This window comes from Neltuma alba, unplaced genomic scaffold (genome assembly GCF_004799145.2).
Source record: "Neltuma alba isolate B1F8T4 unplaced genomic scaffold, ASM479914v2 tig00012518_pilon, whole genome shotgun sequence".
NCBI classification, from domain to species: Eukaryota; Viridiplantae; Streptophyta; class Magnoliopsida; order Fabales; family Fabaceae; genus Neltuma; species Neltuma alba.
In genome coordinates this window covers 1-274,128 of record NW_021636985.1, presented here as the reverse complement: position 1 = coordinate 274,128, position 274,128 = coordinate 1, and the positions used below count along the sequence as shown (strand labels likewise).

At 38.0% G+C, this 274,128-nt stretch overlaps 37 protein-coding genes, 2 long non-coding RNA genes, 1 other non-coding gene and 1 pseudogene across 56 annotated transcripts in view; 26 read left to right on the top strand and 15 right to left on the bottom strand.

Annotated features, from left to right (window-relative positions):
• The window catches only part of LOC114728015 (light-inducible protein CPRF2), a 3,844-nt gene extending 992 nt beyond the window's left edge, over positions 1-2,852 (top strand). The window contains exons 2-6 of one of the 2 annotated variants that reach the window (XM_028914825.1): positions 514-610; positions 983-1,211; positions 1,562-1,637; positions 1,740-1,865; positions 2,095-2,852. In XM_028914825.1, the coding sequence (XP_028770658.1) occupies positions 514-610; positions 983-1,211; positions 1,562-1,637; positions 1,740-1,865; positions 2,095-2,487 (921 nt within the window). In that variant the 3' untranslated portion in view covers positions 2,488-2,852. Of the gene's footprint in view, positions 1-507; positions 611-982; positions 1,212-1,561; positions 1,638-1,739; positions 1,866-2,094 lie in introns of both variants that reach the window. The other variant, XM_028914824.1, reaches the window with a different exon arrangement.
• A 917-nt stretch (positions 2,853-3,769) lies between these two features.
• LOC114728010 (mediator of RNA polymerase II transcription subunit 14) lies at positions 3,770-13,125 on the bottom strand. Its single transcript, XM_028914812.1, has 8 exons — positions 12,658-13,125; positions 10,788-11,861; positions 9,917-10,011; positions 9,502-9,676; positions 8,374-9,370; positions 7,274-8,292; positions 5,672-6,741; positions 3,770-5,028 (listed from the first exon to the last, which is right to left on the bottom strand). Exons 1-8 carry the CDS (start codon positions 12,868-12,870, stop codon positions 4,233-4,235), a joined length of 5,439 nt encoding a protein of 1,812 aa, XP_028770645.1. The 5' UTR covers positions 12,871-13,125; the 3' UTR covers positions 3,770-4,232.
• A 1,134-nt stretch (positions 13,126-14,259) lies between these two features.
• LOC114728039 (probable prefoldin subunit 4) lies at positions 14,260-15,576 on the top strand. The gene is made up of 3 exons (XM_028914853.1): positions 14,260-14,325; positions 14,419-14,529; positions 15,316-15,576. Exons 1-3 carry the CDS (start codon positions 14,260-14,262, stop codon positions 15,574-15,576), a joined length of 438 nt encoding a protein of 145 aa, XP_028770686.1.
• An 843-nt stretch (positions 15,577-16,419) lies between these two features.
• Positions 16,420-19,547, bottom strand: LOC114728020 (PRA1 family protein E-like; annotated as a pseudogene).
• Positions 16,627-16,751, top strand: LOC114728061 (U6atac minor spliceosomal RNA). Its single transcript, XR_003738631.1, has one exon. It is a non-coding gene; the product is annotated as a U6atac minor spliceosomal RNA (small nuclear RNA).
• A 1,532-nt stretch (positions 19,548-21,079) lies between the features above and the next one.
• Positions 21,080-21,742, bottom strand: LOC114728038 (uncharacterized). Its single transcript, XM_028914851.1, has 2 exons — positions 21,259-21,742; positions 21,080-21,159 (listed from the first exon to the last, which is right to left on the bottom strand). The coding sequence occupies exons 1-2, from the start codon at positions 21,740-21,742 to the stop codon at positions 21,080-21,082; spliced, it is 564 nt and encodes a 187-aa protein (XP_028770684.1).
• Positions 21,743-23,219: 1,477 nt separating this feature from the next.
• Positions 23,220-26,369, top strand: LOC114728037 (receptor-like protein kinase ANXUR1). Its single transcript, XM_028914850.1, has one exon. It carries the CDS (start codon positions 23,784-23,786, stop codon positions 26,367-26,369), a length of 2,586 nt encoding a protein of 861 aa, XP_028770683.1. The 5' UTR covers positions 23,220-23,783.
• A 1,062-nt stretch (positions 26,370-27,431) lies between these two features.
• Positions 27,432-31,211, bottom strand: LOC114728058 (protein WVD2-like 2). Its single transcript, XM_028914877.1, has 7 exons — positions 31,030-31,211; positions 29,537-30,029; positions 28,711-28,799; positions 28,414-28,504; positions 28,249-28,320; positions 27,989-28,099; positions 27,432-27,895 (listed from the first exon to the last, which is right to left on the bottom strand). Exons 2-7 carry the CDS (start codon positions 30,023-30,025, stop codon positions 27,620-27,622), a joined length of 1,128 nt encoding a protein of 375 aa, XP_028770710.1. The 5' UTR covers positions 30,026-30,029; positions 31,030-31,211; the 3' UTR covers positions 27,432-27,619.
• Positions 31,212-36,323: 5,112 nt separating this feature from the next.
• On the top strand, positions 36,324-38,037 carry LOC114728036 (uncharacterized protein At2g34160-like). Its single transcript, XM_028914849.1, has 5 exons — positions 36,324-36,425; positions 36,839-36,887; positions 37,607-37,669; positions 37,758-37,822; positions 37,920-38,037. The coding sequence occupies exons 1-5, from the start codon at positions 36,324-36,326 to the stop codon at positions 38,034-38,036; spliced, it is 396 nt and encodes a 131-aa protein (XP_028770682.1). The 3' UTR covers position 38,037.
• A 2,222-nt stretch (positions 38,038-40,259) lies between these two features.
• On the top strand, positions 40,260-46,088 carry LOC114728060 (phosphoribosylaminoimidazole carboxylase, chloroplastic). Of its 5 annotated transcripts, none has more exons than XM_028914881.1 (17): positions 40,260-40,404; positions 40,693-40,956; positions 41,106-41,321; positions 41,415-41,526; positions 41,747-41,809; positions 41,909-42,047; positions 42,259-42,314; positions 42,794-42,867; positions 42,995-43,142; positions 43,302-43,475; positions 43,634-43,721; positions 43,857-43,973; positions 44,602-44,699; positions 44,798-44,915; positions 44,992-45,086; positions 45,532-45,638; positions 45,745-46,088. In XM_028914881.1, exons 2-17 carry the CDS (start codon positions 40,763-40,765, stop codon positions 45,839-45,841), a joined length of 1,896 nt encoding a protein of 631 aa, XP_028770714.1. In that variant the 5' UTR covers positions 40,260-40,404; positions 40,693-40,762; the 3' UTR covers positions 45,842-46,088. The 5 variants fall into 5 exon arrangements, with proteins under 5 accessions (XP_028770714.1, XP_028770713.1, XP_028770715.1 ...); XM_028914880.1 differs by having other exon boundaries at positions 42,253-42,314; XM_028914882.1 differs by lacking the exon at positions 45,745-46,088 and adding an exon at positions 45,199-45,294 and having other exon boundaries at positions 42,253-42,314; positions 45,381-45,619.
• Positions 46,089-47,846: 1,758 nt separating this feature from the next.
• LOC114728050 (GRF1-interacting factor 1) lies at positions 47,847-50,803 on the top strand. The gene is made up of 4 exons (XM_028914867.1): positions 47,847-48,211; positions 49,279-49,355; positions 50,010-50,094; positions 50,194-50,803. Exons 1-4 carry the CDS (start codon positions 48,131-48,133, stop codon positions 50,521-50,523), a joined length of 573 nt encoding a protein of 190 aa, XP_028770700.1. The 5' UTR covers positions 47,847-48,130; the 3' UTR covers positions 50,524-50,803.
• A 4,323-nt stretch (positions 50,804-55,126) lies between these two features.
• Positions 55,127-65,746, top strand: LOC114728047 (myosin-11-like). The gene is made up of 36 exons (XM_028914863.1): positions 55,127-55,219; positions 55,311-55,456; positions 55,537-55,693; positions 55,811-55,869; positions 56,143-56,302; positions 56,381-56,530; positions 56,614-56,750; positions 56,844-56,990; positions 57,129-57,230; positions 57,380-57,437; positions 57,529-57,630; positions 57,840-57,877; positions 58,086-58,212; positions 58,293-58,463; positions 58,633-58,764; positions 58,876-58,985; positions 59,110-59,170; positions 59,455-59,632; positions 59,790-59,995; positions 60,086-60,205; positions 60,765-60,863; positions 61,208-61,429; positions 62,040-62,179; positions 62,502-62,613; positions 62,700-62,750; positions 62,842-63,096; positions 63,186-63,341; positions 63,427-63,627; positions 63,743-63,880; positions 64,199-64,269; positions 64,345-64,444; positions 64,539-64,595; positions 64,689-64,745; positions 64,815-64,895; positions 64,976-65,058; positions 65,224-65,746. Exons 1-36 carry the CDS (start codon positions 55,142-55,144, stop codon positions 65,345-65,347), a joined length of 4,386 nt encoding a protein of 1,461 aa, XP_028770696.1. The 5' UTR covers positions 55,127-55,141; the 3' UTR covers positions 65,348-65,746.
• A 2,713-nt stretch (positions 65,747-68,459) lies between these two features.
• LOC114728059 (inositol phosphorylceramide glucuronosyltransferase 1) lies at positions 68,460-72,342 on the bottom strand. The gene is made up of 10 exons (XM_028914878.1): positions 71,840-72,342; positions 71,227-71,347; positions 70,680-70,865; positions 70,381-70,544; positions 70,200-70,307; positions 69,959-70,096; positions 69,729-69,863; positions 69,366-69,645; positions 69,108-69,231; positions 68,460-68,832 (listed from the first exon to the last, which is right to left on the bottom strand). Exons 1-10 carry the CDS (start codon positions 72,068-72,070, stop codon positions 68,691-68,693), a joined length of 1,629 nt encoding a protein of 542 aa, XP_028770711.1. The 5' UTR covers positions 72,071-72,342; the 3' UTR covers positions 68,460-68,690.
• A 2,663-nt stretch (positions 72,343-75,005) lies between these two features.
• LOC114728051 (uncharacterized) lies at positions 75,006-78,412 on the bottom strand. The gene is made up of 2 exons (XM_028914868.1): positions 77,908-78,412; positions 75,006-76,936 (listed from the first exon to the last, which is right to left on the bottom strand). The coding sequence occupies exons 1-2, from the start codon at positions 78,098-78,100 to the stop codon at positions 75,339-75,341; spliced, it is 1,791 nt and encodes a 596-aa protein (XP_028770701.1). The 5' UTR covers positions 78,101-78,412; the 3' UTR covers positions 75,006-75,338.
• Positions 78,413-82,932: 4,520 nt separating this feature from the next.
• LOC114728034 (uncharacterized) lies at positions 82,933-84,039 on the bottom strand. Its single transcript, XM_028914848.1, has one exon. The coding sequence runs from the start codon at positions 84,037-84,039 to the stop codon at positions 82,933-82,935; it is 1,107 nt and encodes a 368-aa protein (XP_028770681.1).
• A 3,229-nt stretch (positions 84,040-87,268) lies between these two features.
• LOC114728033 (probable inactive histone-lysine N-methyltransferase SUVR1) lies at positions 87,269-90,945 on the top strand. The gene is made up of 8 exons (XM_028914847.1): positions 87,269-87,463; positions 87,736-88,204; positions 88,372-89,297; positions 89,411-89,676; positions 90,068-90,134; positions 90,291-90,341; positions 90,595-90,688; positions 90,830-90,945. Exons 1-8 carry the CDS (start codon positions 87,269-87,271, stop codon positions 90,856-90,858), a joined length of 2,097 nt encoding a protein of 698 aa, XP_028770680.1. The 3' UTR covers positions 90,859-90,945.
• Positions 90,946-92,335: 1,390 nt separating this feature from the next.
• LOC114728049 (peroxygenase) lies at positions 92,336-93,869 on the bottom strand. The gene is made up of 6 exons (XM_028914865.1): positions 93,672-93,869; positions 93,428-93,577; positions 93,152-93,237; positions 92,962-93,056; positions 92,758-92,883; positions 92,336-92,666 (listed from the first exon to the last, which is right to left on the bottom strand). Exons 1-6 carry the CDS (start codon positions 93,784-93,786, stop codon positions 92,513-92,515), a joined length of 726 nt encoding a protein of 241 aa, XP_028770698.1. The 5' UTR covers positions 93,787-93,869; the 3' UTR covers positions 92,336-92,512.
• A 1,030-nt stretch (positions 93,870-94,899) lies between these two features.
• On the top strand, positions 94,900-99,494 carry LOC114728048 (peroxisome biogenesis protein 12). Its single transcript, XM_028914864.1, is given in 11 exon segments — positions 94,900-95,248; positions 95,347-95,452; positions 95,639-95,787; positions 95,871-95,958; positions 95,961-96,116; positions 96,374-96,483; positions 97,318-97,392; positions 97,707-97,793; positions 98,138-98,224; positions 98,485-98,622; positions 99,051-99,494. Coding segments are annotated over 11 exon segments (1,176 nt in total). The 5' UTR covers positions 94,900-95,140; the 3' UTR covers positions 99,123-99,494.
• A 2,385-nt stretch (positions 99,495-101,879) lies between these two features.
• Positions 101,880-102,802, top strand: LOC114728009 (uncharacterized). Its single transcript, XR_003738626.1, has 3 exons — positions 101,880-102,181; positions 102,306-102,385; positions 102,742-102,802. It is a non-coding gene; the product is annotated as an uncharacterized LOC114728009 (long non-coding RNA).
• An 18-nt stretch (positions 102,803-102,820) lies between these two features.
• Positions 102,821-106,259, top strand: LOC114728007 (uncharacterized protein At5g08430). The gene is made up of 7 exons (XM_028914810.1): positions 102,821-102,929; positions 103,431-104,445; positions 104,589-104,674; positions 104,939-104,998; positions 105,269-105,319; positions 105,831-105,901; positions 105,994-106,259. The coding sequence occupies exons 2-7, from the start codon at positions 103,494-103,496 to the stop codon at positions 106,124-106,126; spliced, it is 1,353 nt and encodes a 450-aa protein (XP_028770643.1). The 5' UTR covers positions 102,821-102,929; positions 103,431-103,493; the 3' UTR covers positions 106,127-106,259.
• Positions 106,260-110,813: 4,554 nt separating this feature from the next.
• Positions 110,814-112,348, top strand: LOC114728008 (protein LIGHT-DEPENDENT SHORT HYPOCOTYLS 1-like). The gene has a single exon (XM_028914811.1). The coding sequence runs from the start codon at positions 111,354-111,356 to the stop codon at positions 111,882-111,884; it is 531 nt and encodes a 176-aa protein (XP_028770644.1). The 5' UTR covers positions 110,814-111,353; the 3' UTR covers positions 111,885-112,348.
• A 7,401-nt stretch (positions 112,349-119,749) lies between these two features.
• LOC114728044 (RNA-binding protein 42) lies at positions 119,750-124,379 on the top strand. 5 transcript variants are annotated; one of them, XR_003738629.1, is made up of 7 exons: positions 119,750-120,128; positions 120,407-120,584; positions 121,489-121,586; positions 121,669-121,703; positions 122,585-122,681; positions 123,552-123,637; positions 123,742-124,379. XR_003738629.1 is itself a non-coding variant. In XM_028914860.1 (7 exons), exons 1-6 carry the CDS (start codon positions 119,910-119,912, stop codon positions 123,793-123,795), a joined length of 732 nt encoding a protein of 243 aa, XP_028770693.1. In that variant the 5' UTR covers positions 119,750-119,909; the 3' UTR covers positions 123,796-123,810; positions 124,017-124,379. The 5 variants fall into 5 exon arrangements, 3 of the variants coding, with proteins under 3 accessions (XP_028770693.1, XP_028770691.1, XP_028770690.1); XM_028914860.1 differs by lacking the exon at positions 121,669-121,703 and having other exon boundaries at positions 123,742-123,810; positions 124,017-124,379; XM_028914858.1 differs by lacking the exon at positions 121,669-121,703 and having other exon boundaries at positions 123,742-123,810; positions 123,919-124,379.
• A 594-nt stretch (positions 124,380-124,973) lies between these two features.
• LOC114728041 (exportin-4) lies at positions 124,974-138,595 on the bottom strand. The gene is given in 33 exon segments (XM_028914854.1): positions 124,974-125,520; positions 125,810-125,879; positions 126,004-126,131; positions 126,133-126,201; positions 126,515-126,628; positions 126,709-126,786; positions 126,857-126,907; positions 127,008-127,115; positions 127,354-127,497; positions 127,743-127,874; positions 127,952-128,054; positions 128,136-128,197; positions 128,275-128,346; positions 129,259-129,330; positions 130,168-130,389; positions 130,819-130,894; positions 131,531-131,604; positions 131,739-131,843; positions 132,871-132,980; positions 133,180-133,242; positions 133,354-133,450; positions 133,742-133,880; positions 133,971-134,057; positions 134,202-134,310; positions 134,818-135,001; positions 135,169-135,405; positions 135,575-135,670; positions 135,815-135,886; positions 136,393-136,435; positions 136,509-136,607; positions 137,078-137,186; positions 137,496-137,583; positions 138,203-138,595. Coding segments are annotated over 33 exon segments (3,495 nt in total). The 5' UTR covers positions 138,296-138,595; the 3' UTR covers positions 124,974-125,331.
• A 3,193-nt stretch (positions 138,596-141,788) lies between these two features.
• On the top strand, positions 141,789-151,170 carry LOC114728042 (probable serine/threonine protein phosphatase 2A regulatory subunit B''delta). The gene is made up of 13 exons (XM_028914855.1): positions 141,789-142,424; positions 143,014-143,253; positions 143,426-143,531; positions 143,701-143,800; positions 146,631-146,736; positions 147,064-147,154; positions 148,691-148,832; positions 148,990-149,137; positions 149,249-149,358; positions 149,689-149,845; positions 150,050-150,175; positions 150,273-150,423; positions 150,731-151,170. The coding sequence occupies exons 1-12, from the start codon at positions 142,275-142,277 to the stop codon at positions 150,411-150,413; spliced, it is 1,617 nt and encodes a 538-aa protein (XP_028770688.1). The 5' UTR covers positions 141,789-142,274; the 3' UTR covers positions 150,414-150,423; positions 150,731-151,170.
• LOC114728045 (uncharacterized) lies at positions 143,549-155,011 on the bottom strand. The gene is made up of 3 exons (XR_003738630.1): positions 154,939-155,011; positions 150,987-150,998; positions 143,549-143,560 (listed from the first exon to the last, which is right to left on the bottom strand). It is a non-coding gene; the product is annotated as an uncharacterized LOC114728045 (long non-coding RNA).
• Positions 154,447-156,466, top strand: LOC114728043 (phosphoenolpyruvate carboxylase kinase 2). The gene is made up of 2 exons (XM_028914856.1): positions 154,447-155,396; positions 155,623-156,466. Exons 1-2 carry the CDS (start codon positions 154,562-154,564, stop codon positions 155,667-155,669), a joined length of 882 nt encoding a protein of 293 aa, XP_028770689.1. The 5' UTR covers positions 154,447-154,561; the 3' UTR covers positions 155,670-156,466.
• Positions 156,467-160,685: 4,219 nt separating this feature from the next.
• On the bottom strand, positions 160,686-165,193 carry LOC114728027 (serine/threonine-protein phosphatase PP1-like). Its single transcript, XM_028914839.1, has 4 exons — positions 164,899-165,193; positions 161,691-162,250; positions 161,206-161,424; positions 160,686-161,084 (listed from the first exon to the last, which is right to left on the bottom strand). Exons 1-4 carry the CDS (start codon positions 165,071-165,073, stop codon positions 161,064-161,066), a joined length of 975 nt encoding a protein of 324 aa, XP_028770672.1. The 5' UTR covers positions 165,074-165,193; the 3' UTR covers positions 160,686-161,063.
• Positions 165,194-168,268: 3,075 nt separating this feature from the next.
• Positions 168,269-172,053, top strand: LOC114728026 (uncharacterized). 4 transcript variants are annotated; one of them, XM_028914835.1, is made up of 8 exons: positions 168,269-168,615; positions 169,037-169,180; positions 169,872-169,939; positions 170,029-170,079; positions 170,186-170,245; positions 170,321-170,815; positions 170,907-171,020; positions 171,492-171,569. In XM_028914835.1, the coding sequence occupies exons 1-8, from the start codon at positions 168,492-168,494 to the stop codon at positions 171,528-171,530; spliced, it is 1,095 nt and encodes a 364-aa protein (XP_028770668.1). In that variant the 5' UTR covers positions 168,269-168,491; the 3' UTR covers positions 171,531-171,569. The 4 variants fall into 4 exon arrangements, with proteins under 4 accessions (XP_028770668.1, XP_028770669.1, XP_028770671.1 ...); XM_028914836.1 differs by lacking the exon at positions 171,492-171,569 and adding an exon at positions 171,778-172,053 and having other exon boundaries at positions 168,270-168,615; XM_028914838.1 differs by having other exon boundaries at positions 168,270-168,615; positions 171,564-172,053.
• An 83-nt stretch (positions 172,054-172,136) lies between these two features.
• Positions 172,137-177,411, bottom strand: LOC114728032 (methyltransferase-like protein 6). Its single transcript, XM_028914846.1, has 8 exons — positions 177,344-177,411; positions 175,365-175,617; positions 175,178-175,284; positions 173,890-174,101; positions 173,715-173,806; positions 173,171-173,273; positions 172,920-173,062; positions 172,137-172,557 (listed from the first exon to the last, which is right to left on the bottom strand). The coding sequence occupies exons 1-8, from the start codon at positions 177,409-177,411 to the stop codon at positions 172,453-172,455; spliced, it is 1,083 nt and encodes a 360-aa protein (XP_028770679.1). The 3' UTR covers positions 172,137-172,452.
• On the bottom strand, positions 177,270-182,301 carry LOC114728024 (protein EIN4). Its single transcript, XM_028914833.1, has 2 exons — positions 179,931-182,301; positions 177,270-178,096 (listed from the first exon to the last, which is right to left on the bottom strand). Exons 1-2 carry the CDS (start codon positions 181,677-181,679, stop codon positions 177,569-177,571), a joined length of 2,277 nt encoding a protein of 758 aa, XP_028770666.1. The 5' UTR covers positions 181,680-182,301; the 3' UTR covers positions 177,270-177,568.
• Positions 182,302-184,854: 2,553 nt separating this feature from the next.
• LOC114728028 (single-stranded DNA-binding protein WHY2, mitochondrial) lies at positions 184,855-189,515 on the top strand. Of its 2 annotated transcripts, none has more exons than XM_028914840.1 (8): positions 184,855-184,960; positions 185,834-185,958; positions 186,056-186,153; positions 186,244-186,336; positions 187,927-188,021; positions 188,248-188,321; positions 188,402-188,490; positions 189,088-189,515. In XM_028914840.1, exons 1-8 carry the CDS (start codon positions 184,929-184,931, stop codon positions 189,202-189,204), a joined length of 723 nt encoding a protein of 240 aa, XP_028770673.1. In that variant the 5' UTR covers positions 184,855-184,928; the 3' UTR covers positions 189,205-189,515. The 2 variants fall into 2 exon arrangements, with proteins under 2 accessions (XP_028770673.1, XP_028770675.1); XM_028914842.1 differs by lacking the exon at positions 184,855-184,960 and adding an exon at positions 185,583-185,706.
• Positions 189,516-191,396: 1,881 nt separating this feature from the next.
• Positions 191,397-194,009, top strand: LOC114728025 (ammonium transporter 1 member 2). Its single transcript, XM_028914834.1, has one exon. The coding sequence runs from the start codon at positions 192,366-192,368 to the stop codon at positions 193,869-193,871; it is 1,506 nt and encodes a 501-aa protein (XP_028770667.1). The 5' UTR covers positions 191,397-192,365; the 3' UTR covers positions 193,872-194,009.
• Positions 194,010-194,238: 229 nt separating this feature from the next.
• LOC114728052 (protein ILITYHIA) lies at positions 194,239-217,664 on the bottom strand. The gene is given in 61 exon segments (XM_028914869.1): positions 194,239-194,698; positions 195,302-195,380; positions 195,654-195,786; positions 195,879-196,058; positions 196,134-196,328; positions 196,575-196,757; positions 196,880-196,976; positions 197,155-197,313; positions 197,964-198,076; positions 198,591-198,662; positions 198,757-198,879; positions 198,954-199,091; positions 199,172-199,282; positions 199,417-199,531; positions 199,619-199,678; positions 199,786-199,892; positions 199,990-200,041; positions 200,125-200,231; positions 200,338-200,451; positions 200,576-200,698; positions 200,860-201,030; positions 201,103-201,205; positions 201,466-201,544; positions 201,644-201,713; positions 201,804-201,914; positions 202,742-202,915; positions 202,986-203,177; positions 203,254-203,364; positions 203,463-203,519; positions 203,613-203,735; positions 204,580-204,727; positions 204,821-204,898; positions 205,196-205,368; positions 205,835-205,951; positions 206,040-206,120; positions 206,278-206,400; positions 206,803-206,979; positions 207,067-207,231; positions 208,188-208,337; positions 208,473-208,574; positions 208,689-208,805; positions 208,885-209,187; positions 210,029-210,198; positions 210,300-210,399; positions 210,480-210,605; positions 211,299-211,358; positions 211,605-211,724; positions 211,810-211,887; positions 212,491-212,674; positions 213,330-213,496; positions 213,618-213,654; positions 213,781-213,857; positions 213,936-214,009; positions 214,147-214,273; positions 214,380-214,564; positions 214,786-214,932; positions 215,068-215,397; positions 215,400-215,448; positions 215,540-215,671; positions 215,800-216,176; positions 217,413-217,664. Coding segments are annotated over 61 exon segments (7,884 nt in total). The 5' UTR covers positions 217,528-217,664; the 3' UTR covers positions 194,239-194,655.
• Positions 217,665-222,727: 5,063 nt separating this feature from the next.
• On the top strand, positions 222,728-225,320 carry LOC114728055 (GDSL esterase/lipase At5g33370). The gene is made up of 5 exons (XM_028914875.1): positions 222,728-223,064; positions 223,175-223,302; positions 223,393-223,635; positions 224,092-224,344; positions 224,879-225,320. The coding sequence occupies exons 1-5, from the start codon at positions 222,809-222,811 to the stop codon at positions 225,124-225,126; spliced, it is 1,128 nt and encodes a 375-aa protein (XP_028770708.1). The 5' UTR covers positions 222,728-222,808; the 3' UTR covers positions 225,127-225,320.
• LOC114728053 (probable UDP-N-acetylglucosamine--peptide N-acetylglucosaminyltransferase SEC) lies at positions 224,565-251,731 on the top strand. Of its 3 annotated transcripts, XM_028914871.1 has the most exons (31): positions 224,565-224,575; positions 227,727-227,733; positions 228,223-228,228; positions 242,741-242,918; positions 243,492-243,637; positions 243,750-243,848; positions 243,953-244,003; positions 244,213-244,329; positions 244,503-244,559; positions 245,140-245,259; positions 245,551-245,613; positions 245,723-245,801; positions 246,084-246,193; positions 246,291-246,344; positions 246,443-246,510; positions 246,600-246,702; positions 246,905-247,107; positions 248,137-248,233; positions 248,524-248,595; positions 248,688-248,764; positions 248,845-248,961; positions 249,048-249,132; positions 249,210-249,377; positions 249,613-249,723; positions 249,821-249,907; positions 250,016-250,143; positions 250,334-250,416; positions 250,582-250,687; positions 250,842-250,988; positions 251,252-251,372; positions 251,461-251,662. In XM_028914871.1, the coding sequence occupies exons 4-31, from the start codon at positions 242,747-242,749 to the stop codon at positions 251,572-251,574; spliced, it is 2,955 nt and encodes a 984-aa protein (XP_028770704.1). In that variant the 5' UTR covers positions 224,565-224,575; positions 227,727-227,733; positions 228,223-228,228; positions 242,741-242,746; the 3' UTR covers positions 251,575-251,662. The 3 variants fall into 3 exon arrangements, with proteins under 3 accessions (XP_028770704.1, XP_028770705.1, XP_028770706.1); XM_028914872.1 differs by lacking the exons at positions 224,565-224,575; positions 227,727-227,733; positions 228,223-228,228 and having other exon boundaries at positions 242,747-242,918; positions 251,461-251,731; XM_028914873.1 differs by lacking the exons at positions 224,565-224,575; positions 227,727-227,733; positions 228,223-228,228; ... (3 more) ...; positions 243,953-244,003; positions 244,213-244,329 and having other exon boundaries at positions 244,518-244,559; positions 245,031-245,259.
• On the top strand, positions 228,235-230,128 carry LOC114728057 (GDSL esterase/lipase At5g33370-like). Its single transcript, XM_028914876.1, has 5 exons — positions 228,235-228,476; positions 228,598-228,725; positions 228,813-229,055; positions 229,159-229,411; positions 229,513-230,128. The coding sequence occupies exons 1-5, from the start codon at positions 228,245-228,247 to the stop codon at positions 229,737-229,739; spliced, it is 1,083 nt and encodes a 360-aa protein (XP_028770709.1). The 5' UTR covers positions 228,235-228,244; the 3' UTR covers positions 229,740-230,128.
• Positions 233,701-241,098, top strand: LOC114728054 (uncharacterized). The gene is given in 14 exon segments (XM_028914874.1): positions 233,701-234,124; positions 234,366-234,537; positions 234,638-234,855; positions 235,327-235,387; positions 235,620-235,692; positions 236,078-236,155; positions 236,445-236,602; positions 236,980-237,148; positions 237,787-238,252; positions 238,360-238,678; positions 238,681-238,757; positions 239,007-239,210; positions 240,061-240,194; positions 240,466-241,098. Coding segments are annotated over 14 exon segments (2,637 nt in total). The 5' UTR covers positions 233,701-233,800; the 3' UTR covers positions 240,650-241,098.
• A 4,979-nt stretch (positions 251,732-256,710) lies between the features above and the next one.
• Positions 256,711-257,466, top strand: LOC114728031 (uncharacterized). Its single transcript, XM_028914845.1, has one exon. The coding sequence runs from the start codon at positions 256,711-256,713 to the stop codon at positions 257,464-257,466; it is 756 nt and encodes a 251-aa protein (XP_028770678.1).
• On the top strand, positions 257,327-262,151 carry LOC114728046 (U11/U12 small nuclear ribonucleoprotein 48 kDa protein). Of its 2 annotated transcripts, none has more exons than XM_028914862.1 (5): positions 257,327-258,959; positions 259,453-259,567; positions 259,947-260,054; positions 260,196-260,879; positions 261,851-262,151. In XM_028914862.1, exons 1-4 carry the CDS (start codon positions 257,650-257,652, stop codon positions 260,811-260,813), a joined length of 2,151 nt encoding a protein of 716 aa, XP_028770695.1. In that variant the 5' UTR covers positions 257,327-257,649; the 3' UTR covers positions 260,814-260,879; positions 261,851-262,151. The 2 variants fall into 2 exon arrangements, with proteins under 2 accessions (XP_028770695.1, XP_028770694.1); XM_028914861.1 differs by having other exon boundaries at positions 260,993-262,151.
• Positions 262,152-265,342: 3,191 nt separating this feature from the next.
• LOC114728030 (bidirectional sugar transporter NEC1-like) lies at positions 265,343-266,620 on the top strand. The gene is made up of 6 exons (XM_028914844.1): positions 265,343-265,391; positions 265,531-265,567; positions 265,694-265,904; positions 265,973-266,134; positions 266,225-266,344; positions 266,486-266,620. The coding sequence occupies exons 1-6, from the start codon at positions 265,343-265,345 to the stop codon at positions 266,618-266,620; spliced, it is 714 nt and encodes a 237-aa protein (XP_028770677.1).
• Positions 266,621-268,326: 1,706 nt separating this feature from the next.
• Positions 268,327-269,728, bottom strand: LOC114728029 (probable serine/threonine-protein kinase PBL26). Its single transcript, XM_028914843.1, has 4 exons — positions 269,498-269,728; positions 269,233-269,425; positions 268,722-269,113; positions 268,327-268,615 (listed from the first exon to the last, which is right to left on the bottom strand). The coding sequence occupies exons 1-4, from the start codon at positions 269,726-269,728 to the stop codon at positions 268,382-268,384; spliced, it is 1,050 nt and encodes a 349-aa protein (XP_028770676.1). The 3' UTR covers positions 268,327-268,381.
• Between the last annotated feature and the right edge of the window lie 4,400 nt (positions 269,729-274,128).

Below are 274,128 nucleotides of genomic sequence, written 5' to 3'. Positions count from 1 at the left end.
GCGAAAGGTGACTGCAATTCCTTTACTAGGCAATAGATATTTGTCAACTTTACATCATCTTTTTGTTAACTTTCCCCCCTTCCACATGCTCTGGATATGAAGCGCATAATTCTTTTTGCACGAGTAAAGGAAATTCCTGTGTTCCTTTCATCTATATTGCAACCCATGCAAGATGTTTGGTTTTCTTTTGGTGCTAGTACTTTTGTTTGAGAATCACTTTTTGACTACTTTGTTTATTTTGATTTTAGACTTCTGCATTCCAGTCATAGAAATTGATGGTGATTTCGTGTGTTTTTCCTCTACATTTTACGTTTGCTACTGTGTGTCTTTCTGTGGTTGTCTCATCTCCAAGTTTGCATCTGTCTAGCAGTAAAAAAAAAAAAGTATCTTTATTGTGTCTAATTTATAAATTTTACTTAAAATTTCATTACTTCCTCTACTCTCCCCCTGTCTTGCTCTCTTCCTTTGATGATAGGGTCAGAATCTAATGTTTTCTTCTACTCACAGCAACAGGGATCTTTAATCAAAGCTCAAGATTCAGCTACTTTTGTTGACAGCGGATCACAGGCTTCTGATTCTTGTCAAGTTGGAGCTCGGGCTACTTTTAAAGGTTTGATTTGGTAAATGTATGTGGATGTGTTTACGGAAGTTTATAAACATATGAATGAATCATTGAAGATTTATAAATTAAATTATATTCATAAAAATAACATCGTGTTTATACTTGGCTGAGTAGAGAAGAGTCGGGAAATGCAGAATTTAAAAGAGATGGTTATATGAATGGTACATGGGTAGTGTAAACGCACTGCTCAGCTATAATTTTATGTTCGTCCTCCTTTCTTTTTTTTTTTTTTAAATTTATTTATTGATCTTCCTGGTTTTTGCGGGGTCAGCATTAAGAGGTTGAATATTGTCTCTCCAAAGTCCAAATGTGGGCAATACTGTTTGAATCATGTCTTTGCTGCCTATCTTTATATTTTAGGATCTGGCATATCTGGTTCGTCTGGAAGTGATCCATCTAAATTACTGGATAAAGATACCAAAGCACCAGTTGGAATTCCTTCCTTACCCGTGATTCAAAAGAAGCCAGCTGTTGCAAACAAGCCAACAACAAGCGGATCATCAAGGGACCTGTCAGATGACGATGACATTGACGGAGAAATGGAGATGACTGAAAATATGGACCCTGCTGATGTAAAACGAGTAAGGAGGTAATGGTTTTGGAATTTACTGAGAGTTAAAGTGTAGGAAATGTCAGTGCTTGTTGTGTGTATGTACACTCACGAGTTAAATGGCCTGACTTTTTTTTTTTTTTTTTTTGCGGTATAACGTTCATAGGGACATCAGCAGTTTGTGAAGAAAAAGTTATGCAAGTATCATCATTCTTAAAATGGTTAGGCCCCTAGGAAATTATCCCGTAATTGGACAAAAGTTAAGCCTCAAGGATCTGGAAATATCTTTAAAAACAGATTGTTTTCTGTCTCTGTTAATTGTAAGTCAGGTCCAACTCAGACAACTTCTGCTTTGTTTAATCAATTGCCTAGTGACATGTATCTTTCAGGATGCTTTCTAATAGGGAATCTGCTAGACGTTCAAGAAGGAGAAAGCAGGCTCATTTAACTGAGCTTGAGACACAGGTGCATATATTCTCCTTTCGAGTTGACCTTCTCTGCAACCCCTCTTCCTGTTAGTTCTCCCAAAGGTTTAGTATACTTACTAAACTAATACTTCATCTGTAGGTTTCTCAATTAAGAGTTGAAAATTCATCCTTGTTAAAGCGTCTCACTGATGTAAGCCATAAGTTCAATGAGTCTGGTGTTGACAACAGAGTGTTAAAAGCTGACATTGAAACATTAAGAGCAAAGGTAAAATCCTTGCTTGCTGTTTATGATTAATTCCAGTTATATAGTAAAGGCTACTAGTTCTTGTTAATTTAGTACCCATGTTATGGTTGGCCTGGCAAGCTGAAATTGGAGTTAATTAGGATGATTTCCTTCATAGTCGACAGAAACATGGCTAAATAGAGAGGGAAATTGGTTCATGTCTATTTCACATGGACATTTTTCATTTCCTTCCATGCCCTCCTTTTATCAGGTGAAGATGGCTGAAGAGACTGTCAAAAGAATTACTGGATTGAACCCAATGTTTCATGCCATGTCCGAGATATCATCAATGGGAATCTCTTCATTTGATGGAAGCCCTCCAGACACGTCAGCAGATGCTGCTGTTCCCATGCAAGATGATCCGATCCATCACTTTTATCAACCTACAGATAATCCTTTGTCCGGTCATGATCTGAGGGCAAACAATGGATTAGGGGATGTTTGTTCAAATGAAAATGTTCAGCAGAGCGGAGCAGCTGTGGTAACTGGGAACAAGATGGGACAAACAACTTCACTTCAGAGGGTGGCCAGCTTAGAACATCTGCAGAAGAGAATTTGTGGTGGTGCGGATTCATCTGGACATTCTTCCAGCGGAGATCATTAGCCAATTATTGTTTGAGAAATTATTCCGAAACACCTTATAATTTGGAGGCAGAGCCGTTCATCTTTGACCATATCAGTCTGTTGTTCTGGACGTAGTCCTGTGGGATCCAGACCATATATACAGCTGATAGATGATCTGATTTAGGGCTGGACGCAAGACTGATGTAGTTAAATTTGGAGTCAAAGAAGGAATAGTGATATATTGGTTGTTCATATCTTCGGGATTTGAGGTCGAATTATTGCAGTCACTAAGGCTGCAGGGAGTAGTATAAAATATCTCTGTCCTGTTCATATGTGGTATGGTGACGTTCAATCTTCGCACGGTAAGATCTAAATAGGAAAAAGTCGGATTAGCTATTTTTTTAATTTTGACACCACCCACCGCTTAGTCATACATGGGTTAACTTTATTTGATTAAATTAAATTTAACAAAACTCAAGCTTGGTTCATTGTTGTTATCATGATAATTATTACCCTTTGGGCTGAAGAGAAAGCTTTACCTTTGTTTTATGTCTCAGATTGAAATGTTTTTTTCCCCCTATTTAGTTTTGAAAGAAAACGATGAATTATAAATGCTAAAAGAAATGTGCAGCTAGAGGAATAGCGTGAGGCCCATGGTACCAAAAGTCAAAGCTGGGAAAGCTAACGTAATAACGTATGAAGGAGAGCCACTGAACTCTCCGGTCGACATCGACTAATACATCTCAACGCATGAAGAGAAACTATAGCCTTATAACGGGGGGGGGGGGGGGGATAACGAAACTAAGGTCACGTTTGGTTTGCCGGAATTTCAATTTTTCCCAAGAAAATGGAAGTGGAAATTGACTTTCTCCCTGTGTGATTGGCATCCATCTATTTTCTTGGCAAACCAATTTTCATCAATCAGACTCGGGGACATCCATATTTTCCCCAGAAATTGACGTTGTTAACCAAAATATCCTCCATTTCTCAAATTCCAGCAAGCCCACATGTTTCTTCGACTTTCTTCCTCGTCCTCCATCTTCCATCTTGCATTTCGAAGGTCACAGCAACCCAGCCAGGCTGTACTTTTCATCATCATCCCTCACGGCGCATTCAGAGTAGCGACTGTGACAAACCCAACCTGCGGCATCTGCAATGGAGTTCGACTCTTCTTAGTTGGGTTTAGAAACCTGAAAACATGAAAATAGCAACCTTGGCTTTTTGAGGGCCTTGGAATCTTGGAAAGCGAGGGAGTCAAGAATTCGAAACTAATAAAGTCCTATTTTTAACAGCTCTTCTCACCATCTCGCACGTGTTAAATATGGGGTATAGAATTCGTGCACAACAAATTTCCTTTACAAATCTTAACACTGTTATCTGTACAAGTACCAAAGCCATCACCCAAAAAGTCATGACAAGATATAAAACACTATTGACGAGACATTGAACCACCTAATTCTGAATTCTGGGTCTGACAAATGCCCATACTCATTTATTAGTCTTGGTTAGAACTCTAAGATGGACGAAACAAAATCTCAAGCTTGAGTCTATGCAAACTTCTCATCCACGCTACCTGCCTCAACAAAATCATTTCTTACCACCATCTCAATTCCTCCATAATTTGCAAGTGTTCATCGGAACAGCCTCCATGCGGAGGATAAGCTTTGCCAGGACAACGACATGCTTAGCATGGGACTCGTACGGATGATGGTGAGCAAAAATGCAACGGTGCGGACTCCCCCAACATATAAAAACTATATACCATCGTCACTCACACCAAAACAATCACGTTGCTCCAGAGCTCACGGTAGTGCCACCATCTCTTAACCCCTGAAGGCATAGATGCAAAGTTCTTTGCACACCATCTGCAACTAGTTTCAACCTACCTTGACTTACATCTGCTGTTGAGCCCCCATGCAGCTCCACTGTTCGTATCACTCTTTGCTTGCATTTCTCCCAATCATCACCATGCAACCAGCAAGCCCTACCTCCATGGCTTCCATCCATGCCAAGAAAAGTGACATTAGAACTCTCACCAAATGAATATCTCAACCTCACGGAAACACAGTACGGCAACCAAGCAGCACCACCAGCAGCATTGATGCGAGGGATGTGAGCAGGATCAAGCACAACAGTTAGGGCAAAATCAACAGAATTTTGAGGTCGATTATAATGGATGTTGCTTCTGAATGCGGATGAGTTTTCAGAGTTCTCCACATTCAACCCAGCATGGTTTTCAAGACATAATTCAATCCGTGGCTTTTGAGCTGGGGTTGCATCTCCAACTTGTGCTTGGGTTAATCCCTTTTTCCAAGCTATTAATTTCAAAAATTCTCTGAGAACTGATACAGGTAAAGTGAGAAGAGTTATGAATGAAGCAACACGAGAGGCATCATAAGGCTCTGATGCAACCCGACGGCTGAAGTAGTCACATATCTCGCTTATTTCAGATTGACTCAATTCCTCTTGTGCAGTGTTTGAGTTTTGCTGCTGCTGCTGCTGCTGATGATGGAAGCGCTTCACACTCAAGACCTGAAGGAGAAGCTGAACACGATGGACGCTAACAGCAAAGACATAGCCCCTGCCACAGCAAACACAATAAAGGGTTTGTTTTATATCCAAGTTACAGAGGCAAGATGGATAGAGGTGTGAATTGTTAGCGGCTAATAAGTCATGGCATATAAATACACGCTCACAGAAATGAGCTTAAATAAAAATAAATTAAAAAAAAAAGGTTAAGATGCATCTAGCACTCTGAAACATTTTCTTAGGTGCATCCAGTACCTTAAAGCAATTGGTAGTGTATCCAGTGCCATAAAGTACTTTTTAAGATGCATTGAGCACCATGAAATATTTTTTGACGCATCTAGCACCAAGGCTCAAAAAAAAAAGAAAAAACTTCAGAATGCTGGATGCACCTAGAAAATACTTCAGAATGCCGCATGCATTACAAAATACTTTAAGATGTTAATGCATTTAAAAAAATACTTTTAGATGTTGGATGCATCTTACCCCCCCCCCCCAAAAAAAAAAGGCATTATGAATTATTACTAGAAAGAACTATCAGATGGATAAAGAATAAGAATACAAAAAGACACTAATCTTTATGTTTCATCCCCCCCTTTCCCTTTTCTTCTTGTTCAAGCACGAAAGGGATACAGGTGACAAGAGTCTTTGCACTAAGCAAGAACGAAGTGCAGTCAAAATAAGAGTTGTGGACTTACCCAACAAAAAAGCGCAATGCAGGCTGCTCTGGATCCAAGTTCAAAAGTGCACCTTCGTTTTCCTTCAAAATGGATCCTAAAATCTCTTTCAGCAGATCTGGTAACTGAGCAAAAAGCCACAGCACCCCGAGATACTTGAGAATACCTCTCAGAACCTTCTTAAGAGCAACAAGAGGAACCCAACCACCACCATATCCTCCATCATCACCAAGGCCAATTATGGCTGTGTTTAGCTCACCTCTCACGTGTGAAGGGACAGCCGCTCCTGGTGACCTACGTAAAGAGACTGCCGATGTCATCATAGCTAAGTTTGAAGATCCTGCCAAAGCATTTCCCACACGATTTAAACCAGCCGCTTGATTTCCTGCTCTAGACATCGCAGCAGTAGGAAGGTTAATTCTACTTCCATTTCCAGCGGCAGATAATTGGGACCCAGAACTTGAGTTTGGATTATTAGAGCTTGCCAACCCACCTGCATGCGGTCCAGCAAAACTAGGATCTAAACCATTCAACTCTTGGGCAACATGTTCCATGATGAAAGGCCGAAACTGAGGACATGGCAATGATCCACCAGAAGGCCGTCCCTCTTTTGGTGGTGTTGCAGGCTGTAGCCAGACCTGATCTCCAGCAAAGCAACGCATATCAACCGCAAACTGTTTCCGATATATAATTCGTATCCAGTAAGGACCACGTAACACAACAGAGACATCAATGGGCAACAGTGAACTCGGAGCAATGCCTGGACCACCACGCCCTGCAGCAGCTAGCATAGCAAGGCTTTGACTATTGAGAGATCCACTAGCAGTAGGTGCGATAGTGTTTCCTCCAGCAGCAGAAGTGGACTGGCCAACATTTGTAGTTGAACTACCAAGCAGAATTCCCTGCGGTGGTAAATAACCAGTCTGTTTAGGAATGGAAGATAGGGCTGCCGCAATCCCAGGAACCCCTGGAACAGGACCAGCTCGTGCCGGCCTGGTTGCAGCTGTCAAGGCATGTAAGGGCCCCGCAGTCAGCCGAATGCAGTCTAAAAGTGATGAAACTTCAGCTCCGTTTATGAAATCTTCCAGAAACTGTGCATGACAATAACATCAGATATCTTGAATATATACTCCCAGAAATTGTTTCTGAGAGTAAGGGGAAGGCAAGAAGAAGCAAGCATTCTTGATGTATATGGGCCAAAAACACCTTGACAAAAATATCAGACAAGGGTATCGCCATAAAACATTACCGTTCAGCATTGGTAAACAATGATCATAATATCATATTGCAGCACTTAAGTTCTGAAAAAGTCTGACCCTTTGACCATCAACAATTTTTAACAGGCAGAAACTAACAATACACTCAATCCAAAGCACTTTCTAGCTTTCAATGCACAAAGAAATGCTAGAACAAAAGAAAATTCTTGCAGCAACTTAATTGGTATAAAATGAACCCACTTCAGTCAAGGACAACAAATGCTTCTGCTTAATCAAATGCATTAGTTCCCTGATTTATAGCAGATTTCAATTATTTCTCATCAACATCACATTCCATCACAGCACTAAAACATAGTACATATAGGAAAAAAACAAACAACAATCACTTCAAGAGAAATCAACAAACCTTGGTATGAGGCCAAAGTTGATCAGGGGATACATGCATTGTGCAACCCTCTTTACCGGATTCCCACTCAACAACAAAACGTGCAAGAACACCTGAACCAAAGCTAAACCATAAGCTCATTAGTCCCACTGCCTCAATTCTAAACGTCCTTTTCATCTGTTCCAATAGCTTATCTGCAGTATCAGAAGCAACTTTAGCGCCAGATGCCTTGGAATCAGAACTTGTAACACCTTCTTCTCCTTTCTCATCTGCTCTTACACCAAGCAGTTTCCTCATGCCAAGTGCAAATGTTCTTGCATTGGCAAGCCTTTGGATATCAGCCACTAATTTCTTTATACTATCTACCTCCACAGATTGATAACTCAAAACAACACCATCTGGATCATAGTGTATGTGTGAATCTATGTCAGATGTATTAGCTATACGAACACCTGATCCCCAAGGTGTGTTACTGCTCCCCTTTTGAAGCTCCCACAAATCCCTAAAGTGCTGGTCACTTATTTTAACATCCCAATGCATGCAACCTGGTCTGCCAAGTCGCAAGCATATATGTTGCCACGAATCACCTCTAGCGGATGGGAGTCGGAACCATATGTTAGATGAAGCGCTCCTTAAACCCACTTCTTCAACATATGGAATGTCTAATGCTTCCATCTGGCTGGTTAGTCTGGCATGCTTGATGCAAAGCGAACAGTGCCTGACCACATGAAGAAGGGCTGATACATAAATTCTTGATGGAGCACTCCCTTTATTTGCTTCCATGATCAGATTTCCATAACTGTATAATTCAGTCTTAGGTATCATTTCAGTGGACATAAGTGGTTGATGCAAAGACGACTGAGAACAAGGAGCGTCTGAAATCTTTCTTCTCTTGCAGATTACAGAGCTGTTTTCAAGACCTTGAAGAGATGGAATCAAACTCAGCATATCTGAAGCTGTTCGCTTTCGAGATCTTTTATCATTTTTTATGAAAATATCATGACTGATGCAATCATTCACAGTAGATTCCATTGCTTGAGCTGCAAGGATCCACTAACCAAATCAAATATGGCCAAAAGCAAACACATGATAAAAATGAACACACAAAGAAAGTGTCTTACATACGGGAGTTGCCGCACAGGAACCAGATCCAGCAACCCTGAGTGATCCAACTGGAGGTCCATCGGGCTTGGAATTAGATGTAGAGATTCGAGAACCAGCTGGCCGGGGAGGAGATAAAAGTTGTGATGATTGATTTCCACATAAAGTATCATGACTGTTATCACTCAGCACTCTTAGTTGATCTTCATCCATAGCAGTGCATGAACCATTATCAACTGAAGGTGGCGATCTAAGAGAAGCCAGATTCTGTTCAGACTTTGAAGCAGATAGCTTTCTCCCAGTTGTGCTCCATCCTGGACCAGTGGAAAGCATACCCATAGAGCTTGACTGAACCGGGCCCTTGGCACTACTAGATGAGTACATGGAACCATAATAATGGGAGGCAATACCAGAAGCATTTGCAACATTATTAATATGTGACATGTGCATACCACCCTCCCACTTCGGCGAAGAGGTTCCACCTTTTATGCCATGATTCATACCATAATGAGTGGCAAGAGATGTGTTCATGGATGAGGAAAAATTTTGAACAGCGTGTGGAAGCGCAGAAGACCCTTTCTCCTGTCCAAACACTTCATCAACAAGTGACGCAAAACCTGATAACTGGCATCCTGCATTCTGCATTGAACTCTCAAGACCAACATCCACAAGAAACTCAGGCTCAGAGGTTTGATTTGGGCCAGCTGCATTGGGCAAAAAGGAGCATAATTTTCCTCTTTCAACCAGGCTTAAATTCATTTCATCTTCCAGCATCTGCATCTGTCCTATGTCAATATTCTTAATCCGCAGCACGTGATTCAAGTCACCAGATGAAGGATCTTTCCCAGATGAGTCTGGCTGGGTCTCTAGCAACTTAAACAGGGGTTTAAAATCCTTATCAAGTTGCATAACCAGAAAGTAAGAGCTTCCAGAGTCGGGAAATCCCATCACTAGTATAGCTGAACCATTTATAATGCTCTTGGGTATTTTCAGTGTACTCAAACCATGCTCATACACCTGAAAGAATGTCAAATAAGACATGAACCACAGGAAAGCCATATTATGAACATTCAACTAAAAGACAGCCTACATTCATTATGTGTGTGTATCTTTTCTGTTATTTAAGGAGAGAGAAGTAGTGAGTTAACCTCTAGGCATAAAATTCTTCCAATAGAAGCGTACAAATGCAATAAACTTTTGCTTCTCAGGCTAATGAAGACCTCAGCTGCAGTCACAGTTCCCTGATTTAAAACCTCTTCACATTCTGACAGGGCCGAAGGAGCAACTATATTCCATGATGATTGAAGAAGGAAACGACCATTCCTAAATAACAAAACAAAGGAAACTGAGGTGCATACAGTATTTGTCTCCTTGGGAATCCAGACTAAAATCCCCAGCAAGCATTATCAAAAGCCTATAAACATAGTTATCCATTACTTCACTTATTCTTTGAACAGCCACCATCCCTCATATTTGAACAAGATGACTAAATAAGAAAATAAATATGAACTGACAACACAAAAGGTACCTGATATTAATTTGAACTGACAACACAAAAGGTACCTGATATTAATTCCAAGAGTAAAAAATGACGAGCCATATGCACGCACACGCAATGCCTCCTGCCCCACAGAGTCCTTACTGCTTTTATCATCTTTCTGCAGGCAGAAACAAATCTAACTCTTAAAAGCCCTCGTGAAATTGAGCAAGTAATAAGACAAGGTATCATATTAAACCACGAAGCCATTAAAAACAAAAAAAAGAAGCAAACATAAGTGAAATCATAAAAAATTCGCAATTGCATTTTGCATGGCATGTCAAAGAGCACAGGAATAGTCTACTAAATGCAGACATATCAACACAGTAACACACAAATATTTAGCAGACATCCCAGAAAGATAAACACATATGATTGGAACTAACATGATGTCCTTCATTACAACTTATGAGGAAACATCCCTCAGCGAAAATTGATATCATCATGAAAATGTTACGTGTAGCATATATGAAATTTCACATAAACATCGATGTCAAAGATCTTATCATCAAACATAAGATATTCCCTATATGAACTACTGCAAAGCATGGCAGATACAGTCAGAATCAGAATTTAAAACAAGTTACATATGCAGGATTAAGACCACAACGCTAACTAGAAGAACAATCACAACCCTGCACAACTTCAGCTTATATTTCCTCCCAAGAGTATTAATCTATAAAGGGCCAACACCAAAAAGTAGCATATAAAGTAAAACCTGAAGAAGGTTGTACATGATAAAAATTACCTACATGATAAAAACTACCTAAAACAACGTAGCAATATGACATGACAAACAAAATTATCCTCAACAGGGAACCGAACTTATGAAAGAAATAAAGGAAGGTTTATATATACATTTGGTGAGAAGAAACTGATAATTAAGCGTAAACTAACCAGTTTATATTCAGTATCGAGTTCACCCACAGAAGACTGAAGCACAACATCATCCGCTGTTCGGCAGACCTGAACATTTTTAGCAAGCTCTTTCTTAATTTCCAGAAGACGTGTATATCTGTTGCAGCATATGGCTCTTAACAACAACTTCTCAACATCAATACAACTCTGGTCCAATGAAAACTCTGCCTCCTTGCCCGTTGATGGATCTATGGCAAAGGTGCTGTGTGCGCATTTTATATGGAGATCTGATCCAGGTTCAATTTTTATAAAAGGGCACGCTCCTGAGTCTGGTGCAGCGTTTTTATCAAAATCTAACCAATAAATAATTTTTAACCCTGGGGTTCGCAGGCCAGATGAATCAGAATCCACATCAGGGTTCTGCATAGAACTTGTACTTGCTCCATGGCCCGCACCACCCTCAGATATGAGCTCAAACCGAATTGCATCTTTCCATCGTCCTTGTCGAAGGGCTTGCACTTGCCTTATGACAGTATCCATAACAAGTGCAACACATAGCTCGTGAAGAACTGAGTACAGTATCAAAAAAGGATTTTCAGTAGAGGCCATTCTTCGCTCTAAATCATCTCCAAGTGCATGACGCCGCAATTCTTCCAATTTCACAGGTCTGCCTTTTTCACCAACAAGCAGCTCCAAATGCAATATCCTCCACATTGATAGGTGCCCTCTGTAGCCAAGAGTTACTAAAACCTTAAACTCTCCGTCCACCCTAAGCAATACTGTACCATCAGAAACCTTAATCTCAGAAATTTCTTTTGGCAGTGAAACTTCAAGCAATTTTGAGCGTACAAGCATATCAAGCTTCTTCAAAGCAGGCTTTTGCTGATTTTCAGATAAGGAATTCTGAGTGCCCACATCTTCTATACATTTTGGTAATCGCTCATAATTTCCTGTCAGAAGAACTTCAATTGCTGATGGAACATCATAAACAGGAGCACGGGCTTGCTGAAGCCCCTCATGCATGAAAAACAATGAATCTGCCGCTTGAGTAAAACACGTATCATGATTTGATACAGTAGAGGTAAGTTGCTGACAATACTGTATCAAAGGAACCTGCAAGTCAGACACATACCGATTAACTACAAGCAGCAAGCCACAGGGTGATCAGATGAAACTCCCAAATTTGCCCAGTATTCAATGGATCGTATGTAATTATTTAAGATGCTAAAATGCAACGAGAGAAAGAGTTGGTTAATTTGGCAATAGTGAGCGTCTGTATGCTTCCTCATTGAATACAGGAAACAAGGACCATCCCAGACTCCAATTATGTTTTAAATTCGATAATCCATCCTAGAGTTAGCCAGCCCAATATTCATTCCTAGTCATTACAAGCATTTAAAACTCACCCGATATTCAAGCACTCAAACAAAATTGTAGCGACAAAAGCTCTCATTGCTCGCGTAAATGACTCATTTTCATCCGAAACTCCATGAACCAGAAAAAAAAAAGGAGCAGCTAAAGTGAATTCAGTCGAAGAAAACAAATCAACAATCGGTTCTCTAGAACAACCAAAACGCAGACTCGGTTCATGCAAAGTACACAATTTCTATCTATCTCGATTTAGCATTTGCAAGGTACAACTAGGTAAACACTCAATCGGGAAGTTTACACTAGCACGACATGAGGAGCGATTGGAATTCAACCAGGGCCAAACCTCACGCCACGGTAATAACTAGAATAAAAGAAATCCTAGACTTTCAATTTTCTTCGCCCTTCACCTAGCTATCCCAGAAACAACGAAAAATTACGATGCAGGCAGCACGAAAAGGGGAGAACATGGACAGCCATTCACGAGGGAGTGAAGAAGAAGATGGTAGAGAATTGAGAGGACTAAAAAGATATGAGAGACCTGTTGACACCATTTCGAGATGACATTAAGGCGGATCATGCGCTGCTGAGTCTTGTTGAGAAACTTGAGAATGCTAATCTTCTTTTCAGAATCAGAGAGTTCAGTGGACCCGCATTTGTCAATTAGTTCTTTAAGGGATGCGTATGAATCGTGAGCAGCTCGACTCACGAGGGTGGATAGCTCCACCGTCTGTTGCCCTAAATCGGCAGCCATTGAGATTTGTTGGCGGTTATGGATTGTTAGGGATCTATGGTGCTAAAAACATGGAAAATAGGGTTTCGGCACAGGGAAGCCTGGAGAATTTACAAATACATGAAATAGAGAGGGAAATAGAGGGGAGGGAGAGAGCAGCGAGAACAAAGGCAGAGTAATCAACGTTCTTCCAGCTTCGTTTCTCTCTCTCTCTCTCGTTGCTTCTTCAAAAACTTCATGCGGTCGCTCCCTGGATTCCAGAGACGCCAATGGCCCGAGGCGGAAATAAGGAGGACTTTTTGCGGCTTTGGAAGCGGGTATTATAACCATGCGATTAAGTCTCGCCTTCTCAAACCTTCTCTTGCTTTTTAACTCTGCTTTTATCTCTTTAGTCGCCAAGCACACCAAGCAAAACGAGAATTATACGTTTTTTTCCGGACACATGGAACCGTGTATTATGCCTATATAAGTAGATGATATTAAAAATATTAATTAAATTAATTATTTATAATAAATATCTATTAATTTTTTTAAATTACTTTTTATAATTATATGTATTAAAATTATCTTTAATAAGAATTATTTAACATGTATAATTAATAGTGATGTTTTCAAAAAAAAATAATGGTGTCTTATATTTAGAAGTAAATTTAATTCCTTATTTATGCATAAACACTTTATCTCATGAACTAACCGTTTTGCTTATTATATTAAAAATACCATTAGTTTAGTTTCACCACTTCTTTTTTTTTTTTAACAGAAGTTTGATTTCGCTTCAGACTTGTTAATTTATCATTTCACAGTGTTTCGGTTAGCCTACAAATTATTATTATTATTATTATAGCACGGGATATAGTTTTGAAGATAATAATTATCACTGTTATGCCTTTCGATGCAGGTATTTTTTGTCCCAAATAAAAGGGACAGAGAAAACATATTTTCTTTACATTTTTCTTGAAAATCTGTAATTTATTTTAAAGATAATTTCTAAATTTCACAATTTTAATCAATCAGATTATACTAGGGCAGAAGTGAGTGAATGAATATTTGTTTTGTTTTCTGGTCAAAAAATATTTGTTTTGTTTCACAGCTGTTTAAAATTTTAAATATATTGGGCATATTACCTTCTTTATTCTCTGCATTTTTTTTTTGTTGGTGACATTCATTCTCCCGGGGATTTTTTTATATATACTTTCTTATCTTATTTATAAGTTGTTTTCAATATGTTTCACATAAACTAAAAAAAATTTTAAACTTTATTAATTTTTATTTAAAATTTAATAAATTTTTAATTTTATTCCTATTTATTAATATACACTATATCTCATATAAAAAAATCAAAACAATAATAAAAAGTATAAAATTATATATTTATATAAGAAAATTTTCCCACCTATAAATACGAGATAAATGCCAAAATCTAAACGAAGCGAGCCGCTTGACCATCGGAAGGCTGAAGGCATAAAAATGCAGCAGGTAATTCGAAACCCTAATTGAAGGCTCTCTCACTTTTGCCCTGTCCTTTTGAATGTCTTCACCGATCTCTTTGATGAAATCCCTTCCGACCAGGGCGGAGGATCTGATACAGAAGTCACATGGGAGGACCAGCAGAATATCAACAAATTCGGAAGGCTGAATAATCGCTTTCACGAGCTCGAAGATGAGATCAAAATCGCTAAGGTCGTAATTCCTAATTTCATCTTCATACATTCTTGATCGTCTTTCTCGTTATTTTCTTCATCCTGGCATCCTGTATTTGTTTCGCTTTAACTTTCATCAGACGGAATGAGAAAAGGAACCTCCAGCTTTTGTTTATATTTTCTCTCTCCTTGTTTTGCTCCTGTGAGAAGGCCTGCTTCAAAAAGGATTTTACGATGCTAGTACTGGACAAGGAAGAAATCCCACGGGAACGCATGTTCCCGAAAGACCGTAATAGCTGTTGGCCATCCTCACTGTGAGGTTGACTGTTGGTTTTGTTCTCATGTTTTTGGTGCTTGCCGATCTCACTTCATGCAAATTCCTATACAGGCGATCCCATTAAATTCATAAACGTTGTCAAAATCTATCCTTGGCTGTATCTGTATACATTGCGTGGTGGCAAGACTTAGAGTCGATTGCTCTCTGATGCATGATCTGGCCGGGATCTACTAGATAGATTACGAACAAAGTACAGCGGGGAATGGGATGAGTGATAGCAGTATAGAAATAAGCATCTGATTTGAAAAGGCCTGAGCCTTTGCCTGCTGTTCAATCTCTCTAGCTACGCAATATGATCTAACACCCGCATTAGCTGTTTTACATTTCAATACTTGGTAAGAGAAAAAGTGGGAATCAGATCTCCTTAGAAGAGGGGAAAGAGAGGGCAAATAAAAGTCGGTCTAAGGAAGTACTTACTACAATTGTTTCCAATGCTGACTGCGTATGTGTGATTCTAGTTTGGCTTTGATATCAAATCTGTATTTTCAGGAAACTTGCGACAACTTGGAGGACGCCAGCAATGAGTTGATTCTCACGGACGAGGAAGTGGTACGATTTCAGATAGGAGAGGTGTTTGCCCATGTGCAAAAGGACGAAGTTGAGGGCAGGATTGAGGAAATGAAGGCGGTGACAAGTGAGAAATTGGAAAATCTGAAAGAGGAGAAGGAATCCGTGCTTGCAGAGATGGCTGAATTGAAGAAAATTTTGTACGGAAAGTTTAAGGACTCGATTAATCTTGAGGAGGATTAAGGGCTTTTTTTTTTCCCCTGGCAGATTTGTAGATTATGATAATGTGATTTCAATGCTTCTTGCGTTAAACCTTAGGGTTTTCAGTCCGATGGCATCATAATTTGGCTATGTCACAAATTGGCCACCCATTTAACCTTGGCTTGGTGCATCTTTGTTTATGTCTTGTCTGAACTCAAGAGTGTGAGTTGAATATGTTGAGCAATGATCAACGGCTATCTCTAGAAGTGGAGAAGAGACTGCAGATGAAAAATCACCCTACACAAGGTTATCAAATTGGGATACGAAATGTGAATCGGAAAGCTTATTTTTCAAATCTTGAATTGAAACTTATCATGAATCGTAAGACTCATATACAATTATTAAAGATGACATATAGGTAATTTTATAAAGAGAACCTCAAAAGTTTGTAGATATTAGGTTAATATACCTCACAAAAAATAAAAAAAACCAATGTATATCAAATTTCAAGAACAAATAGTCTCCAAAGTCAACTAGGGAATAAAAAATTAGGGTTTTGATTGTATTTGATAAGCTGAAAGTAATAAGTGCATTAGGGAGTATTTATATGATAGATTGTCTCCTATAAATAACAAAAAAAATCAGAAAAAATAAACATAAAAAGGTTTTTTAATGTGTTGAGTCAGATCCAGCATGACTCAACACTGCCTGAATTGCATGATTCTGGTGTGAATCGCACTATTTACGTTACAAAAAGATACAATAGGAGATTCGTATCTTTATTGTCTATTTTGTCTTGAATCACAAGATTCAAATCGCGAATCGTGGGATTCTAACTACAATGCCTTACAGTACTCTGTCGCTGTTGCACGTTGACCCCTTTCATTTTGTTGTATCTGAGAATGAAAACTCGGAAATCATAGGATACCATATAGGTAACAAATGAATAAATCAGCCCAACATTACTCCATAGCATCAAAAAATAGCACCTACAGCATAGATTTGAATTCTCTCTTTCCCCGGAAGCACGCAGTCAAGACGCTCGTTTAAAAGCTGCGTGGCGGAAGTCCCTGATTGCAAGACACCCAAGCCGTGTGCTCTGAACAGAGAGATGGTTGCCACCTCTTCTCACAAGGACTGGAACGGCCTTCAGATTTTCTTGTTACCAAACATCCAGTCGGGGCTACCCACTTGAGTTGGGTGGATCACGATACATCCAAGCCGATCAACGACTTTATGACTGCCGAGGGACTTTTATAACTGGGTGTAATTCGAGTGGAACTTGGAAAGAGTGCCCACTTTAGTTCCCCATACGGAATCCCCACAACACCCTCCTAATAAAACAAAAACAAACAAACAAAATCTCTTTTTCCCCCCCCCCCCGGGGTTTCAGCGCAGCTTAGATTCATCATGGGATTCAAATGCTCACTTAACATAAGCCATCTTAGTCGGGTGAACTCTGTAAGCGGCATAAAGACAATAATGATCTCATCAAATCGTGGGTTTCGCAACACTACCCAGGAAAAAGAACAGGGTTTGTTGTGTCTTGAGGGGGGTGGGTTCTCTTTGTGTTGGGGGGTGGTTTGCGGTGGACAAGTGATCAATCAGGCTCTAAGCACGAAGTAAAGTTGCCTTCACTCATAGGCGCTCCCCAAAAGCATGAAGTATGGTGACTGTAGCATCAGAATCTTACCTAAAAACTGAAACAGCTAAAAACAAAAGCAATATCATCATCGACACCGTAATTCAATAGTTACCAACCATAATATCAAGCAAAATGTTATATAAATAGCTAGTGACTATAATATCAAGTAAAATGTTATATAAATAGCTAGTGCCATGCGTAAAGCGCAGGTGGGAATCTATAATACAGCCAGAACTACTATTGCAAGTTCCCTGAGTTAATAAAAACGAATGATGTGATGCAATCAGCTTACAACAAGATAGACGGTCTAATAGAAAAGGCTAATCTCCCACAACGTGATGAACTAAGATTTGAATACTCGCTGAAGAAGTACTCAACATTGCCTCGAACAAGATTATGGACCTACCAAGGGGGAAAAACTTGCAACAAGATAGTCTCCCTTCTCCCCAAGAAAAATGCCTCAAATCATTTTTTTGGCCAAACAGAATGTCTCAATCATTTTAAATCATGATCTTCCCCTACTATCAGGCCAAATATAATACAGCATTCAGGCTCTCTAAAATAAAACATGAGGAAACAAGGAAAAAGTAAAGCCGAATTCCAATCCTAGGGGACTTGTACAAGTACGGATTATCACATTTCATCCGGCACCTGAAATCCTTGTGTCTCTTCCCCTCCTACCATTTTAATTCTTCTCTTCATCTACACTAATCACTAATCTGCTTACAATCATCCTCCCTGCATCTTTATTAGATACCTTTAGAAGAGCTTCGTTCACACATTCTAAAAATTTCTTCCTATGTTCCCCTCTGCAATCATTGTATTGTCGTCTCTTTCCAATCAGCATAATCAACAGTAAAAGAATTCACCTTCTTCAGCCAAGAAAAACCAAGGGAAATGCATAAAAGGCAAAATACTAGTGTAGAAGATAAGAAAATTGGAGAAGATATATGAGGCATATCAAATTATGTATGTAGTATATGAAGTAGGACCCTAAACCAAACTCCAGGAAACGAACAGTAATATGGGAAAAATTAGATAGAATTATCTTGATGACTTCAAGGTTAAACAAATACTGGAAAAATTTAGTACAGTGTGGTCCCAATTAAAAAAATTTACAACTGCAGTTGAAGTGTGGAACGATGAGATTGTACAGCAGCAGGCACAAGATTAATATGTTAAATTTAAACATCACACTAATAAAGAACACCAATATTGAACTAGCCAAACAGATTCGTCATCTATTTTCTTTCATTTGCACTTCCTCGAAGAGTAACGCAGGTAATTTCTTATAATTAATCAGTAACAGAACACACCTAATTCCAATTTAATTTTGGAAAATGATTTATCATCCATTGTCACAATTCCGAGCACAGAAGATAATCCAAGGTCGCAGCAGCCTGAATGTGAGATACAAGTCAGAGACTCAGATAGAGAATACCCAAAAACCAGCAACATTTATCATCGTTTCCAGCACTTCTTCTGAAAAATGCAATCAAATCTAATGTCTTGATTGAGTTTGGACTGGAATCTTCACTATATGAAACAAAACAGAAGAATTCACTTCATGGTATGAGGCAAACATGAGTTGCATGCTGCAAACGGCGGCCATACCCAGTAAATCTAAATCCGCGTATAAGTTGGTCTCAGAGGCTGACTTGCCACAACTGACAACAAGCCGCCTCCGGCAGCGGTTTCCTCATCAACAAACATGTCCTCGCTAAGTCGAAAAGAGGCATGTAAGCCAACAATGGACAGTCCTACTATGAGAGAGATCAATACATTCAGCCCCACATGAGTTAACACGAGTGCAGCCACCGTGACCAAACTGAGAACACATAGTACTATCCGATCATCGACAGTACGGTGGAAACAAACAAGGGGAGCATCACGGAAGAAGTAGAGGAAGAACCAGGCAACAAAAACGACAAGGAAAACGATGATGGAAACGGGATGCCACAAGAGGCTAAGGAAGAGAACAATGAGCACCACGAGGCGTAATTGAATCGGAAGTAAGAGAGGTTTCGTCTGAGACGCGCCATGGCGTCAGCATAGGAGTAAGGACGGGAGAAGGCAGAGAAGTCCAGCAGGTAGCGCCATGGACGGAGGGTGGCAACATTGGGGCGGGATCCGCATGATATATCCGACAAGGCGGTGGTGGAATTAGGTCGATCAGTGGCGGTGGCGGTGGCGGAGGAAGTGAGTGTGCCATATCCAGAGGTGGTTATGGCGGACATAGGAGTGGGTAGAATGAAAGCACTATGCAGGGAAGCACAGAAATCGGAAATTGGAGTGAAAGGTAATTAGGGTTTGATTACGGTGCCAAGATGAGATCGAAGGGAAAGGCGTTTGTCTTCTGGCTTCCATCACCTGCTTTCTCTGGATTTAGGGGGGGAATCACGCGCCAAACGACCATGAGTATTTATTTTTAGTCTCTGCACGAGGATCAACGATCTCAAGGTGGGGGCCAAAAAAAAAAAATCAACGATCTAATTTATTTTTTTTAAAAAACGAATTACAATTTATTAAAAAAAAATTACACACAGGTCTCACAAAAGACAATTAATTTTAAAAAAGTCCCTTGAAATCTCCAAATGCTTTCTAAGTCCCCAAGACTTCAGAGCAACAAATTGAAATTGTGAAATTACCTACTTGTCCTCACCGATAGAAAAAGTTGTGATTAGCTGCTGTGTAGGTTGTGACTGTATACTGTGCATATTGTTATTCGGTTGAGTGTGGGTTGTGATTGGTTTCTGTGCATGTTGTGAATGGCTCAAATGTAGGTTGTAATTGGCTACTATGTAGATTGTGACTATAGCTCTGCATGTTGTCATTCAATGAGAGCAAGTAGGTAATTTCACAATTTTAATTTTTTGCTCTGAGGTCCTTGGGAACTTAGGAAGTATTTGGGAATTTTCAGGGATTTTTTCAAAATTAATTGTCTTCTGTGAAACTGCGTGTAATTTTCCTTTTATTAAATTCTCAAATTTACCTGAATAATTCTCATGTCATAAAGCTCTCGCCTCGTGTAATTGGGCATATAATTTGCATAAATTATACTATTTAGTAGCGTAATGATCAAATTATACCTTATGTGTGAGTGTTTTTATATGCAAAGTAAAATTGTGAAAGAGATAAAAAAAAAAAAAAACTTCCGTTTGCTCTTTATCAATTTTTTTTTTTTGAGTCATTCAACCGTGTTGACACCCGAGCTCTCTAAATAAATTTAAAATGGCACGAAACAGCAGCGCATATGGTTTGGCTTTTCCCCTATTATTATGCTGTCAGCAGGTGTAAAACTGTTGAGTGATCATAATAGAATAACTAGGGGGAATAAAAAGAAGAGCAAGAGGAGCAAAATGCGGATATATATATATATATATATATATATATATATATAAATGCGCGATTGAGTTGTTGGTATTTGGCAGTGATGCCAATGCAAAACAGGAAGATGCGAAAATATGAGCAGAATGAGAGCTGCTAAATGGCTAGGCAGCCATGCATGGGCAAAAAAGAAAGAAAAAGGATGCTAAATAGCCTAGTAGATGAGATGATTGACTTTATATGCGATTGTTGTTTAGAGGAAATCATGAAGAGTTGATATAGTTTAAGCATGGACAGTACTATCCGCACGGGAGAAGCCACGTGCCCCCATGAAGTGGCATTTACATGATCTCCTCCTGTGGCTCGCAAAATGAGCAGTCCCTGCCACACTACTACGCCTTCACCTGGGTCGTTATCTTCTTCTGCGTCCATGACGACCCAAATTGGAGTCAACTGTTTCAGTTCCTTGCCTCCTCCACACGCGTTATAATCCCAGAGTTCATGCACCTTTGCATTTGCATTTGTGGGTAGGTATGTGAGTCTCTGCACGCACACCATCTGCTTGCCTTTCATTCAAAAAGATTGCATCACAGAACAGGCAACGGCTTGAGCCCAGTGCCTTAACTTCGTCTTTACTTGCTCGGGGTCCTCCCCTGCACCAATCCACGCGCACATACGCATCCGTCACCAGGCCAACAAATTAATTAATCACATCAATCCAGTTTCATGAGAACATGTAAATTAACCATCACCTGGGCTGCAAATCCTCCACGAATCAGAGTCGCTCTTTGAGCTCCCGAACGAGGAAGAACGATCGCCGAGGCTTTTAGGGGTGGATCCGGGGCTGGAAAGCGATAGCTGTCGGTTAACGGCGAAGTAAAGGTCGAGAGCCGGCAAGGTGTGGGTCAGTGATTGGCCGTCTTCCTCGGTGAATCCGAATCCCAGCTCTATGCTCCCCTTAAGCTCGTTTAAATCCTCGTCCGTCAGATGATGGTGATGATGGCCGTCATCATGACGCACCCCGTTCCTCCGGCGCTCTTGCTCCAGAATCTGCCGTCGCCTCTTCTCCCACGCAATGTTGCGGCGCGTCTCGCACATGGACAGCTGCTTGGACAGTCGCTTCCGGTTGTGCCAGGGCGGCGGCTCCAACGACATGTGGCGGAACTCATCCCCGGAGTCGTGCAGAGAAGAAGAAGAAGACGGGTGGCGAAAATGCCGTCGATCATGGTCGGCCATGGGGTTGTGGAGGCAGGGAAGGAAGAGCAAAAGTAATGTGATGGGACGTGGTTGTGGAGGCGGAGGCAGCAACAAGAGCCGCCTCGCCAAGCAGGGATGATGGGTGAGTGTACGCAGGACGAGTGGAAGAATGAGAAGAAACAAGAAAAAATGGAGGTGGGGGAGGCAATGATTTAAAGGAGAGGAGAGGTTAGGGTGCTTCATATCCCACCATCCATTCGGAACAGGAGGGAGGTTATTTTTAGGACGAAAGATGAGCAGTTGCAAGTTGTAATGCATATTTGTGTGTTATTGGCCTAAATATCCCGTGGTGGCCAGCGCCATTCCCCTAATTCAGTGTGTTGCCTCTAATTAATCTTTCGCATTAACTCCCACTCTGTCACCCCCTCTTTCTCTTTCATGCATTCATCTATTTCTGTCGCTCTGTTTTTTACCCGCCCATGGTGAAAATTTCGACTCGCCTTCAATCTTCGCTCTTCCCCCACCTCTAATTATCTACCCCTCGCGTTTGTATTGGGTTTTATCTGCAATATTAATTCCCCCCCCCCCCCCATAAAACAGCCCTAACTAATAATATTTTAACTAATTCACCAAATTTCTCCAACTAATAATTTCCGTGGAGAATAATTTTGAGATTTTATAACAGTTACTACTTTCTGTAAGTTTGGTATTTAATTTGGTTTTAAATATAAGATCTCAATTTATTTTATTTTTAATATTTATTCATTTTTCTAAGGTAGTCTCTGTAGTAGTTGTACATGTTAAAGATTTTATTAAATAGTATTAGTGGTTTTAACTAATACACATTATTAGTAAGGATATTTTAGGAAAGATAATACAAATTTATTATAAATAACTAAGTTTTTTAATCCATTTAAATTAGGAAAAGTATATATGTATGTCCTTGCCGCCTCTCAGGTAACTTTTACGTATCAAGTTATTTTGAACTGAATGTATACCCCGCATCCCCACCCCTTCTATTCCTAGTTAACTAACTGTTGATCCATTTCCTATGGTCTCAGAAATCAGACTATGATGATGCTAATACTTTCCACGTAATTAATCATCCATTACTAGAGATTATGAAGAGTTAACGTACACTTTCATGATTTATAGTTTATATTTTATAAGGCTGTTTCTCGTTGCCTCCCTGTCAAAATTACTGTTTCCCAATTATACCATTCTTGCACTGACAATATATTAGACCCTGCGTAAATGAAAAGTTTCGCTTTTCCCCTCTCTTCTTTCCTTTTTCAGTATATTAATCAAAGATGAAACATAGTCAATAGGCAAGTTTTTTTTTTTTTTCCACACGATCTTTCCTGTTTGGAGCGATGTTGTACAACAGTGAAAAAAATATCAATCAAAGTTGTAAACATCTCTTGTTCACCAGAGCAAGGCGGTTGAAATTCGAGCTGTATAAAAGCATTCTATAGCAGTAGATCAATTAATTAATTTCGTGTTATTAGTCATTCTGTTTAATTATAATAAAAATACCCGAGACTTGACCAGATAACTCTGGAATAGAACTTGTTGTGAGTGATGACCCTCCACTCCTCCCAAGGCAAGAATACAATGGCATAGATACTGTTTGAACCGTAAATGCAAGTAACAACAACAAAAAGGTGTGGGGAACGAAGGAATGCTAAATTTAGTGCAACTATGTTGGATTCGTTCAATAGCGATCTCGGCTCGTCAACATCGGTTTCCAACTACCTCCCATTGTGAAACAATAGAAGTAAAATGGAGTCCCAAAATTAGGATTCAAGATCAGAGCAAGCAGCAGCAAAAGAAGAGTCCTCGTCCTCGTCCTCATAACAAACAGAACAATAAAAAGCAGCGCCATGTTTCCTAGCCTGGTTTGGTCCGTCCAATCCAGGTAGGTCATTTAGATGGTTGAGTCTGCACAAACAATTACCCCCTTCCCCTCAGGCGACGCAAAACATAAACAAGGCCGTTTTGTGGCTGATTGGGCGTACGGGAAAAATCCTGCGTCCCTCCCCTTTTTTCCTGTACGCCTCCCAACATCTCTGGAATCATCATGGCCCACAACATACGTCTCCTCGTCTTGCTCTCTGTCCTGTGTCTCTCCCCCGTCTTCCATGCCGTTCTTGTGAGGAGCCAAAGCCCATCGCCGTTGATCCTGGGATGTGGGCTGGCCGATGGTGGAGCCAAAGACCCAGATGGAAGGCAGTGGAGCCCCGATAACAAGTACCTATCCGGAGGTGATTCCAGCACGTTCAGAGCCTCCTACCAAGATCCTTCGCTTTCGTCCGAGGTTCCCTACATGTCGGCTCGGGTTTTCACGTCCGAGGCCACCTACAAATTTCCCATTAGTCCCGACAAACGTTATTGGCTCAGGCTACACTTTTATCCCTCCGTCTATTCCAATTTCGATCCTGCCAATTCATATTTCTCGGTCACTGCAAATGGGATCACCCTCCTGAGCAATTTCAGCGCCTCTATTACATGCGAAGCCCTCTCGCAAGCTTACATTGACAGAGAATATTCCCTCGCCCCTCTGAACTCAGATTCCCTTACCCTCACCTTCAAGCCTTCTGACAAGTACCCGGGCTCCTTCGCTTTTGTGAATGGCATTCAACTCCTGGAAATGCCCAACTTGTTTGATTCGGCCACAGTGGTGGGTGTTGGCCAAATCATGGATGCCAAAAGCTTGCATTCGCAGACAATGTTTAGACTGAACGTTGGAGGACAATACATATCCCCAACCCAAGACTCGAATCTCAGCAGAACGTGGTACGACGACACGCCGTATCTTTACGGTGCATCCACGGGTTCGACCTCCGAAGCGGACAAGAGCGTCCAAATCAACTACCAAACCATGCCACACTACATTGCTCCTCCTACCGTCTACTCCACGTCGAGATATATGGGAAACGACAAGGACGTGACGTTGCAATTTAACCTCACGTGGATTTTCCAAGTGGATCCTAATTCCATGTATCTCGTGAGGTTACACTTCTGCGATTTCACATATGACAGAACCAACGAAATAACCTTCAATATATATGTGAATAATCAAACGGCGCAGTCCGAGGCGGACGTGATTGCATGGACAAATGGGAGAGGTGTGCCAACTTACAAGGACTACGTTGTATATGCACTGGATGGGCCCGGCGCCGACCAACTCTGGCTTGCTCTCCACCCTGCAACTGAGTCGAAGCCTGAATTCTATGATGCGATTCTAAACGGGGTTGAGATATTCAAACTCAACGACACAACCTTGGCCGGACCCAATCCTCAGCCCTCTGACATGCTATTGAAGGCACAGGGGCACCAGCAAAAATCTTTCCAAAACAAGGATGAACGTACTCATCCCGCTATAATTGGTGGAGCTGCCGGAGGGGCTGCTTTACTAGCCGCATTATGCATTGCAGTTTACCAGAGGCAAAAGAGGGTCCCAGGGTCAGAGTCACACACATCAAGCTGGCTTCCACTCTATGGGCATACCCAAAATGCCAGCAAATCCACGATTTCTGGGAAGAGCACTGGTGGTGTCACCTTATCGGCCACGGCTCAAGGTCTTTGCAGGTACTTCTCATTGCCAGAGATAAAGCATGCGACCAAGAATTTCGATGAGTCCAATGTTATTGGGGTTGGAGGATTCGGTAAGGTTTACAAAGGTGTGATTGATAATGGGTTTAAAGTGGCAATCAAGAGGTCCAACCCGCAGTCGGAACAAGGCGTCAATGAATTCCAGACTGAGATTGAGATGCTTTCCAAGCTTAGGCACAAGCATTTGGTCTCACTGATCGGGTTTTGTGAGGAAGACGATGAAATGTGCCTGGTCTATGACTACATGGCTCGTGGCACTTTAAGGGAACATATTTACAAGGGAAACAAACCTGTCAATGGTCTTTCATGGAAGCAAAGGTTGGAGATTTGCATTGGAGCTGCTAGAGGACTTCACTACCTTCACACCGGGGCTAGGTACACCATCATTCATAGGGATGTTAAAACAACTAACATTCTTCTAGATGAAAACTGGGTTGCCAAGGTTTCAGACTTTGGCCTCTCCAAAACTGGTCCAAACATGAATAACGGCCACGTCAGCACAGTGGTAAAGGGTAGCTTTGGATACTTGGATCCTGAATATTTCAGGAGACAACAATTGACTGAGAAATCTGATGTGTACTCATTTGGGGTTGTCCTGTTTGAGGTACTCTGTGCAAGGCCTGCTCTGAATCCTAGCCTTTCCAAGGAACAGGTGAGCCTGGCGGATTGGGCTCTGCTCAACAAAAGAAAAGGGACCCTAGAGGATATAATAGACCCGAATCTCAAAGGAAAGATCCGTCCAGAAAGCTTAAAAAAGTTTGCAGATACTGCTGAAAAGTGCTTGTCAGATCATGGAATTCATCGTCCCACAATGAATGATCTGTTGTGGAATCTTGAACTTGCCCTGCAGCTGCAGGAAAATCCCGATGCTTCAATGAAGTCGTCTTCGCGTACGGATGAAGGTGAGTTCGAAGAGATAAGCTTGAAAGGCAACGACGTAGCAACACATTATAAGAATCTGAGCCTTGGGGGCGAGCAGGAGACGAGCAAGGAGTCGAGTGAGAATTCTAATGCCATCTTCTCACAAATTGTCAATCCCAAGGGACGATGAAGAGAATGGTGCTGATGTAATCGCTGTGTTGTATGAAATAGCTTCATGGTTTGAGATGCCATGGAAAAATCAGCTCAGAGAATATATACAGCTTTGATTGTTTCTGTATTTTCATAATTTCTTTGGCCTCCTGGTTTTTTTTCCCGGTCGAACAACCTACAACGTCTGTAGCAAATTATTTGCATAAGGAGTCACCAAAATGAAGTTCATTCTCTCCTTATTTATCCATGACTATATGTATCCATATTTGCAGATGGAAAGGATTATGATTCTTTGTCTGTCTAACCAACCTTGGTAGTGAGTTACGCAATGGCACAACTTCAGTTTGTGCGCTCTAATTAATCAGTTCTTTTCTCCACAGCTGTCTCAGTACACAATTTTTTACCGTCTATTTGATTGATTGGCTATATAATCAAATAAACAAAAGAGGTGTGTATGAATATGGATGCAAGGAAACTGCTGAGAAGAACCGTTACTTGGCAATGTTCACAATCAAATATCGACGACAGTCTGACTGAGTGAGAAGAGAGTAAAAACAAGCGACCTTGGAGACTCAAGTTCTTCAACTCAGTTCGTTTATAATTGTCACTTTGTTTTCCCCTTTTATTTCACGCCCAAAAAAAAAAGAGGAGCGAAGTTCTTTACAATTGTGTTCCTGAATAATACGATTGAAGCGGCATTTCGCGCATGGAGTGATCCATGTATCTGTGAAAACCTCACACCTCGTCCTCATCCGATAACCTACAATTTCACACTAACTATAGAGACGTTTTTTGTTTTGATATTAGAATATTGTATGTGTTAGACATATCCCAGGTTCAATCGTTACCTAAAAAAGCAATAGTAAATGAAAAAACAAGGTCGCCCATCATATTAAAATATCCGAACCCATATACTCATGGAACAAGCCGGCAGGAAAAAAAAAATCCATTATCCCATGTTAGATATTCTACTTTCTGACAGGGAGAAAAACACACCGTAGACTAGTTTTTGCACTCAGATAACACTATAGAATCCGGAATATTCCCCATACTACTCTGTACTTACCAGATGCCGGGCCAGTATTCGGAATATCACATGCAGTGCATATTAGATCATAACTCTATCTTCGTATATAACAAGATGAGTCCCAATATAACTTACAAAACATATACAATTCAACACAATCCACTTAATAAGTCAGTCCGAATGAAAAGAAAATGAAGGATATTTTCCTCTCAACGGGAGGTCAGCCAAATCTTGAACGCTCATCAGTGGACTGATATGTCTGCATTTGTTTGCTGGGCGATTTTAGGAGGTGCTGATTTTGTTTCCTTACCCACTTTTGATTTTTCGCAACTGCCATTGCTCTTGCGTCCAAGAACATGCTCCTTAGTTTTTGGAGTGACAGGGCTGTTAGAAGCCTCTTTCCGACTACCAAGGCTGTGACGCTGCTGCCGCGAACAAACTTCCGAAGATGAGCTGATAGCATCACCGGAGCTCTTTCTCCTTGTTAGTTTTGGTGACTTGGGCCGAGTCAGTGGCAGCTGCCATTAAAAAGAGTACAACATTAGTGAACTCAAGAATCACTCCCATGATTTTCATATTACGTCCTGTCAGGGGAAAATAGGAAAGAGTACCTTCTTGAGTTCAACCTTGGGAGGAGGTCCTTCATAGTAGAAACTTGGTACTGGATTTGCTCTGATTACCAAGTTCTTCCTCAACTGTTTGATAGCTGCTTCTTCCTCTTCCTAAAAACAGTTGTTGGATCAATGTCAAGCGTAAAAACTAAAAAGCAATATAAGAAGAGACACAGAAAACAGTACCCCCGTGCACATGGGCTTATCAATAAGCCTCGGTTCAGGAAATTTACAGAAAAGGAAAGAGCCAAACACTGTACCTTCTGCCTTGCTTTGTATTGATTTCTTTCTTCTTCAAGAGCTCGATGTTTCTCCTCTAACTTCAGATAAAACTGGATGGAAAAACCAAAGCGAAGATAATAACACCGGCTCAAAAGCAGTCTGTCTCACAGAAATATATCAAATTTAGTTCTCTAAAAGAATACCTCCTTCCGTTTCTCTGCACGGTTCGAGCATCGAAATGTGGGGGCTGAACCCACAGTTACCCTAGATCTAGCTGTGCGGGCAGATGCAGCACTACAGTGTGGTTAAAGGAACAAATAGCAAGGCAATTGTCATGTTATTTAGATGTGAGTCCAGTCGATTGCAGCAATATCTAGAGTTACACAACAGTTATAATTAAAATCCATGAGATATCAGATAATTGTACGGCAGCTGCCTAGGTCCTTCTCACACATCTAAAGCTATATGACCATCGGGATGTTATTATGTTTGAAGGATACGAGGAAGCAAGAGACCAATTATCATCATCATCATGGTGCTTCTTATCATCATGGTGCAGGAATTTCCTTGATGAAAAAGGCGAGTTTGTCTGAAAATAAAGAAAAAGATTTTGGACATCACTAATCTCATTAAAACACAACACTGCACAATATAAACAAAATACCAGTTTTAACTATATGAGCAGGTAAACTCAATATTCTGAACAGTTCTTTCTAAGGATGGTTGCTTTTCCTGAGTGAGTGGCTATTTCAAGATTACTTTTCAAAGAATTCAATGTGCATTCGTTGCTACATAAAAACAAAGTCTTATCAATCATCTCCAGGGAGAATCCAAAAAAAAAAAAAACCTCTAAAATTTCAAAATCCTAAATCAGGAATGACTACAAAAATGTATCATCATTGCTTTTCAAATGTTGTCAATTGTTATCAAAGTGTAGTGAACAAGACTGATTTGAAATTTTATAATTCAAAGGCATTTTCTTGGGGATTTTTCCTTATCTCTATTTGCATTTTGACATGATTCTTGAAATAGAATTACTAGTTTAATGATGGCAAGAGGAAAAACAAATTCTCAGTTATAGTTAATCATGTAATGTCAGCAAACAAATGCATAAAAAAGAATATAATATCTTAGGTCCACTATGGAATAAGCCAATAACAACTCCACCTTCTAAATTTCTCAAGCACAGTCACGAAAATACTACATAGAAATGCAACTCCACATTTTAACTTAAGCAGAAATGAAGTTCTTGATGAAATTCCTTAAAAGAAAGAAAGAAAGAAACGATGGCACATCATCAAGTGAGCCATTGAGACTTCCAATTACCTGCAAATGCTTTGTTGAATTTGGTGAATATGTGTTGTTAGCATTTGGTGACATGTTCAAACCAGTCATAACAGCTTCAGTACTACCAACACTCAGCGGGTCAGAACCATTCTTTTCAGCAGCCATATCAGATGACAGTGGAACAGAGTCACTTATAGGTTCCAATTCCACAGCTGTGGATCTTGTAGCAGGTGAGCTTAGCTTTTTACTGCCACCCGTCGTCTGTGCTTCTGATTTCTCATTCTTCTCAGTCCAATCAGCAAACTGGTGTGTGCTCTCAGCACTCGAGACATCCTTTTTCTCATGGCATTTCTCAGTGAAAGAATTAACTTCAGTACATTCCATTACCTCATGATCCTTCGTGTCAAGCTTAACTCCAGCAATTCTGGGAGAAACATGTACTTTGTCATTGGAACTGCCATTTGAAGTCGCCACGATACGATTTGGCCTCGTGTCCACAACATGTATGCCAGTAACTTCCCTCCCCATGACACTGTACCATACAAGTTACAGGGTAAGCAGCATAATAGTTTGAAGATGTTGCTACTGATTGAAAATATCCATCACTTTGACTTGAGAAGAAAACTTCCACATATGTATTCTCGAACAACAAGAAGAGAAGATTAATAGAACATCATTCCACTCCGCTCAAAATTCACCACAGATAAACCTACAAGTCCGGAGTGCCAAAACTCCAACTCCAAACCGAGAGAGAGAGATGGCAGGGAGAAGAAGGTTAAAACATAAAAGTTAGAGGGCGGAGGCACGACACGATATAGATTCCCCTACACACAAAATTTAACATAAAAGATGAAAACTACTCAATTCAAAAAGAAAATGCTATTCTAGCTGAACCTTTGTTCATCAGAAAAGATATCTCGATATGATTGTGTGACTTCATAGCATCATAAAACAAGCGTTTCACGATCCTTAGGCCGAGTTTTAAAATGAAAGCACTTTTTTGGTAGCCAGAGGATTTAAAAAAAAAGACTCAGCTTGAACCCAAGAAACCAAGAAAACAACTAAGAAAACGAATATATGGACATCTGGAACGCATTAAAGATTAAATATCAAGAATATGTTGAAGCCCTGCAGAACAAAACCCCGGGTTTGGGCCCAATATGCGTTTTCAAAAGGAAGCTGGTGATATTTGGCGTTCCAGTCCATGAATTAAGCACCAATTAAAGAAGATGAGGTGCAGATAATCTTGAAATCCTTTTATCCAAGACTGGGAGCTAGCACTGCAATGGAGGAGTACCAAGAGATGAAAGATGAAAAGGAAAAAAAGAAGAAGAAAATAGATAGGCTCCTGTTCTGCTGAAGCGTTGCGAAAGACACCCACATCAACAGAAGGAAACAAGGGTAAGATAGAGAGAGAAAGATCCCCAAAGCAGCATACGAGGGAACTTAAATCTCATGGCAGCAGCATCAGAGATCGACACCCACATTGCAGAGATTGAAAAGATTAAAGAGGTGAAGAGCAAGAAGCGCACCACAATCAGCTGAGAATGTGAAAATTTCGGTCACGATCCGACAAGATCTCTCCGGAGGCCTTCCTCCTCCTCTCTTCTCCTCGCCGCTCTCCCTCTCCCTCTCTCTCCCCCCACTGTACGTGCAAAATAGAACAAATAAACTCGTAAATGATATTGCTTTTCTCTAGGGAGGTTCACAAAAACTCTTTTTTTTTTGCGGGGGCTAATTATATAATATACTTTTTTCCCCGTGAGTGGTATTGCTGGGGAGGGTAATAAATAATGGATATATATATATATGTATAGTGAGCAGGGTTTTTCACTTTGATGTTAGAAGCGGGGGTTGGGAAACATCTGTACTTTCGTTGTCAAACTCGAAGAATTGACGGTGATAACGGACAGTGAAATTTGAACAGACTTGACGTTCGATCCCTCCCTCGGAGTTTCTCTGACCCACTCCCCTCCAAATACGGACAAATTGATTGATAAGCCCCGGAAATCCTCTTCGCGCTGTGCCGCTGACCTGGATGCCACCCCCACCGTAAATTTTGTTTTTTTTTGCCTGACACCTCAACCGTAATTAACAGAATATCATGGCTTCCTAATTAGTATCTCCGGTCCAAAAGTTTATAAATAAAGTTTTATAATTAGTAGATGACGTAATATTATACTTCATCGTGGGCTTTATTTTTTATTTAGGTCTATCAAATTTTAAATAAATTGAAATATTCTACAGAATTAGACCTGTCATTTCCTGTGTGGAGCTTGTAATATATGATTATAAAAATACTACTCCTCCGGTTCTAATTATAAGACCCAATTGACTTATTTGAGGAGATTAAGGAAGTAAATTAAGTTGGTTATTTATAATAAATAAGTGTTGTCATTCCTAAAATATCCTTGCTAATTAAGTATATTGGCTAAAACTATCATTATTAGAAGGATTATCTTGGAAAAAAATGCATAAATATAATAGACAAAATGGATTGGGTCTTATAATTAGGACCAAATAAAAAGTCAAATGGGATCTTATAATAAGGATCGGAGGAGTATTAATTAACTCTATGAGCCATCACAGGGCAGAAAGCCTGGGAGGTTAGTATAATTTTCGCAGACGCAGGTACAAAGAAGAGACGAGGATGGAGTCGGATAGTTAGTTAAAGGGATGAAAACTGAAATTGAAGGAAGCGATCTGAGGACAGCAGCGTCATGCAATTAATGTATAAGCCACGCATATATGGAGTTCAGGAAAGAAGAGGGAAGTGTGGGAATGATGTGACACTGACTTAAGAATCAAGATACATGAGTAGGGCAAAGCTGGTATGCATAAGAACAAATACGTATGGACTGAGGGCGATAACAGTAACAAATTAAAAAAAGAAAAAAAACAGAGAGCGGAGGGATGATCCGGTGCGGGACACCTCTGGAGGCTAACGAAGGAGGAGGAGAAGGTGGGCGGAAAGTCTAATCCTGAACATATACATTTTTGTTAGCAAGGACAGGGGAACAAAAAGAGATGGAACGATTCGTTTGGATGTGGAAGGCAGGGCAGAGGCGGTGTTGTCAAAATATTGTAATGTGAGGCAGATGTGTGATATGATGCCCGGGAAAAGATAAGTTTATTTGGGTGATAGACATACATTTGTTGTGCCTTTATTCATTTTTGTGATGAGGACGCAGGAAGTACCCTTATTGATCCCACGGCGGACCCAGAGAGAGATGGGGTGGGAAGCAGCACTCGTCTTTGATGCCGCCACAGCTCTTTCAAGTCTCAGCATCACGTGACCTGCACTTCTATTATTTATTAATTGAACATTTATCACGTGACCTCTCCTGCATCATCATGCTGTGGTTGGTGCTGAATTTATGGAGATTGGAGAGGAGGGAGGGGCTCATGACCAATTTAATTCCCAGTTATATGAATTGAGATCATTTTGTTGAGGTCATTTACGTACCGGATCTGTCCTTAACAAAGAGCGCCGGACACTGTTGTGGCATTATGCGTACATGCGGCTCGATTGAAAAAGAAATTTCACTGCAAATTAGAAAGTGTGATTTTTTTTTTTGAATTTTAGCATGGATTTACATAGATATGAAAATAAATAAATAAATAAATAAAGATTTATGGCGTTGGAATAAAATAGAAACAATGTAGTTGACTTTCTTCCACGAAACAATTATACAAATTAGTGTTGATGGACGTGCGCGCGCCTGTTTAATTCCCTAGGCTGAAAAGGTTCGCCTAGTTTAAGGGGGTGAACATATTTTTCACGTCAGACAAGGTGCCTTTTGTTTTTGGCTGTTTAATCAAGAGAATATACTACTTCCGGTTCTATTTATAAGACTTTATTTATAAATTATAAACAAAGTTTTATAATTAAAACTGGAGATAGTAATTAAAAAGGACTGTGGAAATAAACGTACGAATAAGGAACTGGCACTATTAAAATAAACGAGGGGTGATAGAGCTGAGTGTTGGCTTTTGGGAGAGAATGGTGGAATTTGAAATTGGGGGGGCGGGGGAACACGTACAGTGGTGGTCGCTTTTAGCTTTTATGTCTGCTTTTGAATTGGAAGACTCCTTCGGGGCAGGTCTGTGCTTTTTCTTTTGATAATCGAATCACAGCCGTTCAGCATTATATTCACTCATCACTCCTCAAATTTATTGCCCCCTCCCCTCCTCATACAGATAGATATAGGGCCAATTGAATTTAGTCACCAGGCAATGCAAGTGCTTTGCATGCATGCACGGAATGATTACGCATTACGGTGCCCTTACTTCTGCTCCTCTCCCTCACTCCAAAACATAACCATTCCTCCCTCAGGTACGCTCACCCTTTCCCTCATGCATCTATTCCCACACAGTACACCCTCCACGCAACACGTTCATTATATATAACCATGCATGCACGTCATCCCAAAAAAAGAGCATTTTATGGCTTTCTATGGTATAGACATCAATTATTGTTCCACATGACTCTTTTTTTTTTGTATTTATGTAACGTCATCAAATGTAGTGCGAGGTTTAAAAAAGCTGCTTTAGTTTACTGAACCAAAACTCAAATGATGAGAAAATTGGGGGCCGGACGAAAAGGAAGATGGGTTGTTTCCCACGAAATTCATGCGTATATATAAAGGGAGCAGCTCTGTGTGTGTGTGTGTACTACGTACGTATATTCATTATTGCTGGAGAGGGTTCAGTTTCAACGTGTAGGACAGCATTCCTCATATCATCAGGAAAGCGCGGTTGGTTAGTTTGAAATCAATGACCCTGGTTGCAACCTCCTCATCTAATCCCGCACATACACTCACACACCCCCCCCCCAAATTAATTATTTAATTCTTTTTTTATTTACACTCACTGAACTCCCTAGAACCAACGCAATCAGTGGAATTCCCACCTCCATTTAAGCTTCCTTTTCTCTTCCTTCTTCTTCACACTTCATTCACTATCGCAAATCTCTCCAACCCCTGCCTCTTCCTCATCATAACTTCCCTCCCACCTCTCTCTCTCTGTTACTTGCCAGCTACAACTTAATCCCGCCCCACACCTTCACCATTAATTGACCCCATACACACACACATATGTATATAAATTGCATTCACAACTACGTACGCACCCTCATTTGATGCTGACTCTTCATTTATATTGCCACAGCCATTTCATCCCTCGTATATGCATACATTACATCAGTAGTAGGTGAGTGGATCACTCGCTAATTTAACCGACGTGCCATCCACAAATTGAACCTCCTCTCATGTTCTTTCTCCATTTTAAATTTATATATATTTATGTCTCGCTTCTATAACGTCTCTCCTGACCTTTCCTTTCGCTGTTGACTTGGCCCTCTCAACCCATACTCGCTTGTACATGTACTTAATTGATCATCCCCCGCAACTAAGCCCTCCCCTGCGTATCCTCCCCCCACATTCCTAGCTTCATTGCAAATATCGACGATACGCCTTTGGATTGTAAAAAATCAATCTATGATTGGCCAACTCATCTATTTTATGGATGGACCCCGGCGGTTGACTTGCATATTCCTAACTTTGTTTTTTTTTCATTTTATTTTATTTCTTTTTGTTTTGCTGCCCTGAAACTTCAATTCGGTGGTGGGATCATCGTAATCCTTGATGGCAATCTGATAGCGCTTAACTGAACTACTCGTATCACGGTTTTCTAACCAGACAGGCGTAAATGTGAGGCCACCTCCATTTGGGCACTTTCTCCGCAAGAACGATACTGAAGGAAAAGGAAAAAGACATAATTGGTGTACCTGTAATCATCTTTATAAGCCAAGTAATCCCAACTAATTAACATTACGCTACCAAATGATGATATTAGACACAATCAATTTTCATTGTATACCGGATTGATCTAAGAACCGTCCTAATTATATTGTTTCTCTTATAAAAGCCATGTGCATCCTTCCACGTAATTGTTAAATTATTTGCAAGTTAATCATAAATAACCAACTCACCTATTTATTTAGTTTTATTCCACGAATTAATTACTTGAGAGGACCTAATACTTCTGGTAAAAAAAAAAAAAAAAGAGGACTTAATATTTAAAATCAAAGACAGCAATACATAACAATCTTCTTCTTCTTCTTTTTTCACACGCACATATATAATGAATCAACCACCTTTGTAAATTCCAAATGGAAGGAGGAATAATATTTTGCCGCAGCAAAAGCTTAGTGAGCAAGTCTGGAGCGATGCTTTTCTTTTGGCGTAGGACTAAATGCTCACAAAGCAGCAGGCATCATTTAACGCACTCTCTATTGTCGCCTTTATTGTAATTGGATTTTTGCTTTTTGTTCGCCGGAAATAATTCGAGTTTTGATAAGTCCGAAGAAAATAACTGCTACTGAAGCAGATAGGGCTCATTCATAGTCATTTTATTCAAATTTATAGGTCACCAACCCAGACACGGGGTGGCGGGCGGGCCAGAGCAGTAATTATAAGAATGTGGAACAAGGACCCGCTGGCTCGTGCGTTGGAAACGGAATGAAGCTGTACACTAAAAATAGATGTCCGGCTTTGGGTCTAGAGTGGGCGACAAAGCCCAATAAGGGAGGCCCATGGGATTAGCGAGCAATAACTGCCAACAACTGACCAATTTCTCTGCTGTTTCGGGGAGGTAGTTAGCTGGCCACGACCCCGTCCGCATGCCTTTCCACAGCCGCCACGTGTGCTCCTATAATTGCTCAAAACCAAAGAGCACTCGTCTATATAAGCCTTCCTCTAACTGATTTCCCTACTTTTCCGATCCAGCTCATGGTTCTTTCCCGCTTCCCCAACACAGCTTAACCATGGCGTCTCCCACTCCCGCCACTACCCATTCCCAGAAAAAGAACAGAATCCAAGTTTCCAACACTAAGAAGCCTCTTTTCTTTTACGTTAATCTCGCCAAGGTATATATACACACGTCCTCTCCCTTTCTCTCTTCTCTCTTTCCTAGCATTTCTTTGCGACTTGTTTAATCTTTAGATGATTACGGGAAACCTTCCCGTCAAATCTTAAATTACTGCTCGACCTACTCGATGACACACTTGCAATTTTAAACCTCGTGTACTTTAGCTGCTTTTGGGCATTGTACCTATCTTCTTCCCACTGCATTTGTGCTTCGCCGTTCAAGCTGCATTTGGTTTTCATCTTCAGAAAAAGATTCTGCAATACATGCAGTCGCGGCGCTAATTTTAATAGAGCGTACATCAAACTCGTTTGGTGTTGATGGTTGATTTTAACGGAAATTCTGTTTAAAAGAATTGTCAGCACTCGCAGCTTGAATTTGATGTTTATATCTGATGTTATTTCTTTGATGCAGAGGTACATGCAGCAACATAATGAGGTGGAGCTTTCGGCTCTGGGAATGGGTACTTCTTTCTCTTGAGCCTGCCTGTTCATCAACCATTCATCTTTTAGATGCACTGCATTCAATTTCAACTATATGGTTCGGTGATGAGACCAAATATATGTTCATCTGCTTGGACAAATTATCCATTTCCTTTATGAGCTTAGTTTTGACATGTTACTTTATTCTCTGAGCGTTTTTAAGATTTTGGCTTTGATTCCTGGTACGTCTATACTTGTTTCTGACGAGCGGACCTGGAGAATCGTCTTACACACCCTCGAGTTTTATGGATAGAATGTAAACAGAGTTTTACTTATGACACGGACGCTTCATAGGAGTATAGATTTAGCTTGAGTGTTTTTCTTCGTGTGATATACTCTGGAAACTTGAATATCTCTCGTCATATGTACTACCTCCGTTCTTAATATAAGACTCTGTTTGACTTTTATTTTGATCTTAAATATAAGACTCCAATATATTTTTTTTCTCATATTTATACATTTTTTTTCCAAAGTAGCCTTTCTAATAATAATAGTTCTAGCAATATACTTGATTAGTAAGAATATTTTAGGAAAGATAATATTTATTTAGGACAAATAACTAACTCAACTTACTTTCTTAATTTCATCAAATTAGTCAACTGATTCTTATAATTAAGATCGGAGGTAGTACTAAATTGATGCGTTTTTGTTAAATCCAAGAGTTACTAAAAGTTGAGACGCGTTTATGTTGTGGGTACAGCTATTGCTACGGTGGTGACGGTTGCTGAGATATTGAAGAACAGTGGACTGGCCACTGAGAAGAGTATGTATGATTTGTTTCTTGTATGTGCGCGTGTCACCCAATTAACGGGGACTGTAACTGATCTAAACAATTATATGGCATGGAACAGAAGTTTTGACATCTACAGTTGGGATCAAGGACGAGAATCGAGGCCGCCTCGTGCAGAAGGCCAGGGTGGGTTCCATATGTGTTCACTGATTAGCATATGCCTTTTCTATTTAGCTAGTTAAGTGGCTGAGGGTGTGTGTTTAATTCGTTGACTTTGTTTTAGATTGAGATTGTACTGGGCAAATCAGACAAGTTTGACAATCTGCTGTCTCGTGCCGCCAAGACTGCTGAGTCAGAACAAGCCGCTTCCGATGATAGGAACAAACGAGAGATGGAGTAGAGAAGAGGGACCTTGCCAGTGACCACCTGTTGTAGAGATAGAGAGAGAGAGAGAGAGAGAGAGGCAGGGGAGTGGATGGGCAGTTGCTGCAGGATTAATGAATACTGGGGAGGTGAGGCTTGGGGATGGTGATGTTCCTACTTGCTAGCATACTAGGTGGTTCAACTTGTAGAGCTCATCCTTCCCTGACCACTTCAGACTTGTATTTTTTCACCCCCGCCTACACAGCCATTCATTCCAACAATTTCTTTTTCACTTTCCATGCACGCATGAGTTCTTGTGTCCCACATAATTGCCGGTTGAGTGCTTCTCTTTCCAGCTCTTCCCGCGTTATTAGTTTTAAAGCTTGTTCATTCATATACCAGCTCTTAAACTTGTCACAAATAAAATTAAATTTTCCCACAAAAGCGATTTTTCATGGGGAAAAAATAGCTTGAACACATGGGTGTTAATCATAGCTTAACGACCTTGTCTCTTTATTAAAATGTTTTAAATTAATTCACATTCACATAAAAAGGATGCAATACATTGATCGATTTTTTTTCCAGTACGGATTAGTGATAGATAACCGTTGAGATTGTACATTTCCATATCTTGGGCATTAGGAGATACTTTCTCTCCGGATCAAAATACAAGCTAAAATTTCTTAAAGATGTTGGTTTTTTTTTAATAAGATAACATTCACTTTTATCCAAGTATTTAATGAGTTTTCTCCAATCTTATCTCTGTATATTCTCTTTCATCTTTAATTCATTTACTATATCTTTTACTTATTCTCTTTATTAATAAGGGTATATTAGGAAAAACAAATATATACCTTACACATTTATTGTTCTAAATTGATTTTAATTAGTTTCTTGATAAATGTAATAAGATAACATTCACTTTATCCAAGTATTTAATGAGTTTTCTCCAATCTTATCTCTGTATATTCTCTTTCATCTTTAATTCATTTATTATATCTTTTACTTATTCTCTTTATTAATAAGGGTATATTAGGAAAAATAAATATATACCTTACACATTTATTGTTCTAAATTGATTTTAATTAGTTTCTTGATAAATGTAATAAATAACATTTAGCTTATATTTTGAATAGAGAAAGTACGTGCGTTGTTTTTTTTTTTAATGCTAAAAACTAGGCACTTGAAACTTAAGAACTAAACAAGACACAATTAGAAGATGAAAAGGACATAAAATTTGCCTATTGAATTAAATAGAAACATCAAATCATGGTTTTTTTTTAATTAAGATAAAACCGAGAGATATGTTATGCCAAATCTGAAGTATAAAAATATCAAGATAAATATAGCAACATATAAAAAGTATACATTAGAAATAATACGTATAATATAATGATTATATTATTTAAAATTTAAATTTAATCAAAAAAATTATTTTATAAAACATGGAGAATATAATTAGAGAGAACCTAAGGATTTAGTTGGGGTAATTTAGGGTCTATTTATTTTTGTTCTTTATATTCTTGTTCTGAAAAAAAAAGACTTATAAAATTATTTTTTAGAACAAGTTTCAGAAAAAAATATTTGTTTGGAAAATAATTTTAAAAAAATTATATTTTTAAAAAATTTAAAAATACATTTTGATATATGACAGTTGTTACTTGTAGTGATAGGTAGTGAGTAATAAGTGAGAAGAGAAGAATTTTTTTTCAATTGTTCAAAACATTAAAAAATATGCAAAACTTATTTTGGTTTTTTGGTTTTCAAAAACATGTTGTTATTTTTTTAAAAAAAATAATTAACCAAAAATAAATTACGAAACAGGTTTTTGTTTTTCTAAAATACAAAAAGTTGTTCTCAAAATAAGAAACTAAGTTGTTAATATGTTTGAATTTATATTTTGTATAAATATTTCAGGCAAAACATGTTTAAAAATATTATTTCCTCTATTTTAAAATATAAGATAAATTTGTTAAAAAGATTTGATTTTTTTATACAAGATAACATTTATTTTTGTCTAAATATTTAATAAGGTTTTTTTAAAATTTTACTCTTATAAATTTTTTTCCTGTTTAATTTATTTGTTATAACTTTTATTTATTTTCTTTATTAATAAGGATATATTTAAGAATAAAAATATTTACCTTATATATTTTTTATTTTAAATTAATTTTGATTAACTTTTTAATAAATACGATTAGAAAAAGTATATCTTTAATCTTAAGTCGGGCCAAATGTGTTCCGAGGCGAGGGTTGATAACTTGATATTCCCCTCTTCATCATTTGCCGCGAGAACTCGGCGTCGCGCCCCCCAGGGAACTCCACAGAGCCTGACTCCGTCAGTCGGCTCCTACGCCATCAGTGATTCTAACGCACTCTTTTCGTCTCTCAGCTCTTCTCTATACGTTAGCTTACTTCCCTTGAATGCGCTCACTGCTTTACTTCGATTCCTCTACACCCCTCAACTTGAGATTTTCATTGGCCTACTTTTATTTAAACCTTCCAATGCATAAACCCTTCTTTGTCTGCTTGTCTTTGTTTTTCGGTTTATTCGCTTCTCCAATTTGTCAGAGATACTATGTGGGAAAAAAAAAATTAATACTAGGAACTCGGCGGAATATTTCTTAAAACAATTTTTTTTGACAATAAATGGAGGAGGAGTGCGTATATTTTACTGTCGAATAAATTCGCAGGCTTATAAGCTAGGAGTCGGGAAAGAAGACGCATACATACCTGGGAGAGCGGCGAGAGTAAGGCTTGGGAATGCTTCACAGTACGCGCTCGGTGTTGTCACCTCACAACAGCTTCTTCGCTCCTTCTTTTTGCTCCCGCAAGACTTCTTCGTTCTCATTGGGGTGTCGTCGTCTTCCTTTCTGTTCTTTTAAGATAAAACAGCATCACCCGCCGCTCTTCATGAACCTTCCTCCACAGGCATCACCTGGTGATCTTTCTATCAGGTTTGCGAGTTATTTGCTATTTTGCTTTTGTTTTCTTAGCTCATTTTTTGGATTCGCTTTTACAAATGCCATTTTCTAGAGCGAACTTTCTGAAACCGAAACATCTACGGGGAAAAAGCTCACGAATTACTACCTTGTTGTATGTATAGGACCGATGAACTCCCTGTCCATGGACCCTCTGAAATTATTGTTGGGGTTCTGGGGGGTGGTCAGCTTGGTCGAATGCTGTGCCAAGCTGCTTCTAAGATGGCCATTAAAGTCATGGTTCTAGATCCCCAGGAGAACTGCCCTGCAAGTTCACTTTCTTTTGATCATATGGTTGGAAGCTTTGATGACAGTGCTACAGTTGAGGAATTTGCGAAGAGGTTAGATTCTGTATGCAATAGATGCATCTTTATTTATTTATTTTTCATTTCGTGGAAATAATTTGTGTATTCTGACGTGACATGGATATTCAGATGTGGGGTATTGACTTTTGAAATTGAACATGTCGATGTTGCTACATTGGAGAAGCTTGAACAGCATGGAGTTGACTGCCAACCCAAAGCCTCTACTGTACGAATCATCCAGGTATTATCTGGCGTGTTGTTGCAAATTTATCAATCACATATCTTCTAATTCTTATAAACCCCCCCCCATTTAAAGTTAAAAATAGGTTGAGTTTTTGTATTCTGTTTTTGTTCTTGGCCCCAGCAACATCTATGGACTTGTTGATTTGCATATCCTGTAACTTTAAGATGCTGGCGATTATGTCAGTGGTTCCTGTTATGACTTTTTCAGCATAGTACAGGATAAGTATCTGCAAAAGGTGCATTTTTCAAGGCATGACATTCCACTTCCCGAGTTTATACAGGTTGGTACTGTTTATAAGCTCCATGATATAATTGGTTGTAATTGAACATGATGAATATTTGAATAATGCTGGAGAACATGTGAATGATATATTAAACAGATAGAGGATCTTGAAGGTGCTAAGAGAGCAGGTGAGATCTTTGGCTATCCTCTTATGATTAAGAGTAGGAAATTAGCTTATGATGGGCGTGGAAATGCTGTTGCTAAAAGTGAAGCGGAGCTCCCTTCTGCTATAAATGGTAATTAACTTTTTAGCAGGTGTATTCTTTTCTTTTTATTTTATTGATATGTGAATTTTATTGTCCTTTTACTTTCTTTGAGGAGTAGGAGAGTAAAGGAAAAATTTTCTCTGGGTTCATGCTCTAGTCAACTATGGGAAAAAAAAATTCTACCTCATTTGTTTGGAGACACTACTTTTTTCTTGTCTAATTATTTTCTCCCTAGTTGCAGCTCTTGGTGGTTTTGGTCGTGGTCTGTATGTGGAGAAATGGGCACCTTTTGTTAAGGTGAATATCTAAACTATGCCATTGATATTTGATGGTGAATTTATTTCTAGATTTTTCCAAACAATAATCCACTAGTTGACCTGGACCTTTTGTCAAGACAAGAATGAGATTAATTCCACTGAGTCTGTTAGGTGTGGTTCAGTGACATATCAATAAAGTAGTAATTCTTTATCATCATCATCATTATTATTAATACTACACGATTCACTGGTAAACACTTCTCCTTTCTGCAAATCTCAGATACTTGGTTATGGAACCTATTCCAATATCATAATGCTAGCATCACCTGCAAAAATCTCTTATTGTTAAATTTATTGTATGAAAGAATTTTGATTAGACTTCCAAGTGAATTTATCAATTCAGTCTTGCAAATTATATGCTCTTTGTCCCTAACTGAAGGATTAAACAAAACTTAGTTTTGGCTGGTCATTTTCATTTTCTATGGATTTTCTTATGTTTTTGCTTTTATAAAATGGCAGGAGTTAGCTGTTATTGTGGCAAGAGGAAGAGACAATTCGATCTCATGCTACCCAGTTGTTGAAACCATTCACAGGTAACGTGGTATAAGCACAATTAAGGTCTTCGGAAGATTTTAATTGAAAATTCTGCCATGTAATGTGCTGTTGGATGCAGCAGTTACCACTCTTATTACTTGGTAAACGATTTGTGGTTTGTTGTAGGGACAACATATGTCACATAGTTAAGGCTCCTGCTAATGTGAAATGGCAGATTAGGGAACGTGCGACTGAAGTTGCTCGCAAGGCTGTTAACTCTCTGGAAGGCGCTGGTGTTTTTGCAGTTGAATTGTTCTTGACAAGTGATGGAGTGGTTGGGAATTTATTTCTTCAACTTTAGACACGTCTTATTTTTTACTTTTTAAATAACTTATGTCTTCCTCTTAATTAGTAAATTTTATAAAGTCACGTGTGCATCGCATTTGTTTTGTCCCATCGCTTGATATTAACTGCATCTGTGTTTTCTTGGCAGATTTTATTAAATGAAGTTGCGCCTAGACCTCACAATAGCGGGCACCACACAATTGAGTCTTGCTACACCTCACAATTTGAGCAGCATTTACGGGCTGTTGTTGGCCTTCCTCTTGGTGATACATCAATGAAAACTCCAGCTGCTGTCATGTATAATGTTCTAGGTGAAGAAGAGGTAGTTATCTTTTGCTTGTAGTGACTAGTAGGAGAGTTTTATGGCTAAAAAAACTATTTGCGGTTAAAGTGTGAGAGATATGGATCTGTCTTTTATTTTTTAGTTATCATCGTTTATGGAAATTTTGTGGATGAAATTTGCTTAATGACTGATCATAGGGCGAGCCTGGTTTCCATTTAGCTCATCAATTGATTGAAAGGGCGTTGACTATTCCTAGGGCTACTGTTCATTGGTATGATAAACCAGGTGAACTTCTGCTAATGTATTTGATGTTATGTTAGTGCCTTGGTCGCTTATTTCAATGTTGGACTTGGATCACTCGTACGTTTTGCATAAATATTTATACCATACAAATAACCGTTTTTGTGATGATATTGTTAGAAATGAGAAGGCAAAGAAAGATGGGACATATAACCATTGTGGGGCCTTCCCTCAGCAATATTGAAAGAAATCTTGCCATAATGGTTGAAGGAAAGAGATTAGATGGCAACACTGCAGGTTAGTGGCTCAAGTTTCTCTTCTTTTGTGCTTTGGCTACGTACTTTTTAACATTATGTGGCTATACTCCAGAATATCGTTTTGTCAATCATGTTTTTCCTTTATCATCTCATGCATTAGTTTAATAGCTAGAATAAGTACTTTCTCTTGCCATTTCAAGTACACGTTATCTGGCCCCTCCACTATCCAATCATGTTGTTCCTTGATAATTAACTTGTTACTTAACATTGCATCCCTCTTTATTCTTGTTCAAGGATAATCTAATTTTTCACCCAAGCTTTGGAATTATATTTTTCCTTATCAAAGTTTTTTTTTTTTTTTTTGAGAGTGAATTGAGAAAATTTTGCAATTGTGTTTCAGCATCGTAAATTTTCCTTGAGGAATTTCTTATTATTTGAATGTATGCAGCATTTCTTATGATTCTGATAAAACAGAACAACTTTCTATATTGGGAAAACTTTGGTGATTAATGAGAGTAAGAATAAAACAGAAAATGTAAACTTTCTATATTTGCTGATTCTTATATTGCCTTACTCATCCTCTATTTTGCATTCAACTATTTAGCAATGATCAGAAAGTGCGTTTCTTGCACTTATATCTACCTTTTTGCATTGCTTGTTGAATATAGTTGCTCCACGAGTGGGTATCGTAATGGGCTCCGATTCAGATCTGCCTGTCATGAAGAGTGCTGCTGAAATACTGGAAAGCTACGGTGTGCCTCATGAGGTCAGACCAAGTTTTTGGTTTAATCAATTTTTTTTTTTTTTTTTTTGGGGTTCCTTTACAGCATTGTTTCGTTCTTAGCTCTTCACATTGGTTCACAGGTAAGAATTGTTTCAGCACATCGAACCCCTGAAATGATGTTTTCGTATGCTTCCTCTGCATATGAGAGAGGCATACAGGTTATTATTGCTGGTGCCGGTGGTGCGGCTCACCTGCCAGGTAAAGTTAATATGTGCTATTTATATATCTCTTTAAGGACTAAACGTCTTACTGGCAATAATAATTTGTAACTCAGGAATGGTAGCTGCTCTTACTCCCCTGCCTGTTATTGGTGTTCCTGTTCGTGCTTCATCCCTTGATGGGCTTGATTCACTCTTGTCAATTGTTCAGGTATAAATTTTTTAATTTAGCGGTGTAATGGTTGAAGATATGCTGTTTTGTCATTATCTGATGAAGAAATTTGCATCCCAACATACTAATCAATGATTTTGATCATCTTTAGGCCAATTTGTGTTGCGGCTGCATCATGGCCTTTGCGACACTCACATCTGATTATCTTTCTTACGTCACTGATCCTACGATTGTCATAATGGCTCACGTATTTCATAGGGGACTAAATGAATACTTGTTATCTTAGTTATTTTTCTTGTTTGACGCTTGTTAAGAGTTATTTATGCGTTGCAGTTTCTGTTAAAGGGGAAAATGAGGAGAAAGAGGAAAAATGGATTTCATCCCTGAAAAGATCTAGCATGGGTGTATCATGATCTGTTGTTCTATGCTGACCTTGTGTTTGTAAGCATCCGACTAACCCATATGATACTTATTGGGTATGCAGATGCCGCGGGGGGTTCCCGTCGCCACAGTCGCAATAAATAACGCAACTAATGCTGGGTTGCTGGCCGTTAGGATGCTAGGTGTTGCTGATGATAGTCTTTTGTCGAGGTTGCTCTCTTCCCCCTTACCCCAGCGTGATATATTTAGTAGAAAATACGGAAGATATTATTTGAGGGGCGATTCCAGCTGATGTGACATTTACCGTACTGTGCAGGATGAGTCAATATCAAGAGGACCAGAAAGAAACTGTGCTGAGGAAAGCTGCGAAGTTAGAAAAAGATGGCTGGGAATCCTACTCAAGCAGCGGTTAGTTGCGACCCCCAGGGTGGCCGAAAGTTTTGTACAAGTAGGGAGGCTTACTTAACAAAAACAAGGAACTTTCCAGACCCGAAAAGATGGAGATAATGAATTTGTAGATAGGTGGTCGGAATGATTAAGAATTTATTTAGGCGTTGGAGCCTGGGGCGATGTGGCCCCATTGTTGTATTTGATTGAGATGATTCTTTTGATTATTGAAAAGTGATGAATTTGTTAATGGAGTAATGATTCGAGTTTTAATGATGATCTGGATGGAATGTGTAACTTGGTTGGGGAAGGAGGAGTAGGGCAGAGAGAGGGGGAGCGAAAAGACACCCTAACCACCCATCATGTCGCTGCACCTGGGAGCAGCACCTACCTTTTGCTTTGTCCTGGATTTGACTCCACTCTCTGCTCTGGACCCACGCCCAAACCCACAGGTTTGACCCTGGAGGCTCCTCTCCTTGTGCCACAGTTGTATCTGCAGTGTCTTGCATGTGACCCTTTGGGTCCCATCTCTCTTAATTCCAGCTGTCTTCCCTCCCCTCCCTAAGGTCTCATTATCATGCGCTTATTATTCTCTCTCACTTCCGAATTCATCATGGCTCCTCCCATCCCTCTGTCGGCGCTGCCCTTTCCCATGAGCCGATAGGATCCCTAGAGCCCTGATTGATTTGGTGGGTTTTCGTGGGTACCTCACTCTATATCTGAAGCTTCTGTTGATTAGTTTTGTAAAGATGGTGTCCCGTTAGCTGAATAGTAAAGCGCCTATGTGGGTGACGGTGTGCCATTTTTTTGACCCTCACCACACGAACACTTCGATTAGTCCAATCATCGAGCCGCCCCGCCCATTTGATTTTGGGACTGTTTGTTTTTAGACAAAAACATTTTTTATCTTTATTTTTTTATAAATTGAGACAAAGTTCTCCCAATATTTATTTTATATTTTGTAAAATTATTTTTAAAATTATAATTTTGTTTTATTCAAACACTTTTACAATATCATCCTATCCAAACCTCCATGAGATAACATATACGTGATTTATCTACCAAAATCCCATGCCTCAAAAAACGGAAAAATCTCCTGTATTAAGATTGGCAGGCGCCTGAGTGTATGTTACTGTAAAATTGTATAAAATATCAAGATGCGTGACAAATCTTATCTGCACGATCAAATAAATTTTATGCATGGTAGGCGCCTAAGTGTATGTTACTGGAATCGTCAGACATCTTCAGCTCATTATCGATTCTTCTCGATGCATATAAGCTGCCATTTGATAAAAGCACTCTCAATCTGATGAAATATCCATTTTTTCTCTTTGCGAATGATATTATGAGCGAGTCATTAGCGTAAGCCATTTTTTGTGAGCACACTTCTTTCATCTCTTATCTCAATATCTTATTTCAATCACCAAGATGATATAAGATTAGCTTTCGGGGATCTATTGACATTTTCTAAATTAATCTTAGTTTGCCATTACTGAAGAATAATGAAGGTTGAAGGTTGAAGGAACGGTGGGAGGGGATTGTGATGGTAAGGAGAGCAAGTTGTCGTTGTTTTTTTGGTTTTTTGGGGGGGGGGGGGGCTGGGACGGTGGGGGAGTAATAGGAGGAAATGAAAGAAAGAGGAGAGACAGACAACGATTCTGCACAAACATCGACGTTTGTTTTATGTGGGGGGTGGGGCGCAGATATCAACGTTAATGAGCGGGGATTACTAGGCCGTGCACTTGCCCTGCGGGGTGTGGGGAGCGTGAGCGCGTGGACTGCCCAAACGCGGAACCTCCTACCCCGGGCCGACGTCATCCCCATTTATTATTTGTGAGACCGATGCCCTTCAACCTCTCTCTCTCTCTCTCTCTCTCTCTCTGTGAGTCCAACCCATGTCCCACCCACCTTTCTTACTTCTACATCCTCATAAACACCCCCCCTTCCTAATTACTCCTGCGATATTATAATTCTCTCATTTCCCCCTCTTCCTCTCTCTCATCCATCACGTGACCTACTTTTTCTTTGACACGCAGTTCTAGACAACTCAGAGGAGAGTCTCTCACCCCAACACCGAGGGCCAACTCTCAAGGCAACCAATCAATATCAATCCTAGCGTTACATTACCCCCCAAACCCTCTCTCTTCCTCTGCGGACTAAGGAGTAGAAAGTCGGAACTCGGAACAGAGCGTAGAGCAGCAGCAGAGGGCTTCTGGTTCTCCTTGCGGTTGCACCCCCCCTCAATCTTTGTTCTCTGCTCGCCCCTCTGCTTAGGTTTGAGTTAGACTTGGATTGGATATACAAGAGAGAGAGAAATGCAGCAGCACCTGATGCAGATGCAGCCCATGATGGCAGCTTATTACCCCAGCAACGTCACCACTGATCACATTCAACAGGTTTGGTCTTGCCCTCCCCCCCCCTTCCTCCGCCATTATTTTGTCTACGCTCTTCCCTTCATTCCGCCTCTCTCCTGATTTCTTTGTGCCTCTCTTGTTGGAATACACTTGCTATTCATATGCACTTTCATGTCCTCTCCTTGGGCGCCTTTTGTCTCGCCCCTCATGTGTGGGTCTTGTATTCCCACTTCTAGTTCCCCTCCTTCCTCTGATTTATTGTTTCTGGCCATCCCTTGCCCCCCCCCCTCTTTTTTCTGCTTCTTTCTTGTCACTTTCTGCTACAGCTTTCGCTGTGCAGTTTTTCCTTGTTACTTCTGCTGAGTGTGGTGTCATGATTCTGAGTTCTGACCCGGTTTCTGCTTTTGCGTCCATCCAGTGGTGGCAAGTTCTTCGCTTTTTCATATAGCTGCCTGCTCTTTGCTTATATCATGTGCGCTATTTGCTGCTGCTGCTGCTGTTTCGATCCCTGCCTTGAACCGAATCCTCGCTGCTTTTGCCCTTTCCTATTCTTACGCGTATCTCACTTTTTCTTACTGTGCTTCTGTTTACATTTATGTCTCCCAGTCGCATACTACTTTGACTCTTGTATTTTATTTGCTTTATTCGAAGAGGGATACCGTGAAAATGAAGTTCTGTTTTACTGACTAGTCTTTTTTGGTATTTTGCTCCTCGTTTTGTAGTTTTTGAAAAAGAACCACACCAACCAGTACTTTTTTCGCCAACCGCATGAGCTGTAAATCTTATTCTCCTTTGTTTGGTATCCATGGCTTCCTTTTCTCCCCTTCTTATTGGATATCTGATTTCCTTTTGGATTTAGAAAGGTTTAGTTTATCCAGATACACGGCTTGTGTTTTGTGCTTTCCATACTTTTGCTGAACTTGGATGTCATAGATGAAAATTAAAATACTGAACGTGCGTATGTGGTTGCATTTGCTTGTCTTTGTCTGCCCGTATTTCTTGTTCTCGCGTCACACTTGGCGAGATATTCAGTTATGTGTGTTTATAAATGCATAGACATAAAGAGTTTTATATAACCTTGTTTCTAACCATTATTTTTCCTCGCGCAGTACTTGGACGAGAACAAGTCATTGATTTTGAAGATCGTCGAAAACCAAAATTCTGGCAAATTGAGCGAGTGTGCGGAGTAAGAACCACTCCAATTATGCGTCCTCTGATTTCCTCGTGTCTTCATTTTCTAACAGTTCCAAACAAGTGTGTCCATAAATGTTGAATAGATTTCCAAACCATGCAGCTTCATTAGGTCTAGATATCATCATTAGGTTGGAATATCTGCATGACATTGAAGTTTGCAACAACACATTATTAATGTCTGTTGTGAGTTTCTATTGTTGGCATTCAGGTCCTTGGTTGCGCTTGCACCGGGTTTTATGCGGTGACTTTTTGCATACCGATAGTTGCGTGATTAAGTAGCTTATGATATCAATATGAATAGTTTAGAGTATCGATGTTACTTTGGGAAGCTGACATCATTCCAAAATAGTAGTAATACGTGAAGTAAGCTTTGAACCTGCCGTCCATTAATTATTTTGATTATGCTACCTCCAAGAAGATGTCATATTTGAATAATATTTTGTGGGTTTAACTTGAGTACGCAGTAGCTTTATGTTCCGAGTTGTGCATTAGGCCGAAGTGATGGGTTAGATAGAGTTTGTCTTTGTGTGTTGGGGGGGGGGGGCTTTTGAGCCGGAAGGGTTTCTCGTGAATATCGAGAGGAAGTGTGATGAATGATGATAGATGTTGCCATGTTGGTGTGATTAATGAGCAATGAATGATTCAGGAACCAAGCAAGGCTGCAGAGAAACCTCATGTACCTAGCTGCCATCGCTGATTCTCAGCCTCAGCCACCTACCATGCCTGGTCAGGTAGGTACATGTAACATCCATATAGTTCCGTTGTCAAATGTTGTAGAAGTAACAGTAATAAGCAGTGAGAACGCAACATGACTAGTAATGGTTGTGCAGTACCCAAGTGGTGGGGGGATAATGCAGCAGGGAACCCAGTACATGCAGGGTCAGCAAATGACACAGCAGCAACTAATGGCGGCTCGGTCTTCTCTCTTGTATGCTCAACAGCCCTACTCGGCACTTCAGCAGCAGCAAGCCTTGCAGAGCCAACTGGGCATGAGTTCAGGTGCGGCTCTTCCAGGCCTTCACATGTTGCAATCTGACGCCGCATCTGCATTTCCTGAATTTGTTCGCACCACCAAGCCTGATATCGGCACTTCCGCCGCCGAGGGCCGAGGCGAAGGCGGTGAAACCCTCTACCTCAGACCCTCCGATGATGCCAACTAGCTACTCATTAGCATGTGTGGCTCTTTTGGCGCATATCAGTTATTAGGAGAATTAGGCAATCGCGTCTTCGGGGCAGGGGCAGAAATTCAATGGATGGCCTTGCTGCTTTTATATATATATATATATATATATAGATATATCTCTATGTGGACATGCTAATTTGTTGGTCGGATGTTAAAAGCCCAGCCAAACAAACTTTTGCTTCGTGTTTCCTGTACTAGTTAATGCATCTCTTCTGGTTCATGTCTATAACTTGCTCAAATGAACAGTCTTCTCTAAACATCCCACCAGATTCATATTCAGTGCGAAATAATGTTATTTTATTTTTAAATGGACTGTGGGAAGTAATATTCAGTGCGAAACCATGACTTGAACAGAAATTAGATCAAATGATTTTGCACCCGCAAACTTTAAACCCTCGATCAATTTCCTTTATGTTTTCCCGGCTTTCAAAAAATCAGAATGATTTCTATGCAAAAGCACCATTTGTCACCAAAAAGGCTAGATCTTGTTGAAAGAGTTAGTCTGTCAGAGTGAACAAAGGTTCCAATATCTATCCATATTTAATACCTGATATTGTCTCGAATAGGATTATTTCTAATAAGAGAATCTATATGCCTTTAAAAAAAAGAATTAAAAAAAGAAGAAGCAATATTTGTCAAGACAGAGATCTGCTATTTCGCAGGTCTTGTGTATGATCTCGTATTCTGGACTAGTTATGAACCTTATGGGCAAAAGGCAAAAGCTGCGACTTCACAGGCGGTTACAGTGGGGGGAAAATCGCAGGAACTTTATTTTGAATTTTTTAAATGATACATCTTGATGGAAGTGACGATGGAAACCTATAAAATATAACACAAAGTCTTATCTGCCCCACTACCGGTTACGCCATTCTTTCCTAGACATGTTCTGAAGGCTTGCTTTCTGTGTTTTGCCTTTTATAGCCATCCTCCAATGGCGCTGTCCAAACAACACTGGTTGCACAGAGCTTGACTGAACCAAACTTGCTTGGCCCACCCCTATTCCTACATACACTTTCTATGTGTACGTACGTGTGTGTCACCCAGTTATTCATCCCGTGGCGCGGCTGTTCCAATCGGGTGGCAACGCCTGGACCCTCGCTGTCAAATTGGACGCGTCCTTGTTCATTCTTTTCTTTCACTTCCTTCCCGCCCGGCATTCGTTTCCCGACCTTCCGATTGCTCCCTAACATGGGTGGGGATATGTTGGGCAAGACTGATGTGTGGTGGTGAGGAGGAGGTAGTATCAATTGGCGCATTCTTTCTACCCTAACTCAACTCATCATCATGGATGGGCATGCACGCACGCACGCATTAACTCTCTTGCCGGGTTTAATGCGGGATGGATGGATATGGCCGCATGTAGCTCATGTTGGTGGCATTTATTTCGTTCATTCCCTTTTTTCTGATTTTGGAATACGTACGAGCATGAAACTTGATACTACTTCCGGTATTTAATATAAAATCTAGTTAACTAATTTGAAGAGGTTAAGAAAATTAATTAAATTAATTATTTGTTATATCTAAATGTCATTTTTTCTAAAATGTCCTTACTAATCATGTGTATTAGCTGGAATTACTATTTGATGAGACTTTTGACATATACAACTACTATAAGAACTATTTTAAAAATAATGAATAGACATAAAAGACAAAATAGACTGAGGTCTTATATTTAGGACCTAAGTAAAAATCAAACAAGCTCTTATAATAAGAAACAGAGCTAGTATATAAATTTAGTTAGCAAAAGATGCCCACACGGCCACACCTTAACATCATATAACTAGCATTCATGTGCTGAACTGCTGGGCAAAGCTAACTGTGCGGTCTTTGATGGTAACTTCTCAAACTTCATCCCTCGTGCTTGTCGGAGGAGTCTGCGTAGTTACTATGAATTCTTTTGCATCAATGTTCCCACATAAAGTTTGGGTCCTTCCAATGAGGTTGCTGTTCACGGCATTTCTGTTCCCTCCTCAGTCCTCAATGAGTTTTCATTTATTGGGCCTTACTGGGCAAGACTCCACTGTCCCTTTTGCTTGCCTGTGATTTAATTTAATAAAGACTCGTTTCGTTTTTGACCAGAATAAAGAGATATAATTGATGTGGAAAAGAAAAAACAGCGGAACCTCAAGGCCCAAAGAAAACATACTCCCATTCGGTTCTTAATATAAAATCCATTTAACTAATTTAATTAGATTAAAGAGATTAGATAAATTAGTTAATTATAAAAAACGTGACACGTTTTTCTTAAAATACCATAATCATCTTTCTTAATATCTTTTTTACTCTTATACTTGATTATGGTTGAAAGAGTATCTATAGGAATAATTTAGAGAAAATTGATAAATATAAAAAATGAGTCTTATATTTATGATCAAAATCAACTCAATAATTAGATACTATATTAAGAACCGGTGGAATATTAATAAAAATAAAAGCGTAAGAGAACATACTGAATTCCGTTAAAATGGCAGAGTGAAAGAGAGACTCGATTAGGAGCCACGAGTTGGCGCGAAAGCAAAGGAAAGAGAAGCTCCCGAATTTGCAGGTCCTCCTGAACAATGTCACTCCCTCAACCCCCTCCTCCATTCACATTCACTTCCTTAAACAAAAACTTTCTCTCCCCTCCATTTTCCCCTTTCTTGCTTTCTTTCTTTTTCCGTTCCTTTCTCTTCCCACAATGGCCTTCCCATCTTTTTGATTCCCTGCGCCTTTTTGCATATTCTGGTCATTTGTGATCGAGCATTCCGAGACCTGTTCATGGAGACCCGAAAAGTTCATCGGATTCTCAATTACTTACCTTTATGAACATACTCCGAAAGCCTCCAATTTAGAGTTCAATAATGGTACGCCACTTCCTTTTTCATTCTTACTGGTTTTCCTGCATGGCATGCTGTTATTAGCAACTTTTTATAACGTGGCTATCACTGATGCTAATTTCATAATCACGTCAAACAGCTTTACGTTCAAATTTCGATCAGGTTAATTTACTATGGCATTCATGTGTTTCATATATAGTAATATAAACGGACACGGTTAAGAGAAGCATTCTTGATGCTGGTAATTAGGGGGGGAAAAAAGCCAAGAAGAAGCATCCTTAGAAATGCATTATGGTGACTTGAAAATAACAGTCACATTTTTGTACCGATCTTCGCGTCAAAGAATGATGAAAACTTTTAACTCTTTGCCCATAACCCCATTGCGAGGACATCAACAAGGAGAAAAAAAACGTAAAGCGTTCTGTAATGTACAATGGCGATAAACTTGTATGACTTGTGACGCCCTCTCGAGGCAAGGAAGATTTTTTTTCCCCTCCTTTCCTTTAAGGGATAAGTAGAAAAAATTCTTCCTCCCCCCCCCCCGGGGGCACGGCAAGCTCACTTTATACTGTTTAGAGTGAAATATATAGTGTCATGTGCGCTCTTACTTGGACATGAACTCCAACTGGCATGGTTGGAACAAACTCATGCTACAGTATGATACTAAGATTTCTGGAAACCAACTAAGGATAAAATGTGACACTTATCATGTGGGGCGTTGGTCACCCTTTGTGATTTTTATACTTTGTTGGGATGTTTATATCATGGATCCGAATACAGGGAGAAAATCAGAATCAATACGATATTTGATTTGTTTCGAATCTTATAATCTTTCTAGACGTGTATTCGTGGAAATATTTGTAAACTTTCTTTAGCTTATCGTGCACACACGATAGCCTGAGTATTTATTTAGAAACTTACATGGAATCAGTATATGCATGTACGTGTTCGTGTCTGAGTGTTTATTTTATGAAAAATGGCTATTGCCATCTGCAGGGGACACCTGTGAATATTATTGTAGGTTCTCATGTCTGGGCTGAAGACCCGGATATATCTTGGACTGATGGAGTGGTGTCAAAAATCACTGGAACAGATGTAGAAATTGAAACTACCGATGGAAAAAAGGTCTGCAGATTGCAACATAACTTTGTTTCTTCATATTTTTCGTTTACGCTTTTCCCCCTTTTTATATGTAATCTAAAGGCAAGGTTCATGGATTTTCTGTCAGTTTTACTTATCCAAAATGAAATCCATATTGAAGGACCCATTTAAGATTAAACTATTAGATGAAGATTTGAACTCTGATTGCTTGTGTGACACCAGTCATGCCCAAAAGTAATAATGACAATAATGCATTACCTCTCATTGTGATCATTATAATTAGTTGCAGAAATAAACTCCATCTTCAACATTGTCAATCAGTTGTGTATGAGCTTCATTTAGATCATGATGGAATAAAAACAAAAGTACAAAAGACAAAAAAACACTACACAATGTCAAGGGAAGAATGCGCCAGCATTTTTTTTCCCCTTTACGATTGATTTGTTGCTGGCGGACATTGTGCTGCATTAGGGAAAGGAATAAGTATTTTTCAACTATAATAATGCGGTGAAGCACTTGCTTTCTCTCATGGTTGTATCGCCAACTAACAGGATTGCAAAAGTTTGCAGTAGCAAAATTTTATAATCTGTACTCGTATTTCATTATTTTAAGGTTGTCGCAAAATTATCAAAAATATACCCCAAAGATACGGAAGCTCCTGCTGGCGGAGTGGATGACATGACTAAGCTGTCCTATTTACACGAGCCTGGGGTCCTGCAGAACTTAAAATCTAGATATGAATTGAATGAAATATACGTAAGGCTTTCATCCCCTTCATGTGATAAGATTCAGCGAAGTTCATTAACTAAAGAAGTTATCTTACTAATTGCATCTATTGCCATGGCAGACTTATACTGGAAATATTTTAATTGCGATAAATCCATTCCAAAGACTACCACATCTCTATGATGCTCACATGATGCAACAATATAAGGGAGCACCGTTTGGAGAACTAAGTCCTCATGTGTTTGCAGTTGCTGATGTTGCATTTAGGTACTTAATTTCGTGAAATGAGCTGAATTCCATTTCTATCACTGAACCAAATATCTGATGGGTGATATTATTGAACTCAGGGCAATGGTTAATGAAGGAAAAAGCAATTCAATTCTGGTCAGTGGGGAAAGTGGAGCTGGTAAAACTGAAACTACAAAAATGCTTATGAGATACCTTGCTTACCTAGGTGGTAGGGCTGCTACTGAAGGAAGAACAGTTGAACAACAAGTTCTTGAAGTATGGTTCGATAAACCACTTATTCTAGGACTTTCCCTTCTTGTATTTTTTTTTTTTTAAAATAATACTCTGATTTGAACTCTTATGGGACTTCTACATTGACCGATCTGAGTGCAGTCAAATCCAGTTCTTGAAGCATTTGGCAATGCAAAAACAGTTAGGAATAACAACTCCAGGTGAGTCTTTTTGTTATTATGGTGGCAATAAAGCATTCCATTTGTTTCCTTCTGATATTAGTATAAATTTGAGTTGAGCTCCGTCACATTGCATTTCTTGAATTCCCTGTTATGGTACCAAGTCTTTGCGATGTTGATGACAGTTAATAAATATAGATTGCAATTATTATATTCTCTTTATACCAAAACAATCTGTTTTTGGTATACACATGACCTTTGGCTCTTAAGATATTACCAAACCCTTGGTTTCAAATTCTTAAATTCATGATGCAGCCGTTTTGGAAAATTTGTTGAGATCCAATTCGATAAAAGTGGAAGAATCTCAGGAGCAGCAATTCGAACTTACCTTCTGGAGAGGTCTCGAGTTTGCCAAATTAATGATCCTGAACGCAACTACCACTGCTTCTATCTTCTTTGTGCTGCACCACAGGAGGTAGCTTGCTGCATCTGCTTATTTAGTTATTGTTGCTTAATTCATTAAGTATAAATTTATTGCAACTTATGTCAACAGGAAATAGAGAAATACAAATTGGGACCTCCTAAATCATTTCATTACCTTAACCAGTCAAATTGTTATGAACTGGTTGATTCAAGTGATGCTCGTGAGTATCTTGCCACTAGGAGAGCTATGGATATCGTTGGAATAAGCCAAAAAGATCAGGTATTTCATTTCATGAGTATGCATAAAGCATAGAAAGATTAACATCTTACCTTTCGGCTTTTCCTTTCTCTTTTTGTGCCCAGGAAGCAATTTTCAGAGTTGTCGCTGCTATCCTTCATCTTGGTAATATTGCTTTTTCTAAAGGAAAAGAAGTTGACTCATCAATTCCCAAAGATGACAAAGCCAAATTCCACCTGGCAACAACTGCCGAGCTTCTCATGTATGGTGCTATTGTATTACCGCTTGTATTGTCCTCATGGTGATCACTCACCTTAAAAGTCGATTGACATAATTAGATTTCACAATTTATTAGGTGTAATGCTGATGCCTTGGAAGATGCTTTATGTAAACGTGTGATGATCACCCCTGAAGAAGTTATAAAACGAAGCCTTGATCCCCAGAGTGCAGCAATAAGCAGAGATGGCTTGGCCAAAACAATTTATTCTCGGCTATTTGACTGGTAAGATGATGAAATTGGAAATGAATCAATATTTTGTGTTATTTTTAATGATTAATAAGTACTGTAAGCAAGGGAGATAAGGATATGGGATGTAGTTTTGATGCCAAATTCATTTATATAATAACTGTTTTCGAACAGGCTGGTGGACAAGATTAATAGTTCAATCGGACAGGATCCTAATTCCAAATCTTTGATTGGAGTCCTTGATATCTATGGTTTTGAAAGCTTTAAAACTAACAGGTAACTTCTAGTATAGCAGAATATACTTGCATATTCAATTACTCATACAGGCAAATCCATGAGGATGTATAACAGAAGATATTGTAAGCAACTAGCTCTACTTGTTTTCAATCTGTTGAAACTTAATTTCAACATATCACGCTCTGCAGTTTTGAGCAGTTTTGCATAAACTTCACCAATGAGAAGTTGCAGCAGCATTTCAATCAGGCAATGCCTCAGACCACATCAAACACCTCTAGTGTTCTCATAAATGTTGTTTGCTTGCTTTACTTACTATGGTTTTGATTATGAATTTCAGCACGTCTTTAAAATGGAACAAGAAGAATATACAAAGGAACAGATTAATTGGAGCTATATTGAATTTGTTGATAATCAAGATGTCCTGGACCTCATCGAAAAGGTTCTGTCCCCTATTCGCTTTCTTTCAGGGCTTTCTTCTTTTTTTTTTTTTTTTTGGCCTTCCTTGGAAATGAAATACAAGAGCCCCTCAAGTATAGTCAATAACTTGATGAGCTTATTTTACCATCTTTTTAAAACTCAAACCCTTGTTTTGACACTCCTTCTCACTTTATTTGTTTCTAGTCTCTTACTTGGACTATTCTTTTGCAGAAACCTGGAGGAATTATCGCTCTCCTTGATGAAGCTTGGTAAATTATAATTTTGCCCCCCCGAACTTCTTCCATTTAGAAAAATTGGTCCCCATTTGACATATGATTTTTAATTTTCTCTTTTTGAGCGTAAAGATCATATTGATTCAATTTTTTTCTGATCATTTTACAGCTAAAGTTCCTTGTACATATCACAGTGAATCTAGCCCTTCCTCCTCACTTTCACTTCTCTGCTGTTATCTTTCAGCATGTTTCCTAAGTCAACACATGAAACATTTGCTAACAAGCTTTATCAAACATTCAAGAATCACAAGCGCTTTATAAAGCCGAAATTGTCTCGATCAGATTTCACCATTGCTCACTATGCTGGGGAGGTACAATAAAATATTTTGGTACCACCTGCTGAGAAAAACAGATATATATTCCCATCTACTTTAACCCTATATATTTGCAGGTCTTATACCAGTCTAATCAATTTTTAGACAAAAACAAGGATTATGTGGTTCCTGAACATCAAGATTTGTTGGGTGCTTCCAAATGTTCCTTTGTAGCAGGACTTTTTCCTCCGCTTCCAGAAGAGACATCTAAATCTTCCAAATTTTCCTCAATTGCATCTCGCTTTAAGGTATAATTTGCTTTCTCGGTCCTCTTATCTAAACTTGTGCACATCATCTTCACTGGCCATTAATTTCTTGAACATGCACACGGTCATATCACTATACTTTCAAAAATTGAACTGCCTTCTAATATTAGGGAAGTTAACAAATCATGTTTTCACATGCTGAATGGTGCAGCAACAACTACAGTCACTAATGGAAACACTAAACTCTACAGAGCCTCATTACATCAGATGTGTGAAACCAAACAACCTTCTTAAGCCTGCGATATTTGAGAATGCCAACATTATGCAACAACTTCGCTGTGGTGTGAGTGTGCTTTTAAAATTTTCCCTTATCTTACTCATCGGGCAATGATTCGTAAAAAAGTGCTTCTTGTCTTGAACCCTTTTTGTCAGTCTTTAACACTTGCTCCTACAGGGTGTTTTAGAGGCAATCAGAATCAGTTGTGCAGGCTATCCTACACGTCGTGCTTTCTTTGAATTTATAAATCGATTTGGCCTCCTTGCCCCAGAGGCCATGGAAGGCAAGTAAGTACTGTCTTTTAGTATCTGTTGTGTCACAGAGGAAGAAAATTCTGACTCGGTGTGACCAAGTATTTTCCCCCAACTTGGACATAGTTCTAATCTATAAAGTTGTTATATTTATGGACAGCATCGAAGAAAAGGTTGCTTGCCAAAAGATTCTGGAAAAGATGGGGCTAAAAGGGTATCAGGTACTTGGAAATGTCCTACATGATCAATAAGGATCACCCTCTTGTTTCTGGTTCTTAAATAGAATACAAATATATCGATAGTGAAGCTCTTAAGTCATTAGCAACAACGTTAACTTAAATTCAGGGACATTATGCAGCATCAATTTATTACAAGTCTTTAGACTACGAGTAACTAAGGCAAACATGGCTTTCTTGGACATGCATGAATGTGAAATATGTATATGCTCTTCCGTATCATATCAGGGCCGAAAAAGATTCATTTCATTGGCTGTTAACTATTGTAGATTGGTAAAACAAAAGTATTCCTGAGAGCTGGCCAAATGGCTGAACTGGATGCACGGAGAGCTCAAGTACTCAGCAATGCAGCAAAAATTATCCAACGGCGCGTACGAACCCATCAAGCTCGTAATCATTATCTTTCTTTGCGAAAGATTACCGTATACATGCAGTCTGTATGTAGAGGTGAGATTTTTGTAGCGAAATAGCCTAAATCGTCTTTTATGATGAAAGCTATTCCCTTTCCAGAGTTTGGATTTCCTTCGGATAGAATGATGTAGCACCGCGGTGCTGAACATCCTGCTGCTTAATCAGTTTCGTTTATCTATTATATGATCTGTAGGAAGGCTAGCATGCAAACTCTTTGACAACATGAGAAAGGTGGCTGCTGCTAAGAAAATTCAGAAGAACGTACGCCGATATGAAGCTAGGAAGGCCTATAAAAGACTCCATGCTACAGTACTTACCTTGCAAACGGGTTTAAGGGCAATGGCTGCACGTAAGGAATTCAGATTTAGGAAGCAGTCTAAAGCTGCAATTGCCATCCAGGTCATAGTCAAGTACTATATGATTAGGATGACCCAATTGAGGGCGATTTGTATTCAATATTTGGAATAATATCTCTCTCAAAAATTGCAGGCTCGGTGGCGATGCCATAAAGCTTCCTCATATTATAAGAGGCTCAAGAAAGCTGCAATAATTACACAATGCAGATGGAGAGGCCGTGTTGCAAGGAGGGAACTTAGGAAGTTAAAAATGGCAAGTTTCTTTATCATGATTCTTCTATATTTTGTTTATGTAACTTAAGATGCACATGACAAGCAATTTTATCTGATAATCACCTCTTTTAAATACATATTTTGATGGGCTTATCATTGCTGTTTATACCAGGGATTGCTAAAATTTTCTCTTGTTGAAAAACAAGCTTTAATTCTTTGTTTTTTATTACAAGAGACACAAATTTTGTGCGCTTCTGTTTACCATTTTTATTGTAGAAGTTACCATATCCAGTGAAAAGAATTAAGAGAAGTCAATATACGATAAACCTTAGTGAACAGCATTAAAATACCCAATCAATCTGTAGCCTGAGCTGAAAGTCAAGCAATTCCTGTGATTCCTTTTGCCTGATATAGAAAGGATTAAATGTAAAAGCTGCGCCCAAGGCGTCTTGTTCTTTCCAATTAAATTGCTTCTGCAAGATTCATCATGTGATATGAGTGGGGCATGTATGATGTACCATAATTCTCTTTTGCTGGTTTTCTAGAACGCTTTTGCTGTTACTCTAATTTATATTAACATATGTTTGCTGTTCCTTTAGGCTGCGAGAGAAACTGGTGCACTTCAAGAAGCAAAGGATAAGCTTGAAAAACGAGTGGAGGAACTCACTTGGCGTCTCCAACTAGAAAAAAGTTTGAGGGTAACGTATATATTTTTCAGTTACCTCCTATTCTTGGAAAGTTTTGCGGTTTCGATCTCTTATGCTAGGGGTATTTGGAAAACTATAAAAGTGCCTTTAAAAAGCATTTTTTCCTCATATTGAGACAAATTCCTCCACATATTTACTTCATATATTGTAAAATCACTTTTAAAACTATTGTTTAGTTTCTATCCAAACACCCAGGCAATCATGAATTTTGAAAAAAAAAAAACGTTTTGCATTAATGGCAAAAAATAATGGAGAGTCAAAGACCCATCTTTGCAAGTTTGTAGTGAACCTCTCCTCTTGTAAGCCCTAAGGAAAACATCTGGAATCATGTGCAGACCAACCTAGAAGAAGCCAAAGCACAAGAGGTAGCAAAACTGCAGAATTCTTTAAAGGAGATGCAGACTAAAATTGATGAAACCCATGCTTTACTTGCCAAAGAACGAGAAAATGCAAAGAAAGCCGTTGAAGAAGCACCTCCTATTATTCAGGAAACCCAGGTTCTTGTTGAAGACACACAAAAAATTGAATCACTAACGGCAGAAGTTGAGAGCCTGAAGGTGAGAAAGCCTATAGAGTGGTTCATCACTCAATTGTCGGTTCTTAAGCCTTTTTTCGCTTTTGACTACTTAGGTGGAACAAAATTTCAATAACTTGGCACATCTGATTGAGAACCAGAAAAGAATTTTCAAGGCCAACGCACTTGTTATGTTCTGGTATACACCTTGCTTGTAAAATGAAACTGATCATGCTCCTTCCTTGAGATGCCTGTATACCTGTCAGGGAAACCTCCTGTGTGTGCTCATATGAAAAACTTTCTTTAGAAAGTTCCTTCATATAAAGGGATGTATTAAGGCATGTGTCCTACATTTTTTTCCTTGGAAGGAGTCAGTACTTTAAATTTAACTTATTGTACATTCTCGTCAAATAATTACGTGATTAAATCTAAGTATTCAATAGTTGGTGAAAATAACAGTTTTTTTATGGCCAATTGCAGTTCATCAAGATGAATTGATAATGCAACAATATTTCTTGGAAGTTACCTGTTTCTGAATATATATTCCTACTGATATATCAGAAGATGACAGATTTTCAGTTTGTTCTAGAGCTTTACGGGCATATAATGATCATCCAGTGTTATGAATATTCCTTTGCTTTATATTCCCGCAGACGTCACTCCAGTCAGAAAAAGAGAGGGCAGATGACTTTGAAAGAAAATACAACCAAGCACAAGTCTCTAGTGAAGAAAGGGGTAAAAAATTAGAAGACACCGAGAAGAAGGTTCGTCTGCTACAAGAATCATTGACCAGGTAATATAATTACTTAATGAATGATAATACCTGACAGTGATTTTTCCCACGCTAAGCAACAGTTTCCTGATTTCTCTAATACTGCAAACTTGTTACAATACTATGTTCCTAACTATGGAGTCTCAACCTCTTAGGAAGAGTGTGCTAATATGGTTGGATAATCATCAGAGCTGATTTCTTTTTCTTTTCTCCATTTTTATCTCCCTAAATTGGACAAAGTCTATAATTTGTACATTTTCCCCTAAGATTCCATAAAATTTATCACTGGCATAGCCGCTCTTTCCTTAGATGTTTGACTGAGATCTCATAATTCTTTAATTAGGCTAGAAGAGAAGATTACTAATTTAGGATCGGAGAATCAGGTTCTACGTCAACAAGCTGTGTCCATGGCACCTAATAAGTTCCTTTCAGGACGCTCGAGATCTATTATTCAGGTACTCTTTGGTGTGAAACTTACGTCCATGATTAATAATTTTGAAGACACAAGATAATGTTGAAGACTTCATTTCTCTCTTGACAGAGAGGTGCTGAAGGAGGGGTTCATGTCGGAGGGGAAGTAAAGGCACCTTTGGTAACTAAACATATTTTAAATAAGTGTACACCTGTGAAATATTTGTATATGCGAATTTGATGGTTTCTTGGCGTCCTGATGAACTGACCAGGATCTTCATAGCCCATCAATGATTCAGAGGGAACACTATGAAATGGAGGATAGGCCACAAAAGTCACTGAATGAGAAACAGCAGGAGAATCAAGAGTTACTCATCAGATGTATTGCACAACATCTAGGCTTTGCTGGGAACAGACCGATTGCAGCCTGTATCATATACAAATGCCTCTTGCACTGGCGATCCTTTGAAGTAGAGCGTACTAGCGTTTTCGATCGTATTATTCAAACAATTGGCCAAGCAATTGAGGTGAATAAAGTTCAACTTTTGAAAGCCAGTGGTCTAGTTTTCTTACTCTTGTTACGTTTCTAACTCAGATGTTTGCATGTGGAGTTTAGACCCAGGATAACAATGATATCTTGGCTTACTGGTTATCGAATGCCTCTACACTTCTCTTGCTACTCCAGCGCACACTCAAGGCAAGTGGTGCCGCCGGAATCACTCCGCAACGCCGTCGTTCTTCATCAGCAACACTATTTGGGAGGATGACACAAGTAAATATAATTTCCTTATTTGGAAATATGAACTAGTATGGAGAAAGATAAGCTTAACCTTTTGCACGCTTGATGTTTGTTTTAGAGTTTCCGCGGAGCTCCATCTGGAGTCAACCTTGCCCTAATCAACGGAAGCGGCGGAGTAGATACATTGCGACAAGTTGAAGCCAAGTACCCGGCTCTTCTTTTCAAACAGCAGCTTACAGCATATGTGGAAAAGATATATGGAATGATTCGCGATAACTTGAAGAAAGAAATATCTCCCTTGCTTGGGTTATGCATCCAGGTACCCACAATAAGTTCATTACTAACTATCCAGTACACATTTTACTAGCATGTGAAAATTTCCATGCAAGGCAATATATTTGAAATGTAAGTAACTGTTTGAATTGAGGAGACAGGCACCGAGAACATCCAGAGCAGGCTTGGTTAAAGGGCGCTCTGTTGCAAACACGGAAGCCCAGCGAGCATTGATTGCTCACTGGCAGGGGATAGTGAAGAGCCTCGGGAACTTTCTTAATACTTTAAAAGCGAATCATGTTAGTAGAACCTCTTTTAACATCGTCGCCCTTTTTGCCCTCGAAATTTCTGCTTTCTTACGTAAATCTAACTGAATTTTTCACACTAAATACATGACTCCGCTGAATCCACCGAGGAGTTCATGTTTCATGCATCTAATTCAGAGTTTAAACTTTTCCTTAAGGGAGATATGTCCACCTCTTATAAAAAGCAAGAAAAGAGAGGTTATGAAATTCTCACGACAAGCACGTTTATATTTTACTCTTGTATTTCTTATCTTCCCTTTTAGTCAACGTTGTTTGACTGATTTGCCTCACCCCGTGCTTTCGTTTTGATAGGTTCCTCCATTTTTAGTTCGGAAGGTGTTCACCCAAATTTTTTCTTTTATCAACGTCCAGCTATTCAACAGGTTAGTTTATTGACCTTCCACTGTTTGTTGAAACGTTCATGTGTTAGCGTCTCAAATTTGTATTCTTGGTTGCAGTCTTCTTTTAAGACGGGAGTGCTGCTCATTCAGCAATGGGGAATATGTGAAAGCTGGTTTGGCTGAACTGGAGCACTGGTGTTACAAAGCAACGGATGAGGTCCGTTTATTTCCCTTCTCCAGTACCATGCTCTTCTGTTGTGTGAGGCACAACTGCTGATTAATTAATAGTCTCGACCTCCTCCCCAATGCAGTATGCAGGTTTAGCCTGGGATGAGCTCAAACATATCAGGCAGGCCATTGGATTCCTGGTATCCTTCTCATTTCACACCCATCTGCTTCTGATGGTTGGACTGCAAAAATTAGGGACTTGTGATGATAACTTGTGTCCTTCATTTAATCAGGTCATACATCAGAAGCCAAAGAAAACGCTGGATGAAATAAGCCATGACCTATGCCCGGTGAGTGAAGGCAATCTCGTTTTACTTTTTAAGGATACTCATACCGATCCTTTAGTTCCCTATGTGCAGGTCCTCAGTGTACAGCAGCTGTATCGGATAAGTACCATGTACTGGGATGACAAATACGGCACGCACAGCGTATCCCCCGATGTAAGTCAAACCATGTTCATGAGTCTATCATCCATAACAGATCAAAGTCGCATGATGGCTGACAAGCTTTGTGGGATCAGGTAATATCCAATATGAGAGTGCTGATGACTGAAGACTCAAATAATGCAGTCAGCAATTCTTTCCTGTTGGATGATGATTCCAGGTGGGGTGGATGTCATTCGATCCCATCATAGTTCTTAAGCCTGCTAATGTTTGAGTTCGTAGGTTCCCATTTTATGATGATGTCTATATATATGCATATAAATGTATGCATGGATATGTTATTAACAATTGGATATGTGTGTGTGTGGGTGTGTGATGTTGGCAGTATCCCATTTTCGGTTGATGACATATCAAAGTCAATGGAGCAAATAGATATCGCGGATATTGAACCGCCACCGCTGATTCGAGAGAACTCTGGCTTTAGTTTCTTGTTGCCACGCATAGATTGACAGCTCTGTTAGAAGCAGAACAGCTACTGATTCAACTTACACTTAGATATATCATCCTGCCTTTCTCAATTATTTGACATCACATCCTTCTTTTTTGTGGCCCTTGTGCTCCGTCAAATCCGGTCCTTCTTTCTTAGTTTAGGCTCGCCGCCCTATTATTCCCTTTTGCAACTAACCTTCTGGATTCCAGCAACATACTTGCATGCGAGACCACTTCACCGTCTCCATTTTACCGCTTCTTTTCACACCACAATGTTCGACTCATTCAAGAATTTTTTCCCCCTCCTTTTGATTAGTTCACATTTTTGTACCTACAACTAGAAGCATAGGAAAGTGGAAGAAGACTGCCCCCGGCCTCACCGGAATCGTAGTATCAATTAGAGTGTTCTTCCTTGTGGGTGGGGATCTGTTCGATTTAATGTATTTATTTGTTTTTTTGTCATTCCTTTCATGTAGAGTTCATTTTTTGTTGTTGTCATCCATAAAGTAATATTTTTTTTAATGATAAATTATTTGGAGCGCAAAGCCATAACGTCGCTCTCGAGCTTTGATTTGTTCTGATTGTATGCGGGTTTTTGGTGTGTATTCAAGAGAAAGGATAGTAAGTAATATTTTAAATGAAAATATAACCTGATAAAACTAAATATATGTTTGGTTTTCCTTCCTTAAAAAAGAAAAATAAATAAAACCGCGTTTTGGTGGATTTACTTCCAACAAAACATGATTTTGGTTCTTTTTTTTTAATGGACAACCAACCATCCATACCTTTTTTTTTTTTTTTGGTCCAACAACCATCCATACTTTAAGATAATGGGTTAATGGAGTTGGTTTACTAACATTTGAACGTGTCTGTGGCGGTAATCTCTCACCCTCAATTCCCAATTTCCCATCAATATCAAATGAAGCTAGATTGTGTGCGCGTATAAAGAACCAACTCTAGTTGCTTATTCAAAATAAAACCCAACTAATAGCTTCACAGAAAGTAGTACTTTCATTTAAGTATGCATTAAGTATATTGCAATACAAAAGGGTGTTTGTTAAGCATGAAAAGTGTTTTTAAAAAGTATTTTTCTGTAAATCGATAAACTCCTTTATATATTTATTTTCAGAAAAATACTTTTAAAATTAAGATTTTGATTCCACCTAAACACTTTTTTATTAAACATGTATAACTCACAGCTGGGTTGCCTTCGACCTGTGAATGAAGCCGGGGATTCGCCTGCTTCATCTGGGAAAAGCAGTTGGATGACAAGTTCGCTGGTGTGTTTATATGCGTGCGAGAAAGAGAGAATATGAACAGGCGATTAATTTAGCTTCATTTGGCGTTCTGTTGTTCTCTTCTCAAGTTCCTCTCGTGTTCTTTTGGGCACAAATAGAAAGGGTTGAAGGTTGATTAGTGTGCATAGCGTGCGGCGCAGGTAGGTCGGCGGTGATCATCGTCCAGCGTGGGACAGGGATGATGGTTGTTTTCGAGCCATTGTCTTGTTCAGTTCATTCGATTATATTTATAATTAAATTACGAAATCAGAGCAAGTCATTGTGGGTCCCTCCCACCCAGCCGGTGCAAAGTAAAAGGATTTCCAACTTTTCAAGGGGCTGGTGAGAGGCATCAAGGGAAGATGCCCACGTAGCATGATCATGACCTTAGCCTCGTTACTTCCATTCAATCCAAAATCCAACGCCACCTGCTCCTAATGTTCCTATTTAGGCGCGTTATCATGCTTGTCCCATCACACTTGCCCTTCTCAATACTCAGTAACACCAGATATTATTTACATGCCCCTAAAAAATTAAGCAGCCCGTCCCTTCGAACCAAACGATAATAAATAATAATAATAAAGTTCACCCAAAAAAAAATAATAACAATAATGTCTCCTTGGAATTTAGGTACTTGTTACTTTAAATAGAATTATTCTTATGTTTATGGTGTGAATTCCACTACATTATCCAACTCCAAGTGCCTGTAACCTAATAAATTTATAGACAAGTTGCGAGTGGAAGGTGCCAGCAAAGAAACAGACCAGCCATTTTATTATGCAAATAAGCCGAAACGATCAACTTTATTATTGTCCAGACATATTTATCCATGTGGGTTACACTTGCGTCCCTTCTTTGATGGAAGATCTTTACTTGTACTGAAGGTAATTGCCTAAGCATTCTTTATACTGTTCACGCAAAATAAAAATGCAACAAATTATAGCCCCACAATTGGGGGATCACATTCCTGCTTGCTCACATAGGATGTGTTTGGATTAGAATTAGACAAAACTGACTTCTAGTCTAACTGACTTTTATAATTGAAATTAGAATAAAAATGAGTTAGTGTAATACGATTTATATTTGAATATGTGCTTATAAAAAGTCAGTTGAAAAAATTAAAAGTTATTTAGATAATTAATAAAATAAATAAATTTAGATATAAAATGACTAAAAAGGATATAAAATTTATTGAATAAATATAATAATTGTTAAAAAAGTAATTAAAATTATAATTGTAAAATAAAAATATCTGTTGGTGAGAAAATTTTGAACATACATAGAATATAATTAAATACATATAATTAATTTGAGAAGATTAGGAAATTTAAATAAACTATTCTGAAATATTTATATTTATTTTTCTTCACATTAATTTGCTTGACTTATAAACTAATATGTAGCCTAATAATATATATACATATTTTTGAGAAATCATGTAACATAAAATATAATTAAATTATCACCCAAAAAAATAAAATATAATTAAATAATTTATTTAGCTTTTTTTAATCTTTTAAATTAATCTATTAAATCTTATATAAAAGCATTCTCTCTCTCTCTGGGACAAAAAAGTAAAAACATTTTGTTATTCACCCATGTCAACCCCATCAGTTGCATTGCAAAAGAAGGCAAAAGCTTCTCTTTGGAGCGTTGGAAAAGAAATCTATTTATGGCACAAGTTCATTTACAATTATCAGCAATCCAAACATGTGTTTACTTTAAAAAGGCTTTAAACCGCCGTTTCACATGTTTCTAAACACTTTTCCTCCTCCAAACGGTGATCCAAACGTACCCTTACACAATCAAAGCCATACCGAGCATATGATGCCCCGTCCATTGCCATGGCTTCAAGTTCAAGCCAGCATGGTTTATTTGTCACATTAAATGAGGGCAATTTCATCGACGGGTACAACTTTTGAAAGAATAATATTACAACAGAGCCACTCAAACAAAATATTCAAGATTGACAAAACTTTCTAAATTACATTTGCCAGTAGAAAAGCACTAGGTTAGTTGAATGGAAGGAAGGGGAACTATAATATAATTATCTAGGATAGTTTACATTGCCAGTCAAAAATTCCAATCAGCAGGAGAAACATAGACTACTATCACGTGCCGTATCGCACTCTTCTACGCCTTTCAAAAATGATCTTATTGCAAGGTGTTCCGACGCATATGTCATGAAGGAAGCTAATATTATGCCCCCAACAACCATCAAACCTAACCTATTATCACAGAAATCAGAATCACAAGTATCATCACAAAGTAATCACAAGTGTCATCACAAGGTCTGAGGGGACCCAAAAACACTCAAAATTACAGGACAGAAACACAATAAAATCCGCTTCAAGTTAAACATCAAATGGTGGTTCGGTTTTTAACAAGATATATAGATTATGGCATGGTGTCCCAGTGTAAAGAGCAGGCCGTAAGAGCAAAACACCACCAAATACAGATATTTCGCTTTGTTTTAACAAGAGCTATAAATAGAGCAAATTACCTCAAAAACAAAGCAGTGATTCCAAAAATAAAAGGCAAAGATGGGGCTGCAATTGCCAAGAGAACCATCCCTAAGCCATAATACCATGTAACAACATCACAAGACGGAATCTGTCGTTGATGAACTGTAGAACAGATAACAGACAAAATTAATGATGACAACATCAAAATACCAATATTAAAAAGCCAAATGAATCCGGAGGTCACATTTAACTGTTAGATGGAACTACCAAATCTTCTTGAATCTAAAAGAACATACATTTTTCTGAATCATAATCAGAAGATTCAGGATGAGACAATGCTACTCGAGATGCTGTGAGTTTTCCCCATCGATAAATTAGATGTAAATAACCTCCGAAGAAAACAAAGAAGAGTGTGAAGGTCCATTCATACATCAAGAGTAAACCAGCCCATGGGGTCACTTGCCGAGGTACAATCAACAGTGCTATCCCCAGAGACACCATCGCGGCCATAAAACAGACACTGACAGAAACGCTACCCAAATAAGCTGGGACTTTGTACTGGGCACTACTTAAGAGCTGTTTAACATCACAGAAAAAGAATTTTCAGCATAATAAAAAGAAATGCAAGTGTGCACGAAAAGACTTTGCAGAAATTTTACCTGATAAGTGGAATTGATCGTAGTAGTAGAAATACTACCATACACAAGTGGTCCACTTGCTCTAATCCTATAATAAAGATGTCGGGCATGATCCCATAATGAACTTCTACAAAACGAACTAATGAACCCTGGACTCTGCAGCAAGTACAAATTACAATAAGTTGAGACAGACAAAAGTTCACTTCTGCTTTCTTAATCCTTTGAGGATAATAAAAAGCACAGTAGCTGACCTTTACAAATGACCGATAACAGCAGAAGAGTAAAGCACAAAGAGGTAGTAGAAAAAGAAACTTCATAAGAAAATCATCTTTGCGATTTCGGCCTCCTGCTGTTCCAGGAAGGGATTCCTCAAGATGTTCCCTCACATTCTGCAACACCACCTATCATGTTAGTTTTCTCTACAAAACTTTGGGAAGAACAAAATGTTGCAACATTAACAAGCCAATAGAGGAAATTAAGTTTTACAAATACCTGCCAGACATCCACAGGTTTCAAAAGCCATGCTGTCCACCAGTCCCAAGGCTTAAGAGGCCCAAGAGTATAGTGAATTACACGGAGCTCATTCTCATCTACCATCCACTGGATAAATCAGCATGAATTGTCAGATGATTAAATTGAGGGATGTGATATCTTGTTACACATACTCCAGTACCTTGTTAGCAAGCATGTAGAGCCCGACATCTGCATTATAGAGTGTTGAAAGTCTCTCCATTTCAGGAACTGGTCTAGAATTGAGTACTGCTGGGGTCAAATTGGGTTCAAAAACATGTGCATTGGGAAATCCAGAGTAATATGAATTAAGAAATCCTTGATCTCCTGCCAAAGGAGACAAAAAGACAAAATCAACTATTGAGATGCAGTGAAGTTTGAGGATCATATCTAGTAAATGATGCCTAGGAAATGTAAAAGAAACAAACCTACAACATGTGTAATAAGTATTTATTGTTTTACCTCCCGTATATGATGGTAGGGTCTTCACTTTGCTCATCATGTCATTAAAAACAGTAGTAGATGGTTCCACTACCATGACTCCCGAATTCAATCTCTCAGAATGCTTTAAATTAGCGCAGAATTTTCCACATTTGAAAAGATCTTCAATATTTTTAACCACAATAGTATCCGCATCGAGGTAAACAACTGCACATTTGCATTCAAGAATAAACCAATAAACTGATTCTATAATCTCTATCCCAACAAAAAAAAGGCTGAGATGTTTTTCTTTCTTTCTTTCTTTTCTTTAGGGGGTGGGGGATAGAACTCAGGAATTAGATACTTAACTCCCGTTGGAATTTATTTAAAAGCAACTAGAAAAACATTACAATTCAAGAATGAAAAGGAAACATTTGAAATAACTCAATCACTTTGAAAATACTCCTACTTAAGGGAAGAAAATATTCAAGGAGATCCGCCCCATTTGGGAGGACGGAGCCTACATGGTTGATATCCTCCAATACTTATACAACCAGATACATCCACAATAATAGCTAAAAATATTTACCTTTCTTATAATTAGTCATGTTGAAGATTTTCAGCTTCGTGTAGACACCCCAAAATCTCTTTGGACGTACTTGATTAGGATTTGCCAGTAAACTAATCTTCTCAACTATCCACCCATCAGCCTACGCAAAAATACCACCCATTTAAGAGAGAAGTGCGAAACTAGACAAAAGCTTTAATGCCAGACATTAATATTAACACGGCAAAAAAAATTGGGATTTCCTAACTTGGCATCTCTTTCATCTTGAGTTAGGTTGATTCCAATTTAAACAGAAAGGACAGTAAAATTAGACTCGGAGGTTTCCATATACTTGTGTTCCAAAAAGGCAACCAGAAAGAAAATCGAACTCCAGATACAGCTTAATAGTCTGTTCGATTAGACAATTTCAAATCAATCTCAGAATTCTAAGCGGCGTAACATTGGGCTAACTAAACAAACGTGTTTCACTTCTCGCGACTCTGTCTTGACCCGAAAAACCGAAAGAATATGGTTCTCCTTAACCACTTCGGAAGTCGTATGATCAATGAAAACAAGACTAGACATGATATTTGAGTTATTGTTACACGTGAACCTGATCTACTCCGGAAGCAAGCAGAGTTAAAGAGAAGATTACCCGGAGAAGCTGTTTGGCATAATCAGACACCCCATCCGAGACCAAGACGACCATATCCTTCTTCGATCCAGTGTCGCGTATCGATTTTCCAAGAACGCGAACTCCCAATAAGAATTCATCTCCATACAAAAGGGTGACATAAGCCTTATCGGTCTTTTGAGATCCCAAAGAAGCTTCAGATCGAAGAGAAACGAACAAAATTATCAAGCAGACCCAGATATTTGGTTTCATTGTAATTCGATTAGGGCGCTCAAAATTTTCTCGAGAAAGAGTCCTTCTCCCTCAGACGCAGGTTTTATCAGTGGGAAAGAGAAGAGTTGAGAGAGTTTGAACTTTGAATTGTTCAGGCCCAAAAAGAAATTTGAATTGTCATCCTTGTAATTGTCGTTTCTGACCTTTCGTCTGAGATTCTTCCCGGGAGAGGAGAATTATACCGAGTATCCAAACCCTGAAACACTAATTTTGCAATGATCTTCTGGAGACCTGACTGTAATAATATCTTTAACGGTAAATTTACATAAATTAAAAAGTTTAATTTAATTTAGTTTCCCCAGTAACGATCCCGTGCAGCTGGGCTCATCAACAGAGCATTGGTTTGATAACAATAAATTTTGAAAAACAAATAAATTAATGAAACCCTTTATTGGACCCTTTTTTCAGAATGAGAAAAAAAAAAAAAAGGTTTACAAAGCCTGGCTATTAATTTTTCAACTCTGGAAATCATATTTTTATTTTAAATCTTTACACGAGTTATTTATTTATTCATTCAAGTAGAAGGAATAAATTAATAAAAATTCATTTATCATGTACTACCGACTGAAAAAAATTCTCCAGCCCAGAAACTGAAACATGAAAAAAAAAAGTTTATTTGAAAACAATAAATAATTAGTGTCATGAAAAGCTAGTCGTAGCCTGAAAATCAATCCTCAAATCCATGGTATCAATCAGATATTGTTGATGCTACTTGTATGTAATTGAGAGCAACCCCACAGGACACCACTAGCCATCGGCAGAGGGAGGTCAGGAATCATAAAAGTCAAGAGAAACAGGAACAGGGTTCATTGTTTCGGGGTAAGATGGTAATATCCAAATATTCTAATCAACAACTAAAGACCCAACATATGCGTCGCCTGCAGTCGGAGAAGACTGCAAAGAAGGTTGATCAAAGATTTGAATAATAATAAGAATAATATGTAAAAAGTTGACTATTACAGAACATTCCCAAGCTTCATTTACGTGGCAAATCAAGTGGGCTCTTAGCCTCCTCCAGCCGCAGGGTGTGCATAGCTATTAGCTTCCCTGAGCCCTCCTGAATTAATTAATTCGTTGCTTGCTTAGGAGCTAGTTTTCTGATTTTATTTATAAATTACTTTTAATATGTTTCATAGAAACTAAAAAAAACCTTAAACTTTATTAATTCTCATTTAAAATTCAATAACTTTTTAATTTTATCCCTATTTAATATAACATTAGACCTTATATGAATAAAATCAACACGATAATAAAAATAGAGTAAAATTATACATCCATATAAAAAAAATTTTCTCAATATCCTATAAATAGAATAAAAAATAAGAACAATATGTAAAATCGAAACACATCAGAAAGTTGACTATTACAGAACATTCCCAAACCGTGGCAAATCAAGCGGGCTCTTAGCCTCCTCCAGGTCCAGGGTGTGCATGACTATTAGCTTCCCTGAGCGCTCTTGAATTAATTAATTCGCTGTTTGTTTAGGAGTTACTCTTTTCATCCTATTTATAATTTACTTTTAATATGTTTCACGTAGAGTAAGGAAAATTCTAAACTTCATTAACTCTTATTTAAAATCCAAAAACTTTCTAATTTTATCTCTATTTAATATAACATTAGATCTCATATAAATAAAATCAACACAATAATAAATAGAACCAAAGAATGTCTTCTCTCAATCCTATAAATAGGACCAAAAGAGTAGAAAAGAAGGAGATATCAGTAGTAGGCCTATAAATGTGCACTAATGTATCACTGGACCTCCATCGCCTTGCCATAAATGATATTGGAGATATGTGCAAGTTCTGTGAAAATGTGTGTGAAATATGTGTGGGTGGGTGATGCTCAATTCAGAGCAGAAGCAGAAGTGCTCTCCACTTTGATGTCTATCGCCTTTCATCGAATGCTTGGCTGCCATTTCCCCACTCTAAGGCTAATTGGGTGGCAAAGATGAACATTCAAATCCAGCTTCCCTTGCCACCTTGGCTTTCTTCTTCCTCCTCCTCTTTAAACGTCGTCCTGTTTTGGTGACAACTCAGAAAAGGAGTATATGCGCGCGACTTTATTTTGGAATATGATTCCAGATTCTCACCTGACTTCCAATAAACTGCCTACGTCTGAGTGAGCAATTACTTATTTGTTAATGACATGAGGCGTGCGTTGCTGTCTCTCTGAGATTATTGTTAGGGCCTGCGACAATCTTCAATTAAATATTGCATCTTAGCAGCTACACCTATTGGAGGCCATCAACTTCATGGAAACGTTCCTTATCCAAAACCTTTTATGCGTTTGTACGTATATTTGCTGTATAGCTGCCGTAGCCTTGCTTTGCTAGGGAAATAAGGAAAAAGAAAAGAATATACAGGCATCATTGCGTGCGTATTAATAACGGTCCTTGACCTCCTTAAAATAATACCTGACCTACGCCTAGATGCTTTCCATAACTGTCTTCCCCATATTATATATGCTTACAAAAACTCATGTTCAGTTAGGTTAACAAACCTAATTGATAACCAGTTTATTCACATGGTTATATCGTGCTTTTAAAAAAAAAAAATCCTTTGCGATTTGAGATTCGTTTTGTCCAGGTATAGGGGTCAATACTGAAAATGGAAATCCCTTTTCTGGGTGAGGGTCTTTTTATTCAGGATATTTTCAAACAGCACCCGCATAAATCAAAGTTTCAATGATTGTTGTAATAATTTCAAGCACCAGGATATAAATCAATTATAATGATCGACGAACATAAATTAGTTATTATTATTTTCTTGTCATTCTTCTTGGTTGTTGGTTCTTGCTGACGTACGCTTGACGTACGCTCCTTTTTAGTTTTTTTTTTTTTTTTCAATTCACATGTCAACTTGGGAAGGCATAATGCTTTGTTCACACAAAAAAACACAAGATCTCAATTTTCAAGCCATGACGTGAGGGATGGCGGGTAAATTAAGTACTACGAATGTAAAATAACCACTGCGAATCACAGATTCTTGCTCCTTGCTCAGTAAGAATTGATTTAGAAAAATCCACACTTGAGGATATGTTCCCCTGCATTACCAAGTGTTGTCTGATCCGGTTCACTCTGCCCGGAGGGAGAACACTGAACACAACCCCTAACACACTCACAACACCAATACAATACACAGACACAGGACCTTCTAAAGGCATTGCAACGCATACTCACGTGGGGGAAGAAAAACAACAACAGTTACACGGGAATGAAGATAGTCACGAGTGAGACAGCACAGCACTAGCATATCTCGTCTCCTTCCCAGTTCTTCTTCTCCTTCGGACCAGTTGGCCCCTCCTCCCCATAAAGCTCTGTAGGAAATAGTTCTAGTATGTTCTCCAAAGAAAATCTGACAAACAACGGGAGCATATTAATTAGCTTCTCTATTTCGGAATGGGAATCATACACTACTGTAGGCCCCCACTCTCTCATATACTGCAGCCAATTTGGCTCTGCAATGGCTCCATCACCAAGATACTCTGCAGCGACAATCTCGTATTCGACGCTTGAATCCACGAAATACTTGCTTCTGCTTGCATCATTGCGTATTCCTATTCCGAGTTTGGATGAGCCTTGAAGGTAAGTCCCAGGATGAGGGTAGCTAGCGTGCCCGTTTCTTGAGGAGTACACAATGGCTTTGTTCCCCTCAATATATTCCAGGTTGAATGAATTTACCCATTCGCCTCCACTATGTTGAGAGAAGAACACTGACCATAACTCTCCGGTGAAGTTGCTCACTCGGAGCGTGAAGTGTTCCCAATCACCCACGTGTTCTCCGATCTTGCTCATAGCAATGTTCATTGGTCCCACTTTAACTGTGGCGGGACCATTGAAGGGACAAAAAATCCACATCACAATATCAGTAAAAGTACCTCCTAATGCCGGTTTTACGTGAACATAGAGCTTTGCTGTCTCCATGTTTCCCTTCTTCAGATTCTGTCTGGCATCCTCGTCACTTGGCAAATCTATCCAAAAAGCTCCATCATTTGTTCCTCCGCAAGGTAAGTTTGATCCCTGATAATCTATGGCCTTGCCCTTCTCGCCACCTTCTGTATACAGGAGTGCTCCATTTTTGAAAAACCATTGCAATGACGATGGCATATATATCTCATCGGGGTGGAAGTAAACCGTGGGTCCGTAATGCTGGATCAGTGCATGAATCTGGTTTAGATTTGGCATTGCATGTAAAGTGGAATCAAGATTCCTCAAGCATGCGATATCTAACACTTGTTCAGAATCAAAGAAAGTACTGCAGAAGAATGTCCCGACAGAGACACCTCTACCCAGCATACCCCTTTTGCAGGGTCTTGTGTTCCAAACCTGAAATAATTTTTTTGACAATTTTGAGTATACTGTTAGGAACAAATCATGAGTCTCACAGGTTTCTGTAAGATCTGCTCGCACGCATCTAACTTCTCCAATTTGAGGTTCATCTGGTTTGCTAGTGACTACTACACCCATGGCTTTATAACCAACAGGAGGGTTTGGCAACCAAAAGTAACCACATCCATCATGTGGTGAATCAGCACCCCATATCAGCGAATAGTTAAGAGGCTTTTTAAGAGCTGGATTATCTAACGATGAAGAGTTGTAATTAACTTCAGTTTCAGGAGAAGAAGCTTCACGGGCTGCAAGAACATAACCTCTCAATGGCTGATCGTTGGATTGGCAGTAGTGACCGAGGCAGGAAAAGCCATCAGGAATCTCCACTGGTCTATAAAATGTGAAACCCTGGGGCGTTCCTCGCAGGTGAGCGCAGCTCCAAACTCTTTCGAACTTGGTTATTTTCAAGACTTCTATTTCCCCGAGGCATATTCTACCATTAGCAAAACCACCACCTGACCAGATCATTCAGAAAAGTTTAAATCAGTTACTTAGTCAATCATCTATAATAATTGATAAAATGGGCACACATGAAGCCAAACGGGAGCAAACACAACCAGAGATGTATGGATTGCAAGAAATAGGTTTCATGATAAGACCCAAGTCACGCATTATGCTTGTCTGAACCAAGAAGAGGTAGAAACTAACAAAGTTTGCGCGGTGATAAAGAATTAGGATGATCGCCAATTCTACCCAACACCTATTTCATTTGGTGCTGCAATAAAGAATTAATTTTTCAGAAAAGATTATACAGCATTCATCAGGGGCATCACGAAGCACAAGATATCTTTCAGTTCTAAGTTCTACCTAACAAGAGATAGACAGTAATCATTCGCAATCAAGATAAGCATTTTATTTTCTGCAACGAACACAAGCTCTTTTAGCTATCCTTTGAGGCAAAGCAATAGGTAACGGTGGCAGAAACAAGACAACAACGGAACTATTGAAAGCAGTAATCAATATAGAATTTCCATGGGATTCATTCCATCTAAGAAATTCGTATGAGAACTCAATAGTATCTACCGGATGAGACGGGAGAGCTCTGGGTTTCTATTTTGAAAATTGATATGCAGGAATCAAAATAGTGATCGCCAAATTAGTACAATGGAATAGTAATGATCTCGGTTCCGATCTAATTGTCCTTGCAGTTTGCTAAAAATTATGCAGCTTCAAGGAGGAAACCAGAAACACAGTGCTCAAAAACCAAGGGAACGTAGTTAACAACCGCAAGAGCGATCCCAAAAAATAAAATAAAAGATTTATATTAATCCTAAAACAAATCAGGTAATTATCCAATATCGGGAATTCATCCTTGTATTATATTTGTATACCAGTGTAGTCAAGCAATTCTAGCAAAATCAAGGGACACCCCTCAAGTCAAAAGTAGAAAGAATCCATAATCATCGTAGAATGCTTTAAAAAGTACCCGGTGGCCATTGAGGAAGAGGCGATGGCAGAGAGAACAGCTCTGGCTCGGACGAACAGAATTCAGGGAAGCTGCTCCAGCAAAAACACCCGCACCCAAACATCTCTATTAGCCACAGGACGGAACTAAAGCTCAGAGAAACAAATTTTGTACCGAATTGTATTCTTTCCAGAGGTAGCAGACAAATGATCATACGGAACTCAGCTCTTTCATTCTCCTACAAGAGAGGGGGGAGGGGAAGGGAATTGAGGAAGGAAAGCAAGCCTCTTCTCACTCAAAGACACATCAAATGGACCAGGACGTAGAGAGGAACGGCTTTCCTTCACAGAATTTGAGGAAGAAAGAGACGCAGAGCAGACCGCTTTCGAAAAGAAAGAGTCAACTTCTCTCTTCCCCCGCCCCTCTTAAAGCTTAGAGAGAGAGAGTGGAATAATCAAAGAGGAATGATGCTTTGAATTTGGTTACTCTTATAGTTCTCAAGGGAGATGGAGCTTTTTCCCTTCAAGGCTCGAGCTGATCAACTGCTTGTCTCCACCGGCTGGTTCAGCTTTTTGCTCTTTTTCTTTCCCCTTTTTTTTTTTGCCCATCTTCTTCCTTACTGTTTCCTTTATTTATTTAGGAGTATTTGGATGAAATCCAAACCTTAATTTCAGAAGTGATTTTACAGTCTAAAAGGTAAATATATAAAGGAGTTTATCTCAATTTGAAAAAAAATGTTTCTGAAAAATACTTTTCAAGGTATCCAAACACTCTCTAATTTAACAAATAAATGACAAAGGCTCTGTTTGGGTGTTCCAAAACCGTGGTTTCAGAAGCACTTTTCTGCAAAACGAAGTAACCTCCTCCACATATTTACTTCGTAATCCGTAAAAACACTTCTGAAACCATGGTTTTGTTTTTATCTAAACACTCCCAAAATCAACTTGTCCAAACTCTTCTAGTTAAATATAATATTTATGTCTTCCCACGTGTGGGAATAAAAATAAATAAATAAATTCATTTTTGGTGGATTAGACCCAAACCTAAAACCTTGGGTTCAGTTGTGGTTTACTAAAAAGATTAGGATAAATATTAGTAAAATATCCTATTTTATATTTATTTGAAAAATTATTAAGGAGGGAACAGTTTTTCTATGTGAAAAAAACTGGCAAAAACAGTTGAGAATATATCTGAAATGGATTGCTCTAACCAGCAGATCAAGAAAAACACAAACGCTCTCTCTTCTCTTTACATTTGTTGTATATAAAAAATCCGATTACATCTGTGTGACCAGGTTACACATGGATACCAGAAGTAATCATCAGTCCTCACCACAAAACACTGATATTGATTCTCCTAAAATAATAAAGAATTTTTCATTAAAGTATGGGTTTTAGGGAAAATTACTAATAATAATAATTATAGCCTGGGGGTAAATTTTTTGGGTGCAAGCGTGTATGTAATTTTACGGGTAAAAATTGAAAAAGAGGGCTACGGGCAGCCGGACACAACCCAACGCGGAAAGGTTTGATTGATCGTCCATACACGTGGAGAAATCATAACTTTCCTGCGTTAAATATTTCCTAAAAAATTATTAATACCATTATTCTTCTCAAGCTTCATGCACCCCACAAGCTCAAAAATGAAGCAATCAATGACAGCAACTTCTCACTAACATTTGAGTGATTTATTTCTGAAGCCTCTTGCGACGTACGCTTAATTATTACTACTCCAAACACATTTTTGGCCGATCCACCTTTTTTTTTTTCTTTTTTCGGTGGCCAACAAGACCCACGCTTATTCATTATGCTCGACGCCAGTATGTAAACAACAAGCATGTATCCCAGAGGGGGGGGGGAGCAGCGTATGAGGCCGTCCAACCCCGCCGGAGTCAGCCGCTCAAAACTGCTCAGGACTCATGTTTATGTTTATATTCTTTTTATCAAGGGGAAAAAAATCTATATCCAGCCGTACGGATATTTATCAAATTATAATTAAAATATTCATAAACTAAAAATGATGGGCTTGAATTTGATGGGACGGCTGTTTGTAATTAGATCTCATTCGTCTCCCAGAGGAGAGGTTGGCAAGGAGATGCAGCGCTTGCACGCGATGCATGCGCATTTGACTTCACCGTGCTGTACGGTCATGAGCAGTGCAAGACAAGCTCCTCCGTGGATCTTCCGATCCCCATCTTCCACCCGGCTAGGCTTGTGTCCGTTCTTCCCCGATATTGTACGTCTCCGCATGTTTCATCAAATTCTTTACCAGTTCAGATTTCGCCGCCTACATACATCACTGAAACAAGTCCATTCCTAAGTTCATGGCTCTCTCCTTAATCGCTCACGCTACTCAGTTAACTAATCTGGAGATATTAAAAAAAATTAATTAAATTAGTTATTTATTATAAAGAAGTATTCTTTCTCAAAATATCCTTGTTAATCATATATATTAGGATGAAATCCTTAACATGTGCAATTACTACAAGAACTATTTTGAAAAAATAAATAAATATGAAAGACAAAGTGGATTTGAGTTTTATATTTAGGACCAAATTGAAAGTTAAACAAGTTTTTATAATAAAAAATGGAGCTAGTATAAGAATTGGTTTGACTTTTATGATCATAAATATAAGACATCAATCCATTCTGTCTTTCATATTTATCTATTTTTTTAAAATAATTATTATAATAGATGCACATATTGAAGATTTTATTAAATAATACTACCTCCAGTCTTAATTATAAGAACCAGTTGACTAATTTGAGGAGATTAAGGAAATAGGTTGAGTTAGTTATTTGTCCTAAATAGGTGTTGTCTTTCCTAAAATATCCTTACTAATCAAGTGTATTTACTAGAACTATCATTATTAGAAGGGTTACTTTGGAAAAAAATGTATAAATATGAGAGACAAAATGGATTGGAGTTTTATATTTAGGACCAAAATAAAAATCAAACAGGATCTTATATTAAAGACCAGAGATAGTAGTTTTATATAACAAATAACTAACTTAACAAATTTTTTAACCCACTCAGATTAATTAACTTACTATCATATTAAATATGCGAGTCACTGTTAATTTTTTGGATAGACACCTTCCTCCTTTTTTTTTTTTTTGAGCAAAAGGATAGACACCTGCCTTTGGTTTTTAAGTTGGGAAAATTAATTCGTAGGTCCTTATAGTCCACTTCAATTTTGAATCAGGTCCTTATAGTTTATTTCTTTTGAATAGGGCCCTTATATTTTGATTCGTTAAACCCATCCATCCTCAAAGGTTAACACCATTATAACACCGTTAAGTTTTGATGATGTAGAGGCTGACTAAACTGACATGTGGATAAAGAAACATGAGTTGGCACCACATGGATTAATTTTGACGACAGGTGGATAATAAGGTGATTAAGAAGCCTTTAACTAAGACCATCGTGATCTGTCGATTCAGGAAACCATTGCATTCCCGCCCTCTCGCTAATTTTGCAGCCAGTTGCAGAATGTTCAGTTTTGATTTTCATTGGGTGCGGAGGATGGCGGTGACCAGTATTATCCAGGTAAAACTGCATTTTGGTACTGTGTCTCGATTTGTATTATCTGAGTAAGGCTGCGTGTCGGTGCTTTGCCTCAATGTGTTTTATTTTATTTCTTGCTCTCCATCTCTCAAACACAGTTTTTGAATTTCGAGCAGGTAACACATATTTCATATCCATTTGTAAAGGTCCCATCTTTGATCTTCTATAAATAAATAAAAAAAATATTACGCTTATAAACATGTGCAGATTTTCTCTATCCACAATAAGAAGAGAACAAAGATGTTGATTTGACATAATAAAGTTTGAATCTTTTTTGAAACCGAAACTATACATTGAATATTAATTCCAATCAAAATCAATAAAAACGATTTTAACTTTTTAAAGTTATAATTTTTTAAACGCTTTCTACATTCTATGTTTCTCTCATTAATTTTGTTCTTTTGTTCTATCAGTTTAGTATATATGGAACGAAGGAGGGGAGATGACATAGGCATAAAAAATGGGAATATAAATTTAGGGAGTGGGAATTCCGCGGCGGGAGTTGGAAATTGAAGACCTAGAAACAGTAACCCTTGATTTTTTTCTGTGTTTACTTGAAAATTTTAAAAGTAAAATAATTTTAATATTATATTTTTAACATGTCAGCTAGCCACGGAAGCATACTATTAGCCACATTATCAAAACTTAACGGTGTTATAACAGTGTTAACCCTTAAGGATGGATGGGCTTAACAGATCAAAGTGTAAGGGTTTGATTTAAACGAAATAAACTATAGGGATCTAATTCAAAATTAAAGTAAACTATAAGGACTCACGAATTAATTTTCCCTTTTAAGTTTACCAAGCAAACGATACAATCAACTAGCATTGAGGCCCCTCGTCAAAAACCAATAAAGCATTGAGGCCCTTTTTGTAATGTTTATTAATTAAAATCAAATTGTTGGGCGGAATTCCTTGGGTTTAAATTGGATTTCAGAGCTCATCCGTCACCCATGACCTCATGGCCCAACAACAACTTAACCGTAGTTCGCTTTTCACGTCAGAAAACACTCCGTATTAGAACTTATAAGCCGTTGACCCCGCTCGTCGGCCCACAACACAAAATAAACAATACATCTTCCTTTCTTTAATTGTTTCCCGTTCCAACAGAACTCATTGCTCCCAATAACGAATCACTTGCTGATCTTTCATGTGCACATTCATCTGGGGCGTATAAAAGATTAAGAATATATCATGCAAGAAATGAAGATGAAAGAATGAGATCCTCTGTAAACTAGGCATCTTGGGATATCAGTATGGTTTGATCATATACATTGTGTTAAAGATGAGGTTAAATTGAAGAAGAAAAGAATAAAATAAGAAGAGGAGAGAAAAGGTGGGGGTGAAAGCAGCGTCGAGATCTATACTGAAATGCTGTTTCTGTCCCTACAATGTGCGCCGGCAGCAACAGAGTCATTTCAAAATGATGAGTGTTCGAGCATCTACATGTCTTCCCTCGTCCGGTGAGCTCTCTCCATCATCACATATAGGAAGATTCATCGTATGTGAGATCAGACCGCGTGAGCTGGCTCTTGCCCGCCCCGTACTTCTTTTTACGGTTACCCCCTCCGCACGTAATCGAAAACTCACACCCCATTGCCTTCCCAAAGCACGAAAACAACCCATTTCTATTCCTCGCTCTCGCATGTCGCTTCGACGTTTGCTTCAGCTTCCGGTACTCCGTGTGATCGTACACCGGCGGAAGTTCCGTCTTCCATCTCTCCATCTTCGTCCTCATCCCTTCCGTATTGTTCTTTTCCGACCACTCATCCAGTCCCGAGCTTCTTGCAACCGTTAATGGCACCGGATACAATCCCTTGGCAATTGCCGCAGCCACAACCGATGGCGAAGGCCCTACGTCCGAGCACAGAGACCCATTTGCGTTCACGATCACTCCTTTGGGCTGCTGTACCCCAGTTTCGGATCCTTCGTTATACCCGGAACCTTGTTTCTTATGAGCAGGAGTCGGATGATAGACGTAATCATTGATGGTGGAGTCATTCTTTTCGCTCTGAGAACGCTGAAGCGTCAAGAGCTTTGGTTTGACGGGGTCGGGAAGGTCATGTTGGGGTGTTTTCTGGACGGGGTTGAAGTCATAATCCCCGACGGCGGATGCGCTGAGTTCCGAGTACAAGGGCATGCTGCGCTTGGTGCTATCGACGAGGTTCACCCCTATATTTAGGATCCCTCTGGGCCGACCCGAGGGTCGGCGAATCTGCAGAGCAACGAATTGCAACTTGGATTTGCGATTGCCGGAGAGCGCGGAGGGAGGGAGGAGGTTGCGGAGGAGAACACCTACGGTGCCGATGAGAATGTCGCGGAGCCAGGAGGAGGCGTAGATGTCGATGATGATGGTGGAGGTGTCGTCGTGGAGGAAATGTTCGTCGACGCGGAAGACGAACTTCTCGTTCCAGGTGGGGTTGGTGTCGCCGTCGTGGTCGATCTGGGTGGTGAGCTTGCGATGAGGGGGGAGGGAAACGACGGCATAGGCTTTGGTGGGTTTAGAAACAGAGGCGAGATCCTGGGCAGAAATGAGATTGATCTCCAGCAGCTGAAACGGGGCGGAGGCGGCGGAGAGCAACGACATGTTGGATACGGCGGCGGAAGAGACAGAAGGTGAGAGCCTCTAGGCCGCCGGACCCCCGACCTTCAGGTTTTCATGACAAGGAACAAGGAAGGCACGACTGATGAATTTGTAGAAGGAGGTGCAGGCATGGGGCAGCGGGCGGAACATAATGCAACGGAGGACACGTGTGTTTTGTTGTGAACGGCTTCGCGCTGTCAAACTCGATCGGTTTCCCTGTGCATTTTTAGCACCTTCTTCTCCCTTCCCCTCCAATTTTATCCCTCCCTTCCATTATTGTTTATATATGTCATTATATTCCCTTTTTATTTATTTCTTCCTTCTCTTCTCCCACACGTACGCCCAGCTTGGCCGAGTCAATTGTGCACGGGCGTGGTTCTTATATTTATACCTGTCAAAGTGCTAGCTAACAGATTGTTGATCCTCCTAATTTATTTGATTGGTCACTTTCTTCTCTGTTCTGTCGGGCGGGTTTATATTGTGCTGTATATATTGCTAATCAGTTTAGGTGGGATCATCAGGATTCAATTCGCTTTTAATTTCTTGCCTGTTTCCCGTGATGCTGGGCTGGCATCGCTGGAGATGGGAAGAGCATGGATATTTGAGTCTCGAGGATACAACATACTGTGTGCATGGAAGACAAAGTTGAGGTGCACGCACAACGTATCCATCCATATACTGTATTATATATGTTGCTTTGATGCGCCCGCACACACATACTCTTCTAGTCTTATTCATAAGACATTTTCAGTATGTTTCACATCGACCAAGGAAAGCCTTAAACTTTTTTAACTCTCATTTAAAATTTAATGACTTTCTAACTTTATCCTTATTAATATACATTATACCTCATATAAATAAAGCTAACACCATAATAAATTATGGGTAAAACTGTACATCCATATAAAAAATTTCTCTCAGTGTCCTATAAATAGGACTAAAAAATACATTTTCTCTCTGTCCTATAAATAGGACCAGAGGATTATATATATGTGTGCATATTAAATTATGTACATCCACTCAGAAAATCATAATCCATGACACTTTGCATGATACTTCTCCGATCCTTAATATAAGACTAATTTGACTAATTTGTTTAGATTAAGGAAGTTAGGTAAGTTAGTTAATTATAAGAAAAGTGACATATTTTTCCTAAAACACCATAATCATCTTTCTTAATACCTTCTTTCTCTCTTCTATTTGATTATGGTTGAGGGCGTATCTATAGGGATAATTTAGAGAAAATTGATAAATATGATAAATTGGTCCTATATTTAAGATTAAAACCAACTCAAAAATTAGGTCCTATATTAAAGATTAGAGGAGTAATTATTTTTCATTCTGTATATAAAAGTTTATGTGAATGTACTGATGCTGCTGTTGTAACCGTCGTCCTAGTGCATTTAGAAACATCAGATACGCATAGCTCACTGCTGACGACACCAAAATGAAATTAATACTTGCCCGTAGGACAGATTAGGGTCATTGAAGAAATTGCTCTCTCTGTCCCGTTCTCTGTATGAAGTCTAGATGAATGTACCGCATAACCATTCATATATTATTTTGATACATATTATTAAATTGGGTATATCCACTTAGAAAGTTATAATTTGTATCACTTATAACGCTAAATTCATCGAATAAATTACACTTTCCGTACTAATCATTCTTCGCTCCCTGTATGAAAATTGATATGCTGCTCTGACGGCCGATGACACTAAACTGAAATTAATGTTGATGGGCAAAACAGACTAGATTCACGAAACAAATTGCTCTTTCCACATTCATGTATTATTCGCTTGATACTGTCTGAAACCCGAGGTAAATTATATTATAATATTTCCAATTCCAATATTTACAAATTAATATAAGCTCATCTTGGATGCGTCGCCAACTCACCGTCACATCCTTTTATGGGCGTGCTACCAGCGTGGGATTTGCTGCTATATTTGGACTCGCTGCAGCTGGAGATGAAGGTTCGGTTGATGAGAAAATTCAAAATGGGCGTTAGCCGATGAGCAGTTTTTTTTTTTTTAAAGTATTTAAACACTTATTTGGATAGAGTTATTTTAAAGAGGAAGGTCTAGAAATTTTATAGAACGAGATAAATAAATTAAAAAAATCATGCAAATGAATTAATTAATATAATATAGACAACCTATTAACTCATCAGAGTTTAGTCTTAATCATAATAATTTAAAATCAAAGTTCTGTGTTTTTTTTGCCTGAAAAATCGAAGTTCTAACTGCTCGAGGAACGAGAATTCCTCCCACACGCATAAACTTAATACCTGGCTTCTCTTTTCTTGTTTGGTTAGGGGAAAAAAAATGGAAGAAAGGTATTTCTCTCTGTAATTCTCCTAAACTAAAATGTGAGCGAGTGAAATAAACTAACACATACTTTGGAATATTTTAAGACATGAGTCTTTTCAAGCAACAAATGAAATAAATGTCTTCATATTTTTTTTGCCAGAGAGAATAAATCTCTTTTTTTTTTTTTACCAGTAAATAAATCTCTTTATAGAATGATAGAATAATGGGAAATTTATGAGATGTATTTTAAATAAAATAAGAAGGTTTAAATCTGAACGCCCATCAGAATAAATCTCTTTTATTCGTGTTTTCCTTTCATGTTGGAATGGTTTATAACAACGAAGACGGGAAGTAGGTATCGACTGCAAAAGAGTCTTCCAAGGAAGATCGGAATCTGTATCACCAACGGCCATCGGGAAACGACAAAAATAGTAATAAACATTGACCAATAAATATTCAAAGTATCCATGGGTCCACAATATTTCGGTACGCCAGACGTAGCTGATAAATTTTCGGGCAGCAACAAACTAGCATGTTGGCGACGATCGGCTGCCTGACCTACAGATACACGCAGCCCTGCAACGCCGGTACCCCCAAAGTTCACACACTAAACTTTCTTTGCTGTTCCTTCTCCCATGAGATTTTCTTGTCAGCTAAACGTGCATGCTCGAGCTTCCCTGGCTGGCTCTAAAGTCGTAAATTCTTAATTTCTCACCGGAAAATTACCTGATTATTAATTTTCCCCGACGTTCAAGGATATTTTAAATTTCTAATCCTTCATACCTCATGTTATCAGTCCTTCCCTGCTCTTGTTCGAATCTCTTAGATAAATGCCACCTTCTTTGAAAGTTTCGCCTCGACAGAGAAGCAAGCGGTTCCCATGTTAGTGTCGAATCAGGGGACATTTACTTGAAACTCTCATGGCTCCCAATGCTACTCCCAACTCAAGAGCTACCAAGGCCTTCAGCGCTATGAAGGACTTGGGAATTTCTCGTGAAGAAGTAGAACCAGTGTTGAAAGAGCTGTTAAGATTGTATAATAAGAACTGGAAATATATTGAAGAAGATAACTATCGGACGCTTGTAGATGCATACTTTGAGTTTAAGGAAGATAAGGTAACTCTTATAAACATCTTTTGTCTATTGTACATTTAGTATCTACTTGTTTATTCTGTTCCTAAATATTCTATCTGCACATTCTCATCACTTGTTTTGTATATTATATCTGTTGAACAGATAAGGATTGACAAACTAAAAGTTATAATGTTTTGACTATCTCTTGATTGCATTTAAAAAAAAAAAAATCTGCATTGAGCAACTTCTTTCATTTGACTATACTTGTACGGTATACTTTTTAGTTTATACCTTATTCCCTAGTTTTAAAATAGGAAGCAAAAGGTAAGGGAAAAAGTCAAATCAGTTATCGTGGTGGAGAAAGACAAATTCAATCATTGGCAGATGAAGATGATGTGCTTTTGTACACCATGGACAACTCAAGACAAATATTATCTGCAGGAGAGAATGAAGCGCCTCTAAATACTTTTGGACGGGAAGTCATTGAATCATCTCAATCTTTGATGAGCAATATGAGACCTAAAATCAGTCCTCAATCATTGAAAATAAGAACTTCCGAGGCAGAAAGCATATCAAAATTGCCAGGCATGGCCGCCATAGATAGACATTCAAATTCCGAGAAAGAATCTTCTGCGAGGCACGGGGACGAACCTGTTGATGAGCCTAGAACTGCTCCTGTTCGAAGAGAAAATCTACCAAATGGACATTATAGGAAAGAGACAATGAAGCCAACAACTGAACATAATAATTTACATCCTGAATCCAGTTCAACAAGTTGCAGAGGTAACGACTGGTCTTCCTGATCAGAAATTTGTCCTACGTTCTTTTCTTATGCTTTCATATCCTAAACCATTGAATCTGCTCTTGAATCTATTTCAGTTAATCTAATTAATTTCTTCCTCTATAGTCCATATCACAGAATGATATAACTTTTTCCTGATATTTCCCAGGTCCGTCAGAGGTTTTGACTGGAAACTATCCGGTCAAGTTGGTGTCTTCTCTTTATCTGGACCTGAACCGTGTCATTAATGATTCTTCATATAATAACAATCCCACGAGCAGCAAGGCTAATATTGACATTGCCTCTTCACCATTTGGAGAAGTGAAAATTTCCTTAAACTGTGACCACGCACTTGGACAGCCAAACTTCAATATTCCAAACTTAAATGCTGTTATGAAGTTCATGGAGGAGAAGTACTTCAAGCCTAGCAATATCATTGGACCCCAATTTTCTATGGTGAATTTATTGAACAGTATGTGTGAGAGTTTCCTTAAATTGGGCATGACTATGAATCAAAAGTGCGCACATCCTGAGTTTAACAATGCAAACAGATTAACAAATGACCCCCAACAAGCTGTTGCTCGAGATGAGAGGAAGCTATTTCAGTTTCTTAGTGACATAACAAAAGGCTCAGAAAAGGTGGAGATATCTTTGATAGATGAGTATGGTAATGGGGAGTTGCCAAAGTTTAATTACATACCACATAATCTAATATATCAGAGTGCTAATGTAAATATTTCACTGGCTCGTATTGCGGATGAAGGTTGCTGCTCAAATTGTATTGGAGATTGTCTTTCTCAATCACTACCTTGTGCATGTGCTCAAGAAACTGGTGGAGAGTTTGCTTACACGATTCAGGGCTTGTTGAAAGACGAATTTCTCACATCTTGCATGTCAATGAAACAGGAACCTCAAGCTCATCAATTGGTGTACTGTGAAGAGTGCCCACTAGAGCGGTCTAAGAATGAATGCATGCCTGAGCAGTGCAAGGGGCATCTGATCAGGAAGTTTATCAAGGAATGTTGGAGGAAATGCGGATGTGACATGCAGTGTGGAAATCGTGTAGTGCAACGAGGTTTGAGATGCAAATTGCAGGCAAGCTGCTCGTTCATTTTCTTACGGTGCTTTTAGTGGTAGTTTGGTTTTCTTGGGCTGCTTCGGTTTGCTAGTTTATTATAATGGCTACGTTACTGTCTTTAAATTCTCAGGTGTTCTTTACCGGTGAAGGAAAAGGTTGGGGCCTTAGAACGCTGGAAGATTTGCCTAGGGGATCCTTTATATGTGAATATGTCGGTGAAATATTAACCAACATGGAGTTGCATGAAAGAATTGTGCACAAAAATGGCAATGACAGACATACGTATCCTGTAACCCTTGATGCAGATTGGGGCTCAGAAGGTGTGTTAAAGGATGAGGAGGCACTGTGTCTAGATGCAACATATAACGGAAATGTTGCCAGGTTTATCAATCATAGGTAATGCTTATATGTCTAAAGGCTTATATTTGGAAGACAATAATATTTTCTTAAATTTCTGGGTGGAACATAATAGCTTACTTGCCTCCGTTGGTGAATTTCATGGCGTAACAACCTGCATATTTTTTCTTCTTTCGAATAAACAAGCTCAACTTCAACAGTCAGTGTTGACAATTTCAAGCTCAGTTTATGGTGAAGATGGCAAGGATCGGAAAGTGTTTCCTAATTTCTTTAATGACCCCCAAAATCCTGTTATTTGGATGTGTGTTGTTGCTTTTGATCTGTTGTGGTCCATGAATTGGTGTACCTTTCTTCCTAGTGCCCCTCCGCCCGTTGCTCCTCTTCTTTTCATCTAAAATTTCTAAAAGCAATCTGTGCTCTTCCCTTTCAGATGCTCAGACGCAAATCTGGTTGACATTCCTGTTGAAGTGGAGACACCTGATCGCCATTATTATCATGTACATGTTTAATTGATTTTATATTTTCATTTTACCTTTCTTATTTGTGAGCCTATAAGGGGAGATTCTTAACAGTTCAATCCACAAATTTGGTGGGGGAAAAAGGAAATTAACTGATGGAGATATTGAGAGTTGATTTTCTGTTGTTATCTGCAGCTTGCCTTCTTTACTAACAGGAATGTGAGAGCTTACGAGGAGTTGACGTGGGTAGGTGGGCTAAGCCTTGATCAACATATGACATTATATTTGCGTCTTTTCCCTGCAAAAGCATTACTTCTACACAGTTTCTTCGATTTTTGACTATAAAGAGTTTATTATATGTTCCTTGGCTTAGTAATATGGTTTTCTCGTCTCGAGAATGAAGTTGAATTTCCTCATGCATGCATGTCACTTTATTACAATTTTCTCCGACGTCCTCCATTTTCTCTCATCAGCAAGAAGTGTGTGAATTTGTTTACAGGATTATGGTATTGACTTTGATGATCATGATCACCCGATCAAAGCATTCCAATGTTGTTGTGGAAGCTCATTCTGCCGCAATAAGAAGCGGAAAGGTCAGTTAGATAATCTTAGTCTGTGGGGTCTGCTTTCCTGCAATCTCAATTTGTGGCTTGCAAGTTAAGTGATAATGTTACGGCAACAAAATTTGATTTAAGAATAAGACGGTTTGCTCATAGCTATGGTGACATTTGTAGGGAAGCGAAAATTAGCGAAACATGCATGAGGCAAGAGGAAAATCTGAACCAATGAAGCTAGCTCCTTACTTCAACTATTGCAACTGCTGCACCCAACCAAAGTCCATGAGGTACTCACACGATCACACTGCTCGTCTATTTGGTACTCATCCTCACGTACTATTATAATATTGCCATTATTTCTTGCGGCAGGGAAAACATTGTGTGATATAGACTTCAGTGTGATTAATTTGCAAGGAAGTTTAGATGATCTCTCTCTTATCGTCGATAATTTGTCAGTATCTATCTGCCCAGATTTGGCAATTCTTAAGTTTTTTGAATCGTTCATTATTTTATTTGTTGCTGTAAAATTATATATCGAACCTACAGCACTCATCTTCATATGACATATATTAGAGACGCATGGTCAATTGATTCATGTTGTATGATCCCGTTTCTTAGAATAAAATTCATTTCCGCAAAGGACTGAGCTAGACGTTGAATGCCTTACACTCACACAGGCAATAAGTGGAAACTAAAGCTTTGTTTTGTTGAGAATAAAATGGAATAAAAAATAAATTTTCAGATAAAAATATTTTCATGCTTTTGAATAAAAAATATTCTATATATAGTAAATGTTAAATAATGATAACAAATACTCTATATAATGAAACTGCATATCTAATTTTGTGTAATTGTAATTTGCTTTCGTTTTAATCAAAATAACTAAATAGGTACTTGAGCTGCGCCTAGATTCTCTCCTCTACCCCACCTCTACCTTTTTCACCATTATTGGATTAAGAAGTTGTTTGGATAGAAACAAAATCATGGTTTTAAAAGTGTTTTTACGGTATATGAAGTAAATATGTAAAGGAGTTTGTTTCGATTAGCAAAAAGTGCTTCTAAAAAGTATTTTTAGGGTTACCCAAATACTCCCTAAATCCCAATAGTTCAGATTTAATATTTTAAATATTATTTTTTTAACAAGAATATTATAATTTTAATTTAAAAATATATAAATAAATTTGAATTGCTAAAATTTAAGCAGAACAGTTCACAGAAAAAAACTACTTTATAATGATAATGTATAGTGGTAAACTGTGGTGGTCAGATCTTAACAATTCAAATTTACTTATGTATTTTTTAATGTAAAATTATAGTATTTTTTGGATAAAAATAATAATAATTTTTTAAAATATTAAATCTGAACTAGTGAGATTTGACGGAGGAGGTAGAGGAGGGAAGCCGGTATCTACTGAGGCTAACAAAACATAATTTTAGGGGGTTTAGTTATCTAGTGTAATCTTGAAGTAACTCATTAGTCAATAGCATTCATACGATTTATTTCTTCGACATTTAAGTTCCTTCTGCGTGGGCATAACAATAAAAATCATAATTTCTTATGAAGTCATGAATCCCAGTTTCCTTTTAACAACATAACTAGTTGTCCAAGTAATGGAATAAAACTAGATGGTTTGGGGCTTTGGGCAAAATCATATTCATCGCAGCGAGGTAATCCTCGTTAAATAAAAATAAAACGCAACGGCGCAATGGGATTTTTGGTATAATAACTAAATTGCAGGTCTGAGTGCGATGCGCTATGTTTCATAATACTGATAATCCGTGAAAATTGGGATCTTGTGTACGAAAATAACACTCCGGCGGAAGGGTATGAACTATGAAGAAGGAAGGAGCCGGGAGGGGTCAAAGCGTCTTTCCGGTGGGTCCCTTGCGCATTTTAGCGCAGTACTCAAATAAGCTGCCATCGAAACAGCGCCTCACGGCTTCTTTTGACAAGAGCCCTTCTTCGTCTCTGGCTAACATATACAAAGCTCCCCACTCCAATTTACTCGCCGCCCTGCAACACACACACAAACACACACACCAACTGGTTTATTAGTAAGTTCCCCACACAATCACATTTAGTGAGACACAGGGATTGGACCAACCAGCCGAAGAAATCATACGCAACACTGTTGGCCTGAGTCATGTGCCAGATCTCCCTTAGCGTCAATTTATCAGGCACCTTCCGTGCATACTTGCTGAACATGATCTCCAAATTTGCTGGGATGAACCTGCACTATCTATGTGTTATTGAACTTGACAAAAAGTTCCTTGTTCCCGCCAAATCCCCGTGTCATCATCCTTCTTACCTTCCCTCTGTGTCATAACTCCCCGTGTCACCTCCGTGTTTTCCCCTGTGTATGTTTTGCACGTAAATTGGGAAGAAAGGCGAAGGCAGCCATGTCTGTGTCGAAACATGCTCAGCTTAGTTTGTATTATACGAATAATTGAGTTGAAAACATGCTCAGTTTTGGTGCGTGTGGAAACACATGTCCTTACGGGAAGCGTAGAATAACTCATAGCCGCGTGTATGAAAACAGTAAATACGAAGGAAGAAATCACATTAAACCCAACCGAGCGAAGGCCTGCATAAAGAGATGCAGACCTTAATCAAATTCAAGGGAAATCCAAACTTGTGATAAACAAGCGAATCAGAGACAGAAATCGAACACCCAATGATAATAAACCAACCAATTCGAGCAGGACAAAATGTTTGGACTGGATAAAGAGGAGGACAAGGGACGGAAATGAACCCCTTGATGCGAATACTGTTACCTCGGAATGTCTCCCAGGGGTAGATGATGCCATCATTGTCGAGGTCAAAGAAGGCGGCATGCTGCTGAAGCACAGACATGTTGTTATGGCTGTGGCCCCAGGTGCCATTTACGTTCTCTGAATCAGGAGCAATCAAGGCCCTGGGCAAATCTATAAGTACAGAGAGAGAACAGCAGTCAAAGGTTCAAAATCATCAAAATTTGCGAAGTCGGAAACCAAAGTGAAAGAGAAGAAGATTACAGACAGGGTTTTGGGAGTTGGGTGTCTAATAAGTCGAGACGGACATTCCTCTCAGCAGTGATCGGTGCTTTGTCGGCCACCGTTGCCAAGGATTCGCTGGATGATTCTCCTGCAGCCATCACTCTCTGTTCAATCAGGCAACCGGTTTCGCTTATACTGGTTGCATTGCAGATGCTTAATTATAGGGAACAACACCCATACAGTAACGGATTCCAAATGACTCGCCTTCTCGGTCGATGAGCCCATGCTCCTATGCCAAGACTTGGTTCGTTGTCCCCTTCCAGCCTGCCAGTTGGTTCCATCACAAAATTTGGGCCCACCAACTATAGATAGCTCAATTGTTAGGGTTCACGACGACACATTTCATCAATTATATATCTATGTATATTAAATTTATTTTTGTATGAAGAGTGCTTATACCAAATAAAATTTTAACGTATTCCCATTGTGTAAGTTGGCTATGTATTGTCAGGTCAAAAACAAAAGTGGCTATGTATATACTACTACTCCGATCTAATTATAAGAGCTAGTTGACTAATTTGAGGAGATTAAGGAAAAAGTTAAGTTAGTTATTTGTAGTAAATATATGTTATCTTTCCTAAAATATTCTTACTGATCAAGTGTATTGGTTAGAACTATCAATGTTAGAAGGATTACTTTGGAGAAAAATACATAAATATGAGAGACAAAGTGATTGGGTTTTATATTTTGGGATCAAAATAAAAGTTAAATAAGGTCTTATATTAAAAACCCCAAAGTAGTACAATTTTACTTTTTTGGGCCAGCATATATACAGCCGAATTTCTAGGTCCAAGCCAATTATTTTTTCACAAAAAGAGGTTTAAAATTATTGAATTTTACATCAGATTCGGTAAAAACATTTTAATAGATCTTGATAACATTTGAATTTATAAATAATAACACATTTTCATAGAAATTTCTCATTTAGAATATAATAATTTTAAACTTCTTATTAATGAGATTCTCTCTTATTTCTGAGGTAATAATATTTTTTATGTATATAAATTTATGAAATTATTTTCATTAATAAAATAAAATATTTAAGGATATTTCTTTTACGAGATATTTTCTCGATTGTCTCTTAAAAAGTTTGTTATCTTAAAAATTATACATTTATCTGAACGCTCTTATAGATTTAAGGCTTTAACAAGCTGCGCGCCCACGTAATAAAAGCTCTCTCTATTCGCGTCAGTTATAAGGGGTAATTCCCAGTTTTCGTATCGCCCCACATACGCAGCGAGATAGTCCGACTGCCGACAAAAAGTTCCGATGTGGTCATGATCATTCGGTTACCCCTTTAGCTTATAGACGGAGAAATCGGACGATGAACGAGGGCCGGTGAGTTTGCAGCGTGCAGGTTTAGCATGTACTGCGGATTGGGCACTTGTTTTTGGCTTTGTGATTGGGAATTTCGCTGGAAAGGAACGAACGAGGAAGTGAAAAGAGAAAGAAATGTTGTTTCAGGTGGGAGGTCAAGGGACTCGTCCCACCTTCTTCGAGATGGCGGCGGCTCAACAGCTTCCTGCCAGTCTCCGCGCTGCTCTTACATACTCAATTGGTGTATGCTTTTACTATCCTATTCACTTCTTTCTCTACCTTCACCCTTTACACTTCGGAAATTCATTTGGTTGTGACCATAAGGGTGAGCTATTGTGCAGGTATTGGCCTTAAGAAGACCATTCCTTCACAGAGTCTTGGACTATGAAGATGAATTTTTCGCCTTGCTAATGCTGGTTCTTGAAACTCACAGCTTACGAACCACAGGTTCCTCCTTCTCATATTTCTTCGGCTCTTGTCTCTATTTTCTGACTGGGCATCATGGAAGTTTATGGATGCAGCACCTTTGGGTTGTTAAATGAATGCATGTTCCCTCTTAAACGTATCTAATTTTGAACAATAAGTCTCCAAATTTCTGACTGTATTTCTGATGTTGTTGGCCATCTTCAATAGATGCTTCTTTTTCTGAATCTCTATATGGGCTTCGAAGACGAGCAGTTAACATCAGGGCAAAGAAGGATGATGCTGGCTCGAAATCACCTAATGCCACTAGTCCTTCTGGGTTAGAGAAGCGACAAAAAGTTCTTTCAGTTGTTTTCTTGGTACAGTGTTATGCTTTCTTTACTATGCGGCTCCATTATATGATTATTAGATAATGTATAACCAAGTTTGGTCGTGTTTTCAGGTTGTGCTTCCGTATTTAAAATCTAAATTGCATTCAATGTACAATAAAGAAAGGGAAGCTAGGCTTCAAGCTACTCTATGGGGAGATGAAATGATGGATTTGATGTCAGCCAGAGCTTTGTTGAAGAGGATTTTCAAGTGTCAAGAGGAACCTTGGATGCTGAAGTCTCCATTGGAGCACGCATGAGAAAGAGAGTTCAGAAAATTGTAGGATTTTGCTATCCTTGGTTACATGCCACTACTGAGGGTAAGTAACACTCTTCAATTGTGCATTTTTATTTGAAGGAGGAGTTAGACTTGAGAATCAGGATTATATAGGCACTTCGTTGACATAGAAGCTGCATTCATTCTGTGATTTTTCTCTCAAGTCTGGTTTAGATAAGTATAAATCGTAATTTTATGGACCACTTGGCATCTCGAAGGAAACTGGTTTTGCTGCCTTTTGCTTTTAGATGATTTAGGATATCGGCCATAAACTTCTTACTTAGAATATGTCAAATGCAGGCTTATCATTTGCTTATCAGCTGCTATACCTGTTGGATGCTACTGGATACTACTCGCTAGCACTGCATGTTCTTGGCATTCATGTCTGCCGTGCTACAGGACAAGAGTTGGTAGATATTTAACATATTACATTTAGTAATCTCTTTAATAGAACGCGTATCTTAGTTGTGAGACATAACAAACATGTATCATGAAATTCATGTGAGTTGAGGCATGCAGTAGGAACCAAAATATTTCTTCTTCAATTTCATTTCATGTTATCAGTAAGAAATATTGATATTTGCTCACATTATATTGTAGTTCTGTTTTAACTATATATGTGAAGAGCCCAATTCACCTTTAATAGAATCCTAGCAACACCTCTGGTATTACGTGGGCTCTTATTCGAAATAGATAGTTCTTTTCCGTCTTCTGTGTGAAGAAATCAACCGCTAGCTGGCCTAGCATTAAGATTACTCTCACTATCCCTGCCGGAGGCTGGTTGGGTGCTTTTCTATGAAGTGTGCATTAGAGAGCCAATCTATTTGTTTGCATGTTCCTTTGTAAATACTGTTTGCTCAAGTGGTCAAAGATTGTGTTAGAGAATAATCTACATTTTTTTGCTGAAGAGAATAATCTACATTAATTGTGAATGTTTTATGATTAGTGATGAGATTGGTTGTGGGCAATAGTCATTGTGAGAGCATCCTGATGTATATTATAGGTATTCATATGCGAATCAAAGATGAGCAATTTCTTTATTCCTCTCTACAGAGTGGATACCTAGATATACAAAGGGTGGAGGGTCATATTTTAGATGCTATAACTAATTGGAACAAGCTGAAAGCTTTTCAGTATGGTGATTGTTAAAAGCTGTTTTAGTTTAACTGCTCAGCAAATATCTCAGAATTGAGTTACTTTTTCTTGTTATGAGATTGACTCTGCACTCCTTATTGTCAAGATAGATGGATACTTCTTCCAGAATTTCAAAGATTCGTAGCCATGAACGTGAGAGACTTCGTGGCCCTCAATGGTTGAAGGTAAGCAGCGAGCTTTTAGTTATCATGATGATAATATCTTCTTTATCTAACTTTCATTTCCCATGGATTAAGGAACTCAAGGGGTTTGTTCATTATCTGCTTATAATTGTATAGCCCGTCACATAGTGCAATATTCGGGCATAGTTTTTAAGTGCACTGCAATAGACTTGTTTACTGTATAATTTTTTATTTTGATGTCAGGTTTTCTTGTAAACTTAGACTAATCTGTTACTACATGACAATGTTGTCTGTGTTAATAACTATACTTTTGCTCTATTTCTAACACTTGCTGATCTGTGATATATCTTATATAGACAGTACAAGGAGCGCTGCTTAGCTGTACATACACAATACTCGACTATGCACAGACCGGTTTGATTGCATCAGTGTTCTTTTTCAAAGTGAGTAAGATGTGACTTATTGAAGTTTTCATCCATTTTCAAGTGCTAACAATATGCCAAAAATCATGCAACATTTCCCTCAAACTTCACGTATTGTACGTAAATTGTTGGCTTAGTTTTCTTCAGGTTGGAAATAATATGTGGTATTGACGGTTGTTATTAGTACAGTCTCTGATGGCACAAAAAATCATTCTGTTTCCCATTTGCTTATGTTGATTACAAGTTACTTTCTGTTTCACTGAGAACATGTATTCCATACAGCGATGTCTTGTTAATACCATTTAGCTTGATATCCAAATTATGGGGTAGCATAATCATTAACGAGTTTTGTGAATGATATGTAGATGATGGAATGGTGGTACCAGTCTGCTGAGGAGAGAATGTCAGCACCGACTGTATATCCCCCTCCCCCTCCCCCTCCCCCCCCAAAGGTGAAAAAGCCATTTTGCAGGCTTTCCTCTCATCTCTCTTTTTCTGTTACTTCTTCACTTGGCTGGTTCATAACGTTATCCGATGCCTGAAAACAACCTGACCAAGTAAGTTTAAGATGGGGGAACAGAGAATTGATGAGGGGGATGCTTTGTGTTTGTTACAAGTATTGCTTCTCTATAGTTGTCATCCTGGCAGTAGTCAAAAGTTATATTGCTTCATTGCCTGAAGGATCCTGGAATTTATTTTGTAAAATAAACAGGTAGCGAAAGAGGGGATTCCACTGCCGCCAGACAGAACAATTTGTCCGTTGTGCTCACAGAAGCGTGCAAATCCATCTGTTATTACAGTTTCGGGGTTTGTTTTCTGCTATGCTTGCATCTTTAAGTATGTTACCCAGGTAAGATGACCAGCCTCCCAAACTATAATTTTCAGTCTCTTTTAAGAGAAATAACATGGTCTTAAAAAGTATGTTAATGACTATTCATGGTCACGCATATCTGTTTAAAATAAGCTGTTGGGATTAGATTCTCACATCTGTTTTATCAGTCACAGAGCGAACCCATTGGAATATCAAGGATCTATCGACAACTTTTATAAATAGTATTTCATGCATACACGTCTTTTTCATTTTTTGTTGGTGGATATAGCCTTGGCCATATAGGCCACGTAATTCTCCTAACATGTGCCGTGCTGTCAATCTGACCACCGTTGGTAGAAAATGGATTTTCATGTATGGGAGTGTTATAAGTCAACCAGTATCTTCCATGGCACTTGTGCTCTACTTGGCTAACATTTTCTCCCTTGTTCTGTGTTGCCTTGTTGCAGTATAAGCGTTGCCCGATCACGTTGATGCCTGCAACGGTTGAGCAGATAAGGAAACTCTTTCATGATGTATAGGGCTTACTGGCAATAAGAGGGGGCTTGGCTAGTGATGCGTTTCAGATCAGCAGAGATGCACCAGGCACTTGTCAATGTGCCCACTTTTCTTTTCTTTTCAATGGTGATGCATTAAGCGTGGAGCTTTGAGGTTAGTGATGGGGGCGATTTCGTGTCCACTGCTTTCTGTCTCTCTGTCTGTCTACTTCAGACCGTTTCAGATGTAACAATATATGGCCATTTTGAGCCCCCCCCCCCCCCAAAAAAAAAAAAAGAAGGGAAATTACTGTTCATGACAAATAGACAAGGGCTGGTCTTCATTCTAGTCCATATATCTTATATAAATGAAATCCGCTTTCCTAAGTTGGAAACTGGGTGTCAGCGGTTTTGTAATGATTTATATTTTTCATCTTGCTCTTTATTTAAACTTAGTTAGAAAAAAATAAAAAATTGAAATTTTAAACCTGTTTAAAATAGAAAAAATTGCAAATAAAGACTCCTTAATATGTAAAATTGTAATTTGGGATTCTAAATTTGAAATATAGCAAATAAAAACCTGGTTCCACTTTTGTAAATATGAAATGTAAATGAAATATCTGAAATGTCCCTTAGTCAAATTGTGATTTGGTATACTGAACTTATCATTTGCTAAAGTGAATTTATTATTTCTTATAATCAACTTATCATTTGGCATAATCTCAGTCAAGTTATGATTTGGTCTACTGAAGTTGTCATTCGTTAAATTGAATTTATTATTTGGTTAAAAGGTATTTTAAACATTTTATTCACGATTTCATATTTGTAAAAGTGGGATCGAGTTCTTATTTACTATTTTACAAATTGAGAGTTTCAAATTGTAATTTTATATATTAGGAAGTCTTTATTTGTATTCTTTAAAATATAGGTGCTTATTTTAGTTGGGGATGGGGATTGGGGTCAGCCCAAATCCTATGGATTCATCTGTATGGTCAGATTAGAAGGAAAAATGAGTTGGGTTGGACCAACCCGTTTGCATATGGGACCCTACCCGGCTTATGTGATTGCAATGTTGAACGAACTCACACGCCAAGGCCGTAAATTTAACTTGTATAACCCAGGTAATCAACTTTGAACGCAAATGGTACATAATTCATATCATTTAATATAAATAATATTATCGTTAATTCACCACATTTATCTTAAAAATCAAATGATGGTATCATCTACCATAGTTAAAGGATAACATAAATTCATGCGACGTGTGTATCATACACGACCCACCACAAAAATATATGTCTTAAACTTTAGGTTTCTTCAGGTTTTTCCTTCTTGGCGAAAAAAAGTAAGAAGAAGAACACTGAAAAAGGGTTAAATGGGCCAACTTGAAACCCAAATGGGTTCGCAGAGATTTAAAAAAAAAACAATCATTGTTATTGAGATGGCTTATTTCAACCCGACAGGCCAATATGCAACAAAAGAAAAGAATTATTTAAGCCAGCCCATTTGACCCGACCTATATTTCCGGCTGCAGCTCAGTTCTCTCTCTCTCTCTCTTTTTTTTTTTGGGTATACAGCTCAGTTTTGATAATGCATGAGGTTTACTGTCAAGTTTTGAGGGAAAAAAAACTTCATCCATATCCCAAGCATAGTGAAGTTAAAACTTCACAAACACAATTAACTTCAAGGAATAATTAAAGATATTATTGAATTCTATAAGATTTTATCATTTTATGAAGAATGAAATTAATATACTTAAAGTCAGTTTTAAAATATAACAAATTAAATATTTTAAAATCTGCGTAATTAGGTATATATCATTGATTTACGTTATTTTTACTTTCCTATATGGAATTATTATTCATCAAGTTTTGTTGGATTGAGGGATAGGAGCTTCCAGTTGGAAGGCAAGATCGCCATATCTGCTATCTGTTTCAGCTTCAAGCATAATAGTATTCGGACTTGGGACTTGGCAGCAGACGCCTCATTTGCTAGCTGCTACTTCCTACGTGACTGTCTATTATTCAGGTAAAAAAAAAAAATTGACTGTCTATTAAAAGGTGTTTGAATTACTTTTTTAAAAATAATTTTACATATATGAATTAAATTTTATTTTGACTTGCATGAAAAATATTTTTTTAAAAACACTTTGAGGGGTCCAAAACACTGCTAGCCTCAACAAGTACTGCTTTTGCCAGACCCTCTTTATTATTTCTCTCCTGTTGATCTACGCGTTGTCTGTATCATAGGAATCTATTTTTGTTGCTGTTACAAAAGAGAAATTAGTGCTATGTTACTGGAAGCAACCAAATGAGTTGGGAAAAAAAGATGAACTGTGAAATCCACGATGTATTAATTATAAAAAATAAAGCATACAATTAACATCAAAGTAAGGGTTTTTCAATTTTTCCGCCAAACTTTTCAATTTTTATTTTATTGAAAGTTTGATGACCAATTAATTTTAACTCAAATTATAAAAAACACCGTTGGCCAAAAAAATATTAAAAAAATCAAACGATAAAAATAAAGTGACAATCAGGATTATTGTGTTCTCCCACTCACTTTTTCGCTATTTTTTTTAATAAAAAACATAGCTAGATTACGGGCACCTTTTTCAAATTGCAATTTAGATTAAGATGGCCCGTGAATTCGTAAAGGTTACATATACATGTATACATGTGCGGAAAATTCTCTGGTCCGCCCTCTCCCCACTCCTCGAGAGACAACCGTTGATCCGATACGTCTTGGAGGGTATTAGTCGTATTAATGGGGAGAAAAAAGAGGGAACCAAAAAGGTTTCCCTTCTTAGCTTTCGCGGGTCGCGGCACGCCTGCCCCTATGGCCTATGCCGCTATGCTATTGTATTAAGTTCATGACGTTACACTGTCACCGTGACCGTTCAGCTTTTCCTTTCTGTTTCTTGTTTTTTTGTCTTGCGAGAGTGAGGTTCTCTTGGGGTTCAAGCAACTGAAACTTGTCCTAAAATCAAGCCATTTGCGCTACTCAGAGAACGCCAACTACATGGGAAAGAGGAGAATTTGCGAAGCGGATGATTGGTGTTTTGAATGCAAGGAGGGCGGAGAGCTTGTAGTCTGTGATCATAAGTGAGTTCTCTCTATTGTCTGTGTTTTAAAAAAAAAAAATTTCCCTTCATCTTCAGCACAATATTGCAAATTACTTGTCCCGCGTTAAACAGATTGCTTTTTTTTATATATGATTTTTAAACAGGAATTGTGGAAAGGTTTATCATTTCGACTGTGTAAAGGAGGAAGAATCCTCTTTTAAAGATGGAAAACCTTGGATTTGTGGTGAGCATTTTAATCGTGTGCTTACACTGGTGGTTATATATCGCTAATAATCACTCGCATCCACATGCCTGTTTCCCAGAACAAATTTGGCTTATCACTAACCATGCTACATAGTACGTGTGTTCATTTGTTTAACTTTTTTTTTTGTTTTTTGTTGCGTAACCTAGGGATGAGATCGCCGTGGAGGTTACCACATGTTTTGGAATGTGATGTAATCTGGTCTCATTTTTTCTGTAGTAGATTCTTTTTCTTTTAATCTTTCTGGGAAGCTCTGATGAAAATAACATAAATAAATCGCCAAGTTGCCGAACCAGAGGGGGAAGTTACAAAATATGATGCTATGTTTCAATTTTCAGGTCGGCATTATTGCTTCGACTGCCACAAATCCCCAAAGTTTTACTGCCTTGGCTGTCCGCATGCTGTATGCAACAAGTGCTATGCTGTTTCAGAATTTGCTATTGTTCGAGGCCCTAAAGGATTATGCTCCGAATGTTGGGAGCTAGTTTTCATTATAGAAAATAACTTGGATCATGACTCTAAGGGGGTAGGTGCAACCACAAATGGTAGAATGTAGCAATTTTCTTCTAGATGCTGTTCAGTATATACGGATTGAATGGATTGGAAAGTTGGGTGATGTTATGACAATTAAAACTTCTCTATTTTGAGGTAGCGGAAGAACGTCTCGGTTCCTAGTAGTAAAAATTGTGTTAAGTAACGTTGAAATTAAACTGTATTTACCGAAGCGTATACTGTCTGACTAAAACGGTTCAAAATGCTTTTCATCTATCTTGCCTCATTGACAACAAGATGATGGAGATAGAGCTTGCTCAGCAGATAATATTGTGCGACATATTATTATGTGCATATGAATGCCAAATTGTAAAATTTATTTTGGTTTATAGTTTCTCACAGTTAAATTGATGCGATCGGCTTGCTACTAGTGGTCACAGTAAATTTACAGGATCTATTTTAGTGTTTGTTCAATTCATATTTATGGGTAGCATAGTGCAATATTGACCTGTATATATTTCTTGCTTCTTTGCAGAATAAAATTAGCTTGAATGACAGAGAGACATACGAAGCTCTGTTCAAGGAATATTGGGAGATCATGAAGGCAAAGGAAGGTTTGACTAGGGATGTCGTCTGTGCTACTCTAACCAAGTATAAAATGGATCAGGATTCTGTTCTTCATAGAAGTTTTAGTGATACTGAAGAAGAAGACGACGAGGACGACGATGACAGGCAGGGGGATGAGGAGAGCTGGATATCATGTGATGCAGACAATCATAAGGTTGGGCCCAAAAGGAAAAGATCCAAATCAAAGGAGTTCATAGGACGGGAGTCAAAATCTGCTCAGACCAAGTATAAAAAGGATAAGAGTTCTCTTCATCAAAGAAGATTTGGTGAAAGTGAAGATGATTTGACATTATATAGTAGTGATATCGATGATACCTGGAATCCTAAGGCAGGGACCAATAGAAAGGGGTCTGAATCAGTGGAATTCATAGGATGGGGATCAAAATCTGTCATTGATTTTCTTACATCTATTGGGGAAGATGTAACTAAACCATTCACACGATGGGGTGTTAGTTTTCTCATCCATGAATATATTGACAAAAAACAACTTCGTCACCCTAAATTCAACAAGAAGTTCATTCCTGATGAAAAGTTGACTCCCATATTTGGAAAGAAAGCTGTATCAGAAAACAAAGTATATTCTTTGTTGAAGGCCCACATTGCTGAAGGCTTACAGCCAATAACAGGGGAGAAAGATGATGTTGAAAACAAAGACAATTTTGCCTACAAGGTTCCTAATGATCAGCCAAGCTTATTGAGCAGATCTTTGTTGAAGAAAGGGGATTATATAACCCGATTAAGTTGTTTTGCATCCGTTAATGCTGAAAATATTAAACTAATATACTTGAAACAAAGCCTGGTGCGAGAGCTATCAAAACAGCCTGGAAATTTTGAAGATAAGGTTATTGGAACCTTTGTCAGAATTCACGTGGATCGTACTGATCGTAGGCAAGGAAATCATTATCATCTTGTTAGAGTCTTGGGTAAGAAATTGCATATATCAGGTTCTCTGCCCCTTCTTCTTGAACCGTCCTTTGTTTGCTAGTTCTTTCATGTCATTGTATAGTTCTTAATGCTGCTGAAAGTGTCTTAAATTGACTTATCATTTCTCTTGTTTTTCTTTTAGGTGTGAATAATGAATTTTTCTTGCAAGTTTCCTTTATGCCAAAAGCTATTGCTATTTCTGATCTTTCTGATGATGACTTTACTGAGGTAACCGAGTAGTTTTGAAGTTTTCATATATTTGATAGAATGTGTGTTTTTAGAGAGGGATTGCCTTGCAATGAACCTGTTATTTCCCTGGAATCAACTATGAATGTCTAGTTAAAAAGACTTCATCCTTTTATTGATTTATTTATTTTTCGGTTGGATTGAATGCAGAAGAAATTATATGATTGTGAAGTTCAAATACATTATAATTAACTCCATTCTCCTATTACAAGAAGCCTTATTTGTTTTATTTTTTTTTATTTCCAGCAAGAATGTGAGACTTTGCAGCGAAAGGTGAAAGATAACTTGCTCCCAAAGATAACCGTTGTAAGTTAAAATTTTGTTTTTAATATGCGTAAGAACTTTTGTATTATCATTCGGAGGATGGCCATCATCAAGGACAGAACTTAAAGAAGCAGTGCTAAGTAACGTTAGGAAATTGCATCTTTTATTGTTCACCCATTTGACTACACTTCGAAGAAGCGTATGAAATGGGAATCAGTTTTGCTTATATGTGACTAGATATTCCTTACTTTCTTGGTTTTCCCATTCGCACTTTAATATGAGCATCATTTTGCTTGTACTGTTATTTGACAGAAGGAGCTTCAAGCAAAGGCCAGATGCCTGCATGAAGATATAACAGAGCATGTATGGATCCTTGACTCGATGCTAGTTAAAATTATGAGTTAATTTGATGTATGTTCTGGTTTCTATCAAACATCTCAATTTACCAATCCTTTAATTAAATAAATCATAATCATAATTGCTAAAACATGAATAAAGCGAAATAGAGAGAAACACGAACGCTTTTCGTGATTGGCAGATTAGTTATCAAAGTGAGTTCAGAAGCATCTTCGCCATTGGCCTCTAAGCTCTTTGAAAAAAACGAAAAGATGAGAAAAACATAAGAAGAATGATTACGAGATTGAATTCATTTGTCTTTCACTCTTGTTTTATTGTTTTCCTGCCATAATATCAATTATCAGATCAAACTCATGCAATGACCTTGTTTCAGTTCAACATTGCACGTGCTTATTGGAGTATTGCTTTGTCACTCCTTTTTTAAATATATATATATATATATATATATATATATCAGACAATTTGTTCGCATTTTAACTTTGCCTAACCTTTTTGTTGTATGAAAATGTTCTTATAGCGGATTGCAAAGCGCCTGGTGTATCTGGAAAAGCGAATAGAATATGCAAATGACAAGGGAAGACAGAGGGAATATCCTTTGCTTTATATTTTGCGAATCTCATAAATTACACAGACTTGTTAATGCTTGAAATGATACTTATCCTTGACCAACTGTGGCATACGAAAGAGGTGTTGATAGATGAGAAGTTAGAACTTGAACGCCCTGAGAAAAGAGATGAACTGTTACGAGAGTTGCCAACAGTTTCCGCAGAACTCATCCAGGAAAAATATGATCCCGACGAACAGGCTCTATGATTTCTGGCGATTAATCAAATGGGTACTATTATTTTTTTGTTCGTGTTGAAAGCAATTACAGGTCACATTGCTTCAGGTTAGGCATCATCCCGCGTCTTGTCTTGTTACTCCTGGCTACTCGTGAAGTGACTATTCCAGAACATGTATGGATCCATATATGAAGAATATCCTACGGTTTTTTTTTTTTTTTTGGGGCTTGCCTGGTAGTATTTCCTATCTTTAATATAAAAATTAGTTTGACATTCAATAATTTAATAAATTTTCTTAATCTATTTAAATTAATCAACTAATTTTTATATTAATGATAGAAAAATAGTTTCTTTCTATCCGTTAGACATAACAATATCCATTAAGCAATATTGATTGTTCTTGAACTCCCAACATTAAATCTATAACATAGGATTTTTATAATTTGTTCTTCCTTAATCATCAAAAAAGCTTGTGAAATCATCATTTTAAACCGATAACAAAAATAAGAAAAATAAGATATTAACAATTTAAATCCAATAATCTCATAATTATTTCAAAATTTTATTATTTTCTGAAACTGGTTAATGATTCAAATATTGTCTAAAAAATTTAAATTAGCCTAAAATTATCACAAAAATACTCTTCTGGTCCTAAATATCACATTAGTATAAGAGTCTTATATTTAAGATCGAATGAGCATATGTTTAAGGTGGGATAAAATACATCAAAATCATGATTTATACGAAACTAGTTTTAATGCTTATAATTTTGATGAATATTCTAAGCTTATTAGATTTAAAACATCTATATCTAATTTGAAAGGTCTAGATTTAGAATCTTTAATTAATTATTTTTAAATAAAAAATTATTTTTAAAAAATAATAGTTAAAAGATTATTTCTATTTTATATTTTATATATATTAAAATAATTATTTTAAATAAAAAAATTAAATTTGAACAATCGAAATGATATGTGAATAATGTGATCATCCCAAAGCTAGTTCCTGATTTATCCATGGCGCGCCAAATAATTTCTAGGAAGTCATACCCTTTGAATTGATCAGCAGCCCAGCTAATCTTTGCGGTCAAAGGTGACGTGAGAAGACGTTTGCCGATGGCTTGCATTGTTAATTGCTTCGCAGAAAAACCCTCCCCCCTCTCGTACGCACACAGAAACAACAGGCATCATGTTTGATTTTGCAAGCTAATAATTTATGGATGTTTGCTTTGTTTTGTGTTATAATTATTTAAAGCTCCTGATCCCGATCATTGCTTTGATAGTTCAGGCCCTCTCTGACATGACTCCAACTTTCCTCATTTTTCTCCTGCAAATGCAATTCATTGATGATAACTACACACATCTGTGCTATCATTTCAACTTCAACTTAAATGGCACAGCCGCATGATTTGTGTCCCTGTTATAATTGCGCCTTATTTTTTGTCTTTAGTGGAAGGAGAGTCTCGTTCTTCTCGCGGGATAATGGAATTTTCTGGGTAATCCGCACTTTAAAACAACTCTAATTTTTATAATTTTTTGTACTAAATACTTTGTTCTAATTTTCCCATAAAATAATAACACGCAACAATTCCTCATTTTAAAGTACAACTGTACATGGACTTGATATATATTTTGTTCCCTTTCATTCGTGCTCGAACGAAAAACAAATCAAGAGCAATTTGCAAGAGCTAGAATGAATCTGCGAATCAATCTGCTGCTTTTCTAATGGCATGCATCCTCGTTTTAGGAATTAGGTTGAAGTCATTTCCAAAGAAACCGTTGATGTAACAACTTGTAGGACTTCTGGGCTCACATGCTCCGCTTTATTGCTTAACTTTCTGATATTCTGTCGTTATTTTCCTAAAGTTAGCTATGATTCCCTCTTTTCTCTGTTCTCTGATGCTGCGCCTCGCTTATCTTAATACTTTTCTCTTTCTCTCTCTCTCTCTCTTTTTGTTAAAACTATCCCGGATATTTATGCCGCCGCCCGCGCCCAAAAGAGTATTAATCATTACGAATGTTGAATTAATCTAGAATTAATTGGATTATGTTAACATGGTGCGACCTCTTCGTATATGTATGCATACCGGATCACTTCAAACCGTGCGCCCAGAAGAGAAGGAAGCGCCGCCCCGCCCCAAAAAAGAGTATTAATCATTACGAATGTTGAATTAATCTAGAATTAATTGGATTATGTTAACATGGTGCGACCTCTTCGTATATGTATGCATAACCGGATCACTTCAAACCGTGCGCCCAGAAGAGAAGGAAGCTTTGGTTATCCATCTAATTAGCAGAGTTCTCCTTCCAGAATGAATACAGCATCACATCAAAGAATGACATAATATATCAAACGACTTGTAATTACGATGTTAAAGTTTGGAAGATGTACTGTAGATAACAGCGGAGATGAACAGAGATGCTCATAGAAGGATCATGGTGGCTCCGCTTCTCCATTTCCGATCCGTACGCCTCCCTCAAACTCCGCAAAATAAAAGGTACGCTCAACGCAGGATTGAAAACTAGGGGGAAACAAGAATTACCAAGCGAGAGGCAAAAAAACAGTGTGAAAGGAGAAAATGGGGATTTTACAGAGAAGAGCAGGGAGATCCCACTGACACAGAGGGGAAGCAGTAATGTAAGTAATTATTAAGGTGAGGACAACTAAAACAGCCTGCTTTGATCCAGGGGGCAATCCATCTAAATTAACTCGGCTTTCTTTGCCCTTCCTTTCTGATACAATGCCATCGCCAGCTGCCTCGGAGTCCTGTGTTGAGGAATGGATTTGAGAGAGAGGGTGCAGTCATTTTCACCGCTTTCTTGCCCTAATCGTGGGGTTCCTCTTCCTCCTCCGAAATTCGTAACCCTTCTTCTCATCCTCACCTGCTTCTCCTCTCTGCAACCCCACGCGCTACGCACGTACGTACCCCACAGGCATCACCGGCGTATTCGTTGACGTCAAATAAACCAGTCTCATAATTATACAACGTTGTATTACTATTATCCGCTCCAATTCTTCCCTCGCAGTTACCCTGAGAGGGGACAAAATGAGTCATTCAGTCATTTTTACGGTCCCTTTTTTTCCCCCCTTCGAAGCAAATGCATGCATTTTGAGGATGTATGGAACAGGGAGGGACCAGCGGAGTGATTACATATATATTGATTGATTATGGGACTTGTCTCTTTTTTCCATTTTTGGCACAGTCCCACTTTGCCTGCCCTGACTGGCTACTACACAACACTTGTTATTACCGGTTGATTCGTATAGTTTAATCATGGACACACATGTATGGGTAGTCCCAGAATACCATATTTGTGGTGGCAGGGGCCTACGGCTACATATGGGACATCGCCAAAATTCCCATGCAAGGCTGTCCCTGTTTGTGGGGTTTTTTGAGATTCCAAATGCCCCAATCCTGGTCCTTGCTTGCCCTTTCTGGAACGGAACGCTTGCCCATGTTTTACCCCTTTTACACACACTCCCTCCTCCCTTTTTTGTTTATTTTTCATCATCATCTTCATGTGCTCTTATTCTCGGATTTTGCTCTCCCTTTCCATCCCTCTTTTTTTAAAAAAAAAAAAAAATTCCCCTCGTAATTAATGCTTATATTGTATATAGGTTCCTGCGCTTTTTCCTTTGAAAGCGATATCATCATCACGCTGGCTAGAAACTTCAAAGGACTTCCCTCCCATCAAGATTATTTCAACACCACCAACCAATGCAACGTCCCAAATTAAAAGCGGAACCCTGGTATTATAATCGGGATGCTCCTTTTGTTCGCTTCCCCTACGTACGTACATTCTTCTTTCCCCGTACTCCTTATGCACTTCTTAATTTCAACTACTCTTTTGCTTATTGGTTTAGCATCTGTAGGTCCTGGCAAATACGCGTGCGTGGGTGTTTATATAATTTCTAAAATGCGATTGAGTTTATTGACCAGAGCATGATTAAGTCTCCTTTGGATAAATGCACATTCACATGTTATACCTTATAAAAAAACTTGATGCGTGTGCGTGTGTGTGTTAAACATTTCAGAGGGTTTATATATATATATATATTTGGCGCACTTAATCCCTTCAAATTGTCTTATGCATACTAAAATAGCTTTAACAAGTCTAGGTTTTAAAATTTGTTCTGTCTTTTTCACTTCTGTTTTTCATTAATACCCATCGTTCTTCTCAACTCTACATTTAGGTGGGCCAGGTCTTTTTTATTCTCCAATTAGATTCATTTAAAAATAATTAATTATTCCTAAATTTCTATAAATTATTTTACATATGAAAAAAATTGAAAATATTTGTTTGATATAATTAAAAACGGAGAGAGTGATTAATTTTGCATGACCACTCCAGACATGGCAATCAATTTTGAGACAGGGTTAAAGTTCATAAAAGCGCATTGTTTCTTTATCTGGTCAGGAAAAAGCGCATCGGTTAACTAAGGCTTAACTGATCAGAATATGCTTCGTGCTTGTGTAACTTGTAATTAAATAGCAATCCCCCGCCTTATTGATCATGTAATTAAGGATAGTGCGGGTATAGTACACGCACACACGCACATTCAAGATTTGATTTCAGTTCTAATTCCAATTATTTACATGCTCGTATTTGTTTCCTCTTGCTGCCGCGGACGGAAGAGGAGAGCCTGTAAAACACGCGCTCAAGGGCGCGAATGTGGATTGTCCTGTGGTCACTATCATCAATGCTGACTGCCAAACTTTGTCCTGATGTAGCATCACCCCTTCTCTTCATTCAACCTATTCTCCGCTCCCCAAACTGTAAACATAACATCTTCTCCTTCTCTAACCAAACAATGCACAGTCTCTCTTCCTCCTCTGTCTCTCTTCTCCCCCCTCCTAACTCCCTCTTCCCTCTTCTTTTCTGTAATTGCTTTTTCCCTCCGCTCATCGGTCACTCCTCTCAAAGTTAACATTAATTCGATCCCAACAATTCTTCTCCTCAGTCCATTCCCGCTCGCCTACTTCGGGTCTCTGACTCTCTCTGATGATGCCTGGAAATTGGTTATCACTAATGCTCTCTAGCTAGGGGAACCCATATATGCACCGTTTCAGCTTCCACCTCTCCTGCTCTCCACATATAGTGTCGCGCCTTCTCTTTTCCAGGAATCACATGTCCGCTCGGATCATTTTCAACTTTCCATTAGCTCCACACTCACAAGGAAAGCCCTAGCAACCCGAATCTCAGCCTCCACGTACGAGATCTAACCCAACAAAGCTCGAGATCTGCTTCCTTTCCTACATGGATTTGGTTTCGGGAACAACGGAGGCAGTGATCAGCAACCCCAACACCCCATCGTCGGCGCCAACGACTCCGAGCCGTTACGAGAACCAAAAGCGTCGTGACTGGAACACTTTCTGCCAGTACCTCAGGAACCACCGTCCCCCACTGTCTCTGTCTATGTGTAGCGGCGCTCACGTGCTTGAATTCCTTCGCTACCTAGATCAGTTTGGCAAGACCAAGATTCATAACCCGAGCTGCCCCTTCTTTGGCATGCCCAATCCTCCGGCTCCTTGCCCTTGCCCTCTACGGCAGGCCTGGGGAAGCCTTGACGCCCTCATCGGCCGCCTCCGTGCTGCTTATGAGGAGCACGGTGGCGCTCCGGAGTCCAACCCCTTCGGTGCTCGAGCCGTCAGACTTTACTTGCGCGAGGTTCGTGACTTCCAGGCCAAGGCTAGGGGAGTTAGCTACGAAAAGAAGAGGAAGAGACCCAAGCCCAAGATGCTTCCTTCGCCAAGTAACATTAATGCTAATACAGCTACTCCTTTTTAGTGGCGATCAATGGAGAAGCAGAAAATAAACATCCTTGTATCTTCCTTATATGGTCTCTCTATCTCTCCTCTCCCCCTCCCCCCCCCCTCCTTCTTCGTGATCGATCTGAGTTGCTGGAGTAACTAGCAAGAGCCCAAGTAGCTAGGTTTGCTTGCAATTTAAAGATGCCTTTATGTTTTTCGAGGACGTGTCTTTGATTTAGATCGTCGAGAATTGAGAGGCCCCTTGTACCTTGAAACTGTTATGAGTTGGTGAAACAGGAATAGAGGTCGAATTATCACATGGAACTCTCTTCCAAGTAATCAATCATTGTGCAGAAGAGGCGATAAGTGTTTTGAGATGAAATATCTAGATAAGTACATTTGTAGTGTATCTGTGAGCCATGTACTTAATATGTACTTTATCTAATATAAATTGCTGCTCTTACTGTGAATGATCTTTTATTTCGCAATGGATGAGATTTAGATATATGTCACTTCTCTCTATCGGTATATATGTATACATGTCTTCTGTACATGTATGTTGAATTCTAGTGGGTGAACTATATATGCTATATAGCTGCTGGTTGCTGGATGCGCTTTCGGCAGGTGGCTTCATCAAGTTCGAGTGGTGCAGCTCGGCCGTATTACATTGTCTTTAATCAATCAATTTTTATTTGAGTAGATGGACTCGGGGGTCTTTCACTTAATGATCGTTCACGCAGGTGCAGAGAGAGAGAGAGATCAGTTGGAAACATCTCTCGACAACATTATACTGAAGCAGTGTGTTTAAATTTTGGCTTGAAATATATAGAATAATAGTTAGCAATGGACGAGTAGATTAGTGGAGAAATCCAAGAATTCAAATGTGGGGTTCGTTGTGTATATATAGTAGTTGAAAGAAGATCTTGCGAGATCTGTGTGGGACAGGAAGACGAAACCTTGATATTACCTAGTCGTATAACTAGCCAGCTGAAAATGGTCATGTAATGGACTTTAATATGGAAGAACGAGTTTTGAAGGATCCACAATCAAAGGGGAGGAAGCTGTTTGCCTGACCCCATAACTGGACAGCGACCGCATAAACATGATGAAAAGTGATGCCGTGTTAGCTGACGATGGACTCTCTCCTCGTGGATTATCTGGGTTAGGTCATTTCCGTTAAAAGAGAGGCTCTCGATTCAATTTCTCAAAAGCTTTTGTAATATCTATTATCATAATTCAATCTCGCGAGCCGGCTTTCTTGGCTGGTCTTGAAAACTTGATTTTTTTTTTTTTTAAATCCAGCTTTACTGTGGAAAGGGAATGCCAATCATGATGGTTATTGGCACTTTACCCGATTCCAAGTGTGATGAGCTCAGGCGGTTGCAACATCATGGTCATGAACCTAAAAAAAGAGCAAATGATGATCTCTTAATTAAATGAGATGACAAGACCGTTCTACGGAAGAAGAAACGGGTGACGACCGATTTCCTTAGCCTCACCTTCTTCCCAGAGGTATGGATTGTCCGAGCGTGGCTGTGTGGGACGTATATGCATGATATCATCGTCCAGCAAGGTCATACTGTTTCTGAGAATCTATCCATAATATGTGAACATTAGATATGTTGTGCGCAGGCGCAAGGGATATGTGTTTTAATTTGTTGCGTGTGAGCGCTCGGGCACGTAAGAATCTTTTTTGATGAATTAGCAGATCTCCTTTAGAAGTGTATGGGAATATATGCAAATGTTATAGGAGGGTTAAATTGACATTCTGCACGCCATGGATCTCTGGTCCACTTTTTTAAGACTGACTTGGTACCCGAGGATCTCTCGGCTTGCTTCCTCATAACTAATTAAACAAACTAGGGTTTTCATAATGCCCAATTAAACGAAGAATTGAGGGAAGAAAAGAGCGCGTGGTGCATGGGAGGCAATTGTCATCTTACACAACGCCCAGGATATGCTACGAATACACAACGCTGCATTCATCTCAGCTAGCATGAATATTATAATCTGCAGCTATTTAATCAAATTAGACCATAGCCAGTCAATATGGGGTACGGAATTGTTAATTTTTAACTGAGATGGGCAACATCACGTCCCGGCCTAGTGAGATACCAACAGAAAATTTCGGTAGTAGCATGCGCAGCAGTTCCAGCAACTATTGTGTCTCTTGTAAATTCAGTCAATCTGGCGTATTAGGCGTCACATTTATTTGGCCCAGAGAGATTCTTCCCATCCCTTTTCTATCACTGTACTCAATAAAAATATACTATCTCATGTTCTTAATATAAAAACTAATTGATTAATTTTAATAGATTAAAAAAATTAGTTAAGTAAGCTATTTACAATAAAAAGGTACTCCTCCGATCCTTAATATAAGACCCATTTAACTGATTTGATTAGATAAGGAAGTTAGGTAAGTTAGTTAATTATAAAAATGTGACACGTTTTTCTTAAAATACCATAATCATCTTTTTTAATACCTCATTTTTCTCTTCTACTTGATTATGTTGAAAGAATATCCATAGGGGTAATTTAGAAAAAATTGATAATATATGAAAAAATGGGTCTTATATTTATGACCAAAACCAACTCACCAATTGGATCCTATATTAAGGACCGGAGGAGTATTGTCTTTCTTAAAATATCCTTGCTAATCAAGTATATTAGTTAGAATTATCATTATTACAATAACTACCTTAAAAAAAGATAAATATAAGAGGCAAAAGGAATTAGAAATATTATATTTAAGATCAAAATAAAAGGTCGATAAGTTTTTATATTGAGAGTTCGAAGTAAGTAGTATTACAAAATTTCATGATATGCTAACATCTTGGTGATGATGCCTATCAAGCTGCGAAAGTCTTGTTTTTCATCTGAAGCGAAACATGTTACGGAACTTGTGAGAGTACGTGTATAAATATAAATGCTCCTTGTGGTGTACAAATGCTACTCTTTAATTTATTGCCTTCCTATGCTACTCGTCTGAATGGAAACTTGAAAAGCACTGTGTTTATCACTCAGAGGATCATTGTCACCAATTTATTCACAATGCTAAGATGAATATGATGACGGTGATAAATTAGTCGGGACTCTGTACACCAGTAAAATAAAAAACAAAAATGAGAACGGGGAACTATCCTGTCCAGCGTGCAGGACAACGTCCACCAGTGTGGGTGGAAGAAGTTCTGTTCACACGAATTTCAAGTGTCATTCCTCTGATGCTCTTACGGACGGAACACCAACACAAAGCAGTCGCTAAATAAAATATAAATATGGAGAGCAGCAAGATATGAGATAGATAAAAGGGTGCGCCAGGACGAGGAGTCCCCTCTTTACCTGGGCAAATGCTTGCTGTTCACTTGCTGTTCAAAATTTATTATTACCCAACCACCTGCTCTCTCCCTCTTCTCCGCAACCGTCCTTCCTCCGCTGCCCACACTCATTTCAATTTAGCCGATTATTATTCATTGCTATAATTAGCGCTGGGCCAAATTATACTCACTGCCCCTTTCGCTTTTTTATTTTCTTAGTAATAGAAACAGAAATGATGATATCTTTCACCGGGAAGAACAACCCTTTACGTCCGCGTCAAAAACAAGTTATTAATTAGTTAGTGATAAAATGTGGTCCGGGCCGTAAAGAGTAAAGATTCGCGAATCGGCACGGCGTTTAGGGTAGCCAGGGCTCGGGACTATGTATGTGTTGATTGAGGAACAGGATTAGGATATCCTGTGATGGTACGGCGTGAATAATTTTCCGGGAAAACAGAGCGAGAGGGGAGTTGTCATAACAACAATAATAACCAAAAAAGGGCGTTGACCGTACAAAGATCCCGCAATCTACGGTCCACCTGGGCAGTTGATGCTCGATTGCAATTTCTGTGGTCCCCAGCAACCGCGTGCTCCCACGTGCGCATCTGTACGGCCTGTCGGCATTGCCATCAGCTGCCCCTCGATCCTCGAGCCTAGAGCCACGTGTCTAGATCTCCGCCGTCGAATCCCTCCCCAAATGCATTGGGCTGTGCTCTGATTTGACGTCCCTCGCCTTTTGGGGGCCACGGACGACATCCTCATGCTGCATTTCGTCTCTTCGTGGGCACCCCCCTCTCCTCCATTATTATTGAGTATTGACCTTGTGAAATGAAGAAGATTGCCATGCTGACAGCTCCCTGAGTCCCTGGTTCGTTATCGTTCCTGCTCCAGCCTACTAAACCCATCATTATTTTGGTTCCGCACTCCCTGGTTCAATTTTAATTTCCTCGCACGCTCTCATGTGACCAGTTTTCCAACATAGACAGATCATGGACATTGTTGGGGTATTAAACTAGGAAGAGAATTGTCTCCATTTCAGTTTATTTATTTTTTATGAGTTATAATGAAGAAAATTAGGAAGAGATATATGTTTGATGTCTTTCGCGGGTTTAATGCCAAAAAGCGTGAGGCGAATATTATGATGGTTGTGCGGAAAAAGCGAAAGCGGAAGGACGGTAACAAACGAAGAAGAAGGAAAATTTTGTACGTTTGCTGTAGTGGTGGAAAACTAACAAAGGCAGATTGAGGCTGGCGAAAAAACTAATTTTTATATTTAAAAATTCAAAACTAAATAAGGGAGAAAAAGTTGAAGTCCATCTAAGAAATGTACAGCCCAAACAAGAAAAGAGCCACGATGAGGCGTCTTCCTTTCCCATCTCCTCTGTCACTCCCCTTCCCATATAACACCGTTCGCACCACCGTCCGTTTTTGTCTCTGTCTCACACTGCATCCAAGGTTAGCGGTTTACCACTCATCGCGCATTAATCTTTTCCAATTCCTGGCCTGTCTTTTCACCATCGCCTCACATCGCCGCTCGTTTCCTTTGTCCCCCGCAATAAGCAAGGATGATTTAGGAAAAAGATTATATTTAGAAGATGCGTGAGGCGAATAATTATGATGGTGTGCGGAAAAAGCGAAAGCGGAAGGACGGTAACAAACGAAGAAGGAAGGAAAATTTTGTACGTTTGCTGTAGTGGTGGAAAACTAACAAAGGCAGATTGAGGCTGGCAAAAACTAATTTTTATATTAAAAATCAAAACTAAATAATGGAGAAAAAGTTGAAGTCCATCTAAGAAATGTACAGCCCAAACAAGAAAAGAGCCACGATGAGGCGTCTTCCTTTCCCATCTCCTCTGTCACTCCCTTCCCATATAAACACGTCGCACCACCGTCCGTTTTTGTCTCTGTCTCCACTGCATCCAAGGTTAGCGGTTTACCCAACTCATCGCGCATTAATCTTTTTCCAATTCCCTGGCCTGTCTTTTCACCATCGCCCTCATCGCTCGCTAATTAAGTATATTGGCTAAAACTATCATTATAGAAGGATTATCTTGGAAAAAAAAATGCATAAATATAAAGGACAAAATGGATTGGGTCTTATAATTAGGACCAAATAAAAGTCAAATTAGGTCTTATAATAAGGACCGGAAGAGTATTTAGAAGATGCGAATTGAGACGCCCAGCTTCTGTATTTAATACAGGAGCAAGTAACGGATGTATCACGCAAATAATAGATGGGCCAATGTCTTCAATCTGGGGTCGCGTGTTCGGACCAGGGGTGTGTGTGAGCGTCCGAACTTCAAAGTTCACTCCCAGGTTCGCTCTCAAGACAGTCGTCTTTGCCTTTCCTTTCCTCATAAGTGCCTTCTCTGACAACATCCAAACAGTTTTTAGATTCTTTTCACATGCCGTGGCAGTTAGAAGCGCAACCGATGGGTTCTCATAGGCACCGACAATAGTATAGAAGAATAACCCGTTGCCGTTTGGATGGTTTTCATGAATGGGGGATCACATGTGATATTGATGCAAAAGACAAATTTAGATGTTTGATTATACTCATATAATGTAAAAATGGTACGTCTTGTAATCCCCGTTCTTTTAAAAATGTTGCATCTGGATTACGTGACTAGACAATGGAGATTATAGCAGGAAAAAACACATTATTGTCTCGTTGAAATAAAGTCACGTGCCACCGATCCTCCTCCAACGTTCTACGGCCATCGTCCTGCTCATTATTGATGTGCGTGTCTTGGCTTCACTCCTCCGAACTTCTCCCATTTACGGCATTGGCCCCGTGATCTCATTTGATCTACCTCATCATCACTGACCTTCCAACTTGATCAGCGACTACGCCCTGCTTCCTTTGCCTCCACATTCAACTCTGCGGATTTGAATCCTAGGTCATTTTTGCACATCCCAATTCTTCGTTTGTCCTTTGCAAATCTGAATTGACCCAATGATTTTGTAATTCTATTTTTGTTTTGAATTTTACTTTGATTATGTTTTTGGTTTTTTTTTTTTAAGTTATGGTAATAGGTGAGAAAGGAGGTGATGGAAGGAAAAGAGTGAACAAAAAAAAAAAGATATTTCAATCCTTTTAATTTTCATGATTATTAAATTTAATGTAAAAATTGTTTTTTAAAAAAATATTATCAAAATCAACCAAAAACACTTACTGTAATAATCTTTTTATTACATTCCATCCCTCACCATTGCATTACACTCAATTTATCGGGGCGCTGGTGCGTTGGCCCAGCTGGATCACATGACATCGGCTTTTTTACATACTATAAAACAGTAACTTATTTTACTCAAATCTTATGACATGAAAAATATTTGCTGAGATACTACACTTCACAAGCGTTGAGGTAGAGATCGAGTTTAAGTTTATAAAAAACTCATTCTTACAAAGAATGAGTTCAATAGGTCTTATATTAAAAATTGTAGAACTCATTCTTACGAAGAACGAGCTTAGTGGATCCAACCTTAACAAGGTGAAGTTGTTCACACCCTGAAACACTTTGATTTTGTGTTTTAGTGCCATTGTCTTTTTTTCTTCAGCTCCTTCGTCCTTCCATTATTCTTCCTCCTTTTTAGGTTTCTCCATTCTTTTGTAGGAGAGCTGGTGGTGTGTATTGCCTTCTTGTATATGTTTTGTTTTAACTTAAGATTTTATTTTATTTTTAACTAATTAAGGTGCATTCTTTTGATTAACTTTTTTTAAATAATTTTTATATGTATATTCTTAATTAATGAGTAGAATTTTATATTTAGTCATTTTATATGTTGCCTTATAAACCTTGTATAGTAAAATTAATTTTAAGTTTTTCTATAGTAAAAAAAAATTCTTCAAATGCTACATAGTAGGAATTGAATTTGACAGTTGCATATATTGTATGCCTTGTAGACCTTGTATAAAATTCTATTCTAGTAGAATTTTATATTTAGTCATTTTATATGTTGAGTTTGTTTAAATTTTTATATTTAATCATTTTTTATATGCTTCCTTGTAGATCTTGTAGACATTGAATTTTAAGTCTGTCTATAGTAAAAGAAATTCTTCAAATGCTACATAGTGGGAATTGAGTTTGACTATAGTATTTAGAGAAATATCAAATTCAATGTATACAAGGTCTACAAGACAATGGCACTAAAAGATAAAATCAAAGTTGTTCAAGGTGTGAATAACTTCACTTTTTTAAGGTTGGATCCACTGAACTCGTTCTTGGCAAGAACGAGTTTTATAATTTTTAATATGGGACCTACTGAATTCGTTCTTGGTAAGAACAAGTTCCTTATAAACTTAAACTCAATCTTTACCTGAATGGTTTTGAAATGTAGTATCTTGGTAAATATTTTCATGCTATAGCATCTGAGTAAAATAAATTATTGTTTATAGTATGCATGTAAAAAGCCCCATGACATCTCTGTAAAACGACATCGTTTATTAGCTTAAACGAGACCCGTTTCCCCTTTTTTATATGGGAGAAACGCACGTGATCCGAATGCTTCGGAAAGCACACTCGGACTCGGTTATAGGATTCGGATTGTTGTTCGCACCAGAAGGCGCGAGAACTTCAGAGAGAAGGGGACGGTTGCGGGGAACAGAAAAGCATTTCTGGAGACGTCGAATGCCTTTTATCTGGGGACTCGACTCGCTGGGGCCGACCAACCCTTGGACCTCACTGCCGATCTCCTATTTTGATTAGCTGAATTACAGGCAAATTGCTCATTCCCATCTGCAATTCATGGCGACTCCATCAGGCTCTGTCGCTTCTTCTGTGTCTTCCCAGTTCACCAATTCCAACGGTTCATATTTCCCCGTGCCCTTTCACCTCCAGCAATCCCTAGCGGCGCAGTATGGGACATCATACGTGGCAGCATCGCCAGCAGTGCAAATTCCTCCTTCCCTTTATCCGTCTCCGGCACCGGTCGCTGGGTTGTATCCTCTGCCGCAGTATCAGCAGGTTGGTAGATGTTCTTTGCACTCAATACATGCCTGCGCGATGACTTCCATACTAGATTTTAATTTATCTACTTACTGCGTAAAATGAGATAATTGCCTTTAATTCTTTTCATTTTTCTGAGGCAAGAATAGTTGGGCATTGTTTTTGGCCTGCTGTGTGGCATATAACATTCTTCCCGTAGCGGTTTCGTTTGTGCATAAGAACCAAAAGATGGCATGTATCAATTGAATGTCCAACTGTGTATTTTTCATGATCATCATCATCATTTTTAACAACAGGCGCAGCAACTGTTTCAAAGGGATGCACAAACAATTACACCTGAGGCTCTTGAAAGTGTCAAGGCGGCCATTGCAAATAGCGAGATTGAGCATAAGGCGGAGACCAAAAAGAAAGCAGTTCCTCGCAAAGCTGCTGGCCAAACATGGGAGGATCCCACTCTTGCAGATTGGCCAGAAAGTATGGTTTTTTTTTTTTTTTTGTAATTACTCTTTTTCTAATTCATCATGTTATTATAATGATAATCAACTTGCATCTCGACGACAATCCTCATATTTCACAATTCAACTCTGTCAAAATCTTTTAGGATTTTTAACTGTGATCCTGTGTTCTCTCTCCCGTTTTTTTTAAAGGAAAAAAATTTCAAGACTTATTGTGTGGCTTGCATCTTTATGAACATGGCTCAAGGCAGTGACACACACAAACACGGCTCCAACACAGATGACCCCGTGAAAAGGGAAATATATTAAACAAGTTGGTATGGAAGACTAGATTCCCCATCTCACTGAGATAACTAGAGTTCTTGCCCTTTTTTAAAATGGTCACCTTGAATAATTCAGGCTGACAACTTTTGACCTAGTAGTTTTTTTTCAAAAATAATTTTTTAAACTTCTGAAAAATCGTGTCAGATATTTAGAATGTGGAATGGTGACAGTTGTATTTTCATCCAGTAGCTTAAAGAAAATATAATGTAACTAAAATGCAATTCATCTGGATTATGAGAGAAATACCTTGGTAATCATTTAAAATGCAATTCATGTGGATGTTATTCTGGCCCTGCTGGGGCTTCACGGATTGTTCCTTGGTCCGGTGTCTGGTTCATAAGCTGTACGTATTTTGATTCACCTCCCTCTCTTTAACGCTCAGATGTTTTGCCTATATTACTTATATACCTACATTTAGTATGGGCCCAGGCTACTCAATTGGTTTAAGAATGTAACATATTCCTACAACTTCAACCTGCCACATTTTGCCATATAATTTCACGCTCCCATTTTTACACCTGGTGCAAATGAATTGGTCATGCTGATACTCTCGCGAAAGTTAAAATCATAAATTGAAGTCTCTTATTTTACTTTGGCAGATGATTATCGGCTCTTTTGTGGTGATCTTGGTAATGAGGTGAATGATGATGTTCTTTCAAAAACATTTTCTCGATTTCCTTCCTTTAACATGGCACGAGTAAGTGGATCTCTCATCTGACCAAGTCTTTTACTTTTGTTAATTATCATGTCAGTGTGAACAATTTTTATTTCCTCTTCAGATTTTTATTTGAAGAAACAGAGTGTGAATCTTAAGGTAGGCCCTGTTTCATAACTTATATTTTGACAGACATTATTATGATTAAATTTGATACGTTATTTTGTCATCTATAGTGTTCCTTGGTGCTGCCTATTAACAAGTTAAAAGGGTATTGAGACGATGTCATTGAGACACTGTTGAGCATGCTTGGACTTTCAGAATTGAAATTAGTCCATTCTTTTTTCTTTTTTGTGGGGAGGGGGGGGGGGTCGGTGTCTTGTATGTGACTGGAGATCCTAAAAGTTTTGGTTATGGACAGTAAAAGCCAATATATGGTGACTAAGTCCTTTAGATAATATGTGATGCTTGGTCTGTTCTTTTTAGCAGATTCAACTGGTCCATCTGTTTTTCCCAGATCTTGATTCATTTCCTTGACGGGAGTGGCTTTCCAACTATCCTGAACTCCCATGCAAAGATATTTTGTGTGACTTGATTTAACTTCTTATGCCCGAAGTCTCCTACTTTGGTTCTAGCAAGCTCAGTCTTGTCTCATGGGATTATGTATCCACCTATATATATGTTTGGTGAAAGAAGGGGCAAGCTATTGTGACCCTTGAGAACTTTGTTTTTGAGTTTCAAACTGACAGTAAAAGGGTGGTAGTGGAGAAAGAAGTGAACAGTTATTCACAATTGGAAAGAATTGTTAAAGAGTATAATTAATTGCACATGGCCGGAGGATGTCGGATGTGGAAGATATATAGTAGTGAATGGGGCTTTTTTGTCTTTTTATTATTTTTTTAATCTTAAATTGCCAGGCTAAGACCCCTAGGCTCTTGATAGGCTGTAGTTTCTAGTTCTAATCAATCAATCCGTGTTTGCAGTGCAAATTGACTTGATAACTTGTTTCTATCACTATAATTCATTTGATTATTTTGTAGGTTGTCAGAGACAAGCGGACTGGAAAAACAAAGGGTTATGGATTTGTAAGCTTTGCCAATCCTGCTGACCTTGCTGCTGCTCTGAAAGAAATGAATGGTCAGTAATTAGCAAAACTACAGCTGTGTTTCACTTTTCTCCCCCTTTCGTCTATCTTTTGTTATGCTCTCTTTTCCCCCTCCCCAAAAAGGAAAAAAATTTGAGGAACATGCAAAGGCACTGCTATTCTAAGTGTGAGGGGCAAGGCTTATTGAAGTCAGTAACAGGGTTTCAGTGCGTACCTTTGTGACATTTTCTGCAAGAGCATGCACGGTTGCCTACTGGAGTACAAGCGAATGCTGTTCGGTCCTGACTTTTTTGTTGTTATGCATGAATTGATTTACAGAAATGAATTACTCATACAGCTGGATCATATGTAAAAAGGAAAATGGGGGAAATTATATATAGCATACTAAATGATCAAATAATTACAATTTTATCTACACAAGGCAAAAACATCCTGTGACAGTTGAAATCATCACTTAAAAACCTCGTGATTTGCTATGTGAACCTTACATCAATGTCCTTTCCCCAGGTGCTTTGCGTTTTCAGTCTCTGACGTGTTTCTGCTGGAATCTTTTTATATGCTAATTTTAACTAGAATTTGTAGCTGCAATGTTTTAATTTTCTTTAGTTTAGGGTGATGTTATCTAATTAAACTATTTCAAAAGGGTTGTGTGTTGTGTGAAATTTCTTTTTTTAAAAAATTTTTTTTTTTTACCTTGAACATGTTTTTAAACTGGTTAACATGTTGGATCATCCAATGTATTGCTGCTGCTGAGAGAAGTGTGTTTTTGTTGTCTATGTTGGCTATTGCCCAGTGAGTAGCTTTATTCTTTCTGATTTTGTAGTCCTGAAGATGTAAGCAGAGAATGACTTTTGAAATATATTGCTAATTCCATATGCTAACTTTTGTGTCATGATTTTTAGGTAAATATGTTGGAAATCGGCCAATTAAGCTTCGCAGGAGCAAGTGGCAGGAGCGGACAGATTATGAGGCCCTGGAAAAACAGAAGGTAGCTTTGCTGTTTTGAATTTAGAATAACATGGATCTTGCTTGCAATTATAAACTGTGCTTAGTATTTTTCTTTTTCCTTTTCGGTTAAATATTATTTGGCAGAACCAAGCTCAGAAGAAATCGAAATTGCCGAGGAAGAGTATTCTGCACAAGTAACTGAGGCCAGATTATGTAATTCAGGCTTCCCGACGAATTAAAAGCACGGTTCACAGTGACTGTGTTGTCTTTTCAATTTTTTTCCTAAATATTCTGATCTACTTTCCATGTTTATATTTCTAGAATTTGTGCTGGTCATGTTCAATCAGTGAAACGAGGAGGAAGAAATCATTTGTACTAAGTGACAGTACATATCGTTTTATATGTCTGACCTCTTGAAGTAGGACGATCCTGAAGCATACTGTTGGATTGCATGTGACGATTAGTAGTTATCGAGGGAGTTGGTATTGCTGCTGCATCGCTAATTCTAAGTATATTCACAGGTAGCACAAGTTATCTGGCCTTTTTTGTGCTCAACATTGACAAGGTGCTATCTAGAAGTGTTCGGCAGCGTCGATTTAATTTATGGTCAACGGTGCGACGTGTGTACCTCCCATAGGGTCTGAACACGTGTAATTTGTCAAAAAATGATTGAGACTGCGTAGGTTTGTTGGCTATAAATGAAGATACAACGAATTTTTATTATTTTTTTATGACCAGGGAGATGCAGCTAATTTAATGGGAAAAAATTGTGCTGTTACGTGCAGTCTGGGGTTTTTTTTTTTTTTTTTTTCAAATTTTATGAATTTGGAATTGATTTAATTTTTCAAGTGTAACTTCACTCCGAGTTTTTCTAGTGGCATAATTTTATGACTTATTTTTGGTGTAATTTTACTCTACTTTTTTCAGGATAAAATTGCACTATAAGTAAAATTGCACCATAGAAGTGCTCCTAGCTTTCTTATTTTGTATGGTTTGTAGCATATCTAATTTTTTTTATTCACCTATTAAAGGAATTTATGAATTTAGAACATCCCAAAGAAAGATCTACGTCATGATTGATGGTCTCTCAGGAGTAGGGGTAAAAGCAGGTCCTTGCGCAGCCTGATAACATTTTTCTTGATGGAGGGTGTCTCGTTTCTGAGTAGGAGACCATCATATCATTTTATATACGCGTTACGTTGTATCATGGATTAAGTTTTAAAAATAAAATTTGACCAAATATATCCGTTTCCGATATGTCCAGACTCGGGCAGGAACCCAATTCCTTTTCCGGTTTTAATGTCATGCCATTTGCGTTCGAGCATTTATTTACGGTTAGAACAAGGTGAGATTCAGCAACTATGGTGATGTAGGAATTTTGCAAATGCTTGAATCACGAATGGATCAATCGAATATACTTTACGAAAACAAAATTTCAGAATACATACAACAATGAAGATAAACCAAAATAGATTTGACCCAGCGAAGAAAATTCTGCCCTGAAATGTCTTGGCATCGATATGCTTTCCCGATAACGTCTCGTAACGTATCTCGTCAATTTCACCATTGGAAACAGGAATGCGATGAGACGATAGGATAGGATGTTTCCGTAACTTGAAAAACTCTTACCAGCCCGCCACTTATCTCCAAAAAATTTCCTCCTCCAGCTGCTGTTTCAACTAGCATGGTCCTATATATCTTCTATACAACACCAGGCAAAAATATTTGATCATCTCACATTGTTCGCAGAAAGCCACGAACTTCAATTAAGAAGCTATTTAGATTTTTCCTAAATCGTTGGTAATTCATTCGATCAAGGGAGGAAGAAAGCTGATTAGCACTTGTTAGTGTGTGCAATGCATTTGCCAATCTTGATCTGAGTCTTGGACTAGACTGCCGTTCGATCAATTCATTCCCCAATCTCTGTAAACAAATACAATCCAGAAAGGCCTCTATAAAATCGTAGGGAGGAAGAGAGATTTTACAGCAATAAATAGACTTCGATATGCCTTATATAAAGAGCAATTGAAGGTTTGTTGGTTCTACAGGGAACATTGATGATCATGAGAAAACAGCTAGTCTAGAAAACAAAGTCCATATATGCAAATTGAGTCGCATTGAAGCGGAATAAATCATTTGAGAAGATTTATGCAAACATGCCTATAGTTTATAACCCAATGTATAATTTCCAGAGTAACTTTCAGAGACATACCTGATAGAGGCCTTGCTCACAAAGGATTAGTGGAAGGAGAGCATCAGCTGCAGCGCTGATCAAATCAGAACTGTAACAAGAAAACCAGTACCATTGGAAAGCAGTTCAATTCGCTAAAATGTAAAATACATGGTTCATAGCAATGTTCCTCATTTGAATATTCACATACAAACCAACTCGGCATATTTATTCACCTGTAATCTTCGAAAAGAAGTAACTGAAGCAATGAACGAAGGAACAAGCTCAGTAGGCCTTCCTGCAAGTTTCCATTTAAATCCTTTAAACCTGTGGCATGCGCACCTAAACCTATTCTACCCGCAACAGTTCTCCTTGTAGTGGTATGACGCAAGACCTTGGAGAGCTCTAAGACACTTGCTCACCACATCTCCATCCTGAAAAATTCATGGACACGATATAAATCACATATAAAAAGGACAAGTAGAACTCGCAGTGCTGGAATATATTACTTTGAATGAAAAACCAGTGCAACACTGGTGAAATTTTTACTTTTTTCCTTTTAAATTTAAGAAATTTATTAGGTAAAGAGATTCTTAAATAAATTCTCTGAGCTTAGATTATTACTATTTTTTTTTTGGGGGGTTTGATCTAAGCTTAAAGTTGCTCAATTTCAATCCCACAGCTTTATAGTTTTTGCTCCATTAAATGTCATTGGCAATTTGAGAAAAGCCACGAGACAAATGTTACCTGATGATGGAGACCAAAATCAAGGGTTCTGAGTACATGAGCAAAGGCTTCGCTATTTAGTTGTGCAAATGTCTCAGGATAAACCTCTAACAGATGTGACAGAAGAGAGAAATACTGAAAGTAAAGCATACTATAGATTAGGATCTTGACAATTATTCTAGTACTTTTTTTTACAAGATGAACAAATATCTTACACTGTGACAAAGTTTAGGGTATTTCAGGAGGTCCATAGAAACCAAAGGTGTGACTATGTGGAGACCAAAGTAAACCACCTGGGAGGCCCAACATCAGTGATCCATTATCCGAATTTATATGAGACATGTAGATGTGATGTAATGATACCTGAGATATGTTTGTGCCTTGGGTCTCAATTGAATCTGATGAAAAATCAATCTGTTGTATTTAATAATTCACAACATGGGTCAATTGCACGAGAAAAAAGTAGAACAATTTACAATTGCAAAAATAAACTACTTCAATAAGAAAATTTCACCATGTCTTTAGAACAAAGACTGGTAAGGAGTTGAAGAAGGGCACGCAAATCTTTATACTTCTCTGTTTTAGCCTCACTGAGTAAGCAGCCTGAACGACTTATCAATATCTGAAAAATATGCAAAGATAGACTTGAGGGAGAACAAAAGTAGAAAATAACAAGAAAAGTAAATTACTAAATACTCTGGAAAATCTATAGCAACAGTAATTGCTCATTGACTTTGCATGGTGCAATAGGGAGATAATATTAGATTGGCGGAATAAAAAATTAAGGCTGGGCAAAACGGCCCAAATATGAAGAAAATGTGGTTGTATCCCACACTCCCATATTTCCATCAAAAACTCACCTTGCCAATATTTTGAGATGAGTAGAGCTGAAGCAAGCGCATGCAGAAATCAACAACAGCAACAGTTTCTTGGGCCTCCAAGTAAATAATTTGTCCACCAACCCAATCAACTACAAATTTAAGCAGCAGGTAGACAACTGCAGACTAAGCAAGAATTGGACATCAGTATAGAACAACAAACGCGAGGAAGTCTGAAGTTTAGAGTTATTTGAGTAAGAATGGAGCTGCAAAAACAAAGTGTGCTTTAATGCATCAAGAAAAAATATCTTTTACATGATTAAATAAAAATGCTCATACGTCTACCAAGAAACAATGGAAATAACAATCATGAGACGATCACCAGGAAATAAAAATCTGTAACTCAAGATACCAGAGAATGTTAATGCTACCTCATGTTTATAGACCTCCAGAAGAACCAGTACAGAATTCATTAAAGAGAATCCTAGCTCATATAGTGCCTTCTGTGATCGAGGTTCAGAAGCACTTGCAGCTCCACGTAGCCGTTCTAATGAGCAGCTGACCTACATGACATCTAAAATGTTATTGATGAACTATTTTTACACAAATATGGGATTAAGCTAGGTTCTTGTGCCCTCACCGACAAGATGATATCTGGTTGTTGAGCGATACTTTTGAAATCACTTTTGCTGGACAGTTCCACTAAATATGTTGCAATGTGACCCATAAGATTTCTTACATATCTGTGCATGAAAAATAGAGACATTACTACACAGAATCAGAAAACTATAGAAATCACAAGAAATTTTGGAGCAAACACCCACTGGTTTGATGCTTCTGAACTCATGCCTGAAGCTGAACGGACAAGCGTTTGAGCAAGTGATCGCTGAGACAAGAAGTGATCACACTTAGACAAGTCACAGCAACAAAGTTCCTCAGGGTTTAAGTCAATGAAGTCCTTACCTGATGAGCAGTGTCCAATAAGAATAAGGTCTTTTCAATGGAAAATGCAGTTGCCAGTTCATGCCATGAATTCTGCAGAAGATATCATTTTTATTGGGAAAATAGAGATTGAAAAGAAAAGAGAATAACTACTATATGTCTAGATATATAGTGAAGAAATCCTCCCAGTTAAAGGCAAATCATCCAGGGAAAAAAAAAGAATGCTAAAAAAGCAGCAAAGCAATCCAATCGTTGTGTGTCAGAGGCAAAGATTACCTTGAAAGATGAGACAATCATGTCTGAAAAACAAAGTAAAATCATAAAAAAAAGGATGGTAAACAGGCCTGACCATCCCAATTTTACAAGGCACACCAGCCATTACTAATCATTGGTCACATAGGCCTAGCAATGGGGAGCACCGCACCCAAAAAGTTCCCACTCAAAGATAGAGCACGGTGGGCAATGCCCTTTGCTGCATATCCCTTAAAGGAGAATTTAAGTACTGGTCAAGCATTTAAGAGTGGGTGGGGCCATTGGCGATGCCCGATAACAAACATCAATACAAGAAGATCAAGTTGACTAACCAAATAGAAGGATACTAGAGCTAATCAATTTGGGACATAAGGATTGACCTACTATTTTTAACCCATCCTGTAGCTTCTTGATATAAAAGGATAAGCGGATTGAAACATGCTGAAGGAAGACAGGATGTAAAGAAACATGCTTCATTCATTTTGAATTATTTGAACAATTTACAGTTATTATTGGAATATTTCACAGCTGTTCAATGCTGCCCATCAGTCAGAGCTAGGCTCCTTTGTTCCTCTGGACTATGGACTATATTAGTATATGCAACTATTGGTCGAATCATACTGGGAAGAAAAAGAGAGGGATGAATTAGATTTTGAAAACATATATATTCTTAACTTTGAATCATGAAATAATGCCAGAATTTGGCGTGCTTCAGTCAATATAAAGCACATTTGATTTTAAGTATTGACTCACCAGAGTAACAAGATGGACGCATACATGCTTTTGCTGAACCAATGAATGAAATAACTGGTAACAAGTGAGGCCCTGGGAAAAATTACACCAATCACATGTCAAGGTAGTTCAAAGCCCCAGTGTCGTTTTTAGATATCCTCTTTCAGGTTTTAAAACATTTTAAGATCCAAAGACTAATTAAAAGGGAACGGTTAATATCTGATCATTAAACAAAAGTTTTCAAGTGCCAGAACCATCCAATTTAATAATCAATAGTCATAGTTATGTTATCAGCAGATGCATGATAATAAATGTACATATGTTTCCTTTTACCAAGAACAGGCAGCAAATATTGAATTTTTCCTTAAAATGAATACATTAACCAACCATCAATTTCATATGTTTCAATAATCTTTATTTGTATAACTCAGGTTCAAGATAAATAAATATTTAACCCGATACATGCTTACATTTCAGGACTAGGTCCTGAAAAATGCTCATGAATGTCAGTCAATATTTTCACAACCGAACAGTGCTTGACAGAGTAAGAGTATTAAAGGCTTAAATCTAATTTCTTGAAAATAAAACTGAATGCTATGCTTACTTTTATAGTCAGAAAGGAAAACAATATCTCATTTAAGTTCTTGACATATAAGTTAACCAAAAGACAGATGTCAAATTAAAATAGAGGTCACCGGAGTTCCAACTTTAAGGTCCTAGGTAACCATCACATGAAAACACAGGTTCCACATTAATAACTTTCTCAGTTATTCATGAATGATTTAGGTCATTGCCGTATTTTCAACTAATAAATACCATTTAACAGCTTGTACATAATGGAATTCTGAGGCATAGCCTCATTGAAGGCTATATATGTTTATAGACACGGAGGTGCAATTACTGAGCAATCATGGGGTTTTAAGCCCAAACCTGCAGAAACTTTTCCCCTGGATATGATGTAAGCGTTATCAAGGATATGCGAACAATAATATCGAGGACAATTTTTCCTTGGTTATGCTCTCCAAAGAAATTAATCAAAGCCTCTTTGGAACTATGTTGATGAAGAGGACCGGAATTCAAGATGTTGTCTCCAGCCCCATCTGAAGACATTAGGTAAGTGCGAGACCACCTTGCAAGGAACCATATAATTGACTGCACAGAACACAAAGGGATAAGAAGATAATTAGTTCTCAATGAGAAATTAACTAACGCAACTCCAAAATGCAGCATCACACTTCAATAATGACTGCAATTTCAATACAAATGCACCAATTTTGCATGGCAATTCCAAGGTATCACTGCAATTTATAACACTTCACTTTGCCATTACAAAATGGCTTGCATAAATGAAGATAACTCAATTATCGCAAGAAAACATGCCACCTTAGTTAAAGTAAAATTACAGCTGCCTAAACTGAAGGTTAATAGTATGGGATAGTATGGGAGCAAAATAATTCAACAAACATACGCAACAAATTTTCAGAAAGCCAAAACTTTCACAATATCAGTCCCAGGACATTCTGTCATTTGCTACTAAAATAAATCCAGAATTTAAGAATCAATAAATTAATAGTATGCTACCTCCATAAGTCGAGGACTGAAAATTGATGCTCTCATTTCAGGATTTAGGCACTGCTCAGCAAATCTTATAATTGAGCTGCATTAATTAGGTAGGAAAATGATCTCATGGTTACAATCAGATCACACATCATAGCAAATGCAAACCTTGACATATAAAATAATACCAAACATTATCTTGACTGCACCTTCAAGCAAGGAAGAATTATCTTGTGCTTAGTGCAGGGAAGTTGAAATGAATTGAGCATAGGTCAATACAGAAGACTTAAGAAACCTTCCATGAAGGATGACATGGTAATCTGAGCAAGGGCTTTCAACAGAATTTTGATTTTCTAGTTCTACCCATGTTCATGACAAGGAGTCCTTTGATTCCTTTGAGTTCGTGACTAGCAGTCTTTTATTTTGAGTTGACATTCTACCTCATTTTCGCTCAGATCCTTCCACTCATAAAGTTTTAATCATCAAGGCCCGCAAGAGAAAGATGAAAAAATTTGTACAGTCAGCCTGCACCTAAGTTCAAAGCAGATGCAGTTCCCATTTATACGAATGTTGTGCTAATTACTTCCAGAGTTTTTTGATAATAAAAAGTGAATAATTTGTTTGGTTAAGCTTTTTGTAGCTTACACCAGCGGTGTCTAAGCATCTCGAATATGTTTCCAAAAAAGTAGCTGAGCAGAGTAGGGGACCCAAAATCAGAAAAGAGACAGCAGGTTACCTGGAAAGCAATATCACAGGATGCTTATCTGCTTCAACAACATCAGCAAATTGTGTTTGTATGGCATTGGGAACCTAAAAATCACACAACACATCCTACCATGATTATTCGCATCACACAACTGTTCCCAGGCACCGATAAAAAGTAATATATATATATTAAAAAAACTCAAAGAAAAGCAAATAATGAGAAAATGCAATCCGCATACCAAAGGTATTTCTCCCTCTCCTTCATCTGCAATTACATGCCCAATAATCAACAACAATGAATAAAGTTCTTCCAATGTTTCAGTCATGTCAATAATGCCCCTGCCCTACAAGCAAAGTAAATAACTTCAGCCATGGAAAACCACTAGCAAGTTATAAAAACACAAGACTATCTTTCAGATACTCAAAAACCCCGCAAGGCCCAAAATGGGATGACAACAGTGACCGTTGATCATCGATGAATAATCCAGCGAGATACTAATCTCATCTGGGTTTCTTTTATTTATACTAATCAAACAATACTTGAGACATCATTCATATCCCAACAGACATGGCAGGCTACTAGCAAACAGAACACATAACAGGTGCTCGGTTGATGATTTTGTTTACCTAAAACTGGACTTTATTCAAAGAAATCTGATCAATAACTTCTCCATTCATAAACTAGCAGCAAGTTATTTTGGGCCACAAAGATAGTTAAAGTGGGAAAGGCGGCCTGTCAGTAGGAACTGCACCCATCTTAACATCCTGACTCAGGAAGCACGTTGATTAACTAAATTTGATTAGTTCTAGCAGCCTGCTGTAGATGAGCAGGGACAGTTAACATTTGAACTAGCATCTTTGAGAGGAAAGTGACAGAAGAGGGAATTTGCCAAAGCCCTGTGCCCAAGTATGACGATGAAATACCAGCATCAAAGACGCAATCTGGGTAGACTTACCGGCTACAACAACAGTTTGCAGAATTTTTAACTGATTGCACCCAGGACTAACGAATCCTTGAGGTCAATGATCCTTTCAGGGGGTGCCAATGAGATATGGAATAGGATGTAATAAGAGTCGGTTAGTTGAATAGTTCGTTAGAATCAATTAGATGAACTAATTCCATTATGTTCCTATGATATGTAGATAGAAAATATATTGCAATAAGAAGTGAGAATGAATTGCAATAGTTACTCTTCCAGTTACTCAGATATCTGATATCACTGCCTAATTTTTTAGCAACATATTTCTTATATTTTGGGTCTAAATTACTATTCTTTCCCTGGGTAAGGGCAGCAAACCAAAATGGCAGACTGGAAGCCGAAATTCTTCATCCAAAAGAAGCTATAATTCATGATTAAATAAAGAATCTACCTGATTAAGGCATGCAACCCGCTCAGAAAATAGTCTTGTGAGCAAAGGAATTGTAGCATCAACTGCAGTTCTTGCAATAAGAGCATAAGAACTTAGCCTTTCATCCATGGCTGCAAACACAAAAAACAAATCAAAATTTATTGAAGCCCTAGGAAATGAAGTTAGTTTAACCTCATCATTTTGCAAAGCAATCAGGCTCCACTGCCAGAGTTCCATAAGTTTGCTTTCTCTAGTTGAAACAAAAAGTAAAGTCCAGCAACGACAAAGACTATAAAAATTGGCATGTGCAGCTCATTAAATATTCCATACCAGATATGGAAGCATGAAGATAGTTTGTCTCCGCTTCATCATTAAATGCTGATGCAGCAGCCACTAAATAAAACAAGAACTATTGCCATTATAAAATAGTATATGGGGCATAAAGAATGGAAATAAAACAAAATAAATGACAAACAATAACGGGAAGCGGCTTATAGGTATTACTTTTTAGCTCGCATTCTACAATAAAGCCAAAGAGATTGGCTGCTGCTTTTATCCCTTCTGATGGAAGCAGAGCATCCCCAGTGACAGCATTCATTGGCTGAATTCAAATTGTATAGTTTAGTTCGATGACCACAACTAAACAAGCTTATAAACTTTTACTTTATCAACTTCCATTTTAACTGAAGGTGACAAAATTATAGCGTCTTTTAGGCTTTCTAAATGTCAACCTTTCATGCATTAATCATAAGAAATAATAACAGTCTGAGGCTTTACTAAATTACTAAGCATTACATTTCACCATCACCCCAAAGAAGGCATAACATAAAAGCATGTCTAAATAAAATTAATTAATGCAAATCAAATTTAATGATTTCATCTGAATGGATACCATGAGAAGGGCAGTCCAAGTATCCAATAAGACATCACGCGCTTCCCAGCTCCAAGTCTCCTCTTCTGTGTTGTTAGTCATGAGGACTTTAATTACTTCGGACATCAGCATTGACAGAAAGGTAAGAGTGCCGAAGGGCCTAAGATATCAAAGACAGAAAGCTTACTCATGTTAATCAAACTTTCAATGAGATTCCGTGTAAGAAAACTGCAATTATGAGGATGCTGACCTTATGGATTTTAGAAGATTGTCAAAAATGTATGGAGTTGTTATACTTGCAATGGCCAATAATGCACGACAACCATCAAGCATTTCGCTGAATGAAATCAAAACAATGAGAAAGCCAGATTTTAATGGTAAATAATGATAAAATAAAATCACATCATGGTGGGGTGCGAGCGCAGGTACAGGAGGCATTTTAAGGATATAGGGATCTGAATTATGACAAAAAAGGCAAGACCTTTCACTTTTCCCATCTTCAATAGCCTTTGAAACAACACCAGGAGGATCTACCCAGTCTATTATCCCACATAAGAGTTGCAGAAGATGCTGCTCATGCATTTTCATATCTAGATCATGGAAAAAAGACACCCAAATTTAGATTTAGAATTTCAACAGATTGCAATTTAATTGAGAAAGGGAGTAATACAGATATCCAAGTCACAGTGACTAATCAAGGTATCTAATTAGCAATCCATGTAATTAAGCAGAATCCGGAGTTATGGTAGCAGTTGAATCATTCAACTTCAAAGCTATATATATAAAAGTCATTTTTAAGCCGACATTATTGTCCTGAACAATATTCAATTCTTGAAGCATATAATCTAGAAATAAAACCTTAACCTCTGGCTATATTTATATTTGTCAGATGATAATTCTTAGACAACAGAGTTCGTGAAAACACAATTTAGTTTAAGCTCGACACAAATAAGGATTATTAGACTATCAATCCACTTAAAAAGTTGATACTGTAAAAAGTCAGTGGTCGCACCAAAGAGACTCTTAAAAATACTCATCAATAAAAATGTACAATAAACAAACAATTAATAAAAATGTAGAAAAGGAAACAATTATACCATAGTCAAATAAAGTTCCTGTCAAGGAGCAAAATTGTACAATTAGTTTTCTTGCAGAGGCAGCGATAGGGCTGTCAGGCCAGTGGCCTTCACATGAAAATTTCTGCCTCAATGCTGCATACAATTTCAAAAGCCATCCAACGTGACCACTTAACACTAAAACATCACGCCAAGCTGGACCGGGCTGCAAATGGAATCAGAAAAGGGTCAAGCATCATCAGTAGGGGATCTATGGATAAAATTTCCAGTACTGAAAGCAGGACTTTTCATGCTTAATGATCAGCAGTAATCAGTCTGCTGTCATTTGATACTTTATCAACTGCAATTTGATAAATGAAACAGATCTATTACCTGCACTAAGCTACATTCAGACCTTCTTGGAGAATCCCCATCTTGCCTAACTCCAGCAGAGAAGACATTCAGACTGCCTTTTGCCTCACCAGTATTGTGACGAAAATCCCAGTTCAGGATTTGAAACATGAGACGCAACGAAGCAGTGCAAACCTTAGCCTCAGGTACAGCAGCGTTAGATTCAACAATCCTATTTGTGACCTTGGAAGCAGCTTCTTGTGCCCAACAGTAGAACGTCTATTATTAAAGAAACGTAAAATAAATGTGGACAAAAGGAGCGGTCACATTAATGCAAAACCAAAGAAAGACGTTCAAGGATAAAGACCATTCTGAAAGGAAAATTCCAATCAACTGGAATAAAATCTAACAGCATAACATGAGGGAAGAAAACAGAAACTGGAAGGACCTTCAGGTAGTCTAGCTCAAGAGAGCTCCTACACTGCTCATGAAATTCCCTTGGAAGACCCATGACACTTGAGGTAGATGGGGAAAATTCTGATACCTATACACAAAATAAAGAAGCAAGGTAACAGGTATAATGAATATCAATGAATACAAAATAAACAGTTGGCTATCTAATAAACAAATAATCCTTTTCACTCATATCAGGAGAATTTCAAATATGCTACAACGGAGTTTTATGTACCAATGATTCCAGGAAGTTGATTCCAGCAAACTGCATATCTAACCCATGAATACCCATGATAGCCTGGTTCACCTGCGGTTTTTGAAATTCTTAAGCATACGTCGAATGGGAAGTTGGAGTAATAGAAATTTTGACAGAAAATGTTAACAAAAAAATTGTGGGATAGAGAAGAAAAAAATCCAAACTGGATATAATGAAGAAGAAAACAGAGCAGCCATAATGAAGACAAGAAAACCATGCAAGGTTTTGGAATAAAATTCGGTTGGTAAATGGTAATAAATTGGGATCTAATGAGGCAGCAGATAAGATACTCAATCTTGTGTGGCTTCTTAAATAATATAAATTCTTTAAAAACAAAAACAAATCTAGGCATCAAACTATTCATAGTGGCTCAGTGCAAATATAAGATCAGTACTACCAAGAGTTGAAATGCCCTTGCACGTGTTCAGTGTCAAAGAAAAACACGACATTTTGAGATTAGAAATACAAGAATAAAGGGGAAAAAACCTAACATGTCAAGAAAGTCATTTTGACAGCAAAGCTGAAGGGAGATAAAGAAAGAGTCAAAGATCTGGCACCTGATAAAAGAATGTCTCTTTCTCTGCAGTCGTAAAATCAAGCCTGCACAAAGAAATCCGAAATTACTTGCCAAGATTACTATGAGTAACAAGGAAAGGGAAAATGTGTCACCTACCAACCCCTTTTCATCAGTTGAGCGGCAACAGAAGAAACCTTTGACTGGACAAAGCCATCAGGAGAGCTGGCATGCTGCATGACATAGCATATACAAAAACTGCAAGCAAGAGTTATTCAAACAAGAATAAGCAATAGCAGGACAAAACGAAGCATAAGCGAGTCCCAAGAGAAATGTTCTAATAAAAATCAAAGTGATACAATATAAACTCCCAGGCCTTAAGAGAAAGGCATAAGAACAACCATGCAACTTGCCACTAACATAGTGCACTTGTGAACACATATACGGGTATGAGGATCACAAGTGCGTAGATTAACCAGCACAACTTGAGGAAATATGACTCAACCTCCCCGGGTTTACAATGTAGGGCAAAGTTAAAGCATCGAATAAGTCCAATGAATAGTCAAGCTAATGCAAAAGTCCCTCCCGACCACAATCACTTCTTTTCCAAGACAAAAGGAAAGGGAAAGAAACCAAACAATATAGAAGCAGCCATTAGATGGAGTGGAAAGACCCCCATAAATTTTGCACAAGATAACAATGTTTATGTATTAAAGGTTTAAGAAAACCTAATCAGGCCTCTCTTGTCATCAGAAGTAAGAAAACCCCATTCTCTAATAGCTGCTTCATGGATTGCTGCAGCTGCTTGGAACCTCGCATTTGCTACCTGGGAATTTTCTGCAAAAACAAAATGAGCACAGTATCAGCATGAACTAAACCTAAACACAAAGCACCATACATACTAAACATATTTTCTTTACAATCGAAATTAAATACTAAACTTGAAGCGGCCTAATACGCAGCGGACAGTGTTGGTGGGATAAATTGTTATTGTCCAAAAAGAAATATAAAAGCTGCTCCCATCCTTTAAGTGTTGAGTAAAGAGAAGGAGTTCGGGTGAGACACTCATACAATAGAATACTGGCCAGTAAAGACACATGGAAACCAAGAATACAGAAGCATTCAGTTTGTTCACTGTACACTAACCAAGAATGAATTGGCAAGTTTTATATGGCTGAGGTGACTGTCGTAGTGACAATATAGTTGCCTCAGCTGTTGCTGGATTGATATGCATCTGCAAAGAGATGTGTAACGAGAATGATTTGATGGATTAGATAGAAATCCTTGCAAATAGCCAGAAAATCTCAGTTCATTCACAATGATATCGTGTATTCAATGCATGAAGTATTAATGCCACCTGAGTTTGACCCTAACCATTTACTTTTAAATTCTGATCAGCAAGAGACAAATAGGAGAGAGAGGGAAAATGCAAGTTAAAATATACTGTTATCAAATTGACATAAATTTATCGTTGAATTTTATCCTGTTGTTTTGGTGATAAAATAGCAACTAGGAACTGAGTACAATACTGAATTTCCAACTCTGCAGCATTTCAATCTGAGACGCCGAGCTTGACAGGAAGAAAGAAGGTCCGGTGGACAAAGAATTTATGGACATCTCAACACTGGTAAAATATGCTAGCTAGAGTTGGCTCCACAGAAACTAAATAAATCTATGTTATTGCGAATTCCATTCCTTTAACGAATTCACATCCACGCAAGAGTTTCTTTTTATTTGCCTTAGGTATGTATTGCTCATGTTCCTTTCTCACTTAAAATTGAAGAGAAGCTGTCAGAATCCCTGGGGAACAAGCAACCAAGCAAGCACGTTTGGCAGGAAAAATTCATCAGAACCTGAATGGAAGAGCAAGCTAGTTCGATAGCTTGCATGGTAGACTGAAGTTGGGCCAAATCTATCGGTCCACCTGCTGCCGCAAACCCTTGCATCTTCGCACCAAAAGTAAAAGACTTTGAAAGGAATGATTCAAATTATCAGTTCGGATTTAGTTAGTTCTAGCGTCTTTGTAATAACATTGGTCACACAGATCACCATGGGAAAACCCTATGGTGTAATCGTAGACTTGGGATTTGAACGGTGAATACAGGTATTGGCCCAGGGAGAGTGAGGTGATCTAATCCAGCAGAGCAATGAAGCTGCACTCCGGAGTACGAAGCAAAAGCTGAAGAAAAGGGTCCTTTGTTCCTGCACGGGTCCGGCCGTAGTAGCCTGCACAGCCCAGAGAGACTTGTTACTGGGTCACTAGCCACGATACAGTGGGCGTACGGATACTCTGCACGCGAGGTAAATTATAAGGGAAATAACACTGAGCTGCCATAAAATACTCATCCACTTATTAATATAATACACATTTAATTAATTTGATTAGATTAAAAAAATTAGATAAATTAGTTAATTATAAAAAATTTAACATATTTTTTTTAAAATATCATAATCATCTTTCTTAATATCTTTCTTTCATCTTCTATTTAATCATGGTTGAGGGATATCCATAAGGATAATTTAAGAAAAATTAATAAATATGAAAAATAGGTTTTATATTTATAATCAAATCAACTCAATAATTAGATCCTATATTAAGAACTGGATGAGTCCAAACTATTACAAAAGTCCCATTAAGTGCTTTTCCCCCTTCTAGTCATTTTTTTTTATTTTCTTATTAATGCAGCCACATCTCATTAATTAGTACTGGTTCTATTTATAAGACAGAAAGAGAAGATATTTTTATCATATTTACATAGGGTATAATGTATATTAAATAGAAATAAAATTGGAAAGTTATTAAATTTTAAATGAGAATTAATGAAATTTAAGATTTTCCTTGGTCTATGTAAAACATGCTGAAAGTGCCTAATAAATAAGACCAGATGAGTGAGTTTAAAAAGAGGGTTTTTTTTTTGCATATTTTGGAGTTTATGAGAATTTAATGTTATTTTGGCTAAATTGTTTGAGAAAATTATTATCTTTTTGCCAACATTTAAGAAAATCATTGTCTTCTTTTCAAAAAAACAATTATTGTCATTACATTTTTTCCAGTGAAATTATTGTCATTGCTATTATTACCACTACCGCCTCCGATCCTAATTATAAGACATCATTTTTAGTCTATAAATAAGATTTTATAATTAAGACTGGAGGTAATATTTCATAAACATCAATATTAAGATATTGATAATTTAATATAGATGCTGGCAAAAAATGTTTTAATGTAGGTTTTTAAATATCATATAATCTAAATACAATATTGTAATAGTAGTAATTTTTTATTTTCTGAACTTTTTACCAAATAATTTATTTAAAATTATTCTGATGCCACCGTGAATTTTAATGTAATTTTTGTCTTTAATTTATTTTTGCGAAGATAACTACAGGAAACATGATATGTCTCCCTTAATGAATATTATAGTTATTGTAATAATTGTTTATTTTTTAATTCTCCCATTTTTTTTTGTAAAATTGGGAAAATTCCCATCAAATTTATTCAGCTATGACTTCTCTGGGATTTTACATTCCTCGAGAATCATTACAAAATAACTCCTATGACTTAGAAGGAATGTTATCTTATGCATAATCCATTTTATCGTGATAACTGTTCGTTTTTTATTCTCTCATTTTAATGTACACTAATCCCATCCCTTCTACTCTCGTTTGGATGAGGTAATGTTGTTTGAATAAAAAAAAGTATTATTTTTCCTACTTATTTAAATACAATGAGCAATAATATTTATTGGGAGAATCCCAATTAAATCTATTTGCAATATTAAAATCTAAATTCAGATTTATACTTTTAACAAATTTTTAATCAAGTGAAGTGACTTAATTAAAATTTCCGAATGTTATTAAAATATCAGAATGTCCCTTTATAGTTTAAAAAAATTTATGGCAAGTATAAGCTTGATTTTGATTTTGATTATAGATTCTAGACTTAATTAGAATTATAATCACAACACATACTTTTGTTTTTTGTTTTTTAAATAACCGTATAGATAAATGTTTATTATATATGTGTGTGTGTATAACTCTCATTAAGAATGAATGTGAATTTTTTTCCCAATGAACTTCAGTTTTACGTACCATCTCAAAACTCGTTCCAATAAAAAGTAATTATGAAATGCTATAAAAAATTATGAAATTTAACAATTATTATTTTATTTTTGTTCACTTTAATTCTCTAATACATGGTAGATATTTTAAGAGTAAAATACACTGATTGCCCTCATTTTTATCTTAATTACAGAAACCTCTTTTTTATTTTAAAAACGTATATAAACCTTCTTTACAATTAAAATATATGCTACACAAACCTCTCATTTGCATTTAAGATCTTATTTTTATCCATCCAAACTGTTAGTTGATTGTTAAGTTTGACTTTAAATTATTTTTTTACCAAAATACCTCTTTTTAAATTAATAATTATTTAAACATTTATATTTTCCAAAAAATATTTTTATAAAATCTAAAAATAGTTATATTTAAAATTTATTAATTTTGATCTAAATTATAAGATTTTATAATTTTTCATATTTTACTTTAAATCATAAAATTCCATAGAATTAGTTAAATTTTTAATCAAATTTTTTATGTTTGAATTAACTGAATGAAATTGATATAACTATAAAAATATAATAGAGGAATTTATTAGAATGGGAAATAAAATAGTAAATAAATTTTATTTTAATATAAATTTCAGTTAAAATAATATTTTTAGAATATTCCTAACGGTGTTAATTAATTAGACTAAACTGTATGTTTTAAAAATAAAAAGAAGATCTGTATAATTGATGTAAACTAGAAGGGTAGTAAGAGTATTTTACTCATATTTTAATCATCTTACAATATTTTACCAAAAATAAAAGTTATGTTTTCATAAAAAATTGATATCCAATTTAAAACTTTTCAACAATGTGTTTTTTAAAGTTTGTTTAGTGTTTTTTATTTTGATAGTTTAGTTTTTAAAGAATAATCTTATATTATGCATTAAATATATATAGATAAATAATTTATTTTTATAAAAAATACAAACAAACTAAAAATAAAGGAAATAGTTTAACTAAATAGAGCTGAAATAATTAAAATCAAAATCGACCTACATCTATTTTTAATTTTTTTGGCTATAGAAGGACATTCTGATCTTTTAATAATATTAAAAAAAAATAGTTAAATCTCTTGGCCTGATTAAAAATTTATTAACCAACGCTGCTGCTGGTCAAAAAAAAAACCAACGCTGCCACGTCACTTACAACAGGGGAATGGCGAGCCATGCCTCCAAAATTTTAGGGATTGGGTTTAAAGATTCTAAACTTCAGGGACGAACATCAACAGTACTAAAAGTACAAGAACCAAATGTTTTATTTTCGCCTTATTTTATATGCGGGCCGGATCGCCGTTTGCCCCAAATCGTCCATCCATTCTCCTTTGCAGCACGAGTAAACGTGTTAACTCTTCAGTTGCGCGACTTTTTTCTTGTCATCGTTTTCCTTTCTTCTCCCTGGTTCCATTTATTATTTAAAATCAATTGTTCATGTGTACAAAACGATTTCTCCTTTCTCCCTCCAAATTTGCGTGGATCTCTAGACAATTTTCCTCCTCCTCCTGGTCATTTCACTCTCATTCGCTTGTAATTCTTTTCTCCCGGATCACCCGCACCGTTCTCGTTCTTCGTCATAACCTGTTAATAAATTCGATCCCTGAAAGATCTAGGGTTCCCGATTAACTTACACCTCCCAATCTGTCAATCTCAAGCGCATTTTTCCCTTTTCATTTTAGAATCTAATTGATATTTGGCTTCTCGATTCAAAGGCATTGAAAGTTAACTTGCCCAACTCTTGGAAATTAATCAAGGATTCGATTCGATCTATATGTTGCTCATTGGTTTTGGATGTGAATGAGAGATAGGGATTGGTTTGGATGAACATGGAAGTTGTTAGTGACGTGGCGGCGTTGGACGTCGATTTATTGCAGCTCCCGGAGTTGTCTGCGTTAGCCCTCAAGTCTAACCTAAACTTTGTCGAGAAGCTCTTCGAGCAGTGGCTATCGCTTCCCGAGAGTAATCGAGTGGTAGGATTCATTCGATAATTTCGGAATCGGCATGTGGATAGATTGTGTATTTCAAAAGCCTCGTTAGGTTGTCTTTGGTCTGTGTTAGAATTTGACATGTACTCTTGTATGGGCACGAATCTTGTCGGCTATATCCATGAGTAAAGAACGAGGTATCGTGCAACCAATTACGATATCAAAAGGGGAATAGCAGGACTTCTGGTTTTCAGATTTCGGTAGTTTTGGAAAAATTAGTAGAATCCCGTTATTAGAGACATGATACATATTTCTACCATGAAGTTTGAATACCGAATACATTGCCAAAGGACAGTAGTGCGCCCAATTTAATTTCAATATATTTCTATTGTATTCTATGTAGCTGCCTCTAGAGGAATATGACTTATCTCTGGTTCTTTCTGCTCATTCAAAAGGGGGAATTAATTCCAAAATGGGAATGTCCATAGTAATGAAAGTGCGGAATGCTGTTAACAAGGAGATACCTTTCTGGTTTTTTGTTTCATGTGCTGAAGTTCTTTTTACCCTCTGAATAATTTACAAAAAATGAGCATTTGTGATTTTTATCTCGTGTCTCTTTTCTTAATGTCTGTAGGTATCATCTCTGCTTAGTGAAGCCAAGTCTGGCGTCCCCTTGAATGTCCCAGGTGCGTGCTCCAGTCCCAATGCAGCAAGCAATTCTCTGCCTTCAATGTTTCCTGCTGGGACTGCACCTCCTCTTTCGCCAAGAAGTACGTCTGGCTCCCCTCGTATAGTGAAACAAAGGGTTGGCCTTTCTAATTTAAGTTCTCCTTTGAAAGTTGTCAGCGAGCCAGTCAAAGAATTGATACCTCAGGTTAGTCAAGTCTGACGTGTTTTCTTAGTCTTTTCTGTTTGACACGCATCTTTAGTGCCTAGCCTTGCAGCTGAAAGTGTGTTGGGATTTTTTTTCCTTCCCCCTTTTTTTCTATTTTTAATCTCAGGTTTCGTGTCATTCTTTTTTGATAAATACTCTTACATTCTTGCAGTTTTACTTTCAACATGGGCGCCCACCTCGAAGTGAACTGAAAGAACAATGCTTGTTTAGAGTTGATCAGTTATTTTATGGTCACTTAGATGGACTGCAGATGCATGGTGAGATATCACAAATATATCTATGTTGCCTGAAGGGCCAGTTTGATGCAGCTTGGGAAAACAAGTGATTTTTAATTAAGTTGCATATTTAAGCTTCGTAAATAATCACTCCTTAATCCCAACAACCATCTCTAAGAATTATGTCCTACTTGTTTCTTTGGTGTGCCAGAATTCAAATCAGTTACCAAGGAAGTCTGCAGGCTGCCATCTTTCTTTTCAACATCTATTTTCAGAAAGATTGACACCAAAGGAACTGGTTTTGTGACAAGGTGTGGATTTCAATTTTTCTTGACGAAACTTTTGTTGCACCCTCCTTTTTTAATCCGGATCAGATTGTCATCCTGACGCTGGATCAAATTAAAACTATATCTGCTGAAACTTGTTTGGTTGCCATGCCCCCCCCCCCCCCCAAAAAAAAAAAAATCCCTCTTTTTAACCTGATAACCAGATTTGTTTTTGAAGGAGTTACCAACCATCAATGCTCGTTCTGTTAGATTGCTTAGGCCCTATAAAGTTTAGACCAGATGGAGTTAAACTAATACAATCTCTGTTTATATGCCCTTTAATGTAAAGGATTGTCTGGCCAGTTAATTTTATATAGTTGTAACCATGTAACTTGACCCACCCACGCCAATGGAGAAGAAGAATATGCAATGATAAGAAATCTTGTGTAATGTTTTTCGATGAAAATAACTATATCTATCTTCATTTGCTAATAAATAGTCATATCATCATCGTTACAAGCATTGTTGCCCTTGTCTTCATTTACTAAAATAACTATATTGTTGCTAATATGTTGTGGCCATCTTCGCCGCCACCATTATGTGTAATCAGTATTGATGTTGCCATCTCTATTACTTTCATCATCGCTAACATTTATGCTCTGTTTGGATAGAAAGAAAGAAAGAAAATAGAGAGAAGAAAAAACTAGAGGGAAAATATTATCATCCCTCTTGCTTGGATAGATGAGAGAAAATAGAGAGGCAAGAAAATTAATAAATATCCAAATGACTAAAATGTCCTTATCAAAATATATCATATTTAAAATTAAATTAAATTAAATATTGCAATAGAAAAATTATACTAACATTGGTATCATCAAATAATTAAAATCAAGTTATTTAGTTGATATATATTTTCAGATTATTATATTTTAAAGCCAAATTATTTAATAAAAATATTGTTTTAAGATAAAAAATAAAAAATGAATAAATTTTTAAATATAATAAAAGAAAAAAAATATGGAGAGTAAGAGATAGTAGGGGTAGTCATGGAAATTTTGTTTTCCTTCCCAAATCTCTCCATATATGGAGAGAAAATTTGGAGAGAAAATGAGGCATGGGGCCCACTTTATTTTCTCCCCTACTTTTCTTTCCTCTCACATTTTCTCTCTTATCCAAGCAAGAGAAAAGTTGTTTCCCCTCATGTTTTCTTCTCTTGTTTTCTCTCCTCCTTAATTTTCTCTCAATCCAAGCAAGGGGTTAATGCTACTTTCACCCTTACTACCTCCATCTTACCACTGCATGATTGTTGCCATCATTGTTCCTACCACTGCTAATTCATCTTATTGCCGCAAGCATTTTGCCCACCACAACATCCCATTATTTCCGTCGGAGAATTACAGTAAAGTCCTAAGCAAAGAAAATAATTACTTGTAAGTCCTAATGACAAGTGAGCAGTTATCATTTACTATCTTGGAACTTGTCATTTCAGGTTACTCTATTATCACTAGGACTTTTTAGTATCATATTTCTTACTTGGGACATCATAGCAATTCTCCTTACTTCTCCTTGCCACCATTTCCCCCATCATTGGTTGCTTGTCATCTTGCGTTACAACCACAACTACCATTGCCAACACGCCAGCTCCAGAATGACTTCCTTTGCCTTGCTGTTGCTACTAATGCTGTTATCATTATGCTGCCACGCTATATTAATGTTCCTTTCCCCACCATCACTACTATCACTACTATCACTACTATCATGTTAAAACAAGAGTATATAATATTATTTACATCTTGTGATAATATTTTCGTACTAGCAACAAACATGTTATGTATGCTGGTGCAACTAACACGTGATATTATTAAAGGCTTTTAACAGTGGATATTTTATACATTACTATCCACTGCTACTGATACTATCCGTCTTTACCCTTTAGGGTGTGCTAAACAGTGCCTTAGGAATTAAAGGCTGTAGCAATTAAGGCTAAGAAGGGAGAAACTAGGCTTGCAAAGAAGGGGTATATATATTATTTGGCTGAGTTTGTGTCTCTTGTGCTTGTGGCTAAACAAGAACTCATCCTAGCAAATTGCCATTTTAACGTGACAGTATTCTTCTAGGCATCCTGTTATAATCAATAGCCAGATTGCTCCTGTATCTGAAAACTTGGTGATGCGTAGGACTGGAATTCATATAAATGAGATGTTTAAGAACTTACAGGTGTACATTATGGCTCTGAAATTTTACTTTATGAAATGTTTCACCTATGAATCCGACTGCCTAAGTATAATCACATGCATACCAGCAGTGTCTTGTTTTCTGGTTGTTGCGAGATGGAAAGAGGTGCCTCCTACAACTGTGAACCGCCATTATATTTTACCCCTCCCATTCTCCTGTATGCTACACCTCTCAATTTTGATGCACTACTCTTTTATGGCCTTTTCAATCTGTGCAATGATTCCAAACCATCTATGATATGACCCAAACATCCCTTTAATTTCCTGTCAGTCACTTTGTGCACGGTAACTCTTCTAGACTTCTTTAAAGTGAGAGCTATTGCCGTTCTCATTATTAAATCGATCATTGATTGAACCTTCATCAAGTTCCTATTATGGCTGAGTCAGAGTTGTGTCCATCACTATTTAATGATGTTTCTTGTGATTACTTTTCCTTGTCTAGACATTGCTTACATGTTTTTACACTGGATATTATGCCGATTCATCTATTGTGTGGAAGACATTATGGGTTGTTGTTTAAAGTAAACTTGGTTTACGCAGTGTTCTCCTCTCCAGAGTGTAGGGATAATAGTTAAATGGTGTTGCTTCCTGTAATAAATTGTTTATAAACGGTCATGGTTAAATCCGTGCTTTTACTGTAGGAATGCATTCATTGATTATTGGATTAATGGCAACATGTTGACTATGGATATGGCGACTCAAATATACACTATTTTAAAGCAACCAGATCTCAAGTACCTTACGCAGGTTTTTTTGTTCTATTTCTTTTTCCTACTTTTCAGCTTGTTTAACTTTCTTCTCTTCCATCAAAATAATGGCTGTTAGTTTTGTGATATGAAATAGAATGAGAAGAGAATATAATGATTAAAGTGATTTTATAGATGAAAAATATCTTTCTTGCGCCTTAACAAAAAAGGAATAATGTAAAGAAACAAATATTGTTGAGTTACTATAACTGCCTGACTTGCACCATTCAAACAAGGTGTAGGAGAGTTCTTTTAGGGAAGTATTTATTTTCTTGGCTAATCATATTTGTATTCACATAATTGATAATGATATTTCACATCATTTCAGGATGACTTTAAACCTGTACTAAGGGAGCTTTTGGCAACCCACCCAGGGCTGGAATTCCTTCAGAGTACACCTGAGTTTCAAGAGAGATATGGTTTGTCCTCAGGCTTGGCTTTAAAGTTGTAAATACATGATCATTTAACCATATATATTGGCAAAATGATATTATGCCACTTAAAAGTTAGAAATCTGCGTGATGATTTCTGACTGCAGAAGTTGCTAGGAGATCTGTCAGGCTCCAACAATGCTGAGTTGAAATTAGTCTTACAATAAAATTAATCTTTGGTTTCTTATCTTCGATTTGTGTGGTAACACAATTCTATATAGCTGCAACTAGGCAATTTTGCAACAAAGATGCATCGGGCCTCATTTTCATTTTCTTTCAATTGTTCTTAGGGTTGTCAATGAATTACTAGCGAACAAAAAATTATTTAACAAGTACCCATATATGGCTTTCATTTTGTCTATGCTTTTTTTCATCCTTGCACTGCTAAAATATATATTCCTTTGCTTTGGGGGTGTTTGGATGGAGACTAAATCATGATTTTAAAAGTGTTTTTACAGTATACAAAATAAATATATAAAGAAGTTTGCCTCGGTTTACAAAAAAGTATTTTTTAAAAACACTGAAGAGGTGGTTGGATAGAATCAAACCATGGTTTGGAAAATAGCTTCTGGAAATAGATTTTAGAAATTGATTTTGGAAGAATGAATTTTGAGAATAGATTTTGAAAAAAGTGATTTTGATAAAGTGAAAATGTTTGGATGGTTGTTATTAGAATCTCTCTCTCTTTTTTTTTTTATGTGCGAATTACTCAAAATAACAAAAGTTAATATGATAATTAGATTAAAATATATTTTAATTTATATTTTTTTTTGAAATAATAAATTATATGTGAAAAAATATAATTAATTAATATTACCTCCAGTCCTTAGTATAAGAGCTAATTGGATATTCAATTTGATTTTGAATATAAGATACCAATCTGTTTTATCTCACACATTTATCCATTTTTTAAAGTAGTCCTCATGTTAATTTGTACTTGTTAAAGGTTCTATCAATAGTAGTTCCAATGCACATCATTAACAAGTATTTGAGAGAATGCAATACCTATTTATTATAAATAAATAATTTAACTAATTTTCTTAATATTGACAAATTAGTTGTCAAGCTCTTCTATGAAGGATCGAAAGTAGTAATATATATTTTTATATCACAAACCATGGTTTTATACCTTCAAAAGTAAAAAAAAATTCACTTCATGGGAAATCATGGTTTTAGACCCAAAACCATGGTTTTCAAATCAAAAGTGATTTTGCAAAAAATTAAGGTGTTTGGTTATTTTTATTCAAACCATGTTTCAAATTCAAAAGTGATTTTGAGAAAAAATGTGGTGTTTGGATAATTTTCTCTCAAAACCATGGTTTGAAGAAATATCCAAACACCCCTTTATTGGGTAATCCCCCCTTTATCTGTGTGTTGAATACCAGGTAGGAGAACTAGTAGGGAAGTTTACTTCAAAGTTGTTTTTTGATGTCTAGGCATATACTGGTTTTTGTTGTCATGATTATTGGTATAATATTTCCCCCTGGGTGCAATCCTTCTTAACTTGTCTTTCCAATGGCCCAGCTGAAACTGTAATATACAGAATATATTACTACATAAATAGATCTGGGAATGGTCGTCTTACCCTGAGGGAACTGAAGCGTGGAAACATAATTGATGCAATGCAACATGCTGACGAAGAAGAAGACATTAACAAGGTTTTGAGGTAGACATGTTGTGTGAATACAGCATTAAATTAATTTCATCCTCAAAATATTCTTTTAAAGAAAAAAGCAGCTCCATTGCTACCTGATCAAATATAGTGTTATATCGCCTTAATCCTTTTTTTTTAAAAAAAAAATCTTTTTTGCACCCTTACGCAGGTACTTCTCTTATGAGCATTTCTATGTTATATACTGCAAGTTTTGGGAGCTGGATACGGATCACGATTTCTTGATAGACAAAGAGAATCTTATTAGATATGGCAACCACGCACTTACCTATCGAATTGTTGATAGAATATTTTCTCAGGTTTTTGTGGATTAGATATTGCATTTTTTGAGAGTAGATTTCTATTGTTGTCAGGAGCAACCCCTCCCCTTTGAAATTATATAATTTTGAGTTGATTCAATATAATCACAGGTTCCCAGAAAGTTTACGAGCAAGGCTGAGGGGAAGATGGGATATGAAGATTTTGTTTACTTTATACTGTCAGAAGAGGATAAATCATCTGAGCCTAGTCTTGAGTATTGGTAGTCTTTCCCTCTTTTATTTGTCTTGGAATATTTACTGTTTTCTTTTATCTATAAAATGTCAATAGGTGGGGTGGTTGGAGGAAATTTTAATAGTGTGACAAGAAGTTGATTGATAAAGTTGTATTTTACTTGAGCCCAATGTCTTAAGAATTAGACTGAATCGACCAGTCCAATTGAGAAACACGTCTGTTTGGTTTGGAACGCTTCACAAAAATCGATCATGTTGAGAGTTGGTGGAAAACCAAAAAACCAAATGTAGAACTTAAATATTGACCTGCACCTGTCATTGACTTGCTGTTTGAGCTGACTTTGAATTGCCATACTTAGGTTCAAGTGCATTGATTTGGATGCAAATGGAGTTCTGATGCGGAATGAGCTGCAATTTTTTTATGAGGAGCAATTGCACCGGATGGAGTGCATGGCTCAAGAGCCTGTGCTTTTTGAGGACATCCTGTGCCAGATAATTGACATGATTGGACCTGAGGTTTGCCCTTCTCTCTCCTACTGGTTGATTTTTCCCCCCTTGTGTTATGTGAAATTCCCAAGTTTTACCGTCTAGGAAGATGGCATATCACGACTTGTTCTATATAATCATGCCTTGCGTTTTACCCCTTCCTCTTGCTATATACATGTCCTGCATGCTGTATCTAACGTTATTTTATGCCAAAATAAACTCTTCATTGTGCAGAACGAGAGCTATATAACTCTGCGTGACCTGAAAGGCAGTAAACTCTCTGGAAGTGTTTTTAATATCCTGTTCAATCTAAACAAGTTCATGGCCTTCGAAACTCATGACCCATTTTTGATTCGTCAGGTGCGTGAAATATCATATCCCAAGTAACAGAAACATGAAGTTGGTGAGTTTGGCCATGGCTGACATTTTCCTTAACGTATCTGTCACATGTGAATAGGAACGTGAAAATCCAACGTGGACAGAGTGGGATCGCTTTGCTCATAGAGAATATATTAGGCTTTCAATGGAAGAAGATGTAGAAGATGCCTCTAATGGGAGCGCAGAAGTGTGGGACGAATCACTGGAAGCTCCCTTTTAAGACTTGTTATGTAAGTGCTTATGTCGAAATTATGATGGTGGCATGGTGCTGTGGCTATCGTCTGACAAATGCTCTGTGTTTAATGCGGTTATGCCTCCTACAGCGTGCAAACTGGGGTGCTATTTGTATGACTTTAAGCTTCCTAGATGACTTCTTGATAGTTATAGTCGTGAATATTGTGCTCTGAAGAAACTTGGGAGTTGTGAATTTTGTGCTTTGTGGTTTCAGACAAAATGTTATGACTTCATTCGTTTTTTTGCTTGGACCTGCGTGGGAAACTTGGTCTCAATTAATCATGTGCAAATCTATGAATACAGGGATAGAGAAAGATGAATGCCCCCGAGCTGATGGACCGGCTATTGTTCAGACACTGGATTGAGGATCGGCTTTTAAGTGGATGGTGCCAACTCAACCCTAAGATAGGGAAATTCCGAGCTTCACCTCAAATGTGTTTTTGATGGGCATTGGGCAAGCAGCGACAATATTCAGGGCTTTCGCTGGTAGTGACAAATATTGCGGCCATTATCAGGGAAGTTTTGTTGCGTTGTTGCAATGACCATACTAAGTGAGGACGATCGTGGAGAGCTGCTAGGTTGAATTAATTGATCTCATTGAATACGCTTGTTATTTTGGGGCTCCTAAATTAATGAACACATGTGGCAAAGTTAATTTTGAAGGTCTGTTAGTGGTTTGCTTCCATAATATTGAGACACTTATCTCTGATTTGATGAGAGTTGATTTGTTTTTCCATTTGTGCTTCTAGTTGTTTACTGCCCGACCTTAATTTTCTCTTTAGCCGCGCTTTAGAATTTGGAGAGCTCAGTTTTTCGTCACCTCAATCTTGCGTATATATTTCACGGTAAATGTTGAGATTAACACGAGAAGCATTGACTTTTCAGTTCTATTTGAGTACATACGATGCTGGAGGAAATTAGATTGAACCGGCTTATTAGATCATAGAATTGATAAATTGGTCATAGTTCTAATTTGATCCAGATCCAATAGGATATTCGATATATTTTTTAGTTTCTAATTGTGTCCGGCATCATTTTTTTTAAATATATAGAGAAGGCCACAAAATTAACTAGGATTAGTGGAATAGCCCCCTAGTCCTCCCCCCCCCCCCCCCGACTTCGGCTTCCGGCGGCAATGCTGCTGTCCACTCCACATGGAGGGTGACTCATGAATTGGCGATGTGAGTGTAAATTTTATGGGATGGCAGTGTTCATGAATCATGAATAGCAGTAGAATTATTGGATTTCCTGCCCAAGTGGATATTTTATGATTAATATGACTCAATTTTTCAGTCAACAAGGAAATATTGCCTTTGGTATATATATGGGTTAGTTAGGAATTATATTTCATTATAAATATAAAATTTTAACTCACTTTATTTTTTAAATTTATAATTTATTTTTTAAAATATCTCTATTAAGTACACAAATCATTGAGGTTTCTATTGAAAGATAATCATAATTAAAATAATATTTTTAAAAAATTAATTTGCATTTGTTAGACATTACTTATTTAACTACCAGTTTTTTATGAAAACCAAATCATAATTTTAAAATATACTAAATAAATATATGAAAAAATTTATCTTAAATTTAAAAAAAAAAATTTTAAAAGTTTCTGGGTGTTTAAAATTAACTTTTACATCACACCAAGTAGGGGGAGCAAGAGCCTGGGTGGCCGTACAAAAGAATGTCCGCAATCAAAGGTTCCGTACCCTGATGAAGTAGTAGTATCCGATACAATCGTCCACCTGTACCTCTCACTGTCCAGCAACATATTCAGGAATCAGCGAAAGCAAAAGGGTCGACAAGATGCGATCCATAACGTCTCGATGACTAGATATCATGATGGCTGAAGGCTTTTTTGTTTTTATTTTTGAATGATAAGCTGGGTACATCCTATCAGGCACGGAAAAAAAAAAAAAAAGACAAGCAACGGCAAAACAGAACAGAAGAGCAACATCTCAAGGCTTTTCAACATCTGGTATGGATGGCTGCTCCTTATTCATGATTTGAAAATTTTAAAACATTTTTTCCAATTAAAAATTAAATATAAATGTTGTAATATATTTATTATTTTCATTATATTAAATTTATTTTTTAATAATACGATTTATTTATGTTATTAGAAAATATAAAAATGGAATGCCAAAATAAAAATGACTATTTTATTATTTTACACAGAAAATAATTGTTTTATTACTTACTATGCTCATTGTAAACATTTTTATCCTATCAGACGTATAAACTATTATATACTCATTCCTTTGAACATGGTAATATATTTGCAGTAACGCGGTCGGTCGTCTTCTTTCTAATAAATCTTAATTGAAATTGGAATTTATATATATATTTACAGGATATTCCATTCCAGTCACTGGGATAGTGAGTTGGGCTGTGGCGGAGCATTTTCTAGATCACGAATACAAAATCATGGAAGAAAGACTCCACGGCTCCTCTTCAATTGGTTTTAACCAATAATTTGAATAACGTGATTTAGTTAATTATTTCTTATAATAAGAAATGAGGGAGTATCAAATAATGGCGGAAATGAAACTTAAAAGGGGGAGAAGTGGGGGTGGCATCTTGCATGCCTGTGAACAGGCTTATTTTATAATAAATAGTTTTTGACAAGCATATAAATAATTTAATGATGGTGAGGACATGACCGATCAACCACTATATGAATACTTTTTGATAAAAATCAGGCAGTGCGATGGTGCAATCCCCTTACTCATACGTGAAGGACTACTGGACTGGCACTTACCCCGAATGGATTCATGAATACATCGCTGATTATTGGGATTTTTTTATTTTGAGAAAAAGAAGAAGAAATCAAACAATTGTCTGTTTTGATATTTAAGGACTCTAGCCTTATCCGGACCTTGTCTGGCGTGATATGAGCTTTATCAGCGAGGCCTTTTGAGTTACTGCCATTATGTTGGTCAGGCCTGGATGGCATGCGTAGCCTCCGCCACTGTTTACATCCGAAATCCAGAGGGGGTAAAAGAGAAGGCAAGGGCCTTTCTTTGGTTCAGACCACAAATAAAAGAATAAAGACTCGCTAAAGTAAAACTAATCATGACTTTTAATGATATTGCAGTAGTACAGTCGGCCGGTTGCAGTCGCCATGGCCAATATCGAATTTATGATCTTTTTCTCTGATTGAGAGTGATGCAAGCCGTGACGATAAAACATGACGGGCTCTCCCCACGACGATGAAGCTTGTTGTTTTCTGGGATTTAAACAATGGGTGATATAGTCCTCTTTTCTTTGTCAGTCCCACATCCAGAGTGATGATTATTATTTATATTATCAGGGCTGAGTCAGCCAGTGTGGGATTAAAGGCTTAATAAGCTTCACATACGGTGAGCCAGATTGCTGGTCGTTTGGTGCATGGTTTCTTGGATCCAACTAACGTACATTTTTAATTCTGTGACTTATGAATTAGGTAGCTGATAATCATAACCATATATATATGTATATATAGTCCAAGTTATAGAACGCGAGTCTGTGTGCCCCGTCGCATTTGAATGTTCCTATTTAATTATTAGCAACTAATTAATTAAAATATGTATGTATAATTCTGGTTCTACGTGAAGTAGTTATGTCTTCCATAAAAAAATAAAGCTAATTTGGAACTATCATTGGCATAGATTCCATAGCATTTTGTGTACATACTTGTAATTGAAACCAATGTGTTTTCATGCTTTGGCTATACTAATTACTCCCAGTATCATGTGACGCACAAGCCAATCAAATCACGAAATCACTGAACAGTAACGGCGGCATAGGTTAAGTTAAATTTGTGGGTCAAAAGGTCAAACCCAGAAAAGGGGGGGAAGAGACGAAGAGCAATAGTGCTTGAAAATGATGAGAAGGGTGGCGGAGGAGGAACGCCTGAGGAGAAGGGTAAGAGAATTTGAAGAATTGGAAAATTGGGCCATGAGAGAGAGAGAGAGAGAGAGAGAGAGAGAGAGAGAGATCAGAGAGAGAGAGAGAGAGAGAGTGTGTGTCAACAGAATCAAAACGTGGCAAGGTCTTGGTCGCAGTACCCACCCTCCCATCGAATATTCCAAGGCATCGCTCCGAGCTTCGATCTCCAAACCTATTCTCCCTTCTCTCTATAAATAAATGCCCCACCTCCCAGTCCTCTCCCCATCCTTCCCCCTCCAACCCTATAATAGTATAATGTGTGAGCAACTCAAAGGGCAGTACCAGTTGTGCCAAGAGATCGGTCGTGGTCGGTTCGGCACCGTCTTCCGCTGCTTCCACTCCGTCTCTAACGATTTCTTCGCCTGTAAAGTCATCGACAAGCGCCTTCTCACCGATTCCATCGACCGCGAGTGCCTCCAGAATGAACCCAAGTACATGGCTCTCCTCTCCCCCCACCCTCATATTCTTCAGATTTTCGACGTCTTCGAGGACGAAGACTTCCTCTCCGTTGTTGTCGAGCTCTGTGAGCCCCTCACTCTCCTCGACCGCATCATAGATCGCCCCTTGCTGGAGACTGAGGCCGCTTCCGTCATGAAGCAGCTCCTAGAAGCGATTGCGCATTGCCATCGTCTCGGCATAGCCCACAGGGACATCAAGCCCGACAATATTTTGTTCGATTCCCAGAATAATCTTAAGGTCGCGGACTTTGGATCGGCTGAGTGGTTCGGCGACGGAGGGACCATGAGCGGGGTGGTGGGGACGCCGCATTATGTGGCGCCGGAGGTGCTGCTGGGAAGACCGTACAACGAGAAAGTAGATGTATGGAGTAGTGGAGTGATATTGTACATAATGTTGTCAGGGATTCCGCCTTTTTACGGAGAATCGGCCGAAGACAGCTTTGAGGCTGTGTTGAGGGCTAATCTGAGGTTTCCGTCTAGAGTTTTCAGGTCCGTGTCTTCTGCTGCTAAGGATCTAATGAGGAAGATGATGTGCAGGGATGCATCCAGGCGATTATCTGCAGAGCAAGCCCTGAGTATGTTTTTTTTTTTTATTAATCTCTCTCTCTCTCTCTCCCCTTTTTGTTTCGAGTATACTGGTCGAAAATTTAATTAATCGGGTGATTTTGCTTCAATCGTTTTGCCTGCTCCTGTGCCTTGAGATTCGGATAATTAATTGGCGGTATACTGTGAAACTAAATGCATTTTAGTGAGTGGGGTTTTGGGATTTCAGTGCTGATAAGCGAAATGGTCGGTTTGCAGGGCACCCTTGGATCCTGAGCGGAGGAGAGGCCACCGATCTGACTTGAAAAATGGGGAACACGCGAACCAACAATTGAACAAATTTTGCCTCTGTATATTTGTTCTTCGTTGCTTCCGTCCGGCCGTGAAAGCTCCAATAAGATTCGCAGGCAGTCTTCCGCTAGGATCTATCTCCGGGACGAGCAGAGCCTTCAGCCTGTAGATTCCAAAGCGAACGAGCTCCGCTAGTTCTTTCTTTTTGATATGTAAAATTTCTGGAGATGTAGAGTAGAGAGCATCTGAAACTGAGCTGTAGATACACGTGGTTTGAGCATCCTGCTTTATGGGTATCAGATGGTTTTGTAATTTGCTTTGCGTCCTAAAAAGTTAATAGGAAGTGAGGAAGCAGGGGCATATCCTACCCCTCTTTGAAGCAGGGCCATGTTTCTGGTTCTTGTTTTTCCTGTAATGGGAGTGGTTTGGACTGTGAATGCTTTTAATCCTGTAATTCTGATCTGTTCCTCCCCCGCTAGGCTGTGGTGTGAAGAGTTAATTAAATAAATACAAGTATGATAAGATATGGAGAAAAAGACGAGGGGCAGTACTGGTAATTTAGTACCACTTATCAGGTCTCACGGGTTGAAGATGGTGTCGTCACGCATGGCGTTTTCAGCTGGAAATTAGAATGGAGGAAGGGTGGGTCTACCTACCAGTCCCCACGGTTCAGCTTCAAAAAAAAACAATATATATATATAAATTTCTAGAATCAAAGCGGAAGTCATGTAACATCCCAATATAAGCGCAAGAATTTCTGGGGTTATTGTATTCGTGCCCGTTAATTAATGAATACTATATTTTGGCCTCTTATCATATCCTCTATAGACCATAGTACTCAGTCACGTCAGATTTCATGGGTGTTTTGATAAAAATCAAACTATAGTTTCAGAAGTGTTTTTACGGATTACGAAGTAAATATATAGAGGAGATTATCTCGTTTTGTAAAAAAGTACTTTTAAAACTGCGATTTTAAGAATGCCAAACACTCCCTTCATCTATCTCTTGATCCGCACTCTACGGACTCCGGAGGACTAAACCTCCCACCGCCCATCATTTCTCAGTTTCATGGTTGGCCGCTAACAGTAAATATATTAAATTCTAGCCTAGCCCCTCAAATCTCAATGTCATTAGTCTTGTGTAAATTAAACCAAACGTTTTATATTTAAATACACGTTTGAACTTCGCATATCACCTTGGTCAAACAAAAAATCTCAGATATCGCTTTTTTTCCTTCTCTTTTTTTTTGGCCCTTTGACTGCTCTTCATATAAAGCTGACTACATTCTCCTGATTTTTTCGTGAGATATCTCATTTGTAAATACTCCTTACATTTGACGAAATCGTGTTAATAAAAAATTGGTTAAAACTGATTACAAATAATATTTATATAAAAAAAGTAATTTTTTTAAAATGATCTTTAGTTATGAGGAAAAAAAGAGAGGAATGAAAATTATTAAAATAAAGAGAATTATGAACGCAAAGGAATGTGTGGTGGAAAGCGTAAGTGAAAAAGAGAATAAATATATTTAATAATTTTGTTTTATTTTTTCAGAAAAGAAAGAAAAAGTAGTGGGGGGCCAATCCGATAGGAATTCTAATGAAGGTCGGTACTTGAGACTTAGTTTGTGTTTTTAATTTGTAAAGAAAAATAAATATAGAAAATAGAGGGGCCGGCTGAATACCGGTGACTCGATGAGGGGGGCACGGAAAGAGCCAAAAGTGGGGGGCGGGCGCGGAAGCTCAGGTTTTGGCAATCAGCAAAGGAAGTGGGGTTTGACTTGAACTGTCCCGCGGTCACATGCGCGGCGGGTCAGCCGGGAAACCCCAATGCTTGGAATTTGGATTCAACGCAACGACCGATAAGTTGTTTTAGTTATTTTCCCATAACACCCCGGGATATGTGCTGCCGGGCAGCATCTGGAATCTCAGGCTCACAGGAGCACTGAGTTATTTATATGGCAGATTATTATTGAATGGGAGGAATATTCGGGGGCATATGTGGACAGCCGCGGGGAGGCCGGATTCTTTGTTTGGTATTTGATTCCATGCGATGCGAGGGAGCAAAAAGTCGATTATGATTCCGTGAAGGAGGATAATACTGGTAGTACGGGTAGATGCTGCTAAGAATATAAAAATACTCTTTTTATCCTATTTATAAACTAAAAAGAAAAGATTTATTTTGATTATATTTATGAATAAATTTATTATATTTTCAGTATAAATATACTATTTTATTTCTCATTTATTATATTGTAGGTAATTATCTTTTTTAAAGAGGTATATATTAAATATAGATAAAATTAAAAAATTATTATATTTTAATAGAGAATTGATATATTTTAAAATTTTTCTCAATTCGTATAAAATATGTTAAAAATTCTTTGTAAACAGAATCAGAAGAGAATATATGATGCTGTTCTAGTAATCCTTTTATAGTGCAATTATAAGATTTTTTTTGAGAAATGGGTAGGAGCTAGGAAGAGGGATGAAGCGGGGACCACATGCACATTGGAAAGCGTGCATTGCAAGTCATGCTGGAGAATGCGGATCCCTTCTAGAATGCGGTGCGGTGCGGTACGGATTACAGCATTACGATGGGGCCTCTTCCCCTGACTTTGAAAAATCCCAAATGGAATGGAGGCATCTGCGGGTCGGCATCAACAAATCCTCCTCCGTTAAAATTGCAATTCCCATTTCAAATTTTATTAAGGATTAAAGTGCATTCAGGGTCTTCAAATATTTTTTCAGATGTATCTAACATTTTAAAATATTTTCTCAAATATATTCAGCATCTTAAAATATTTTATTGTGTATCTAATATTTTAAAGTATTTTTTTAGGTGTATCCAACACCTAAAAATATCTTTGGTACTGGATGTACCAAGACAAAAAAAATACTTCAGGATGCTGGGTGCCTCTAAAAAAATATTTCAGAATACTAGATATATTACAATATATTTTAGGATACTAAACACACTCCAAAAAAAATATTTTGAGGTGTCGGATGTATTTTAATTTTTTTTTATTAATCCTAACTTGCTTTGACATCCACTAACTAACTACGTGTCCATAACAGTTCTCACGTTTTGCCCAACAACTTCATTTGGAAGAACGCCCTCGGTCCTATCCTCAGGACGATAAGCTATCTGTACGCACCTGGCGTATCATCTAATTTCTCTCCATGTGGCCCTGAGAGTGGGACCCACCACGCGCCACCTGCCCCCTGATCGCCCTTTTCAACCTAACCTTCCCTTCCGTGCAGGGCACCATTTCATCATAGTGGGAAGTGGGAAGTTCCGGAACACAGCAAGCGAAATGGTTTCCCCCCTGAATGCCCTCCCACGCTTCAACTGTAACTGTAGGCATATATACTGGTAGACAGTACTCCTACAGTATAAGACCCTCACAGCACAGCCACGAGGGGAGTGGTGATTGGAACAACGGAAGAGCAATAATAGGCGTGGTGGGAAAGAGCCAAACTCTGAACCCGCCACATGTCTCTTCGCTGCAATGCCTGGTCCCACCCATGTGATCATCTCCCCTTAATCCAGCCCAAGTGGATAATTTAAAACCAAATGTTTGTTACTTGCTTCCTTAATCATGTCGCCAACACAGGTCTCCTTCTGTCTTTTCCTTTACGTCTCGTTTCTTTCATAACACTCGATGCCCTTCCCACGTGCCTTCTCTTGCATTCTCCTTTTCTTAACATCTCCAAACTACAATACAATATCCGCAAGGCCGTTCCATCCTGAGCTCTTGTTTTTAAATAAGAGGTTGCTGTAGTATATATAAATTTAATTCATTTTATAAGTTTTAATTTGATTTTGTCTTAACATTTCATTATTGCCCATAATTATTTCTTTCTTATCACATTTTCCCATACATGCTCTTTCATATTTTTTCTCATTTATTATAAAAACATATTTGAAAACAAATATATTTCTATCATATTTGCTATTTTAAACCATTTTTAACTACTTTATTCTTAAATTAGTTATTTAAAACTTATAATAAGGACCTGAGGGAGTATTTCTTTTACAATTTTATATAATCTTATCTCAATTTCTTAATATAAAAATAAGTTTGATTTCTAATTTAGTCTTAAATATAACACCTTAATCTACTTTGTCTCTCATATTTACCTATTTTTTTCAATATAGTCTTTGTAGTAGTTGCACATGTTAAAAATTTTATCAAATAGCAGTTCTGGCTAATACACATGATTAGTAAGAGTATTGTAAATAATTAACTTAACTTTCTTATTACATTTAAATTAGTCAATTAGTTTTTATATTAAAAACCAGAAATTATCTGTGTGTGTATGTATATATAAATATATAAAGGACATGGCAACATCAAGAACCCCTCCATTTACGAATCATGCTCGATATACTTCCAATCGCATTAAATATGATTTTCTGCTACTGATTTTCCGACGTTATTTGGTCCCACTGCATGTGAATACAGCGAGAACGTCGTCCCAACCAAAAACCTACGACGCAAGATCCATTGTTTTGGGCATTAATCTTAATTAAATAGCACCAGTTAAGCGTTATCTAGAGAACGACTTAAAGTAGCCGTGGAATTAAGGTAAGCATGCTCGGCCATATTAACGGAATCCAGTGGGAGGCACTACAATACGGATACTGGGTCATGCTTTCTTCAGTAATTTGCTAGAACTCAACAGAAACAACTTCTAATTCTCCACGTCTATATCCTGTTCGATGAAATTAAGAAGCGTCTCTGGGTTGACTGCAGGGCTGGGAAAGTACATCCTCAACTCTGTCGTGTTGGGCGTCTAAACTCATGCTCCCTAGTTTGTCCCAAAAAAAAAAAAAAAAAACTTAGAACCCCACTTCCATCGAGGAATACGTCTTCACAGGTGTGATCGCACAGACCCCGCAAAATTGCCAGAAGCCAGCACCTTTTTGTCTCGGATGAAGCAAACTCCGGTGCCTCGAAATCAATTTCCACAGGTTCCAAGGTGAAAGAAACTTGGGTTTCCACAAAAACAAAGAGGCAACCCAGGAAAAAAGGGGGGGGGGGGAACTATCAAATTGTTTCGCCCGCTCGAACTATCAATAATGCCAGTTGCATGAGCATTTTTAATTAGTTCTCACCAACAAATGCTGCTGAATCCATCTTTCGGAGAGAACTGAGAAGCTTACAATTTTCAGAATAACATATACCTGCTGTTAGCGTACAAGGAAGAGATTATGACCCCATCTGGTAATCCATCTCCGTACCAGCAACAATGGTTTACATTAGTTCATGATAGTGTTACCCTTCTTTCTTACAACATATCATAGCAGACCAAATTGAACTCAAGTTTCCTTTTCTTGAAGCTATTACATGTTAAAGGCCAAGCTGACCTGTTGAACCAGCTAATCTTCCACCAAAATTGATTTCAAACTTTACCCAGGAAGGACTGCAAGGCACAGTGAAGACGAGCGGGAATAATCAACAAATCCCAAGTCATCAAGAGTGGACAGCCCCAAAAACGGAAAACGAAATAATACAAATCAGCAAATATGAATATATCTTCATACCTTGACACCTGCTGGAGAGTTTCCAGGCTTAGCAGTGGCTGTACTTCCAAAATTGAGCCTTCTTTTATCAGCAGGCTTTAATATTTGGAAAGAGCACATTAACGTCTCATCAACACTCATCATGGCACCCGCGTTGTCAAACTCCCCACAATAATTAGGAGCTGAAAATATTGTTACAAGCTGCCGGTTAGCAAAGAACTCATATCCATCCTCAACAACCTGCCAAAAACATACAGGGAAGAAAACCACTTTAAATTGAAAGCATAGTTAACTTAAAAACATACAGGAAAGAGTGCTTGCTTCAGGTAATTTGTATGTAATTTGCAAGCAGAAAGTCCACAATTACATAAAATAAAGGGTCTATAATGGTCCTGATAGAGATTAGGATTGCTGGCAATATTACGCAGTCCTCTTGCCATACACAAGGGATCCAAATTTAATCCTGAAAACTACATGACATTCGACAACAAAAGAAAGAGTTCAACCTGATGAGCACGACAGATAAGATCTAGATCATGCCTCTGAAGAAACTCTGTCACCTTATCAGCACCAAATGTATAAGAAACTCCCCTGTCATTCATTCCCCAGCCTTGAACATCTTTGCTTGGGTCCGACCAAAGTAGATCACAAAGCAAACCCGTATCTGGCACATCAGTGGGTCGCTGTAGATTTCTTATTTGATCCAAATTATGCAAGTCAGGTGAAAGTCCCCCATGCATACACAGAATCTTTTCATCAATAAGAGCTGCCACTGGCAGGCAGTTGAAGCAATCTGTAAATGTCTTCCATAACCTTACATTGAATCTTCTCTTACACTCATCATAAAATCCATATATTCGATTTATAGAAGCACATTCATGGTTTCCTCTCAAAAGGAAAAAGTTCTCAGGATATTTTATTTTATAAGCCAGGAGAAGGCATATTGTTTCTAAACTCTGTTTCCCTCTATCCACATAATCCCCCAAAAACAAATAGTTAGCATTAGGGGGTAACCCACCATACTCAAAAAGTCTCAAAAGATCAGAATATTGACCGTGCACGTCACCTGAAAGAACAAGGCAAGAAAATTAAGAAATCATTTGAAGACAAGAAATTTTTCTTTTTGCAAACAATATCCAAGCCATAAAATTAACAGTACATGCAATAGATGGATTCCATCCGCATAATTCAAGGATCTCTGCACCCTTAAGCACTCCAGATTTCAAATTAGGTTCACAACATTTTCCAACAAAGTAACAATGATTGTTACTAGCATCACATCTCAGTGTTCAACTATTGCATATGTGAAATATAATTCGAGTCTTTGGCATAGCTGAGACTAGGCTTTTCTTGTTTTTGAATATATGATGTAATAAAATAGTTAAAATTATACAATGCAAATCATTAGATTAGTGAACTGTGTTTTATGAAAGCCGCATTTCTTAGTTTGGATTTCGGCCTACTCTTTTCGGCAGCAAGGAAAATAATAAATGAATTTAGAATATTTTATTCTAGAGCTTTAATTAAGAGCGAATCACGGTAGACTCCAACTATATCTTGGAGGGTTGTACGCTCCGGCATTTGTATTTAAAATCTACATCAACTAGAAAAAGTAATAACCAGGTGAGATAAAGATCAACTTCCTCATCTGTGTTTCAATCAGCGTAGCCTGTGCTATAGGATTCTCTATAGCATCTTCGTAGGCTACTGCAAATTTGTCAATTTGAGGCTAACTTATTCATAATTTGCTTCAATTTTTTTATCAGTGTTGTCAAGAAGCATAATGTGACTTAAGGTTGGTAGCCCCAGTAAGCTGAGTTGGGGTGGGACCCTCAACCACGCAAGGTGATCAATACAAAGTATCAAGGACATAAAAATCTAAAATCAAAGCTGTGAGTAAATAAGCTTGACAAAAGTACAGGGTGAGTAGTTAATCTAACCAAAAAGGAGGAGAGTAGCAGCACTATCAGGGTTTCAGGAAAAATGAGGCGCAGCTAACATGGCCACATCCAGTTGAGGTACCAAGAGGCACAATGAGTTCTACCTTGGGCACCTGAAACAATGGGCCAGGTTGATGTCATCCATCATCCTCTTTTTTCTTGTTTGTTATCAGTAAATGCCTCTCATCCACTTTTAACAGCACTAATTTTTAGTAAATTGAGGTCATTACCTCATCTACTGCTTATAACCTATATACTCTAAAAGGTGGAATGCAGTCTTTGCAGTAGTTGTATCTTTAAGAAAATATGATTCATTGTACATCTAGCATCCCTGTTACTAGGGGCAATGAAACAACTAAATTTAGCAATCCAACAAGTCGCATGATCTATAGATTTCTAAAAGTCCTTCTCCCCAAACCCCAAATATTTTTGATGGATAGCCTGACAGGGATTAAAGTAAAATGGATTCTGAAGTCTCATAGGCACTTAATGGCATCTCAACAACTAGCTTTTGGCAGAACTCGTCAACTGCTTGAGCACCTATCATTTGGCATCATAGCTGGTGGCTGGCAGTTAGTAGTCAGTGAGCTATTTTAGTAGGGGGAGTGCTCCCCACTGGCTTGGGCCTATCATAGTCAATTAAGATGCAATGGAGAAAATACTAGAATGCTCAACTTTTCATTTGGAAAAACCAATAATGCTCAGTGAATCTGCCACCATTGCAACTTGAGTAATGTGAAACTTAAGTTAAACAAAAGACAATATTGCGGCTCATTATTATGAAACAAACCAGGACCAAAAAAATGATTTAAAAAAAATCTGAATGTATCTTTAAGCATTAAAAATGAAAAATTCCAAATCTTTTGTCTTACACTAGCAATGTAACTCGTCTTAGAGTAGCAGCAGATTATGACATCACCAAATTTTGGTAAGAATGCTATCTTTGTACAACTTTCAAATCCTAACTGGGAAAATGAGAGAATGATATAAAATAATTTAATGCCCAGCAGGCAAGCAGTGTTTAATTAAATTATGAATGCAGATTGTGGTCGGATAACATGGCAAAACACTAAAACGTATTCTAGATTTTGTAGACATAAAGCAGCATTCATATATATATATATATATATATATATATAACCACGGTTAGTAATGACCAAGACCACACAACTTGTGTGGAGCAATTTTACCTGCTCCATTTTGCGGCAGGGGAAGCATTTTATTCACACCTATTGACAGTTTAATATGGGCACGGGAGGACAGAAGATAAATAGCTATCAAATATATAATAATCCCATCCCATGAATAGGTTCGGGACTGATCGAAGTTCATAGGGCACAGACCAGTTTGCATAGAGATACATGCAATCTGAAACCACTAGCAGACAAGTAGTTGAATCACCCACTTTAAAAGGGAGGGGATTTTGAGTTCACAGTCTCTTAGTCAACTTCTAATCATGGAATCATCTAACAATGTCAAAATGATGAGAAAAACACTTGGTTCACATCCAAATCTCAAATTTGAAAACATTCCCCTTCTAAACAAGGAGAAACCATATTCTACTACAGCTCTTCGTATGCTGAAACGCGAAATCGCCCCACAACAAGGAGGAATGGCAGGTACCAAGTAAAAAGCATGTTAGATTATTCCCCGAATTACAATTCTCTGTTGAAAATGTTGAATAATAATCCCGTTCCAAAGGATGAAAGGCAGAATCCTCGTCAACAAGAGAAGAAGACAGAATAATACAAAGAAAAAGGAACGATTAAAATACCACAAATCTTAATGGGTGCTTCAAGCTCCAGTAAATTAGGCTGCTGCAAGAAAATTTCCTTAGAAGTTACACAGAGCTGGCGGATCTCTGACTCCGATAACTGAACCTGCTTACCCGGACGACCACGAACTTCAAGCAGACGATTGATGATGTCATCAAGAACTGATTGATCCATTTCTCCTCCCCAGGAGACCGAAAGTCAACGTCTTTATTGGATAGGATGCAAAGGCCTAAAATCCGCAGACGAAGTAGACGATGAAGAAAAGAGGGAGCATGCGAATGGCATGTCTGGGGGGCTTGGGGAAACTGAGGAGTGACGGGTTCACGTCGTTTTGCTGCCGAAAGGTGTCGTTTGGATCCGATAGAATTTTAGACATTCCTTTTCTTTGTGGAGAAAAGAATAGGTGAAACGTGAAAGTAATTCCTTTTTCGCTTTTTCGACAAGGTACCGCACTAACGTATTAGTGGGAAAGCAAGAGGGGAAAATGCACAGCGAGGCGAGAGGGATAGGTCTCCCCCTCAACGGCCAAATTCTGTAACTATACTTAGGCTCTGTTTGGATAGTACCCCAAACCATGGTTTGGGGACCCAAACCATGGTTTGGAGAAAATGCTACCCAAACAGCCTCTCCAAAAACCAAAACCATGGTTTTGGGTCAAAACCATGGTTTTGACTCCAAAACCATGGTTTTGGAAAAAGCAAAATTTTTTTGCTTTTGGAGAAAAAAGGGAGAGTGTGTGGGCCTATATGATATGTATCTTGTTATTTTTTTTATAAACATATTTTTTTATAAATATATTTAATCTTATATTTTATAAATATATATAGACATTAATTATTTATTAATTATATTATCTTATGTATTATTAATTATGTTGGTAAAAAACATATTATTAACAATTTTATTTCTTCAAATTAAAATATATCATAAAATCTATTTTTTCTGTAATTATCATATTAACTTATGTCTTTTTTTTAGTAATTTGTATATATAAAAAGTGCTTCTGATAACAACTATCCAAACACTCTCACTTGTCAGAATCACTTTTTTACAAAATCTATTCTTCACATAATCTATTTTTTTCAGAATCTATTCTCCAGAATCACTTTTCCAAACCACGGTTTGGTGTCATCCAAACACACCCTTAAACTCCAATATTAAGTATTTTTAAAAATAAAATTTTTCTTACATACGTATTTTATCAGATCCTCTAATCCCTAATATATAAACAAACCGTAAAAGCTCTAAATTTTCCCCAAACAAATTACTGAAATATATCATATGCCTCGGGTTACTATATTCACCATGCACAAATTAATAACTGGTAAATATATAAAAATAGGAGAAAAGACACAAAAATACTCTTAAAAGTACTCCTCCGGTCCTAATTATAAGACCCAATTGACTTATTTGAGGAGATTAAGGAAGTAAGTTAAGTTGGTTATTTATAATAAATAAGTGTTGTTATTCCTAAAATATCCTTGCTAATTAAGTATATTGGCTAAAACTATCATTATTAGAAGGATTATCTTGGAAAAAAAATGCATAAATATAAGAGACAAAATGGATTGGGTCTTATAATTAGGACCAAATAAAAAGTCAAATTGGGTCTTATAATAGGGACCGGAGGAGTACTAAAAAAAAATTAGGATGGGTAAAGTTTAAAATTCTAAATCAGATTTCTTATAATATTTTAAAATTTTTAAATGTTATGAAATGACAATATTGTCTTTGTATGTTTAGGATTTTAAAATTTGCTCACATTGTGACATGTCATTTAGCAATTTTAAAGATATTTTATTGTCTTTTCTTATAAAAAATATGATATATATATATACTATCTCCTGTCCTAAATAAACGAGCCAATTAACTAGTTTGAATAGATTAAGGAAATAAGTTAAGTTAGTTATTTGTAATAAATGTGTTTTTTTAAAAATATCTTTGCTAATTACCATACACAAATTAATAACTAGTAAATATATAAAAATAGGAGAAAAGACACAAAAATACTCTTAAAATGACTAAAAAAAATTAAGATGGGTAGAGTTTAAAATTCTAAATCAGATTTCTTATAATATTTTAAAATTTTTAAATGTCATGAAATGACAATATTGTCCTTATATTTTCAGGATTTTAAAATTTGCTCACATTGTGATATGCCATTTAGCAATTTTAAAGGTATTTTATTGTCTTTTCTTGTAAAAAAAATGATACACACACACACACACAATTTTCGGTCCTAAATGTACGAGCTATCTAACTAATTTAAGTATATTAAGAAAATAAGTTAAGTTTGTTATTTGTTATAAATATGTGTTTTTTTTTAAAATATCCTTGCTAATTAGTATATAAGCTAGAATTACTATTATTAAAAAGACTATCTTGAAAAAAAATACTACCTCCGGTCATAATTATAAGAGCCAGTTGACTAATTTGAGGAAATTAAGAAAAGAAGTTAAGTTAGTTATTTGTAATAAATACGTGTTGTCTTTCCTAAAATATCCTTACCAAGCAAGTATGCTAGCTAAAACTATAATTATTAGAAGGACTATTTTGAAATAAATTGAGTAAATATGAGAAACAAAATTGATTGGGGTCTTATATTTAGGACTAACATAAAAGTCAAATGGAATCTTATATTAAGGACCGGAGGTAGTAGATAGACATGAGAGATGAAGTGGATTGTTATCTTATATTTAAGACCAAAATAAAAATCAAACAAAATTTTATATCAAGGATCAGAAATAGTATTTTACCAAATTTTCTTCTCATTCACAATTGACGTTGTTTTGATGCCTCTAATCTAAGTAACTTACTCAATTTAAATACTTAATTTACAGTTGAAACATTCATGTTTATAATTATTTAAATTAATATTTGTAACTTATATTGGTTGCTCATAATGATTTTCATTCTTTTGCTTCTAGGAATATTTGAATATACATATTTCTATGTATACGTGTGATCTATGGATCTGATGAAGCTTATTTTAAACCTGACTTATGCCTTCTTGAAAGTTTCAGTAGACAAGCTAGGAGATACAAACTCAAAATATATTATTAGCTGGAAGAAGCATATTTTTCCCCCAACAAGATTGTTATTTTCTTATGTGAATTTTTAATATAAATAAGTATTTAATTAACGTATTGCTAGTTTTTTAATCTCCTTCCCTTGGTTCACTGAAGCACTGCCCCGAAGGGGGGAGAAGTCAAACAAAACTGATTCACCTCTTATTCAACTTCCTCCGCCCACGTCACATGCTGAGCTGGCATCCTAGCCAGCATTCAACATGGGGTCAATTTTGTTGGCAAAAAAAAAAAAAACATGGGGTCAATTTTAATGTAAAAAACTAAAAATCTGCGTGCGTCGGCGATGGAAGAAGTTACCAAACCTAAGAGGCCAATTTCTGACCGGCGAATCAACGGCAGCGACTGATCTTCCAGTAGCTGTGCACGCAACTCATCACAGAATCACTTTTTAAGTCTGAAGGCCAGAGAAAACGAGACTCCTCCGCGTCTTGCCTACTAGTCTATTTACTTTTTTCAGAATTAAACGTGTGCTGCTTGGAGATTCGAGTGCAGAGTCGCGAACGATGAGAGGTAATAATTCCGGGAACTATAGGAACCCATGTCTGACTATGCATCAACCCTGGGCTTCTCTGCTCGTTTACGGGATTAAGCGCATTGAGGGCAGGTCATGGCCTGCTCCCGTCAGAGGTATTTGGTGGCAAATTCCTTCCTCTTTTTCGCGCGTTTACTCTCTGCTACGTATTCTCTATGCACCACTTATATCTCTAATGCGGATCCCGGTCCCGGGATTTTGCTGATGTTAAGATAAGAAGCCTCAGTCCAAAGTTCTACACCGTACGTCCTGTTGGCGTCTGTTACGTATAGAAAGTGAAGAGCCATAAGCTCTAAAAGTCAACTACTCTAATCTTTCTTCCTACTCCCCCCCGCCCCAAAAAAAGAAAAAGAAAAAAGAAACCGTAGTAGATGCCTGCGTCAATATTATTTCCGTCCATTTTCTTGTTCTATTGGTAAACTGTTTTCCTTTTCCATCTATTATTTATTTTGAATGATTTCTGTTGTTAGTTCTCTACAAAATGGTTTCTTATTGCATACAATTTTGTCTATTAAGGTCGTCTTTGGATTCATGCTGCCAGTAAAGTTCCTGATGAGTCTACTATCAGGGCAATGGAGTACTTCTACAGGGAGATTTATGCTGTAAATGGAATAACTGATATTAAGTTTCCAGAGCATTATCCAACTTCAAGGCTTTTGGGTATACAGAATTGCGTTCTTTTCAATTAAGAGTTTCTTTTAAGCCTTGTGTTGGTTCTCTATATTAACCAGTGGTTAATACCGCCCTAGCTTAAATAAGTTTTGGTCCGGCACCATTTCCCTTTATCTTGATGGGTTAACTTCCTGAATTTATTTTGTTGTTGTTAGTTTCTTCCTTAAATCTAGACTTTTTTCTTTTATACTGTTTCTTAATCATTTTTATCATGATCGCAGCCAATGTCAATAATGTACATAGACTAATTTCAGACCGGCGCTATTCCTTGTCCCTCTTGAAATTCAAAAAAGCACAATTTGTTCTTTGGATTATTGATTTACACTCTATAACTTTCTCTTTCTAGTGATGTTTTATAGTACTTCAAAACAAGCACAATTTTTTTGGCTCGTGGTCGGCACTGCGCGCGAGTAAACGAGCATTGGCCCTCCATCTCTTTCTCCGCTATTCCTTGTACCTGATTGTCTAACTTTGCATTCCGTTTGCTGACACTTAAAAGTCATTTGGTAGATGCATTTTAAGGTTGACTTTATGTGAAACGGTTATTCATCTATCATCTTAACTGACTATATATTTCTTCATTTGAATAAAAAAGAACGAACTCCATTTTGCTTCACTGCAGTTTATCAATATTTCCCTTCCTATTAGAATACAGAACACGAATTCTTTCATCCTACAGGTTGTGTTGAGGTTGTAGGCTGCTTAAGACAGGAAGAGCTAGCCTGCTGGGGGAAGGTCCCTGAAAGCGTAGGAAGCTGATTTATCTCTCCCCTTTTAATTTTAAACTTGAATTGATTCATTTCATGGTTATCCAGACTTGACCCTTGTGCTCTCAGGTTAGGCTGGAAGCTCAAACTAATTATTGCTGGCTATGTGAACATCCACAGGTCTGCGTCTTGCAACTGTTATTCAATTCAATTTTAACTGTAAGGTGTGAGAACTTTATGTATGTCTATGAAAGTTGGTGAGGTGCTTTTTCCATCCTTTATCCAGAAATTGTTGATTCCATTTGAGATGAGAGGATATCAAGGTGTTTATAACTTGGAAAAGAAGGTAATATGGTTTCGCATTTCCATCTTCCTCGTGGTATTTCTTTTGTGCAAAGGCTGATTACCCTACCTATATAAGATATATGAAGCTGCAGTTAGAGGTCTGTCTCCTGTTGCGAGTCCGCTTCCAGTGAAGTTTCCCCTTCCAGATCCACATGATTCATTTTCATTGCAGCCAGGCTGCATCTCTGTGTCTTCTCCTAATTTGGAAGCATCTTCTGAAGCAGACAGATCATCAACCCTAACTCTGGCCATAGCTGGCGCACAAGAGGCAGCTTTGCAGTTCTCAAAGAAGGATCAGAATTCTCAAACTGTTGTTCAGAACAATATACCTTATCAAACAAATACTAGTTATAAAGAGACCGAAACTGTGAAATCTTATAATTTACGATCACTGAGCAGATCTAGGGAAAAGGATAAAACATCATCCACTAACTACAGTGAGACATTTGATGATGGGACTTTCCCATTATATCATGAGGATAAAAGGAACTATGGCCAGTACGAGGGAAGCAGTAGGTACAATCAATATCGTGGTGCAGATGGGAGACAACCTCTTCAACAACCAGCTAAGGTTTGTATTTTCTTACCATCTGTAATTGTCTCTGGTGTATGGGCGTTCTCCTTGTGTAAAATTCTGTCTTTTTTATTTGGAACTTGGGCAGGGGTCTATGGCATCAAAAAAGGAGGAGAAACGAAGAGTTGAAAGGTATGAAGGAAGCAGTAGACAAATTCGATCTTCTGATGCAGCATTGAGTCATACCCAGCCTCCATCTAAGGTTTGCAGTTTCCTCCCTGTATAACTGATGTCGTTATATATTTTTGGTCATTCCCTGTGGAAATCTTAGCCTTTTCATATAATAATGCAAGTAAAGCAAGCAAAATAGAGATTTCGTGACGACCATCTGGTGTAGAACGAACTTGGATTGCATTGCTCCCTTCCCAAAAAAAACAAAAGGGCTGTTCATATAATTGTCCAATATTGACGTGCATGGCTTTGTCTGACTTTTTTTTTTCCTTACCTTTTCTCAAGTGTCTGTTTTATAGCTGAGTTGTTCTTGGGATCTGCTTTCAACATTGTGAACTTGATTTTGATTCTAGATCAGGTTATCAATTTATCTTTAATTTAATTAGGCGATAGCTGATGGCATAAAATCAGTCAGGTTGTCTGTGTTTAGCATAGCAGTGGCTCTACTTTAGCAATTCAAAAAGCCTAATTAAGTTAAGTCGCTTCATTTATGTCATAATAGGTATGTTACCACTTGCTTTTTGCATGCAATTATATCTGATGCGGATGCATATCATGTTGTGGTCAGAGCCAGGTTGGGCTGTAAAAGGGGAAAAGAGGTGAAGCTGGGCACTTGCATATGTGCATGCATGATCCTTAGCATGCTCTAGCTCCCTGGGGAAATATGCAGCATTTTCTCTTTTCTGAATTTCAGTCTCTGCCTACATTATTTTAATGACATACTGCTAACAAGTAAAAGAGAACTGATAAAGTGGTTCCACTCCTAGTGCTGACTGCCTCGTTGATAGATTTTTGCTGCAGCGGTCAGAGGCCTGAAGCCATGATCCTTGGATATGATGTGCTACGCTGAGATGGAAGTGGAGCTCGGAGCCTGAAATTAAGCATAGAAGTGAATGATTTCGGGACCTGCTTTGTGTGGCTTCCAAATATCTTATTGTCTAGCTCAGCCTCTTGTTTTATTGTATATCATTAGAGTAACCGAAGCTTGTTTACTCGATTAAATGATGTGCATGGTAGATTTTTCAAGTAATGGAATGCATGCTCTGTTTAACGTTGGAGAAGAATCTGAAATAGCATTTATCCGGAAGCAGAGGGTTGTCTATTACTACTTGATCAAACTAAAACTAACAGGATTGACAGAAGAACGTACTCAGCCTCAGTCAAATACACCTTTTTTATATTTGGGTGAAAATAGTCACAGTACACTTGTAAATCAACAAATGCAGACGAGATAACCAATGAAGAGCAAACAACGCTGCCTTGGGTTTTTTCACCCCGGGGTTTTTTTTGGGGGGGGGGGGGTGGCTGGTTCATGTATTCAGAAAACGGTGGATCTTGCATCAGTAAACTTCCATCACTGGACTGCAAACCATAAAGGTTTCCCCTTTTCTTCCATCTCTTCTCCCAGTGCGTATACGTTCTCCAGAACTTACATGTCACTTCGCAAATATTCTTAGACAACTCTAAACAAACTTAGGCTTCTGAAACTTCCCATGAACCCACACCCTTCGCATGCTCTTCCCTTGCTGGCGATTCACGGACTTGACACAACAATAATCAAGGTCGAGCTGCAGTGTTCATAGACAAAATTAAATGGCGGACAGCAAAAACCCATACGTCAAAAACACTGCAGAAACAGCATGAGACACACAAGCTACACAAGGTTGACAGGTGGGAGGTTCTATGATGTGCAGACCGTATATTGAAAACCACTACGCTATGAACGGATGCTAAGTTCAGTTCACATCAATGAGCACGCAGATAAGTACATAATTTAATCCTGGATCACAATATTATGTATACAGTTCTGTTTCTTCTTTAACATGAAATATTCGTCACTTGCATTAGCCCCAAAAGTCGACTCTCAGATTAATAAAATAAGCACCTCCAATCTTTTTTTGTTTTGGGGGGGGGGGGGGGGACACGGTACCTCAGTGAAGCCTGCACCAACAAATAGGTCTCTGACAGTATCTAAACAGAAGAAATATGAATGGGTGCCATCTGATCGCTTGTATTCCCTGAATCCAACTCTCTTAGCTTGCTCAAATCGAAGCATGGTCATATCATACAGACCTGATTTGTATCTTGGTTAGAAAATACTGTGATAACGACCCGCTAAATGCGCCACAGCATACAATATTTCACAAGAATTCCAGATAAACTTGATTGTTAGTTTATTACCATAGTCCCTGAAAAATACCATTCCTCCAGGCTTCAACACAGCAAAACACTCCTTGATGGACCTCAACATTCTTTCCAGTGGTACTGCTGATAGAGTAAATATCTGATAAATTATCCATCAAAAGCAGGCAACTAATACATTAAGATGTCATCAAAACGTGTTTTCATTTTAGACACAAGACTGCAGTGCAAGTGGAAAAATCCAGACAGATGACAAGAAAGATATAGCATCGCTTCAGGCCAAACAATCTTAGACTATACTACCACCAAGACATTGAAAAAGCAAAAGTCATAGACACGTCAGAGCCACAAGATGAGAGTAAAAATGCGTGCCTCCAGAATAAAATTGAAAAGCGCCTAAAAAGGATGGTTATGCATGCGAAGACACCTCTATGACAAGAGATATTGACTTTAAAGAGAAGCATAGAGAATAACATACCATTGATATAATAACTCTAAACACTAGTTTTGGTCTCATATATATACTGGTGGTCTTGAAACATCATAAAATTAAACATGATAGCTTAGAAGGAAAAGGTCTTACCAAAGTTACAAAATCTACTCCACCAGTACAACCATCACATTCATCTGGTGAACATGTATTGGTAAAACATGGTTCATTGCCCTCCTTGAACTCTGGAGAAAATATAATTAAATCTCACTTATCCAATGGCAAAGCAAAATAGAACACACCACTACCAGAAAGATCAAGCAGAAACCTGACAAGCAGTTTGGCTGCTTTTGCAAAAACTTATTTCGGCAAGAATTGCATGCCAACCACTGGGGAAATCCATTAGTGGAAACATCACAACAGAATGTGTGGAAACGGTCTTCAAAAGAGCCAATTGTAGCAGAACCTATAACTTCTTGTGCTCTTTTCAAACTCTTGCTACTACAGTCGCATGCATAAACAATAACATCTTTGTTGGCTCTAAAACAGGAAAATTTTGTTAACAACAGTAATTTTAAGGTCCAAAACCAATAGCTAATAAAACAAACTGACTAAAGGAAAGCAAATTATTTTAATCTTCAAACCAACAAAACATGAATGAACAACTGATTCGCAACTATCACCCAACATTTGAAACCAATTAAATTCTCTCAAAGCTAAAGTATAAAATGGATATTCTTTCCGTTGTATTAAAAAAAGAGTATAAAATGGATATAATTGATCCAAGAATCATTAAACCATTAACATTAAATAAGCAGTCGACCTCAAGTAAGCCACAAATATGCAACTAAAACTCAAGTTTCCTAAAGAAGCAGTGTGAATCTGTCGCATGGGGAAGCCATCTTCAAGAAAGTTTTGGATTTCCGGTAATTTTCACACTCAATGATTTTAGCATGTTTGCATCATCAAACCAAGAAATCAGCACAGAATCGCAAGGGACATAGTTCCTTCTGCATATATCAAGAGTTTCTGGGCACCAGTATACCCATGTTATAACTAGCCAAAAATCTACGGAAACACACCACACAAACACAACTGAGCAAAAGAAGCTTGCTCTCTGTGTAACAAATCAAGCATGCCGCTTGAAAGGAGATACAGGGCGGACTTTCCAGATTAGGGCATGCCTGTGTTCCACAGGAAACATGGTGGGGGTACATTAGTGCATAATCAGACACGGATTGTCTGCACGAGAGCAATAACCAATCAAACTCACTTGAAATAACGCGTCTCTATACAGGACGCTCAAAGCAGATTCCTTCACGTATATTGTCCAGAGTCTAGAAGGTAAATACTACCCGCATAGGACCAGTTAAAGGGTTGGGGTTAAATTTGTCCTTATGTCATACTGCGAATGATTAGCGAATATCAGTTCTTTCGTTGGGTCCTCAACGTGGGAAAAGGGTTTTGAAATAGGCCAAGCCAAACAAAAAGATAATACGAATTAGAAGTAATCACTAGTCAGGGTTTAGGATTCGATCCACTAATGTTGTTTTAAGGTCACAAAAATTAGATCACCACAGTATTGTCTCCGACCCATTCCTCGGGAAGAAAATTACCGTAAAATGGGAAGAGCAGTACTTCCGTTGCCACAACCTACTTCCAAAACTGCGTTTTTTCCACAAGAAAGCAGTTCAGGGAATTCCTTCACCAAATATCGTCTCTCCTGAATCAAAGTTTAGGCAATTAACAAATAAAGACAGTTTAAAATAAATGTCCAATAAAGAAATCTTGCATCGGAGAAACCTTGAAGAATTTTCCGGAGGAATGACGGCTGTGAAACTGCTCCCAGGCATTCACGTCGGTTTCTGCTTGTCTCCAAGAAGAAGACGGCTCAAATGGGAGCAAGTGGTAACGAAAACAAGGGTCTGCTTCGATCTCTGCCCTTAATTCTTCCCACTCAAAGTCCTTGGAAAAGTATTGTGCTTCGCAGCTCATTCTCTGAATCCGCCGCGCCAGAGAGGAGCAACTAAACCCCGCCCTGACGCCTTTGCTTATACTATGCTACCCGCTTCTTAGTACAAAAACTTATTTAATTACTTCCAGTTTTAATATAAAATCTTATTTAATTTTTATTTTGATCGTAAATATAAAATTCAAATCTATTATATCTCTTATATTTATATATATTTTTTAAAATAATCCTTCTAATAATGGTAGTTTTAACCAAGACACTTGATTAGCAAAGATATTTTAAAAAAGACAACACTCATTTATTACAAATAACTAATTTAACTTCTTTTCTTAATCTACTCAAATTAGTCAACTAGCTCTTATAATTAGGACCAGAGGTAGTATAAAATCTCAATTCACTTTATCTCTTATATTTATTTATTTATTTTAAAATAGTCCTTATAATAATAATTATAGTCAATACACTTAATTAGCAAGAGTATTTTAGGAAAACATCTCATTATTATAAATAACTAACTCAACAAGCTTTCTTAATCTACTCAAATTAGTCAACTAGTTCTTGTATTAAAAACCATAGATAGTATTAACTCCGGTCCTAATTATAAGACCCCGTTTGTAAACTATAAATAAGATCTTATAATTAGGATCGGAAGCAGTATATGAAATTATTAAAATTCAAATAACTAGTATAATATATTATAAAAAGATATTTAATTCCACAAAAAATAAGTATTTTAAAAAAACACAGAAAATAGTAATGTTGAACGAAAATATAACATCGGCTAAATACATAACAAGGAGACCAACTCTAATTACTATGAAGACGAGGGAATTAGTAACAGTCAAGAATTTTCCTTATAGAATTTTAAAAATTATTATAATTTAAAAAATTATCTATAATTATTGATATTTTTATCACTACATTTTTAAAATTTATTATAATAAAATAAGCAACATAGAAATAAAATTTTAAAAGTATAAAGAATTTTATCTTTTTACCAGTCATGAATAATATCATCCGTTCTCAAATTTCATACCAATGCACGAGTTAGCTTTATTTTTTCACAACAACATTTTAAAGTTACGTCTAAGTGGTTCTTCATAAATATATCGCATTCCCTATGTTCGTCAGGTTTGGTTTAATTCATCTGTTTATTTTTATTCTGTGGGGATGTTAACATGAATTTGGCTGCTTAAAATATAGTACTCCTCCGGTCCTAATTATAACACCTCATTTAACTTTTTATTTGGTCCTAATTATAAGACCCCAATCCATTTTGTCTCTTATATTTATTCATTTTTTTCCAAGATAATCCTTCTAATAATGATAGTTTTAGCCAATATACTTAATTAGCAAAGATATTTTAAGAATGATAACACTTATTTATTATAAATAATCAACTTAACTTACTTCCTTAATCTCCTTAAATAAGTCAATTGGGTCTTATAATTAGAATCGGAGGAGTAATATTTAAACCTAAAAAACTTAAGTTCAATCAATGACCCATTATGAAGATGAGTTCTGCCAATAAACCCCCTCTTTTTGTTTCTCTTCGTATGTGCGCGCGCACGCGCTATTCCCTCCTGCAATGACATCTGCTTGAAACTGGCGTGAGGATAATCAAAGGCAACACGATGCAATTAAACACCAGCACTCGATTTTATATTAAAACAACACTCCGGAAATTGTGGGGAGCAATTATATCGCACATCATCTTAGTCGATGGATTTAACCAATTAGAACGTAAAATTAACTGTACGATTTATATTCCAAAATGCTAAAGTTCGTTTTAACCCCCAGATATCTGTACCATAAAATCAAGTACATGCTACCACAAGGGGCGTACGCTGAATTCTTGGACCTCATACCATAACCCATAATTTGGCGGAAAGAAGCTCGATGAAGAGCACGGTTAACAAAATGAACCCCCCAAATTTATTTGTCAAAGAACTCTAGATTCAGTTCTCCTTAGTCAGAATGCCTAGGTTTTATATGCTTTGGTAACTTTTTGGCATCGTCCTAATCTTATCAGTTCTCACAATGTTTCGCCTGCGCGTTGCAGGACTCTTCTAAGTTCATCCGCCATCTCTCGCAGAAGAATAGGTTTTCGAATTAATCCATTCATTCCAACCCGCAGGCATTTGTCCATCACATCTTCTTCTGCACTTGCTGTGAGAGCAATGATCAAGGGCCAGTTGCGGCTGTGGAACTTCCGTATCCTCATAGCCACATCAAAACCATCCATTTCAGGCATGTGCAGATCCAAAAGGATGACTTTGAATGTGTCACCAGATGCACTTATAGCACCCAGGCATTCAAACCCCGATGAAACAGCAGTTACTTGACAACCCAACTTCTCAAGAAGTTTCTTCGTCACTGTCCTGTTTACATCATCATCGTCGGTTAACACAACCTTCAGGCTTCTGAACCGAGAGTCCAAAGGATCTTTAGGTGCTAAAATGGCTCTTCCGTGAGATGGCCCTATCTGAAACTTGAGAGCAAGTGTCATGCTGTGCGCCAAACCTAGAGCGTTCGGTGATAACCAGATATTGCCCTGCATCATCTGCAAGTTATTCCGCATTGTAAAGTTAGAATTACCACAAAAGATCATATCAATATCCACCAGCCTCAGAATATTAAAAAAAGAAAAGAAGTTCACATTTCCTTTCACATAGAGAGCATGCTCCCACTTAACCAATCTTCTAAGGCATATAAATTTCATTTAATTTCTTTACCCACCCCTTGTCACTAATCAAAAACACGAATGCAAGACGGCCTTTGCCGATTGGTCTCCTGATCTAGCTGATGAACCTCAAATGAAAATCCAGCAACAATAATGATCTCAAAAAAATTTTCCATAGGGTAGTCCATATACGTTCAAACCCGCCATCATCTTTGTTTCCTTGAACACAGGGGCTCATATTACTAAAATTCTGACACCAAAATATTTTCTCGATCATGCCTAATTGCCAATGAGATTAAAATCAGAAAATTTAACCTTGATTTACCTCCATACGGAGTGACTGATGTAATATAAACAATTCTCGCAATAGCGGGGGAAACAAAGCATATGCGCAATGTCATTAAACTATGATGACAGAGCAACTACGTTCTTAAATTCAAATAAGAAATTAGATTTACAGGTCATAACAGACAAGCAAAGCGAGCACCTTTTAAACAGCCTGTTCAACCAAAATTGAATCTCAAGTACTGATTAGTATTATGGACTAACATATCACACAGAATTAGACTTTCTCAATACAGTGCTAGAAGAAACACATCCTCTTTCACTGAAGTTTCCACTTGGCAAAAGCTGATAAAACTAGAAGGCCATGAAATGAGTCGATCAACCATCTAAGCCAATACTATAGGATTGACGTAGTACTCACTCTATAATCAGGAAAGTTATCCACGTTTTGACTGTCAATGAGTTCCAATAAAAAACTTACGTACTTTCAATCATAGGATGAAAAAGAAAAAGTGACTTCAGAAAGTGCCAGAGCAATGCGCCATCCAATTTGAAACAAAGGATCTTCAAAAATATAAGCTGACGCTGTTTCGTCCGCTTTACATGAGGCCACATGGATCTTAATAAAGAGAGCAATTCAAGGAATTCCTCTGCGACACCCCAAACAACAAACTGGCCATTACATATATATGGTTCTAAATGCCAGTAACTACCTTTCAATCCCTTCCTCCATTTTTTTGGGGGTTATGTCATACTCTTCCTTAAATGTGTATGTCAAGATATGCCCCTAAACTTAAAGTTGAATACAGTCATTCACTAACTTGTAAAACATCTATGGGAATTAATGTATTTTATGCAAAGAACCTCTTGTTCATTTATCAAGAAAAGCGTTTACATGACCATTAAAATGATGAATGTGGGGGTGGGGAAGCTTTTAGCTCTTTAAGAAAAGACATTCAACCCATCCACTGCATTTTTCTCCATTAAAGCTAAACCAGAAATCAGGCAACAAAGGTTTCTGAACCAAAACTGTTGTTTTAAACAAGCAAGCATGCAACATAGGTCCCCAAGACTCCCACCCAGCACAACACTTGATGCAGCATATACTAAAATAACATCTTTTTGTTTTTTTAAACATCTTTTAGAGCGTACTCACTTCCTGATTATTTCTTACTGTTACATCTGACAACTTTATTAAATTTATAAAATCAAGCATCAACCTTTACATAGGCTGTTTCAAGCAAAAATGTCCTAAGCTGCATACAGTCCAATTGCCAACAAATTTTAAATTAAAGTGAGAAATTTAGAAGCAGGAAAATGCTATAACCTACAATTTCAAAAATCAACCCAGGGAGCATCATATGACTATATCAAGTGGAGAAAATAATTTATATTATATATATTAAATATGTTAGAATGATGCACATACCTGAGCCAAAGTTTTGCACATGCTGAAGCTTAGGTCCTCATTAGGTTCATTGTTGTAGTGCCTTCCACCAGCATAGCGTCTTGTTGAAATTGATTCGTCTGACCGTGAGCTTGTACCAGTTATCTGAAAATCAAATTTTATATATACATAATCATTTTGCACGCCTGATCTCCATATTCCCAAAAAATTATCGTCCTTATTGCTGTTATCATTTTCAAGATAAACTTGAAAAATGAAAGTCCTTTCTCCATCATAAATGTTCAATAAATAGTCAATCATATGCAAAATTACTTGAAAAGCCCTTGCCTGGTCCCCTATCACCAGATCAGGCAACGACTTCTGGACTTCAATTTTAAAACCAAAGCCTCTATGTACACATAAACACTTAGCAATACAAGCAGCTTCTCTCATCATCAAATGTAAATTGAAAGGTTTCATCTCTAACCGGAAGCTTCCTTTATCATTTACCGAAATCTCCATCACATCATTAATCAAACTTGAAAGAACATGGCCAACTTTGATCATTGTGTCAACTATAATCTTTTGCTCAGATCTCAAATTGTCCTCTTGAAACATTGAAAGCAAACCCAGGATTGAATGCATAGGCCTGCGCATACCATGGCTCATCACTTTCTGAAATGATTTCCTTGCCTGACTGGCCATCATTGCATTCTTTTTAGCCTGTTGCAAGGCTCGGTTTTGCTCTGCCAGTTTTTGTCTCATAAGCTGAGACTCTTCAAGAACAGATGCATGAGACAGGGCTACAGCGACCTGATCAGCAACTACCTCCACTATCTCCATCACCTGGTGGCTCCAAGCCCTAGAGTTTGAATTTGGAAGAACTAAAACCAGAATAGCATAGGACGTATCAACCAACTCAGGCGTCCCCCCTTTAAAATTTGAAACATGAAGCAGTGGCATACGAATAGCTGCAACAGCACCTGACTCCCCAGATCCCCCCTTACTTGCGGCTCCTAGTGCTGATTCAGGTCTCAAAATCCTTACCCCTTTACTCTTTCTTATCTCTAAGACATCTGGGTCGTTTATGGGAATAGAATAGTTATAAATCTTGGGGTTTCTTGTTTTCAACTCATGGGTTAAGTCCATTTCTCGTCCATCCTCCTTTGGCATCCAAACAGCGCAGTTATGCAAGTCCAATGATTTAGAAAGCTCAACAAGTGTAGTGTACAAGATTGTATGCTTATCCAGAGACTTCCTAATTTCCCGAGTCAGCATACGAACATGCCAGCTTGCTTCTTTTTGTCTTTTGATCATTCCAATCTCCTGGTCTAAGTCCAACACGTTCTGCTTCAGAAAGAGCTCCCTCACCTTGATTTTGAGAAGAAGAGGAATCAGAGTAAAAAGGGTAATTGCAGTTGCACAAGAGACCAGAGCTGTAAGGAGTTTAGCAATTGTGAGGGAGAGCACCAACTGGAAGGAGTGAGGTCCATAATAAGTATATGCATTAAGTAAATGCGTCAAGCCACAAAGGACTATGAATGCAATGAATTGAAGGAACACCCATTTGAAGGGTAGGTTGGAGCGGCTAACGAAGTAGAGGAGTTCAACGGGGATTGAAAAATATGCTATGGCAATAAAGAAGTCACTAACTCTTTGGCTCTCCAAAATGTTATGTATGCTCCAAAGCCCTTCTTCGTCACAATTGCATTGCGCATAATCACTATCGATGGCAGAAACGGAGACGACGACGTAATAAGCCAACAAAAGAAAGGCTGATGCTTTTTCCATGGCGCCTTGTCTGGTTAGTCTGTTTGAATATCATCCGCAAAAAAACATCATATTCCAAATCTTATCCAAGTCTATTCTAGAAAGGCAAGTGAAGCTTCGTCCACCAGCAGAATTCGTAAGATGCGGACGCATAATCTGCGGAATTCAAGACTCGAGATCTAACAATCGCATCTGCCCAAACTCTTCATACTCTTTCTATTTTTGGAAATAACTAACTTAAAAAAGAAGAAGAAGAACCTCAGGATGATCAAAGAAAGCTGCGATTATACCAAGAGATGAAATAGGAAGACCCGAATCACCTTGTCCTTTCTGTAGGTAGGAAGGCCACACACAGTCACGCGGTGGAGTGATGCATAAAAGAGAACAGATTTCAATCGTTATGATCTTCCCCTAAATCAGTAAATATTTCATCGCAAGCACTTACCTAGGATTTCAAAGGAAAATTAAACCGACAGTAAGTGGGCTGAATCAATAGAGAAAGCCAAGAGATATTTGAGTTCGCCCATGTCTCGGGGCTTATGGAGAAGCTATGGGAGTAGGGCCCACGCAGATTTACATGAAGCGAACCTAGACTCCTTCGGTTCTCTGCGTCCGCGTCATGCCTGCCCCTTAGGCCATGAACTCGAAGGATTCACCCGAATAATTTATGGGTGTTCCTTGTGTTTCTCTCTCTCTAATTTTTTTTTTTTTCCCCCGTCGATATGTGCATGCGTCCTTTTTTGTTGAAATACACTTTCTTTTCCCTTGCACCGCTCCACCGCTCCACCGTGCATGCTTGTGCCGCGATTCCAAATATTTCCATCCAACCCATACCATTCAATACTTTAGAAATAGACTGTATTTGGATTAATGGTGATAAATTAATTTTTATTTTATTTTATTTTTATAAAAGTCAATTAAAATAAAAATAAGTTAATATGATGTGATTTATGTTTTGATTAACTTTTATAAAAAGATTAGTTTGACAAATTAAAACTTATTTGGATAAGTAAAAAAAAAATTATATGTAAAATGACTAAAAAAGACATAAAATTTATTATATATATAAATAATGTATCTAGTTTAATAAATTTAACAAAAATATTAAAATTAAAAGACTTAATATATTATAAGAAAAATTATAAATGCTGGAAAAACACTTAATTAGATATATTTAAGATAACTTAAAGTACTTAATAGTATATCTAGTATTCTAAAATATTTTTTTAAGTATCGTCCAGCATCTTAAGTTATAATTAGGTATATTCAATATTCTAAAATATTTTTTTTACATGCATTCAATATCTTAAATTATTTTTTGGTGCATCTACTACCTTAAATTTCAAAAGTAAAATTACACTAAATAATATTTTAAGATAGTAAATACATCACTAAATATTTTAAGGTACTGAATATATTTTTAAAAGAAATCTAAAATGCCGTGTGTATTTTAACCCTTTAAATGAATAATGCAAAACTGCGTGTTTCTCTCTCTCTCTCTCCCTCCCCATTTTATGTACCAACTTCTTTTCATAACGCGCCAAAATTTTGCTTCAGACCAAATCGTACGGTGAGGCTCGGAAATTGAGGCTTTGCTGATTGCCCAAAACGCCATGGTTCCCATTTCCCCGGGCGCACTTGCTGTCCTTGTTGGAAATCCAAACACCCTGATACTTTCACAACTTTTCTCAATATACGGAATTCTGTAAAATTATTTTTAAGAAATTAATCTAAACACTCCTTAGCCGCGTTGAATTCAAAACCCCAAAAAAAAAAAAGTCACATCAATAATAAATAAGTTGTAAATATACTTATAAAATACTACATTTGGTCTTAAATATAAAAGCTAGTTGACTAATTTGAGCAGATTAAGAAAATAAATTAAGTTAGTTATTTGTTATAAATATGTGTTGTCTTTCCTCAAATATCCTTGTTAATTTAGTTTATTGTTAAAACTATCATTATTGGAAGGACTATCTAGAAAAAAAAAGATAAATATAATAGACAAAATAGATTGGGGTCTTATATTTAGAACCAAAATAAAAGTCAAACGAGGTCTATTAAGAACTAGAGATAGTAAATAATAACATAATAATACACGTTAGTAGTATGGGATAATTTTATTATTGTAACATGATTTTATAATAACTTTTGACATTGATGTATTAGCATTGTTTAAATTATTCTCTCTTTAGAAATGTCAAATTAAATATGTGATTGTTCAGGAGTAAAAAAGACCATGTCAAAGATAGTGCTTTCAAAACCGAAAAAGCCATGTCAATGCGGGAGTGTGCTCAGTGTCTGTTCCTCCCTGCTGTTCTCTTTAAGACGCCCACCACAGGCGGAGTCCTGGACGCTTCACATCGAACTGGAGTTCAAACCTGGCAGCACATATATGGCTGGCAAGTTTCGGGGCTTGTTGAATCATGAAAAGTGCCTCGTGTTCTTCGTTTCTCCTGATCAGATTCCCACTAGCCGAGTCAACCGTGAACACTCAATCTTAAATAACAACATCTGGGTCAAGTTCAACAGTGCAGAGGACACCGCCGAACAAGCGTTACTGAAAATTCAAAAACCATCACAAAGCTAAAGAGCTTTTTCGTTTTTTTTGTTAATTCTAAATTGGTCCGTTCTATTATAATTACTTTATTAGCTTTCCAAATAAAAATTTTCTGGTTCATTGTTCTCATAATTTTTAAGAAGTTACTTCCCCATCTATCATAAATTCTTCTGTCTCTTATCTTGTTATATGTTTTCTTCCAAATTTTTCTATTCATCAAATTATTATGTTTCGGGAGTGATAAATCCTCGACCACAGTAAAACTTTCCCATGTTTCTCCATTCTTACCTCTTCTGGCGATTGAAATCCGTGAACATGAACGTTGACGGTGGTGCGAGGGCCGTGTGTTGACATTGGACTTGAGCCCATTGGACGGTACAGATTATTACGTGGACATAAACGGCTGAGACTGGGCAATCGTTTCAGGAAACGGGACGATGACGATGAGCACGACCCATCCGAGGGCGGAGAACACGCCACGCGCCCCCAAAATAAAGAGATTTTGTGTTTTTAAAAAGAAAAAATATTTGACATGCTTGTCGGATCGAGTTTTAGACCCGTGTGGTGCACTCGGGTCAACGCGTTAAGCGGAAACCGACTGGACGGCACAAGAATTTTCAGTTCCATCCGCGAAAATTAAAATCCCGTCAAAGTCCACACTCCACATCACTCTAGACCCCCTTGTCTGCAGCTGTCTCGCTTGTCCGAAAATGTTGAAGCTGTCTCGCTTGTTCGCTTCAAGGTACTGAACTTCGTTTCCTCGAAGGCTCCCTTCCGGCCTTCCCTGTCATTCTGTATCACCTATGCGCTATATACACCTGCTGTTTTCACCTCTCTTATTTTATACTTTTCTTGCCCTAGTGTAACCCCCCCTTCTGTAAGCGAGACAAATATCTTGAAACTTCCCGTGGCAGCCCCGAATATTAAGCTTGAGAAGGAAAATTTCTTCATATTACTGTTGAAGCCGTGAAATTAAGTATTCGATTCTTTTTGGCACACCGTGCTTTTCTTTGCTGAGGTTCTCTAAAAAAAATTTCACACCTATTTCGCCACCCCTTGTCTTGTTGGCTGGCTACCCGTGATGCTCTCTTCCCTCTGTTGTTGTTCTGCTTAGTGAACGGTTCATTGAGAGTTTGACCACAAGAAGTCGATTTAAAACCTAAATATGATAGCTGGCGTCTTCCCAGAGATATACTAACACAAACAAGGTTACGAAGAAAGTTTAGGTTTATCTAAATTATCAGGGTTCAGTTCATTCCTAGCTGTATGCCACTACACATCTGTTAATTGAATAACATAATTTTTGGGGGTCGTTGTGTATAGACAATGGCTTATTGGCTTTACTGGGTTGTGAGAATATAACCGATGATATGATAACGAACGTTGTGGGCATTGTTCTCAGTAGACAGTGCTTCGTCAAGAAATTCTATGTAAAAGGTCAACTTTGTCCTTTCAAATGATAAGATACATTTTGGTTTTGTAAATACTGTAAGTTATGTGCTTATTAATCGTGGAACTATGAAAGTTCCTTCAGTGATATTAAATTATTATCATCGATATGTATTGAGCAATAATGTATAGTTCTATTGATTTTTGAATTGATATCATCAATAAGCCATCGAGTATCAGAGACAATGTTATCTCAGAAAGCTGATCTCAGAGACAGTTTATGGCTTCTGTGTGGTTCTACTACCCATTCAGCTGGCATTTCTACGGCAACAAATGATTATTCCGCTAAAGGCATTCTCTAAACTAGCATTTTCTGGATTTGCCTTTTTTTTTTGGGAGGTTAACTTAATCAAGACCCTGCATCTCTTTTCCACTTGATATCCTGCAGGATATACTCCAAGTCAAATATATGTTCCATATTCCGTTTTCAAAGGCAAAGCTGCACTCTCTCTGAGTCCCCGACTTCCAACTTTCACTAAGCTGGATGTAAGCTCGTAGTTTCTTTATCACAATTTATTGAGCACCTCTTTTGTGGTCTTAATCAAAATTTCTTCTTTCTGAATTCCACTTTCAAAGTCTGGGGCCGTTGTAATTGATCGCTGTGGTTCAATGATGATGACTTTTGTACCCGCTCTTGGTGAGCGCAAATATGATTGGGAGAAGAAACAGGTGAATAATTTTTCTCCCCTTTTTTGCCTTTATCTTTTTAGTGTACTTTGTTGTTTGAAGGTCAGCCTTGTAGGCTAAATCAACCGTGTTCTAGAGTATCTTGGTTGCAACATGTCACTAATATTTTGTTTAGTTGCCATAATAAATACCCATGAGAAGGAACTAATTTGAGATCTTTTTGTGCATCATATGTACTTGGTTGCTCTGCAAGTGCACAGAATAGACGTAGTAATAAATCCTAGAGTATTCTAGGGTCGTACCCACAGGGAGGTTGTGTATTTACTAGTCTCGATAATTAATAATCAAACAAAAAGTAATAAACCAAATTATTTGAAGAGAATGAATTAAAACTAAAATAGAAAAGCAAAAGACAATTGATTATGAGGAGAAACCAGTCACTTAAAAGGTTGGGGTTCAAGATTCACCCCATAGGTAGCTCGTTTCTATCATTTGATTTGACTCTTTATTCAATTATAGTGACAACTATTCCTAAGGCGTCCTAATATTTTCCCAAATTATTAGTCTTTTTGTAATTAGTGCCTAGTTCATTCCCACAATACCCAAATAACTAATTAAACTATGAAGCTATAGTTTAAGTCACCATAAATATCTAGAACTATCCCTCGCCTAAATATTTATGTCTATTTCTCTAAATCTAGGTTCTCTCTTCAGCTCCTAGTCCATCAAGATTACCCATAGATTTGGTTTAATGGTGATCAATTATAAAATCAACATGAACAACAAGAGAAGCATATATAACTGGAAAAACTAAAATATATTCATTAAAAAAAATCCATAAAAAAGTCAAAACAAAACAAAAGAAACTAGCTTTCTCAATGGGTTGCATCCTTACCCCAACTGGGAATTTAGAGAAACACAAAGAAATTCATAAATATCACCGTTCTAAAATTCCCAATCATGATAAACAATCAGTAGAAATTAAAGAAGTTGAGATAAGAATTTGACTCTATCTCAATACTTTGAGAATTTCTTGCTCTTAATAGTTTCGAGTTGTGATTGGATGCCCTTGAGTGACCCCTAGGGCCTCTATTTATATATGAAGTTTTCCTCCTCTAGGACTCTTAAAAGATTAAAATATATATTATGCAGTCCAAATAAACGATTAAATCACTTCACTGATTTTAGAAAAAATTAGGCTTAAGACCCTCTTCTCTGCCAGCAAATATTGCGTATAAAGACAGCCCTCCAGCATCTGCCATGTGTCTCTTCTTCCTTGAGCTTCGGGGAAAATTACAGATAATGACCCCACATGTTCATCCTAACTCCCCACGTCTCTTCCTCTTCTTTTTATCTTCAGAGATAATTACAACTAACAATCCCATCCTTTGAAATATCTTATTTTATTTTATATTATCTGCGAAATATATAAGCCATGAGGAGATTTTATGAAAATATATCTTTTTAGATTGTTAATTAGACTTGGGAGGAAAATATATAAAACAAATTAAATAGATATAAAGTATCTAAAAATTCAATCTAATATCACCTAAAATTTATACATATTTAATTATAAAATCTGCACTTATCAGTACTCTCTGTCACAACTTACTGGTGGTTGCCTTTTCGTAGAGATTTGCTCTCTCAGCGACGGAGGTTGGTTCTTTGATAAGCATGGGCCCCACAGATTCCTGTGAATTCTTTCATGACCCTGCAATGTTATCAAGGTTTGTTTCTGTCAAAAATTGATCTGAAGTAGGCCTTTGTATTGTAATCTTTGGGATTAACTTTTGACTACCTCTCTACCAAATCATTATAGCTTGGAGAACCGTTGTGGGGAGTGAAGGAACTCACATAGCATTAACCTATTAATTGTACTTTGTATTTATAGTTTATGCAGTATGAGCTTTAAAAATTAGTTCTTGATGGTTTAGTAATTACTGTATGCTGCAGTAATGCTGGTCAGGTCAGGAAGAGCTTATCAATTAAGCCACACGCAGACAGCTCTTGCTACTTTATGTCTTTGTGTAAGGCCCTATATTGTTGGCTTTGATGTTCATGTAATGCCCGCTCATACGCTCACTGGTACATCAACATCTTTTGGCAGCTGTTGTCAACAACATTTTAAAAACCAAAGAATACTTGTCTGTTCCCGTCACAACTGCTGAGTTTGCTGTGATGAAGACTGCTTGCAGCGTATGCTCTTTTTTTTTTTTTCAAATCATTTTTATTATATTACTTTAATCATGCCATGGGGAGGTTATTTAATATTTTATTTCATTAGCAAGGATCTTCTTAGCAAAATGGTTACCTTGTCGTCTTTTGATCTATCTATTAAACAGTCACATTCACCATTTTGTAACTTTAATTTATGCAATCTAGAGATGCCTTGCATCTTGGCTTAACATTTTATTGGCTATTAAGAATCAGAAGTTTTCTGATTCAGAAAGGAGATCTGTTAAGTGCCACATAGTGTTAAATTTACCACTATTTCAGTTGAATTGGGTACTTTAAATCCGGTGATATGTTGTGAATGCAATTTTTGTTTTTTTATCTGTTGCACTCATTTATGTCGTTTGTGCAAATATTTTCTTTTTAGGTTCCTGCAGATTCCCTTCTTTTCTTTTCTTGCTCATACTTATAATGTTGAAATGTTGCATAATTGATCTCTTGATATGTTGGACTTACGAGTCGATGTGAAGTGTTCAATATCTCGGCTTTTTATTAGCAGGGTCAAGATTTTGTTTTTCTGATTTAGTCGTACATTCTGCCATATGTTGCTCTTTGATGCAGTTTGCATTGCCGCACATTATGGGTTGGGATCGTCTGACTCATGATCAGTCCAGAGGCAAGCATGATCATCAATCAAAGGTGGACCCACAAGTTCTAGACTTGGAGTGGGCAAAATGAATTACAAAATGAAGTGTATCCTCCTTTATATGGTTTTGATTTTGAAGATCGGGTTGCTTGCCTCAGGTTCTGGCTTTCTGTCACGGGTGAAATGGAATGGTATGATAAGGCAATCAAATGTCAAAGCCCATGACCAACAATCTTAACTTGTTTAATTTTGTTTACCTGATTTGTGAAGAATATTGAGACAAGAATTTCAATTTATCTTCTCATAGCGTATTTTCTTGTGTGAGTGGACGATTATCATGGTTTTGTTGACCTTGGTGCGATCACTTGTCCTCGTGTGAATATAAAGCATTGCGTATTCTTTTTGTTCTTTTGTTTTTGCCGTAGTTCTGTAAGTTTAAATTGGCGGACGCCCAAGTGAGACACGAGTACACGAATCAAGGGTTGCTATAACGGGCAGACGTAGGAATGAATGTTGATGATGACGACGCAGTCTGAGTGTGATGGGTGCCAGTGGCACCGTAGATGGTGATTTGTGTCCATTCAGTCAGCCGTTGAGGGGGTCGTCGGATACAAGTAGTTACTCTTTTTTTAATGCCCATTTGTTCATTCATTCATAACGTGGCAGTTTCGCTGTCCTGCATCACGTATTCACGGATGAATCCCTGCTTATTAACCAGTGCATCAATTCTGATTCAACCAACCCAACAATTTTCTCCATTCTTCAAGCAGCCTAGTTCCTTGCTTCCTGAATTTGAGCGTCGTCATCAGATTGAAAGGAATCCTTCAAAATCACGGCTCTTGGAGCTGGGCCTGCATTCGTGGCCCAAGTGATTGAAGTTTGGGCTCGCCCATATCTGTTTTACCACAGGCTAAAGCATGTTAGCAAAAAAAGGTAAAAAAGCCCAACGGGCTAGTCAGTCTGCCTGCATTAACCCAATCCAACAAAATTGCTAGAAATCGTCCACATCAAATATCAGTTTATCACCTTGTCAAGTCGAAGCACAATTTTATGTAACGAGAGTGAAAGCAGTTGGAATCCCACAAGCTTCTGGGGAGACAACAAATGAGCACGGTAGAGAATGCTTAATTAATTAATTAAACAAGTGCTTCATCAGTTTGGCCTTTTCTCTTTGTCAAGTGAAGCGAGGGAATGGAACAGTGACTGGTTATAGCCTCATATAGGTTCCACGTCAGTGACTGGGGGCTTTATTATCATTTAGTGATTTTTCAGACGCATGGAAGCTCCACGAAATGCAGGTCACATCCCCAATTAATGATATAATTTATATAATAGATATGTGTGTGTGTGTGTGTGTCTGTGTGTGTGAGGCTGTCATTTTCCTACTGGTATATATCACCATGTTGCCGAAGAAGTTTAATTATATAAAATCCAAATATATATACATATATATATATATTTATATTGGTGCATGCATGCTTGCTGACAAAAGCCCAGATCATATTGATATTGCTTAATCTGATTGTCAAAGACGCTGCTAAACAAGACTGCTCAAGGTACTTAGCTCGTCCCTGTCAGATCCCCTGATCATGCCGTAATAATATGGATTTATATTTAATTAGTCTCTATGCTCAGCCTGCTCTCCTCACTTAATCACGATAATTACCAATTATATAATAATCAGCGCTTCAACTTTCTAATCTAACAATGACGGTAATCTGCTGCTTGAACCGAACACGATGGATTCGATCCTTACTACCCTACTGTTGCTTCCTTAATTATGTTTTTTTTTGCCATATTAACTTCATATAATAATGGCTGAAATGGCCGTAGCTTCACTGGGGGGACAATCATAAAAAGAATTATATAACCATCTTTCCTTTTCACGTACAAATCATTCAACCTCTAAGTCAACGACCATATGCGAGGTCCGTAGAAATTTCCCCTTGAATCCAGCAGCTAATGAGCTAAATGTACGAGGCATTACTCATTCTATGGTTGGGTTAGGTTTGTTTAATATAACTTGATTCGGTGTCCGCTCGCAGCATCATAATTTAATTACTATTTTTGTGTCTTCCCCAAAAAGGACAGCCATGTTTATATAAATATTCAGTTGATCACTCAAATGAATTTGTACTCTTGGTTCACTCACTGCTTCTCCCGTCATTGCCTTTCCCTTTCAGTTCCTAAGCAGATCTCAAATCAACGGGGGCATAATCGGAACTCCAGAAAAGAATAATATTTATGAGAACGTCTGATCAAGGAACGGCCAGATATTATATTGGAAATAAAAACAAGAAGATTTAAGTAGGGCGAGGAGTTAGCTGTTACTGTACTGTTTTAACAGGGTTACTTCCCTTGGTCTTACATCTAAGCCAACGGCTTGCCCAGAACAAATGAAGACAATACAAGCAAATCTAAGGACCACAAATATCAAATTCCGTTAACGGCCATAAGAAATTATGTCGAGGTCATCGCTCTCGTCAGCAATTTTTTTTCTCTCCCGAAAGAAAAACAACTCAATACTTGATGGGCGAACACGAAGAAAGTAATGAATCAGTAAAGGAATGAAAGCTTATGAATAGAGAGAGTATTTCTGAGGAGTAGTTTGGGCATGTTTGCTAATTAGAGGAGGCTGGACTGGACACATGCACATCAAGTTTAGTGTCTGATTTCCTGCGCTCAATAAAATCAGCAACCAATCTGGGGATAGGCTATCGGGGCTAATCTGATGCATCTCCAATTTCTTGTTTCCATGTCTAACTTCCCCGCCATCGCTTGTAATATGGCCCAAAAAGCAATGTTTCACGAGAGCCACTAAGGAACGCTTCTGATACAGACCAGTTCACTGGTTCTAATCCGCCTGGAATCTGGACGCATGTGAATGTTGAGCGCACAAATTGGAACCACATAGATAGAGCCTCATGCGTCATTTATAATTTTGGACCCATATATTCTGCTCTCTCCTCCTCTTCTTTCTTGTCAGATCAGATTTGTGCTCACCAGAACGTACCGAATATGGTCGGCACGGATGGATTCATGACCAGCACAATTATTCTATATTGATAAATTATAAAATAAAACAAACAATCATAATATATACTGCTGCTACAACAAGAGAAGGCACGTAGCTACGTTCTCCCGTCGATCTCCTTTTAGTGACATCCCAATGCTTTTAAAAAACACATTCCAGCCATCTTTATAAATCAGCCTCCATCCATCCCTCGCTCACTCCTTCTTCACTTCCATCCCCATGGCTTCTCTCTCTTGCTCCGCCGCTGACCTTGCCCCACTCCTCACCGCCGCCACCAATGCAACCGGTGCTGCCACCTATCTCTGTACCCAACTCGAAGCCATATCCGTCAAGCTAAGCGACACCACCTACGCCGTCAACAACACCTATCTTCTGTTCTCAGCGTATCTGGTGTTCGCCATGCAACTTGGTTTCGCCATGCTGTGCGCCGGTTCCGTGCGAGCCAAGAACACCATGAACATCATGCTCACCAACGTGCTCGATGCCGCTGCCGGCGGTCTCTCTTACTATCTCTTTGGATTTGCCTTCGCATTCGGGTCTCCCTCCAACGGCTTCATCGGTCGCCACTTCTTCGGCCTCCGACACTTCCCTTCTCCGTCCGGAGACTACAGCTTCTTCCTGTATCAATGGGCTTTTGCCATAGCAGCCGCAGGAATCACCAGCGGCTCCATTGCTGAGAGAACCCAATTCGTAGCTTACCTCATCTACTCCTCTTTTCTCACCGGCTTCGTATACCCCGTCGTTTCCCATTGGTTCTGGTCCGCTGACGGATGGGCCAGCCCCACTCGGGCCGGCAGCCTTTTATTTGGGTCCGGTGCCATTGACTTCGCTGGTTCGGGTGTGGTACACATGGTGGGCGGCATAGCAGGGTTGTGGGGTGCTTATCTGGAAGGTCCAAGAATTGGGAGATTCGACCGGACAGGCCGGTCTGTGGCCTTGCGGGGGCACAGCGCTTCCCTCGTTGTGTTGGGAACCTTCTTGTTATGGTTCGGGTGGTACGGGTTTAACCCGGGCTCTTTCCTGACGATCTTGAAGGGATATGGAGGAGGTGGGAGTTATTATGGTCAATGGAGTGCGATAGGTAGAACAGCCGTGACGACGACATTGGCTGGGTGCACGGCAGCGCTGACCACCTTGTTCGGAAAACGCTTGTTGGTGGGACACTGGAACGTGATAGACGTGTGTAACGGGATGCTCGGGGGCTTTGCGGGGATAACGTCCGGGTGCTCCGTGGTAGAGCCATGGGCGGCGATCATATGCGGCTTCGTGGCGGCATGGGTGCTGATTGGGCTGAACAAGCTGGCGGCGAGGGCGGAGTACGACGACCCGCTGGAGGCAGCGCAGCTGCACGGAGGGTGCGGAGCGTGGGGATTGCTGTTCACGGGACTGTTGGCGAAGAAGGAATACGTGGAGGAGGTGTACGGAGGAGGGAGGAAGTACGGGCTGCTGATGGGAGGGGGAGGGAGGCTGATGGCGGCGCAGGTGGTAGGGATAGTGGTAGTGTGCGGGTGGGTGACGGCGACGATGGGGCCGCTGTTCTACGTGCTGAATAAGATGAAGCTGCTGAGGATATCGAGGGAAGACGAGATGGCGGGAATGGATCTGACGAGGCATGGCGGCTTTGCATATGCATACCACGACGAAGAAGAAAGCGTGAGGCCTGGCAGCTTCATGATGGGCAAGATCGAGCCTGCTAACTCCCTCGCCACCACTCCCACCCCGTAGTCCTCTTGCCGCTTTATATCATATCATAATCACAACGCTTTCCTCTCCCATCTGCTTTCATTTCCTCCTCATCTCTTGTTTCCACCTACACTGATCACTAGACCGTACCCCCCTTCAATTTCAATAATTAATTATCTTAAAATTAACCATACTATTCAATATTCAAAGTATACAATAGTATTTTACATTAATTATATATTTTTAATCCACACGCCATAGCCGCAAACTCTAATTTTAGAATAAACAGTAATCTTAGCACTACATCGAATGGCTCATGATGGCTATTCTTTCTGCATTTCAATTTACTATTTAGTTAATATATTCAATTGATTTGGCATATGCACAAATCTCAATATTTGCGCGCACAACGAGAAATAAATCTGGAATTGATATCATCTCCCGTCGTCAATTTGCCCACTTTGACCGACCCTTCCTACCATCCCTCACTACAAATAATGACAAAACTTGAGACGCCGAGCATCCAAACACGAGAAATAATCAGCATGCGGAGCAATGACAAGGAGCATCGTTGCACGGATAAACAATAAAACACTATATTATCACAAATAGTTACAAAAAGTACGCCTCATCTAATTTACAATTATGGAGACAAAACCATTACCCCGATGGCAAAATTGGCTATCAAGCCTCAACTGCGTAAATTCATCCATCTACTATTGCCACTATAACAACGTGCCCAGAGAAATTTGGTCGCTTATCTGCTCTGTGTGTCGTCATCCTAATGATGTGAAAAAGAATGCAGCACCCATGGAAAGTACGCATTTCAGCTGCTTGACATGTCTTCTTCACTGTCGTCACTGTCATCACTACATGGCAGTAATAGAGACAAGCAAGAGAGAAATTTATCATCAACATTAACATCTACGCTTGCCTTAAATAGATCTCACCACATCACATATAAGAGCTATATAGGTAAAATTTTATTAGTCATTTTTCGTCATTAAATTTTTTCATACCACGACAATATAATCATAGCTCATAGCACCAGAATGCTTTTTTTTTTTGGGGAAAAAAAGGGCTGTTGCATTGAAACTCTTCAAAAATTATAGCATAAAACTCGCCACATTCAGCCCCCCCCCCCAAAAAAAAATACTAACCTACAAATTTTGTCCCATACCGCTTAATTCAATTTCCAAGAAATTTTCCATGGAAAAGCTGTTTTCAAAGGAAAATTCTACATTACTTTGTTGACTAATGTCAAAATTATACAATTTTTCCATTTAACATCCTTAGATGGGGATCTTTAATTTTGCTCCATTCCTAGATATTTTCACACGTAAAGATATGATATATGTAGAAAACGGATTGTGATCTGATGACGGAAACAAGATTCCCAACTCTCAACAATAATTGCACTGCACCAGTCTGAAACCAAGATTCTATTGAAATGAAAGTCTAACCATACATACCTATATTCAGAAAGCTTCGACAGACGTCTTGCATCCAAGCCAGTGATATATTTCTGTGCTGCTTGAACATTTTCTGAACCTGGAAATCAGTATGAACAAGATATCATCATTCCCTCCATCACAATAGTAAGGGTTTTTATAGCATTCATGAATTCCACACTAGGAAACACTTGGATAGCTGTAATATGAATACTCTGACAGATCGATTTATGGTTTCCTAGGATAGATTAGAAACTCCAAAAGGAGACGGTCCAGCAAGCAAATAGGGTTTAGTGTGATAATAACAATTATAGATAGCCTATTGCAATTCTTCCCAGTCATGAAATGCATAAAGAAATTGATGTCAGAATACCTTTTGTTAATTGGAAGGCATGTAAAGCACATCTTTCTGCGGCAAGTCTTACTGGAGTATTTCCATCTTTTAAGCACTCAGCGAGTGCAGGGCCAGTAATGGTAACATTAGACATAATGGCTGGAGGACTCGCCTGCAATGTCAGGAATGAAAAGTTCACAACATTTTCACAGCATTGGTTCACAAGTTGGTGTTTGACCAAGGCAGGACGGTCAAGGGACACACCTTGGCAACGGCTTTTATAGCAGACAAAGCCCTTCTTCTAACTTCACTGGAGTCATCGCGGGTGGATGAAACAAGCAATGAAAGAACATCCTTGTACAGCACAGGGTCAAAATGATCCCCCTGAGTTTGATATAATAGGAGCCATCCTAATGCCTTGGTTGAACTTTCCCGAAGAGGGAACTGGTTCACAGAAAATATGTCAGAATCAAAATACTGTAACAATTTAGTAAAAACAACTCTTCTGAATCAACATGCCTTCTCGTCCTTTAAAGCGTCCTTAAGGAGGTCTAAAATAGAGGAGAAAGACGAAGACAGGCAAACTGGGGATGGATTGTGGTGGATCATGGAAGACATTGCAAGAACAGAGCCATGCCTATAAGGCCAGCTTGGTGATGAAGCCAGACTTAACAGTTCCTGAATCAGTTCACTCAGCTGAATATCTTCAAGGTACTGCAACCACAAGACAGTCAAAAAAGATATCAGAGGCATGATGCAGTAACACATAGATTCAGCCATCTGCTATATCCCACAAATTACAGTGATGCAGACAAAAGCACCAAAACTCACTGATGGCACAAATAGTAACAAGCCAATAAACTTATCATCTATCACTAACACAAAACAGAAGAAAATAAAAACCACATCTGAAAAAGGAATAAGTAGCAAATGGTTACATATCAGAAAAAAGAGACAAACCTTGGTCAGGATACCCAAAATGCTTGCAGCATACATCCGAACTTGGTCATCATCATGATGAATCAATTCCTTAAGGATGTTGTAAACACGGCCTCTAACAGCCACATTCATATTCTTCCCAGCATGCTTCAGGACACCTTTCAAAGCAGTCAAAAAAGCTCCACGAACGCCACCATCTGATCCCTAAACAATCCAATTCCACAATATTGTATTGGGTTGTGTCTATCAGTATAACATGATTAAGATGTATCATAAATAGTCAACTTATGCCATAAATAATAATTAAGAACCTCAAATAACACCACCTGTAGACCAGACAGTAAATCACCAACCAGGGGGTCAACCCTAGTACTGAGTCCGCTTAACATTCCAAGTGCCAGGGCAGCACTTGATCGAACAGTTCTGCAGTCATAAATTTGCTAATGAGCACAACAGACAAAAATAAAATTGGTTGCCACAAGATCCATAACTGTGGTTAACCATATACGGAGATAAATCAAATCAAGCACATTACAGAAGATGAAAGACACCATTAGTGTGTGATTGTAGATAATGGGATTAACATTATTCTCCCACTAACCTTGTGCTATCATGTAGACACTTAACAAAGGTTGTTTGCAGCTGAGGAAGAAAAGGTTTGAGGGCCATGCCACCCTTTCTTATCATGATGCTCAATGTAGACAAAATGGCACTCTTCACTTGCCAGGGAAAGCGATCACCTATTATCCGGATAAGAGGCCTGTGATAAACATTACAGGAAAAGTCAGAATAAATAAGTAGATGATATGTCCCCCAAAGCAATGCGAGGAACAAAGTAGCGTGAGTCAAAGTAATTTATTATATCTAGCAAAGGCCTTTGCTTTTGCAAGTGAGAATTTGATATGCTGCATGGTATGGAGTGCTTAATGGAGTATTTAAGTGAGTTTATTGTCCTCCATCCCACACGTGTGCCCTCAATTGGTATCAAATTTGGTAGTTGATAAATTTAAAAAGCGCTACCAACAAAGGGTTTTGACTAGTAGGAAGCAAGGAAGCTAAGTGATCTATCACCAAAGAAAGTGCTGTAGAGTGCACTTGTCAGGACATTGGTTCTCCAAAGGGAGCCAATTAACAAGACATAAGGAATGCCCAACAACTAGCATGAGAGGATTCCCATCCCATCTGAGCGTCCTTCTGGATTCAACAATAATTTGATGGTGTACTTGGTTATTAAAATAAAAACCTATCATTTAAATGCCACGGGTGGGTGCAACAAAAAGACCATGAAGGAAATAATTCATAAAAAAGAATAGTTTATGATTTAACACAAATCCAGGGTCTTTTCATACAGACATCATTTTGCACGAATAGGATATACAGTTGGCATTAGTCATTTTCTCTATTACTTACCCTGTTATCGGGATGACAAACTCCTTGAGTGATTGCTCACTTGTTACCTCTATCAGCTCACCAAGTCCCAAAGCAGCCTGCTCCCTTAGTTCAGCAGAACCACTTATGAGACCCTAGGAACACAAAGCATATATCAGAGATTGGACACGTAAATCCAAAAACTAAATGTAGATATCATAAAGTGTGGTTAGAAAGCCAGCAGTGTAAAATATTCGGTGGTATGTATCATCAACGTAATTACATTGATAAATAATTACAAACATTATAGTCAGGAACAAACATGAGAGAAGTGAAGGATGTCTCAAGGGGTGAAAAAATAAAATTCCAGAATCACCGGATCACAAAGGTCAATACACTTTCTACACAATTAAATAGCTCACGTCAACAAGAACCCAGAAAATTAAATTGTTTCGGGTCACTAGCATTTTCGTCCCTGACAAACAAAGCAGACTGCATTGTTCCTATATATAGAGGCAAATGAAAAAATTATATAAATGATTCAATAGGGCTATAACGACACACAATCTTTAGATATCCTAAGAATGTAAATAAATTATAACTGGAAGTATGAATCTACATAACATGCAACACTTCTATCATTAAGAAAACTGCAGAACGGAGAAATACTTGGAGAAAAATAGGCATTAGAGGCTGCAATGCTTTGGGAAGACAAAATCCAGGTATGATGATAGGTCCTCCCTGCAAAACAGTTAACAAACAGCAAAGCTCCGCATTATTTTTGAATTAATCATTGAAAACTAAAACAGAATGATTATTGAATCTTCACACCTACCCTTTTCTTCCTACGCTCTTTATCTCTGGATGTTGACACAGCATCACGGACAAGTTTTATGTATGAAGGCAGTACCTCCTTGGGTACTGAACTGATGACCCTTGACAAAGATTCCCAAGCAACCTAATGAAAGGGCAGACAATAAACACGTTGTGCATAGAACATACAGTATATTATGATAAACACATAAAACTTACAGTAACAGTAGATGAATCTGGATCACTAAGCAAGATGATCAGTGTAGCTATCATGTTTGAAGCTTCATCAACCAGATACAATTTACTGTTTTTGAATAAATATCCTATCAGGTATGAAGAAGATCTTCTGATCGCAGCCTGTAACATTCATTGTCAGGGGGGGGAAATGGCACGACAAAGAGTATGTTTAAGTCCAATAGTATTAACAACAAAAGTACCTGAGTATCGCTAACACCTTTAATGAGCTCTGCTAATAGCGGCTCAATGCCCTCCTCATCAATAACCAAGACCACTGTTTCAGCAGCCTCCTTTGCCAAAGTTTGAATCTCCTACAAGTAACAACAAACAAAAAGAATATAATTTTTTTTTAAAATGCCACTGTTCCAAGTAGACAAGCATCAGAAAGGAAACTAAGAGATAAGAACTGCAGTTCTTAAAATATGATAAATCCAGATTCTCATACCTTGTCATCACCGCCCATTGCAGATAGCAAAGGAGGAAGTACAGTACCAAGATGATGGTCAAGGCTAGGCCCAGCAACCTCAGCTAAAGCTCCCAGTGCATGGGCATGGAAGGCACTGGAGAAATAGCAGAACTTGTTTTAGAACAGAATGACAAAAGATAAAACATTAAAAACAAAAATATGATTAGAGTAAAACACGTACGACAAGGGAAGATGGACAAGTTTGGGCAAAATGTGAGGCAATACTGCACTTGTTCTGACACTGAGAAAGAAAATGAAATCATTTAGTCAAAGCTAACAAAAAACTATCATCAGCAATAATTGCATTATTCATGATTGCTATGAAAATGCTGAAACCGCAAAAATTACCTTAAGATTTGTTTGAGGCCATCAAGTGCAGTATCAGATGTTTTATCATCCTCTAACGCATGTAAAAGCGTTGGAACAATTTCATCAATTGCTTGCATTCCAGCACTCTACACCATAAATACTTTTAGGGTGTGTGAGAAAATGTTTGCTCAAGTTCATATACCACGTTCAAAACAAAAACAACAACAGATAGCGGACAATAACCTTATAAAGAGTGCCGAATGCTAAACCTGCCGATTCGCGGACCTCAGCAACGCTAAAAGGCATATTGACACAAGGTTATATGACAACACAGTAAAAAAATCCAACAACAGTGGAATGAGTATGAAATCAACAAACCTATCACAAAGGGCAGTTCGAATGGTGGGGATAAGATCATCCATGAAACTCAATAACTGACTCTTACCAGCACTTGCCATTACTTCACTCAGACCAACACATACACCCTGCCAACCGAGGGGAACATCATAATAGCATCCAACTGAGCAATACAAGTAGCTGACTGTTGGATACCTCCAACATAAATTAAGAAGTCACAAAATAAGACTTTACCTGTCTTCTGCTGCTGTCAGGGTCACTCAACCCCTGCGATAAAATTGGGATTATCAAAGGAAGTACCCGTTCACCAAGTTTCCGGACAAGCTCACCCAGTGATCGTCCAGCAACCTATATTAAAATCAAATTTAAAAAATAAAATGTTTGCAGTCAAACGCAACCTATTTTATAATCAAATTTAAAACATATAATGTTTGCAGGCTGTGACACATAATTATTGAATATCAGTGCAAACCTGCCGCCTTTCAGATGATGATGATGCAAGGGAAGAAATCAGGGTATCCATCAGAACTGGCATAATTTCCTTGAGTGTCTTTGGAGTATTTGCCACAATAGTTTTCCACACATGCAATGCAGCCTGATAACAGAAACATCTGTAAGCTATACAAATGCTATGAGAAAAAGATGACAGTCTGGTCACAGCAAAGTGAACAGATAGTTCAGGAATCCAAAGCCAGAGGAAATTTATCCGGTATAAACTAATACACAAGAAAAAGGGAGGTACATTAGAGCCATTACCTGGCGAACTGACAAACTAACATCAGCTCGAACCATATACAGTGCAGCAAGGACTTCATTACGCTTATCCCTTCCCAGAACCTCAATGATAGCTCGTCCATGGGCCTCAGTACTGGCACCTTCATCATCACTGCCCCCCTCAAGCAAAGCTTTACCAGATGTTCCAGCAACCTGGATGAAATGCAAATTAGCTCATAAATAAAACCAAACTGCAAAAAAAGTAGCCCAACCAGCAGCACATACTTTGAATAAAAGATCACCCAACAACTCGACTGAGCTTTGTCGGATACGCCAACTATCATTAAAAATGCCATCTTCTACAGCTGGAAGGAGCAGAGGTAGAGACCTGTAGAGAGGTACAGGGAAAATTATTTATGGCTGCAATGGGTAGCAGTAGACATTTGTGGGGTGCCCACTTATGCCAGACACAGTATATACAATCTAATCTTCACCACTTCTTACTCCATAGTTCACCAAAATTTACAATCCACAAACAATACAATAAATGTTCTTCTACACAGCACATTTAAAATATGAATAAAAATATTTTATCCAGGCAACATATTCAAATCACAGCGTGTAAGACAAAAGCAGGAGTAAACATACGTTGTTGCATAATGCTCAACCAGGACATGTCCAGCTCCTAGGGCAGCATCACGAACAGATTCATTCTCATCAGCAAGACCTACAAAAAGAGAATGTAGGCATCTAATTCAGAAAAGAAGATCACAATGCCAAGCATATAATGCAGAAAAATGCACCCAAAAAATCTTAGCAAGCTCACCATCTAGGATAGCAGGCAACACCTGTTGCAGGTAGTTTTGGAACTGGACTCCTAATGACCGTGGCAAATACTACAAGAAAGTTTTGACAAGAAGAGTCAATCACAACGTTTAAAGTAAAAAGCCCAAATTGTGAAAAGTATTAGGCCTTCATTATGTCACCTTGAACAGTGTCAAATATCCATCTCGTACAGACGCTCTTTGATGGGAACAATTTCGGATGACATCAGGAAGTGCATGCTCAAAATATTCAATGCCAAGTGCAGCTAAGACCTACAATTCATCAAGATGGATTACTATGTCAAAAATAGCTAATGTAAAGTGACAAACCAGTAAACCACCCTATCAAGCATCAATCAAGTATGAAGTAGTTAAATCAATATCTTGTTGACTGAGCTTGGGTATCCCTCTTCTTTGTACAATCCTAACATATAGTTAAATGCATTGAAAAGATACCGCCCCCATCATTTGTACTGTTAGAATAACATTAGGCTATCTTTCTTTTTTGTTTAGCTAGACTTTGTAAGTCCCCATTGGTTTTATCTCAAGCTGTATAACCTTTACTAAAAGAAATATGTCACTTAAGCCTCTCTTCACGAAGGCCATTCAAAGCGTTCACTCTCTTTTGCTATAGAATTCATCCAAAAACACCCAAGAAACAAAACCAAAGTGTAACAGTATGATAGCTCAAACGATCTCTGCAATCTTTGAGGAAATTTAAATCTGAAAAAGAAAGCCCCGACCAAAAGCTAGCTATAGAAAAGGCGATAGAAATGCCAAAAAAAAGTAAGGAATTAGCACGTTTAAGAACCAAAGGGAGCCAAAACAGTAGATGGCTAGACAAAAATTATAGGAATTTGCATTGGACTATTTTATTTTATGAACTTCTATCTTATCAAGTTTCTACCATGAAGACCATCGAAAAATTTCTCTCCAAATTAAATTTGAGTCAATTTAATTTACTCAAGTCTCAAGATTCCCATTCTGGCTCATAATGGGATGGATATATCAAGTAAGAAGCTCAGCAGGACCACAATCAAATTCCAAGATGCTCATGATCGAAGATGCCAAAAGGAAGCATAAGAAGAAGGAAGTCTAACCTCACTCAAGCCCTGAGCAGCTCCAGAGCGTTCAACATTGCTGTTTTCAGACTTGAGCGTTTCAAACAACCATGGGACAAGATCTGGGAAGTTATCTTCACCCATTCCTCTGATAAGGGATCCAAGGGCCCTAGCCGCAACTGAACGAACTTCAGGTATAGGATCCACAAGAACCTGCTCTTAAAATTCAGACATAGTGAGAAGAGGCCAAAACAAATATGTAAAGGGTACAATAAGGAAGAACCTTTTTCACTTCTGGAAGCAGCAATCCTATGTACGGAATCATATCCTTTGGCTCTGTAACCAAGGAACACATGTTTCCAACTATTTGTGCTGCCTTCTTCTTAGTGTCAGCACTCCTTTCCCTTAATCCTCTATGCACTATTGGTACCAATAATGCAAGCGATGGGGCATCAATTGAATTAACAAATGTTGTCTGCGGCCAATCAATGAAAATTTAGGTAACAAAGATGAATGAACAAATTCAAACAGCCACCAGCTAAAAACCTCACTTGGAGAAGAATATCGAGGGAGTATTTTGTGTGTTCATTGGGATCAGAAAGACCCATAAGAAGCGTAGGGACAAGAGCAGCTATTTCTGGATTCCTTATTACACTCCCAACCTTGAAAAAAAATATATATGATTGAGAAAAATTACAAGAAGAAAAAAATAACCATATTAATAGAGGCAAAAATTAACATTTCATAACCCAAAACCAACCTGCTGAAGGGCCATCTGCCCAGCTGACTGAACTTTAGGATGGGTGTCAGTTAAAACCTGTAAATAGAGAGGAATTAGGAAACATAACAAATACTCCATAAAACAGAAGAGAATCACAAGCCTCCAAGTAACATCTGCTATGTGGAATACCTCAGTCAACTTAGGGACAATTTTAGGGAGGCATTGAGACAGCTGTTGAGGGGCACAGTATGCCATAGCACCAAGTAGCTGAACACTACTTTGTTTTGTCCTCCAAGCTTTATCTTCAAGACCCTGAAAAAGAGGATTAGTGATGCAATACTTCATTCCACAGTATATTTTTATCCTGACCCATACTTCAGAGTGGAAACAAATGTCATGGGTGGGCTGCAAAACAAGCTTTGGGCATAACTCTAGTATCCGGTATTACAGACAAATCCATTGACAAGCCCCAATTAGAAGTAACTCCCAATGTGATTCTTTCCAACCATAAAGTTAGAACTCTTAACCTTGTTTTAAAGGGTGTCAAGTTCCTTCCACTCATATCAACATCCAATGGTTCAACGAAAACAATGTGAGAATTGGGGATAATGGTTCCCAGATAGATAGGTAGAGCTACGTTGATATGTAATATCTCTCTATTTATGTGCCACGTTTGTTCGAAGTAAACTGGAAAAAACTTCAGACCTCAGTGATTGTCAGGACAAATGTATTTTTCAGGGGATCTTAGGGATAACATGAGGAGATTTTTTTTCACCCTTCCTATCGAAGGAATTGTAAGAATATAACCAATGCAGAACCAATAGATGTAAAGTGGGGAAAGGGAGGAAGTTGGAAAACATAAACGACAAAATAAACTAATGCCTTTAATAAGTCTGAACGCATAAGGGAGCCCAAAATATGAAAATAAAATAAAGAAGTCAAAAAATAAATAACCAAGTAAAACTTTTAAATCTAAAACTTCTCTAAAGTCTCTAAATAATTTAATAAGTTTTTGTTGCTATAAGTATAGTAGCGTGAGGTTTTTTTTTTTTTGTCCTACATGTCAGATCCTAGTTTGTGTGGATTTTAAAAGTGACATGTGAGGCTTTAAGTTGGTAAAAAGTTTGTCATTCATAGTAAATTACAAGATAATCACCTTCAGAAGAGATGGAAGGACAAGCTTCACTCCCTGGGCAGTAAGTTGAGACATCATTGCGCGGGCAGCACATTCAGCTGCTTCACGAACTGCAACAACTTGATCAGAGAAGGAAACCAAAAGTAATGGTAACATTTGAATCACATACCTGAACAAAAGTGTGAATAAAGGCTTTAGATACAAAACAACAACAGCAACAGCAACAACAACAACAACAATAATCTCTTTCGCATAAACATACGGTTCAAACAGTCTTCCAAGTGTTTCACAAAGGCATTCAAATCCAAGTAAGGCTCCTTCACGAGATTTTGCTGAATTCCTGCATTAGAAAATGCATACCACGGAAAATAAGAATATTCCCAAGTCCATCTACCAAAAAACATGAAATCAGCAATTCGTTAAGAAAGCTTCGGCTAACAGCATTAAGTTTACACAAACTCTAGCACCAGCACCTTTGCATTAAGTCAGAAATTTTTTAACTCGAAAGTGCTACAAGGAATATGAAAAACACTGATAGTGCAGCAGTAAAGGATACATTAGAGAACGACACCAACAGTTCAGGACTTCAGGGTGCAACAAATATAGTCACAACATGTAAAACAGAGTTATCTCATACCTGTCAGCAAAACCTTCTTGAAGTAGAGCTACAATCCTATACTTCTTCAAGCAAGAAATGCCAAAACCCTTAACCACTCCGGCAAGTCCAAAAGCAGCTCCACGACGTTCTCCATATTTTTCACTTTTCATCATTCGATCCAACAGTCCGCTAACAAGAGCTGCTGCATCATCCTGTTGCAAGTAGTCAGGAGAATTAGCTTGGGCCCAAATCAAGCATGGCCCAAAAGGTTGACCATAAGTGTTCATTTTGACGTCAAGCAGTAGGTACTCAAGAAGTAGAGCAACAGTTCAACATTCATACTTCAGCAAAATAAATTACCCAGAAGCAAGCATATATTTAACCAGCAGCAATGAGGATAAGAAACCTAAGCAATACATAGCCAATACAGGATAGGAAGAAACAGGGACAAGAACAACTAAATTAGTTAAAATAATGATTGCAAAGCCCTAGACCACCCATCAGTATCTTATAATAAATTTCCACCTGATCAGCATAAGCATAAGTGAAGATATCAGAAGTAAAATAATGATTGCAAAGCCCTAGACCACCCATCAGTATCTCATAATCAATTTCCACCTGATCAGCATTAGCACAAGTGAAGGTATCAAAAGTTAAAAATATAATACGCATACATACTTGCTTTGCCTGCATTAATGGAGATAGACACATTGAGACTGCTCGTTGAACGGCTTCTGAAGGAGTATTTAAAACATCCATCAACTTCTCCACAACAGTATGAACCTTAGGGTCATCCTATTCCAAAACAGAAATACAAATATTGGAATGAACATATTTAAGTGCCCAAATGGTGAAAAGCAAGAAAGGAAAGTTTCATAATCACCTTTGCCAAGTGTTTTGCCAAGGCTCCAGTAAATATAACCACACCTTCCCGAACCAAGTCATATTTTTCTTCATCTGATGCCTAAGAGTAAGGATTCAAATAAGCAACCAAAGGGAACCTATAGATCTTGTAACACAATATACTCATTCTTTTAAAAAGTAACTGGTGTCTATGCATTTAAAAAGAACCCTACAAGGAGTAATCTGCTAATATAAGCTCGACTTGATAAGGAACTCACTGTTTTGTTTAAGTAGTTTTCAAAGATTGGGAATAGCAGAGACACATTTTCTCTTCCGTGCTTATCAATGATCATGATACCAGCATTAATCATTCTCCCTCTAACATCTGCATTGGGATCAGCCTGCAAATCAAATCAATTCCACTAATGACATACTTAGCCTTTCCCAGCAAATAAATATATTTTCTAAGAAAACAGGATTCATTATTTTGTCCACCTTATTACACATGAAATAGAGAATAATCTAATAAGATGACGGATAAACTTTGTCAGAGAGAAAGGATAGAGACAACAATAAGTAGCATGAGGTATTCACAGATTAATACTGATAAAAAGAACCTGCGCATCACATTTAAGAAGGCTTCCTCATGTTTGAGGCTAATAAAACAAATTTAACCAACAATGGAGGCTTTGGTTTCTGAACAGAATTAAGCAAGAAATCAGGTTTTAGGTTCCCAACTGTACCGTGATCAAATAAAATAGCCGAACCCCAACACAAAGAATGCAAAATGTCATTCAGATTACCAGTGCTCTCGAAATTAAAAACGTCATGACAACAGGTAGGTCTTTTGTTCTCAATACGTCAGCAGCTGAATGAAGCGCTAATGCAATTCCTTGCCTACCCAACCAACCAGCATCAATATTATCATCCCCAACACCCATGTCACGAACATACAGTGAAAATAAAGTGGTAAGGGATTCCTGCAAAATCATGAGCAAAAAAATCATGAGACGGCAGGAAAATAAAATCACAAAAACGAAGCTTTGAAAACTATAAATCAGTTTTACCTGAATAGATTCTGGGTGTTCATCCAAGGCCGCAGCCAATGCTTCTGCAGCTGCCAAGCGCACATTGTAGTTAACATTAGATAGTGCTTTGAAAAGTCCCGAAAAGTCAGTTCCGATGTCAAAACCATAATGATCCCATATTTCTTCAGCAACTTCAGCAACTGACTGGAATGCCAGGGGAAGTGAATATCAAGATAAAGAGCACATCAAATCAAGATATGTATCAGGATTATACTCAGAAGTCCAAAATATTCTTATTTCAAGTATAGAGCGGCTAAAATGATGGTTTGTAATACCCATCTTATAGCATTAATTGAAAAAAACCAGACCAAGAACAAGAGAAATAAGAGACAGCAGGGGCCTGGGGGTCAGGGGAGAACATGTCCTAAGCAAGTGACACACGAAATTGCAAAGTTAGAACCATTTACCAGATGAATTCATCAATTATTTATGATCACTATAGTCAAATCTGTCATCATTGCTTGATGCAATTTTACTACAATACCACCTTTTTCCCATATGATTCCTAGAGCCAATTTGCCCCATTCAACCTATGTCAATTTAATTTTTGCAGATTGCAGAGAGCAATTAGACCCAACTAGTTGGCCCAGGAATACTCATGTTTTGTTAGATCCAAGTGTTAATATGAATGAATTGGCATCTTCTTCAAAGTATCTAAAGCACGCCTTATCTGAATACAATAGCTCAACCCACCCAATGGACCATCAGTATTTGTTGAAATAACTGACAGCAGCAATTAAACTATATTTGGTGTTTATTATTGACAATAGGGATGAGTAGGCACAGCATATTTATTGATGTAGTTGGCATAAAGAAAATACAAAACAATTTTCTAAGAAATGAAAATGATTGATTTGGCAAATTAAAAATAAAGGAGCAAAGATGTCAATTAGGCAATTTGAGTGAAAATCAAAGTTTATACCAGTACAGGGAAACTCAGAGAAAGTAACCTTTTTATTTGACAAAAAAGGGACAGCAACCTTTCTGAGACAAATGGCAAGAGAGGTCTGAGCCTCAGACGACTTTCAAACTAGCCTAGACCACACATAATGGCTTAGATACTATACTTGTGAAGTCTTATTAAGGGTAAAATACCAAACCTTCTCAGGATCATGTAAGCCAATCCATATACTTGTCGCAACCTCAGTGTTCTCTGGAAGAGAACGACTAGCAACAGCAGGGATACATTTGACAGCGTTCAAGCATGCCATACGTACATGAACATCTTTTGCATAAACTCCACAAAGAGCCTGTAAAAGGAAAATAGAGAGTCAGCATAAGCACCGTCACACATACTCCATGTGTGCAGGCATGGGATGAGGGGGAGTGATCAAGAATAGTAAAAACAGTGACAAATCCATGTGAAAAGAGTCAAGCATGCTTACAGCAGCAACTTCATCAGGCTGCAAACCAAGACTCAACTCATTTAGTGCAGGCCCTATTGATGCCTGATAAGCTGGAACAACACCAAGCACATGATAGAGAACCTAACAAAAGATATCAGCCAAGCTTAAACCAATATATGAAATCTAACAAAAAAATGCTCAACAGTATAGAGTGGGTCTTTTGTTTGAGCAAGCATAGAATGTATGATGACTTACCGATAACATTTGGATCCTAGGAAGAGGAAGATGAGGATCAAGGTGTAAATAAAGTATCCGAAGCACATCATCATGAAATTTTGTTTTCTTTGGGCACATAAGAATACGCTCCATTATCTGATAACAATGCCTAGTTAGAAAGGTAAAAGCTTCAGTGAACTTAAAAAGAGTGCATTGGTAAAGTAGAATTACTTACCGGGAATACAAAAGAAAAAGAATCAATAGGAAGTGGCCCTGATTTGCAAGAAGCAGATAATCCATTTAATATTCGCTCAAAAAGGCTGATGGATGGTCTTCCATCGCCTTCCTCATCAGCAACTGAAGGTATCAGATCCAAAAGATGACGAACTTCATCAGTCACAACTAAACGTAAAGCAGTAGAAATGTCAAGGGCCCAATTGCATAGAGGAGGAGCAGTGCATCTTGATAGCTTTATCATGGTCTCAAAGGCCTCATCACTTACAACAGGTGATTGTAATAAAGGCTCAACAAACTTGACCTGACACAAGATTAAACTCAGACTAAATCCAAATACGATCTTATTAAACAAATGCAACATATAAAAGAACTAAAATTAATCTAGAAAGTACGCACGCTTGTCATACTTTTGGGGAAAATGCAATTCAAAATAAATGGACCAGGTAGAGGGAAGGTCAACATTTAGAATTATGGATCTTAGACGAAGTGACATCAAATTAATCATTTCAGGCCGCTGTAACCCTTTTTTTAATTCTGTCAACTTTCTCCACACATTTCATTGCACTCTAAGCCACTTTGATTATACTGTTCTCTGCATATTTCAGTTAGGCCTAAATGTTAAAATGATAAGTAAAATGATTTTTCTTTTTCTTTTTCTCCCCCCCCCCCCGGGGCATGACTCTAGGGCTGTATTCATCAGAGCCTCAATAATCTGTACTCTCTTTATCTTTTTCAAATCAATCAAGTGAAAATGATTTCATGTGTCTGTTATATAATAGTAATAATAATGCAAAAGTTAGGTAGTTAGGAGTTCGCAGTTAGATAATAAGCCTGCCGAAGCCTATAAATAGATGAATACCCCCACTGCATCTCTCAGATTACAATTGAACGAATTAGGGTATTGCTAGTTTCTCTCTCTCGAGTCCTCTCTTCCCGTCTCTCTTCTCCTAATTCTCTCTTCCCCCCGCTCTATCTTTCTCTCTCATTCCTAATTATAAACATCTAACAGTGTCACACTTCACCTAACAGAAGTAAATCAGACCTCATGGAATAGTAATGGATTTTGAATATGAAAATGATACAGTAATCTTCAGAAGACAAAATAGAAATATTGCAAAAGAGAAGCATTTAACAGGCAATACCATTGAAGGCAATTTACTATGAGCATAAACTGGATTCGCAATGGCCATCTCTCCCAGAGCTCGTAGCATCAGAGATAGGCTTTTCTGAATTTTGAAGACTCTATCACGGATAGAAGCCTCCTCTTTGAGAAGTAATTCTCTAGCCTCCTCTTTTGCTGTTTTCCCCTTGTCTATAGAATCATAATAGCAATATTCATAAAGAGCATCCATGTAAACTTTGTTACCAAGGAATACAAATAAAGATTAACATAAACACAAAAGCACCACTTGCCAGCCTTCTTAGTCACTTTTGCAGTATCCCTTTTCCCTGTACCAGCAGCTTCTCGGCTAGGTTGATCTCTCTTCACTATATGGTTAGAACGAGCATCATCCTGGTCAAAAGAACAATAAAGCATAACAAATTTAAATAGAAAGGCAAAGTAATCAGAAACAGGAGAAACAATAGACGTACCATGCCATCTTGATCATCATACATTCGGAAGCGACCCTTTGCTTGTCTTGCATTCTTCACAGCAACAGACTCTGCAACATAAACTCCTTGCTCCGTGGAAAGAATTCCTTCAGGGGTATGAAAAATCTGAAAGAACGTGAGAAAAAACCTAAGCAGAATCCCATACACTGAATAAATAAACAATATAAGAAATTTCAGTAATAAAAACCAAAAAAATTGACCAAAAAAGTACTAATATATCAGTAGACAAAGCAAACATTAGACTATCTGAGTTCAATAGCAAGCATTCCCTTAACCCAAAACATTAAGCGAGAATATACACGTGTGTGCGCAACACAAAGTCCTTATTTGTCGCTCTAAAATCAACATCTTACTCAACAGTGTATTCTAACTTTTTTCAGCGAATAAGAAAACACCATTGAAAAAAACTAGATGACCATTAATGGAAGGCACAAGTCAGAAGGCGTACACCACACACCCCAGGTCTCCTAGGTTCCAGAAAAAAATAAAAATATGTAGGGTTTGAGCAAAAGGAAGAAAAAGAAGAAGATGAATAAACACCCTGCATTACTTATTGAACCCTATTGATATCAAATTTAAAACATAAAAGTATCAATATTCATTTATTGCGGCCAACATGCAAACATTATTAAACAGGATTAGCCCTCAAAACATACATTGAGAATAAACCCTACGATTTAAAAAAAAAAAATGCACAAGAAATGAGTATCAGGAACATAAGATGCTAAAAGATTCCATGATTAAAATCCTTTTCCCCAAAAATACAGTACAAGCAAAATTAATAGCCATAAAATTTACCCGAATGTCATTCTCTGAAAGTTTATTGTGTGAAAACCAGTCAGGGAGATTTAGCAAATGCTGGCATCAACAACATGCACTTGTTAGCAATTAGAAATCAGAAAGCACTTAAATGAGATAATATGTGCTAGAATAGGTGATTATCTACTTCGTTCTTGCTAATACAAAAGGATATATATGTTAGTAGTCAAATATCCTTTCCTAATAACAATAACAGACTAGTAATGATCAAATATTCTAGAAAAAAGCGCCACCGACTCCGATAAAAAATGAGCCAAAGCATGCATAAGCAAATAGCTCGAACACCTTTTCAAACTCCACATATGTATCTCCAGGGATTATAGACATCATTGTGGAAAGTGAGGAAATTGCTGCCTGTTGTTCGAGTAAATTATCACTCTTCAAGCCAGCTGGTCCCAGTAAGACCTGCACAAAAACAATATCACTTAGCAGCATAACAATCATCTTTTAGAACCTATTTTCAATTTGTGCATTGTACGAAAACAATTACCTTGCAAATATTCGCCACATTTGCTGAAAGGATATCAATGACATCAAAACCATTTGCTCGAAGACACTTTGAGAGCCTCTGGAAGCAAAATGAAACAGTCAGCTCACCACAAAAAATTGATGGTAATAGGTGACAAGGGAAAAAGGAATGGAAAACTGTCATACAATTATAAAACTGAATTCCACCTTAAATCTTGAATAAAGTGAGGAAGGAAAATATTAACATTTATTGAGTTATGATATATTGAGATGGACCAATTTTTGCAATAACATACTAAGTTAAATAAAAAATCTAATCATTTATTTTGCACCATCACATTATCAGTCATTTTACGATAATCACTGCCAATCGATAACAATATGCAAAAGCATTTTATCTAGTTCACTGGGAAAGTTTCAGCAAGCAAGGGGCAGGTTTGCAAGAGTATCTTATGAAGATCACATGGCACTGAGCCACAACGGTTCATAGGAAACAAAAGGAAATAAGAGCATCCATAAAACTAATCAAAAGATAGTGAGAAACATAGAAACAAAGCTGTTGTCTCACATCATGTAACAAGTGCCTCATCAATTAAGCAATAAACAAACCACCAATTCAAACACCCCACAGCTCTTAAGCTCCGCAAAAGTAATCTCGTGTAACAATAAAACCTCACAAAGAACACAATATATGAAGAGTTACCTTCCACACTACTTCTCTTCTTGCACTGTCAACGACGCATGGATGATGTGAGCAAAATAATATTTGGATAAAGGAATCTGGAGAAACCTTGAGAGCTGCTGGTGACACTACCAGAAGAACTTTTACCAAAACCTCGACAGATGGAATGAAAGGAACTTGAGGGTCTGAAGAAATATCAGTGTCACTGCACGTACAAAAGTTTTAGTTACAGGATGACTTGATTGAAAACAGAAACAGAAACATGCTTAAAAAATATACGACACAGTTTTGGCCCTTCATTGTTATCAGCAAGGAGCCATATCAATAGGCAAGGGAATTAGAAGAAGGATTGAACTCTTAAAATGTTTGGCTTGCTGCTCCCATATGGTACCAGCTTCAGGGACAGAAGCATCAGTTTTTATATTGTTGAAGAAATTTTATCAAACCAACAGAAGCATCAGTTTTTATATTGTTGAAGAAATTTTATCAAACCAAACAGACAGGATCTTTCTCCCAAGTGAAAATCCACATGGAGAAGCTGACCTTCATGAAGCTAAACCAAAGATAGATACAGGTCATCCAACCCAGCGTTTGGCACTGCTGAAGCCTTTAGAATTTTGAAAATATGAAAATATGGCAAAAAGTCTACAAAGGAAAATCCAGAACTTTGGGGATGGAAGGCACCCTAAGCTTCGTGCAGGTCCAAGAGCAAAATGTGAAGTTTATAATATCAAGAAGCGACAAATTGTTGAAGGTAAGTTAAGAACGAGACCCTCAAAATATTTCCAGAATTTTTATTTGTCACAAAGAACCCACAATTGAGACGGTACAAATTTAAATAGAGAGTAATCAGGTGTTACCTTATTTTTGAAGCACGAAGTTTCTCTCCGACCAAAGAAAGAAAATTAGAAAATTCAAAGAAAAGATCTTCACATAATTCTGGAGCAGAAGAAATAATCCCCCTAGCAACACTATTAGCTCTTCTTCGAATATCCCAACTCGGATGGCATAAGAAAAAGATAATTAACTGCAATAAATTAACAATCATTTAGTTTTTTTTTTTAAAAAAAAATAATATAACAATTGTTTAGTTGATACAACATGTCAATACACGAAGCTGGTGTACTGCACTGTTCATTTGGGGTCACCTGTAACAGCAATTTGGCAGAGAAGTTGGCCAATGTTCTGCAAATTAAGGTAGAAAAAATTAAATACATATACACACACATAAAAGAATTTAAGTCAAAATCTGAGGTTGAAACATGAAGAAAAAATTATGGCAACTCTCTCTTAATTATTATTGGCAATTACCGCTGTAAATGTTCCATAAGTAATATCCCCAGAAGTTCAACGCACACCACGCAATCCTCAACTGACAGCTTTGAAGCCTGCGGAGCAACTTGTCAGATAGGTCTAGAACAGAACCAGTATAATAGGCAATAAAAAATTTGTAACACTGTAGCCACCATGGAAATTGGTATGAGAGAAGGCTCATTCTGCGATATCAGAGACCATAGCTTTTCCTTCACCAATGTTTCCTCTGGGAAAATAAAGATCAAATCAATAAATGAAAATTTAAAATAACAGAAATGAAGGTAAATAAAACCAATTCTCCAATTCAGCTGCAATTTTTTTTTTTGGGGGGGGGGGGGGACTTAGGGCTTCAGTCATACTAACCAGCTTTAATATCAACCGCAGCTATCTTCCCAACTAATAGCAATGCATATATTCCATCCAATCGCTGCACTGCCTTAGTGAAACCAGATTTTACAAGCTGGACAAGAGGTCCCAGCAAAGATGACATCTGCTACATATGCAGTTCAAATTTGAATGTCAAACGTTATACTGTACAAACTGGATATTAGATTAAATTGGCAAACAGAGTTTTAGCTGATGACATGATCAAACACCTTCGTGGCAGCATCTGCATTTATGCAAACAGCATGCAGACAACGTAGAAATGCCCTTCTTAATGGCTCCTTCTCTTTGAGACCAGAAACAAAAAAGGCAACCGTACCATCCTCAATCGAATCTACAGATCTAACAGCCCAAGAAGCTAAAGCTGACAAAATTGCAATTTTTACCTCCTCATTTCCTGTGACTCAAGGTTTTGGGCACGAGTTAGCAATCAACAGAAAGAATTTAATTAAGAAAAAGTAATACCAGATATGAAGAAGAACTATGGAGGTTGCACAAGCGATTGGCAATCCGCCTCTTAAAGTCTTATGCCAGCAGAGTTCAAATTAGTTTAGATGTCAATGTGAAAAACCAACTGAATTGTTTTCATGAATATGACAGGGGGAATTAGAGCTATACCATCATCCTTGTAGTACGATAAAAGAAAACTGCATATTGCACGTGACAGGCTGATGAGGTGTCTCCCATCTGCTGAATAAGATAGTTCTTGGATTGCATTCACCATCCCTACTCGCTGATATGGAAAAGCTAATCTTCCTTCTGAGCCTATTGAACACATAAGATCAAATCAAAATATATTTAAAACGCATAAGTAGCACAGCTAATCAATAAGAGCAAGAACAAGTTATTCCAAATGGTTTCAGGGGAATCATAAAACATAGGCATTAGGTTAATATATACCCTTAATAACAGCTTTGACAGCATTAAACATCGCTTCTAAAGCATCTGGGTTGCTAGACTTCCGGCTCAAACTCTTGACTATAGCTAATGCTCCATTCCGCCTCCCTTCATCAGCATGCCTGGCCTGTGCTAATACCACTAAAAGAATCTCCATAGCGTACTTGCTCAAATCAAGTGTAACAGACTTCAAAAGAATTCCAACGGATTCCAACACAATCTCTGGGTTTCGCTTCAGCATTTTAACAGAGGATGGGACCACAATATTTTGAAAATCTTCGTGTGACATTTGTGAATAAAGGGGAGAAAATGCTTCAATAAGACTATTGTTGGCTTTTCTTTTGCATTAAGTATTGCTTGAACATATATATCAAGAAAGGCTGACTGTGACAAGCAAACAAATACATTAGAAATTTAGGAGACGGAAATGGACATTTTATGTCAAACACATACAGAAGTTATCAAAGAATCTCACCTTAAATTCTCCAAATAAAGATGGAAATTGGATAGAGAACTCGAGTAACAACAATAATAATTCAGGACTGTCCTTGAATGGGATCCGAGCACCCTTCAATTCTTCTATGTAGACTTCATAAATATTAGGCATCTGGAAATATATGAGGAGTCACGTTATGTTCTATCAACTTCTATGCATTGTAATAGAACAAATGATGATGATAATCCAAAAGGAGCAGAACAGTGTTATTTTCTTTAAAATGATAAAGGTAGCTGAACCTGAGAAAACAAATGGAAAAACTTCCTCTTGCAAGCCCTTTGCTCACGGAATGATCTTTGCATGGCAACCTTCAGTAATGAAGCTTGGGCTACAGCTACTCTACACAAAGCATTCTTCGAAACAGCAGCAAACTGGCTATTACTTAGAAGAAGGCATGACCAACTGAGCAGTCTGTAGCAGCCTACATGTGATTGAAACTTCGACTGCTTCTCCATATTCTGAACAAGGGCCGCAGCAAAAGTTTTCATGAACACTGTTTCACCTAAAGCTTTTACAATCACATCATCAACAGCTTTCCTTGATCCACGATCATCATAAATCAGAACTGTTCTAAAGATTACATCTGTCAAGAATGATGCCACGTCTAGAGACATTTCTGCATAGTTAAAAATTCAAAGTGACTGTTGAGATATCACAAGAAAATTCTGCTTATGAAATGATGTTTAGCTTCGCATAAGATATATGCAGTATGTGACAGTTTGATCGAAGAAAAAAATGCTGCAGGCAGCATTTACTGTACAGTAAGATATCTAATTAGTATTAACAGGTTATTCAGCTTCCCAAATTTCATTCGTCTTCCCCTACTCTGCAGCAAGAGAAATAAACATAGAACCTATACTTTGCAAGAATTTTCAATAATCCCAACACTGCAACCCCATCCAGGTCGGATCCCGGATTCAAATATTTTGAGGGTCAGAAATTAAAAATGATAACATGACCCGAAAATTACATATACAGCAGAGCAAAGCTACGTATCACTGTAGAGGCTCACTCATATATCTGCATAAAAAATCAACGTCAGCTGTTGGATAGCAGCAAAAAATTGTATGTAATAAAATAAAATTTCCAATCACTCCCCTGATCCACCTGTATCCAGGGTAATGCGTTATTTCAAAATTTAAATTATTTTACTCGCTTCTTTTTTTCCTTCTAATACTAAGGCTGTACCACAAAAAGACGTGTGAGGTGTGTGAAGGCATATTTATTATCTTTACAGGAGACGATGTGTGTGCATTATTTACTATCCTACTTTTGTGGTAGAAACTCTAAAAGAATTTTCGGTAATGTTTCTATTACTTGAAAACTGCAAGAAACTAGACTGTCAGCCTTTAATTATAACAAAATTCAAGCTTTTACAACTAAAGAGTAGTTTTTCCGGTTAAAACCTGCAAGAAAAATATTTCAGGGCCTTTTTTAGGTGGGGACGCAAAATTACAGATAACAGTAAATTTTGTAGGTGTTTTTGTCCCCCTCGAATCAGCCACTGAACCGTATCGATTATGAAACATTCCCACATTATCCCGGTAGTGGAAGAGTAAGTTGTCAGGACCACTTATCTTAATCAGACATGATTCCCAGTTGGTTTAAAATAAGCAGTGGACACAAGGTTAGATTTGTATATGCAGAATGTAAGGGGACGGGTGCATCACACTTCCATTTCTCGGCATATCTATGAACAGTATAAATTGCAATAAGCACTCATATCAGTTCACTTGATCAAGTAAGGGGAAAATGTATGCAAATCCATTCCAGGATGTCCGAAATGGTACAGAAAAAGACTTCACTGGACAACTGCAAATGGCATGTCAGATGTAGAGACGTGGCCACTGACCTAAGTTATTCAAAATCGATGGGATTTCATCACGGAATATCCGAACCCGTTTGGTGGTGGACGCAGTTGAAACAAATTCGGCAATAGAAATAAGAGCATCTAATGAGTCCGCCATTAGAAAACGGGAAGGTATGGAAATCCCAGAGGATGCGTTAATCAGAGGGTAAAAAAGGAAGTCCTCATGCACAGTAATTCAGTTTATCGGAGGGATGATTAGGGTTTTAGCAGAAGCAGCTGACAAGCTGAGCCTCGGACTGCACTGAAGATGTTTTCCTTTAAGAGCCAGCGAAGGAGGGGGAGGAGACGAGACGGTTTGGGCGTCAGTGGGCTCAACGGGCTTCTGAGTCCTAAGGAGGCCTGGACCTTGGTGGGGAATAAGCCTGGAGAAGATTGCCCAAGATCTAGCCTCTTTCGATCGGCCCATGAGTGACCAGAACGAACCATGTCGTCCTCACATTTTAAGTGAAGAGATTTATATTTATGCTCTTCCAACATTTTAAATGTTAATTAAATGTCATAGGTATGTCTTTTGCGAAAACGAAGAATTTTATAGGTATATGATTTCTAATTATATAATTAATTCATATTTTTCAAGTGTGTGCTTTTTGTATTATGTACTTGTTATCTTATTTATATTATTATTCAGAAATATTTACTCGTCATCATGCTCCGTTAAGAAATATGACGGGGAAGGTATGTGAAAAAATAATGAATTCTCGCAACTGATGTCTTTTGTCATATACATAATAGCAAATAGTGTTTGCGATACTGTCGACTTAAAATGCAGCACGACCTTTTAGATTTGATTCATGTCATTTCAGGTAAATGTAATTGATGCACAAATATAATGGTGTTTCTCATCACATGTCTGACCAAATTTAGAATAACAGATAGATCGATAGATTGTGCTTCGATGTACTTTATCTTCCTCTGTTCATCTGCGCTCACAGGGTGCTTGAGGAAATGCTTTAGTAGATTTTACCCAATTAATTAAGGACAGTGACAGCTGCTCGGCAATCTTCAACTGCCTTCGATATACACTGCCCATTTAAATCATTTGTTCACTTATAAAACATCAAAAAAGCCATAAAAAAGCATGCCTTAATTAAACATCAGACTCTATCACTGCAAGAGAGGAAAGCTGGTAGTTAAGTACATTTGAACTGTTTTTAAATTTTAAAAGACGCTCGCAGGTATTTAATAATTCTTCTGGGTTGGGAGGATTGGAGGTGAGACGTGCTTAATTATATTATGGTATTACATTTTGATTATTATAATTATGGTGTAATCAAGTATAATATTACATGAAGAGAGTAATAATGATAATAGTGGAATAACTAGAAGGGGATCATAAGTTAAGCGAGAGAACCAGTTTTAATACTCACCATTATAAAGAGATATAAACCATTCAGAATCAGTTTTAATGGCATAAATTCAAAATTTTCAAATAATTAAATATTTTTTTAAAATGTTACAATTGAGAAATTGCATTTATTTTGAACTATGTAACTATTAAAAGGAAAACATTTTTTGAAAAACAAAAATATCAAATATCGGTCATTCATATCAAATTTGAACTATTGAAATTTGATAAATATGATCACTTCAATAAGCGTTAAAACTCATTTCGGCCAGAGGAGAAAGGGTGATGACTAACGAATGATGGATTTGTATGGGGGAAGAGAGCATGCTGGGGCGAGGCCCACACAACGAGGCGGACGTGGAGACTTCAGAGTTGTGGGCGAAGAGAGGGGCGCTTTCGGGATCCAGGAGTGCCAAGACAAATAAGCGGAGTCATTTTAGCTCTCAAGTTTTGTACATATGGATTTCAAACTACTGGATCCTCTTAATTATACATCTAGATTGATGGAAACTTGATAACATACGTGATTGGTGCCATCTTCACCATCTCGTAACCCTTTCCTCACACATCTCCTCAGAACAATCAGTACGTCTCATTTCTTGTTTTTGCGCACGCCAAATATCTAGACTTCCACAGGACCACAGCCATGAAAATTACGTGTTATGTATATCTTTTAATTTCACATGTACAAGCTGCTTTGAGGAGCCAAGAGGATGCAAATGAATTCGTTCTTGTTGCCGTGAATCAGCACGATGTGGGCGACCAAGTTCGGATAGGGAAAGGTTGGAACACGGGGAGTCAAGTGTGCCGTCATTATTTCAAAAGGTTTGTTGAAACGAGTGAGAGCAAACTTCAAATTAGAAAACAAAAGCTGCAGCGGGGAAAATAATCAAAAGAATATATTAACGCATTGAATTTATACGTATAAAAGAGATGGCATGACCGTAGGTAGGTATAGTATGCTGATAGCACCCAAATACTGTACGTAGCATGAGTGGGGGTAGGGGCATTGAAGCTGGAAGATGAATCCAGGGGCGAAGGGGGTTGCATTTAAGAGCGAACCAGATTTAGGAGGCGGCACAATTCGTTCATTAATTCTCTCATAACTCGGCCTCCAAATGCGTTACGTTGCTGCCTGCACTCCCTATCTACTCATCCTCTCCCCATTAAACTCGTCCTAAAAAAAAGCCCATATATCGCGCTCATGAATCCAACAGAGCACGGCAAATTAAAATATGCAACTTAATTAGTTTTTTCATATCACTTTTTGTGGGAGAGATAATATAAATGAGCGGGAAAAAAAAGAGAGAGAATGAGCTGGAAAAAAGATATGAGAGGCACGTATAGTTAATAAAAAAATCTTCCAAAGGACCAACCAAGTTCAAAAAATTGAAGCTGACGATAAAAGGAATAAGAGAGCGTAGACGGTATGTAATTTGGTGTGTGTTTTATTAGCGGGGGTGTTGGGACGCAGGAGCGGTACATAAAGACCGTGAGTTGCGTGTGTGTGTGTGTGTGTGTGTGTGATGGAGAGTGATTTTAAGCTCAAGTAATGACTTGCAAGCTTGTCAGGAATTGAATAGCCTCACAGTTAGGTTGAAGAAAAGAGGGGGAATCGAATCAAACCAGCAGTTTGTGGGGTTAGTTGAACCGGCCATTTCTCCCGCCAAATTATTTATATTATGTCAATGAAATAGGTGTAGAGTGGTTGGCGTTATTAAATCTAGACATCCCTGGGCTACTTTTCCTTGATCTCCTATTACCATGCACAATATGGCCCCATATTATCTTTATTTTCTCCATTTTCATCGCTCCTCGTCTTCCAATAATTAGCGCCCAACCTCCACTCTTACTGTATTTTCTGTGCACAAATCACTGTGGTTCAATTCTTGAAGCACCCGGTCCCCTCAAAGTTAGAAATTCAAATATACCGTATCCGACAATAATGCATTTCATCGGGAGCCCATTTACCCCTCCTACCTGCCGCCGGCAATATGTCGCTCTTTTTTAATTTCTTGTTTAGCATGGAAAAAGAGGGGTGCCAAAAAACGCAAAAATATAGAAGAATTCACGGGACAAGCTTGTGGGAGAGCCAACACATGCACGAGGAAATCAATTTGTTTGCTTCTCTGATCTTTCACCTGCACTGAACCGTAGCCATGACCGGACATGGCCCTGCAAGTCGCTTCCTGGCAACTCTCTGGTCGCATCTGAATTAGCTACCGATTTGGGGAGACCAGCTGATACGCAAGTGAACTTAACACTGTATTTCAATTTACATTTAAAATTATACGTTTTTACTTTCCGCATTGCACGGTTTTAAAATAAATTAGATTACATTGTTTAGGACGATCTCTAAATTGCACGACTTTGTTGCAAGTTTTATATCATATATGCTGAGATAGAAATCTTGAACCACAAAGTTCAAAAGTTTTTTCTTTTAATTAACGTGTATATCTCTGTTCTCTTGGCTGCTCTGATTGCATCCGTGTATATATACCCATGCCCGTAAAATTATTTTTAAGAAACTTGACCGGTCAACCTCAGCCGGGGGTAAGCGGTAGACTTTTGTATGGTATACTGGAAGATAGATGGAGATGAATGGCTCCCATTGGACATTAATTAGCTGGGTCAGCTCGCATTAATAATAACGCGATTGTAGCACGCCCCGGTTAATTTCCGGGTGGTGATGCGTGAGGCCGTGAAAAATGGCCAGCTCTGGATATTAAGGCCATTAAACATTCAGCTCAGTGTGTGTATATATATAGAGTCAAGACAGAGCTTGACTGTGCCAAATTCTCATTAAGAAAGATAAAATTACCCGACACACACGACCCCTGATCCGGACGCTAAGTGTCGTCTGTGAATTAATCCAGAGGCTAACCAAAGTCTAAACGCGGCAGGAAGATGAATTTTGCGATCTCTAACCGACTTCCACATTTTTTAAGATAAGGGGATCGACGGGCAAGCAATCTACAGTCTTCGCATCAAGTTAAGAGCGCATTTTACATTGCACTGAACGACGTACAAGAGCACAGTTTTGTTATTATAATGCATTCGCATGTCTTATTACGCGTACATCTGTATCCGATGAAGCGAGATTGAAATTGCATATTTTTTATACGGCATTCACTAGTTTGAATTATACAAGTAAAAGATGCGACCGGCATATATAATTCATTCCACCGGGCAAGCTTTTTTTTGGGTCAATTGAACTAATTAACCTCATATACCAACTGCCGCTGCAAATAATTGCACCCAAGGTCTTCGTAAGCACTTAAAATAATACAGCTCGGCCTGAGCCTCTAATATGACTATCTCTTACACTTTCTAATTAATACATGCAGTCAGTAATTAAAGTCTCCACTTAATTTTCAGATGTTTGTTCTTTAAATAAAAGTAGTGATATCTTGATTCTTCAAGGGGTAAAAAAAAACTCTAATATCGTATGGTTTTGATTTATTTCTTAAAAAACATAAATAAATTCAAAACTGAACAAAAGAAGCAAGAAAAATATTTAGAATTAATACGATACATGACATTAAAAAGAGATACGTTAGATGCTGTAAACTCAATACAACTGGATGCATGTTTCAGGATACACGCGCGCGCACATATTTATACTGGCAAAAATTATATAGGCAAAGCGGAGACGGGGTGATATTAATGCCTTGTTCATAAAGAGTAAAACGTGCATTCAGATTCACGAGTGCGGAACAAAATGCCACGCTCCTTGTTGGATATCGTAAAAGTAGAGATAGATGGGGAGAAGATGACAGGAACCAACCAACTGAATTACGCGTCGAAGGAGTGAAGTGACGGGGTCAGACGAGGGACCTTTATTTCCAATATACGCAACTACCCCTGTGCTAATCTGCTTTCGCAACGTGGGCCATTCGCATTTGTGGAAACTATATAAGGCTCGCTGCTATACATGGAGTGAGGCATGAAATTAGAGTTGATTTTTGGTGAGTACAGGGGGAGCTCATATACAGCACTTTAGTTAGCTTTTACTCATAATATCAAAATATCCATGGGCAGTTCAGGGGGGTGGAGGTGGTGGGCTTGGGGTGTGGTGAGTCTAGTGATGGCAGTGGCGAGTAGTGGGATGAGAGGGGCAGACGCAGCCCGAGCATTCTTCGTGTTTGGGGACTCACTGGTGGACAATGGCAACAACAACTACTTGGCCACCTCGGCTCGAGCTGACTCTCCGCCTTACGGCATTGATTATCCCACTCGCAGACCCACCGGCCGTTTCTCCAATGGCCTCAACATTCCTGACTTTATCAGTTGGGTTACGCACATCCCGCCCCTCATTCATTTAATTTATAGCGTACATGCTCACGTACGTACCGTTGTTGCTTCCTTCGTATTAACTGATTAATTTTCACTGCTGCAGGTCGGGAGCTTGGAGCAGAATCCACGTTGCCGTATTTAAGCCCAGAGCTCACCGGACAAAGACTGCTTGTGGGCGCCAACTTTGCTTCTGCTGGAATCGGCATCCTCAACGACACTGGAATACAGTTCGTAAGTGAATATATCAGTTTTCGGTCATACACAGTTATACGTTTGTAATCAACTTGTCGCTGTAATTGATATGCATGTTGTGGGCAACAGGTGAACATAATAAGAATATACAGGCAGCTAGAGTACTTCCAGGAGTACCAGCGAAGGCTGAGCGCCCTGGTTGGGAAGGAGCGGGCGCAGCGTTTAGTCACTGGATCACTTGTCCTTATCACTCTGGGAGGCAACGACTTTGTGAATAACTACTACCTGGTCCCTTTCTCTGCCAGATCCCGCCAGTTCGCCCTGCCCGACTACGTCAAGTATTTAATCTCTGAATACAAGAAGATCCTCAGGGTTAGTTGTCTTCCTAATGCGCTGTTCTGTTCACGTCTGCTCAGTTATAGCCGTGCGTAGGTGTTCATCAGTATAACGAAGTTTGAAGTATATTACGCCCTTTGTTATTAAACTGTAAATAAATCAACTAATAATTATGGATTTTATTATATAATTTGAAAACTGAATTACATCATTATTTATTATTCATAAATACTATATGTTGCATAGGACTTATTATTATTATACTCTCTATCGTGGTTTTTTAACTCTGCCCCACGTGTGTGTTTGATTTGCGTATTTTCTGAAAGTTTAAATATTTATACATACGGATAAGCCTGTGATGTAGTTTATGTATGTACACACAGACATGCACGTACAACAAGAATTAATTAAAAGGCGCACGTAACATAGGAAAGAAACTGGAAATATAATGTTATTTTACTGAGAAAAACTAAAAATGGGGATGGAGTGCAGAGGCTATATGATCTGGGACCGCGGAGGGTGCTGGTGACGGGGACGGGGCCGCTGGGGTGTGTGCCGGCGGAATTAGCGATGCGAGGCAGGAACGGGGAATGCTCGGAGGAGCTGCAAAGGGCGGGCTCACTGTTTAACCCTCAGCTTGTTCAGATGCTGGCTCAGCTTAACAGCGAGGTCGGTTCCGACGTCTTCATCGGCGCCAACACCCGGCAAATGAGCAATGATTTCGTCTCTAATCCCAGAGCCTTCGGTAATATTACTCATCACTCACTCCCACTTTCTGCATTATTGTTGGGCATGTCACGTCATGACCAGGTCTTGATTAATACTGTAGGGTAGATATGCGTGGAATATTAGAAAATCTTTTAATTTGGTTAGGTTGGATTTTAATATTAAAATACCAGTTACACCAGTCACCAGAAGTTACTATAAAGCGAGTGGGTTGAGAAATATTGTGAGGGCACGGTGATGGCGGATAAGAGTTTGAAATGACAGGCTGTGGCTAGAATCTAGATATAGGCTAGCTAAGAGCCAGCTTGATAAGATATCCAGGACATGACAAAATGGAGGAGTGATCGATTAATAGTAATGTGGAGGAGGGGAAAGGGGAGTTGAGAGTATTAATGAAGGAAGGAGAGGCGAGCAGAGCAGTGACGTGATGGGAATCAATAGACGAAAGAACGAAAGGAGCGGGGAATTTGATTGACAGGAAGTGAGAGAAATGGGCAGATGAGATGGGACGATGAAAGGGCGTATGATATGATTGATATTTGGTTGGGTGCAGGATTTATAACATCGAAAGTGGCGTGCTGCGGTCAAGGGCCCTATAATGGGCTGGGATTGTGCACGGTGGCATCCAACCTGTGTCCCAACAGGGACGTCTACGCCTTCTGGGACCCCTTCCACCCATCGGAGAGGGCCAACGGCTTGATTGTGCAGCAGATCATGAGCGGCCCCACCGAGTATATGTACCCCATGAATCTCAGCACCGCCTTGGCCTTGGATCGCGCTCTGGCTTCCTCCCTCAATTAATCTCCCCGGCCAATGCGAATTCCTATTTAATTATTATTATTACGTCTTCATTTTCTCATTAGTGTTACCTGCCGCCTATACTCTCCATATCCATATGTGTACTGCAATATGTGTGATCTCTCTCAATCTTGTTGTGTTCCTCTCTACATATCTAAAACTGCCAAATAAATCATTATACTTTTTTTTCCCATTCAGTGCCTTCCCCAATTTATCATGTGAAGACCCAGGAAAGATATTTATCTTTGAAATACTCATGCGCGTCCGTCACGTATGCATGTATATATGGCCGCCTCGTATGAGAATATCATCATATTCGGACCATTATATTCCGGAGAGAAACAACATTCGCTATCAGGGCCAGCAAGTGCGTGCTGTGTCGGCAATGTCCACTTACAACGCTCAGTCTTTTCTTCGATTAGAATTTAGAACTTGTCGTCTTGCGTGCGCTGTTCAAAACCGCTTCTTTCGACCATCTCTGCTACCCACCGTTTCACCTGAGATCAAAGCGCTGAGAGACTCTAATTGCAGCATAATAATCCAAGTGTTTTTTCACCGATGAAATCAAATCTTTTATCCTAATTAAGCAACGCCACGCGGTTTTAACCCCCCTTGAGCAACATTAAAACCCCGCTCCAGAGTTTCCCAACAAACGTGATCCCATACTTCTAAATTGATCAGAAGTGATGCCAGGCATATGTAAAAATATTAAACGTGCTTCTGCCCTGATCAAACACCTTTTTCTCTTTTTGTGCCAACTCCGAATTTAGTTCTGTTTGACCATGTACAACGTAAGGGAGAAAGATAAACAAGCCGCTTGAGATTAGCTTGGATGATCAAATCAGACCTGGGGGTAATGATCAGGAGTTTAATCTCATAATTAAATAATGGGAACGAAACAACAGCAACAAAAAAAAGAAGCTTGAAAGACTGTCTTTAAGTCTTGCAACAACGTAGAATAAAGATTAAATTAAAAGGTAGAAATCAATTTTTTAAAAAAATTCCCGTTGTGTATATCTTCTAAAACGAAGCTTACTATAATCTTGCAAGTAGTGTGGTTTATTAAATTTAAATTTTTAGCATCTGTATAATTACAGATAGAGTAAATACTTTTATTATTATTATTTTTTAATTTTAATGCGAAAAAATAATCAATACCAATAAACTAGAGTTATAATGACTAATATTATTCGTACAAGTCATGAGCAGTATAATTTTTGTTGAACTATGAGCAATGTTTTTCACTCCTTCGATATTTATATACATATATATATATATTTGCCTCACTTCGATATTTATCCACGCATTTTATTGATTTTACTGAATCCCATGTAATCTCGTGATCTGCTTAATTTTCTTTTCTCACGTCTCATCGTACGTGAATCACATATTAGAGACAAGAGTCCGATCGATTTCGAGTGGAAAACACTAAACTATATATCAACCAATATTGGCCTGGCAATTGATGGATTTACATTGGTGCTCATCAGTTTTGATGAGCATCCAATACTTGTCAGATTTGGACAGATTTGAACGGTCTAGATTTATTTTTTTTATTTTTATTTTTTTAAAATAATTATTTTAATAGGTGTATGATAAAAAATAAAAATAATCTTTCAACTATTATTTTTTAAAAATATAATTTTTTCTATTTTAAAATAATTATTTAATAATATCTAATCTGGATCTTTCAGATTGCTTATCAGGTGATGAGTATTGGGTGCTCATCACCTGATGAGCACCGAATGGGGACTCGGCAATTGATACATCAGTTTACAGGCACTTGACTGGTAATTAATGATACTTAGTGTAAATCTCTCATTGTTATTATGAAATATTATTGGTAGACAATTTATAGATGTTTTAATAAATCCTCTTTTAATGGCTTGCCCAGTTTTGGTGAGCTCTTAAATATGATCAACTCACTTTTTTTTTGGGTTAAAATAATACTGAACTGAACTAATAAATTTTAAAATTCTTTTTTTAATAGAATAAAAGTCATGAACATATAAACGAAATTAAAGTGTGAGTATCTTTTGTTGCATGAGCGGTGAATTTTTTTAAAAATGGATTTCGTAGTTTGCTTAAAAAAAAAAAAAAAACTATATCGTGTTTCTAATTTTCATTCACTATTATTCTTCATAAGCCTGGAAGATGTCTGTACAGCCTGGAAGAAACTTGATTTCGAAGTGTTCGATCTGAAAATAGACTGAACTAATTGTTTCTGAAGCAGTCAAATTTACAGCACCTGAGCCAATATCAGAGTTATACAGGTTTGGACATATTTAAGAATTTTACTATTCAAAGATTATTACGCTTCCATATGAGAATGATTTGGACCGGACAAGACACGCCGGGATTTTGAAGTTAATCACCGAAAAAGGGTTGCGATCGATCTAGAGAAAGCGCGTGTATGTAGTTAATTCTGTTAGCCTTAGTTTGGAGTCTGGCGTGTGATATTTTATGGGTAATCAACAATAAGCAGTGGCAGTTGGAGAACTAGACGATGATCTGTGAAATAAAGCGGCGGTAAAACAAGCATGGATGCAGCTGCCACTTGAATTATAAAAGAAGAGGCGTAGGCCTCATATAATTGAATCAAGGAGGGAGGTGCGCTGCACCGCAGACTTAGCTCCAGCTTTCCAGAATAATGATCGCATCCTACCCTACTGCGCCGTCAAGTAGCGTAAGAAACAAGTATAGGTGGGTTAATTTAATTTGCTATATATGTAAATATATTTACAGCGCAGCATGCTGCAGCTTTGCCGCCTCTGGAATTTCGGTACGTATTTGTAGGGCGGTTGAGGGGGAGGGGTTAATAAAGACGCGGTTGCAATAGCTTCACTTCACGAAGATGAGATCAAATATCAAATTAAAGCTACCCATCTCATTTACGCGCATCACATGCACGGCCAAAACGAAGCTTGGTATCACACGGTTCCATCCAATAGAAGTGATGAGCACCTAAAAGTGAGGGGACGAGATTAGTGGAATGATGATGGGGGGTTGGGTGGGGGGACTATAAAAAAGGCTGCCAATCCCGGACGCATACAACACATTCAGGCGAGAGAACGAAGTGAGAACTGCGCCCATGGGAAGGAAGCGGTGGAGTTTGAATTTGATGTGCTTGGTGGTGGTGTTGGCAATGGGTACAGCGGTGGGCAGGCCCAGGCCCAGGCAGAGGCAAAGGCCCAGGGCGTTCTTTGTGTTTGGAGATTCACTTGTTGACGCCGGCAACAACAATTACTTGGCAACCTCCGCGCGTGCTGACTCCCCTCCTTATGGAATCGACTATCCCACTCGCAGGCCCACTGGCCGTTTCTCCAACGGCTTCAACATCCCTGATCTTATCAGTTTGACTCCGCCCCCGCCCTCTTGTTTCCTTTCATTTTTCCACTTACGTACGCCCTTCTTAATTTTTCTTCCTCATTATAACTTGGGAGTATGTATTTTGCCGCCATTTTGATGAACCAGGCCAGAAGCTCGGCGCCGAGTCTGCTCTGCCTTACTTGAGCCCCCAGCTGCGGGGGGACAAACTCCTAGTGGGTGCCAACTTTGCTTCTGCTGGAATTGGCATCCTCAACGACACTGGTGCCCAGTTTGTAGGTGTCTTTTATTTATTTAACTCAATCTTATCATTTTATATATCATCAATTGCCAGATTAAATGGATAAATTAATATTTTGCAGCTGAACATAATAAGAATGTATAGACAGCTGGACTACTTCCGAGAATACCAGGGACGACTGGGCGCACTGATTGGAGCGGCGCGAGCAAGAACGCTGGTGAACCAGGCATTGGTGCTCGTCACCGTCGGCGGCAATGATTTTGTGAACAACTACTACCTGGTGCCTTATTCTGCGAGGTCCCGCCAGTTTTCTCTGCCTAATTACGTCAAGTTTCTAATCGTGGAGTTTCGCAAACTCCTGCAGGTAAGAATTAGGATATGCCCACGCACGCATCTGTTTAATTAATTTATTCAGTTTAACATTTCATTAATTAACGGCTAATGACTAATGAGTGGATGTGGATCAGAGGCTTTACGATCTGGGAGCACGCAGGGTTATAGTGACGGGCACCGGACCGCTGGGCTGCGTTCCAGCAGAACTGGCAATGCGATCCACCAATGGTGGTTGTTCTGCGGAGCTACAACGAGCTGCTGCATTGTACAACCCTCAGCTCGAGCATATGCTGCAAGGACTCAATAGCAAGCTTGGAAGACGCGTCTTCATCGCCGCCAACACAGCTCGAATGCACAGCGACTTCGTTTCCAACCCTGCAGCATTTGGTACGTATATTCCTTTATGCGTACTCGTCCATTATATTGTATTGTCGTTAATTAGCTAGGGTGAACTAATGAATTTATTTTGGCTGGGCACGTACGTACAGGGTTTACCACCTCTAAAGTAGCTTGCTGTGGTCAAGGACCCTACAATGGGCTAGGGTTATGCACGCCACTCTCCAACTTGTGCCCCGACCGCAGCTTGTATGCGTTTTGGGATCCATTCCACCCCTCCGAAAAGGCCAACAGACTCATTGTGCAGCAGATCATGACCGGTTCTGCTGCATACATGAACCCTTTCAACCTCTCCACCGTCTTGGCTTTGGATGCATAATCCCCTGATCCATTGCACACATTCCACTTAATCTCTTCAATTGCATAATCACGCATGCCGCTAAATTTTTATCATTACGTGCACGCCTGCGCCTGCGTGTATAAATTTTTAAGAATCCAATCCAATTATATGTTTTCGTTTAATGCCTGCAATGCATGAACCCTTTCGGAACCCGATTGATCTAGTTCTCTATCTAGATGTTGTGTTTCAGTGCTGTGGAATTAAATATATCAGTCACCAATCAATTGGTTATTCTATTAACATGTATACTCCTGGAATGGATGTACTATTTTAATTGGCCTGGTTGTTAGGTGATAGCAAGAAGATAGATCAGCTTATATAAGTCCATGTTATTTAGCTTTTCAAAATGAGTTATCCATTTATATTTATATGGAACGAATTTCAGTGCCCGTCACTTTGATGGGCATTTTAAACTTATCAGATCTGAACCATTTATATTTCACTTGAATGGTCTAGATTTAAAATCTTTAATTAATTATTGTTAAAATAAAAAAAAATATTTTTTAAAAAAATAATAGTTAAGAGATTATCTCTATTTTAGATTTTATAAATATTAAAATAATTATTTCTAATAAATAAAAAAAATCAAATCCAAACCATTCAATCATGAGATATGGATGATTAAGGTCTAATAGGTTTAAAGTGTTCTTCAATGTAATGTGATGGATGCTAAAAGTGATTCCGGTTTATACATACTCACACATGTAAAGCGAGCTGCAGCCGGTAAACATCGGCCTAGCCCTTGAATGAACGCGCATTGTTACGACTCCCAATAACTCCCACGTGTTACGAACTATTGCATGACTGAATGAGGAATGAGACCACTTACAGGTTTGAGAGGCCCTCTCGTATTACAAGCTAGCTTTTGAGACACCTTTGCTTGTACTCCTAACATGCAGTAGAAAACATCCATGTAGCTAGGAACTTAAAATCTGCAAGGCAGTAATTTCTCGGAACATGCAAGATATACTATCCTACATGCGCCTGGGTGACAATGCCCACACGCATAAGGGGTTTACAGCGTTGAGGGACCTAATTTCCACGTTGTATCCATATTCCACCTAATTCGGGTAGTATCTGCAGCAGCAATGACCACTTCCACCTCCCATGGCAAATGTTATGTTTTTTTTTGGGGGGGGGGGGTTGTTGGTGTTAGAGTGTTTCTTCGTTGGCAGTTCAATTATCTCATGGTGGGGAAACTAGTTTCGATGCTCATCACTTTGATGAGCACCATAAGCTCATCAAATCTGAACCGTTTATATCTTATTTGAATTGTCTAGATTTAAAATCTTTAATTAATTATTTCTAAATAAAAAAATACTCCTCCGGTCCTTAATATAGGACCCAATTCTTGAGTTGGTTTTGGTCCTAAATATAAGACCCATTTTTCATATTTATCAATTTTCTCTAAATTACCCCTATAGACACTCCCTCAACTATAATCAAATAGAAGAAGGAGATGAGGTATTAAAAAAGATGATTATGGTGTTTTAGGAAAAATGTGTCACTTTTTTTATAATTAACTAACTTACCTAACTTCCTTAATCTAATCAAATTAGTTAAATGGGTCTTATATTAAGGACCGGAGGAGTATTTTTTTAAAGAATGATAGTTAAGAAATTATCTCTATTTTAAATTCTATACGTATTAAAATAATTATTTTAAATAAATAAAAAATAAAAAATAAATAAGATCTGGACCATCAAAATGAGACATAAACAGTTTAGATTTGATGATTTTGGAGTGCTCATCAAAGTGATGAGCACCGAAATTGGTTCCCTCATGTGGGAGAGTGTTTCCAACCCACAGCTAATTCTAGGCATATCTGACAAAGGAAACACACCTTCGTTCGTTATACATGCATCTTCCAATTCTGCAAAAAATATAATCAACTAAGAGCAATTAATAGCTTTTCTCTTCCAGTCAATCCAAAAATGTTTAATTGACTGGTTTCTCTTCTCTTGCATTTTGAGAAGTGGCATGTGTCTTTTACATTCTATTCTAATATTGACGATATTCCATAATCATAATAACAATAGAAGCATTTTCCCCCCTGAATAATAACAATTAGAATATCAAATTACCTTGGTTATTAATATAAAAGCTATGGATAACTAATTTGTGAATATTAAAAAATTAGGTAGATTAGTTATTTATCATAAATATATATTATTTTTTTAAAAATACTTTTGTTAATCATGTGCATTACAATGAAACCCTTTTATTTAGGACAAAGTAGATTCAGATCATATATTTGGGACCAAATACAATACCTTACAAGCTCTAATTAATTGGCTAAACACTATGTATGACATATTTTCTTTATGCTATTTATGGTCCTTAATATAAGAGTTAGTTAACTAATTTGAGTAAATTAAGAAAATTAGTTACGTGAGTTATTTGTAAAAAATAATTGTCGTCTTTTTCTAAAATATTCTTAATAATCAAGTATATTAGTTATAATTAATATTATTACAAGGACTACTTTGAAAAAAATTAGATAAATATAAGAGACAAAATATGTTATAGTCTTATATTTAGAATCAAAATAAAAGTCAAATAAACTTTTATATTAAGAAACAAAGTTATTATAATACAAAGAGCTTTTTACAAACTGTGCTTTTCTTTTTGGAAAAATTTCAGTTAAGGATTGCAGAAGACAATTTATATTAATCAAGGACCAAAATTTTCTGAAATTTCACTACAGGATCAAGGGACCAAATTGAAATTAAAATTTAAAGTGAGATTACAATAATACCCCTTCATTTTTATTTTATTAAAAAATAAATATTAACCGGAGATATTGTTCCAGCCACTGGCGCTCAGGTGGCCGGAATTTTTTTTTGTTTAAAACAAAGTGGCAAAGGGAGGGTTTGAACCCATGACCCCTTGGCACACCAAAAGGTTTGCAATCACCAAGTCAAGCAACCCATTCAAACATAAGATGCAAGTAAAAATACATATAACAAAACAAACGCAACTGTTTGCGTATAAGTGAACAAGTGAAATTAGACGATTTACAAGTGGAATTCAATAATTTACAACAAAAATTAGGCAATCTACAAATAACATAATAGAAGTCATAATCCCAAATGCAAGTGTTTAAGTGCAAATTAGCAAGTGAAATTTGAAGATTTACAACCCAAATTTGGCAAACACAAGAGAATGCATAACCCAAAATGTAAGTGTTTGAGTGTAAGTGAACAAATAAAATTTGACGATTTACAAGTGGAATTCAGCAATTTACAATAAAAATTAGGCAATTTACAAATAACATAATTGAAGTCAACCTCAAATGCAAGTGTTTAAGTGCAAATGAGCAAGTCATAACCTCAAATAACATAATTGAAGTCATAACTTTAAAAAATTCTGGCCACCGGAGGCCGCCCAGAGCTACTGTTCCGGCCACTGGCGGCGGCAACCACCTGAGCGCCGGTGGCCGGACCTCCGACATCCGATGTCCGGAACATTATCTCCGGTTGATATTTATTTTTTAATAAAATAAAAAGGGAGGGGCATTATTGTAATCTAACTCTAAATTTTAATTTTAATTTGGTACCTTGGTCCTGCAGTAAAATTTCAGAAAATTTTGGCCATTGATTGATATAAATTGTCTTCTACGGTCATTAACTGAAATTTTCCCTTTCTTCTTTTTTTTTTGGGACACTTTTCTTCGTCCTTAACACTGAGGTCTCGTGTTACTTTCAGAAAAGGGGCAAAAAAAAAAAGTTCACGTTACTTTAACATGGACCCGTTGGAAAAAAACCGAAAGATAAATATATTTGGTTTACGCAGATCACACCCCACCCGAGGCGCGGCGTATACAGGCGACGCCAGCTCCTGCTTATAATATAAAAAATACTAAATATTATATTAAATGGTAGTTTTATTTATTTAGTGGTATTTCAGAGAAGATACACTTCATCAGATTGGAGGCGCTAGGCTTCGCTGTTTGCCTCATCAGAATTTTCTCGGCCAGCAGCTGCCTTAGCCGTGTTTCACAGCATCACTCCCTCCGACCCTCCCCACTTCTTATCCTCATGTCCGCTGTTCTCTTGCCCTGCACATCTTTCCCATTCAAATTGAGTCGACTATCTCGTCGAAGCGTTGTTGTTCGCGCTGCGGTTTCAGCTCCAGAGAAGCGAACGAGAAGGAAGAGGCAGCTAAAGGATGACGACCCCGCGCTTGAGAATGGGCTTCGCTTCACTTTCATGGAGGAGCTCATGGACCGGGCCCGGAACCACGACTCCGTCGGTGTCTCTGAGGTTATCTACGACATGATTGCTGCTGGGCTCAGTCCCGGTCCCAGGTCCTTTCATGGCTTGATAGTCTCCCATGTCCTCAACGGCGATGAAGAAGCCGCGGTATTCCTTCTTTTATCATTTGGCTGAACACAATTCCTGCAATGCGCATGTTAAAGCAAATTCATGCGTGCGATCGTTTCGAGTAACATTTTTGTGAACACTGTCTCTGGCTTAAATGTATTTTTTCGCGAAAAATAATAAGACTGAACAAGACAAGAAAAAAAAAGGGGATGGATTTCGGGCTTGAACTCAAACCCAGGGCCATTGCGAAGCTAAAACGTACATCCTTACGCACATGCAGATACAATCGCTGAGAAGAGAGCTGAGTGCAGGGCTTCGCCCTGTTCACGAGACATTTCTGGCCTTGATCAGATTATTTGGGTGCAAAGGGCGTGCCGCCAGAGGTCTAGAAATACTTGCGGCTATGGAAAATCTAAATTTTGACATACGTCAAGCATGGATAGTGCTTATTGGTACGAAACCCTCTGAATTACTTATGTGATGTATTTATCCAACACAGCCTCTTTACATGGTTTTGGACATGGTATTTGTGACCTTTATCATTTCATGCAGAGGAACTTGTTAGGAGCAATCATTTGGAAGATGCCAACCGAGTGTTCTTTGAAGGTGCCAAAGGAGGCCTGAGAGCTACTGATAAGGTTTATGATCTTCTAATTGAGGAAGACTGCAAAGTGGGGGATCATTCCAATGCCTTAGAAATTGCATATGAGATGGAGGCGGCAGGGAGGATGGCAACAACATTTCATTTCAACTGTCTGCTCAGCGTGCAGGTGCCCTTCCTGAACGTGGTCAATGTTCTGATTTTTTTTTCCCCCCGCATTGATGAGATTGAGTAGGTCATAGATGTCAGGACAGCTACAGGCTGCACAAGCAGTTCTTTCTTCTTAGGTATTATCCCTTGGGGACTATTCTGGCCCTGATTCATGGGCCATATTAATATATTTATCCAGTTCCTGAAATTACCAATCAAATCCTTGCTTTGTAATTTGTGGTTCTCTTTTTTATTACAACTCTTCGTGAAGGTAATTAATGTGGTTCTTCTGATGACAAGACGGGGCTGCGGTACATTTTCTGATTTTCACATATTTTGCACAAACAACTGTTATTTTTTTTTGAAATAAATTTGCACTTAACTGTGAAAAACTGATTGAGACTGTTTGATTTTTGCCTGGCTACTTCACATTATGATTAATGAATATTGCACCAAACTTATGTAACCTCTCCTGCTTTAACTGAATTAGGCTACCTGCGGAATACCTGAAATAGCTTTTGCTACATTTCAGAATATGGAGTATGGAGAAGGTCAATGTCTTCTTTTACTTCTTCCATGCCCCTTTTCTGGTGCTTATATTTTCTTATTGATATTAATTCTGTTAACCATTCCAGTATAATCTTGGTTTCATAGTGTGCGTTGCTTGTGTTAAACTTGTCTTCAAGAGCTATGCTCCTTATCAAGCTTCGAATGATTTAAAGATTTTTTCCAACATGCTCTCAAATATTTTTCAATGTGAAATGGATTATCTTTGTGCAACAGATTTTATGAAGCCTGACACGGACACCTACAATTGGGTTATTCAAGCATATACTAGAGCTGAATCTTATGACAGGTTAGTTCACTGCTTGTGTGTCCCATGCACTTCATTTTCATATATCATTATTATGAATGATGGTCTATGTTCTCAAATGGCTTGAAATTGTTAGTCAACCTCAACCTACATGGTTCTCGAAGTATGAGCAAATTTGCTAGGATGAATTGTATAGACTTATCATTTAACACCATTTCCTGCCCCTTTATCTATATACTAAGACATAAGAGACTGTAATGCCTTTAATTTTCTCTTAAATATGCGCTAATTTATTCACATTTTACCTCTTTCACATTTTATGCAGAATAATGTGCAGTCTTCCCCATGGATTCTTTAAATTTAATCTTAACTGGATTGATTAGTATTGTACGTTGATTCTATCACCCTGTTTTTGTATGACACATAGAATGCAAGATGTTGCTGAGTTGCTTGGCATGATGGTTGAAGATCACAAGCGCATACAACCAAATGCTAAGACCCATGCGTAAGACACATTATCTTCATGTGTGTGTGTGTGTTGACTGTTATTTTAAATGCTTTACACATAATAACGTAGCCATTGATAAATTTTGTCATTTTGGGGATAGACTACCATGCATTAATTTTAGTTCCTCACAAGTTTTATGCGCTCTCTAGAGAACTGAATAATAACTCGCAGTCTCTGGGGAAGTATGCATTAGCTGAGCTGCTGAGTTACTTCGCTTTGGAAGCGGGTCTCTGTATTTTGTGAGCTTGACTTTTTCTTCTAGCCTGATTGACCACCTTCTTTTCAGGCTGCTAGTGGAATGTTTTACCAAGTACTGCGTTGTAAGAGAAGCTATCAGGCATTTTCGTGCCCTTAAAAACTTTGAAGGTGGCACAATTTTGCTTCATAATGAAGGGAACTATGGAGATCCACTTTCATTGTATCTACGGGCTTTGTGTCGGGAAGGTATGACTATATTACTTAGTAAGACGGTTGGCTATGAAATTATGTTCAACCTTGGGATATACTCCACTGTAGGGCTATGCATTTGATGTTTATGTGGATAATCAAGAAACGACAATAAACATAACTACTATCATATAGAAAAGGTACTAAGTTCCTAGCGTGAAGATGGATAGTATGTGGTTTACTTAAACAATAGTTGATTTCTACAATTAATCATGTACCTATCTTATATAAATTTATGTTGGCTGTTCCTGATCTGATATTAAGGTTTGTTGAGGAGGAGGGAAAGTTAGAACTAACTTGGGAAGGATTTTTAGCCTGAATGTTTTTACAGCTGTTTCAAATGGTTGCCTCAGCTTAGTCATTTTTAAATTCAGGAAGGATTGTTGAAATGCTTGAAGCTTTGGAAGTTATGGCCAAAGATAAGCAAGCAATTCCACCACGAGCGATGATATTGAGCAGAAAATACCGGACTTTGGTCAGCTCATGGATTGAACCTTTACAAGAGGAGGCTGAACTTGGTTATGAGATCGATTACATTGCTAGGTATTGTTACTGTTGCAATGCTCTTTCCGCATTCTTAGTTGAAAAGTGTGTGTGTGTGTGTGTGAGAGAGAGAGAGACAGTGTCTATCCTTGATTTGGGCACTGAATCCCTAATTGAGTCTGGTATGATTAAGAACTTTTTGGTTGAATTTAAATTACATCTTTTTTCAAAATTGTTGGATGCTGCGCATGAGCAGTTTGCAGATTAAGTATATGTCATTTGATCTCATGTTGATGAATTGTGTTTCTATCGTTTACATCTTTAATACAGTATAACTACAAACTAGGCTGATCTAATTCTAAATATTGATTATAAGTAAAAATAACTTTTTGATACTTGATTATGTGGTAAGGAGGTCCTAGTATATTTTAGCAGTAATAGTCTGCTAGTGGGGTATATTTGGGATAACATGAAGTGAGCCGCGGGTAGTTAGTTGGGGGGGGGGGGTTAAGAGAGGAATGCTTCTAATGATGGTACTCAGCTTGATGATTCATGAATCCTTTGGTTCTCTGTACCAGTTTTCTTGCTTCTTTGTACTACTACTTAGCATATTTTTCTGGTTTCCTTTTTTCTTTCCACCCTCTATTTAAGGCAGGTGCCAGCAATAATCAAAAGCATTCTTCCTATTTTGTTAACAGGTATATCGCAGAGGGTGGCCTTACTGGAGAGCGCAAGCGATGGGTTCCTCGAAGAGGAAAAATGCCTCTAGACCCTGATGCTACTGGATTTATATATTCCAACCCTATGGAAACCTCCTTTAAACAAAGGTGTCTTGAGAAGTGGAAAATGCACCATCGGAAACTTCTAAAGACGTTACAAAATGAAGGACTTTCAGCCTTAGGTGATGGTGTATCTGAATTTGATTACATTAAGGTGGAGGAGAGATTAAAGAAAATTATAAAGGGTCCTGAGCAGAATGTTTTAAAGCCCAAGGCTGCTAGTAAGATGATAGTGTCAGAATTGAAGGAAGAACTGGAAGCCCAAGGTCTGCCAACTGATGGAACTAGAAACGTTCTTTACCAGCGCGTACAGAAAGCAAGGAGAATAAATCGATCTCGTGGTCGGCCCCTTTGGGTTCCTCCTGTGGAGGAAGAGGAAGAAGAGGTAATCCAGTACACGTATACACACATGTTAAAAAATTACCTTTTAATTTATTCTTACCTTGATCTTCCATGTATGATGTGTAAAATTGAATCTGGTCTATTTTTTAGGTGGATGAACAGTTGGATGCATTAATTTCAAGAATAAAGCTGCATGAAGGAGAGACTGAGTTTTGGAAGCGTCGCTTCTTGGGAGAAGCCATGACTAATAATCATGAAAAGTCAGTGGATGCCGGTAAACCTGAGCCTTCTGAAATTTTGGATGATGTTGAAGCTGTGGAAGATGCTGCAAAAGATGTTGAAGATGATGAAGCTGAGGAGGAGGAGGAGGAAGCAGAACAGCCTGAAGAAGCAGAACCAGCAGACAACCAAGATGTAGACAGAGTAAAGGACAATGAAGTTGAAGCTAAAAAGCCTCTTCAAATGATTGGGTTCAATTGTTGAAAGATCCTGACCAACCGAACTCCACATCAAAAAACTCAAAAAGAGCATCAAAGTTGCAGGTCGAGGTATGAAAGTCACATGGTGACCTTTACCCCGTTTTTGGGTGGGGAGATGGTGTTTATCTAACTTGCTTAGGTAGTTAGGCAAATATGCAAAAAATCCCGGGCTATAACCAGCATCTGGGTGAGCATTTTTCTTGATAGTCTTGTGTGCCACGTCCATGTGCTCATATTTTCTGTCAATTTCGCAATCGTTTAATTTTGCTTTTTGAACTTTGTTAATGCGCTTTTGGGACCTAAAGAATTTCCATGCAGGATGACGATGACGATGATTGGTTTCCTGAGGATATATTTGAGGCATTTAAGGAGCTAAGAAAAAGGAAAGTGTTTGATGTATCAGACATGTATACCATAGCTGATGCCTGGGGGTGGACATGGGAGAAGGAATTTAAGAACAAATGTCCACGTAGGTGGTCTCAGGAATGGGAAGTTGAGTTAGCCATTCAAGTTATGCAGAAGGCAAGCAACCACACCTTTATCACATCTTCATGTGAATCCTATTTTTAGCTGTCATTTGTATGGTTTTTGTTGTTGATTCTTAAATTGGTTTCAGCTACTAGTTAACTTGATTTCATGTAGACATCAGAATTTTTGCTTCTTCAATAGCATCAAGTCTTACCCCAATAAGTGAAGTTAGCTATATGGATTGCAAAACGCTTGATATGTCATTCACCAAGAGGTTCTGATTCATAACCTCCTTAAGTGTCTTTCTTGGTCTCCCTTTGTGCTGTGTTTGGTTAGCATGCAAGAAATATTTGAGATTATGTTTTTAATTTGTCAACTGAAAGTAGTTTGGCTAGTTTGGTTCACAAGTTTTGACTAGTTTCTTTCTACGTGGAACTGCTCCTTTTGCTCTCTTCAGCTATGTTTTGGAGTGGTACGTGTGGCAACATGCGTTTCTCTCTCCATTGGAAACGAAATATTGTTTGAATGGTCTCATGCTGATGTTGTAATGATTAGGGCTAATGGGCAAATTTGTCCCGAAAGTTTTCATTCAAGAGCGACGAGCACTTGAAAAGTTTTTTTGGATGTGAATTTACCTCGGAAGTTTAAAATCGTAGCAATTTTATGATTTTTGGTTAATTCATAATGTAAATGTAAAATAAATTCAATATATTCAATATATATATATATATATATATATATCTTGTGACCATCTACGAGACTTTCTCTGGTCTTGCTAAAAGTTCTGTATGATATTAGGAGCCATACGTAACACATACACGTACATAGTGGTTTCTTGATTGCCCTCCGTACTTTGAGGATGAAAAACTAAATGCTGAATGGGATGTTGGGTTGCATGATGCAGGTTATAGAACTGGGAGGAACCCCAACTATTGGCGACTGTGCTATAATCTTGCGTGCTGCCATAAGAGCACCTTTGCCTTCATCTTTCTTGACGATATTGCAGACAACTCATAGTCTTGGTTATAAATTTGGGAGGTAATTCCATTTTCTTTTTAATGACGATGCTCTTGTAATTCTTCTGCATTGGTCTCCCCGATGTATGAAAATCTTGAAACTCATTCTGATGTTTTCTTTAAATGCTAAAGCTCTACATAACTTTATAGCAAGGTTTTCTTTTCTTTCTTTCTTCCTTCTGGTCATTGACTGCATTAATGGATGTCGGCCTACCGGGTTATGTTTACCACTTTCCTTGTTCCCCTATATGTCGTTCGCCGCTTATAGGTTCCTTTTTAATCCCAAATTTCAGACCGCTTTATGATGAGATCATCTCAGTGTGCCTTGATCTCGGGGAGCTAGATGCGGCTGTAGCAGTAGTTGCTGACTTGGAGACGACAGGGATCGTAGTTTCAGATGAGACCTTGGACAGGGTGATATCAGCTAAACAGGTGATTGACAACACCTCCAATGCCGGTGGTGCTGAATCATCGTAAGTCTATTGCTGCCGTTCTGTGCTTCAAATTTTGAGAGAGGTCAAAAGCTATGAATATTCCTAAAATTAAAAAGTTACTGAAAATTGAAGCACATGCTCTCAGCGGGGGATTCCTTAGTCCTAGGGAGGTGATGTGATTTTTGGAGTTTCTGCCCTGTCCATGGCCTTGTCATCCTCATTGCTCTCCACGCATACCAGTTGCAACGGAGGAGCTTGGGAATCCAGATATGCGAATGACAATTCCAAGTTTCCAACTTCCCTGCTGACCATTACACCTCAGTCTTTCTCAAATCTAATGAAGCCAAACTCTGCTTCTCCGGTGGAATCGAAAGCGGCTTTTCTCTACTGACTGTAGATATTACTTCAGTTTTGTACTGTTGGATTACGTACGGTGATTCAAAATTGATAATTTTTTAAACAAATAAATTAATTAAAGCTCCTTAAAAAACATTTTTGCGCTCTGTAAAATTTCACACTTCCTAAGTATGGCCATAAACTACTTAAAATAAGTTAAAATTAAACACTCCTCAAGTTGAGCATGATGGAATTCTCATTGTCGCCCATCCACAATCCAACATTATTTGCTTCCCTTTTTGTGGAATCCGTCAAAATTGACGTTATTTTTCTAAAGGTAATTTTGGTCTTTTAATCATACTTGTTGGAAAAAATTGTTAAACATATTTTTTAAGGTTAATACGATTCTTGGTCTTTAAAATTTGTCCTCATTTTGGTTCTTTTTGGTTCTAGTTCTTCAAGAAGCGAAATGATTTAAGTTTCTGTTGAATTATAAGGATTAAAATTTTAAATGAAAAAAACTTGAGAGATTAAAATCAAAATGAGACTAGAAATCATGTTAATCCTATTTTTTAAGCCAATTTAACTCAGTTTCTTTTGTTTTAATTTTTATCCCTTTTTTTCCCCAAATAAGCGTGGTGTGAAACGATAACAAGATTATTCCAAGGCTTGCGAAGGATATTTTATGAAATAGAAATAGGAACAAAAAATGGAACCAAGTTTTAAGAATACATATGGCATGGCACGAAAAAGTAATAAGATCCTAGTATCATTTTTCTGCAGGCATTTGTGTATTATTGATGCAGTGGAAGTTCTCAAAAATAGCAAAGGAACAAATTGGTCTTGTTCAGAATTCAAAAACGTGAAATAACTTCTTTTTGGTTAACCAAAAGGAGGTTCCTTGGCAAAAGATCTTGTTCGTTTTCTTCAAAAGCCACAGTTCCTTCTGCATAGCAAAGGCAGCATGACAATACGTGGAAAAAATAGCGGACGATGTCCATAGCCGTGAACAGTGAATACTGAAGGCAAGGGTTAGTACTCAGAACAACAAAAGTGGTTTTGGCATTGAGATGGGCGGCCGATTTCTTTCCCCGCTATCACATGACGTCAAACAATGGACAGTTAGTGCGGTGGCCGGATGACGAGGGACGGCATCGGGCTAAGGGGATGTGCAAGTTCCGTTTTTTCAGGTGGGAGCTCGGTGACAAGGCAAGGTGGTTAGACGGGTTAGCAGACGAGAGTAGATTAGTGTCAGCATTTCGCTTGAAAAGGGGGAAAAATCCTCAACACCCTATGCGTTCTTCCATCATATTCTACGAGGAAAAAACATACTGTGAAAAGAGCGGTTTTTTTTCTTTCCCAAATCATTTTTTACCTAGGAGAAGGAACTCATCACCGGCCAAAATATTAAAAGCTCACAAGGAGCCATGTCATTTCCATGGCACATTCTTGTGTAAAATTTCCAATGACACTCAAGTATCTGAAGATCCGCTTACGCGTCTTCCACTGTGGGAAGAAATTAAAAAAGTCTACTTACGTGTCAGTCCTCCACCTGATATCACCTTCCTTCTCCATTATCAACGGTCCAGATCTCTTCTCTAGCGCGCAAATAAAAGCCCTTTCACCTCCAACTCTCCCCTTCCTCCGCGTCATTCCAGAACACCCTCGAAAATTTCCCCTTAGGGTTTGGATTTCCCGGCCTCCGATCTCTCTCATCTTTCTGGCGATCCTCTCTTTATGATCTTCTCCCGCTCCCGATTTTGGTGATCCCTTCCTCCCTCTCTTACTCCGCCTCGAGATCACCATGATCTCTGTGCAGGGCGACCATCGCCACCATCATCTTCACCCCCAGCTCCCCGGCTCTGGCAGCATAACTCGCCCTTCCTTCACTGCTGATCGGGTCGAGTCTTTCTCCGTCAAGCCTGAGCCTTCGGCACTCTCTCTACTGCCGTTGCATCGTCATGATTCTAATGAAGGTGTGGTTTTCTCTCGCTTAGTATCCAATTGAGTTTAAACGTGGACGAATATACGAGGAAGTTTGGGATGCACTACCCTTTTTATTTTCCTTAATTACTTTTTCTTCTGCACTTATTATCAGTTCTATGCATCCTTGTCATTTTGCTAATACTGATACTCAGATCTTTGTGGAAATAAGCTCGTTATTGGTTGACGTCTCGATGATCTCCAATCACGTCTTCATGTTTTGTAGATAGAGCTTTTATTGGGACTGTTTTAAATATTTCAAATCCCTCCCTTCCCTTGGTGCACACTTATACTGTGTCCTGAAGGCTGGTTTGGTGAACAGTAAATAGCTTAGTCTTGTGCTTTTTAGAGTCGCCCCCCTTCCTTCAGCGAACACATCGCAAATTCAGCATCTCTAAACTTTTGCTATCGACCCATACGTTTGATCTATAGCTTATTTAAGTCGATATACTCCACGGACTACATTCGACGCTTCTCTTATTTCAGAGAAGGCTTATTTACACTATGTATTTCATGTGTCAATAATCGTGCCAACTAATTTACACCCCGGGTTATCTCCTAAACAGTTGATGAAGATTTGCACATAACTCTTGCACACCAAATGTACAAGACTGGCAATTACAAACAAGCACTTGAGCATAGCAGTACTGTTTATGAGAGAAATCCACTCCGCACTGACAATTTGCTACTTCTGGGCGCAATTTATTATCAGGTTTCTTTCTTTCTGTTATCATGTAATGTCTTTGATGACTCCATATGATCCTCAGCATCTCCTTCTTGTTCACCTACGTTGCATTTGACTATGCGAGCCTATTTGTCTGTAGTTGCATGATTTCGACATGTGCATTGCCAAAAATGAAGAAGCACTTCGAATTGAACCTCATTTTGCCGAGTGTTATGGGAACATGGCAAATGCATGGAAGGTGGGTAAAGTTGCTATGAAAGGAAATGACTTGTTTTACATATTTATATGCAGCTTTTGAATTCTGTGCATCTTCTGCTATTAATAAAATTATCCTTTGTGCAGGAGAAAGGCAATATTGACCTTGCTATTCGCTACTACTTGATAGCCATTGAGGTCTGTAAGCAATTAACTATTAATAGTTTTATACTTCTAATATTTTTGTGAATTTATTTTTTTACTATGACATTCTGCCTTGTGATTTGCAAGTAACTTAAAGCTGCTGTTTTATTTCCTATTTTCCTCCTTCACCAAATCTGCAGTTTCACCACAATGTTATTTATGCTAAAGTCGTCTCTTGTGTTTTTTTGATTCTGCTGCTGTAGCTTCGGCCTAATTTTGCTGATGCATGGTCAAACTTAGCTAGTGCGTACATGCGCAAAGGAAGACTTAATGAAGCAGCACAGTGTTGTCGTCAAGCACTATCCATTAATCCTCTAATGGTATTCTCTCTGGATTCTAGCTTATATATTTTTGATAAGCAATTGATATCTAGCTCATATTTTTGATAAACAATTGACTTCATATGAAGTTTCATGTTCTTGGACGTGATGATTGCTTGGGCATTGTATATGTTGTGGTTTATTGATGTTTATGAGATACCTGTGTAATGCAGGTTGACGCCCATAGCAACTTGGGGAATTTAATGAAAGCTCAAGGGTTGGTGCAAGAAGTAAGTCCGAGCTTATTGAATTTCATTGTTTAAGTGGATGCCTCCTTTGTATTTTTTTTAATCCTGTAGATTTCCTTCTTGAATTTTCATATCTTGTAGCATAGGGGACAAGTCTTTGCTTTTCTTTGACTCCTGTTACAACCCACAACCCGCAACTGGATTTTAATATAACACTTCCAGCTGCTAGAATCGATACTGTCTCTGAACAGTGAATTGGCTTCCCAGTTTTAGCCAATGTTCTGCTGGATTCCCCAGTACGGCTTCCCACTGTCATTATGCTGGCACACTGTTTTCGTTTCTTTTCTTTTCTTTTTTTTAATTTTTTTTTTAAGGCTCAATGCAGTTCGCTGTGCGTTGGCCTAGAAGCCTGGAAGCTCCTTCATGCTTAGTATTTTGTACCCTGCGTCTCTTGTTTACATTTTAGTTACTGATTTAAATGATTCGTGCGTGGAACTGTGTCAAAATTCACAGTTCGGTACAGATGTCAAGTTCTTGTCTTCAAGCCAGGGCTCAGATGATGGTTGGTCTTGTTGTAACTTCTCCAAGACTGCAAATAGTCAGAATCTAACATTTTGTGCAGGCATACAGTTGCTATCTTGAGGCGTTGCGCATTCAACCCACTTTTGCTATTGCATGGTCAAATCTTGCTGGTCTGTTTATGGAATCTGGTGATCTCAACCGGGCACTTCAGTATTACAAGGTATCTCTTGTATATGCTATATTCATAATCTTGGACTTTGCAGGGTTGACCGCACTGGGTTGTCTAGATTATTTCTACTGCTAATATGTTTTTCTCGTTTATCAAATTGAACTTCATCTGTAATTGCAGCAACTTGTATTTAATAAGTATGCGGTGATTATGCCATCTGAAATCTCTCTATTTCTTGGTTCTGATATAATGAGAGAGAAAATCATGTCAATGATACTTCTCCCATATCTTTAGGGCAGATATTCTGACTCTGCTTATGTTTTCCTAACCCAAAAAACACAGGAAGCTGTGAAACTCAAACCCTCCTTTCCTGATGCATATCTGAACCTTGGGAATGTATACAAGGTTAGTTCAAAACGCCATGTCAGTATGAATGGTTGGATTAAATTACTTTAATTACCATACATTACGTGAATTGTTATTGGATGAAACAATGATGGTTTTCCTTTGTCAGGCTTTAGGGGTGCCTCAAGAGGCTATTGCATGTTATCAACATGCACTGCAAACTCGACCAAATTATGCTATGGCTTATGGTGAGTTCCACCGGTTTATGATTGTAACTTATTTTACTGCTACTTTTGATTGCTTTGTGGAAGATGGGGGCGAAGCAAATGGCGGAACAGGATGGTGTCATTTTGCTGCATGCTTGCTTCCCCCCTTTCCTTTGATAGTCTAGCTATAGCTCTATTAGTTTCTAATTTGATGGTGACAGATCTCATGATGGTCCTAAGAGCCCTGAATTTGACTTTATGTTGATTGGCGTGCTTAGATTTTGCCAAGTGTCATTTGTAATCACTTGATTTCATGTTGCTCAGGTAATTTGGCCAGTACATACTATGAGCAAGGCCAACTAGACCTGGCAATTTTACATTATAAGCAAGCTGTGGCATGCGATCCCAGATTTTTGGAGGCCTATAACAATTTGGTAGATTCTTTTGTTGTGTCTCAGTTTTATTTTGACGTAAGCCAGATGGTCAAACTTGTTGCTCAATAGCATAATTTTCTTTGGAATTCTTCTGTAGGGCAATGCGCTAAAAGATGTTGGCAGAGTAGAGGAAGCAATCCAGTGCTACAATGTATGCTTTTCTCATGAAGTGTGGTTTTATTTTTGTTTAGGTCAACAAATGACTATAATATCTGTCCTATTACTAAACTACTCTTTATTGGCGTGAAGCAATGCCTTTCATTACAACCTAACCATCCGCAAGCACTCACCAACCTTGGAAATATATACATGGAATGGTACTTATTTGTGATAACTACATTTTAAATCTTCTCATTAGTAATGGTACGAGATATAGTGATTATCCCGGTTCAAAATTTTTATTCAGGAATATGGTTGCTGCTGCTGCTTCATATTACAAGGCTACATTGAGTGTAACTACTGGACTTTCTGCTCCTTTCAACAATCTTGCCATCATATATAAGCAGCAGGTAGCTATACCTCTCATAAAATATGTTCAGTGGATAGTAGGTGTCCATCTTAGTTAGTGTCAATGAATTATGGGTCCAGTCTACGTGGTTTTGGCTGAATGTAGAACTATGAGGATCAGAAATATAGCTCTAAACGTTACTATCAATGAGAATACTGCTTATGATTTAATTTGTTAAATTATTTCCGGTCACTTTATTGCAGGGGAACTATGCAGATGCCATATCATGCTACAATGAGGTTCTCCGCATTGATCCTTTGGCAGCCGATGGGCTTGTAAACAGGGGCAATACTTATAAGGAGATTGGTAGAGTTAGTGATGCTATCCAGGACTATATACGAGCCATTGCTGTCAGGCCCACGATGGCTGAGGCCCATGCCAATCTGGCTTCGGCGTATAAAGATAGGTAATGAGTCTTTCAAATTTCTCTTGATGGCAATGCAGCTATTGTCAGCTGGCTTTTACTGATATTGTTGAGGTTTCCATTTGTATGCTAAGATCTTTTGTTCCCAAACAACTCCCCAGCGATTTAAATTCTATGCATAGTCTACACAACTTCTTGAGTCGCTGATGGGTTGATAACAATTGGGCCAGAAGTGAAAGCATATTATAAGAGATTTAGAAGTGTTAGCTCCTAATGATCTGGCAGGTGGGGCAAATGCGGGAACCCAACCATTAATTGACATTGGTCATGGATTTTAAGAGAGGTAGAGAGACTGAAGGTTAGGTGTTAGAAGATTTTATCAGGGTTGTACGTAGCGAGAGTGCCAGCTTCTCAATAACTAATAGCAGCTGCTTTTCTTTGTGATGTTATCATCATTTTCTGCTGCTTCTGTTCGGCTATTTACCTCAGTTAGCTGTAGCTAAGGGCTATCCATGTACTTGGGAGTTCAAACAATTGCAATGTTTCTGATGTGTTTGATTGAGTTGAAGTGAAAGAAATTATTTTTGAATTGTGTAGCAATTTTTGATTTGTTTTGGTGAGTGTCTTTTGCTCCCCCCAATCCTATTTATATTACGGGTTGCCTTCGAGAAGCTTTTCATGGTCTTATAAGTCACTTTACAAAATCTATGAAGTAATTAATATTTTTTCCAATAATTCCCTTGGTATTAGTTGGTATATTTGTGATGGAGAGGGGGATTAGAAAAGAATAGTATTGGTTTAGAGTTATGCTTTGGTTTTTATTTATTTAAATTATATATTATTCAAATGTTTGGTAATAATTTTGAGTTACTTTGCTTTTTGGTACCTTAAAGTATATTTATATTTTTAATTGTCATATTTATTAAATGGGATCTTCTGATCTCTGGTCCAATCCTTGGACTCGATTCTTTGAGCCTGATATTATCACTTCTTTAGTAGTATCTTCTCTTTGTGGCATGTGGATTTTATTTCCCAATTGATCTCTCAGCATTTTGTTTTATATTTGTACAGTGGACATGTAGAGGCTGCGATAAAGAGCTATAGACAAGCATTGATACTTCGTCCAGACTTTCCCGAAGCTACTTGCAATCTTCTGCACACGCTTCAGGTATCGTAAAGAATTTATTTCCCCCCTTAGTATGTTTTTTTTGATGATGTCCTTTTATGAAGGGAACCATTCACTGTAATCTCTAAATTTGTTCTGGAGTATCAGGATTAAACTTGTTTTGTCTTGATTCTCTTTACTTGAGCACATGTGTACACTGTTATGCTTGGTCGTTTTTAGCTGGCTTTGTGGTCAATTCACTTTTTTTAATTTCTAAGTCAATCCATTATTGGAAAGCTGCATTTTCATAAATTGTTTGGGACCTAATAAGATAATCTCGTGTCAAATTGTAGTGTGTCTGCTGTTGGGAGGATCGTGATAAGATGTTCAAGGAAGTTGAAGGGATAATCAGACGGCAGATCAATGTCAGGATCAACATTATCGTTATATTTATTTGAGCATATGACATGTACATCTCTTGTTGATTATCGTTTTGTTGTGATTTTCTGCTGTCCAGATGTCTGTTCTTCCGAGTGTCCAGCCTTTCCATGCAATAGCATATCCTCTTGACGCAATGCTTGCTCTTGAAATTAGGTATGGGATTTTCCGTGAGATGGAAAGTGTTGTTCAAAGCTATGCTGCTAATTCATAATGTTTTGTCCTCATCTTTGCAGCCGTAAATATGCTGCACACTGCTCCTTGATTGCTTCTCGATTTTCTCTTCCTCCATTTAGCCACGCTGCTCCTATTCCAATCAAACGTGAGGGAGGCTTTGAGAGACTAAGGGTTGGGTATGTTATTGAATGTCGTTTTTCAACTCATCCGACCTTGCAGCCCTTGTTCTTTTATTCAACTATGGGATTCTTTTGGGTTGTAGGTATGTGAGCAGTGATTTTGGTAATCATCCACTGTCTCATCTCATGGGATCTGTTTTTGGCATGCACAACAGGAAGAATGTTGAGGTATTTAGCTTTTACAACTTCTATATGATTTCTGGATTTGCTTCCTCTTGGTGTGTCAATTGGTGTTCTCTGTGTAGGTGTTCTGCTATGCTTTAAGTTCAAATGATGGGAGTGAATGGAGACAACGCATTCAGTCTGAAGCCGAGCACTTTGTAGATGTATCTGCCATGTCATCTGATATGATTGCTAAAATGATTAATGATGATAAGATTCAAATTCTTGTCAACCTTAATGGTTATACAAAGGTAGCTGTTCCCCCCTTTTCTGTGGTCATTTGTTTGTGGTATCTATTTGGTGAGAACATCAGATGTTCCTTTTATATGTTAGGCTGCAAATTTATTCATTTTTAAATTTCATGCGCTGGTTGGATGAAAGTTTTGTTATACTCTTATTTGGAGGTGAATCTTGAAATTCTGATAGCGCAGTTTAATGTTGTGTTACATTTGATTACCCAGTGTTGTTGTCCGATTTTTTATGCAGGGCGCCAGAAATGAGATATTTGCTATGCAACCTGCACCTATTCAAGTTTCATATATGGGGTTCCCTGGAACTACTGGGGCTACTTATATTGACTACTTGGTCACTGATGAGGTTGAATCACTTGCATACTTGAATCAATCATTTTTTTTTTTTGGGGTGTTATGGACTCATCTGACATTTTTTTTTTGCTGCTTAAAATTTCGTCCAGTTTGTTTCCCCACTGCAGTGTGCACATATCTATTCTGAAAAGCTGGTCCATCTTCCCCACTGCTACTTTGTAAATGATTATAAACAGGTTAGACTTATGGACTGGTAAAATTTAGTAGTAGTCCAATTCCATGTTGTGGTCTTTCGTACATTGATACATGGCATTGAATCTCTGTGCTTTGCCACTTCTGTTCAGAAAAATCAGGATGTGTTAGATCCAAAGTGCCGGCAAAAACGAGCAGATTATGGTCTGCCAGAGAATAAATTTATATTTGCATGCTTTAATCAGTTGTACAAGATGGATCCGGAGATCTTTAATACATGGTAATGTTGGATGCTCTTTATTAGTTATTTAATGAATAATTAGCTCTTGCTTTTAGTGTCAACATTATCATCAAAATCTGGCAGTTCATGCTGAATAGGTTTGCTTTTATGGAATATAGCTACTTTTTCATTCTCCTTTATTGTGGTAGTGGCATTTTTATTGCTCATGTGTCTGCTTGTTCTATTCCAGGTGCAATATTCTCAAACGCGTGCCAGACAGCGCGCTCTGGCTCCTGAGATTTCCTGCGGCTGGTGAAATGAGACTGAGGGCATGTATGTGGTGTTAAATGATGCGTTGAAATGTTTGTGTCTGATTGGGAAAATGTGTGATCCTTGCCGTTAGTTTGCTCTGCACTTGTATTGTTTATATTTTAATCTTGTAGTATTTGGAGGGATTCATTTTCTTGTCATCATTTGTGATTTCTGGACTTATTTCAGATGCTGCCGCACAAGGGGTCCAGCCAGATCAAATTATTTTCACGGATGTTGCCATGAAGAATGAACACATCAGGCGCAGTGCTTTAGCAGACTTGTTCCTTGACACGTAAATTTGTTTATCATTTTACTCTTTTTTGGCCGTGATTCACCCTTTGCCCTTCTTTTCTAATTGCTTCTATTCAGTGAAGCAGTTTTGTATGTGGCTTCTGAAGAGTTGGTTATATATTTTTAGTAGTGATAGAGTTGGTTATGTTTTTTAGGCCTTTATGCAATGCTCATACCACGGGAACAGACATATTATGGGCTGGCTTGCCCATGATTACCCTGCCTCTTGAGAAAATGGCCACGAGAGTTGCTGGTTCCCTTTGTCTTGCCACTGATCTGGGGGATGAGATGATTGTGAGCAGGTAAATTTCTCTCTATAAAAATAGGTTCTATATAGTATTGCTGACTCCTTGAAGGATGGATTTAGAGTACAATCCTTATTAAGTAGGTGATGTTTAAATCATAGCCTTTTTTTAAATTATTATGGTGCTTGATTTTGTTTCTTTAATCTTCTACGTATATGTCATTTAACACGACAATCAATGAACCATACTTCTAATGTGTGTCTTATCTGAGGTATATATTTAAAGTTTTTTGAACTGCTTTGTTCTTTAAATCATGTTAGCATGAAAGAGTATGAGGAGAGAGCGGTATCACTGGCTTTGAACCGTTCAGAGCTTCAGGCCCTTACTAACAGGCTCAAAGCTGTCCGTATGACTTGCCCTCTATTCGACACAGCCCGCTGGGTGAGTTAGTGGATATGATGGTTTCCTTCTAATGGTTATTCCATTGTCCGCTGTGGCGTGATTTTGAAGCTATGTTGAAACTTTGCAGGTGACTAATCTTGAAAGGGGGTATTTTAAAATGTGGAATTTGCATTGCTCTGGTCAGCGTCCGCAACATTTCAAGGTCACCGAGAATGATATCGAATGCCCCTATGATAGATAGGTGTTAGAAAATTAGACGGGAATGTAGATAAGAAAATCAAGAGAAAGTAGTGGTTATCTTGAATTGTTGGCGGGTGCTGTAGTAATTCATATAATACAAATTGTGACGGACTTCGCATCTATTAAAGGAAATATTTGCTTTCATCTTGGCTGTTAAATTAAATGTGGTTCTGCTTAGCCGTGCCTTGTTGTGTTTACTGTTCCGAAAAGAAACCAAAGAGACGCGGTTTGATTTGCTCTCGGCGACTTTCAAACATGTTGCTTGTTTGAATATTTATGTGATGAAAAAGGGTCAACTAAATTCGGCCGAAGTCTACCAAACCCGTCACGGTGGACGTAGAAGATAAATAGTTGGGACTGGAGGCTTGGATGGATCCTTCACGCATATCTCACTTCCGGAGAAATGTTTTTTCAGATGTCGGCGCGGAAAGCTGTGAGACCGCGGAAAGGTGTATTCGCTATTCTTTTTGTATTTTCCGGAGGATTACAATAAGGTTGGGAAAAAAAAAAAAAAACAAGTCAGCAGTAGTTGTTTATTACTGTGAAATTCGAGATTTATTAACTATATTTTTTTGTGTTGACTTCATAATAATTCTTTAATATTTTGGGAAAAGAATATTATCAGGAATCTTATCGCTTGTTTAAATGTTTAGTGGTTTGTGATCGTTAACTATAATTGAAGTTTTTAAGATCTCATCAAATGTGAGTTCAATTTCGTTATTTTGTCATATGTTATGATAATAATAAAATTAGTATTTTTATTTGGAAATTTTTTTCATTGCAACCTATGTCTGGTTTAAAGTTCTCCGAGGAGAGGATGAAAATTGTTTCCTCGTAATTGTTTATAAAATTTTTAAGCAAAGGAGGAGTTTTCAGAGGAGGAAATTAGAGATGGTGCTGTCGAAATTATCATTATGCAAAATTTAAAATAACGCTTTTTTTTTTTCATTGTATCTTCCTGTCGTTTTGTGTGTATATCGCATATATTAGAATTTATTCGCGTTGCATTAAAAAAAATTAATTAAACATTTTAAATTATATTGTGTCTTATTTTTCATGAAAATAGAAAAAAAAAAAGAAAATAATTTGAAGGCAAAATATGACTTATAATTAGTTGCTTTCACTCTTCTTTCCTTCCTAAACAAAACGATCATGATGTCTTCATTTAATCAAGCCAAACAAGAAGTAAAATTCTCTTCCATTCTTTTTGAAAATCCCTCAATTCCCTCTTTTAAACTAATACTTCTTTTGCATGGGAAGAAAAGTTTGGAGGAAAAAAATAGGAGAAAAGAAAACAAAAAAAATCAAGAAAACATGTTATCATCTGTCTTATTTGGTTGGAGGAGAGAGAAAAAAAGAAATTAGCAAATACATAAATGACTAAAATATTCTTATCTCTATATTAAAATATATCATGTTGTAAATCAAATTAAACATCACCATGAAAGCATCATATTAAGACTAACATCATTAAATAATTTTAAATCATTATTTGGTAAAAGTATATTATCATGTGATCATATTTTAAAAACAAAATAATTTAGTAAAAATGTTATTTTTAAGGTAAATAAAAAATTGGGCAAATTTTTTAAATTAAACATAATTAAAGAAATAAATAAATTATTTAAAATAATTGATAAATAATGAAAATTTAAAATAAAATTTGAAATATATGAAGATATGTATATACTCCTCCGGTCCTTAATATATGACCTAATTGTTGAGTTGGTTTTGATCCTAAATATAAGACCCATTTCTCATATTTATCAATTTTTTCTAAATTACTCCTATGAATACTCCCTCAACCATAATCAAGTAGAAAAGGAGATGAGGTATTAAGAAAGATGATTATGGCATTTTAGGAAAAATGTGTCACATTTGTTATAATTAACTAACTTACCTAACTTCCTTAATCTAATCAAATTAGTTAAATGGATCTTATATTAAGGACCGAAAGAGTATTAATTTGTGCGTGCATTTCATTGAATGTGAAAAAATAGAGTTTGCACGTTGGTTTTGAATCTGACCATATTACAGTGAGATAATTTTTTATTTTTTATTATGGGGTAGAAAGGAGACACAAGACCCAAAACAACTAAAACATAAAACAAAAAAACTAAACAAAAACACTAAGATAATTTATTAATTTTAATTTGTAGAATTATGAAGAGGCCATAAATAAAATTAAAAAGAAAAATTTGCATCAAACATCAAAATGTGAGATTATTAAACCATATTTAAGGAGGGCATACGAAGAATGCAAATTTTTTTCTCATTTCCTCTTCATATGTGGAGAGAAAAAGAGGCGAGTCTTATGTCCCATCTTCTCTTATATTTTTTTTTTATAGTTTTCTTTCTCCTCTCATTTGCTTTCCATCCAAATAAGGGATGAATGTTGTAACGAGTAAAAAAAAAAAAACCAAATATATTTGTTGCCACGTAAAAAGGTGGGGAAAAAAGGCATTTTGGTTTATCATCATTAAAATACATCTAACATCCCCCCATCCGAAATTCCGAATTCCACAATTTGGAGGGAAAATAATGAGGGAGAGAAATCATCATTAAAATACATCCCCCCAAAAAAAATTCCAAAATATTGCGTCAAGAAGATAGGCAACATTCTAAGGAGGAAAAATGAGATACTAAGGAGACTAGAAGGAATTGAAAGGGTCAAGAAATAGAGGTTTGATCATGGTCTACAAAGATTACAAAGAAGACTGTGGTCTGATTATAACAAGATACTCCTCCAAGAGGAATTGATGTGGTACCAAAAATCTCGATGTCAATGGTTACAATGGGGAGATAAAAACACGAGATATTTCCATGCTTCAACGGTTTTCAAGAGGAAAAAGCAGAAAATTATGGCTTTAAAAGATGAAATGGGGACTAGGGTGACAGATGAAGAGAGCCTACATCAGATGGCAACCAAGTATTATAAAGACCTCTACACCAAAGATAGCCAAACTCTTGAAGAACCCCCTGGCCCAATTTGTTTCCTAACCTTCAACCTCAACAAATTGACTGGATTAATATAGAGGTAACAGATATTGAGATTAAAAATGCGGCTTTCTCTATGGGAGCTTTCAAAGCCCCGATCCTGATGGTCTACAACCACACTTTTCCTAGGCCCATTGGGATAAAGTAGGAAATAGCCTATGTGAAATGGTCAAGGAAGTGTTTAGAGAGCCAAATAGGATTGAAGCACTCAACCAAACAAATATAGTGCTTATTCCTAAAGTGGACCACCCGACTACCTTAAAGGATATGCGACCACTATCTCTTTGTAATGTTAGCTTGAAGGTAATCACCAAACTGATTGCAAATATCTCTTTGTAATGTTAGATTGAAGGTAATTAGCAAACTGATTGCAAACAAATTGCAAACTATCATGAATCAGTTAGTCGGACTGTAGCAATGTAGCTTTATTGCTTCAAGATCAAGCTGCGACAATATTATTCTAGCACAAGAGGCCATTCATCTAATGAGGACTAAACCAGGCAAGAAAGGCCTAGTAGCTGTCAAAGTGGACATGGAAAAAGCCTATGACCGCCTAGATTGGAATTTTCTGAGAAGTACTTTGGACATCATTGGGATTCCTGAGAACTTGGTATAGATCATTATGCACTGTGTAAGCACGGCTACTCTGAAGGTTCTGTGGAATGGAAAGGAGGGCATGAGCTTCAAACCGTCACATGGGGTGAGACAAGGCGATCTGTTCAGCCCTTATCTTTTTGTTCTTTGCATGGAAAGGCTCGGACACCTGATATCCACTAAATGTCAAACCCAAAGATGGAAACTACTCAGCTTTAAAAAGGATGGACCTAAAATTTCTTACCTTTTCTTTGCCAATGACTTACTGCTATTCACCGAAGCCTCAACAAGACAAATGAATATCATTAAGCAAGTGATGAAGAGATTCTATAAGGTCTTGGGTCATAAGATTAACCTGGACAAATCCAAAGCCTTCTTCTCTAGGAATGTCCACATGAACAGGGCTTTGAATTTAAGTCGAACGCTTGGAATTGGAATTACTCCTGATCTGGGAGAATACCTTGGTGTTCCTCTTATTCACTCACGAATAACGAAAGACACCTTTAGGCACATAATCAAAAAGGTTTGGACTAGGCTAGCACTCTGGAAAGGGAGATACCTAACTATGGTAGGGAGAACCATGCTCGTCAAAGCGATGGTGTCAGCCCTCCCATCTTACCAAATGCAGTCCACGTTATTGCTAAAGGGGGTGCTGAAAGAAATAGAGAAAATCAGTAGAAATTTCTTATGGCGCCAAGATGAAACGATGAAAAAGATGTACCTGATAGCTTGGGAAAAGGTCATCAGAAGCAAGAAAGAAGGCGGTTTGGGTGTAAAGAATTTGGAACAACAGAATAAGGCTTTCATAATGAAACTTTGTTGGGATTTAATCACACAAACTAAGGATCTATGGGTGTGGTGTCTACGAAGTACCTATGACTGTGGAGAGGAGGCAATACCCTTGGTGAACAGAGGCAGGTATAACTCAATCACTTGGAAGGCAATTATCTCTGTCTGGGAGACCTTTTTAACTAGGATTGGTCGATGTATAAATGATGGTCAATCCACAAAATTTTGGTGGGACAGATGGGCCCCGCTGGAAGCACCACTCATTCACTATACGTCGTGTAGCCTTGAGCACATTAATGAATATGAGACAGTAGCAAATTTTAGACTACCTAATGGTGGATGGGACGTGAATCGATGGAAAAGTTTATTTCCAACATGGGTGGTACATATTCTGGCAAGGATAAAACCCCCAACAATTGATAGACCAGATTTTTTTGTTGGAAAAGTGCGTCTGACGATAGATTCACAGTCAAAGTATCTTACAACTTCTTGGTTCATTCAGGAGGGACTACCGGTCAAGGACAATGGTCGGGTTTTTGGCATTGGCTAGCATATACCAGAAAAAATAAAATTCTTCCTTTGGCAAGCTTCCCAAGAGAGATTGAGCACGAACACTCTTAGAGCAAAAAGAGAGTTGACTCATATAGATAAATGCCCTTGTAGTTGTAATAGAGAGGAAACCATATTACATACCCTAAGAGATTGTGTGAGGGCAAGAGAGGTGTGGTGTTTCTTCCTTAATCCTAACAAACAACATATGTTTTTCTCTTGTGATTTACAAGTGTGGTTAAAGAAGAATGGGAGCTCAAATCCTAGCAGAGCTCGCTTTCACCAATGGCCATGGACAAGAATATTCAGCCACGCGTGTTGGCTAATATGGAAGGCACACTGCAAACAGCTTTTCAGCGAAGGCATCCCTTCAAGCCTTGAGGTGCAACAACAGTGTCTCTTTCATCTTATGGAGGAAGTAACTATGGGAACTCTATCCCATAAACTGCTCCAACACAATCATGAGAGAAGCTGGACGCCACCAAAAGAAGGCGAAGTGAGACTTGATGTAGATGCGTCTATTCGACAGTACAGCCAAGCGACATGCGATGGGGTCATACGAGACGCAACAGGAGAGTGGATTATGGGATTTGAAAAAGCACTTGGAGCTTACCCGGTCTCAACAGCTGAAATCCTAGCTATCAAGACCGGGCTCGAGGTCTGCAAAGGACTTCATATTAGTGACATACATGTGTATTCAGACTCACTGGAGGCAATTAATATGTTGATAAAAGATAGCAGAACCAACCACCCTTTTAAAGAGGAAATAGAGGAGACCAGAAAACTCTTGTATGAGGAGTGGAATGTGATCATTTCACATGCAAACAGAGAGAATATCCACTGTGCTGACAGCATGACTCGAACAGTGCAAGTCGCAAGTCAGGATGTCATCCTATATCCGGAAATACCAGCATGGTGCCGGGAAGGATTTTGGAGAGACAAAAGAACGATGGCGGGGGGCTAGCTGAAGCTGTTGTTTTTTATCCTTTTGTACTTTCAAGCGTTAGCTTGCCGTTTGTAACCAAAAAACAAAAAACATCCCCCCAAACCCAAAACACCCCCCCTCCCAAAAACAAAAAACCTCGGCCCAACAGGGGCAAGCCTGGCGGCCTTACCTGAATCTGGAGTTACGGTGCGGCGGTCACGAATGACGGATTCTTCTGCTCCATCTTTGACCTTCCACCCCACAAACCCTAGCCCCAGGATGTTCAATCCTCCCTGCAATTCGCCACCCGACCTTTCAACAGCCCTCTCATCCCTGAACAACCTCATTCACCTCTCGCACCGCACCTTCTATTCTCTCCCCTCTCTCTTGCGACCGCACTCACAAAACCCTAACCCCAATCTCGTACAATGCCCTTTCAATCATCACCACCTGATGCCTCCTGAATTCCTTTTTCTTCACTACCTCCGTTGCCCTTCCTCTCCTCACCCTCTCCCCAATCCCGACGACCTCCTTCATTCTCTCTCTTACCCCAAAACCCTCCAGTTCAATGATCGTTGTCGCCAGGACAACTGCTTCCAACAAACTCTCCATGATCCTCACGCTGAACTCTTATTCTCTTTGGAGGATTACGTCGACGTTGGTTTTAACTTCTTTTACCATGATTGCCCGGGTGTGGTTACTTTGTCCGATGTGGATGCTATGAAGAGAACCTTTACGCTTCCTGGTATATTATCAATTGAATGCTTTGGTTTTGTTAAGGCTAATGACATAGAGATTAAGTATTCTGAGCGAGAGCATTTGGGAATTCTTCCCTCCGAGTACTGGACTATCAAGAAAGAGGTCGACGCTTGGGATGATTATCCTACTACATGCTCGCATGGTGTTCTTCGTGCGATTGGAGGTGTAGGAATTACTAAGGCATGTGATTTCATGAGATGGATAATGGCAAATTCGCCCAGATATGGTGTTGTGATTGATATGCCTATGGGACAGCATATATTTTTACTGTTTAGTTTATGTTTGAAGTCGATTCTTAGAGAAGCTTTAAATACATTGGATGTGTTGAACAATCAGCTTTTGGAGTTAGATTGCTCCGAGTGTCCTGTTTTGGTTCGGTCATCGGCATGGTTAACATCACAAATTTCAATTTTGTATGGTTCAACGAAGGGAAAGCTATTTGTTCTTGATTTGCTTAAGATGTGTACTTTAGACGGTGCATCAGCTCTGTTGTTGTATACCTTTGGGAAAGCTGACATTGAAGCCCCCCCATTTAAAGAAAAGTTTCGGAATCAAAATATTGCTGGCATGGACATGAAGGGCGCAAAATATGACATTCTGCAAGAAGGAAATGCACACTCTGGGCAGAACAACGTTGTGGATGGAACTATTTGTAGCTGTAATGTCTCCATATCCCAAGTTGCAGCAGCTATTGCAGCATTGCATGAGCGATCTTTGCTTGAAGATAGAATGAAGAGACTGTGGTTCTCTCAGCAATCAAACAAATTTCAGCTGTATGTTGCTTACACATTTCAAACCCCCCAAAAGAATAACCTCATGAAGAAGATTTACAGAATTTAAAAATTACTGGGGAGTCCAAAAGAGATTTAATATATCTGTTATACACATCCCAAATGTTCCAAATTCACAGAACTTGGGAAAAAGGTTCATGATTTATGATTATGCAAATTCCAATCATCAATTTGTAATCTCGAGCTGAACATAACTAACCTTAGACTCTTCTGGATAGTTGCAATTTCGTTACAGATTACATATTTTCATTGTAGAATTGTTACCTAATCTTTAGCATTCTGCATGTTTCTTTTCCACCAGTTGGCTACTATGTCCGTGCTCTACATGTTGTTTTTTCTTCTAAACAATTAAGAGATGTGACTGGTCTGACACTCGCGGACATCATGTTTGATTTGCCCCTGATTATTATAAACTAAGTTATTGTGAATACTATGTCCGAAAATAAATCTTTTATATTTTATCTTTTTCCATTAGGGTTGCTGAGCATTGTTATTTGACTGAGAAAGCGAATGAGGAGAGGAAGAAGAGGCCTAATTATAGAGCTGTGATTGACTACGATGGGCTTCCTCGACAGCAATCATCTAACATGGTAAATTTAATCAGATGTGAATGAGCAGCGGAGCTTTCTGATCTACATTTGCCTGAATCATGTTTTATGCATAATGGGATGAGCTTTTACTTCTTTTGGCCTTGTTTAGAGCACCGAAAGTAAAAATGACTGGGATGAACTAGTTTGCTTCAATGATGTGTTGGACCTTATTCTAAGTCTAAAATTCTAAGTCTAAAGCTCTTCATATGACATCAAAGGATTGCTAAGATACATTTGCTAACTGCCTTCCTTACGGAGTAGCACAAAATGTCAATAACATTAGAGAAACTAATTCTAAATATTTATTGATGCTCTTTTTTTATCTGATGTACTCCACACTACATGTACTTAATATACATAAACTTTCTGTTGGTTACAGGGAACAACCGGAGTGAAGACACGGGAGGAGTTACTAGCTGAAGAAAGAGACTACAAACGTAGAAGAATGTCTTATCGTGGCAAGAAGATAAAGAGATCAACTGTACAGGTCAGAATCAGATGAAAATTTTTTCTACAAGCATAGCTTGAATAGTACCATGATGCATCATTTCTTGTATAATTTGACTATGAAAATTTTAATCCCAGCTATTCAGTAAGCTCTATATTCATTTCTGTTCTCCTTTTGAAGGTGATGAGGGATATAATAGAGGAATACATGGAAGAGATCAAGCAGGCGGGAGGTGTTGGGAGCCCTATGAAGCAATCTGATGAGAGTGGGATGTTGCCATTGGAATCTCTTTCCCGCCGTGACATGGATATTGAAGCAAAGATATTAAGAAAAGGCAGTCGTGAGTCATCTGTGGCAACAGTTTGTAATCCAAGTCATTATGAACAGAAATCACGAACTATCTATTGTGACAAAAGCAAAGCTGTCGAGATCCTAGAGGATGCCTCTCCTAGAGATTATGAACAACCTAGACAAGGACATTCCAGAAAGCATGGATATATAGAAGCTCATGGGAATACTGTCCATGCACGTTATGGTAGAAAACATGCTTCTGGCGGCCCTGAAGGACCAAATAGTTATGGCCCATCAAATGACAGTATCAGTTGTCATAGAAAACATGATTATTCAAGGAGGAAAAAGTATGATGAGAAGTCGAGATCCAGAGATAGGTGGCAAGGGAACTCTCACAGGAATCATGATTATGATTCTCCCTTGAAAAGGGCATTTGAGGATCGATATGATCCTTCAGAATCTCTTGATCTCTATGAAGATAATGTCTCCCCCGGTACTAAAAGATAAACTGTGGTGACAGCCATCATGTACACTGTGTTCGCTGGAACTCTGAAGGGACAGCGTCCAGAGCAGGTAACTTTTTTTTTTTTTTGGGGGGGGGGTTTATATATACTATCTGGCTTTAACTTCTGTATGGATTCCAGAAAGTTCTACATTTTGATGCGGTTATTTGCATAACTTTGCAGTAAGAAGTTATCTGGCTTCAGCATATGACTGTATCCTCCTTTGTATCCTTAACTGTGAATTTTGTTCATTTAAGCAAATTTTGCTGTGACTTACGGTTTTGTTCATTATGTTCGTCATTTTTTTCTCTTAGAGGGAAGCAATAAGAAATGGGAATCATAGCAACAATCTATCATCATGCAATAAATCTACGTTGAAGTTTTTAGGATCAGTGGCGTCTTAGCTCAATTTATGATTGTTTTACTTTCATGTCACACAAAAAGAATCAGTTATGTCTTTTCTTTATGAATGGAATCATGTTGGACAGAAGTTATATGCTTTTTTTTTTTTTTTGGGTGTGCTGATATTCTTTGCTTTAGATATTGAACAACTAAACTTCTAACGTGTGTTCCTCATTTTGTTGCTTTGGATATTGGTATGCAACAGCAACAGTGGGCACCTGTAAACTTCATCGTATTTCGGATATCTTAGCGAGCAATGATAGGAAATAATATGTACTTGCCTCTCCTTGCATATTTTGTCGTCAACATTAGCTTGCCCGCATCCTACCGTTCCATATCACATGTCCTTAGACTACACTTCGAATACTTGATGCATGCAAAAGGCTGGTCGCGTTTCGTTTGTTAGCCAGCTGTGATTTCATGGCAACAAAATGAATCTGAAACGAAGCGCATGTTCCAACAATACCTGAAACTGTGATTAATTTCTTGAAATGTTTGTTACTTTCTTTTGCGTTGATTTCTTGCTTGATACAGGATAATCTTTCAATTCTTCCCGTGGTTAACTCAGGTTTTTGTTCGCCTTTTTACCTTCAGAGCTGCAGAAATCTTTCCTTTGAGTTGACTCGGTCAATTGTTTAGTTTATTGTAGACAGCCAGAAATGGAGCTCGTGTTACTGCTTGTATAACATGCCTGGAGATGGGTCTTGGAGGGGAGATTAATTCACCATGAGAAAATGTTCTTGAATCATGACTGCCTGAAGCCCAGGGTCTCGTTCTTGCCACCAGAGATAAAACTATCAATTCTTTTGCGGCGGGACCACCCAAAGCCTTACTCAAGGCTCATTTGCCTCTTGTCAAAATATGTTTACATTTTTTCATTTCCACCTGTTTTAAGGTATTTCAGTGTGAATGAATCGTGTGCCCGGCGCTTTTAGCAAAACACTGGGATTTGGTTGGTTTTTTTTTTTTTGGGGGGGGGGGGGGTTGTCAAACAACGGGCCACTAGAAGCTTATTGCAGGATAACATTTTAGCCAAGCTGTGTGCAAGTTACTAACAGGTAATAGCATCCTTCCATGCAACTTGCGTGAAAAGGCTTGGAATGTGATTAAATCTAATTTGGATTATTTATATTTAAAAATTTTAGTACTTTTTAAGTGATGAATTTCATTTTAAAAAGTGATAGCTGAAATTGTTAGAAAAGTGGTTATTAGAATCAGGTTATTTTTGCAAAAGAGCTGTGGGTATTTGAAAATTTTTATTGGAATAATGTCATTTTGAAAGTGGAAAAAATGTAGCAATGTTTACCTGTCATGTTGACCCAATTTTGTTAATGTGGCATGCTTATGTGGCATTTATCTCACCTCTTTCGTGATGTCAGATATTTTAATAGGGAAAAAAAAATGAGAAAATAGAAAACTCTGCCTTCCTCTTTCGTCTCAAAAGGGAAAGACCAAGGCTGAATGGAATTGAAATAAAACGGAAAAAAAAAAAGCAGTGAGCAATAGTGGATAGGATTATGAGTGTGAATTTGTTTAAGCACTACATGTTAATATGTGATACTTGTTATCAAAATGAAATTTGAACTATTTAAATTTAATTTGAATAGTTTGAATTTAAAAATTAAAATTTAAAATGAAAATTTTTTAAATGGCATTTGAAGATTAACTAACGTATTTTTCATTTCATATTTGAAGATATTTTTCAAAAGTGATGCTCCGTCACAATGGAGGAAAATTGTGGGGTGTGAGACGAAGCAACCTGCATTCGGATCTTTGTCAATAGTACATTCACTTGCCGAGACTGAATTTGAATGTTCGAATTATGAGCACGGAGCAGAAGGAGTGGATAAAACAGGGGAGAATGAATTGTGTGGATAACGGTTGTACGAAGGGCAGATTCAGTGGATACAAATGAAACCGCCGAGACTGAGTACGTGGAAGCGTCGCATTGGTGCCTTGGCCCTGCCCTGTTTGTGACGTCCCCGGTTTTGGCATGCTTTGCTTTGGGGACCTGGCTTCTTGCCCCAGACCTATCACCACCATCCCCATACTATATGCCCATTAGAAATATCCGATTATTGTGGAATTTCATGGACTTCGATTATCAATAAATTTTTGCGCCTATACTTTTAGGAAAAATCATTTTAAAAGTGCCAGTATTTTTTTTAATTCTTAACTTAGTACCTATGTATTTTTTCTCTTAATTAAATCTTTAATTTTGCTCTATTAACGTCATTAACTCTTGCAAAGAGACTAAAAATGCTGGTAGAAAAAAAATTACAAGAGCTAATGTTGTTAAAAAATAAAATTAAATAATTTAATTAAGATAAAAATACTTAGATACCAAATTAAAAATTGAGAGAAAGTATAAATACCTGTAATATAATATTCCCTACTTTTAATTAAGGGTATTCTCATAAATATGCACTGGTTTTCTCTTCTTTATTATTATTTTTAGTTCTAAATATAAGAGTTAGGCTGTATTTATTTTGATCATAAATATATGATCTCAATTCATTTTTTTAAAAATATATATATTTGTTCCTTCATCAGGAGGTAATTATAACATGTGCAATTAGAAAGGATATTTTGAAGGAAAAAACACATTTATTATAAATAACTAATTTAATTAATTATTTTAATATATGTAAATTAATTGTTTTACCTCTTATATTAAAAAAGGGAGAGAGTATAATATTAATTTGCAACAACTGAGGGAATGAGTGAGTGGAATGTGAAAGCATGGGATTGTTTTGCAGATGCGGGAGAAAGCAATGTCCGAAATAAAAGCGATGAACGTGACGTTACAAAGATGTTTTGTGAGAATTAGTCACCAACACTGCTCAACTGCTTTCCCTATCTTCTTATCCCTTTTCCATTTCTGCAACATCCAACATTCTGTGGTTCCTATTCAATTGTTACTTGCGTGAGCCTATCAAACTCGTTCAATATAATCCCCTGATATTTTCAAGAAAAGCGCAGGCCATATCATACAAGTCACGTTTAATACGAAGCATTAAAATAAAGGGTAGAGATTTAAAACAGGATTGAGAAAAATCTATTAAAAATGTTTAGCATGAAAGATTATTTATTATATAGTATTAGACAAACTCATGTACGTGAGATTAAAAATACTATAGAAGAAGATGGTATTCCCCAATCTTATCTCCATAAGTTTACCTGATTTCATATAATAAACAATTATTCATACCATATGCTCTTTTAATAATTTTTCTAAATTATAATTTCAACCCCTATCTTTCATTTTTAATACTCTATATCAAACGCAACAATAGAGTATTTGCATACGCAACAACACGTAGCCACGTCCCCCCCCCCCACCCCCAAAAAAAAAAAACTATTCTGCCGTCCCTGCCACTAACATGTTGATAAGATAAGTTCAGTTCTTTGCATGAAATTGTGGCGTGACACGCAATCACCCGCCGTTAACATCCTTTCCTTAGTGTGTGCACACTGTACAAAGCAAACCGCACAATCTCATCAATTAATTCTTGTTCTTTCTCATTATGTTGCTGCTTTATCTCTTCACCCACTCAAATGCTCATATGAAAAGGACTACTCTTTCCATTTCAAGCCCAGACAGACAGAAGCAAACAAAACAACAGCAGGGTACATCCATGATGTTAGTTTGGTTGAAACATGATTTTGGGAGTTGGGTCAGTTAGTCGGGCAGACTTAAATCATAATACTGTTCCTTAATATTAATATAAAATCTCATTTGATTTTTATTTTGATTCTAAATATAAGACCCCAATCAATTTGGTCTTTTATATTTATCTATTTTTTTTTCAAAGATAGTTCTTATAATAATGGTAGTTCTAGCCAATACACTTGAATAGTAATAATATTTTAAGAAAGATGACAGTTTTTTTAATTTACTTAAATTAGTCAATTAGCTTTTATATTAAAGATCAGGATTGTAGTATGTAATTAAAACCAGAAAGCGCGCGGGCCATTACAAAACCAAAATCACCATTTTTATCTTCATCCTGTTGCCAAACCCTTGACAGGCCCAATGTATATAAATAGTGGGGGCAACCTCAGTCCAACACCATCTCGTCTTCTCCCGCCACACTTGGCTATTCACGTACGTTAGCTGAGCCCAGCAAAATGCTCTCCTTGTCTGATCACGACTTGGTTTTCATCTTTGGTCTTTTAGGTGTGTGGGTGTGTGTGTGTTACTTACGCTCCAATTATACGTTGTACTCGTTCACATAACAATTCTCTCCTTCATATATATGCTCTCAGTCTCCAGCACTGAACTGACTGACTCCTTTTGCTGCGCTGAACGTACGTAGGTAACGTTGTGTCGTTCATGGTGTTCTTGGCGCCCTTGTAAGTAAACAAAAAGAAAGAAGAGATCGAAACTTGCTTACTATTATATAACTGAGGTGGTAATAGGCTGAGTTAGAAAACTAAATACTAATGAAGTTGTTATATGTGTACGCGCGTGGGTGGCAGGCCAACGTTCTACAGGATATGGAAGGGCAAATCGTCGGAAGGGTTTCAATCCATCCCATACGTGGTTGCACTGCTGAGCGCAATGCTGCTGCTGTATTATGGTTTCCTAAAGAGCAACGCCATCCTGATCATCACCATCAACGCCATCGGATGCGCCATAGAACTCGCTTACCTCATCCTCTACCTCACCTTTGCTACCAGGAAGCAGAAGGTGCGTGCCCAGTTGGCATATCTTCACTCTCATCTTGTGGCTTTCAATGTAATGTAATGTGATTGCAGATTTGGACTGTGGGGATGATGGGGATATTCAACGTGGGGGGGTTTGGGCTGACGCTCGTAATTTCCATATTGGGAGTGAAGGAATGGGAGCGCGTTCACGCCGTTGGATGGATCTGCGCCATTTTCAACATCGCCGTCTTCGCTGCTCCCCTGAGCATCATGGTGTGTGCGTGTGCGCGCGCGTTTATAATGTGCGGGTATAATTTAATAGCATGCATGCATGTATGTGACGATGAAGTCTTTAATTTGCAGAGGAGGGTCATCAAAACCAAAAGCGTGGAGTATATGCCCTTTACTCTGTCCTTGTCTCTGACGCTGTGCGCCGCCACCTGGTTTTTCTACGGCTTCTTCGACAAAGATTACTACATCATGGTGAGCAGTAGTTAACGTGATATATATTTACACACGCACACACACGTGTTAATGTGTTTAATATTAACGAATGACGAGCACCGAGTGGAAAATAGAAATAAAGAATGAAGCTAAGCATGGATGGATGGATGGATGGACCAGGTGCCGAATGTGGTGGGATTCATGTTTGGAGCGGCTCAGATGGGGTTATACATCGCGTACAAGGACGCCAACAAGAAGGACTCCCAATCCAAAAGCATGCCGCCGGCGCCGCCTCAGCTCCCCGACGTCGTCTGACCTCTTAATTAATAGCTCCTCCTATCCAAATACCCCCTAAATAGCTCCTCCTCTCCCCTTCTTTTCTCATGTACGTACATGTGGAATAAATTATCATTACACTTCATAATAATTTCTCATTCTCTTTTTAATATTTATTTGAACGCAAACTTCTCACCCCCCCCCCCTCGAGACAACGCCTTAGCAAAGGCTCCCACCGCATCCCGCCTAGAGAGGATGGGGTCCTATATGATGATATGATATAATCTACGAGTCGAGCCGATCGTACGTGAAGAAACTGATATCTCCCCGGCCCCGTTCCCAGTTCCAATCCAGGGCTCAGCGCTATGCTTGTTTCGTTTCGCGTTAATGGAGCAAACCTCATTAGCTATCTCAAAATGAAAGTTAATTACCCGCTTACTTTTATTTTCGTTCGCATACACTTTAATCTAAAATGACTTTTACTCCCCTAAGCAGCTGCTTTTACTTCTCTTTTACCGAGTTTCAATTTGCAGGACTGACTCTTCTTTTCAATGATACATTCAAATGCGAAACAACACGCGCGCACGCGTATATTACTGAACTGGGCTGGGCTTTCATTGATATATATGCGCGCACGTGTATTTTTTTTTTTACCTACCCAGTTTATCAGAGCTTTCTTCCGACTATATCTGGATCCGACCCGCATTGAGCCTGGCTGTGGTGGTGAGTCTCCCATACGGGATTTTCTATACACTGAGGTTCGAATTCGAAACCTCGTTTAAACGGTACCTAGTCACTTAACACTTAGACTAACCCCTGTTCAAGCTTGTGACAGTGACACCTCTGGGCTTCTGGCCTTTCGGCTCCGATCAAGAGTAATGCCTGATCGGGCTGTCACCGGGACCGTTGCACATGCATGTAATTAATATAAAATATTAAATGAAATGAAATACTCTGATGATGGGATAATAAAATTACAAATTAATAAACAAGTCTCAATAGCAACTAAGCAGACTCTAAGCTGCACAAATCAAAACACGCCACGTTGTTTATTTTGTTGTGGCCGGCAGCCATGTTATTAATTTCTTAAGTGGGCTGCAAAGACGCAATATAAGATATACTGTTACAGTCTCCTGCTAAAAGCCCTCGTCATTAGGATAACCTCACGTCGACAATACTATATATAATGTCAAGTTTTATTTCTGGGAACTATTAAGAACCTTCGCGTGTGTCCTGAGCATCAATTGGTTCATCGGGGAAAACAGTGTAATGAAATTTTGTCAACTAATTAATGTTTGGTAGCTGGGATCAAAGCATCATCAGAGAATGGGCACCCACTAGCCGACGAAGGCAGATGAAATAGACACAAACGCACAACTTTGAAGCCTGCTATTAAACAAATAGTCCAGATATACATACAAGCTATACATGGTGGTATTAACTAATTATACATGGAGTTGCTGCCTCTGCCGTGCCTCCACAGTGGGTTACATCATAACATTCCTTTCACGATTCATTCGTGTTTTACTTCCCTTCCTCACTGCGTCCTCCATCTTGTGGCGCCTTGTGCTTCATACACTCCCCCGCCACTTCTTCCTTTACGTATATACTACTGCTCTTTCGCTCTCATATATTCATATCACACCGCGTACCATTTCCACATCATGCCGTACGTCTCATCTCCTCCTACGACCACCTTCGTCAATTTGATTCCCTCCCTCCCCTCTCATTTTGCCCTCTTTAATTCCTTGCTCTCGTCGCTGTTGACAGTCTCATCGCCGACGTTCATGGCCCTCATTACTAGTCCCCCTCTTCATCCTCCTCATCGCAACTATCTCCAGCTTGATCCAAAAAAGTAAGGAAACTGAGAGCAGTTACGACGTCGCTCATCAAAGGACGGGCTCCCGCTTCCTCCTGCAGGCACATGGCTGCTATTGCCACTGCTTGATTCAGGTCCTTTTCTGGAAAATGCCTCTCCAGATCTGGATCCGCCATGTCCGGAAATCTTTTTGGGTCTTTGAAAAGGGGCACTGCCTGCTCGATTCATCACGACACAAAATGCAACTAGATATTAACGCCCCGCATCACTCTCGCAAGCAAGAGTAGAGACGTATTATAGTGTTAGAGAGAAATGACTTACCCACGAAACTAGGTTTTGTTCGTGGTTTGGTCTCGTGGTGTCGATGGCTCTCCGTCCAGTAATGAGCTCCAGCAAAATAACTCCAAAACTGTACACATCCGATTTCAAGGTGACGTTACCTGTTGTTACGCACTCTGGGGCCGAGTATCCGTAGGTACCCATAACTATAGAAGGCGCGGGGTTGGCCTTGTGTCCCCCGGCAAGCTTGAACAACCCAAAATCTGAGAGTTTAGGGTTAAAGTCATCGTCCAGCAATATATTTGAGGATTTCAAGTCTCGATATATGACCGGCGGGTTAGCCTTGTCGTGCAAGTACTCCAATCCTCTCGCTGCATTATACGCTATTTTCATCCTAGTCATCCAATCCAATGGACGTTTATTTGGTCCGTTCTCTGCACCCACCCAATAGAAAAGCAAAGAAAAGGTGAATATGCGAATGCGAACTCCAAGATAAAGGGGAAAAAAAATATTGGAGGGAGAATATTGGTTTGCAAAATGGAAATGAGGGTACCGAGAAGGTGTTCTTCCAGGCAACCCCCTGCGATAAATTCGTAAACCAAAAGACGTTGATCCCCATCGGCACAATAACCGATGAGGTCGACTAGACTTTCGTGATGCAAGAGACTTAGCATCAAAACCTCGACCAGAAATTCCTTATTATTGCCTTGCACCCCGTTTTTGTCGAGTTGCTTCACAGCTACCACCTGAAAAACTCGAGACTTAGTAAACCGAAAGGAAGCAACCGGCATTTGGGGATTATATTCGCAAGACCAGACCTGGCCGGTCGCCGGAAGCGTGCCCTTATAGACTCTGCCAGAGCTGCCTTCACCCAGCAGGCATCCACGACGAAAATTCTTTGTTGCGGTTGCCAACTCACGGAAAGTAAAAGGTTGCGCTTTTATACTTGCCGGATCAATTTGGCCTGGGTTTCTGACTTTTGGTTCTTCACATCTGTTTGTCAACAACCACCAGCTCTCAATCAATTTAATACGGCCATCTATTCTCATGGTTTTCATCAAACCACAAGTGCCGATCAAATTTACGACTTTCAGGTCCTATACATTTATCTGTTTCATCTCCTCATGCTATTTTGAGATTGACGGTTGAATTCTTTTGTGACTAAATCAAATGCTAGAAAACAAATTATTGTTGTTCTTAATATTATTATTATTATTATTGATTTAGCAGAAATGCTCATAAAGAGAGGAGTGCTAGGAACTAACCGGGCGGTGTAGAAGGAATGTTTTCGTGCCGTGGGGAATCGTGCTCCATCTTGCTACGGCTTTTCTTTCTTCTGCGGGAGGAGAAACAGGGGAAGCAATTCATGGCACTAATACGAAGGCGCAAAACCAAAGGGCGAAGGGTCCTCCAATAACGTTGAAGGAACCGAGGGAGAGGCAGGGGATAGAAGGGCGGCCAGTAAATTAACATTACCATGAGAAGTACGTAGAAGAAGAAGAGGATGATGATGTCGATGTTGATGAAGAAGAAGAGGGCGATGTGCTTTGTGTGCGGGGAATGAAAAATGGAGAGGCTTGGTGAGAGCTGCGATAGGGGCAGGGAGATTTGAGGGGAGGGGGTTGAGGTGTGCTTTAGATGGATACCAAAAATTGTGGAATTTGTTGAACGTGTTGCAGAGCCAGGGTGGCTATTCATGGATGGTATCCAACTTCTGCTCTGTTTTCTTAAAATTGGTTATAATTTTGACTCTCACGCCATGCATTGCATCGCATCTTAATTCTTACCACTTTAGGGGGAAAGAGAGTGTTTTCTGGGAAAGAGAGAGAGAGAGAGAGAGAGAGAGAGGAAAAATGACGTTTAATTTCTATGTAAGGAATTTAATGGCAATCAATTTCCCCCGTCTGGCTAATTACGAAGTTGAACCTCATTTTTGAGACGCTGTAAATGAATAACATTTAAAATAGAGAAAGTTGCATAAGGACGCTATCTAAGATAATTAAATATAAAAAAATTCTTTAAAAGCAAATTAATCTAAAGTTTCAAAAGACTTCGTTATAAAAGATTATATTTGTTGTTTACTAAACTGTCCTTATCTTCTTCTTTTTTTTCATATGCGTTGATAACTAAAAGGACTCTATGCAATGATTAAGAATTATCATGATAGATATTAACAACTCATGTGTTAAATCCGTGTGATATACTAAGAAAACATGTTATTAATACATGTTGTAATAATTGCTAATCATTGTACTTTAAATTGTAAATATTATCCTTTAATTTGTCAATGTATACTTAAAAAAAATGAGGGCAGTTTAGTAATTCAATAAGTGGAATCTCTTACAATAAAATTTTATTGAGACTTCAAATTTGATGATTTCAAAGATTTTTTGTATTTAAATTTTTTCTTTAAAATACTCTCCCTGACCCCTTTGGCGTTATTGGGACTTAAATCCAACAATTTAGTGTCAGGTTTGCTCCATCATGCTATTTCCTTTTCAGAGACATGCTAGCAGCATTTTCTACTCTAAACTAGAATAGGTCCTTGACATTATCTTTCTACCCTGAAAGAATTTGATAAAAATGCATCAAGGTCCCACTCAAGATAATTAGATATAAATTTTTTAAAATCATCAAATTAATCTAAAATTCTAAGAGATCTTTGCAAATGACTTCTTATTCAATTACTAAACTACTCTTATCTTTTTTTTTTTTTTAAATATACATTACCAATTTAAAAGGTAGTCGTAACAATTTAAGATGTAACTATTAACAATTATCACAACAAGTATTAACAACTTATGCATTAAATGCGTGTGATATGCTGAAAAAATGTGTGTTAATATCTCACGCGATAGTTGTTAATCATTGCATTTTAAGTTGTTAATAATTGCTCTTTCAATTGTCAGTTGGTACTTAAAAAAAAAGAACAATTTAATAATTGAACAATTAGAATATCTTGTAATAATTTCCTTTGAGAGTTCACATGGATCTGATGATTTTAAAAGACTTTTTATATCTATTTTTTTAGGTGGACCGCTAATTTTCCCAAAGAATTTTCATGGAATTTCAAGATATCTTAGAAAGAATTCTCCAAAAAAAATAAACGCGTCACTTCCTTTAACTGGTTTTTTGAGGCCGCCGCGTTAATACCCCAAACATGTATACTTGCCACTTTTGAGTGCTGGATATTAATCCAGTCGTTTTAGAAAAATCATTCAAAGCTTTAGAAGAATAATTTTATTGTGTGTTTCTGTGGGGAAAAAAAGTTGCGAGAGCTGATAACATCTAATCTATTCATTAATTTTGGAAAGAAATTAGATTATAAACCCCTTATTTTATCCTCACGAATTATGCTTCTGCTCCTAATTTTTTATTAGATATATCGATATTGATTATTTATATTTTATACCGATTCCTACAAATTTTATATTACATGCTGAAAGTTGATGCGTTGATTGGGTGATCACAACATAGAACAATGCATGTTAATTAATGCGCACAGAATGAAGGACTTCAAACGGGAGAAACCCGCTTAAGATTTTAGTTTAGTCTGGGCCTAGCCCCTCAGAGTTAACCACTCCACCCCCCCCCCCCCCTTTTTCTTTTCCAACCAAAAAAAAAAGAAAAAAGGGAGGATAATCATATGATATGATTTTAAGCGGGAAATGACGAAAAATCCACCTCCGGCGCGGGAGTTAACGAAAACTTGCCCCTCACGCCTCCAAGGCATCTCCGATGACTGCATTCTCTCACGCTTTTCTTTTCTCCATCTTCATTATCTTTCTGGAAAGGAAAGAAGAAGCGTAATGAAAGGGCTTACCCTTACCCGCCTCCTTCACCCCACGCTCGTCATTCATTTGTGTCCTCTCTATCGGAATTACTCTTTTCTGTTCAATCAGTGGCAATCTCCCCTGCCTCCCTCTTCTGATTCGTCCAGTGACATTTCAGTATCTTTGGATGCCGAGAGCATTGTCAAGAGCGTTAATGCCACTACTTAAGGTATTTTTTCTTTTCTTTTCTTTTTTTTTTTAAATTTTGAGTTAATACTTCTATCTCTCACGTTCTCAGGGAGTCTATATCATAATTGTAATGTTCATCCCTAGGACTCGACTCTATCATCATCATCATTATTATTTGAGATTTTGGAAGAACCAAGGAGGTAACGTTCAGCAATTTATGGATTTCTCTGGTGTCATCATCATTATTATAATTTTAGGATTTTCCTATGCTCTTACAGCTACTTTGGAATAAACTCGTTTTACGCCTTCTCTTTGATGCCAGACTTGTGACTCCTACAAGGAGATCTTCACAGATAGCCTGTTATTTATTTATTTCTTGTGCCTTTCTGTTCCCTTTCCGTCTTTATTGCAGAGGATATCTTATCTGCGCTCATCTATAACCTATATCCCTGCTTTCTTAACCTATCATTCCTGTAAGATTGATGTTCATGTAGACAGGAATTCAACTGCTAACATGCCATGGAAATAATTACGTCCGAACAACAAGAAGTGGGTCAGAGTCAGCGTAGTAGCGCAGCAAAAGTCAAACAAAATATAGATCGTGAGCAATGGCCGCTAAATTCTTCGATGAAAAAGTTCCTCTTTATAATAAAATCAAAGTGTGATAGGTGATGCTGGACTGAACATACTGTATTAAAATTTGTAGGATCTCTTTTTCACACGGATATAGACACTGGCGGTTAATAGTTGGTTTATCTCAGAAATATATTTGTAATTTCATTGGAACATCGCGATTAATCTATTTCTTCGTTATAGCAATACTATATTATTCACTGCACTTGATGACATTCATTTCAAATGCCTTGGATCTGCTAAATTGATATGAATTATCTCTGTAAGCACTTAAGTTTTCTGTTTGCTTTATTTTTTGTATCCTCAAGAACTTGTTACAACATTGCAGGTGAAGTGGCTAAAGCAAGTTGCTATGGTTCAGGATGACGGTACTGTTGCAGTTTAAGTTCCAGTAGACATTAAGCCACAGTTCTTGACTTCGGAACTACTGTTATGTATAATGAAGAATCTGGTGAGGCAACAGATGTTCAAAATATTCCACCACTTCAGTTGTAATGCTTATTGTTGGCACGCAGGGAGATGTTCAGCCATTTGTTGCCATTGGGAAGCGTTTAGAGTTTTTTTTTATTTTTTTTCGCATTACTATTTTTGAATTGTAGTTTTTCAAGAAATATTCATTTGAATGAATTACATGTGTTGCATATAATTGCTTTCTGGCATGCTTTAGGAAAGACGTACAATTGGGATTTTGAAGTGGATTAACTAATGTGATAGAATAGAAATAGAAAAAGAGGGATAGAAGAGAGATTCAGAGAGGGAGCGAGACAGGGGAAGATAGGACAGTAGGCAGAAGAGATTTAATAGAAGAAGACGGAGACGAAAAACAGAAAGCATTACTGAATAGTGCACTGTGT

Bases quoted from the DNA above. Each gene is read 5' to 3' on its own strand.
- LOC114728058 (XM_028914877.1), bottom strand. From the start codon at position 30,025: ATGGGGAGGGAAGTTACTGGCATACATGTTGTGGACACGAGGCCAAAT. The intron at 28,800-29,536 runs GTAATTGGAAGT...CTTTATTTTCAG, and splicing joins ATTCAACAAAGCATTTGCAG to ACAAACTCGCCTTTTTCATC. The intron at 27,896-27,988 runs GTACTCTTTCCT...TTTTAATGGCAG, and splicing joins CCAAGGTTGAACTCAAGAAG to CTGCCACTGACTCGGCCCAA.
- LOC114728007 (XM_028914810.1), top strand. From the start codon at position 103,494: ATGAAGGCAAAGGAAGGTTTGACTAGGGATGTCGTCTGTGCTACTCTA. The intron at 104,675-104,938 runs GTAACCGAGTAG...TTTTATTTCCAG, and splicing joins CTGATGATGACTTTACTGAG to CAAGAATGTGAGACTTTGCA. The intron at 104,999-105,268 runs GTAAGTTAAAAT...GTTATTTGACAG, and splicing joins TGCTCCCAAAGATAACCGTT to AAGGAGCTTCAAGCAAAGGC.
- LOC114728051 (XM_028914868.1), bottom strand. From the start codon at position 78,100: ATGATCATTTGTCTGCTACCTCTGGAAAGAATACAATTCGGTACAAAA. The intron at 76,937-77,907 runs GTACTTTTTAAA...TGATCTGGTCAG, and splicing joins TCTTCCTCAATGGCCACCGG to GTGGTGGTTTTGCTAATGGT.
- LOC114728024 (XM_028914833.1), bottom strand. From the start codon at position 181,679: ATGGAAAAAGCATCAGCCTTTCTTTTGTTGGCTTATTACGTCGTCGTC. The intron at 178,097-179,930 runs GTATGTGCATCA...AATAACTTGCAG, and splicing joins TGTGCAAAACTTTGGCTCAG to ATGATGCAGGGCAATATCTG.
- LOC114728053 (XM_028914872.1), top strand. From the start codon at position 242,747: ATGATCTCTGTGCAGGGCGACCATCGCCACCATCATCTTCACCCCCAG. The intron at 246,511-246,599 runs GTACTTATTTGT...ATTTTTATTCAG, and splicing joins GGAAATATATACATGGAATG to GAATATGGTTGCTGCTGCTG. The intron at 248,234-248,523 runs GTATCGTAAAGA...GTCAAATTGTAG, and splicing joins ATCTTCTGCACACGCTTCAG to TGTGTCTGCTGTTGGGAGGA.
- LOC114728055 (XM_028914875.1), top strand. From the start codon at position 222,809: ATGGGCAGTTCAGGGGGGTGGAGGTGGTGGGCTTGGGGTGTGGTGAGT. The intron at 223,065-223,174 runs GTTGGGTTACGC...TCACTGCTGCAG, and splicing joins CAACATTCCTGACTTTATCA to GTCGGGAGCTTGGAGCAGAA. The intron at 224,345-224,878 runs GTAATATTACTC...GGTTGGGTGCAG, and splicing joins CTCTAATCCCAGAGCCTTCG to GATTTATAACATCGAAAGTG.
- LOC114728025 (XM_028914834.1), top strand. From the start codon at position 192,366: ATGGCTTCTCTCTCTTGCTCCGCCGCTGACCTTGCCCCACTCCTCACC.
- LOC114728059 (XM_028914878.1), bottom strand. From the start codon at position 72,070: ATGAAACCAAATATCTGGGTCTGCTTGATAATTTTGTTCGTTTCTCTT. The intron at 71,348-71,839 runs GTAATCTTCTCT...ATTTTTGCGTAG, and splicing joins ATGCCAAACAGCTTCTCCGG to GCTGATGGGTGGATAGTTGA. The intron at 69,232-69,365 runs GTATGTTCTTTT...TCTGTTCTACAG, and splicing joins TGATTATGATTCAGAAAAAT to TTCATCAACGACAGATTCCG.
- LOC114728042 (XM_028914855.1), top strand. From the start codon at position 142,275: ATGAACATGGAAGTTGTTAGTGACGTGGCGGCGTTGGACGTCGATTTA. The intron at 143,801-146,630 runs GTGTGGATTTCA...CTTTTACTGTAG, and splicing joins GGAACTGGTTTTGTGACAAG to GAATGCATTCATTGATTATT. The intron at 147,155-148,690 runs GTTTGTCCTCAG...CCAATGGCCCAG, and splicing joins TGAGTTTCAAGAGAGATATG to CTGAAACTGTAATATACAGA.
- LOC114728033 (XM_028914847.1), top strand. From the start codon at position 87,269: ATGGCTCCCAATGCTACTCCCAACTCAAGAGCTACCAAGGCCTTCAGC. The intron at 88,205-88,371 runs GTAACGACTGGT...GATATTTCCCAG, and splicing joins CAGTTCAACAAGTTGCAGAG to GTCCGTCAGAGGTTTTGACT. The intron at 89,677-90,067 runs GTAATGCTTATA...CTTCCCTTTCAG, and splicing joins GCCAGGTTTATCAATCATAG to ATGCTCAGACGCAAATCTGG.
- LOC114728049 (XM_028914865.1), bottom strand. From the start codon at position 93,786: ATGGCTGCAGGAGAATCATCCAGCGAATCCTTGGCAACGGTGGCCGAC. The intron at 93,578-93,671 runs GTCTGTAATCTT...CTGTACTTATAG, and splicing joins CACCCAACTCCCAAAACCCT to ATTTGCCCAGGGCCTTGATT. The intron at 93,238-93,427 runs GTAACAGTATTC...CTCTTTATGCAG, and splicing joins CCCCTGGGAGACATTCCGAG to GCCTTCGCTCGGTTGGGTTT.
- LOC114728032 (XM_028914846.1), bottom strand. From the start codon at position 177,411: ATGGGTTATGGTATGAGGTCCAAGAATTCAGCGTACGCCCCTTGTGGT. The intron at 173,063-173,170 runs GTAATAAACTAA...GATACAAATCAG, and splicing joins GGTATTTTTCAGGGACTATG to GTCTGTATGATATGACCATG. The intron at 172,558-172,919 runs GTACCGTGTCCC...TGAACACTGCAG, and splicing joins TTGGTGCAGGCTTCACTGAG to CTCGACCTTGATTATTGTTG.
- LOC114728043 (XM_028914856.1), top strand. From the start codon at position 154,562: ATGCCCCACCTCCCAGTCCTCTCCCCATCCTTCCCCCTCCAACCCTAT. The intron at 155,397-155,622 runs GTATGTTTTTTT...GTCGGTTTGCAG, and splicing joins ATCTGCAGAGCAAGCCCTGA to GGCACCCTTGGATCCTGAGC.
- LOC114728026 (XM_028914835.1), top strand. From the start codon at position 168,492: ATGAGAGGTAATAATTCCGGGAACTATAGGAACCCATGTCTGACTATG. The intron at 170,080-170,185 runs GTCTGCGTCTTG...TCCTTTATCCAG, and splicing joins GGCTATGTGAACATCCACAG to AAATTGTTGATTCCATTTGA. The intron at 170,246-170,320 runs GTAATATGGTTT...TACCTATATAAG, and splicing joins TTTATAACTTGGAAAAGAAG to ATATATGAAGCTGCAGTTAG.
- LOC114728034 (XM_028914848.1), bottom strand. From the start codon at position 84,039: ATGTCGTTGCTCTCCGCCGCCTCCGCCCCGTTTCAGCTGCTGGAGATC.
- LOC114728031 (XM_028914845.1), top strand. From the start codon at position 256,711: ATGTTTTTCTCTTGTGATTTACAAGTGTGGTTAAAGAAGAATGGGAGC.
- LOC114728044 (XM_028914860.1), top strand. From the start codon at position 119,910: ATGGCGACTCCATCAGGCTCTGTCGCTTCTTCTGTGTCTTCCCAGTTC. The intron at 120,129-120,406 runs GTTGGTAGATGT...TTTTAACAACAG, and splicing joins CTCTGCCGCAGTATCAGCAG to GCGCAGCAACTGTTTCAAAG. The intron at 123,638-123,741 runs GTAGCTTTGCTG...ATTATTTGGCAG, and splicing joins AGGCCCTGGAAAAACAGAAG to AACCAAGCTCAGAAGAAATC.
- LOC114728060 (XM_028914880.1), top strand. From the start codon at position 40,763: ATGCTTCACAGTACGCGCTCGGTGTTGTCACCTCACAACAGCTTCTTC. The intron at 42,315-42,793 runs GTGAATATCTAA...ATAAAATGGCAG, and splicing joins AATGGGCACCTTTTGTTAAG to GAGTTAGCTGTTATTGTGGC. The intron at 43,476-43,633 runs GTAGTTATCTTT...GACTGATCATAG, and splicing joins ATGTTCTAGGTGAAGAAGAG to GGCGAGCCTGGTTTCCATTT.
- LOC114728010 (XM_028914812.1), bottom strand. From the start codon at position 12,870: ATGGCTGCCGATTTAGGGCAACAGACGGTGGAGCTATCCACCCTCGTG. The intron at 9,371-9,501 runs GTTAACTCACTA...ACATTCTTTCAG, and splicing joins GAAGAATTTTATGCCTAGAG to GTGTATGAGCATGGTTTGAG. The intron at 6,742-7,273 runs GTTTGTTGATTT...TGTCATGCACAG, and splicing joins AACTTTGGCCTCATACCAAG to TTTCTGGAAGATTTCATAAA.
- LOC114728036 (XM_028914849.1), top strand. From the start codon at position 36,324: ATGGCGTCTCCCACTCCCGCCACTACCCATTCCCAGAAAAAGAACAGA. The intron at 36,426-36,838 runs GTATATATACAC...TCTTTGATGCAG, and splicing joins TTTACGTTAATCTCGCCAAG to AGGTACATGCAGCAACATAA. The intron at 36,888-37,606 runs GTACTTCTTTCT...TTGTGGGTACAG, and splicing joins GCTTTCGGCTCTGGGAATGG to CTATTGCTACGGTGGTGACG.
- LOC114728008 (XM_028914811.1), top strand. From the start codon at position 111,354: ATGGATTTGGTTTCGGGAACAACGGAGGCAGTGATCAGCAACCCCAAC.
- LOC114728038 (XM_028914851.1), bottom strand. From the start codon at position 21,742: ATGGCCGACCATGATCGACGGCATTTTCGCCACCCGTCTTCTTCTTCT. The intron at 21,160-21,258 runs GTGATGGTTAAT...GGATTGGTGCAG, and splicing joins GTGGAGGATTTGCAGCCCAG to GGGAGGACCCCGAGCAAGTA.
- LOC114728039 (XM_028914853.1), top strand. From the start codon at position 14,260: ATGCCAAAATCTAAACGAAGCGAGCCGCTTGACCATCGGAAGGCTGAA. The intron at 14,326-14,418 runs GTAATTCGAAAC...CCTTCCGACCAG, and splicing joins AAGGCATAAAAATGCAGCAG to GGCGGAGGATCTGATACAGA. The intron at 14,530-15,315 runs GTCGTAATTCCT...CTGTATTTTCAG, and splicing joins ATGAGATCAAAATCGCTAAG to GAAACTTGCGACAACTTGGA.
- LOC114728046 (XM_028914862.1), top strand. From the start codon at position 257,650: ATGACGGATTCTTCTGCTCCATCTTTGACCTTCCACCCCACAAACCCT. The intron at 259,568-259,946 runs GTAAATTTAATC...TGTTGGTTACAG, and splicing joins GACAGCAATCATCTAACATG to GGAACAACCGGAGTGAAGAC. The intron at 260,055-260,195 runs GTCAGAATCAGA...CTCCTTTTGAAG, and splicing joins TAAAGAGATCAACTGTACAG to GTGATGAGGGATATAATAGA.
- LOC114728027 (XM_028914839.1), bottom strand. From the start codon at position 165,073: ATGGATCAATCAGTTCTTGATGACATCATCAATCGTCTGCTTGAAGTT. The intron at 162,251-164,898 runs GTATTTTAATCG...TTGTTCTTTCAG, and splicing joins AGCACCCATTAAGATTTGTG to GTGACGTGCACGGTCAATAT. The intron at 161,085-161,205 runs GTATGAAGATAT...TGTGCCTTGCAG, and splicing joins ACTCTCCAGCAGGTGTCAAG to TCCTTCCTGGGTAAAGTTTG.
- LOC114728037 (XM_028914850.1), top strand. From the start codon at position 23,784: ATGGCCCACAACATACGTCTCCTCGTCTTGCTCTCTGTCCTGTGTCTC.
- LOC114728057 (XM_028914876.1), top strand. From the start codon at position 228,245: ATGTGCTTGGTGGTGGTGTTGGCAATGGGTACAGCGGTGGGCAGGCCC. The intron at 229,056-229,158 runs GTAAGAATTAGG...GATGTGGATCAG, and splicing joins AGTTTCGCAAACTCCTGCAG to AGGCTTTACGATCTGGGAGC. The intron at 229,412-229,512 runs GTACGTATATTC...ACGTACGTACAG, and splicing joins TTCCAACCCTGCAGCATTTG to GGTTTACCACCTCTAAAGTA.
- LOC114728029 (XM_028914843.1), bottom strand. From the start codon at position 269,728: ATGAGAATAGATGGCCGTATTAAATTGATTGAGAGCTGGTGGTTGTTG. The intron at 269,426-269,497 runs GTCTGGTCTTGC...CGAGTTTTTCAG, and splicing joins CGCTTCCGGCGACCGGCCAG to GTGGTAGCTGTGAAGCAACT. The intron at 269,114-269,232 runs GTACCCTCATTT...GGGTGGGTGCAG, and splicing joins CCTGGAAGAACACCTTCTCG to AGAACGGACCAAATAAACGT.
- LOC114728028 (XM_028914840.1), top strand. From the start codon at position 184,929: ATGTTGAAGCTGTCTCGCTTGTTCGCTTCAAG. The intron at 186,154-186,243 runs GTAAGCTCGTAG...CCACTTTCAAAG, and splicing joins CAACTTTCACTAAGCTGGAT to TCTGGGGCCGTTGTAATTGA. The intron at 188,322-188,401 runs GTAAGGCCCTAT...ATCTTTTGGCAG, and splicing joins TTGCTACTTTATGTCTTTGT to CTGTTGTCAACAACATTTTA.
- LOC114728050 (XM_028914867.1), top strand. From the start codon at position 48,131: ATGCAGCAGCACCTGATGCAGATGCAGCCCATGATGGCAGCTTATTAC. The intron at 48,212-49,278 runs GTTTGGTCTTGC...TTCCTCGCGCAG, and splicing joins CCACTGATCACATTCAACAG to TACTTGGACGAGAACAAGTC. The intron at 49,356-50,009 runs GTAAGAACCACT...TGAATGATTCAG, and splicing joins AAATTGAGCGAGTGTGCGGA to GAACCAAGCAAGGCTGCAGA.
- LOC114728030 (XM_028914844.1), top strand. From the start codon at position 265,343: ATGCTCTCCTTGTCTGATCACGACTTGGTTTTCATCTTTGGTCTTTTA. The intron at 265,568-265,693 runs GTAAGTAAACAA...CGTGGGTGGCAG, and splicing joins ATGGTGTTCTTGGCGCCCTT to GCCAACGTTCTACAGGATAT. The intron at 266,345-266,485 runs GTGAGCAGTAGT...TGGATGGACCAG, and splicing joins ACAAAGATTACTACATCATG to GTGCCGAATGTGGTGGGATT.
- LOC114728047 (XM_028914863.1), top strand. From the start codon at position 55,142: ATGACTAAGCTGTCCTATTTACACGAGCCTGGGGTCCTGCAGAACTTA. The intron at 62,614-62,699 runs GTACTCTTTGGT...CTCTCTTGACAG, and splicing joins GCTCGAGATCTATTATTCAG to AGAGGTGCTGAAGGAGGGGT. The intron at 64,746-64,814 runs GTGAGTGAAGGC...CCCTATGTGCAG, and splicing joins TAAGCCATGACCTATGCCCG to GTCCTCAGTGTACAGCAGCT.